Consider the following 272,349-nt stretch of genomic DNA (forward strand, 5'->3'; position numbering starts at 1 on the left):
TCACTTTCGTTGCAGTGTTGAAAATAATCCATGGGTGGGGAGAGTGCATAAGTAGAGGCAGGGAGAAAAATTGGCTTTGCAATAAACCAGAAAAGATTATTTTAAAGTTTTCTATTTTTGCTTTAAAATAATGTTTTTATTTATTTCAGAGAGAGGAAGTGAAAGATAGAAACATCAATGGGAGGGATGAACAGGTACCTCGTGCACACCCCCTAGTTGGGGGTGAAACCCACAACCCCGGGCATGTGCCCTGACTGGGAATCTAACCGGTGACCTTCTGGTGCATGGGCTGACACTCAACCACCCGAGAGCCACACTGCCAGGCAAACCAGAAAGGATTTAATGGTAACTCACATCAGGGTGGTAGTGGTGGTGGAGTAGATAATGGTTAAAATCTGGATATATTTTGAAGATATAGCTGAAAGGATTAGATTGAATGTGACATATATGTGACAAGTGGCAAGGATACCCCCTAGGACTAGGTTCTTGGACTGACCAGCTTGGAAGAATGGAACTGCTGATTACTGTAATAGCAAGAGGAATTCCTCACCCTCCTTCTGAAGTTTTCACATGCTGAGCTGCACATGCCTGTTAGCCAGCCAAGGAGAGATGCTGAAAAGGCATAATTTGCAAACAACTACTCTAAATTACTCTCAGCTCAGTCATCTTGGAGTAAAAGTAGCTATTAATAGTAAAGGAATGGGCATGGCTGCATCCCATCAGTCTTTACAACACTGAAACTTGAATTTCACCAATTTTTCATGTATCATGAATTATTATTTTGATTTTTGTTGTCTACAAAACCTAAAATATTTAATCGCTGGCTTTTAGTTAGCTGACTGCTGGTATATATGAAACAAGATGGGACATTAGTTGATAATTTTGAAAGATTGGTGATGGTATGTACATGGGGTTTCATTAGTTTACATTTGTATATGCTTGACATTTTTCATAATAAAACGTTTTAAAATTGCTAATGCCTACCAACGACGATCAATCTTAAGAATTATCCCCTGCCCCTTAAAAAAAACAAAAAAACAAAACAAAACTCTGAAAGCTGTATCTCGTAAATGGAGCCGTTTGTCTTTTCTTTTCTTGAGAGAGCAAAAACGGTTTTGAAACTTTTAGTAGTGGTAAAAGGAGATTTTTAGGACTGGACGCTCGGCGACGGGGAAAGTACGAGGCATAAAAGCACGTTTAAGGAAACGGACTTTTTGTGGCGTGTAGGGATAGTTGTCTGTTTTTTCACATTACTATAGACTACGAGGGCCAATTCCCCTTTTACAACAAGAAATCCAAACAAAACACACATCAGCTGTCACGGTATTGCCCGCTGCCCTCCGATGACTCCCGAAAATGACGCCATTAGGCAAATGCTACGTCAGCCGGACCCCAGCAGTGCCGCCGCCGACGTCAGCACGTAGGCGCCCCCCTTCAAGTCCAGGCCTGCGAGAGGACTGGCTGGAGTGGCGCCCGCCGCCGGGTTTTCAGGAGACGGCGAGATTGCGACTGCGCCGGTATTCTGGGGCGGGGCTTCACCTCACCCGCCCCTTCCCAGCATGAGTGACCAATGAACAGCGACTGCCCTGAGGCCGGGGAAATTTTCAGAGGCTGGAATGATTAGCCGAGGGGACAGCCCCGCCCCTGGCTCCTCCCAGCCCTCGCGCCCCGCCTCACGCCGTCGCCGCCCGCCTCCCTCTCCCGCCAGCCTCCCAGCTGCGGGGTGACACGGGGCTTCGGGTTGGTTAGGGGGCGAGGCAAAGTTAGACGTCGGCCTGGGGCGGCGGCGCAGTCCCCAACGTGAGCGCGGTGAGGAGGAGCGGGTCGTAGGGAAGAGGGGTCTGCGTGGCAGAAATGTGAGGGCCCGGGTGCTTTGTGGTGCGCGCTGTGGACTGAGGGGCGGCTGTGAGGGGGCGAGGTGGACCCGGGTGTGTCCCGGTGCGGTCGTCCGGGCGTGGGGAGCGGGTGGGAGACGCCGAGCTCTCCTTGCCCCGTTTCCAGAGCTTTTCTTGGCAGCTTGGCCCACCAAGTTTGCCTTTCTTACGGTTGTCTGGGATGCGAGGAGGAAATGTTAAGATCTCCGAAAACACTTGGAGGCTTTCCCGGCGTGTTTTCCTGGCCGGTCGTGCGTGCCCTTTCTTCCTGGGTGGGGAGCGGTGGAGAGGCCAGGTGGGCAGGTAGACTTTCACGCTCGGAGGATTGTTCAAACAAACAAAACAGGAATTCCTCCCTCTCCGCCCCCACGCCCTGCCCCGCAGCCCGGCGACAAACATTTCCAAGTTTAAGAAGCAGACTCGGAAATTCTGAGGGGTTCTGTATGTCAGGAGTGAGATTGCTTTTTTATTTTTTTAAATAGAAAATATGAGCGGCGACGTCGTGCCGCTGTTTCTTAGGACTGGACGCATTTTTTGTTGTGGGCACGCATCTTCCTGAGTCGGCCCGAGAGGCTTCTGACTTGATAGCCATGTGAAATACCACTAGCTGTCATGTTTCCCTGAAACACGCGTGTACGCGAAATCTAAGTGTAAAGAGCTTAGGCTGCTGTTTAAGGGAAGTGAGGTGCATCTCTCTCTCTCTCTCTCTCTCTCTCTCTCTCTCTCTCTCTCTCTCTCTCGTTCTGATAAATCTGCCGTTTTTACCAGGACCACTTTTTCTAGCAAGTATTTGCATGTTTTTCCCTTTTACAGGTTTATTAAATGACCAGCTACCACTGATGAAGATAAGTTGGAGTAACTGCTGAAACCGAGTTTTAATGACCAGAAGACAGTCCATTGATTTCACTTCTTTTTGTTTTCCCCACTGCTTTGAGCTTTACTGTAACAGCTGAAAAACTTGGAAAATAAAATGAACATGCTGTGGTCTTGAACATAATTTTTTTTTTGAGGAAAAATTAAAAGTGCCAGAGTGAAAGCCAGAATGGCGTCCAGAGAGAGGCTCTTTGAACTTTGGATGCTTTATTGTACAAAGGTAACTGCTTTCTTTGTTATTTCTTCGTTTTAAAATACTTCGTTATGAAATTTTGTGACTGGCTTTATTAGCACTTTATTTAATGGATAATAACCTATTTGTTGATTGTAATGACCCACAATTTAAAAACACGGATTTGCTGTTTACCATTTCTTCAGGTTTGAGCACATGCACAACACTGGCCTACTATTCAAAACTGTGGGGTGTGGTTTTTATTTGATATTTGTCTTCAGTGATCCCCCAATTACATAAGTAAAATGACGACCTTCAGAGATAAATAAAATATTTTCATTTTTGTTTGTGCTTTCCTCTTTCTCCCACAAGTGGGAGGAGAGAGTTTCTCGAGAAGAGCATTAGACATTTTTCTCATGGTTAGCCTTTTAAGTTGTATTGAAAAGGTGACTGGTTACATAAAACGGTTTTTGATTTGAGGTGGTTACTCTGAGCTTGCCATGATATTAGCACCTGATCGTCTCCTCTCATCCTCACAACAATGCTGTGCGATGGCTGTTGTGATTTTCCCCTTTGACTGAGAGAAACTGATGCTGGAGTTAGGGGGCCGAGTAGCAGAACCAGCAGAAACTCAGTACTGCCTGATTCAAGTCCATGGTCTTATCCATTATGACTCCTTGCTATTTTTGGTTTTGTCATTCAAAAATGATTTTCTCTCTTTGCCTTTATGTGAATTTTTTCCATGTTAGCTTTGATTTTAGGTTATTGGAGGAGAAGGGTACTACTTTAAACATCTGTTTCAAGCGAGGAGCTACAGTACCGCTTTGAAGATACTGGCAAGGATCAGAGAAACATCTTTAATCTACTTTAGTTACTTTAGGTCTCTGTGGTGAAGTTTTCAAGTCTCAGCTTCTGTTTCTGTTACCCCTTCCGGCTTCTTTTTTATACTTTCAGCTCTTTAATGAACAAGTTATTCTTTAACAAATAATCTCAGTTATCTGTAATATTAAATTTTAGAGGTTACACTGGAATTTTTTTTGACTTTCTGGCTTGGTATTTTTTTTTAAATATATTTTTGTTGATTTCAGAGAGGAAGGGAGAGGGGGAGAGAGATAGAAACATCAATGATAAGAGAGAATCATTGATCGGCTGCCTCCTACATGCCCCACAGCCTGGGGATTGAGCCCACAACCTGGGCACATGCCCTTGACCGGAATCAAACCCAGGACCCTTCAATCCACAGGCCGACACTCTATCCACTGAGCCAAACCAGATAGGACTGGTTTGGTATTTCTTACAATTATAGAAGGACATATACTTTGAAATGTTTAATATGGATTTTAAAAATAGCTTTTAGTCTTGTGTAATTTAATGCCAGAAATGTCTTAAAAATAGACCCCTCTTCCAATAAAAAAGAATCCAAATCACCAGACACTTTTGAAAATAGTCACTAACACGTTATCCAAAAATTAAAATGCATTTTAGTATGAATGCCTAGTAGTTTGAAAATGACTTTATTTAAAAATACCTCAAACTTATTAGGCTTTACTATTTTCTGGATGACAAAAGGTAAATGGGGTTATATTGTCTTATTAATTAGTTATGTTGTTTCTAGGTTGAGTTCATGTTTTATTTATGTGACACTGTGCTAATTGAAAAAATAGTATAGTGTGTTGGCATACACAGAATTTTGTTCTTAATGACGTTTAATATAAATATGAATCCTTCTATTCATTAAACTCTAAGTAAATAGTGAAGGCCTGTCACAGTCAAATTTTGAAGCTATTCTTGGACAGGAAGGTAAGTCCCATTTTTCTGTCCCATTTAAATCACTTGTGTACTTAAGATTTAAAATTCCTTTCAACTGTTTTAAAAAAATTGTTATTTAATACAATGATTTTATGTTTCACTATTCATGAGTAAGCTACTTGTAAGCTAGACAACAACATTCTTTCCCACAAACACCTTGACTTCAAAATACACGTACTTTGTATATAGCTTTCAAATATACATCATAAATTTAACACTTCTTCTTCGTAGTGAGGATAATTACCATATATCCAGTTCTCTATACTTTCTCTCTAGCTTTATTGCTCTCCCTCTAGCATATAGCCCTTCAAGCCAGCTGACTTTTTTTTCACCTATTAAGACCTTTTTAAACCTTTGATGGGTTTTCAGACTACTTCAGGACTGCTTGCATCTTCTTTTAACTGAGATCCAACTTGGAGCTATTTCTGGGCTTGCAATTATGGAGTCTAGTTTTGGTTCTGCTGGTGTTTTGTTTTGTGAACTTGAACAAGACTTACCTCTTTGGGTCTCAGTTTTCTCTTTTGTCAAGTAGTAATAGTGTGTGTACAAGGAGAATGCTTATCTAACTCGCCATTAAGATTTTAGTTCATTTGTTTTGACCTCTGAGGGACATGGAGTTCTTTTGTCTTTATTCTATGGATTATCATATAGAACTTTTTAGTTCATCTTTCATTTTTAATCTTTTATTATGGAAAATTTGAGGCAGTTACAAATAGAGAAGATACTGTAGTGAACCCTTTTATATCTGTCACCCTGCTTCAGTAATTATCAATTTACTAGAGGCCCGATACACAAAATTCGTGTAAGGGCTTCGGCCCTCGCAGCCCCAGCTGCCTCAGGCGGCCCTCGCAGCCCCAGCTTCATCCAGAAGGTCGTCCAGAATGTCGTCCAGACGGTCATTCTGCTCTTCGGTCTAATTAGCGTATTAGCTCTTTATTATATAGGATTTTCAATGATGTTTCATCTATAACCTTACACTCACTACACCTTCTCTACCCCTGAATTATTTTGAAGCAAATTCCAGATAACATACGATCTTAGCTATAAAGATTTAAAAAATATATCTGTATATATAAAAGGCCAAGTGACTGTCCGACCGTTTGACTGGCCGGTAGGTATGACACGCACTGACCACCACGGGGGCAGATGCTCAACACAGGAGTTGCCCAGCTGTGGTGACTTGGCAGTGGCAGTTCTTTGGTGACGCACCACAGAACCAGAGAGGAGGGAGTCTGATTCGGGGGTGTCACCCGAGAACTGCTCTTTCGCAATCTGGGACCCCTCGAGGGATGTCAGAGAGCCGGTTTCAGCTTGATCCCTGCAGGCCAGGCCGAGGGACCCCACCTGCCAGAGGGACCCTGCTCACTCCGCAGTCGCCCTTTGAGCCATGGTGCCACCCCAGGTGCAGCCTGCCTGGGAGGGACGTGGGGTGGGTGGAGGGGGAGGTTGACTCCAGGGTGTGTCCAGCATGTTTTGCCCAGTCCCACCTTGCTGGCCACCTCCTAATTAATTTCCTTTTAATGTGCACAAATCTGTGCACCAGGGCACTAGTTTATAAAATAAGAACTCTTAAAAACATAATCACAATATGATAATTCTTTAAATCGTTAAATATTTGGTCAGTGTTTAAACTTTCCTGGTAGTATCACAAATGTTTTTATTTTTTGCTGTTTGTTTGACTCAATATTTATACAAACTATACATGTACTTTGTTGAAAATATCTGTTCAGTTTTTAATCTATACATTGCCCCTCACCATACTTTATATTTTTATTCCTTCTATATGTTGAAGAAACCAGGTTTTAACATTAGCGCTTTTCTCAGTCTGGGTTTGCTGGCCAAATTCCCTTGATTTAAATTATTGTTCCTCTCTACTGGTGTCTGCAAACTGGAATATCTAGAGGCTTGATTGATTCACATTCTATTAGGTGGGGGGAGGCTAGAATAATTTATGACCATCTTCGTTATCAGTGGGTTTTGCCTTCATACATTAATTATTTTGTTAGGAATTTGCAAAGCTGTGACATCCAATTCTGTCATTTCTATATTTATTAGTAGCACATATATTGAGAAATGTCCCCTCATCAGTTATTTGATGACAGTTCTTTAAAGGGAAGTCAGGCAGAGTAAATGTTTGATATTTCTCTCTCTGTTTTTAGAATGACTTGATATGTTAGCATCCTTCCACGGTGACCAGTTATTTTTCTTGAGTATCAAGTTCGTCTTTAATGTTTAAAATTTAAACATCGTCTACTATTTTGCTGCTCCAGTTGGTATGCTATCTATATCAAACAATGTATACACACCTGATTAAAGAAGATGACTTTGAAGACTTTTGAAGGTCTGCTTCAGGGCATTAAGAGACATCCCTCTTGTTTGCTACAGTGCTAATCTTAACACAGGTGTTCTACTGTGTATTAGCAATAGATTGATATTAAGGTACCATCCCAGCGTTGGTATGTAATGTGATGTTTTAAAAGTTTAGTAGGTGTTTAAGTAGAACTATATTAGAAATAACTCTTGGGCAATATTGTTCAGTCAAAGGAATAGTATGAGAATATATAAAGGTCTTCTATCTATTAGTCTGGGTTCATTTGCAAGCCTAAATATTATGATTAAAGTCCTTTAAATAGAACTAAAATAAGTTACTGGTTTCGGTTTTTAGCAGTTAGGTGCTCATATATTAAACTCAATATTTGAAAAGAATTTGGGTAAAAAAACTTTGCAGTTTATTTTTTTAAACAAGCTAGCCTAAATTTTCACTTTCTCCTGCTGGAAATAAGATTTAATTGCATTGTTAGAAACATTCATTTTCTAGTAGGTTGTTAACTGCATGTAATTATCATTGCATAATACAGGCAGGATAATTTATGATCACCCAACATTCCTGCTCTCTACAGGTTATTTCAACAATGTACGAGACTATTTCAGATTGCTTCTAAATGGTCATCCACACCCAGGGTCAAGGATTCTATTAACAGTGCATTTCATATAGCTCTTATAAGTTAAACATTAATTAGAACAGGTTTAATGTTGTATATGGATTTTAGTTCAATAGTTAACTACTCCTTCTTGTCTGAACATATTTTTCTTGAGTGTAGAATGCAAATTGGTTTAGTTCTTAATATCTAAAGATTTTAGCTTATATTATCTGCATTAGGCACCTTGTTATTCCTTGTATCTTTTGACATTGCTTCATTTAATGTGCTTGTGGTAAGAGAGACAGTGCTGGCAACCATTTGGTCTCTACATTATCTGACAACTTTTTGGAATTGATGTATTGCATAGAATAAGATATATATATCATAAAGTCCTCGTTAGATAGGAATAAGGATATTTTTGTTCGACATTTAGTCTTTTGGGAGTGCTGCAGTTGGTCACCATAATATGCAGAAGAGAAACTGAGCCTTGAGAGGCTTATCAAATTCTTTGATAAGATTAAGTTATTTTTGTTCTGTCTGGTGGAAAGTATCAAATGCATTAACTCAGTAAAAAGATACAAAGTGACTCAAAAGCATGACATTTTGAAATGTGGCAATGTGGGTGAAATTTGTGGTTATTTTTGTCATTAACAGGTTTATTTAATTTTTGGTAATTCAATTTACACAGAAAAATTTTGTGAAGCTACAGAATCAGAGCCAAGATTAGTCCACATCTGCTTCTGATCTTAAGGACCTAAAAACAGGTTACCTAATTTATTTATATTTTCAGATTTCTCATCTGTCAAATGGAAAAAAATAATTATTTTGCATATTTCTCAAAGTTATTGAGAAAAAATGAGTTGATTGTATTTAAATGCAATCAAGGGGAAGAAATATAAAAATGTAATCTTTTAAAATGTAATCTTTTATTACTATTTTAAAAATACATATATGGGCATGAGAGTATATCAGTATTACTTCCATTTTGCCTTTGTATTGTATAATAGAGGGCAGTATTTTGTTGTCTTTTTATCAGTAGTGATGAAGCTGTGCTCATGAAAGTGTTAATTTTTAATTTATATTCTTGCTTTTAAGCATAATGCTTAATTATCCTAATGATTTGTGGTTTTATTTATTTTTTTAACTCTAAACCAAGTTTGTTTTGGACCTTGATGATGCTCCATTTCCTGCTGTTGCCCTTTGTCCTGCTAAATCTGGAATATGACTGAGATGGATAGTTTTGAAATGAGCTCAGAGTGAAGTTCCTTTTCAGAATAAAAGTTTTGTTTCATAAAGAAAATAGGTTATAGAGGTGTTACATTCAAATAAAAAAGCAAGCACCTCTTTATATACATATATTTGGGAAAAAATGGAATGAATGAATATTCTGAGAAAATTATAATTTATTTGTTCAATTTTGGTTATAATTCTAAGCAAAGTTTTTCACAAGATACACAGTATACATCAACCCTTATAATTTAACCTCATTTAGTAAGTTTTAGTATATGCAGAGTGTATTAATGGCTCTTAATTTTTTGTGGCTTAATCATTACTTTGTATATAAGGAAAGTAATGTTAGATCTAAGCAAAACAAAACAAAACAAAATCATTAGCAGCTCAATAGTAGTGGTTACCAATTACATCTTTATTTGAGGACATTAGATGTAAAAGCAAGAAATGAATATTTTATATCTATAGACATAGGAGTAGCTTTTAGGAATATTACCTTTGTGGTTTGAATTGAGCTTATGAACTATAAAAAGTTAAGATGCATGAAAATTTCTTGTTCTTTCCTTTTCAATATCAATTTAATATTTTCCTGGTGGAAGACAGAATTGATAGTACTTAAATGTGTAGATGTAGAACATGAGGGAGAAGAAACAATTTTTTTTTAAAAATATATTTTATTGATATTTTACAGAGAGGAAGAGAGAGGGATAGAGAGCTAGAAACATCGATGAGAGAGAAACATTGATCAGCTGCCTCCTGCACACTCCCCACTGGGGATGTGCCCGCAACCAAGGTACATGCCCTTGACCGGAATCGAACCCGGGACCCTTCAGTCCACAGGCCGACGCTCTATCCACTGAGCCAAACCGGTTTCGGCGGGAGAAGAAACAATTTAAAATAATGACTAGTACTTGGTCATCCCATTCACCAAATTAGCTAGCACAGGTTTACTACGTTTTCAGGTAAACATGTGAGTTAGCAATGGGACATCTAGGTAGGGATACATTGTAAGTCTGGAGTCAGAAGGGTAGTCTATGCTGGAAGTAAATATTTGAGTATTAATCATATTGGCAGGTTATTTTTATTTTTATTTTTTATATATATTTTATTGATTTTTTACAGAGAGGAAGGGAGAGGGATAGTCAGAAACATCGATGAGAGAGAAACATCGATCAGCTGCCTCCTGCACACCCCCTACTGGGGATGTGCCCGCAACCAAGGTACATGCCCTTGACTGGAATCGAACCCGGGACCCCTCAGTCCCCAGGCCGACTCTAGCCACTGAGCCACACAGGTTAGGGCATATTGGCAATTATTGAAGAATTATATGACAGAAGAGGTTCAAAGTCAGGGAGTCCTGGATAATGTTATAATTTAAGAAGTGGATAGAGGAGGAAGAATTTGTAAGGAGTTTGAAATGGAGGAGAATCAGGAGTGAGTGGTTGCTTCAGAAAGTATAGGGATGTTATAAAGAAGGGAGTAGTCAGTAGTGTAAAATTCAACAAAGCAGTGAAGAAAAACATTATGGAGCATGTATTGGATTTGACACTTAAGAGATTATTGCATATATGCATAACCCATGGACACAGGCAGCAGTGTGGTGAAGGCCTGGAGGGGGGGGGGTAGAAGCCAGGTGGAGGGAGTCAATGGGGGGGAAAAAGGGGGACATCTGTAATACTTTCAAACAATAAAGATAACTTTTTAAATTGATATTCAGAGAGGAAGGGAGAGGAAGAGAGAGATAGAAACATCAATGATGAGAGAGAATCATTGATCATCTGCCTCCTACACGCCCCCTACTGGGGATCGAGCCCGCAACCCCGGCATGTGCCCTTGACCGAAATTGAACCTGGGACCCTTCAGTCCGCAGGTTGACTCTCTATCCACTGAGCCAAACCGGCCAGGGCAATAAAGATAAATTTTAAAAAAGATTATTAGCAAAGTAGTTCTAGAAAGAGTGGGGGAAAAAGATGTTAAAAATACAAGTTCTCATTTTATTTTTAAATTCAAGACTTTAAATTATTTCCAAATTGCTATTAAAATATTTAAGTGTTTACTCTTCATTTTTGTGTTTTATCTGGATAAGTACCTTTATTGGTCTGTGTACCACCCTTTGCATGGTACTAGTCAACAGCATCTGAAAATTTTCAGATTGCCAAGAATCCATCTGTAATTTGAAAACGACTGCTCTACAAATTGAAATCATGATGATCACTTGGTACCAAAGCATATGTGATCACTGAAATTGAGTAATAGTATTAGTTACAAGGTAGTCAGCTGTAATATGCTTAAATTAATTTAAAATTAATATAAGTGTTAATGTAGACTTTAAAAATTCTTACATGGAATTTTTGGACTTGGGAAATGTTTCTAATTACCTCAGTGTTGTTGCACCTAATTTCAGAAACATAAGCCTCAATCAGTATCTGATATACTGCTACAACTTTGCTTTTTGTACAGCTTACTTTTTCCATTGCAAAATTACATGGCAAATTTACTACAATGGAGTGAAAAATTGGGACCAAGCATCCAGTCTACTACAGTTATATTTCTTGCTTACAATTATTCATATCCCTCCCATATGCAGTGTCTACTTCATGTCTATCTTAAGAACTCCAGAAGTCTCATCCAATCATGATATCAGTCTTAACCCCGAGATCTGGTGATATATATGATATTCAATTGTGATTTCTACTCATACTGAGACCTATGACCTTAGAAGGCACTTGATAATCTGGCCCCATATAGAGCTGAAAATGAGATAGGAATGACATAATAAACACTTCTGAAAAAGAGAAGAAAGGTGCTTAAGAGGCATTGGTCCATGGCAATTCTGAAAACGGGGCAATGTTGCCTGGTGCCCCGTACCCTCAGAGAAGGAATGTTCCATTATTTATTTGACTCTGGTTCTGTTCCTTGGGAGTAGCTGCACAGGCTGCTGTTCTCTATTGCTTTTGGATCCATACTCTTGGAGAGTCTTTTTCTAACTTTATTTTTTAATTACATCTAAAATGGGCATTGGAGACTATGTACGGTCTTGTGACTGAACAGCTCCCTCATTTGGCTTCCTGAATATAGAAAGTTCCCTGTGAAAACTCTTCTGCTAACAGCTGTTTTCTCATATCTAATTATATAGTTTAAAAACTCCCAACATGACATTCTATAGTATTTGAAATAAGAGATACTTACTCCTCACTTTAGTGGGAAAAAGACTGGAGTTTCCTATTAGGTTATCTTCAGACTTTGGGGCCCCACCCTGCATGACTGGCTTCAATGAACTTTTAAGATCCAACTCATATATAAGTTGGGAGCTGCCTAACATATGGTTGAAATACATATATATATATCTAAAAGTTTCAAGTTTTAAAACTTGAAGGAATACTGCAACCCAAATATTATTGCAAAGAGGAAGTAAGGTGTTTCCTTATTCTTACCTGTAACTTTATGGATAAGAACTAGGTGAAATTGTGTGGATTCCTTAATTTCATTACTTGCTAAAGCCTCCCTGCAGGAGAATGGATGTTATCTATATATATAAAAGCCTGTTCGACCATTTGACCAGTAGCCATGACATGCCCTGACCACCAGGGGGCAGACGCTCAACGCACAGGCATGGAAACATGGAACAGACTGATGAATCTCAGAGGGGAGGGTGGAAGGGGAGGACGGGAAGAGATTAACCAAAGATCTTACATGCATACTAGAGGCCCAGTGCATGGATTTGTGCACCGGTGGGGTCCCTCAGCCTGGCCTGCGGGGACCAGGCCGAAATCTGCAGTCCGACATCCCCCGAGGGGCCCCGGATTGCGAGAGGGCGCAGGCCAGGCCGAGGAACCCCACCAGTGCACGAATCTGAGCACCGGGCTTATAGTGAGAAGATAAAAGCCTCTTTTAATGTAATTTCAATCACATTTGGCTAGTGGCCACTGTATTGGACAGCACATCCCTAAGTGTTTAGATTTCATTTTATGGTAATAGGGAACCATTTGAGGTATTTGAACTGGAGAAAAGAGATAATTAGATTTTAATTTAACAAATTCCATTAGTAGCTGTGTATAGGTGGAAGAAATTGAAGCTACAGAGACCAGTGGGAAGCTACATAGCAATTCAAATCAAAGAGTGTATTTATCTTAAACATTGGCAGATGATTGGATGAATATTTGAGTGCAAAATCAAAATTGATTTTGTAATTATTTTGTAATTGCTTATTTTATTACATTGGATCATGACTGATGTGATAGCACAGTCAATATTCTAATAATGGTAGCCAACATGTTTTCAGCATTTGCTAAATGTCAGACCTTACATTTATTATTTAGTTCTCTCAACAGCCCTGTGAGATAGGAAATATTATCTTCAATTTACAGATGGAAAACATCAGTGTGACACAGATAGTAAATGCAAAAAAGATTTGAAAGGAAAAGAATACAAAGTAATGTGGCAAGCAGGATCATGAAATATTTAAATATGTTTATATGTAGCATGGAACATTTCTATTTTGTGGGAGCTTCCTAATTTTGGCACACAGGTTATAAAAATATTAATATTTATTAAGCATATACTATGTGTTAGGCATTGTGATGTAATAAGCCTTGTACACATATTAGGTTGCTTAATTTTCACAATAGCTCTGTAAAGAAGGGTACTATCATTATCTTCATTCTCATAGAGGAAGAAACTGATGTGCAATTATAGGATGACTTGTTAAAGAAAGTGACAGAGCAGGGATTAGGGCCCACATAATTTGGCCCCGGTGTTCCTGTAGTACTTAATACATTTGTGTGCTGTGTTAATAAATATTGTACAATGTGGGATAGATCCTGTAGTGTTTCAATATATCAAGCTCTCTTAGCCATGAAAGTGACTAAGCTTAAAATTTAATTAATGTTTTTTCTGGGTGTGTGTGGATCTTTCTTTTTATGGCCTCTGGCAGTAAAGTATAGATCAGCCTTGGGCAAACTACGGCCCGCGGGCCGGATCCGGCTGTTCTATCCAGTTCTCTTGCTCTCCCCTTCGCTCCTTTACTTTGAATTTATATTAGTTCACACAAACACTCCATCCATGCTTTTGTTCCAGCCCTCCGGTCCAGTTTAAGAACCCATTGTGGCCCTCGAGTCAAAAAGTTTGCCCACCCCTGGTATAGATCCTCAAAGGCTTTACTCAGGCTGGGTGGAATGGGGCTGATTTATGTGTTAAATTATTTAAGGCCTTGAGTTTATTGATTCTGACTAAACTCTTAACCTCATTTTGTCCACTAAACTCCATTTTATTCCTACTTATGGTTCAGAGACAGTGTAGTATAGTGGGAAGAGCACAATTGGATTCATATATCCTTGCATTTTAAACTCGGAACTATTGATTATTAGCTGTGTGTTCACAGACAAGTGACACATCCTTAGAACTTCCCTTTTCTGACCTTTAAAATGGGGTAAATGAAACCTTAGGATAGTTATAAGAAATACATTGGATGATTAAACTCTTTAATGTTTGCTATAGTACTAGGCATATGGCAGATGCTAAAAAACTAACTGCTTTACTTTTTACTAAATGAAACATTTACAGATTTAAGTATCATTTCTTATAGTTGTTCAACTTCCTAGGAGAACTCTGCTTGTGCCAAACACTTGGTTGCTCCGACTTTTAGACTTTAAACCAGATACTGTGGAGTATCTAGATAAACTATGAGGAAAAATGTATTAATTCTTTATGGCATTATGAGACTGTTTTGTTTCTAACTTACAGAGAGAATCCTCTGCTTTATTAAAAAGGAAAAATGATAAAGAAGCTCCAGTTACTTGTATTTCTGGAGCCCTGTCCTGAATTGATGAATGAATGAATGCTCGAATGAATGAATGGCATGGTAGTTGGAAATGAAAAGGCAAGTAATGAAATCCTTGAGAAAATTTCCCAAGAGATAGGTTCCCCCCCCCCCCCCGAAATATTTTCATCTTCTCAGTGATGAAGATAGTGGCAATTTATGATTTTATTTTGGAACAGTATATTAATAGAAAAACAAATACACAAAAGGTCAGCAGTCTGCATATTCTGAGAACATTCTTTTAGGAATTCTGATTTGTAGTGTAATACTTTTATTTTAGGGAAATAACTAATGATAAAGTAACAAAGACTCCTGAATATCATGTTGAAATTGATTAAAGAAATGTTAAGGATGTGAAAGAAACAAATTTGAACATCATTTAAAAAAAATATATGTTTTTATTGATTTTAGAGTAAGGGAAAGGGATAGAGAGATAGAAACTTCAATGAGAGAGAAACATCCATTGGCTGCCTCCTGCATGCCCGCCCCCCCCCCCCCCCCCTTGGGACTGAGCCCACAACCCAGGCATGTGCCCTGATTGGAAATAGAAATAGCAACCTCTTGGTTCATGAGTTGACACTCAACCACTGAGCCATAAAGGCAGGGCTGAACATCATTTTTAATGATGCAATTGTAATTTGAAAATACATTCAATCATTTTTTTTCCAAATCAGCTTTGAGGTGTAACTTACAGAGCACAAATGCACAGATTTTATAAGTCAAATCTGATGGTTTGATAAAACACACGTTAATGTAACTGCTAGCCTAATAAAAAAAATAGAAAATTTCAATCACCTAGTAAAGTTCCCTTTGTGTTCTTTTGTAGTCAGTCTTCTGAAAGACAATGATCTAATTCCTGTCAACCTGCTCTAGAATTTTGTATAAATGAAATATACAGTGTGTATGCTTTAATGCCTATCTTTTGTTGAACATGTTTTTGAAATTATTGTTTGTTGTTGTATCGTTCATTCATTATTAGGGAATAGCATTCCACTGTGTGAATATAGCACAATTTTTTATCAGTTAACCTGTTGATGGAATTTTGGTTTGTTTACAGCTTTTAGCTATTAAAAATAATTCTATGAAAATTTTTCTTATTGAATTTATTGGGGTGACATTGGTTAATAAAATTATATAGGTTTCAGGTGTGTAATTCTATAATACATCACCTGTATGTTCAATGCCCCAAGTCAGGTCTCTCTCCATCATCATGTATCCCCCCTATACCATCTTCTACCTTCCTCCAACCTTCTTTCCCTCTGGTAATCATCATACTGTTGTCTGGGAATATGAAGTTTTTTTCCCTTAATCCCTTCACCTATTTTACCGAGTCCTGCAACTCCTCTCCCCTCTGACAGCTGTCAGTCTGTTCTCTAACTATGCTTCTGTTTCTATTTTGTTAATTTTGTTTATTTGATTCCACTCATGAGTGAAATCATATGGTACTTGTCTTTCTTTGACTGGCTTATTTCACTTAGCATAATCCTCTCCTGTTGCAAAGGGTAAGGATTTCCTTTTTATGGTTGAGTAATATTCCATTGTGTAAATGTACTACAGCTTTTTTATCCACTCATTTACTGATGGACACGGGCTGCTTCCAAATCTTGGCTATTGTAAATAACACTGCAATGAACATAGATAGGGGTACATATATTCTTTCTAATCAGTGTTTTGTGTTTCTTTGGATACATTCCCAGAAGTAAAATCACTGGATCATAAGGCAGTTCTATTTTTAATTTTTTGAGATAACTCCATATTGTTTTCCATAGTGGCTACACCAATCTGCATTCCCACCAACAGTGCATGAGGGTTTTTTTTTTCACCACATCCTTTCCAACACTTGTTTGTTGATCATAGCTATTGTGACAGGCGTGAGGTGATATCTCATTGTGGTTTTAATTTGCATTTCTCTGATGATTAGTGATATTCAGCATCTTTTCATATGTCTATTGACCATCTGTATGTCCTCTTTGGAGAAGTGTGTCTATTCAGGTTCTTTGCCCATTTTTTAATTGGATTGTTGTTTTTTTTTGGTATTGAGTTATATAAGTTCTTATACATTTTGGATATTAACCCCTTATCAGATGTATCATTAATGAATATGTTTTCCCATTCAGTGGGTTGTCTTTTTTTAATCCTCACCCGAGGACATGTTCATTGATTTTAGAGGAAAGGAGATCTGAGACGCACAGACTGACAGAGACAGAAACATCGATTGGTTGCCTCTTGTATGCACCCTGACCAGGGACCAAAACCTGTGACCTAGGTACATGCCCTGAACAGGAATTAAACCTGCAACCTTTCTGTGTACGGAATGATACTCAACCAGCTGAGGCACACTGCTGGGGCGGGTTGTCTTTTCACTTTGTTGATGGTTTCCTTTGTTGTGCAAACATTTTTAGTTTGATGTAGTCCAATTTGTTTATTTTTTTTATTTTGTGTTCCTTGCCCAAGGTGATATATCAGAGAATATTGCTATGGGAAATGCCTGAGATTTTACTGCCTATGTTTTCTTCTAGGATTTTAATGCCTTTCAGTCTAACATTCTATGACCATTTTTGTATAAGGTTTTTTTGGGGATATGTTTTCACTAATCTCAGGAGAAATAGATAGACCATGTGGTAAATGTATGTTCAGAAGAAATGCCAGATTGTTTTCCAAGTGATTATATTATTTTATATTCTCACCAGAAATGTGAGTTTCGGTAGCTCTACATTTTCACTTATGTCTTTTAACCATCTGTGTGTCCCAGAAGTCACTTATACTTGGTATGATTAGTCTCTTTAATTTTAGCCATTTTAATGGGTGTGTAATGGAGTTTCATTTGATTTCAATTTGCATTTCCCTGAATAACTAATGAATTTGAGCATGTTTTCATGTGCTATTGAGCCATTTGTGTATGCCCTTTTGTAAAGTTTTTGAGTCTTTTACCCATTTTTAAATTGAGGTATAGGTTTGTATACTCTTGGTAGAAGTTCTTTGTCAAATATATGTACTGAGAATATTTTCAACTGATATATTGCCTTTTTATTTTCTTAATTATGTCTTTTGATGAGTTTTCAATTTTGATTAAAACCACTTATAATTTTTTCTTTTTTGGTTTGTGATTTTTGTGTGCTGGCTAAGAAATTTTTGTTTATCACAAGGTTGCAAAGGTATCCTATATAATAAAGAGGTAATATGCAAATTGACCATCACTCCAACACACAAGATGGCCACCCCCATGTGGACACAAGATGACTGCCACAAGATGGCCAGCAGGGGAGGGCAGTTGGGGGGGACCAGGCCTGTAGGGAAGGGCAGTTGGGGGGGACCAGGCCTGCAAGGGAGGGCAGTTGGGGTGACTAGGCCTGCAGGGGAGGGCAGTTGGGGGTGATCAGGCCTGCAGGGGAGAGCTGTTAGGGGCAACCAGGCTGGCAGCGGAGCAGTTAGGCATCAATCAGGCTGGCAGGGGAGTGGTTAGGGGGTGATCAGGCTGGCAGGCAGAAGCGGTTAGGGGCAATCAGGCAGGCAGGCAGGTGAGCTGTTGGGAGCCAGCAGTCCTGGATTGTGAGAGGGATGTTCCAGATTGGAGAGGGTACAAGCTGGGCTGAGAGATACACCCCCCCATGCATGAATTTCGTGCACTGGGCCTCTAGTACTCTTATATTTTCTTTAGGTTAATGTTTAGGTTTTTTATTTAATTTTATTTATGCATTTTATATTTCTCATTAATTCATTGAACAAATATTTATTTGAGCACCTACCTGTTCAGTGCTAGGCACTATTTTAGGCACTTGATGTCAATTAATAAACAAAAACAGTTCACTCATGGTAGCCCCTTAGATAGGCCCTGCACTTGTGAAACCTACATTTTATAGGGAATGAAAAATTAATAAATAAGTCAATTATAGAGTATTTTAGAAGGTGAGAAAGAACCATGAGGTAGGGCAACAGAATAGATAAAAGTAAAGGTGAGTAAGAAGGTTTGCAATTTTAAGAAAGGGTGATAAAATTAGGCTTCATTGAGAATATGTCATTTAAAGAGTGAATTTAAGGTGAGGGAATTAGCCATTCACCTATTTGAGGGAAGAGTGTTCTGGGTAGAGAAAACAGCTATTATTAAGGTTGGAGCATGTCTCGCATGTCCCAGTAACAGCCAGCAAGCCAGTGTAGTACGAGGTAGTAATGGATAAGGTCACAGAGATAGGGTAGGACACATTGTTTAGAATCTTATAGGCTATTATTAAGACTGTAACTCTTTGTGTGAGTGACACAAAAAGCCATTTGGGGGTTCACTATAGTTAGAACATATGTCTTCCTAAATGTCACTTAGAGATTTTATTTTATTTTTTCTTTAGATTTATCAATTTACATATGCATAAATAGGAGTAAAACCTTTTTTTTCTTTTCTGACATATACTTGATACTCTTAACGGTTTTCTTATTTCAGAAAGATCCAGATTACCTGAAGCTATGGTTGGACAATTTTGTTTCTAGCTATGAACAATTCTTAGATGTTGACTTTGAAAAGCTGCCTACCAGGTATGTAGAAACACTTAATTTCTTACCCTTGGGTGAGTTTCTTAATTTTTGCCACAAAGACTTCATTGATGACATATACAAGGAAGGCAATTATGTGACATACATGATACTCCTTCCTGTATAACCCTGCTCTCATGGCAGACATTGCTCATTGATCACAGCAGTCCTTTTTGCTGATACGAGGCTTACTTCTAGAAGGTTCTTTTCTTTGGTCAGTCCCTGGCAACTGTTTGTCTTGCAATTTGCTTCAGTTCTGAAATTACGCTGAGCGCTAGATCCCACAATTTAAGGGCAAAGTCCACCATAAGACTGCCTAAACTTCAAACAGTTTGTAAATCTTGGGAGCCATACATACTTCTTACCAACCAGCTATAAATTTGGGGATTCTCACAACTCCCTCGGGTTCAATAATTTGCTAGAATGACTCACAGAATGCACTGAAAACACGATACTTACTGATTGTGTTTTAATCATAAATGATACATGTAGGACATGGCCTGGAAGGGTCTTGGATGCAGGGCTTCCATGCTCTCTCCCTGTGGAGTCAGGGCATGTTGCCCGCCCTGAATATCAGTGTGTTCAAATAAGGAAACTCTTTGGGCTTTGGGTGTCAGAGTTTTATTGGGTCTGATACTTCATTGACCATGTGATTGAACTCAGTCACCAGCTTCTTTCCCTCCCAGAAAGTTGGGGAAAGAGAGTCTTTTAGATGTGGCCAGCCTAGCTTTTCTCAAAAACTGCTAAGGGCCTACCCTGCGTCATTTCATTTGTATAAAATTTCTTTATTACACCAGAGGTATTTGAATTGAAACTTACTTTTCTATTTCTGGCCTTAGAGTAGGGCCTTAGAAAAACATCTTGGTAGATGTGAAGTATTTATATTTTAAAAAGCTAGATTTGGCCAAAACCGGTTTGGCTCAGTGGATAGAGCGTCGGCCTGCAGACTGAAGGGTCCCGGGTTCGATTCCGGTCAAGGGCACGTACCTTGGTTGCAGGCACATCCCCAGTGGGAGGTGTGCAGGAGGCAGCTGATCGATGTTTCTCTCTCATTGATGTTTCTAGCTCTCTATCCCTCTCCCTTCCTCTCTGTAAAATATCAATAAAATATATTTTAAAAAAAAAAAGCTAGATTTGGAAATGGGCGGAAAATTCAAATCTATGGAGAAGTATAAGTGAAAGTACAAATCTACCACTTCCCAACTCTTAAAATTCCAAGCCCACTTCCCAGATAAAGTTGTATCTCAAGTCATCTTGAAGACCCTAGTATAAGTCAGGTAACAGAGGTTAGGTTGGCTGGGTTAAAAAAGCTGGAGAAATGAGGAGACACTTTTAATTACAAGAGAAACTTCATTTATAGAGATGTGTTGAGAGGGGAGGGGAAAAACAGACGGTGTTTGATGATGAGAAAGAATATCTGGAGAATTAAAAATCTTCAAGAAGGAGAGCATTTGCAGGTTGGGGGTGGAGGTAGGCAGTAAGAGGGTAGGCACAGATGAGTTGAAATGGAGAATCAAATGGGAACCAAATCATGAAGTTCCAGCATGCATTGTTAATGGACTTTGATTTTTTGTTATGGAAGATACAAATCTCTACTTAAGAATTTTCTGCATAAGAACATCATGATGAAGTGTTTTTAAAGTCACTTTGGTGGAATTTGGAGGTTGGATTGGAAAAGGGTTAAGACTGAAGGTAAGAAGCCCAGTTGAGAGGTGATTGTAATAATTCAGAGAAAAAAATCAGTAGAGCTTTGGACCAATGCATTGAACTTTTTTTTTTTTTTTTTTTTAAGGGAAAAATGGTTGTTTTGTTTTGTTTTGTTTTCAGTGCATTGAACTTAAGAGAAGATGTGGTTGTGCTTCGAAAGCAATAGTGCTGCAATATTTATAAATACAGTTTCAGAATTTTTCCTCATTAGATTATTTGTAACAGGTTTATAAAGGTTAAAAATATTCAAATTTTAACTCAAAATAAGGTTACATATTATTGATTCCTTCAAAGAGTATTCTTGTAGTTTGTGCTTAGAAGTGCTTTTAAAATAATTTATAGCTCACTTTATATCTTGAACCTAAGGATTTTATGGAGTTAAGATTTGGATCTTTGAATGCTTGGGATTTTCTAAGGGGCACTTGTTACTATCCTTACATTTTAAGTGTCTCTTTTTTGGGTACATAATTTCTAAAAACATTATGTACATTTATAGTACCACTACTACATTAAAGTAAGGGGAAGAATGCCAAGAACATTGCTTTATTTATGGTTTTGTTGGCTTAATTAAAATTGTATTTTATATCTTCAACAGAAAACTGAACGATAAATTAGATTTTACTAGTAGAAAACTTTCAATTTTTCAAGTGAATACTGTGTACAAGATGTATGAAATTAGTCAACCATAAAGAGGAAACTCACAGATAATCATTTAAAGTAAATTGATCTATAGAATTTACAAGTTAATTCATAACACAAGGCAAGGATTGCTTTTACTGGAATTTAAAGCCTTGACATTTAAGCTGGATTTCTTCCTGTGATAGAGACAGCAATTAGTAGCTCTTTACAATAAACATTCAGTAACCAAATAGAGGAATAGAACAGATTTCTGGAATAGGTTAGGGAAATTTCAGGAAAAAGGAACATAGAATTTTGGGTAGTAAAGTCCTAGAGGTGGGAAAATGCTTCTCAATTCTTAAATCCTCATCATTTTAAGAACACGGCTAAAAATTTCAACTTTGTTTATACATCATGTTCTAACCAAGCCCTAATTTTATAATGACTTAGTTAAAAAAAAAAGAGCAAACATTGATTTCTCTTTTAGAAGCTGATTCTTTTTCCTGTCTAGTAAATACAAATGTGCAAATAGATAATGGGACAACTAAGAACAAAAGGAACTACTTTAAATAACTAGGACTGAATATTAGAAAATGTGGTGTTTGCTTATGTTTTTGGAAAAGTGAGAAAGAATAGTTGAGCTTAATCTTGAAAATCAGTTATCTTTAAATGTTTATTATTTTGAAGTTATTCTTGTTTTTCTAATCACCTCTTTTTTAGCTTTTCAGTAAGAAAAAAATATATATACAAATGAGAGTTTCTCTGGTACCATCTACACTAATAAAAGAGTATGAGGCAAATTGACCATACCTTCATGACACCCACCAACCAATCAGGAGTGAGTATGCAAATTAACCCAACAAAGATGGCGGGTTAATTTGCATATGCAGGAGCCAAGCGGCTGAGGGTGGGGTGGGACGCAGGCATTCCACACCACCCTCAGCCACTCGGGGCCTGTGGGCAGCATGGGAAGATGGAAAGGCGGCTCCTGCCGGTGCGAAGGCGGTGCCGGCAGCCAGGGGAAGGAAAGCCCATTCTTGCACGAATCTTTGTGCATCGGGCCTCTAGTCTATAAATAAGAGAGAATGAAAGAATCCACAGCTACAAGTGAAGTAATACCTAGACTAAAATGAAACATGTATTTTTGTAAGATGGTTGTAGAATTTGACAGTCATGGCAATGTGACCTGTGATTTATTTTCTGTGTAATTTAATTGAAGTCAGGTGTTTATTTTATAAAACACTTTACGTTGTAGTGTGGTTCAGAAAGAGACTAATAATATTTATCATAATTTTTAATGTGACTGCTAGTAATGTGCTTTGCATTTTCTGGCCACAGTGAATGAACCTTTTTTTAACTCAGTGTAAAAATAGTAGTAATACTTCATATTAAGCATTATTAGAAGAGAGACAGTTATAAAGTACTAGAGGCCCGGTGCACAAAATTTGTGTATGGGTGTGTGTGTCCCTCAGCCCAGCCTGCACCCTCTCCAAACTGGGACCCCTCGAGGGATCGGGCCTAAACGGGCAGTCGGACATCCCTCTCACAATCCAGGACTGCTGGCTCCCAACTGCTTGCCTGCCTGCCTTCCTGATTGCCCCTAACCGCTTCTGCCTGCCAGCCTGATCACCCCCTAACCACTCCCCTGCCAGCCTGATTGATGCCTAACTGCTCCCCTGCCACCCTGTTTTCCCCTGACTGCCCTCCTCTGCAGGCCTTGTCCCCCCCAACTGCTCTCCCCTGCAGGCCTGGGTCCCCCCAAACTGCCCTCCCCTGCAGGCCTGGTCACCCCTAACTGCCCTCCCCTGCAGGCCTGGTCACACCTAACTGCCCTCCCCTGCAGGCCTGGTCCCCCCCAACTGCTCTCCCCTGTAGGCCTGGGTCCCTCCCAACTGCCTTTCCCTGAAGGCCTGGTTGCCCCCAACTTCCTTCCTCTGCTGGCTTGGTCACCCCTAACTGCCCTCCCCTGCAGGCTTGATCGACCCCAACTGCCCTCCCTTGCAGGCCTGGTCCCTCCCAACTGCCCTCCCCTGCTGGCCATCTTGTGGTGGCCATCTTGTGTCCACATGGGGGCAGGATCTTTGACCACCTGGGGCCAGCCATCTTGTGTGTTGGAGTGATGGTCAATCTGCATATTACTCTTTTATTAGATAGGGTAGAGGCCTGGTGCACAGGTGGGGGCCAGCTGGTTTGCCCTGAAGGGTGTCCCGGATTAGGGTGGGGGTTCCGTTGGGGCGTGGGGCGGCCTGGGCGAGGGGCCTGTGGTGGTTTGCAGGCCAGCCACGCCCCCTGGCGACCCAAGTGGAGGCCCTGGTATCTGGGGTTTATTTATCTTCTACAATTGAAACTTTGTAGCCTGGAGCGGAGCCAAGTTTTCTGCTTGCTCCATGGCAGCAGCCATTTCTATTGGGATTTATGTATCTTCTATAATTGAAATTTTGTAGCCTTAAGCGAGTCCTGGGCCGGCCAGGTTATGTGGAAAGCTTGGCTTCCTCCATCGCTGGGGGCAACCCTAGCCTCCTGCTCTTTCCAGCTCCGTGGCTGCTGCCATTTCTGTTTGGGTTATGTATCTTCTATCATTGCAACTTTATAGCCTTGAGTGGAGGACTAGGCCGGCAAGGGCAGGCGGAAAGCTTGGCTTCCTCCATTGCCGGGGAAACCCAAGCCTCCCTCCTGCTCTCTGTGGCTGTAGCCATCTTGGTTGGATTTATTTGCATATTCGCTTCTGATTGGCTGGTGGGCGTGGCTTGTGGGTGTAGCAGAGTGATGGCTAATTTGCATATTACTGTTTTATTAGATAGGATAGGATAATTGTTATTAGGAGTTTTTTAGGGTACTTCTTTGTGATTTGGGCATTTTTCTTAATAGAATTAGGGAAATTAGTATACAGAGGCTTACAAAAAGATTCTTAGGCTTTAGTGATAGTACTTTTAATAATCTTCTCAAGTGTCACTAATCATCTGGCGGTGCCTTTCAGGGAAGAAGGCATAGAATGTCTGGAATAAAAGAGCTTCTTTAGGATTTGAGCTGACAACGCAATTCCTCTAAAGTACAAAACTTTTTCTTCCTGTATTTAAACACTTGTCTTCTTACTTTTAAAATTCTTTATTGTTTAAAGTATTACATGAATCTCCTTTTTCCCCCCACCCTTCTTCTTTTGTTTTCCTTATATTGTAGGGTAGATGATGTGCCTCCAGGAATATCTCTGCTTCCTGACAATATTCTGCAGGTTCTGAGGATCCAGCTACTACACTGTGTTCAGAAAATGGCAGATGGATTGGAGGAACAACAGCAAGCTTTATCAATTTTGCTTGTCAAATTCTTCATTATTCTTTGCAGGTATCTAGTGCAAATAAACTATTTGTTTTAAGTAAATATTACCAAAATGGTAATGCATTTATTGATTATCAATGGTGTTTTACAAGATGGAGCATTAAAGAATGAGTGTACCTTTTGCAATAGGCTTGTGTTTTGTTATATTGGAAAGCCTTTTTAGTAACTATACCTAGTTATAGAGAAATTCAGCCAAGATAAAAAAAATTGCTTTAGAGTAAAGACAATGACAGTTTTTCCTAACCAAGAGTTTGTTGCACTGGTATTTTCTAAGTGGTCCTCACGTATAGACATATATACATTTTTAGTACTGTGAGTTATTTTTTATTTTTTTTAATCTCTATTGTTTAGATTATTACAGTTGTTCCTCTTATTTCCCCCCCTAGCTCCCCTCCATCCGGTTCCCACCCCACCCTCTGCCCTTACCTCCCCACCACTGTCCTCATCCATAGGTGTATAACTTTTTGTCCAGTCTCTTCCTGCACTCCCCAATTCCTTCCCCCCCAAGAATTGTCAGTCCACTCCCTTTCTATGCCCCTGATTCTATTATATTCACAAGTTTATTCTGTTCATCACATTTTTTATTCACTTGATTTTTATTTTTATTTTTATTTATTTATTTTAAATATATTTTATTGATATTTTACAGAGAGGAAGGGAGAGGGATAGAGAGCTAGAAACATCGATGAGAGAGAAACATCGATCAGCTGCCTCCTGCACACCACCCACTGGGGATGTGCCCGCAACCAAGGTACATGCCCTTGACCAGAATCGAACCCGGGACCCTTCAGTCCGCAGGCCGACGCTCTATCCACTGAGCCAAACCGGTTTCGGCTTGATTTTTAGATTCACTTGTTGATAGATATGTATTTGTTGTTCATAATTTTTATCTTTACCTTTTTCTTCTTCTTCCTCTTCTTAAAGAATACCTTTCAGCATTTTATGTAATCCTGGTTGTGGTAGTGATGAACTCCTTTAGCTTTCTCTTTATCTGACCTTCAATTCTGAATTATAGCTTTGCTGGGTAGAGTAATCTTGGTTGTAGGTTCTTGCTATTCATCACTTTGAATATTTCTTGCCACTCCCATCTGGCCCGCATAGTTTCTGTTGAGAAATCAGCTGACAATCATATGGGTTCTCCCTTGTAGGTAATTAACTGTTTTTCTCTTGCTGCTTTTAATAGTCTCTCTTTGTCTTTTGCTCTTGGCATTTTAATTATGCTATGTCTTGGTGTGGTCCTCTTTGGATTCCTCTTGTATGGGGTTCTGTGTGCTTCCTGGACTTGTAAGTCTATTTCTTTCCCCAGATGGGGGAAGTTTTCAGTCATTATTTCTTCAAATAGGTTTTCAGTATCTTGCTCTCTCTCTTCTGGCACCCCCATAATTCTGATGTTGGTACACTTGAGGTTGTCCCAGAGGCTCCTTGCACTATCTTCAAATTTTTGGATTCTTTTTTCTTTTTGCTTTTCCAGTTGGGTGTTTTTTGCTTCTTTGTATTTCAACTCTTTGACTTGATTCTTGAGGTCCTCTAGTCTGCTGTTAGGTCTCTGTATAATATTTTTTATTTCAGTCAGTGTATGTTTAATTTCTAGTTGGTCCTTTTTCATATCCTTGAGGGTCTCGCTAAATTTATTGGCGGTTTTTAGGAAATTCTTGAAAAACCTTATAACCGTGGTTTTGAACTCTATATCCAGTCGTTTGCTTTCCTCCATTTCTTTCATTTGTGATCTGTTTCTTTGTCTCTGCATTTTCATTGCTTCCCTGAGTTGGCAGAGTAGCTTTGTGTGGTAGGTGTCCTATAGGGCACAGTGGCTCAGCCTCCCCAGTTACTGGAGGTGGACACTCTTGGTGCACCCCTTTGTGGACTGTGTGCTCAGCCTTGTTGTAATTAAATCTTGGTTGTTGTTGGTATCACTGGGAGGACTTGACCTCCAGGCCAATTGGCTGTGAGGATCAGCTGTGTCTACGCTGGGAGAACTTCTGTGCTGGAGACACCCTCATGGGAGAAGACTTGCAAAATTGCAAAAGACTCTGTGCTCAGCTTGGATGGGGCAGAGTTTCAGGGCAGAGCAGACAGCCTTGGTTTCTTGTCAGCCCTGCCCTATGAGGCCCCTTGGTCTCAGTGTCCCTCAGTAATCACTTCAAGCACCTCTGAGAGAAAGCCACCCTCAAGTTTCACGCGCTACCAGACAGTCCAGTTTCTCCCTGAATGAGTCTGGGTTCCCAGAGTCTCGCCCAGAACTGGAGTTCAGCGCATTCGGGAGCTTCCGTCTCCCTCCTGCTTGAGAAAGCCAGCCGCGCACTCAGCAGTCAGTCCTCTCTGCGCACGCACGCCTCTGGACCGCTGCCTTCCACATCTCCCCTGAGTCTCAGTGTGCTTTTCTCTTTTCCTGACAGTCCAGATTCCCCCCGAATGAGTCTGGGTTCCCAGAGTCTCGCCCAAACCTGGAGTTCAGCGCAGTTGGGAGCTTCCGTCTCCCTCCCGCATGAGAAAGCCAGCCACGCACTCAACCGCCAGTCCTCTCCACACGCGTGTGTCTTCATACCTCAGCCTTTTTGCAGCTCCTCTGAGTCTCAGTGTGCTTTTCTCTTTTCTTCTAGTTGTAGAATTTCCACTCAGCCAGCTTTCCTGTGGTTCTGGATGGTATCTGTTCTGTCTTTTAGTTGTAGTTTTGAAATTGTTGTGTGAGGCAGCAGTTTAGGTGTTCACCTATGCCGCCATCTTGGTTTCTCTGTGAATTATTTTTGAAATGTATTTTTCTAATGTTTCGTTTTATAAATGTACCAAGAAAGTATAGTTATTGAAGTGATCCAAGATGGCGGCATAGGTAAACACCTAAACTGCTGCCTTGCACAACAATTTCAAAACTACAACTAAAAGACAAAATGTCTATCATCCAGAACCACGGGAAAGCTGGCTGAGTGGAAGTTCTACAACTAGAAGGAAAGAGAAAAGAGTATTGAGGCATGCACAAGTGCTGAAAAGCTGAGGTATGGAGGCATGCGATCCGGGCTGGCGGCGGGCATTGCTTTTTTCAACCCGAAGGGAGACAAGCCCCCGATTACTCTGAAATCCAGTTTTTGGGGAGACGCGGGGGACCCTAACTCCTACGGGGAGAAGCTGGACTGTCTGCCATCGGGTCGGAAAGTGAGGAGGGCTTGCTTGCACAGCTGTGAGCAGGAATAATTGTTTACTGCGCTGGGGCGTGGGACACAGGGACACGGTTAGAGACGCAGAGCCGGCTAACAGGCAGCCATAGCTCTTTGCCACGCCCTAGCCTAGTGACGCCCTGAGACCCCGCCCCACACAACCTACAAACACACCCAAGCTCCAAGCAGCGGCTTTAGCATATGAATGGCCTGCCCTATCGCAGCTTAACCTAGCAAACTTGCAGCCCGGGTCAGACAGCTCCAAAACCTCCAAACCCCAAGCAAAGAGGAGAAAACTGTAGTTCTTGCTGTAGCTCCTGCTGGGTGGCCTCAGACAGTAGCTGACCTGCACCCCATTGGAGATCCAGAAGCCAGTGTACCTAGTGGTCAGTGTGAGACACCAGATTTCAACTCCTCACATCCATAAGTGACACATTTAAGAGGCAGACTCAGTGATCACCAAAGCCCCACTGAAATAAGTCCTGCACCATAAGCGTGTCTCCAGCGCAGCAGTTCTTCCATTATAGACACAGCGGGTCCTCACAGCCAATTGGCCTGGAGGTCAATCCCTCCCAGTGTACCAACAGCAATCAAGGCTTAACTACACCAAGACTTTGCACTCATCCCACAAAGGGGTGTACCAAGAGCGTCCACCTCAGGTGATTGAGGAGGCTGAGCTACTGGCCCCTATAGGTCACCTACCACACAAAGCCACTCCATCAACACAGGGAATCAGCAAAAATGCGGAGACAAAGAAACATGTCATGAATGAAAGAAATGGAGGAAAGCAAACTACTGGACGACATGGAGTTCAGAACCACATTTATAAGGTTACTCAAGAATCTTCTAAAAACCTCTGAGGAGCTTAGTGAGACCTTTAAGGATCTTAATGAGAATGCCAAAAAAATGGATAAGGACCAGTCAGAAATTAAGCATACACTGTCTAAAATAAAGAATATACAGAAACTCAACTGTAGATCAACGTACCCCAAGAATCAAACCAAAGATCTGAAATATGAGGAAACAAAAAACACCCAACCAGAAAAACAAGAAGAAAAAAGAATCCAAAAATATGAAGATAGTGTAAGGAGCCTCTGGGACAACTTTAAGCGTACCAACATCCGAATTTTTGGGGTGCCAGAGGAACAGAGAGAAAAAAATATTGAAAACCTAATAGAAGAAATAATGACAGAAAACTTTCCCTACCTGGTGAAAGAAATAGACTTACAAGTCCAGGAAGCGCACAGAACCCCATACAAGAGGAATCCAAAGAGGACCACACCAAGACACATCATAATTAAAATGCCAAGGGCAAAAGACAAAGAGAGAATCTTGAAAGCAGCAAGAGAAAAACAGTTACCTACAAGGGTGTACCCATACAATTGTCAGCTGATTTCTCGGCAGAAACTATGCAGGCCAGAAGGGAGTGGCAAGAAATATTCAAAGTGATGAACAGCAAGAACCTACAACCAAGATTACTCTACCCAGCAAAGCTATCATTCAGAGTTGAAGGTCAAATAAAGAGCTTCACAGATAAGAAAAAGCTAAAGGAGTTCATCACCACCAAACCAGGATTACATGAAATGCTGAAGGTTATTCTTTAAGAAGAGGCAGAAGAAAAAGATAAAGATAAAAATTATGAACAACAAAATGATGTCAAATACATACCTACCAACAAGTGAATCTAAAAATCAAGTGAATAAAAAATCTGAAGAACAGAATGGACTGGTGAATATAATAGAATCAGGGACATAGAAAGGAAGTGGACTGACAATTCTCAGGGGGAAGCGGGTGTGAGGGGTGCGGGAAGAGATTGGACAAAAATCTTATACCTATGGATGAAGACAGTGGCGGGGGTAAGGGCATGGGGTGGGGTGGGGAATCAGGTGGAGGGGAACTATGGGGGGAAAAAAAGAGGAACACCTGTAATAACCAACAATAAAGATTTATTTAAAAAAAAGTATAGTTGTTCTATAGCTTATATTTTCCAGGTTTATAGATAATTCGGTCTGTGGTACTTAAATTTTGGTATGTCTAAGTATCAACTGGGAAGCTTAATAGAAATATAGAACTTGAGCCTTATTATAGAAATTCTGATACAGAAGAGCTCAGGCACCCTAGTCGGTGTGGCTCAGTGTTTGAGGGTCGACCTATGATCCAGAGGTTGCGTTTCTCTTCCTAGTTGGGAGACATTTATATCCTGCTGTGTTTCTGAATTCATTTATTAAGTTTAGTGGTTTTTTAATAGAGTCTTTAGTGTTTTATATGTACCGTATCATGTCTTCTGTGAATAATGACAATTTTACTTCCTTCTTTCCAATTTGGATGCCTTTTATTTCTTCTTCTTTGATCACTATGGCTAGCACTTCCAGTACTATGTCAAACAGGAGTGGTGAAAGTGGGCACCCCTGTCTTGTTCCTGGTCTTAAGGAAAATGATTTTAGTTTTTGCCCATTGAGTATGAGTTCCTGTAGGTTTGTCATATAAGGCTTTTATTATGTTGAGTTATGATTCCTCTATTCCCACTTTGCTGTGAGTTTCTATCAAAAAAGGGTATTGGGATTTGTCAAATGCTTTTTCTGCATCAGTTGATATGATCATGTGATTTTTGTCTTGCAATCTGTTAATGTGCTGTATCACATTTATTGATTTGTGAATATTGTACCAGCCTTACATCCCTGGAATAAATAAGCATACATTTTTCTCACTATTCATATGTAATAAATATATGTATATTTTTTTTCTCACAGAAATCTATCTAACGTAGAAGAAATTGGGACTTGTTCTTACATAAATCATGTCATCACTATGACAACACTTTATATCCAGCAAGTAGGTGTGAATTAATATGTTCCTTTTTGTGGCTTTACTGAGAGTAACTAAGTTTTACTTTTTCTGTAGTATAGTTAGAAAAGTTAAATGTTTTCAGAGGACATAATAATTGAGAAGAGAATTAAAATTACTATTGGTACAATATATTTCAGGCATCTTATACATATCATCTAAAAGTAGAGATGCAATTATTAATATATTTATTTAAATTTAAATAAGCAAATTATTTTATAACTGGCTTTTTAAAATGACACAATTTGTCATTTTATGTATTATTTATTCATCAAACATCTCTTATTGAGCACATAGGTTTTTTTGAAAAGATGTTTGGTTATTCATTGGAAACCCTTCCTAGGAAATTAATAAAGCTTGAGAGGTTATATTCAGTTCATCTGATTAATTGAGTATATATTTTAGATTCAAATGGAACTTAGACTTATTTGAATAAAAATAATTTGTTATTAAATAATGAATGAAACATAGTCCTTTAATGATATAGGTAAGGATGTTATACAGTTTAATATTTTTAACTAAATATAATTTTATGATTAACTTTATTCTCAGTTAAAAAGCAAAAAAAAAGAGAAGGAATTGGCAGATCAGACATCTATTGAAGAATTTGTAATCCATGCATTGGCATTTTGTGAAAGTTTATATGATCCATATCGGAATTGGAGACATAGAATTTCAGGGTATGTCTTATAAGTCATAATTTTCATTTGAACCTGAATGTCATAATCTGTGCAATTCTTCAAAGCAGATCTTATTCTCTATCAAAGCAATTGGTAAGATGTGTATAAGATGACTCCCATTTCTGTCTCTGAAGTAGAGAACTATATTGGAGGTAATGAATTCATGATAAATGCCACTTCCAGATAATCAGTTCACCCTGAACTTCCATTTTATGATGCAATTGAGTGCTAATAATCAGATAGGGAAATTTCAGAGCACAGTAGCGCCAAGTAGAGAGTACATATTTTTCATGGAAAGGTCTCTGTTTTTAAAGCATATTTCATAATTTGAAAATGATTTTTAACATTTTGTTGAAGGGGTGGGTGCAGGGTGGAGGGGGTCAGTGGGAAAAACAACAGAAAACAAAGGGGTCAGCTGTAATACTTTCAACAATAAAGATAAATTAAAAAACAAAAACAAAGAAATAACAAACCCCACAACATTTTATCTATTTATTTTTATTAAATAGAGCTTGTGTCAATCAGGGTCTAGTCAGGAAAACAAACCATACTAGTATTTAAAAAGAGAGAATAACCCTCGCCTATTTGGCCCAGTGGATAGAGCGTTGGCCTGCGGACTGAAGGGTCCTGGATTCGAATCTGTTCAAGGGCACATGTCTGGGTTGTGGGGCTTGATCCCCAGTAGGGGGCATGCAGGAGGCAACCAATCAGTGATTCTCTCTCATCACTGATGTTTCTATCTCTCTCTCCCTCTCCATTCCTCTCTGAAATCAATAAAAATATATTTAAGAAAAATATATGGTGGGCAAAAGTAGGTTTACAGTTGTAAGTAAGTCAGACAGTTTATTCATGTATTGCTATTAATTATATTTTCTACAGGAGAAACTGTAAATCTACTTTTGTCCCACCCTATATAATACAAGGAAATTGTTTAATAGATATTAGAAAACTCAAAAAGCATAGAGGGGCACTGATAATACAAACACAGTGACTTCAGGAAGCAACTACCTCCCTGGGGCCAAGGGAACAAAGGGAAGAGATTGGAGTTATCAGAAACTAGAGGTTTGGAGAGTTTCTGAAGTGCTGCGGCTTGGACCTCTGAGGAAAGAGCATTGCTTAGCCAGTGTGGGTACTGCTGAGCAGCCATAAAGAGGCTAGTTCTGAGATTGCCAAAAATAAGTGGAAGATAGGAACCAACTGCAAATGTTGCAATAAATCCCTTTTTTGCTCTTTAACCTTCTGGGCTCCATTTAGTACTCACTGTTGGTGAACTCAGTAGTTGGGGTTGCTTGGCAAAGTGAAATATAGTTTGCAGACTGCCTGTCCCAGAATCACAAAGCAGATTCTATATAGGATGATGGGTTTGGAATTTAGTGACAATAGCATAATTTCCAGTACAGAGCTCAAAGAGAAGAGTTGGTAAAAGTACATTCTATTTGTGTTGGCCTCACAGAAGGCTGTGGAAATATTTCAGCTATCAAAATACTAGAATTGTCATTAAAAACAAAACTGATGCCAGCCCATACTGGAGCTATATTTTTAAAATGGAAGAAGCCAGTAGTGTGGACTCTCTGTGTCCAAATAAAATTTCAAAAAGTGACATAGAGTAGCCTGATTTTTGATGAATTTCAATGGCACTGTTGTAATAAACTACTATCTTAGGTATCAAATTAGCAGTACTGCTGAACAGTTCTTTTACAGATTGGAAATTTTAAATAGCTAGTTCCTTTTTTCCATTTCTAGTTTGGAGACGTAACCTGGTAGCTATGTTTGACCATTAAGCATTTTTTAATTTTTGCTTGCTTCAAGAGAAGAAATCCTTTCATTGGTAAGCATTTAAGTTATTGGCTAGACTTCCTCTTTAAGATTATGTCATTCCTGGAGATGTATTATTCAGTACACAAATTAAAAGTAAAATATTAAATTTATTTTATAGTTATTTTTGTAATTGTGCTATCTCTACTTGTCCATGATAATAATTTGGTATTAACTTCTTTTTAATGATAGACGAATCCTTAGTACAGTGGAAAAGAGCAGACAGAAATATAAGCCAGCTTCTCTCACTGTGGAGTTCGTCCCCTTCTTTTACCGTAAGTAACTGCTCTAATTTCTCTTACTTTGACTTTGGTGTTAGTAGCCCTGTGACTTTAGGCAAGATATTAAATTCTGACTTTCCATTTGCTCATTCGTAAATGGGGGCAAAATATCATCCTCATATGGAATATTATGAGAATTAAATAAGATGGCATAAAGTATCTAAAGTACTACCTGATAGATGGTTTCTCTTTCCTGTGAGAAAACACATATCAACCTTGCCTTTTACAGACATTAGCCTTTTCACAAATAGTTCTTAATGTTTCAGTGTCAGACATTCCCAAGACATAAGAATATTATAAAAGAAAAATCTTATTTCTTTGTTTGTGTATTATATTCACAGAGTGTTTTCAAGAAAGTGAACATCTCAAGGAAAGCCTTAAGTGTTGCTTATTGCATCTCTTTGGAGCCATTATAGCTGGTGGGCAGGTGAGGAAAGTGTTGAATGTTAATATATGAAACAGTGGTTAACAGTGCAGAAAGCTTTCCATGGATTATTTAATGTATTCTTTGTCTTTTTATAATTTCATGAATTTTACAAATACTTTTCTAACTAATCTGCTTCTTTTATTTGTTAACTCCCTAGAAACCTAAATAATAATATCACTAAAATTAAATTAATGCATAACCAGATTTAACAGTTTTGGTATTATAAGTTCTTACTTGTGGTGACTTTTCAGCTGCTAGTTCTTTCTTTAGAGTATGGAGGATAGGCAGCCCTGTTAGTCCACTTGATGAAATCAAGCTCTAGCAATTTGATTTCCTAAGACATGAATTTAGTCACTCTTCTGTTGACTTATAATTAGTAAATGCATATAAACAAGGTTTAAACAAAGCCTTAAGAAAAAAAATGGTTTATTTTGTAATATTTCTTTCCTTTTTTTTAAGTTGAACATCTTCAAAGCTGTCTGGTAAACTTTTGAGTATGATTACCAGTTGAAAACAGGATTATAGGTCAGAAAGAACATTCTACATGTTTTCTTTAACCACACAGTTTAGAGGTTCCTAACACTTTTTGTATCACGTACCCCTTTGGCATTCTGGTAAAGCCCTTTATCATAATGTTTTCAAATGCCTATAATAAAATACATAAGATCACAAAGGAAACTCATTTTACTGAAATACAGTTACTAAAATGTTAATAAAACAAATTTGTAACAGTAATACATGCTTTATAACACATTAAATAAAAAGATATACCAGCAAGTCTAGTATAATTAATGTAATTTCAGAGAAGAGATGAGGATAAATGATGTTTTTAAAACACTGCAACTACTATAATATATGAAAATATGTTTGATTTCTGTTGGTGACAAAATCACAAGTATTACTAATAATATTACTTGGGTTTCCTAGTGGACTACCTTGCCTTCTCTTCACTCTAGTAGAAGAGGGGGAGTCTCTTCGTAATGGGAAGAATGGTGATCAGAATTGTGTTTTTCAATTTGTTTGCTTTATCACCTACCTTTATTAGCTGATATATTTTTTTTTGCTTTAGTATCTCTACTACTAAGAAGAATTAATAAGTATCCTATGTAATCCTATATAATAAAAGGGTAATATGCAAATTGACCGAATGGTCACTATGACGTGCACTGGCCACCAGGGGGCAGATGCTCAATGCAGGAGCTGCCCCCTGGTGGTCAGTGCACTCCCACAGGGGGAGCACCGCTCAGCCAGAAGCCGGGCTCATGGCTGGCGAGCACAGTGGCGGCGGTGGGAGCCTCTCCTGCCTCCGCAGCAGTGCTAAGGATGGCTGACTGTGAGAGGGTGCAGGCCGGGCTGAGGATCCCCCCGCCCAGTGCCCCAGTGCATGATTTTCATGCACCGGGCCCCTAGTATGTGAATAAAACTGGAAATCACATTGCTTTTCACTAATGGAAGAAGCTGGTTTGATCCATTTCCTTTTTGAACACAAGAGACTTATTGTTAGTGCCCAGGGGTAATCAAGCTCCGGAGACCTCCAGTATTAAGACTAATATGGAAATATAGTAGATAATAAAAGTCCAGTCTATTATTTTATATACCGAAAATACTCAAAATCGTTATAATTGGATTATAGCTGTAATAGCTGCTATATTGAAGCCAGAAGGTTATTTATTGACTACAGCATCAGTATAAGGGTATTTAGATGAATCGACTATCTAAAGGCATAAGAATGGCCTTTCATAAAGAACAGAAATATTGAAGTCTGATGACTCTTCTCCCTTCCCAAGCATTATGCCTTACTATTGGTATATTTGTTCTGTTCTGTGTTATGTTAAGAGCAAGGGCTTTGGAGCCAGATACTAAAATTCTAACAGCTTAACTTAGAAGTTTACTTTTTCTTTCATTAAAAAAAGAAAACAGCAGTAAGCGGTCCAGAGTTAATCTGGTGGCTTCTAGGATCTTCAGGTATTCAGGTTCCTTCTGAAAGTCAGTTTATTTTTTCTTACTATTTCTTATGCTACAAGATAGCTCTAGAAGAACTCTAGATGGAGGGGGAGATGAAGAAGTCAAATGGCATTTGCCAGCTTTTTTTTAATGCGATACTGAAAAGCTGACATGATGTTGTTTATTTTAATTTCATTTGCTAAACTCCATCAGATAACTGCAAAGAGGGCAAATACATCCAGATAAAAAAATTTGATAAAACTTGCTTCCTTAGCAGCAGGGGAGGTTAGGGAATGTAATCTTTATTCTAAGAGCAAAGGGTCCTTTCTTTTTATTTGTAAAGTGATATCCTCTTTATAGTCTACTGACATATATCATTGACCAAAACTGTGTCACGTGGCTGTTCTGAGCTACAAGGGAAGGTGGTGAGTTTTCTATGTGGGGAGAGTGCTCTCTGAGTAAGAATTCTGTTAGTGAGGAAATGAAGATGTGTAAATCACGTAGTGTCTGTCAAAGTATCTGATTAAAAATATCTGGGATTCCCTTTGTAAGAAGTGGAGGAAAATGAAAGTTGAGTGGACCATCAACAATTTCTTCTGTAGTAGTACTGGTTGTTATTGATATTATTTATTATGTTGATAATAACAAGTCCTAATAGCCTCAGTGCTGTTACTTTCAAATGATTTTGCATAACTATGTTCTTATTTATTATATATCAATTTAACGATTTAGGGCAACATACATTTTTTATTTCTAAGTTTAATTAATCACCTCAAATAGTTAACACTTACTTAGAATTTCAGAAGTATGTTTGTTGACTTAGAGCCATGCCAGTCCACTTATTCTATATAATAAAACCCTAATATGCAAATTGACTGAACGGTGGAACAACTGGCCAACCGACTGGTTGCTATGATGCGCACTGACCACCAGGGGGCAGACGCTCAATGCAGGAGCATCTGTCCCCGGAGAGGGAGGCAGCAGGCAGTGGCAGCGGGGTGATTGGGGGGTGGGGCCAGCCGGAGAGTGGGCAGCAGCGGCTGGGGGCAGGGCTGGCCAGTAGGCAGTGCCAGGCTGCCAGCCAAGGTGAGTGCCAGTGGTGGCCCCCAGTCACCCTGCCTGCCAGTTGCTCCACAGATCGGCCTTGATCACCGGCCAGGCCTAGGGACTCTACCCTATATTTTGGGAACAGTCTCTTAGATTTAAAAATTAAAACCTGGCAAGGCTACTCTAACACTGAGAAAACAGGATGATGCAGCGATGACATGTATGAACTCTTGACTTGCACGTTTTGTGGTCAGCCCTGATTCTGACACTTATAACTGTGTGACAAAGCCAATTACTTAACTTCTCTCTGCTTCAGTTTTTCCACCCATAAGATGGGGGAAATGGTACTACTGCCTCAGAAGGATCATGTTATGTACTACTTTTTATAATCAGGGCAAAAAAATGTAGCTGCTCATACAACAGCAAGATGCCTTTCACCTCTATGAAAAGTATGGTACCTGGTGCATGCAGTGTCCCGGATTGCAAGAGGAATGTCTGACTGCTGGTTGTTGGACATCCCCCAAGTGGTCCTAGATTGCGAGAGACCGCAGACCAGGCTGAGGAACCCCCTCCCACTGCACGAATTTCATGCACCAGGCCTCTAGTATATCTATATCATTTGAGATGGATTTACTATAACCAACAGAGAACCTGAGAGAGGTTTAACCAAATTGAGTTTTTCTTTTTCTTTTTTTATTGTTACATAAGAAATTGAGAATTAGGCAGTTCTGGGTTGGTACAGCAGCTCAGTGATACCACCAAGGACTATGGTTCTTTGGTGTTCCTGTTCTGCTCTCTGTAGCCTGCTTTCTTTAATTCTTGGGTTTATTTCCTTGTGATATAAAGGTGGCTCCAAACATCCTGTCTGCATTCCAGGCAGGAAACAGGTAAAAAGGCCAAAAGCAAAGGGTTCTTTCTTTTTATTTGTAAAGTGATAACATCTTTATAGTCTACTAGGATATATCCTTGACCAAAACTGTGTCACCTGGCTATTCCTAGCTGCAAGGGAAAGTGGTGAGTTTTCTATGTGGGGAGATTGCTATCTGAGTAAGAATTCTGTTAGGAAATGAAGACATGTAAATCACTGGTAGTGTCTGTCAAAGTATCTGATTAAAAATGTTTTATATTTGATATACTAAAATAAAAAGTTGTCTGAAGACCTGTTAAATTCCTTTTTTTGCAAACACAGAAATTCAGTCTTTTGGATTTCATTTTTGTTGTCTCTTATGTTTCAGAAGAATGCTTTGCAAGCAATTTCTCCAGCTACCATGGAAGTTCTTATGAGAGTTTTGGCAGATTGTGATTCCTGGGAGGACGGAAATCCTGAGGAGGTGGGTAGGAAGGTAGAACTGACTCTGAAGTGCCTTACAGAAGTGGTGCATATCCTTCTCACGAGCAGCTCTGACCAGCGTCAAGTGGAAACCAGCACTATTCTGGAGAACTATTTCAAATTGCTGAATTCAGATCATTCAGCTTTACCTAATCAAAAGAGGTCCAGAGAGTGGGAAAGCCGGTTCATAGCTCTACAGATAAAAATGTTGAGTAAGTATCACAAGGAGTTTATTATACCCATTCTTATTATTTCCTAATTAATTTACCTCTTTGTCATCTGAAAAGCCTAAATTTAAAATATGACTAGATTAAATGTTTTATGATTCCAAATTTTCTACTTCCTAAATGGATGATTTTGTTTTTATTCCCCTAGATACCATCACAGCCATGTTAGATTGCACAGATAGGCCTGTTCTGCAAGCCATTTTTCTTAACAGTAACTGCTTTGAACATCTCATACGACTGCTACAGAATTGCAAGGTATTTTTCTATTATTACTATTCTTGATTTTTAAGAAGTCATTTTATGTTTTGATTCAAATTTGCGCATATTGTTTCTATTTATTTATTGTGGTAAAATACATATAAAAATGTACTATTTTAACCATTTTTAAGTGTACAGTTCACATTATTAAGTACTTTCACATTCACATAGTTGTGCAACAATCATTACCATCCATTCCCCATGTTTCTTTTCATCTGGTAAAACTGAAAGTCGATCACTGTTAAACAACTTCACACTTTCCCTTCCACTCAGTAACCAGCACTGTACTTTCTGTCTCTGATTTTGACTGCTCTTAAGTACCTCATGTAAGGGGAATCATACAGTGGTTTGTTTGTTTGTTTGTTTGTTTTGACTTGCTTATTTCATTTAGCATAATATTCTCAAGAGTCATCCATGTTGTATCATATCTTCCTTTTTAAGGCCAAATATATTTGTGTGTGTGTGCGTGGTACTCCATATTTTGTATTTTTCATTCATTGCTTTGATTTTACCTTTTGGCTGTCGTGGATAATATTGCTATGAGTATGAGTATACAGCTATCCCTTTGAGACCATGCTTTTAATTCTTTTGGGTATGTATCCAGAAGTGGAATTTAGTCTGTCTCAATAGCACATTGTCTTTTCTGTGAGACATTCTCTGCTGACTCTTTAAGAATTTAGGGATATTAACTAATTTAATTATTGCTATTTCTTATTTTAGTAACTTTGAGTTCCAGCAGAGAGCTAAATAATAATTATAGTATGTGAACTAATGTTTGTTTTCAAAAATGAATAGTTGATTGTCATTTTAAAAGTGGTGTACTTCACAAGTGGATTCTTGGATTTATTTTCAAGATACGTGGAAATCCATTTAAGCTTCATTTCTGCTTATGGGTTAACAATCCAATGTTCTTTCTCCATTATTCTTGTCTCTGTTTTTAACAGCTGTTTTTAAATGCTAACAATAAGGTGGCAGACAAGAACGAGAAAGACCTGGCCAACAAATTACTGACAGAAATAAATGAGGACCAGGTATCTACAAAGCCTGCATCTTGTTTCAACTGAAGTCCAAAATCAATCAATGGGAGCAACTATTCCTGTACTTTTCTTTCTTTTGTCTTAAAATACACAAACATTATCTAATTCTAATCTAAATTATTTTTGAAAATTCTTCAAAGTAATTTTAATTTTTTAATCTAAAGATAAGTCTATTAATATCTTGGTAGTTAATATAAATTTTCAATGGCGTTCCACCTGTTATGTGTGTGTTCTTTTTAGTATGAGGAGATATAAAGTACAGGAATGGGATCCCACTATCAATGCTGTCCACCTGGTGGTGACTTCTTATTTTTGGGGCTTCCTTTTCTAAACATTGTGGTGTATTGGGATTTTAGGGCTTTGTTTGTGAAAATGTATGATCAGTTCTGATATATTGATTCTTTGCTTCTTGTTGACAAGTAGTGATTATAATTCAATGGACAGCCTGAATCTTGGAGGAAGGGAAGAAGATGCCAAACTCCTTGAGTCTAAATTTAGAATAAGGCTTAACTTTTTTCTTTTCTAAATATTCAACTCTGTATAAGGTAGAAATATAATAGTTATGTTGCTTTTTATAATACATTAGGTAATTTAGTTTTGTTAGACCACCTACAAAGTTGCTTTGTCAGTTTCTTTTGCCCAAAAATTTAAGTGTCATTGTCTTAATGTTCAGGTTTATAAATAGAGCTGTGATATAGAGAAGGACATAATAATCTCTCATTTTCTGTTCTGGATGTGCAATATCAATTACAGAGTATTGTTTTAGATTTATCTGAATTAGTCCCTCTTAAGGCCTTCTTATAGATTAATAAAATAGTTACAATAGTCTTCTGAGAGGTTTATGCTAGTATTTCTAATTTTAGGTACTGTGGTGCCTAGTCCTCTTAGACAGAGTCTAGGAAAGATCTTTTTTGTATGAAATTCTGTATGCAGAATGTTTAATGCATATTATGTTTGTTAAATATATAATGTTTAATAAACAAAGAACATCAAGATATCAGCTTAAATAACTTTCCTGAAAGTGTTAGAGCTTGGCTTAAAACAACAAAGATCAAATCAGTCCCCTTGTACTTAAACCTTTTTTAGGGGGAAGGAGAGAGGAATATCCTCTTTGGGGAGTGACTAGCTTCAAGTCATAGTAATATATTCCCAAAAACAAATTTTGGGGACACTTAGATTTTACAACTTTCTAGTCCTTATGCTTTTGTGGTTGATGATTAATGTTCAGGTTTTTTAAAAATATTGAGTTTATATTTGTTTTTGGTGTTGTTCGGTTTTTTTTACTATAAATCCACTGATCTGAAATTTAACAAATCTCTTTTTTATGATGAAGTTTAAACCGAAATAGGCAAAACAACTTTTGCATTAAAGGTTACCTTCTCAAAAACATGATGATGCTTACAGATATATACTTCATTTTCTGTTGTGCTTCAAATTCTGTATTTTATGTAAAAATAGATACACTTTATTGTTTGCACGTGTGATTGATTGGTGCATGCACATATCATTTCAGGATCTGGAAACTAAGTAGACAAGACTATTTTAGACATCTCATTATACAAGCTAATAAAATTTAAATGTAGGAAGTTAATGTGTATTTTTAAGGAAGATTAATACATAATAGAATTTCCAATGATAGACCTCCCTCCCTTCCTCTTGAGATTGTCCATTTTAAAATAACAAGCATGTATTAAGCTTGGTATTTTGTGTTGTTGATCCCCTCCCCCCCAAAAAAACACATTTTAATGTAATGAGTGAATGTAACCCTATCCTTCTTGACATATGGCTTATTTTCTCTCAAGTTGGTAACTTTTCTTGCAGGTTCTATATTGTTTCAGAAATCAATTTTATTGAAAGAGGAATGTATTGCATGTTAAGTAATTATTTTTTCAGGTTTTCAGAACAAAGGTTTCCTAACTGAATATAAATCTTGACTACATTTATTAATTTCTTGCTTTTCCCCCCTCTGGTAGGCATTTCAGGGACAGTTGGATTGTTTGGCTGTATCAACCATTCAGGCTTTGACAGCAGTAATGAACAAATCTCCAGCTGCTAAGGTAAAACATATTCCTAAGTTCTAAAAATGTTATCTTAGATTTATGAGTTTTCAATATATAATCCCCAAAGTCATGTAGGAAAGTGTAATGCATAGTTTCATGCCTGAAATGAAATAGTTCACAAAATATCTCATCTTAGTGTAGGTGTTATTTTTTCTGATAATTTTAAAGACAGAGTGTCAGTCAATGCATGGGAAGAGCACTGGTTTTGAAATGGTGAAATGATTTTTTTTCTTTTCATTTTGTGACAGGGACTGTTTTTATTTATTTATTTATTATTATTATTTTTTTAAATTTAATAAATCTTTGTTGTTCAGATTATTACAATTGTTTCTCCTTTTCCCCCCCATAGCTCCCCTCCACCCGGTTCCCACCTCACCCTTTGCCCTTACCTCCCCCCACACGGTCCTCATCCATAGGTGTACGATTTTTGTCCAGTCTCTTCCTGCACCCCCCACACCCCTTTCCCCCTGAGAATTATCAGTCCACTCCCTTTCTATGCCCCTGATTCTATTATATTCACCAGTTTATTCTGTTTTTCTTAAAGAATACCTTTCAGCATTTCATATAATACTGGTTTGGTGGTGATGAACTCCTTTAGCTTTTCCTTATCTGTGAAGCTCTTTATCTGACCTTCCATTCTGAATAATAGCTTTGCTGGGTAGAGTGGTCTTGGTTGTAGGTTCTTGCTATTCATCTCTTTGAATATTTCTTGCCACTCCCGTCTGGCCTGCATAGTTTCTGTTGAGAAATCAGCTGACAGTCGTATGGGTGCTCCCTTGTAGGTAATTAACTGTTTTTCTCTTGCTGCTTTTAATATTCTCTCTTTGTCTTTTGCTCTTGGCATTTTAATTATGATGTGTCTTGGTGTGGTCCTCTTTGGATTCCTTTTGTTTGGGGTTCTGTGTGCTTCCTGGACTTGTAAATCTATTTCTTTCACCAGGTGGAGGAAGTTTTCTGTCATTATTTCTTCCAATAGGTTTTCAGTATCTTGCTCTCTCTCTTCTTCTGGCACCCCCATAATTCTGATGTTGGTACGCTTGAAGTTGTCCCAGAGGCTTCTTACACTATCTTCAACTTTTTGGATTCTTTTTTCTTTTTTTTGCTTTTCCGGTTGAGTGTTTTTTGCTTCTTTGTATTTCAACTCTTTGACTTGATTCTTGCATTCCTCTAGTCTGCTGTTGGGTCTCTGTATAATATTTTTTATTTCAGTCAGTGTATGTTTAATTTCTAGTTGGTCCTTTTTCATATCTTCGAGGGTCTCATTATATTTATCGGCCTTTTCTAGGATATTCTTGAAAAGCCTTATAACCATGGTTTTGAATTCTATATCCAGTCGTTTGTTTTCCTCCATTTCTTTCGTTTGTCATCTGTTTCTTCGTCTCCCCATTTTTCACTGCTTCCATGAGTTGGTAGGGTGGCTTTGTGTGCTAGGTTTCCTATATGGCCCAGTGGGTCGGCCTCCCAGTTAACCTGAGGTGGACACTTTTGGTGCACCCCTTTGTGGACTATGTGTACAGCCTTGTTGTACTTAAGTCTTGATTGTTGTTGGTATCACTGGGAGGAATTGACCTGCAGGCCCGTTGGCTGTGAGGATCAGCAGTGTCTACACTGGGAGAAGTTCGGTGCTGGAGACAGCCTTATAGGATTAGCCTTGCCAGATTGCAAAAGCCTCTGTGCTCAGCTTGGAAGGGGTGGAGTCTCAGGGCGGAGCAGACAGTCTTGGCTTCCCGTCAGCCCTGCTCTTGCGTGCGCGCCTCCAGACCTCTGCCTTCCGCGACTCCCCTGAGTTTCCGCCTGACAGTCCAGATTCCCCCTGTAAGAGCGTGGGTCCCCAAGGGCTTGCCCGGAACTGGGGTTCAGTGCAATCGGAACTAGGGTTCAGTGCATTCAGGAGCTTCCAACTCCCTTCCTCTAGGGAATGCCTGTGGCAACCTCCGCATTCAGCTTTCTCTGCGAGCACTTGCATGCGCTCGCACCTCCAGACCTCTGCCGCCGCGGCTCCCTGAGTGTCCGAGTCTCCCTGTGCCTTTCTCTCTACCTGACAGTCCAAACTCCCCCTGTATGAGCCTGGGTCCACAGGGTTTCACCCGGAACTGAGGTTCAGTGCAGTCGGAACTGGGGTTCAGTGCAGTCGGGGGCTTCCTTCCCCCTTCCGCCAGAGAAAGCCAGCCAGGCACTCCGCCGCCCTTCCTCTCTGCGTGCGCGCGTGTCTCTGTACCTCAGCTCTTTGCTGCTCCTTCTCCATGAGCTTTCCTCTTTCCTTCTAGTTGTAGAATTTCCACTCAGCCAGCTTTCCTGTGGTTCTGGATGGTGTCCGTTCTGTCTTTTAGTTGTAGTTTTGAAATTGTTGTGCGGGGCAGCAGTTTAGGTGCTTACCTATGCCGCCATCTTGGTTTCTCCTGAAATGATTTTTTTAAGTGATTTTATGTAGTGCATTTAAAGAATTAAATCCCATATTATAGTTTTTTTAATTAATAAAATAATCACACTTTCACTATTTGGTCATTTCTGACTGATGAGAACATGGACATTTTTCACATGTCAATGGCCCTATCAATTCTGGTCTTGTTTTTCCATATGGCCATGGAAACTTTGCTTCTTTGGTTGTAGTCACTTAGCATTTTCTTTTTCTTCTCATTTGTTTTACTCCCACCGACTCTCTCCTGCTGTCCGTTTATGCTAATTTTGTGCTAGTAGTTTCCTCATTGAGTAGTTTTAAAGATAGTAAGATCATCTATATAAAGTGGTCAGCATAGTGCCAGGCACATGGTGTTTAAAATGTTATTGTCTATTGTTATTACCACTAGAGTCCCGGTGCATGAAAATTTGTGCACTTGGGGTGGGGTGGGGGGTCCCTCAGCTTGGCCTGCGCCCTCGCGTAGTCTGGGACCCCTTTGGGGATGTCTGACTGATGGCTTAGGCCCGCTCCCCAGGGGATTGGGCCTAAGCTGGCAGTCAGATATCCCTCTGGCAGCCCAGGAGCCCTTGGTGGATGTCCACCTGTGGGGAGTGGGTCTAAGCCATTAGTTGGATATCCTTTGTGCTGCTGCAGAGGTGGGAGAGGGTCCCGCCACCGCTGCTGCCCTGGCCAGCCATGAGCTGGCTTCTGGCTGAGCGGCGCTCCCCCTGTGGAAGCGCACTGAGCACCAGGGTCAGCTCCTGCATTGAGCATCTGCCCCCTGGTGGTCAGTGCGCGTCATAGTGATTGGTCGTTACTGGTCATTCCGCCGGTAGGGTCAATTTGCATATTACCCTTTTATTATATAGGAAGGATTTACTTTTTTATCCATCACCTCTAATATGCTTTATGCCTCAGTTACCTTTCTAGTACCAGAAAGGAATGAATTACTTCTTGTTCCCTGAGCCATGCCTTCAGTTGTATTCCACTTTTAGTTGTTTTTTGTTAGGGGACTAACTTTTGCCTTATATTCTTGCTACATATGAATCTTGGTTAGATTCCTGCTGAATAGGCTTTTACAACTGTTAGCTGGCTTGGAAATCTAATCTTCATTTACAACAGTTTCTGTAAGGAAAAAGATCATTTCAAGTTCTAAGTATTTTGGCGTATGAGTATAATGGATTGCTTGTATTGTATTTAAAAAATGCCTTTTGAAAAGATTTTCTACCCTTGATTCTCCTCCCCAGTCTTACTCATTTTGTTTAAATCTTTTGATATTATAATGAGTATATACACTGAATGGCCAGATTATTATGATCTCTGAACACATAATAATCTGGCCACTCAGTGCATATCCTATATAATAAAAGGCTAATATGTAAATTGTCCCCTCGACCAGGAGTTTGACCAGCAGGCAGGCGGGCCAACTGCCCATGTCCCTTCCCCCTGGCCAGGCTGGCCGGACCCCACCCATGCACCAATTCATGCACTGGGCCTCTAATATGCACGTGCACGCGCACACACCCACCCACCCACACACACACACTGAGTGGCCAGATTATTATGCGTTCAGAGATCATAATAATCTGGCCACTCAGTGTATATTTCTGCCTACTTTAATGGACCAGTTTAGTGTTGCTAGTTTTTTTGTGTCTCACTAGTTCATACATGTGTTTAGACCTTACTAGAATGAACTCAGTGTTCCAGTTAATTCAGAACCTTTAGATCAGGGGTGGGGAACCTTTTTTCTGCCAAGGGCTATTTGGATATTTAAAACATCATTCCAGGACCTTACAAAAGTATCAACTTAAAAATTAGCCTACTATATTTGGTCAGACATTTAATTAACTTATCCCTAATGCCTTAGCAGGGCCAGACCAAATGATCCCATGGACCTTATATGGCCCACAGGCCAGACGTTCTCCACCCATGCTTTATTTTTATTTATTTATTTATTTATTTTTTTAAATATATTTTATTGATATTTTTACAGAGAGGAAGGGAGAGGGATAGAGAGCTAGAAACATCGATGAGAGAGAAACATCGATCAGCTGCCTCCTGCACACCTCCCACTGGGGATGTGCCTGCAACCAAGGTACATGCCCTTGACCAGAATCGAACCCGGGACCCTTCAGTCCGCAGGCCGACGCTCTATCCACTGAGCCAAACCGGTTTCGGCTCCACCCATGCTTTAGATACAAAGAGTCAAAAGAAAACTACCCAGGTTTTTTTTTTTTTTTTTTTTTTTGGCCACTACTCAAAATTGCCAGGACTCTTTCGTCCTTTGAGGCTGCTATCTGACTCCTGTTATTCCCAAATTCTCCTTATTTTTTCTCCATTTTTGTTTTGACTTAATATAATACTGCCATAATTATAAATCAAGTGAAGGAAGTAAAGTGTCATGTAACCTAACCTGTAAAATACAATAATTTTATGATACACAACTATTTGCTAATTTTTTTTATTTTACATTTTGGTAGATTATTGTAACATTGTATTCCAGAAGGTATATGGAGTTTATTTTAAGATAAAGACATGTGATTTGAGAAAACAAATGTTAAACTCATGATTTTTTAAATATTAAGTTTATTAGCTTAAATGGGTATTATTCAACATTTTAAAAAATATTCCAGCAAATTTGGTCTTTGAAAATATGCTTTGATGTATTTATTTTCCTTCCCCTAGGAAGTATTTAAAGAAAGAATTGGTTATGCACATATGTTTGAAGTATTAAAGTCCCTGGGTCAGCCATCACTGGAACTACTTAAAGAACTTATGAATATGGTGAGTTTTTAGCTCTGTTAAAAATGGTTCTGTTATCTCCATATCAAAGACGGTAATTAACCTTTTATCTCTTCTGTTGCTTTACAGGCTGTAGAGGGTGACCACACTTCAGTTGGGATTTTGGGCATTAGTAATGTCCAGCCTCTCTTGCTTCTTATCCAATGGCTTCCTGAGCTAGAATCCCAAGACTTGCAGATCTTCATCTCTGATTGGCTGAAAAGAATTTGTTGTATTAATAGGCAGAGTCGAACTACGTGTGTCAATTCAAACATGGGAATTAGAATCATTGAAACCCTTGATTCCCATTCTTCCCTTCATCGAACTTGTGCTGAGAACCTGATTGCTCTCCATGGTTCCTTGGGGAGTCAGTCAGTGAGCTCAGAAGAAATCCGTCGACTACTAAGATTGCTGAGAGTGGATGAATCTGAGTATATACACCCTTACACTACTCCTGTGACTCGAGCAATCCTGACAATGGCCCGGAAACAAAGTCTGGAGAGTGCACTGCAGTATTTCAATTTGTCACACAGTATGGCAGGAATTTCTGTGCCTTCCATACAGAAATGGCCAGGGTCTGCCTTTTCCTTCAATGCTTGGTTTTGCTTAGATCAGGATCAGTTGACTCTTTGCAATGCTAACAAAGGAGGAAAAAGAAAACAGTTGTACAGGTACTGGTACAAATTATGGAATATAACTGAATACTGTCATGGGATACATGCTGTGATTCTTAAAAAGCTTTTTCAAGCACCAATTTTTTATATATTTTTAATTTTTCAAAAATTTTCTCAGGTTACTTGAATGAAAATGTCAGCAGTTCTTTCCCCCACAGCAGGGTGTATGTGTGTGTGTGTGTGTGTGTAGTGGAGTTCAAAAGCAGAAATGCAGCTCAAGCATCTAGTTGTAAATGTACAAGTTACCTGAAGCTTCTTCATCCTTAGGGTGTATACTGTTTAATTATAGGTGCTTTGTTGCTTTCATAATATTAATGGTATATCTTAAATATTTTTCTAGTTAAGTTATGGAGGTTTGAAAACAAGTTCCATCTTAAAAATATTGTAAAAAAGGAGTAATAAATTTGAAATTGAATGGTAATCTCTCTGTCCCATTGAAGGTGCTATGTAATTATATGAAGGACCACAAAACCTTTATGTACTAGTATGTACATCCAAAATTAGTTACTTCAGTAATCATTTTTATATGCCTTTGATTTTTTAAGACCTTTATTTATGCTTTCTGAATCTTATTTGGGCAAATTTTTAAGACTTGAAAGCTTATAGCTTTACTATTGTTTACTAACGGGATTCCACCTATAAGACTACCTTTTATCATTTACTCAACTCTGATGTCCCCCCAAAAGACTTAAAAAACATTGTTGAAGCAAGGTTGAACTGACATGTGATAATAGAATATAAACCACAACTTGTTTGATAAAGGTATTGATGATGATGTTGTGGTTTTTTGTGCCTCAGTGATGATAAAACTGAAAACTGATTTTAAAAGTTCTGATAATATATATTTTTGTTAGCTTTTTTACAGGAAGTGGCATGGGCTTTGAAGCCTTTATTACCCATTCAGGTATGTTGGTTGTGGCCGTGTGCACGAAAAGAGAATATGCGACCGTTATGCTTCCTGATCACAGTTTCTGTGATTCTCTCTGGGTAAGGCTTTAGGGCATCACATTTAACCTTTTTTTTAATCTTTATTGTTGAAAGTATTACATATGTTCCCCTTTTCCCCCACTGACCCCTTCATTTAACTTCTTGATTTTTTTTCCCTTTAAAAAGCACACATTTGGTGCATGTACATCAGGTGTTGTCATCTACTTTTTTTGTTAATCCTCTCCCAAGGACATTTTTTCCATTGATTTTTTGAAGGGAGGGTGGGAGGAGGAGAGAGAAACATTGATGTGAGAGAGAAACATTGATCATTTGCCTCCTGCATGTGTCCCAACCGGGGCCAGGGATTGAACCTGCAACCCAGGTACATGCCCTTGACCAGACGAGGGCCGTTGCTCTAACCACTAAGCAACATCAACTAAGGTGTCATTTCCTTTTTGAGAATCTATTAATTTTCACTTTCTATTCATGTTGAAGTTCATCTATAGGGAGGTTAATACTATTTATCATTATCATTGTAAATTTAGCAGTAATCATTTTTCTGCTAAAAAAATAAAGTGAAATGTTATTTTTTTGACGTGTTCTAGACCTAAATTTGATTTTTGAATTCTAATTTAAAATGACAACATAAATTGTTAAAAATTACATTTCTGTTGCTGCTCTTAAAATATGAAATGCTTCTCAATAGAAAAAATGATTCTAAAGAATCCTCTTAGACTTGGAAAATTCAGAAAAGATACTATGTAACAGTTGTGTATAGATTTTTTAGAATATATATAAGTGCTTTTATAGTACTTCAGGAAAGTTATTAAGTTCATTTTTTAAAAAACATTTTTATTGATTTCAGAGAGGAAGGGAGAGGTAGACAGAGAGAGAAACATCAATGATGAGAGAGAATCATTGATCAGCTGCCTCTTGCACACCCCCTACTGGAGATCAAACCCACAACCTGGGCATGTGCCCTGACAGGGAATCAAACTGTGACCTCCTGGTTCATAGGTCGACACTCAACCACTGAGCCACACCAGCCAGGCAAGGTCATCATTTTAATCAGCATTTAGTCATGCTTAAACTTAATGTTCTGCTGTTCACACAAACTAGTTAGAGAATACTAAATACTCATAAAACATTGTCATTCGAAAAACTTAATGTGATTTTTCACCTTTTAAATATATGTTTTACTTTACCAGCACAACATAACCATTGTTCACATGCCTGGAAAAAGGCCCTTTGGTCAGAGCCTTGTCTATATCTACGATAATGGACAGCAGAAGGTCTCTGCCCCTCTCAGATTTCCTGCTATGAATGAAGTAAGCACATCTAACCTATTCTTTATAGGACCAATTGATTGAGAATTCTTGAAAATTTTCAGTTTAATGTAGAAGGTTCTCTTTATTCTAAATATGTGCCCATAAATTTTAATGTTTCCTGTATACCAAGATATAGTAGGTTAATATTTAATTCAGTTAGCCCAGGGGTGGGCAAACTTTTTGACTCGAGGGCCACAATGGGTTCTTAAACTGGACCGGAGGGCCGGAACAAGGAAATGAAGAAAGCAGAGCAAAGGATCCTTTAATAAAGCTCTCCAACTATATGAAATACAAACTGTTATGATAAACTTGTTTCATTTTCCAGTGAATTTGAAAAAATAATGAAGAAACTTTACATCTTCACATTATAGTTGGAATTTATTTTCTAGGGTGACTCTTAAAGAACATTAGTGCAAAATTTCTTTGAAAGTATTTGGATAATTTTGAAAGGGCCTTTTTTGAAGGTAATGGAATGGATTAGATTGCTTCCCGAGTCCTAGTATTCTAGTAATTTCTTGTTGCTGTTTATCTCAATGACGATTTCAGGGTAACCTATAATTGGCATTATTTTACTGATGTATAATTCTCTGTTTATAAATTTGAAGGGGGAAAAGGAGTTTTCTCTATTTCATAATTTAGTAAAGTTAAAAATTTTGTTCATATGCCCTCATTAAAAATTAAAAATTTGCAAAAGTATATAAAGTGAGATTATAAAAGTAACGCATCCAAATCAAGTAGGTCTAAGGTAACATCTGTAATGTTCTCTTATGTGTATACATGCGTACACACTCATGATCCAGCAGATGTATTTATTTGCTTAATTTTATGTACTGTTTCATTTTAAATATGAGGATAGAAATTTAATTAAAAGAGTGTAATTTGTTTTGTTTCTTAATTTTTAGCCTTTTATTTCTTGCTGCATTGGTTCAGCTGGGCAAAGAACCACCACTCCTCCACCATCCCAAATCCCAGATCCACCTTTTTCTTCTCCCATTACCCCTCATCGGACATCATTTGGTGGAATTCTGTCATCAGCCTCCTGGGGAGGAACAATTGAAAAATCAAAATTGATGACCAAATTGATATCTGCGGGAACCCAGGACAGTGAATGGGGATGCCCCACATCTCTGGAGGGTCAGCTAGGGTCTGTTATCATCTTCTATGAAGCAATACAGCCTCCTCAGGTGAAGGCATTATATTTAGCAGGTGCGTATATTAACATTCATACTGTTAATTAAACTTAGTTTTTTCTGTTGCCTAAGTCTGAAAGGTATATTTGTTTTAATTGAAGCTTAAAGGGAAGGAAAAAACAAAACCTCCCACACACCATACTTCCCCCGCTTGGCATTATTGAGATGTTATTGACATATAACATATGTACATTTAAGGTATACTATGTGATGAGTTAATACACGTATATATTGCACAATGATTGCTGTGGTAGTTAACACCTCCATTCACTCACAGAATTACAGTTTTTCATATGTGTTAATAATATTTAAGATCTTTCTTAACTTTCAAGTATATTACATAGCATTCTTATTTTAATAATTGCATTATAGTTATTTTCAAAATTATAACTGTATTTTAGTAGATTGTTCAGGAGTTAAACCTTAAGTAGCCATGTATATTAACTCTGTAGAATACCTTATTATTTATCAAAATTTCTTTTTTAGATTACATGGGAGATTTGAGATGAATGAAAATGTCCAAACTCTCAAAGTTTAGAACCTTTTCATTACTTTAAAACTCACCAAAGTATTTGAAGTTGAGCATTATAATCCAAATAAACTTCAAATTAATAATAAGTCATTTAGTGCAATTATCACAGCTCTATAGTTTTGATTTTGTTCTTATAATTTTTCCTACTTATAATTCTGCTCTTGTAAATAATAATTATTGTAATACAGTGTTCGTAATGATTGTTCTTAATTGCTGCATATTATATTGGATTCATAATGCATGATTTACTTAGGCTGTTTATAATTTTGAATATTGATATAAACATAAATATTCAATACTAGAGGTCCAGTGCACAAAATTCGTGCACAGGGGAGGGTTCCCTCAGCCCAGCCTACACCTTCTCCAATCGGGGACCCCTTGGGGGATGTCTGACTGCTGGTTTAGGCCCGATCCCTGTGGGATCGGGCCTAAACCGGCAGTCGGACATCCTTCTCGCAAACCACTGGCTCCTCACCGCTCACCTTCCTGCCTGCCTGATCGCCCCTAACCCCTCTGCCTGCCTGCCTGATCGCCCCTAACTGCCTCTGCCTGCCTGCCTGATTGCCCCTAACCACCTCTGCTGTCTGCCTGATCACCCCTAACTGCTCTCCTGCCAGCCTGATTGCCCCCAACTATTCTCCCCTGCCAGCCTGATCGCCCCTAACTGCCCTCCCCTGCTGGCCTGATCGCCCCCAACTGCTCTCCCCTGCCTGCCTGATCACCCCCAACTGCCCTCCCCTGCCAGCCTGATCGCCCCAACTGCTCTTCCCTGACGGCCTGGTCGCCCCCAACTGCCCTCCCCTGCCGGCCTGATTGCCCCTATCCCCCTGCCAGCCTGATCTCGACCCCAACTGCCCTCCTCTGCTGGCCTGATCGCCCCTAACTGCCTCTGCCTCAGTCCCCACCACCATGGCTTTGTCCGGAAGGAAGTTGGACATCTGGAAGATGGCCGGTCGACCCAGTCTAATTAGCATAGTACCCTTTTATTAATATAGATAGATTATATAGTATAAGATTGCTTAAATGGTGGGGGGTAGTCTTTTTCAGCAGGAGGAGATGCTCTTTGCAGACAAAAATACATAATCCCTATATCTGGACTGATAGTCAGCCATATGCACTGTACTGCCAAACCGGTTATTAAAAAATTGAACCGCTTTCTTACACCTTACACCAAACAACTATTGCCCTTAAAACCCCTCCTCAGCACCCACCTTAGGTTCTGCCTTTGCAGTTCACCCAGATTAGGTTCTGATTGGTTGGTTCTATGCCAGTCAGCGTCAAAAGCTCCACCTCCTAGGCAGCCATTGGCTCCTCGCACTTCACCTAGATTTGGTTCTGATTGGTCAGTTTCTATGCCAGTCAGCGTCAAAAGCTCTGCCTCCTAGGCAGCCATTGGCTCCTTGTAGTTCACCCAGATTTGGTTCTGATTGGTCGTTTTCTATGCCAGTCAGCGTCAAAAGTTCCGCCTCCTAGGCAGCCATTGGCTCTTCTGGGAAATCCAGAACGGCCCCGCTGACAGCTGTCTCTCTCTCTGGGCCTATCTCTGGGCCTGATCTGCAGCCTCCGCAGCAGCTGCTGATCAGGACCTGCCTCTCTCTCTGGGCCTGTTCTACAGTTGCCGCAGCAGCGGCGAGGTCATTAGGTCTCCAGCCTGGCCCCAGCCGGAGGCTAACAACCTCGCCATGCCCACCTTGCCCCGCCATCCCACCCCCTCCTGCCGCCAGCCTTTTGGGCCGTGGTGGAGGGACTGAGAATGCACTTCCTGGTCACCGGTCGTCCATCTGATCATTTAGGTCATGACGGCCCTAGGCTATTATTAGTATAGATGAACTGTTGTACTTACTGTTTTTTTCTTATTTTGACGGATTTACTTATGATAAAATTCCAGGATAAATATTCAAAGTGTGTATTTTATGGCTTTCAATACATATTACCCAATCAGCTTCCAAAAGATATATACAGTCCTTACCAGTAATGCATGAGTATACCAGATTCATCACAGCCTCATTAAAGTGGAATGGTCAATACTGTTTCCTCCATTTTTTAATGTAAAATGGAACCAATTTTAATTGTATTTGTTTGATTTGATTTGGTTTTTTTATTAGTAAAGAGTTTTGTCCTGCTCATTTGTTAATCCATTTCTATGATTTGATCTTTTTATTAGTAAAGAGTTTTGTCCTGCTCTTTTGTTAATCCATTTCTATGATATCTATTCAGATATATTATAAGTGATATTTAAAAAAAGTACATTTTGGCTAGCGTGTTTTAACTGTGTTATATGAGTAGCTTGAAACAGCTCAATTTAAAATTTTGTTCTGATTACACAGAACCGAAGAGGCCAGATCTATTCAATGATATGTGTGTGTGTGTGTATGTGTGTGTATAAATAATTTTTAGGTCCAAACTGTTTAAGCCCTTGGAAGTTTCAAGAGTCTGACATGGTGGACCTGCCTGGTAATGTCCTCCTTCACTACACTGCAAAGGTCAGAGTAAATTCATGGATTGTTTATCTAGTTGTAACTAACTATGCTATCTATGAACTAGAATTCCTTTTTAAATTTCTTTTGTCATTTCAGTGGGTAACTGAGAAGGGGCTTGAATTGCCATTAAAAATTATTAATTTTCAAAGGAAGATGAGAAGCATTAAAAATAAAGGTGCACCTGCACCTCTCATCTACAGTTTAAAGTGATCATTAGTCATCCCAATAGTATGAATAGGAATAGCTGTAATGGGAATTTGTACAAATGAATCAACTTCAGTAAATGAAACTGTTTAAATGTTTTTTTTTCCTACTTTTTTGGAAGGAGCGAGAAAACAGAATTGCTCAGCATTTGCTTTGTTAATTTTTAAAATATGATGTTAGAAAACGAAAACAAAAAAGGAAATGTTTACTTAGGATGGAGAAAAAAGCAACCACCTGTAAGCATACCATGCTTAGTCATTTTTTCCTTGGACAAAAAGTCAGCAAGGACCAAGTGAAAGAGATCAAAGGTAGAGCTGGGAGAAAGAAAAGGGAGAAGTTGCATAAACAAACTTATCAGTTGCCCTCATTATATTCAATGTTACATTGACCAAGAAAATGCTTTTTCTGTGTTAGATTATACATTATAGAACTTTTTCCTAGTTTAGTCTTCTAGTTTAGTCTTCTGGCCATAATTTATTACTTTGAATACTCATTTGTTATATCTGGCCTAATAAAATTTACTTACCAGTTGGAATTTCCCCTAACTTTTTATTTTGATTAATTTCAAACCTAGAGAGAATTTGAAAGAATTTGAGAGAATTTGTAAGGTGAAATCCTGTATACTCTTCACCTAAATTTGCCAATTATCAATGTTTTTAAAAAGGCAAAAAAGTCTTCTTGCATATATGGTTTAAAAGAGAAAAAAAAAAGTGAAACTATGTGGTTGGTGAGTGGTAAGTTCTAGCTATAGCTCATCTGTCAGATGACAAGCTGCAGTGACCTGCATTTGATGAGTACTTTAGAATCTAGTCCCTGATTCTTAGAAGAAACAATCAGAGACTAATAATACTAAACTTAATATTGTAGGCATCTTATAATTGACTATGCTATATACCTTTTAAAGTTATGATGAAATGTTCCATCTATAGTTAAAGTTATGTTTTGTCTTCATTGTGCTTAGCTGTTTGCCATGTTTTTTATTTATTTATTCTTAGGCCTGCAAAAATTCAATCTGTCTTGATTTATCTACTAATTGTTTGCATGGAAGGTTAACAGGAAACAAAGTAGTAAACTGGGACATTAAGGTAAGTTAATGATAAGTGGTAGGCAACATATTTTGTAAGTTTACTGATTCTGTAGAAGGGTTTATGATTTAAGCACCACCAGATTTATTTGAATAATAAGTCACCGTTAAAATGTTTGCAGGATGAACAAATAAGTAGTTGAATGACTGATTTGCTTGAAATTCAGGTTTTAAACTATGCCGTTAGCTTAACAATTTTCATGATAAAAATATACTATCTTATTAATTAATTGCTCCACTTGTTAAGGTATTTAATCCCTAAAACTATGTGGCAGATTTCAACCCCTTCTGGTCAATTTAACACCAATTGAATATGCTTATTTTTTCAGTGGAACAAATCATTAGGATAATTCTTCCTGTGTAAAAATAAATCCATCGGTTAGTATTAATCCTCATGTTATTTCTGTGGTATAAATATTTATTTATTTACTTGTTTATTTATTATTTCAGAGAGAAAGGGAGAAGGAGAGAGAGAGAGAAACAAAGTGATGAGAGAGTACCAATTATCGGCTGCCTCCTGCACGCCCCCTACTGGGGATCAAGCCCACAACCTGGGCATGTGCCCTGACCGGGAATCGAACCGTGACCTGATTCATAGGTCGATGCTCAACCACTGAGCCATGCCAAAGGGGCTATAAATCTTCTTTTCTCTTTGACTTTTAAGAACAGATATCAGCATAGTAAGATTTATGATATGCTTACCAATTTATAAGTTAACTTTGGCTGTCACTTGTAAGATTGGTTTTACAAGGCTTGTAAATGTGAAGAGGTTGTATACAAACTGTAGTTGGGTCTACATGGCAGTTTAGAACATTTTAGCAATTCTTAATAGCTAAGGTTATATAGACTCACTATCTGTCAGGCACCGAGCTTACTTAATCCCTGTAACAACTTTACAAAGTGGGAATTAATATCATCCTAATTTTAGAGATGATGAAACTGAGGCAGAGAAATTAGTAACGTGTCAGAGGATTTTGAATTAATTTTGTTAAGCTATTTAAAATAGTCACTTTGAACTTTGGTTGAAGCCACCTACTCCACCTATTTTGTTAAGTAAAAGTAGAGGAGTCAGTCATATTTCTCCTGTCAAATATATTCTCTCTCTCTTTTTTTATTATTTATTCCCTTGTTCATTATGCCTAATTGCCTTGTGACAGTTTCCTCTTACATCCTTAGTGTTACATTATAAAGTCAACTCATGTGGTCATGTTTAGATTGCCTGTTTGGAATTCCTGAACTTTGGAAAACGAAGGTGCAGTAAAAAGGACCTGGCTTAGTCTCTGTTGAGTATTGATGATGGTGACTTCTAAGGCTGCTCTTTAAAGCATATGCCGATACAAGGGTTCCTGTAGCTTCGATTGTCCCATACATTGCCTAAAGATTTAGTAAATTATAACCTCATACATACTGTGTAGTTATCAAATGACAAAATTGTCCTTGTTTTAAAGATTAAAATATAATTTTCTTTGTCAGGACATCATAAACTGCATAGGTGGATTAAATGTACTCTTTCCTCTGTTGGAACAAATTAGCCACTTCAGTGAAGGACAGATTCCGGAAGGAATAAATGAAATAACAGTTTCTGAATTGATAACACCTGTAGAAGGAGATTGGGTGATACCGACCTCCACAAAGACATCAGGTATTAAGATGAAATTAATACAAAATAGTCATTGAAAAATTGGAGAATTAATTGAAAATAGATTAAGATATCTATTAGGAAGAAACTTAACCATTTGTAGCTGAGGCAACCCATCCCTAATTTTACTAATGTTCAGAAAGTTCATAATACTTTAGTCAGAAGACTTAAGATGTTGGTTTTACTCTTATCCCAAGTTTGTACTTTTAGTGGAAATATGACAACAGTGTTAAATTTATGGTAGAGAAAATATTTACATGTCCATATAAGTATACAATATGCATTTGCTTCTTTCTCTGATATTTGAGTTCTGTAAGTGACCTTAGGAGGCAAATTTCTTAACCGGATTCTTTGTATGTTACAGTAGTCATTATGATAGAGAAAATATGATATAAAGTGATTAGAATAATTATGATAATTAATGGCATGTTCACAATTCCAGAGTCAAGACTAGAGAGAAGTTTAGTTGCAACATTTATCTTGATTGTGAAACACTTGATTCAAAGACATCCTATTAACCAGGACAATCTTATTCACTCCCATGGAGTTGCTACTCTTGGTGCCTTACTTCAGAAGGTGAGCTAGTCTAACATTATGTAGATGTGGCTGGTGATTGTAAAGAGCAGTTAGTCTTCCCAATAAGTAAATATATTTTAAATTACACTGTTACAGCTTGTTATATTAGTGCATATAATTTATTTCACAAGTAGATTTTAATAATCATTAAATTACCTTATACAAGAATTACTTATCTTACATAATAGGACCTTGTTTGTTACCTTTGTTATTTGGGATATGTGATTAATTCATAACAGTAGGAAAATATGTTCTAGCATTACTTCAGAAAAATTGTCTTAAGTTGTTCACGTTTTTCTAATCAACATTTTTATATTTAGTAGATGTTCTGAATAAATTACTTGAAATTATAGCTTAATTAATTATTTAAACTGAGCTTTACAGAAACCTTTTCTGTTTGGATTTCAGGTGCCAAGCACTTTGATGGATGTTAATGTATTGATGGCAATTCAATTACTAATTGAACAAGTATCATTAGAGAAAAATATGCAGCTCCTGCAACAAATGTATCAGTATTTACTTTTTGACTTTCATATTTGGAACCGTGGAGATTTTCCCTTTAGAATCGGTGAGAGCAGGCTGCTAGATATAATTTTATAGTTGTTTTAGAAATTTATAACTACATATATGACTTTATGATAGGTATATCATTTAAGAGTGAACTTTCTGTTTTAGGTCATATACAGTATCTTTCAACCATCATCAAAGACAGCAGGAGAGTTTTCAGAAAGAAGTATGGTGTGCAGTTTCTCCTAGATACCCTTAGGATTTATTATGGGTATGATGTCCTTATGCCTTCTCAGTTTGATATTTTCTTCCTGCTACTTGATTGGAATATCTAGGTTGTTTATTTTCCAGCAATTCTAATATCCTTCAACTTCAGAGAAGCAGGATAGTGTGGAGGTCAAAATGAAAAACAATCATATACTTTGGGTTTGAATCTTCTGTTTCATTAATTGACTAACCGTAGGCAAATTACTCAACTTTTTTGTGTTTAAGTTTTCTGTTCTGTGACAAGGATATAATAAAACTGAGATATCCTATGGTTGTTTTGAGGATTAAATTAAATGAATTAATAATGTATAAAGCACTTAGTATTGTGTCTTCTACATAGTGAGTGTTGCATAATATATACATTAATATCTTTGTCATTGAAACTCCTAACTTCAAAAGGTTTCCTATTTAGAAAAAGAAGCCAAAGATACCATAGATTTTATTTTTTTAAATTAAATTTATTGGGGTAACATTGGTTACTAACATTATGTTAATGAGTATTAATAACATGGAAACATCTTTTATAAATTAATTTTTTATGTAAAAACTAGAGGCCCAGTGCATGAAATTCGTGCACTCAAGGGGGTCCTTCAGCCCGGCCCGTGCCCTCACGCAGTCCGGGAGCCCTCGGGGGGTGTCCGACTGCCATGGAGGTGGGAGAGGCTCCCGACACCGCTGCTGTGCTCGCCAGCTGTGAGCCCAGCTTCTGGCTGAGTGGTGCTCCCCCTGTGGGAGTGCACTGACCACTAGGGGGCAGCTCCTGTGTTGAGCGTCTGCCCCCTGATGGTCAGTGCACATCATAGCGACCAGTCATTCCGCCATTTGGTCAATTTGCATATTAGCCTTTTATTATATAGGATATACAAATATAAGAATTTTAAATTTCAATTTTTGCACTTTTACTTTTTCTTTCAGAAGTGATTGTAAATATAGTGAGCTGTCTCTAGATGATATTCGGACAATAAGGACTTCTTTGTATGGACTAATTAAATATTTTCTGTGCAAAGGTGGAACTCATGAAGAGATACAAAGTATTATGGGTTACATAGCTGCTATTAATGAAGAAGAACAGGTATTATGCCCAAGATGATCTGATTTTTCCTTTTAACATTTAAGTTTCTGTATCATCATCTTTTAAACGTATATATGTATAATAAACATTTTAACAGTAAAATGTTTATAGTGTCACGTATAATATTGTGCTGTTAAATAAGTAAAATTTATCTCCTAACTGAAAGTTTAATAAACTAGATGTCAGTATAATAAAGTATTTTAATAAACTAGAAAGTAGGCTGTGAAAATAGTTGCTTTGTCTGGCAATTCTGAACCTATTTTCAAAGGTCACATAATGTATATTTACCTATCATCAGAGTTACTGGGCAGATTTCTAACATGACTTTAACATAGATTCATAAAAATTTTGCACAAAGTAAATTGTAAATGTATTTCTATTTTTAAATAATTTTATATACATTATTTATTTATAGCTCAGAACTACTTTTTAATACAGTGGTTCTCAATGTTTAGTTAGCTTTACCTGGGAACTTTTTATAAATTAAAAGATACTACTGAATCAAGCTCTCCAGGTGATTGTGGTACATGGTAGAATTTGAGAACCACTTGTATAAAATATACAGATCAGGAATTACTCTTCCCACTTGTACATTTGAAAATATATGTTCAGAAAGATTAGGAGACTTAAAAATTTGTCACACAGCTAATAAACCTGGGACTAGAAGAACCAAATGTCTTTACTGCTGTTTCTGTGCTCTTTTTTATCCCACGCTCAGCATCAAATTTGAGGCGCTTTAATTTATGTTGACTTAAATATTTTTCCCTGTATCATGAAATACTCATTGTGTACTCAATTGTTACATGCCTTTATAATTGGTATTATATAGATAAGTGAACTTTGGCAGTTTCCCTATAAGGTTGGACTACTTGAAAAGCTTCTCATCATTTAGAATAATGAGTAGCCATCTTATTAAATGTTAGTTCTAGTGTCACCTGCTATGATTCATTGCTAATAAAAATTTCTTGGCCAATTCAAAGAATTACTTTTTGAAAACTTAACTCTGTATAGAACAATACCAGCCATTGTAGGTTTATATTGATGAACCAATTATCATTTTTACTTTTAGCCTAATGGAGGCAGGGGTGAGTAAGAAAAGCTTATAAATAATTATGAAACAAACAAACCAAAAAAGAGCATGATAACATCTATAAGAGAGAAACAAAGTCCTATGAGGTTTTCATACAAGAGTATTACATGGTGAGAGACCAGGAAAGGCTTTATGGAAGGGATTGCTTTCATATGGATAAAGCGGAATAGGTATGGTTCAGCAGGTAAATGTGGCTGTGAGAAGATATACAAAAGGAAGTGGAATAAACCAAAAGGCATAATGGAGTGAAAGGCAGGTTCAGAAGACATCAGACAGTTCAGTTAAGCTAGAATATTAGGGTATGTTGGATTTAGTGAAATAACTGTTTGTGGTTTATGATTTTATTTGGCTTCCATATCTGAGTGTGATCATTTGATTTGTGTTGTTTGATTTTAAAAGCTCTTTGGAATTTTGGATATACTCTTTAGTCTCCTGCGTACCAGCCCAACTAGAGGTCAGCTTTTTTTACTGCTGTTTGAACCAGGAAATGCTGACATACTTTATGCCTTGCTTTTAAATCAGAAGTACTCTGACAGACTAAGAGAAATCATTTTTAAGGTACATTTTTCAGATGTCTTTATATTTTGGGACAGTTATGGTATATGAATTTACTTGGAATATATGCATTTTATGAATGTAAATCTTTTTTATATCTACTTCTAATTATAAATTGTCACATTTGTTTTGATATATATTCTCCATGTTTTTATTGTTTGCATATTAAAAAGCTAGTTACATTGTAATCTTATCAATCATTTCAGTGGAAAATGTACTTTGTTATACCATCCTCAATATAAAATTTCTCATGTCCATTTTCACTTGTGTTGGGTCTATATGGCAGATCATAATTAACCTTATATAGCACTCACTATTTGTCAGGCACTTGCAACAACTTCATGAAGTGTATATTATTTTCATCCCCACATTTCAGATGAAGAAACTCAGGCAGAAAAATTGTAATTTGTCTTGTCAAAGAAATAGAACCTGTTTTATTAAACACTCTAGAATATTCCAAAATCTGAACTTTGACTGAAGCCACCCACTACACCTTTTTTTCTTAACTAAAAGCAGAGTCAGTCATATTTCTGTTGCTGAATACATTATTTTTTTTTTACATGATTTATTCTCCTGTTCGTTATGCTTAATTGCCTTACAACAGTTGTTTCCTTTTATAGCATTAGTGTTACATTATAAAGTCTACTTATGGGGTCATACTTGGATTGCCTGTTTGAAATCCCTAAACTTTAGAAAACAAAGGTACACTAAAAAGTGGTCTGATATAGTCTCTTGCGTATTGGTTGTGGTGACCCATGAAGCCACTCTTTAAAGCAGGGGTCCTCAAACTTTTTAAACGGGGCCAGTTCACTGTCCCTCAGACCGTTGGAGGGTCGGACTATAGTTAAAAAAAAAAACTATGAACAAATTCCTATGCGCACTGCGGGCCCGGGACAAGTTGGCTGCTAAGCAGGACAGGCAGTGGCACCCGGCGGGCCGGATAAATGTCCTTGGCGGGCCGCATGTGGCCTGCGGGCCGTAGTTTGAGGACCCCTGCAAAGCATCTGCCCATACAAGTGTTCCTTTGTGGAGATGAGATTAAATGTTATTTCTTTAAAAAATGGCCTTGGAAGGATTCTTCATATTATTTTCAAGACTAGAGGCTTGGTGCATGAAATTTGTGCACTCAGGGGGGGTCCCTTAGCCTGGCCTGTGCCCTCTTGCAGTCTGAGAGCCCTTGGGGGATGTCTGACTGACGGCTTAGGCCCGTTGGACATCCTGAGCACTGCCGCGGAGGCAGGAGAGGCTGCTGTGGAGGTGGAAGATGCTCCCGCCACCGCTGCTGCGCTCGCCAGCCATGAGCCTGGCTTCTGGTGAGTGGCGCTCCTCCTGCATTGAGCGTCTGCTCCCTGGTGGTCAGTGCACAACATAGCAACCAGTCATTCTGCCGTCAGGCTGAAACCAGCTCTCCTGACATCCCTTGAGGGGTCCCAGATTGTGAGAGGATGCAGGCCAGGCCGAGGGACTCCACCGGTGCAAGATCAGGGCCTGGGAGGTTGGCCAGCCAGGGAGGGACTGCAGGAGGGCTCCAGGGCATGTCCGGCCTGTCTTAGTACCAATTGGCTGGACCCCAGCAGCAAGCTAACCTACCAGTCGGAGCGTCTGCCCCCTGGTGGTCAGTGCATGTCATAGCGAGCTGTTGAGTGGCCTTAGCATATCATTAGTATACTAGAGACCCGGTGCACGAAATTCGTGCACAGGGGTGTGTGTCCCTCAGCCCAGCCTGCACCCTATCCAATCTGGGACCCCTCGTGGGATGTCCGGTGGGATCGGGCCTAAACAGGCAGTCGGACATCCCTCTCACAATCCAGGACTGCTGGCTCCCAACTGCTTGCCTGCCTGCCTTCCTGATTGCCTCTAACCGCTGCCCTGCCAGCCTGATTGATACCTAACTACTCCCCTGCCAGCCTGTTTTCCCCGAACCGCCCTCCCCTGCAGGCCTGGTCACCCCCAACTGCCCTCCCCTGCAGGCCTGGTCCCCCCCCCCAAACTGCTCTCCCCTTCAGGCCTGGGTCCCTCCCAACTGCCTTTCCCTGCAGGCGTGGTTGCCCCCAACTTCCCTCCTCTGCTGGCTTGGTCACCCCTAACTGCCCTCCCCTGCAGGCTTGATCGCCCCCAACTGCCCTCCCTTGCAGGCCTGGTCCCTCCCAACTACCCTCCCCTGCTGACCTGATCGCCCACAACTGCCCTCCCTTGCAGGCCTGGTCCCTCCCAACTGCCCTCTCCTGCAGGCCATCTTGTGGTGGCCATCTTGTGTCCACATGGGGATAGGATCTTTGACAACATGAGGGCAGCCATCTTGTGTGTTGGAGTGATGGTCAATCTGCATATTACTCTTTTATTAGATAGGATAGAGGCCTGGTGCATGGGTGGGGGCCAGCTGGTTTGCCCTGAAGGGTGTCCCGGATTAGGGTGGGGGTTCCGTTGGGGCGTGGGGCGGCCTGGGCGAGGGGCCTGTGGTGGTTTGCAGGCCGGCCACGTCCCCTGGTGACCCAAGTGGAGGCCCTGGTATCTGGGATTTATTTATCTTCTACAATTGAAACTTTGTAGCCTGGAACGGAGCCAAGCCTTCTGCTTGCTCCATGGCGGCAGCCATTTCTGTTGGGATTTATGTATCTTCTATAATTGAAACTTTGTAGCCTTAAGCAAGGCCTGGGCCGGCCAGGGTGTGCGGAAAGCTTGGCTTCCTCCATCACGGGGCAACCCTAGCCTGCTCTTTCCAGCTCCGTGGCTGCCGCCATTTCTGTTTGGGTTTATGTATCTTCTATCATTGAAACTTTGTAGCCTTGAGTGGAGGCCTAGGCCAGCAAGGGCAGGCGGAAAGCTTGGCTTCCTCCATTGCTGGGGAAACCCAATCCTCCCTCCTGCTCTCTGTGGCTGTAGCTATCTTGGTTGGGTTTATTTGCATATCCGCTCCTGATTGGCTGGTGGGCGTGGCTTGTGGGTGTATCGGAGTGATGGTTAATTTGCATATTACTCTTTTATTAGATAGGATTATGCTTTGATTGGTTGAATAGCCAACTGGATGACTGGACACTTAGCATATTAGGCTTTTATTATATAGGATTACCCTTTCCATATATGGTTTCAGTTTCTCTTTTTGAAAAATGTTGATCTCCAAGAAGTATGGGGTTGCTGATTTACTACCTATTTTAGCATATAGATAGGTTGTTTTGCAAACTGTTTCTTTGTTAATACAAATTATTTTGATAACTGCTACATAAACGGATTACTAGATTAATCTAGACGATCTTTGTTCTCTTTGAGAACACATTTTTATTCCTCTTACAAGTTACAAGGTTTGTTTCCTTATATACCTTAGCCATTAAAAGAAAATTTAAATTAATCCTTTCATCTGCTAAGAAATACATGTAAACTAGAATTTTAAACATATTAATTATTCTAACACAGATTTGTTTTAGTCCAATTTATTTTTCAATTGTTTTTGGATGATGGTGAGATATGGAGCACTCCTCCCTATTAGTGCTGAGGTTTTTTTTGGGAGGGGACAGTTTTATACTTAGGAATATAATTATGTTTCAAAAAACATATCACACCAATATTTTATTCAATATTAACCTGTGGCACACTGTTCTCAGTTCTCTATATTAAGGAGACTCTATTACTCTTGTGACCAGGTTATGGAACAAATGTTGAAATGTACAAATGTTTATGAACGAAGTAAACAACGTATTCGACTCAGAGAAGTTGGCTATTCAGGATTGGGACTCCTTCTAAATGAAACACCTGTTAATACTTCTCTCATTAAAAACCTCATCAATCAAATCATAAATACAGGTATGACTAAGGGTAATGGTACTGATGATATTTTTAAAATATATTTTTTTTAATCCTCATCAGGGGATATTTTTTCATTGATTTTTTTAGAGAGAGAGGAAGGGGTTGGTTGCCTTCTGTACGTGCCCTGACCAAGATCAAACCCGAAACCTTTTGGTGTACAAGACAATGCTCCAAACAACTGATCCACCCAGCCAGGGCAATCCTGATTATTTTTAAGAGATGTTCTTCATAGTAGTATAAATGTATTTGATGGTTGTCATCCCGCCCCCCCCCCCCCCGCTTGAGGTTTTTCTCCCTCCTTCCTCAGCTTGCTTTTTAAATTACCTGTTGTTGTTTTTTAATGTTTTTATTGATTTCGGGTGCGGGTGGGTGGCGGGGAGAGAGATAGAAGCATCAATGAGAGATAAAGATTGGCTGCTTCCTGCACACCCCTTACTGGGGGGTATCGAGCCCGCAACCTGGGCATGTGCCCTGACCAGGAATTAATCCACAACCTTCCAGTTCATAGGTCAATGCTCAACCACTGAGCCATACTGGCTGGGCTTAAATGACCTGTTATTTAATTCAGCAAGGTTTTCCTTGGGTACTGTTTCTTATGTGCCTTTTTTCTTTTTCTTTTTTTTTTATATATATATATTTTATTGATATTTTACAGAGAGGAAGGGAGAGGGATAGAGAGCTAGAAACATCGATGAGAGAGAAACATCGATCAGCTGCCTCCTGCACACCTCCCACTGGGGATGTGCCCGCAACCAAGGTACATGCCCTTGACCGGAATCGAACCCGGGACCCTTCAGTCCGCAGGCCGACGCTCTATCCACTGAGCCAAACCGGTTTCGGCTGTGCCTTTTTTCTTATTTTCTTCCTAGGTCTAACACAGTGCCTTACTTGGTAGGCCTTTAGTTAATGTTGACTGACTGATTAGTAAATAATTGAGTCTCTATAACAAGAAATGAACACTAGAGAAAATATGTACAAAATACTTTATCTTTTTTCTTTTTGGAGCTTAAATTGTTAAAGGCAAAATTAAAACGTTAGATTTTTCTTTTTTTATAAACCTTTTTTTTAGTACATACTAAAAACTAAAATTATCAGATACAGGGGGTTCAAAAGGTAAGATAAGGTCTTTGTCTTGAGTGGTTTACCATCTTGCTGATAAGACAAAACATGTACTTAAAAATATAAGTAATAGTATAAGACCTAAGTAGTATGGACAGTATGTTCAGGCAATCAAAAGAAACAAATTATTATTTACAGTTTACTCAGGAAGCTGTCAAACATTCTAAACCTATTGTCTTTGTAAAATTTAAACATATCTATAATAATCAAAACAATATGCTACAAGTATAAAAACAGACACATAGACCAAGGAACAGAATCAACCCAGAAATAAACGTATGCATATATAATCAACTAATATTGGACAAGGTGTCTAATAATACTCAGTGGGAAAAAGTAGTTTCATCAATAAACGGTGTCAGCAAAACTGAATATCCACATGCAAAAGAATGAAAATGGACCCCCATCTTATATCGTTCACAAAATTTAGCCCAAGTGGATTAAATATTTAAATGTAAGACCTGAGCCATAAAACTGCTAAAAGAAAACATATGGAAAAGCTCCTTATCATAGGTCTTGACAGTGGTATTTTGAGTATGATACCAAAAGCTCCAGCAAAAAAATGTCAAAATAAGTGGGACTACAACACACAGAAGCTTCTGCACAGCAAAAGAAACCATCAAAATTAAAAGGTAACCCACAGAGGAGGAGAAAATATTTGCAAGTAAAAATCAGATGAAGGGTCAATATTCAAAATATATAAGGAAATTGTACAAGTCAACAGCAAAAAATCCAATTAAAAAATCAAGGACCTGAATAGCTATTTTTCCAAAGAAGATGTACAAATGACCAACAGGAACATGTAAAGGTGCTCAACATCCTTAATTATCAGGGAAATGCAAATCAGGCCACAGATATCACTTCACACTTGTTAAGATAGCAATTATCAAAAAGACGAGAGGAGTGCTGGTGAAGATGTGAAGAGAACCCTTGTGCTCTATTGGTGCAAATGTAAATTGGTACAGCCACTGTAGTAAATGGTATGGAGGTTCTTCAGAAAATTAAAAATAGAACTACTCCATGACCTAGCAATCCCACTTCTGGGTATATATCCGAAAGACATGAAATTACTATCTCTAAGAAATCTTTACCCCCATGTTCATTGCATCATTATTCATAATAGCCAAGACATGGAAACATCTTAAGTGTCCATTGACAGATGAATTGGTAGAGAAGACAAGTTATATATAAATATACACAATAAATATTAGTCATAAAAAGGAAGGAAGACTCTGGAGAGTATTCTGCTAAATAAAATAAATCAGGGGACAAATACTGTCTGATCTCGTGTGAAATCCAAAAAAATCAGCACATAGAAGCAGAGTAGATGGCGGTTATCAGGGCTGAGGGAGGGGCAGGGGGGTGATATGCGTGAAAGTGGTCAAAGTGTATAAACTTTTAGTTATGAGTAAGTCCTGGGCATCTAATGTACAGCATGGTAACTATAGTTAACAATATTGTGTACTTGAAATTTACTAAGAGAGCAGATCTTAAATGTTTTCACCAAACACACAAAAAAAGGTAACTGAGTTTATGAATGTGTTAACCTTATTGTGGTAATCATTTCACAATATATACACACATCATCAAATCATTACATTATATACCTTAAATTTATACAGTGTTTTATGTCAATGATATCTTAATAAAGTTGGAAAAAATAAAAGGGCATTTGTTGTTGACAGCAAAAGATAAAATGAAAATGAAGCAGTTATTTCAACATTTATATAACTATTACCTACAATTCTTTGGTTATCTCTGGAATTTAATTTGAACTTTTCTTTTTTCCCACCACAGATCCTGCTATTAATTTCAAAGATCTGTTATCTGTGGTACATATATCTCACAGAACATACATAAACGTCAGGGTGGTCATTTGCAGAAAGGTTAGTAAACTTTAAGATAGACTTTAAAAATAGCAATGTCATTTGAATAACTTTTAGATTGAGTGTTTTGCACCAGATGTAAGTTTTAATATCTGTTATTTTATAAATGACATTTTATGTTTTCCTTTTTTGATGTGAATTAACTTTATGTACAAGCATTCAGCATATGAATTTGTTCTTTTGAGCTCATTACATGGGCTCCTGGAAATACGCCCTTTCAGAGTCAAAAGTTTACAGCCATAGAGTAGTTTCTTTATTAAGGACTTTCAATGATTATGACCATTTCTAATACGTTTACTATATTTTCGAGTTTCTGAAACTTAGAACTTTGTGGAAAGAATTTTCTATAATCTGTTCATGACTATTCCAACAATGATTTGCCTTCAGTGCACTCATTTAACCTTTAACTAATTTAATAATTAGTTATCCCCTGAGATTTCTTTCCAGTTATAACCTCCTCTCTATTCCACTGGGAACCACTGACCTGTCTAGCATTTAATTTGCTTCCTTGCTTTTCTTTTCCTGATTAGGTCACAGTAAATCAGTAAATGTGGATATATATCTTTCTCTTGAATGGCTACTTAGTTTTTCAGTTTGGGTTATTAAGTATTATCTGGTTTTTTGTTGATGGTCATTTAGGTTGATTCCTCTTTTTTTCATGTTAATAAACTTTTAGAAAGAACATTTTTTTTGCATATATCTTTATCTATTTGTGGTGATACATCTGCAGTACATAATCCATGAAATGGAATTGCTGTGTCATAGGGTATTTACAGTTTACATTTTGATGGATTTTGCCATATTGTTCTTGAAACAGGTCATGAAAATGGATCCTATCCTTTTAGTGAGCAATTAGAAACAGCTGTCCATGCAATCTAGTTTTTGTGTGTGTGATTTTTTTAGTAGTTTAAAAAAATTTTTTTCTTTATTGATTAAGGTATTACATATATGTCCTTATCCCCCCATTGTCCCCCTACCTCCCCCCTCACTCATGCCCTCGTTAGGCTTATATGCATGCATACAAGTCCTTTGGTTGATCTCACCCCTTTACCCCCACCCACCCCTACCTTTCCTCTGAAGTTTGACAGTCTGATCGATGCTTCTCTGTCTCTGGATCTGTTTTTGTTCATCAGTTTATGCTGTTCATTATATTCCATAAATGAGTGATCTAGTTTTTATCCAAGGAAAGCTTAATCTGGAAGAAAAAAGAGTTGGTATACTGCACCTTTAGAATAATGGTAGCTCACTGATTGATAGCATTAGTGAAGAAACTCCACCTTTCATTGTGCCTTATTACTTTCTATATCAGCATCAGTGTATATTAGAACTATTACTATTGAAATTCCTATCAACATTATTCATCTCCTGCTGTGAAACCTGTCAGAGTTAGAAATTCTGATAAAAGAGATACTCTAAACACTAGGAGCCAAATTTCCTTTTATCTACATAGAAGTTTATTGGCTTTGTGTTAAAAATGTCTTAAGGATCTTACCTAAGTTTGACAGTGTTTGAGAACTTTTTATTTTCCCAAACAGTGAAATCAGTTAGAGAGTGGAGATCATACACATTGCCACATCTCTTTAATTTCAATTTCTCATTCTAGTTAAACAGCAGCTTCCATTTTATTAAAATTAGTTTTTCTGGAATTAAAGTTTAGTTTTATTTCCACAATATAGAGTGAATGAAAAAAATGTTTTTGTCAAAACAACCATCAACTTTGCCTGGAAAAAAAGAAGAGATGGGAAAACATTATTCTTGAGGCCCTTCGGTTCTATCAAAGTGTCTTGTTTGTCCTATTTACTCCCCTAACCTGAGTACCAGGACTGTGCCTGCCACATAATAGATGTTCAATATTTGCTAAACAAATATAATAGGCTCATGGTAAATAGTTAGGAGGATATAACTTACTAAATTTTAAATATACCTTTATTTATATTTTCTCTGAGACCAAGTTAAATGAATAACGAGTGTGTTGACATGTGGAGGATTATTTATCTTTCTTTATCTTTCAATAAATATTTGAGTACATCTTGACTCTGTAATGAAATAATGTGGATTAGTTTCAAACGTAATATCTGCCTTCCAAATAGTTTCTAATCCAGTTACAAACATAATCTTTTGAGAATTTCTCATTAAGTTACTTTGTCATTAAAATAACTGAAAAGAAATTGTTTTTGATGTAAAGGATTGTGTACTTTTTGACAAATTTTGTTAATCTCTTTGCAGATTTTACAGATTTTACAGTCCCAGCCAGATGCAGCACATCAAATTTCTCAACAAGTGGGTTGGCAAGACACTTTAGTTAGGCTTTTTGTTAAAGCAAATTTTGAAAGTGGAAATACTTTTCATAAGCACAATAGGGCTGTTTTAATGAAAGACAATGATAAAAATATATCAGCTGAAGATATCAAGAGGAACTTTGATGAAAAGACAGACGATGAAAAAATCAACTCTTTTGCCTCAGCTAATGTGTCTTCTGATCAATGGAGTTTGGAGGATGGACATTCTCTAGATTCAAACACACCATTATTTCAAGAAGATAGCTCTGTGGGAGAATTGTCTTTCAAATCAGAGAATCAGGAAGAATTCTGGCACAGTAACCCTTCACATTTGAGTTTAGATCTTAGTGGAATTGACTCATGTGAACTGAGTGATAGTGGCAGTCAAATGCCAGATAGCTTGCCTAGCACGCCATCCCCAATAGAGTCTACTAAATCATTTTCTGTGCAATCTGACAAAGAAAGCAGCATCACAAATGATACGGGCTTTAGTGATGACTTCTCTTTACTTGAAAGCCAAGAGGTAAAATATCTTATTTGTCCAAATGCTGTTTTTAATTTTATATGTCTACTAAATGATATACGTCGAGTCCGACATAACCTGAGGAGTGCCTGTATACTTCTAATCCTTAGAAATGTGTAATTACTAACAGTTCCATTTTTGTATTCAGGTTCTAAGTTTCATGATCTCAGATATTAGAAACCTGTAAGTCACTAAATTGTCTTGAGAACAAAGCCAGTGTCTTACTTATCCTTGTATCTTTCTAGGACATACTAATAAAGTTCCAGGTTCATCCAGGCACTTAAATAATATGTTAAAGGATTACAGTCAGTATATGTGATGGTTCTTCTGTACTTTTAACACCCACTCTTTCAATAATCTAATATTACTTTATATTTTTTATAGAGATGTGAGGAGGAGCTTCTTCAATTACTGACAAATATTTTGATCTATGTAATGTGTAAAGGACTAGAAAAGTCTGATGATGATACTTGGATTGAACGGGGACAAGTGTTTTCAGCACTAACTAAATCAGTAATATCCAGTGAGCTACTTCGACCATCAGATGAAATAAAACTAATGTAAGCATTTTGTTGCTGACTTCCCCTCTCGTCTTGGAGTCAACCAGAGTCTAAAATATTTTATTGAACATTTATCCAGTATTCAGTGGATGTAGAAAAAAGGAGAAACTTTGTTTTTAGCCCCTTTTTTGGCTATTGCCCTTCTATTGGGATCTAGAGAGAAATCAAAACTAGTTCCAGTGTGAAGAGATTTACATCTTAAATTAATTTTTTAAGTAATTATATATTTCCTGTTGTTTAAATTGTTTTCTGCAGTATCAAAGCGCTTGGTGTTTGTGTTCTATGGTCTTGTCCATGTTTGAGGGTTTCCATGCTAAGGGAAGACAATAGTGTTTTTTTTTTTCGTGTTTTTTTTTTAATTTAATAAATCTTTATTGTTCAGATCATTACAATTGTTCCTCTTTTTGTCCCCCATAGCTCCCCTCCACCTGTTTCCCACCCCACCCTCTTCCCTTACCCCTCCCCCCACTGTGCTCATCCATAGGTGTACGATTTTTCTCCAGTCTCTTCCCACACCCCCCACGCCCCTTTCCCCCGAGAATTGTCAGTCCACTCCCTTTCTATGCCCCTGATTCGATTATATTCACCAGTTTATTCTGTTCATCAGATTTTTTTATTGACTTGATTTTTAGATTCACTTGTTGATAGATATGTATTTGTTGTTCATAATTTTTATCTTTACCTTTTTCTTCTTCCTCTTCTTACAGACTACCTTTCAGCATTTCATATAATACTGGTTTGGCGGTGATGAACTTCTTTAGCTTTTTCTTATCTGTGAAGCTCTTTATCTGCCCTTCAATTCTGAATGATAGCTTTGCTGGGTAGAGTAATCTTGGTTGTAGGTTCTTGCTGTTCATCACTTTGAATATTTCTTGCCACTCCCTTCTGGCCTGTTGAGAAATCAGTTGACAGTCATATGGGTGCTCCCTTGTAGGTAACTAACTGTTTTTCTCTTGCTGCTTTTAGAATTCTCTCTTTGTCTTTTGCTCTTGGCATTTTAATTATGCTATGTCTTGGTGTGGTCCTCTTTGGATTCCTTTTGTTTGGGGTTCTGTGCGCTTCCTGGACTTGTAAGTCTATTTCTTTCACCAGGTGGGGGAAGTTTTCAGTCATTATTTCTTCAAATAGGTTTTCAATATCTTGCTCTCTCTCTTCTTCTGGCACCCCCATAATTTGGATGTTGGTACACTTGAAGTTGTTCCAGAGGCTCCTTACACTATCTTCATATTTTTGGATTCTTTTTTCTTTTTGCTTTTCTAGTTGGGTGTTTTTTGCTTCTTTGTATTTCAAATCTTTGACTTGATTCTTGCGATTCTCTAGTCTGCTGTTGGGTCTCTGTATATTCTTCTTTATTTCAGTCAGTGTATGTTTAGTTGGTCCTTTTTCATATCCTCGAGGGTCTCACTAAATTTATTGGTGGTTTCGCCCTAACCGGTTTGGCTCAGTGGATAGAGCATCGGCCTGCGGACTGAAGGGTCCCAGGTTCGATTCCAGTCAAGGGTATGTACCTTGGTTGTGGGCACATCCCCAGTAGGGGGTGTGCAAGAGGCAGCTGAATCAATGTTTCTCTCTCATCGATGTTTCTAACTCTCTATCCCTGTCCTTTCCTCTCTGTAAAAAATCAATAAAATATATTAAAAAAAATTTATCAGATTCTTGAAAAACCTATAACCATGGTTTTGAACTCTATATCCAGTAGTTTGCTTTCCTCCATTTCTGTCATTTGTGACCTGTTTCTTTGTCTCCGCGTTTTGGCTGCTTCCCTGAGTTAATAGAGTGGCTTTGTGTGCTAGGTGTCCTCTAGGGCACAGTGTCTCAGCCTCCCCAGTTACCTGAGGTGGACACTCTTGGTGCACCCCTTTGTGGGCTGTGTGCACAGTCTTGTTGTAGTTAAGCCTTGATTGTTGCTGGTGTCACTGGGAGGACTTGACCTCCAGGCCAATTGGCTGTGAGGATCAGCTGTGTCTATGATGGGAGAACTTCTGTGCTGGAGACACACTTTTAAGACAAGACTTGCTTCAGTGGGGCCTTAGTGCTCACTGAGTCTGCCCCCTGAGTGTTCCCCTTATGGATCTGAGGAGTTATAATCTGGATGGTCCTACTCTGACCCCTGGGTACACTGGCTCTTGGATCTCCAAGGAGGTGCTAATTTAGCCTCTGCCTGAGGCCACCCAGCAGGAGCTACGGAGAGATCTGCAGATTCCTCTTCTTTGTTTGGGTTTTGGAGGTGCCCAGATGAGGCCCAGCTGTGAAGCAATGCAAGCTGCTGCATGGCCTTGGGCCTTCTTTTGGGTGTTCTGGGTCTCTCTGACTCAGCTGCAGTTTGTTAGGTAAGTTTAGAATTCAGAGGACCAGGCCATTCATATGCAAAAGCCTCTGTGCTCAGCTTGGATGGGGCAGAGTCTCAGGGCAGAGCAAGCAGCAATGGCTTCATGGGGCGGGATCTTAGGGCGGAGCAAACACCAATGGCTTCCCGTCAGCCCTGCCCTAAGAGGCCCCTGGGTCTCAGTGTCCCTCGGTAATCGCTGGGAGCACCTCTGAGAGAAAGCCGCTCTTGAGTTTCACCCGCTGCCAGACAGTCCAGTTTCTCCCTGTATGAGTCTGGGTCCCCAGAGTCTCGCCCGGAATTGGAGTTCAGAGCAGTCGGGAGCTTTTGTCTCCCTCCCAATTGAGAAAGCCAGCCGTGTACTCAGTTGCCAGCCTTCGTGCCTCTGCCTTTACTTCCGCACCTCCTCTGAGTCTCAGTATGCTTTTCTCTTTCCTTCTAGTTGTAGAATTTCCACTCAGCCAGCCTTCCTGTGGTTCTGGATGATGTCCGTTTTGACTTTTAGTTGTAGTTTTGAAATTGTTGTGCAAGGCAGTAGTTCAGCTGTTTACTTATGCCGCCATCTTGGTTTCTCTCAAATTCTTTTTTTTCCACAGAGCTTGACCCACTATAAGGAATAATAAGGCTTTCTTTTCTAACCTAACAATTTCAGCTTTGGATAAAGTTTTAAATATTTCATGGAGACTTGAATGTGAATTATTTTCATAGCTTTTTAATAGTCAACAGGTAACTTTTACTTTGCCATTTAGTATTAGGTATATTAAAAATAGATTCTCCAGCCCTGGCTGGTGTGGCTTAGTTGGTTGGAGTGTCGACCTGTGTACCAAAGGGTTGTGTTTTTGATTCCTGGTCAGGGCACGTGCCCAAGTTGTGGGTTTGATCCCCAGTTGGGATGCGTGCAGGAGGCTTCCGATCAATGTTTTTCTCCTTCTCCCTCCCTCCCTCTCTTTTCCTCTTGCTCTAAAGTTAATTTTTAAAAAAAAATACTCCAGAGATTAAAAAGTTGCTTCATTATTATTAAACCAGAGGCCCGATGCATGAAGATCCATGCAAGAATGGCCCTTCCTTCCCCTGGCTGCTGGCACCGCCTTCATTCCGGCCGGAGCTGCCTTTTTGCTCTGGCCCAAAGCCGCCTTTCAGCCTTCCCACTCTGCCCAGAGGCTCGGAGTGTCTGGGGCAGTGTGGAACGCCTGCATCGTCACCATGGCGATGATGCAAACATCCTGCCCCCAGCCCCTCGGCTCCTGCATATGCAAATTAACCCCGCCATCTTTGTTGGGTTAATTTGCATCCTCGCTCCTGATTGGCTGGTGGATGTCACGAAGCTACGGTCAATTTGCATCTTATTCTTTTATTAGTGTAGATTCTATCCAAGTGTTCTGTGATACCTGCCAGTGGTAGTGTATCTTTGGAGGTACAGTCTTAGTAAATAATAACTTTTTTAAAAATATGCTACTATTTTTCTAAGTTTAAAATGGTTTTAAGAGGACTGTTTTACACTTAGTTTGCTGCAGAAAATGTTAGAATGGGCAGTCACAGAAAACAGAGAAGCAAAAACTAATGCAGTTACTGCTGAAAATGCCTTCCGACTCATGCTGATCGTACAGGACTTTCTGCAGTCAGAGGGACTAGTTAATTCAAACACATGGACTGAGAAGGTATTGTAATATTTCTTTTGAAATTATTTCTTTGGTACTGAAAGACTCTTTTTTAAGAACTTCAAACAAATTTTGTATCCCCTCTTTTCAGAGTATTAATATTTAATCAGATGCAATAAACATGAATAAGATATGATAGTCACAGATTTTGTTAGCTTGTTACTAGGATATGTCTTTTGGCTTTTACTAATTGTACATTGAACTAGTTTTGAGATATTTATAATTTGTGTTAGTGTTGGGGAAAACTCATCATCAGATTAAAGAACTGAATGTTTTTCTTTTTCAATTCTTCCTTTGCATTAGCTTTTAGAGGATATGATGCTGCTCTTCGACTGTCTGTCAGTGTGGTATTCTGAAAGTCCATTATGGGTAAAACTCTCTCAAATTCAAATCCAGTTGCTTCTAGGATTTATTGGAAGGGGTAATTTGCAGGTTTGTCAATTCTTTTACACATTTTCTATATTTGCAAGCAATTTAGGAACTATTTGTGTGATAACTAGATGATAATATATTTTCAGTATTTTAATTTTTTAAATTAGTTCCAAAATATTTGTGATTTAATTCTTGTTTCAGTTTTGAGAGTCAGCTAATTATTTTTTCCTGATTTTTATGACTCGGTATATTTTTAAGGTTTCCCTTTAAAGTATTTATATGTAGCTTATATTAGAAGGCATTGCTCATATCTATATTTAATGAAGCTAGAAGCTATACTGCTTGCATAGACTATTTATATATGTTCAGTTTAGGCAAATTTACTTTTAAAATATATTTTTTATTGATTTCAGAGAGGAAGGGAGAGGGAGAGAGAGTTAGAAACAGACTGAACCCACAACCTTGACATGTTCCCTGACCAGGAATCAAACCGTGACTTTTGGTTCATACGTCGATGCTCGACCATGAGCCACACCGGATGGGCTAGGCAAATTATTTTTTTAAGTTGTTCATTTCAAAATCATATTCTGTTACTCTACTAATCCACTAATCCAGTTTATATTCTATTTAATATTTTTTCATTCATCACACACCTACTGAATATCTACCAAGTATTAGCATTTTTGAGAGAGAGACAGAGAACATAAATTTATTGTTTCACTTATTCATTAATTCTTGTATGTGCCCTGACCAGGGATTGTACCAGCAACCTTGGTGTATCAGGATAATGCTCTAACCAACTGAGCTCTACCTGACCAGGGCAGGGTGATTAGATTCTGATCAAGGACTTGGTCTCCTGTGTACCTGTCCTTTATGTATCAGAATGCTTTTGATTGCAAATAGCAGAAACATCAAGTCCAACTGACTTCTTAAGATTAATTGGCTCATGTAATTGAAAATTCCATAGTTCAAATGAGTTCAAGGCATGATTCAGTCAAGGCTCCAGTTCCATTTATTTGCTGTTCTTGCAGCACTGCTCTCCATCACATGCCCTTTGGTCCTAAGCTTGGCTGCTCTTATTGTCACAGAATGGTTGCCAACAGCTCCTGGGGCTCCGTGCTTCCTTATTCATACTCAGAGTAAGAGAGTGCTTCTTCCTACCGTCACTGTTGGTAGACAGTTCTTCATGGGTCTCTTGTGTTTCTGCATATCTTATAACTAGAGACCCTGGATGCTTTTGTTATGAATGGTCTTTCTGAGGATGCATGTATAGTGAACAGCTTTGGAAAGCAGAGATCATGTCTTTCCTCCAGAGCAAAAGGCAGGTTTGCTTACTGTCCAGCATAATAAAGATAATGTCTCCCTGCCAGGCAAAGTTTAGGCACACTTACTACCACATGTAAAAGATTTGGGTTCTCTGTGCTCGGGGTTCCTCTCTTATAATGCAACAATGGTGTGTGCCGGCATCATCTAGTCCTATTCATCCCTCACCGTGGGAACTGCAGTTGGGGGAACCAAGGTAAATACTGATATTCTGGCTTTTGCTAATGCTGCAGATCTTTGTTTCTGACCCAGGAGTCTAATGTCTTCTGCCAGTATCTATGAAACTATGGTAGATTAACTTATTAGCTTAAAGGTGAAATCAATTCTGAGACCCTTCACATTTCTTAACAGTTATGTAAAAAAAGTTCTGAACTTGCACTGATAAGGCTATTCCTGAATGAATCCCTGTGACAAAGATAATGACATGAGTTGATTGAACTAGTCACTGTGGCAAGGGGTTGGAAGTTTGGCTTTTAACCTTTAGGACCTATTATTGGAACTAGAGGTGGAATCATTCCCCTGTCCTTGCAGACTACAAGAGGAGTGGAATGGATGTTGGATTAATTAGCCACCACAACTTTACTGCATATTCCAAATTAAACATGTGGTAGATACATTTATAATTTCTTTTTTAAAAAACAACAACTTCAGGAATGAAAGAACTTTTGCTATCACTAAATGTTGGCTTTATTCTGCTCTGTCTTACCTATTTTCCTTTAGGTTTGTGCAATGGCATCAGCTAAGCTAAACACCCTGCTGCAGACCAAAGTGATTGAAAGTCAGGATGAAGCATGCTATATTTTAGGGAAGCTAGAACATGTTCTAAGCCAATCAATCAAGGAACAAACAGAAATCTACTCATTTCTGATTCCCCTCATCCGTACTCTGGTTTCCAAAATTTATGAGCTTCTCTTCATGAACTTGCACCTGCCTACCTTACCTTTCACCAATGGTAGTTCCTCATTTTTTGAAGATTTTCAAGAATATTGCAGTTCAAGTGAATGGCAAGTTTACATTGAAAAATATGTAAGTTTTACCTTTTTTGAGTGAGATTTTTCTGCTAAATTATTATTTTTATGAAAGTGTATATTAAATTTTGTATATATTTTTGTAAGATTATACCTTACATGAAGCAGTATGAAACCCATACATTTTATGATGGTCATGAGAACATGGCACTTTATTGGAAGGATTGTTATGAAGCCTTAATGGTGAATATGCATAAAAGAGACCGGGAAGGAGGAGAAAGCAAGCTCAAGTTTCAGGTAAAAATTGTTAAGTGTTTTAGTATCTAGTTTTTTTTATGTTGATTTCAAGTAATAACAAGCTTGAACTTTGAAAATAAATAGTATGTCTAATTTAAGTTTTCACCTTAAACTAGAAAAAGAAAAATAATCTAATTAAATTAGTTTCTAAGTCAATGAAATTGGAAGTAGAAAAACAATAGAGAAAATCAATGAAACCAAAATTTAGTTATTCAAAATATCAGTAAAATTGATAAATTTCTAGCCAGATTTACAAAGCAAAAAAAGAAAACTAAAAAATAGCCAATACCCGAATAAAAGGGGAGGTATTATCACTGACTTCACAGACATCAACATGATAATAAAAGATTACTACAAACCAGTCTATGAACATAAATGACATGACAAATGAAGTGAATCAATTTCTTGATAAATACAAATTTCCAAAACTAACACAGTAATAAGTAGATAACCTGAATAGTCTTCTGCATGTTAAAGATAATTGAATTTATTGGTAAAAACAAGTAAACAACTTCCAAAAGGGCAAATTTCAGAAGCAGGTTGTTTCACTGGCAAATTTTACCAAACATAATGGAGAAATTATACCAATTTCTCACAATCTCTTCAGAAATAGAAAAGTGGGATCAATTCCCAACTCATTATATGAGGGCAATATTACCCTCCTGTTCAAATCATACAAAACAGTACAAGAAAACTACAGACCATTGTCCCTCAGGAACATTGGTGCAAACCAAATAAAGCAATGTATGGAAAAATAATATATCACAACCAGGTAGTTTATCTTGGGAATGCAAGGCTGGTTCAACATTTGATAATCAATCAATATAATGGACCACATTAGTATACTTATCAAGAAAAAAAAATACATGATCAGATAACAGATGCGGAAAAGTATTTGACAAAATTTAACATCCATTTGTGATCAAAGCTCTTAGCAAGCTGGAAACAGAAGGGAAGTACCTAAATTTCTACAAAAATCCTATAGTTAATTTTGGGTGAATAAGTAACAGTGCTTTCCTATAGGATAAAGAAGATAGAGAACTAGGCAGGAATGTCTCCTCTCACTATTCCTAATCACTATTGCTTCATAAGTCCTAGCAAATGCAGTAAGAACAGAAAAAGAAATAAAAGACATTTACTTTGGGAAAGAAGAAATACAACTATTTGCAGATAACATGATTTTCTATGTAGAAAATTCTAAGAAATCTACTGAAAATTTCTTACAATTAATGACTTTAGCAAGATTGCAGAACACAAGATCAATACTCAAAATTCAATCATATTTCTGTATGTTAAGCAATAAACAACTGAAAACTGAAATTTTAAAAAATACTTGTAGCCCTGGCCAACGTTGCTCAGTGGTTAGAATGTTGGCCCGCGTACCGAAGGGTTGGGGTTTGATATCCTGGTCAAGGGTACATACCTGGGTTGCAGGTTCTATCCCATCCCCAGTCAGGGCACATGTGGGAGGCAAACAAATGATGTGTCTCTTTCACAGCAATGCTTCTCTCTCTTCCTCTCTTTCTCTCCTCTACCTTCCACTCTCTCTAAAAATCAATGGGAAAAAATGTCCTCACTCCTTGGGTGAGGATAAAAAAAAAATACTATTTAGAGTATCTCTAAAAAAAATGAAATACTTAGGTATCAGTTTAACAAAATATTCATAATGGATATGCTAAAAACTACAAAATGTTGATGAAACAAATTAAAGAAGACCAAATAAAAATGCATGTTTATTTCATAACGTAGGCTCCTTGTTGGTTATTTTCTCAAGTTTAAAAAAAACCACAATGGATATGGCTAGAATCATATCATGCTTCATTAAGGAAAATTATTCCAAAAGAATAAGAAAATTCTGTTGATTACCAGCTTCTTTCTTGTGCTATGTGATTTTATTGGGTCAAATTTTTAAAGTTATGGCATTAAAATTTCAAATATACCTGTAAATATATGATTCAGTGGTATTATTTATTGCTGTTTCTTTCAGGAATTTTTTGTGGAGCCATTTAATCGAAAAGCACGCCAAGAGAACTTGAGGTATAATAATATGCTTAAACAACTTAACACTCAACAGTTAGCCACTCTGAGACGCTGGAAGGCAATACAGATCTATCTTACATGTGAAAGGGGACCTTGGGCTGAAAGGTATGAATGTATACCATCTATTAAGTAACCTTTTTCTTTAGAACTCTGGTATAGAACTTTTTAAGCCAACGACCTCTCCAATACAATTTAAAAAACGTTCAATTTATAAAAGAACATGAGAGATGGGAGAATAGGGTATGCATTTATTTTTTTTAATTAATTGTGAAGTTATCATACGTCCTTTCTTTGGAATATGATGAATGATTGGAATTAGGCTTATAATGTTTAAAGACCTGTAAAATGTTAATACAATGATATTAAATGGGAAAAAAGAAGATTCAAAATATATGGGATAACATCAAGATATGTAAAATGCAGTTTAAGACCAGAAAGAAACACACTCAACTGTTACCAGTGATGACCTTTGGAAAACAAACAGTGGAGGAAAAAAATTGCTGCCAGAGGTTGCAGTCACAAGTCAGAGCTGCGCAAGTGTATGCATTTTAAAATCCAAGTTAAAAAAGCATCTGAGTTCCTTATATATTTTGGATATTAACCACTTACCGGATATATCATTTGCAACTTTCTTCTGCCATTCATTAGGTGGTCTTTCTGTTTTGTTGATGGTTTCTTAAGCTGTGCAAAAACTTCAGTTTGATACAGTCCCATTTGTTTATTTTTGCTTTGTTTCCCTTGCCGAAGAGACATATCCAAAAAGATAGTGCTAAGAGCATTGGTCAAAGAGTTTAGTGCCTATGTTTTTTCTAGGAGTTTTATGGTTTCAGGTCTTATATTTAAGCCTTTAATCCACTTTTAATTTATGTTTATATATGGTGTAAGAAAGTGGTTCAATTTCATTTTTTTGTATGTATCTGCCCAGTTTTCCCAACACTATTTATTGAAAAGACTGCCCCATTGTATGTCCTTGCCATCTTTGTTGTAGATTAACTGATCATATAAGCATGTATTTACTTCTGGCTGTCTATTCTATTCCATTGATCTAAATATCTCTTTTTACACCAGTACCAAATAGTTTTGCTTATTGTAGCTTTATAGTTTGATATCAGGAAGAGTAATATCTTCCACTTCGTTCTTTCTAAAAATTTCTTTGGCCATTTGGGGTTTTGTCGTCCCATGTAAATTTTAGGGTTAGTTCTAATTCTGAGAAGACTGCCATTGGTATTTTAATAGGGATTGCTTTGAATCTGTATATTGCTTGAAATATGTAATATTTAAGATATATAAGCAGCTCATACAACTTAACACCCAAAAAAAGCCCCCAAACGATCCAATTAAAAAAATGGGCAGAGGACCTGAAATAAACATTTCCTCCAAAGAAGATATACAGATGGCTAACAGACATAGGAAAAGATGCTCAATATCACAATCATCTGGAAAATGCAAATTAAAATCACAATGAGATAATCATCTCACACTTATTAGAATGGCTATCATCAATAAATCAACAAATAACAAGTGCTGGTGAAGATGTGGAGAAAAGGGAGGATTTTATTTGCATTATATCCTGGGGTATTTTCAGGGACCCCAGGCTATTACTGGGTCTAGTTTGCATATGTGTCCCTGCATCTATTTATTGGAGAAGGGACAGTGAGGAAGTAAGTGAATTATAATCTGGAGCTTTTGCTGAATCTTCTGGAAAGCTGAGTTCAGGCACTACCAAAGGGAATGATGGTTCTATCCCGCAACAGGCTTCAGATTATTTGTGGGTTGTGAGAGTTACCTTGAGGATGCCAGCTACAGGGAACCCTGTTATTTTTGTCTCTCTATCACCACTTCCTCCTCCTGTTACTAAAGCCCCTCCTTTTTGTGAGGAACCCACTCTGATATGGCCCCTCCCAACTCACCTCATCACAAAGGTGCCACAGACTCAAGTTGGAAGATTACTCTTCCCTGAGACTTTGCTGCTGGTGCCATCAGGGAGGACTGTGTCTTTTGGGATCACTAAGCTAACAGAATGTCACCCACCATATGGAGAAGCCAGTCTGCGAGTTGGGAGAATGATTCCTGGTGACATTATTTAAACCTAGACTTCAAGTTATGAGAGCTAATATATGTCTTAGATGCTTATAAGCATTTGATTTTTGTTTCATTTACTTACAACCAAAGATATAAAATTGACCATTATATTGCAGTACCTGAAAGAGCTATTCTATATAATAAAAGCGTAATATGCACATTGACTAAATGGTGGAATGACCAGTTGGCGGGGGGCAGGGCTGGCAAGAAGGTGGCACCAGGCCAGCCAAGGCATGTACCAATGGGCAGAGGGAGGGGATGGCGATGGGATGGGGGGAGACAGCAGCGACCAGCAGTGGCGTGATAGAGGGTGGGCAGGGCTGCGTCAGCCAGCACCATCCCCTGATCAGTCACCCATCTCCTTCTGCAGAGGGAGGCCGATAGTGGCGGCAGCAGCAGGGTGATGGGGGTGGCACCTTCCCCTGATCGGCCCAGTTGCCTCCTGCAGAGGGAGGCCAGCGGCAGTGGCAGTGGCATGGTGATGGGGGCAGTGCCGTCCCCTGATCGGCCCACCCAGTCACCTCCCGCAGAGGGAGGCCACCAGCAGTGGCAGCAACAGCGGGGTGATGGGGGCAATGCTATCCCCTGATCAGCCCACCTGGTCGCCTCCCGCAGGGGGAAGCCCTCAGTAGGACATTCCCTAAGGGCTCCCGGACTGTGAGAGGTAATGGCCGGGCTGAGGGACCCCCCTGAGTGCACGGATTTTTGTGCACCAGGCTTCTAGTATGTGTGTGTGTGTGTGTATATATATATATATATATATATATATATATATATATATATATATATATATATATATATATAATATCCTATCTAATAAAGAGGGAATATGCTAATTAACCATCACTCCGTCACAAAGATGGCTGCACCCACAGCTGAGGCCAAGTTCCCATAAGGAGCCTTAACAAGCAATCAGCAGGGACCTGAGGCTACTCCCTCCCCCGCCCCGTGGGGCTTGACGGGATCTCAGGCCGGCAGAGCTTGAAAGGGGATCTCAGGCCATGCCCCCCACCTGGCAGGGCTTGACGGGGGACCTCAAGGTGTGCTTCCCGTCCTAGTGCTGGGCTAGGATACCTCAGGCTGCTCCTCTGGCCCCAGTGCCAGGCCGGGGGACCTCAGGCCATGCCCCCTACCAGGTGGGGCTTGACAGGGGACCTCAAGGTGCACCCCCAGTTCTGGGTCAGGGGAACTCAGGCCATGCCCCTCGCCCAGGGGGGACCTGAGGCTGCACCCCCCTCCCGCTGCCGGGCCGGGGGACCTGAGTCTGCGTCCCCCCGCCTGGCAGGGCTTGACGGGGGACTTCAGGCCATGCCCCCCCCCCACCCAGCAAGGCTTGACAGGGGATCTCAGGCCATGTCCCACACCTGGCGGGGCTTGACGGGGGACCTCAAGGCACGCCCCCAACCCCGGTCTGGGCTGGGGGACCTCAGGCCATGCCCCCCATCCTGGCACCGGGCCAGGGGACCTGAGGCTACGTTCCCTGCCCAGTGGGGCTTGACAAAGGTGGGACTAGCCATGGTCTGGATCTATCCCAATGATGGGGGCGGGGCGGCCAGGTCTGGGTCTCACACGATTTTGAGGAGCATGTGGGTGGGCGGGGACTTGACTCTGGGTCCCATGGTGTGCCCCAGACTCTGACAGGAGGAAGGTTTTCATATACATTTTACTAATTTTCTTTCATCTCTGACACTTCTATTATAGAGAAAGGGCAAAAAGCAATATTAAATTATTTCCTCTAATTAATCCCCTTTTAATGTGCACAAATTTCGTGCACCGGGCCACTAGTATATATATAAAAGGCTAATATGCAAAGTGTCCCCTCAGTAGTTTGACCAAGAGACCGGGAGTTTAATTGCTTGCTATGACATGCGCTGACCACCAGGGGACGGCGCGGAACGAAGGAAGGTCCTGGCTGGCAGCTGGGGAGGGGAGGCCCTGGCCGGCAGCCAGCAGCTGGGGAAGGGAGGCCCTGGTTGGCAGCTAGAAGGCCTTGATCGGCCCTGATTGCCAGCCAGACCTAGGGACTCTACCCATACACGAATTTTGTGCACCGGGCCTCTAGTTTCAGATAAAACACTTGAGTGGTATTTCCCAGTGCAGACTTTAATAGAGCTGTCCTCTGTGCATGGTGCTGAAGAAGAAACGATTATGTAGCCTGCATCTGAGCTCTAGCATAAGAAAGAAGGTCCCAGTGGCTATTGCTGCCATGGGAAATCTACCAACTGACAGTGTTGTTTCAGGAGAATAAAGAACCATGCCAATTCATTGACAGATGCCAGCAACATTTAGTAAGTCTTGCTGGTAAGGTGGAGCCCAATAGCAAAAGACTTTGACAGTAAACAAGAAGTCCACAGTGAGTATCAATTTGAAGCAGAAATCAAGGCATACCCAGGATGAGAGTTTTTGTCCCTGAGAAAGAAAATAGAGAAAAATAGGATCCCAATGTTAGAGGCCGTGGGTGCAAGTTCCAACTCTGGCATTTATAAGCTACATGACCTCAGGAAAGTAGCCATTTTCAGCCTCAGTTCTCTCACGTACAAATATTGATAAAAATAATTATAATTAAGGCACACACCTGAATTGGTTTTTGTCACTACCATTAAAGTTCTTTACTTTCTGAATTGTGGTATAATTTATATGTCTATCTTCCAAACTTTGCTCCTGAAGAGCAAAGACTGTTGTACTTATCTCTTTATCCCACCTCAAAACATAGAAAACTTTTTATAAAAGATTGCTTTTCATTAATTTGATTGTCTTTTGTGAATTATAGGTCTGATATTTTTTGAGCTTTATGTGCATATGCTTTTCACCATGGATTTATTTCCTTTTACCCTGTCATAGAGAGTTGGTTTTGAGTCTGTTTACTTCTGTCTTCCAGACACTACCTCTTTGAGCTAGGGAGGGTTAGTGATGCTTTGTGCTTGAATATTTTACTTTTTTTTTCTTTGATCCTAAGCAATATAACATAAAATTATGGAACATATGTATATATTTTTACAGTCCTTTTTATTTGGTAAAATACATGTAATATGAAATTTTAACGATTAAAAATTCAGTTTAGTGGCATTAAGTTACATGTTGTGTAACCATCACCATTGTCCAGCTTCAGAATATTTTCATCACATCAAAAAGAAACACTGGGCCCATTAAGCAGTCACTGTCTATTATCCCTTCCCCCAGCCATCAATCTGCTTTCTGACTCTATGGATTTGCTTATTCTGAATATTTCATATACACGGAATCATATAATATGTGTCCTTTTGTGTCTGGCTTCTTTCACTTAGCATAATGTTTTCATTATATTGTGCATGTATCAGTACTTCTTTCCTTTTTATGGCTAAAAATATTTCATTGTATGGTATACCACATATTGTCTTTTGATTCATCAGGTAATGGACATTTGGGTTGCTTTCCTTGTGGCTATCCTATCTAATAAAAGAGTAATATGCAGATTGACCATCACTCCAACACACAAGATGGCTGTCCCCATGTGGTCAAAGATCCTGCCCCAATGTGGACACAAGATGGCCACCACAAGATGGCCAGCAAAGGAGGGCAGTTGGGAGGGACCAGGCCTGCAAGGGAGGGCAGTTGTGGGCGATCAGGCCAGCAGGGGAGGGCAGTTAGGGGTGACCAAGCCAGCAGAGGAGGGAAGTTGGGGGTGATCAGGCCTGCAGGGAAAGGCAGTTGGGAGGGACCCAGGCCTGCAGGGGAGAGCAGTTGGGGGGGACCAGGCCTGCAGGGGAGGGCAGTTGGGGGGACCCAGGACTGCAGGGGAGGGCAGTTAGGGGTGACCAGGCCTGCAGGGGAGGGCAGTTAGGGGAAAATAGGCTGGCAGGGGAGCAGTTAGGCATCAATCAGGCTGGCAGGGGAGTGGTTAGGGGGTGATCAGGCTGGCAGGCAGAAGTGGTTAGGGGCAATCAGGAAGGCAGGCAGGCGAGCAGTTGGGAGCTAGCAGTTCTGGATTGTGAGACGGATGTTCAACTGCCCGTTTAGGCCCACCGGGATCGGGCCTAAATGGGCAGTTGGACATCCCTCGAGGGGTCCCAGATTGGAGAAGGTGCAGGCTGGGCTGAGGGACACCTCCCTCCCCTGTGCACGAATTTCATGCACCGGGCCTCTAGTTATGAATAAAATTGCTATGAACATTTGTGCACAAGCATTTGTTTTAATTCTCTTTGGTATATACCCATGAGTAGATATACTGGGTCATATGATAATTCTATGATTAACTAACTGAGAAATTGCCAGATTGTTTTTTACAGCAGCTGCACCATTTTGCATTTCTGTTAGCAATACTTGAGTATTCCAGTTCTCCACAACCTTACCAGTGCTTGCAGTTTTTCGATTTTTTAATTACAATTATCCAATTAGGTGTGGAGTGTGATGCCTTATGATGTGACATTTACCTAATGACTAATGACAATTGAGCATCTTTTCATGTACTTGTTGGCCAGTTGTATATATCTTCTTTGAAGAAATCTCTATTCAAGTCCTTAGCCTATTTTTTTATTCTATTGCTTGACTTTTTGTGCTTGAGTTGTAAGAGTTTTCTTTATAGTCTCAATAATAGACCCTTATTAGATGTACTCGAGGCCCAGTGCACAGATTTGTGCAACAGTGGGGTCCCTCGGCCTGGCCTGCACCCTCTCGCAATCCAGGACCCCTCGAGGGATGTTGGACTGCTGGTTTTGACCTAGTCCCCACAGGCCAGGCTGAGGGACCCCACTGGTGCACGAATCTGTGCACTGGGCCTCTAGTATGCATATAAGATCTTTGGTTAATCTCTTCCTGCCCTCCCCCCTACCCCCTTCCCTCTGAAATTCATCAGTCTGTTCCATGTTTCCCTGCCTGTGCATTGAGCATCTGCCCCCTGGTGGTCAGTGTGTGGCATAGCTACTGGTTGAATGATCGCTTAGGCATATATATATATATATATATATATATATATATATATATATATATTGTAAATATGTAGGCTGTCTTCACTTTCTTGAGAGTGGCCTCTTGATAGTGCACAATGTTATGAAATTTGAAGTCCAATTTGTCTGTTTTTTTTGTTACTTGTGTTTTTGATGTCATAGCTAAGAAATCATTTCCAACTCTAAGGTCATGAAGATTTACCCCATATTTTTTTCTAAGAGTTTTAACTCATATTTAGATCTTTGATCCATTTGCAATTATATTACTTTATTTTTAATAAAATTATTTTATTTTGAAAACTTTATTTGGAATAAATTTGTATAGCTAGTTAAAAACTTCCATATAACCATGAAAGAATTAAAACATATCAAGTTATACATATGAAGGTTTATGTTCAGACACTATTTCTTTTTTTTTTTTTTTAATATATTTTATTGATTTTTCACAGAGAGGAAGGGAGAGGGACAGAGAGCCAGAAACATCGATGAGAGAGAGACATCAATCAGCTGCCTCCTGCACACCCCCCACCGGGGATGTGCCCGCAACCAAGGTACATGCCCTTGACTGGAATCGAACCCAGGACCCCTCAGTCCTCAGGCCGACGCTCTAGCCACTGAGCCAAACCGGTTAGGGCCAGACACTATTTCTGCTACCTATAAACCACTTGGCATTTTAGGCACACACACACAAAAAAGTTAGCTTGCCTTAGATACCACATATATAAACTGTAGTTACACATGCATTGATTTTCTCTCAGGGTTGTTTTTGGATCAAATAAGTTAATGAATGTGAATGTTTTTATAAAATGGTGTTAAGCACATGTAAAGTACCTGATACTTTCTTATTCTATTTTAGTCTTTGTAACATTAAACTAAATAGTTTTATGTGTTTATTTTGAATATTGTTAGGAAACAAAATCCAATTCACTGGAAGCTAGCTAATGTAGAAAATTATTCCCGTATGAGACTTAAGTTGGTGCCGAATTATAATTTCAAAACCCACGATGAAGCTAGTGCTTTGAGAGATAATCTAGGTGAGTTCCAGTGGCTATTTGTTTGTTGAAGATAGTATGGGTGTTGATGGGGTTCGTTATTGATTTTATTGTTTACTCATGAAAGAAGGATGATATTTTAGAATTGATATTTAAGTGGTTATATGTATTAAATTCTGTTACTGTTGGCCTAAATGTAACATGCCTTCCTATTTAAATTGATTGTAATTTTTCAAACAAAAAAATAATTTAAAATCATAAAATTATACTGTCATTCATGTGAAATGTGTTATCTCTAATATCCATTGTGGTAAAGTGAAACAGTGGTCCTTTCTCCTTACTTTTGATTACCAAGACTGAGGCCAATGTTAAATATATCTAGAATTCTTGGCAATGCTAGGCCTTTCTTTTATAATGTGTTCTTACAGAATTCTAGATACTTAGAGTCTTAGATGGGCCAATGTCTTTTTCTTAAAAATGCATAGCCTTGCAGTAATTTGAAGCAGACTTTAAAGCAAGCATGTCAAACTCATGGCTCGTGGGCTGCAAGTTTGACATGCTTGCTTTAAAGATTCTATAATTCTTTAGGAAACCATTCTTTTCTAACCTTCTGACTTGGCATTTCTCCCTTTTGAAGAGAGGTCTGTGAAATACTCCAAAATACAGATTAAGAGTCATTGGCCAGTTGTGTGTATTCATAGCTACCTGTGTTCCATTGTGTCTGTTGTGTTCTTTTGTGTCCAGTGACTAAGTTAAAGATGAAATTAGTACCAGTTTTTAATTTTTTTAAAAGTTGCCTTATTATATTGGTCAGTAGAGTTGATGCCATAAAATTAATCAAGAGAGCTAAGTACCTTCTTTACTTGTAATGCACATTATCATATAATTAATAGAAGTTACAAAAGAACTACAATATGATTTTTTTTAACTTTGTGGTTAATAGATATTTCGTTTTTAAACAGGTGTCCAACCCTCACAGCCTTCCAGTGATTCATTGCTTTTGGAAGTAGTGAAACAAGTAAAAGTTAGTGATATGGAGGAAGATAAGTTAGATCTTTCTGAAGAGGAAATAACAGCCCGAGTAAATATGTATGTATATGTATTTGAAATAATTTAAAATTATTTTGTTCTGAGAAATGGGATTATAAAATTGTGGAAGATAACTTGCTTGAAATTTCAATACTATACATTTCCAGGGTCCAACAGTTAACGTTATATCAGCTGTTAGGAGTATATGTATCAGTGTTAACTGAGATTATTGAGGAAGGCTTCTTAGAACTGAGTTAACTTGAAGCTGGACCTTGAAATTAGAAACTATTTGATTTGAATGATAATGAAAATATAACATCCATTTTATGGTATATAGCTAAAGCTGTGCTTAGATGGAAGGTACAGCATGAAATATAACTCTTAAGCAAAAGGAAGAAATTATAAAGATTAAAGCAGATGCCAGCCGGCGTGGCTCAGTGATTGAGCATTGACCTATGAACAAGGAGATCATAGTTCGATTCCCGGTCAGGGCATATGCCCAGGTTGTGGGTTTGATCCCCAGTGTGGGCTGTGCAGAAGGCAGGCGATCAATGATTCTCTCTTATCATTGATGTTTCTTTCTCCCTCTCCCTCTCCCTTCCTCTCGGACATCAATAAAAAAAATCTTTACAAAGATAAAAGCAGAAATTCATGGAAAAGAAAAAACAAAAAATATAAAAGAAAACTAAAGTTGGTTATTTTTGTTGTTGTCGTCATTTGTTGTTAATCCTCACCTGAGCATATTTTTCCATTGATTTTTAGAGCTAGTGAAAGGGAGTGAGGGAAATATATAGAGAGAAACATCAATGTGAGAGACACATTATTGATTGGTTGCCACCTGCACGCAACCCAACCTGGGACAGGGATTGCATCCCAGCCCAGGGCGGGCATCAAGCCTGCAACCAAGGTTATATGCCCTTGACCTGAATCCAACCCGAGACCCTTCATTCCACGGGCCAATGCTCTATCCACTGAGTCAAATCAGTTAGGGCTAAAGCTTTTTATTAGAACACAGATAACAAAGTAATAAACCTCTAGCCAGACTGGTTAGGAAAGAAAGAAAAACAACATAAATTACCAGTATCAGCAATGAAAGAGGAGATAATACTACAAATATTAAAATTATTAAAAAGAAATGTTAATGACCACTTTATACCAACAAATTTGCAAACTTATATGAAATACATAAATTCTTAACAATGTATTTGGTGTAAATAAAAAAATACCATATTCAAATATAAATCTCATGTCTTATAAAATTAATATCCAATAGAGTTTTTGCATTATCTACAAAAAATATTCTACTTCATATTTAAATAATTTAAATATTGTCCAATATTCTCATTACTAGTTTCAAAAAAGTATGTTTTACATTTTAATTTTATATGACCTATTAAAATTCAGTGAATCTTTAATACTGGCAGAGGTACTGGTCATGTCATTTTAGTTATATTTGGGAGACATGAATTGGTCCACGGAATATATTGTGAATAAAGGATTACAACATTAGTGGTTTCATAAATTATTACTATAAGTGCTAATTATGATGGATTTTTAAACTGTGAAATGAGACTTTCCAAGAGCAAATCAAACTAGAGCATCATCATCATTATAGTATCCCCTGACAAGAAACAAGATAATGCTATGTACTGCTAATCTCCATACCTTACTTAGAGTGAAGTCAGTTTTGATTGGTTTTTGTTTTTACAGTGATGAGAATAAAGAACAGGATCAAAAAGAAAAGTTGGTGTTCTCAGTAGACTGTGAACTCATTACAATAATTGACATAATTCCTGGCAGATTAGAAATCACTACTCAACACATTTACTTCTATGATGGCAGCATTGAAAAAGAAGATGGTGAGGAGTTCTGGGGGAATGATTTCTGTTGTTCAATATTAAGTATCCAGTTTATCAATCATTAATGTGAAAAGAAAAATCAAACGGGACTGTGGAATTACAATCTATCATGAAAAGGAGAAATGGAGAGTCATATGGGATTAAATTTACATTCAACAATGTATTTTAAGGGAATGCTTTTGTTTTATCAATGTTCTCAAAATGTTTGGTTCAGGGGATTGCTATAAACTTAAGTTATAAAATACAATATTAATTTTACTTGTATGTCCACTCATTCCTGTAGGCTTCTTACCTAATCCTTTATCTGAAAATAAAAGGATATTTAAATATAAAATGTCAACATAAAGAGAGAAAAATGTTTCTAAGATATAATATTCAGAATTATTTTGTATTCTAATAGGAAGGAAGTACAATAGCTATAGCATTTTAAAATAGTTTTAAGAGAAACAATTTAAATGTCCAATAAATTTAACAAATAGTGTTTTGATATAGAAATTGAATTCCTTTTCCCTAAGTGCTACTTTTGTTGGACTTATTTTCTGCATAGCATGAGTAACTTTTTATGGTACTTAGTCACAAGATACCTTCTGTTTTAAGGGGTAGGCTTTGATTTCAAGTGGCCTCATACTCAAGTTCGAGAGATTCACCTGCGGCGTTACAACTTAAGGAGGTCAGCCATTGAGATTTTTCATGTTGACCAATCCAACTACTTTCTCAACTTCAAAAAAGAGGTATGTAAGATGCTACCTTTTTGGAAGCCCCAAAGTATTAGCTTGAAATAATTTTCCAGTTAGTGATCTATAATGAAACTTTGGAATTCTTTCATCAAGTCAAAATGTTAGATGAAAAAGTATGTACAGGGTTGGGCAAAAGTAAGTTTACAGTTGTTCATATGGAAAATAAATAATAATACAAGAATAAACACTATGTTTTGCATATTCACAAACGTAAACCTACTTTTGCTCCACCCTGTACTTTGGAGGCTAGGCAGTATATGAATTTTTGTTGGGATTTATGTTTGAGTGTATAGGGAGTGCTTGTTTTCAGTTCTTATATATGAGTAGGAGAATATTGAGTGTTAGCCAATACGTAACTCATGGTATCCAATTGTGAAATAATTTGGAATATATATAATATGATTGGATTTATGCAGTTAGGTTGGGTTCAACTAAACAATAATGGGGCATGTATTTAGTCTGGAGTAAATTCTTAAGCAGTGTAAATAATTAAAAGATTATCAGCCACTGAAGCCAGGTTCCCTGGGTCCAAGTATCTGCTCCACCATTAGCTGTGTAAAGTTTACACAGCTAATGGTGGAGCAGATACTTGCCACATCCTTTCTTCCCTGTACCATTTTCTTGGAATCAGACTTGCATCACATTCTGACATCTGTCCCCACCTTGCTAAGCTCTCTCTCCACTCTCTCTCACAGACATCCCTCCTAATAAAATTGTTTCATGTTCAAGTCTGTCTTGGGGAGCGATAGATAGTATAGTTTCTTTTGGAGATGATGAAAATGTTTCAAAGATAGATACTGCTGATGGATGCACAACTCAATGTACAAATAAGACCACTGAATTGTATACTTAAATGGTGAATTTTATGGTACAGGAATTATCTCAATAAAGCTGTTACAAAAGCTTTAATCCTGGTTTGTCTTGATCAATTTTTAAGCTATAAAATGCTGTTTTTTAAATAGGTCAGAAACAAAGTATATAGCAGACTATTGTCATTTCATTCTCCAAATAGTTATGGAACTAGATCACCACAGGAGTTATTCAAAGCATCAGGATTGACACAGGTAGGAAATGGTGTTCATTTTATATCTCAGAGTTTTGCATAACAGTAAAACTTTCTTCTTATTGTTTTATTCTGATTATTATAACTGCTGTTCTTCCATTCAGATTGATCTTTTGAATTATCTTTGAATCTTTGTTTCCCTCATGCATACAGTGCCCTGTCCTCCAGCTCTCATACTACTCAGTTTATAAGCATATCTTATGAATTCTTTTTTTTACTAATTTTCTCTTTTTAAAAAATAATATGGTTTTTTCCTTAATAATAAAAGTAATCCATGCATGAGGTAGAAAATGGGGAAATATAAAAGGCATCATGGAAAAAAGGTTTAAAAAGCGTCATTCTTTCTGAAAGCCAAAGCTAATGCTTTTGTATATTTTACCCTCACCTATTTCCTAACATCTCTTCATTTTCTGTACTGCCAAAATCCCAGGAAAGGCCATTGTTTTTTGCAGTCCAGAACTGTTAGTAGTTTCCTAATTAGGGTCTCTGACCCTGGTTCTCTCCTTCATCCACATGTGCATTAATAGTTTATTTTAGTTTTCAATTACAGTTGGTATTTAGTATTATTTTATATTGGGTTCAGGTGTACAGCATAGTGGCTAAACAATTATATAATTTAGGAAGTGATCCCCCTACTAATTCTAGTTCTCACCTGACACCATATATGATTTTTACAATATTATTGACTATATTTTCTGTACTGTACTTTAATCATAATCTTAAGTGTTGTTCAAAAAGCCATCAGCCACATCTTTTCTGTTGCTTATGGAATAAGCTTTACGTAATAAAATACAGTCTCTGTTTTCTGTGGAATAAACTTTACTAATTAAATTACTAATTTCTCAAATTGGCACCTAAATACAATTATAGTTGGGCTTTTAATAAAATCTGTATACATAGATTAATTTCTCACCATTTCCCATAAGTTACATACCTTGAATGTTAGTCTGTCAGCAAAATTCTCTAGCATACCCACACTGTGTAGAGTAATATTAGTAGGCACGGTACAATAAGGTGGTAAAAAAAAAAAAATATATGATTGTCTTTCTTCAGAAAATTTTGTATCCAATGTGTAGCAAAATCCTTCCACCATTGCTCTATAAAGACAGTTTTCTGAGGTTAATGTAATGCTCATATAAAATTTGTAGATCATTCTAGTATACTAAGGTAATTTTTAAAAATATGTGTATATATGAAAATTTTGTTCATAACAAACTTAAAATTTAAAAAATTTTAAGATAACCAATAAAATATTTAATTGAAATAAAGAATTTGTATGAAGACCTTTTAGATTGCAGTATAAAATTTATGTGAAAATTTCTGTTCCTTTTCTAGAGGCCAATTTTAAAAAGGAAGTGAATTTAGAAAAAAAATAATTGATTTTATGTATCTATTAAGCCTTTTTTGAAGCCCCATTCCTTTTATCAGAAAGATGATAGAGATGAGAAAAAAAGATTGTTAGTAATTGGTAATAGATACTGATTTCTAAGACACATAGATTAATTTTGGTTTTCTTTTTTGTGCTGTCTAGAAATGGGTGAATAGAGAAATATCAAATTTTGACTACCTTATTCAAATAAATACAATGGCAGGGCGAACCTATAATGACCTTGCACAGTATCCTGTGGTAAGTTTTATATAAATATGGAATTGCCTTTCAGTTTTATAGTATACAAAATACATGCATATGACAGTTATTTGTTATTTTTAAAAAGATACAAAATGTTTTTTGCCTTTCTGTAAATTTTCTAACCTGCTATTTTCAAGAATTACATAACCATAACAAATAATTGAAAAATAAAGGCCTTTTTTTCTTTTGCTTCATTGAAAATGTCCCAGTGGAATTATAGGAAATGATACTTCTGGTTATTGAAATAAAGATGAACTTTTGCAATAGGTAAAGAATTTTTAAAGACTGGTCTTTTTTGCTTTTAGGTAAGCATTTGATGTTAGATATGGAGATAGTAGCTTCTCTAGGAAGGGATGTCTAAATTGTAAATTGTGTTTCTTAGTTCCCCTGGATTTTACAAGATTATACTTCAGAAGAGTTGGACTTTAATAACCCATCTGTATTTCGAGATCTTTCCAAACCAATTGGGGTAGTTAATGATAAAAATGCCAAAGTCATGCGAGAAAAGTAAGTGCCTTTTATCATTTTGAAAGATACCCATTGGTTGTTTGAATTTGTGTTTATTTCTATGGCCAACCAAGTGTTACTCTATTTAAATGCACAACTACTTTTGCTAATCAGTCTGATAATTCCTTCAATAAGTTTTCTTGAAAATGTATCAGTTGTCCTTTAGGTATCTTAACTATAGGCTATTTCCCTTTGCCAGATTTAAATTAATATTACTTACAATTTCCTTTCACTTTGTAATAAGTATGTACAAAAGGGTAATAAGTTCTTGAAATTTTTCGTCCCAGGTATTGTAGACTTAACTTGCTAATCTAACATGCAAAAATATCCATCTAAGGTAATATTTTAGTAGGTAGAAAATTAATAATGCTAACCTGCTATTCACAGATATTGTGAGTGAAGAACAGTGAAATGTGTAGACATTTTAAAAGTACCATTTTAGTTAGAAAATATTTTATAATTTTATATATTTACTAGAGGCCTGGTGCATGAAATTCATGCACTGGGGGTGGGTCCCCTCAGCCTGGCCTACGCTCTCTCGCAGTCAGGGACCTCTCAGGGGATGTCTGACTGCCGGCTTAGGCCTGACCCGGGGCTAAGCTGGCAGTCAGGCATCCCTCTTGCAATCCGGGATCCCTTGCTCCTTACTGCTCAGCTCGCTGCTCCTCAGCGCTGCAGTGGAGGTGGGTGAGGCTCCCACCACTGCCACTGCACTCACCAGCCGTGAGCCTGGCTTCTGGCTAAGTGACTGCTCCCCCTGTGGGAGTGTACTGACCACCGGGGGGCAGCTCCTGTGTTGAGCATCTGCCCCTGGTGGTCAGTGCACATCATAGTGACCAGTCATTCTGATCGTTCTGCCATAACGGTCGCTTAGGCTTTTATTATATAGATTATGTAGATGATCTACCCTATAAATGTCTCAGGTATTTTTTCAAAGCCACCAGCAGACAAGTAAAAGTAATTTTCATTCCCTTTTTCTCCATGTGAACTTGTGGATGACTTGTCAATTATGACTTCTAATAATAAGGACAGAACTGTTTTGCCAACAAACTAAGGTGGATTTATTTGGGAATAGATGGTTCATTATTTCTTTCTTTATTCTTTTATTTGCAAATCTTCCTCAGTTCTTTTTGTAGTGTTTAATATTTGATTTGATTTACTAGTGGAATTTGGCAGTGTATGTATTACCTTACTGCTATTAGTCAAACATTTTTTTTCTGACAATAATAAAATAAAAGGTTTATTTTTAACACTATGCCACAGGAAATACTTATCATATAAAAAACTTATTGATAATCAAAGGTACAAGTTATTTTAAATTTCAATAGTATATTTTTTGCATAGTTACAAATGATTTTGACCTGAAAACTTATTTTTTATTCACCTGAATATTAATGATTTCAATATAAAAGAAATTGGTTTCAGCTTGAGGAACTTATTAGTATTTTGGTTGAAAAATTTGTGTCTGTTGCTTCAAATAAACTGTTCACTCATATTTAAATTTTATACCCACTAATTCAGATATCACCATTCAAACCATTCAAAACAATTACACCTATTGTACTGCTCTTATATACTATTGGTGGGAAAAAGTATCAGTGATAGTGCTTGCAGAATTGTGGGAACCCCTTTCACGTCCCGCGTGGTTCAGGTTTCCAGCTCAGAGTTCGGGTTCTGGAGAAGGCCGCACACAAATGAAAAGAGACTAGAAAAGCATTAATTTGGGAAATGGGGGCCAGGCAGTAGTCCAACTCTAGTGGGAGGACCACTCCTCGCTCTGGCTTTACCATCCCTTTTATTAAGATTAAAATTATAGGATACACCCATATCCCCTAGGCAGGAAACTCCAATAAAAGCCAATCAGTGAATTTAGGACTAACAGGTGGGGGCTGCTTCAGCTATCAATATCTAGTAATTAACTCTGACCCTTTAGAGCAATTAAGGTTGATCAGACCTCCGGATTCCTTGTCCACAGCTCTCTATTATTAAAACAACTAGAGGCCCGGTGCATGAAATTCGTGCACGGGGGGCTGGGGGTGTCCCTCAGCCCAGCCTGCACCCTCTCCAATCTGGGACCCCTCGAGGGTATGTCCGACTGCCCGTTTAGGCCCGAACCCAGTGAGATCGGGCCTAAACGGGCAGTCGGACATCGGTCTCACAATCCAGGACTGCTGGCTCCCAACTGCTCGCCTGCTTGCCTTCCTGATTGCCCCTAACCACTTCTGCCTGCCAGCCTGATGACCCCCTAACCACTCCCCTGCCAGCCAGATCGACGCCTAACTGTTCCCCTGCCTGCCCGATTGCCACTAACTGCCCTCCCCTGCCAGCCTGGTCGCCCCTAACTGCCCTCCCCTGCAGGCCTGGTCACCCCTAACTGCCCTCCCTGCAGGCCTGGTAACCCTAACTGCTCTCCCCTGCAGGCCTGGGTCCCCCCCAACTGCCCTTCCCTACAGACCCAGTCACCCCTAACTTCCCTCCTCTGCCGGCTTGGTCACCCACAACTCCCCAAAGTATTACTGAACATATTACTTATATCTAAGTCCCCACCCTATCTGCCCTCCCTTGCAGGCCTGGTCCCTCCCAACTACCCTCCCCTGCTGGCCTGATCGCCCACAACTGCCCTCCCTTGCAGGCGTGGTTCCTCCCAACTGCCCTCCCCTGCTGGCCATCTTGTGGTGGCCATCTTGTGTCCACATGGGGGCAGGATCTTTGACCACATGGGGGCAGCCATCTTGTGTGTTGGAGTGATGGTCAATCTGCATATTACTCTTTTATTAGATAGGATAGAGTCCTGGTGCATGGGTGGGGGCCAGCTGGTTTGCCCTGAAGGGTGTCCCGGATCAGGGTGGGGGTTCCCTTGGGGTGTGGGGCGGCCTGGGCGAGGGGCCTGTGGTGGTTTGCAGGCCGGCCACACCCCCCAGCGACCCAAGCAGAGGCCCTGGTATCTGGGATTTATTTATCTTTTACAGTTGAAACTTTGTAGCCTAGAGTGGAGCCAAGCCTTCTGCTTGCTCCGTGGTGGCAGCCATTTCTGTTGGGATTTATGTATCTTCTATAATTGAAACTTTGTAGCCTTAAACAGAGGCCAAAGCAGGCCAGGGCTGCAGAAGCTTGGCTTCTTCCATCACCGCAGGCAACCCTAGCCTCCTGCTCTTTCCAGCTCCGTGGTTGCCACCATTTCTGTTGGGATTTATTTATCTTCTATAATTGAAACTTTGTAGCATTGAGTGGAGGCCTGGGCTGGCAAGGGCAGGCGGAAAGCTTGGCTTCCTCCATTGCCAGGGAAACCCAAGCCTCCCTACTGCTCTCTATGGCTGCAGCCATCTTGGTTGGGTTTATTTGCATATTCCCTCCTGATTGGCTGGTGGGCATGGTTTGTGGGTGTATCGGAGGTATGGTCATTTTGCATATTACTCTTTTATTAGATAGGATGATCGGCTTCTGGTACAGAATCACTATATGTCCTTCTATAATGATCTGGTTGAGGCCTTCCTCCTGTCCACTATTTCCTTCATCTTTTTCTTTTAGATTTTTAGATTTCCATAATTCTTTTTCTTCTTCTTTTTTTAATATATTTCATTGATTTTTTTTTACAGAGAGGAAGGGTGGGGGGTAGAGAGTTAGAAACATTGATGAGAGAGAAACATCCATCAGCTGCCTCCTGCACACCTCCTACTGGGGATGTGCCCACAACCAAGGTACATGCCCTTGACCAGAATTGAACCTGGGACCTTTGAGGCCGCAGGCCGACGCTCTATCCACTGAGCCGAACTGGTTAGGGCCATTTCCATAATTCTTGACTGATTCTCCATGTTTCTTCTATTACCTTGGCCCCAATAAAATGTCTAATTATCACATTGCTTACAATAGCAAAAAAAACCAAACAACCTAAATATCTAAAAGTAAGAAATAGTTATAAATTGTCATATATCCGTACGTGTACCTGTTATAAATACCACATACCTATTAAAAATAGACTACTTAGCCATTTGGAAAGATGCTAATAGAAAACTGTTAAATGATGATAAGTTATAAACAATATTTTATATATAGGACTTTTATGTTAAAATATAGTTGTGTATTGATTTATACATGAAGGATGACATATTCACAAAAATGTTCATATAATAGCTGATTTTTAAGCTTGTTTTTTTTTTTAATCTCTGTGTTTTCTCATTTATCTACAGTGAACATGTATTATTGCATAATACAGAACTGTTCCAGAATCCAGTATAAGTGATATTAACTTGTTCAGAAAAATGTATTACTGAATAATTTTTTTGTCTATTTATTAATTGGTGTCTTGATATGAATACATACATCATGAAACATTAGTAAGAACTTCTTAAAAACTGTTTTCAACAATGCAATACAACCTTATCTCCTAATTTAATTTTATTATTGTGGCTACAAAACTTTAGTTTCTTTCTTTTTTTTTTTTTTTAGATATGAAAATTTTGAGGATCCTATGGGAACTATTGATAAATTTCATTATGGTACTCACTATTCAAATTCTGCTGGGGTTATGCACTATCTTATTCGTACAGAACCATTCACTACTCTCCATATTCAGCTTCAAAGTGGAAGGTATGTTTTGGGTAAATACACTATTTCCTTAAGACTACACGTTATTGTTAAAAACTCTTTGCCTTCATGTCATATACTGTATAATAGGGCCATATCTTTTTTATTCTCCTCTATTCAGTTTTGATTCATGTAGCTTCTAGATAAATAGCCAAACTAGTTTGAGAATGGGTCACTCCAGTCAACTTACAAAAAAGACTTTTAAGGAGAATTTATTTTTTTTTTACTATTACCTAGTGCACCTTTGTGATTCTTACTATAGATTTACCATAGATTTAGAGTTAGAACTGATTTAGAGCTAGATCCAAATCATCTACCAGAGATTAAAACCTAACCAATGCCTACATAGTCCTCCTAAAAATATTAATTAATCAAGAGAAATAAAAAGAAGGAGGACTAAAGGGCTCTTACATTATTAGTAGCAGCTCAAACAGGTCTGTATGCTATTGTCTCATATTACCTGTTAGTTTCAAAATGTATCTATGTTACACATTTTCCTAATGATCCTGAAGAAACAAACTTCTTTATGAGTCCTCAGTTCCTCAGTGTATCCCCCAGGTAGTTCTCTCCTGATTCACATTTTGTCTTCCATGTTGCCGTATTCTTTAACATTACCATTTGCCTTTCCTACCCAATTAAGAGCTATGTAACCATTGCCTATTCTACTGTCTTTACATGTAGCTTTTATTTCTCAAAATTAACGCTGGTCCCTTATTTTCGATTTTAGTACATTAAGCCTTGGCTTTTTTTTTTAATATTCTTTTTTTTTATTTTTTTATTTATTTTATTTTTTTTTATTAAGGTATTATATGTGTACATATCTTACCATTGCCCCCCAAGCCTTGGCTTTTAAGAAGAGAACTCTGTTCTCAAGATCACTGCAAATCTCTAAATGTTACTTTTATAATGATAAGCAAGTAATTTCCACTCCAGTAAAGTATACTGTGTTTTTTTTCAGCTTTTAATTTTATGAATAAATGATTTTTTACAAAGCTTTGAAAATAGATTCTGTTTGTGCATCAAAGGACACCATTAAGAAAGTGAAAAGATAGCCCATTTAGTGGGAGAAAATATTTGTAAATTGTATATCTAATAAGGGACTTGTAATTGAATATACTAGTATAGAGAATCCATACAACACAATAATAAAAAGACAACCCAATTAACTATTGGACACAAAGGATCTGAATAGACATTTTTCCAAGGAAGATATGCAAATGAACTATAAACGTGAAAAGATGCACAACATCATTAGTCATCAGGGAAATTTAAATCAAAACCAAATTGAGATATCACAAGGATGGCTATAATCAAGACAGATAATACCTAGTGTCAATTAGCATACTGAGAAATTGGAACTCTTATATACTACTGGTGGGAATGTAAAATGATGCGGTCCCTGTGGAAAACAGTCTTCAAAGGGTTAAACATAGAATTGCTATATGACCTAGCAATTCTAATTATCTCAAGACTAGAGGCCCAGTGCACGAAATTCATGCATGGAGTTGGGGGGTCCCCTCAGCCCAGCCTGCACCCTGTCCAATCTGGGACCCCTCGGGGGATGTCCGACTGCCAGTTTAAGCCTGATCCCAGGGATTGGGCCTAAACCTGCAGTTGGACATCCATCTCACAATCCTGAACCATTGGCTTCTAATTGCTCATCTGCCTGCCTGCCTGGTTGCCCCTAACTGCCCCCCGCCCCCGCCTGCCTGATTGTCCCTCACTGCCTCTGTGTGCCGGCCTGATTGCCCCTAACTCCCCCCCCACCAGCCTAGTTGCCCCTAACTGCCCCCCACTGCCAGCCAGGTTGCCCCCACTGCCCCCTCCCTGTTGGCCTGGTTGCTCCTAACTGCCCACCCCCCCCCCCCACCAGCCTGGTCACCACTTATCGCGCCCCCCCCCCCCCCCCCCCCGCCGGCCTGGTCATCCCCCAACTGCCCCCCTTGGCTGGCTTGGTCGCCCCTAACTGCCCCCCCTGCTGGCCTGGTCGCCCCCAACTGACCCCTGCCGGCCTGGTCACCCCACGCAGCCTGCTGTTCAGTCGTTTGATCTTCCCTCACTAAACCCCCTGCCGGCCTGGTCGCCCCACGCAGCCTGCTTGTTCAGTTGTTTGGTCGTCCCTCATTAAACCCCCTGCTGGCCTGGTCGCCCCATGCAGCCTGCTTGTTCAGTTGTTTGGTCGTCCCTCATTAAACCCCCTGCCAGCCTGGTCATCCCACGCAGCCTGCTGTTCGGTCATTTGGTTGTCCCTCACTACCCCTGCCGGCCTGGTCGTAGGCAGCCATCTTGTGAGGGTGTGAGGGTCAATTTGCATATTATCTCTTTACTATATAGAATAATTGAAAACATATGTCTATGTAAAAACTTATACACAAATGTACATAGCAACATCCTATATCACAAAGAGGTAATATGCAAATTGACCATCACTCCAACACTCAAGATGGACACCCCCATGTGGTCAAAGAAGGCCGCCCCCATGTGGACACAAGATGGCCGCCACAAGATGGCCAGCAGGGGAGGGCAGTTGGGGGCGATTAGGCCTGCAGGGGAGGGCAGTTAGGGGTGACCAGGCTGGCAGAGGAGGGCAGTTGGGGGCAACCAGGCCTGCAGGGAAGGACAGTTAGGGGCGACCAGGCCGGCAGGGGAGGGCAGTTAGGGGCAATCGGGCAGGCAGGGGAGCAGTTAGGCGTCAGTCTGGCTGGCAGGGGAGTGGTTAGGGGGTGATCAGGCTGGCAGGCAGAAGCGGTTAGGGGCAATCAGGCAGGCAGGCAGGCAGGCAAGCGGTTGGGAGCCAGCAGTCCTGGATTGTGAGAGGGATGTCCAACTGCCCGTTTAGGCCCGATCCCAGTGGAGTCTGACATCCCTCAAGAGGTCCCAGATTGGAGATGGTGCAGGCTGGGTTGAGGGATATCCCCTCCCCCTGTGCATGAATTTCGTGCACCGGGTCTCTAGTTACTTATAATAGCCCAAAATGGAAACATTCAAATGTCTATCAACTGGTAAAGGAATATATAAAATGTGGTATATCCATAAATGGAATATTACTTGTCCATGAGTGAATAAAAGGATTGAAAGCTTGACGCATGCTATGACATGGAAGAACCATGAAAACAGTATGCTAAATGAAATAAGCCAGGCACAAAGGCACATCTGGTATGGTTTATATGAGATGTCTAAAATAGGCAAACTCATAGTGACAGAAAGTAGATTAGGGATAGATGTAGGGTGATTGAAGAGTGACTGCTAGTAGATATAGGTTTCTTTTTGGAGTGATGAAAATGTCTAAACTTGATTGTGATGGTGGACGTACAACTCTGTGAATATACTAAAAACCATAAACCATTGAATTTTCTACATAAGAGTGCATTATATGTTAATTACATCTCAATAAAGCTGTTCTGTCCCACACAAACAAAAAAATTCTACCATTAAAGCTGTACCTCTCCTTGAGTTTGGATACACCAGTGGTCGGCAAACTGCGGTTCGCGAACCACATGCGGTTCTTTGGCCCCTTGAATGTGGCTCTTCCACAAAATACCACGTGCGGGCGCGCACGTACAGTGCGATTGAAACTTCGTGGCCCATGCGCAGAAGTCGGTTTTCGGCTCTCAAAAGAAATTTCAATCATTGTACTGTTGATATTTGGCTCTCTTGACTAATGAGTTTGCTGACCACTGGGATACACCATCATTAGACTTTATTAATGACCCAGTCATTGACAATAATTAAATTCAGAGTTCTGCTAAGTTTAGCTTAGCTTCAATCCAAGATTGTTAGGCACAAAAAGAGTCAAATTAGTCATCAGTGTCACTTATTAAGTCATTTAATAAATCCAGGAAGCCCTAGCCGGTTTGGCTCAGTGGATAGAGTGTCGGCCTGCGAACTGAAGGGTCCCAGGTATGATTCCGGTCAAGGGCATGTACCTTGGTTGTGGGCACATCCCCAGTGGGGGGTGTGCAGGAGGCAGCTGATCAATGTTTCTCTCTCATCGATGTTTCTAACTCTCTATTCCTCTCTGTAAAAAATCAAAATATATTAAAACAATAAAATAAATAAATCCAGGAAAACAATGTTAAAGTTGATGAAACAGAAGGAGGTTACACTTTTTGTGATTAGAGAAAGCATAATAAAATTATAGTATGGCCACTTGGGCTTCTTTCAACTACCATAGAGCCATGATGGAACTTAAAAATAATGTTAAGATAATAGTATATATAAGAGCTGTTTTCCTAAATCACCCTCTGGTTTTTAGTAGAAGAGCTTGTAAAGCTATTTATGTATTAAGGGTTAAGTCAGCAGCATTCTGATAGATGTATTAACCACTTATATTAATACTATAATACTTTGATATTTAAACTGTAATTTAAAAATATCCAAATAACATTTATTCACTTTCTGTAATCAGTTTTACTCAGCAAAAATTATGCCTTTTTCAAAGGGATTAAGAAGTACAAATGGGTAGTTATATAATAGACATGGGGACATAAAGTACAGCAAATATAGTCATTGATGCTGTGGTGACTATGGATGGTGCCAGCCAGGTGCTGGGATAACGGGGGAGCACTTTCAATATATGGTTGTCTGACCACTAAGCTGTACACATGAAACTGGTACAAAGTTGTATTGAATGTAAACTGTAATTGGAAAAAAAAAGTGCCATTTTTAAGGTGTCTTAGGTTTATATTTAATCTAATTTTTAAAAATTTCCATTGTGATTGGGTTTTCATCTATTTTAACTAAGATGATACTAGTGATTACTATGGTAGTATTTAGTTCCTGACAACAGAGTATGACAGATAGTCATAAGAAGGAGAGCAAATTGTGTTTTTAGACTTAAAGGATAAATGTTAAGAAAAGAGAAACTAATCATTAGGAAACTTTCAAAGGGAGTTTAAAGGTTTGTTTCCTGCCTGTTCTCATTCAGCATTCACCTTTCTCTTTCAATCTCCGCTTGCAGGTTTGATTGTGCAGATCGACAATTCCATTCCATCCCTGCTACCTGGCAGGCTCTCATGGACAATCCAAATGATGTGAAGGAACTTATTCCTGAATTCTTCTATTTCCCAGAGTTCTTGGAAAATCAAAATCGTAAGAAATAGGAGATTAAAAATTTGAATATAATATTTTAGGTCCCAATGGAGGATCCTGAAAAATATCTTTCAGAACATTTTTGTGATGTTCTGTTGATTAGTTAAGATTCATTCTGCCTGTGTATTATTCAGTCACAGGGCTTACTGATGCCAGGGTACTCGTCTTACCTTCCTGGGAAGTGCTACAGTAAAGTAAGATAAATGGGTAAAATTTGAATTGATAAGAGAATTTGTCAGAGTACAGTGTTTATTAGAGAAGCAAAAATGACCATATGCTATTTCAGCCATGTAGCAATTTGGTTAAAAATGTTTGAGTTAAATAAAATGAGGATTTAGGCCCGGGATCAGCAAACTACAACACATAGGCCAAATCCATGGGCAAATGTGTTTATAAATAAAATTTTGTTGTAACACAGCCAGCCAATTCATTTATACATACAGACTGTGGCTGCTTTCACAGTAAAAGAGCAGATTTGAGTAATTGCAACAGAGGCCATAGGGATCACAAAGCCAAAAATATTTATTATTTGACCCTTTATTTAAAAGGTTTGCTGATTCCTGGTTTAGAGCAGAAGACAGGAGGCAAACTGAAAAGAATGACGGCATTAGTTGTCACAATATTTGAAAAATCAGTATGTTTTTGAAGGAGAGAATCACGGAGCTAAATACAGTCTTTTAAAATATCCAAATACTTTTTCTATGAGGTAGTTTTAGACTTAGTTTAAGCACAAATAAGGAAATGAGCAAGATTGTTACTACTTAGTTGTTTTTTCAGGAAATTTCACAGTGTCAAAGAACCATCACCAACTTCTTTTTCCTAGCATATAATGTTAATGTTTGACCCTTTGTTTGCACAGTAGGATTATTTGTCAGGCCAGGGAGATCATATTCAGGGCCTCATCTCCTTTGGTCATGCACACTACGACAGTTTGGAGGCAGGGCATCGGATTCTCAGTAAGGCAGTTGGAATTGGTCACTTTAAGAAAATCAAGTGAATCTATTGATTGAGTCTGATCCTATACATTCTTAGTCAGTCATAGGACTGGAGTCTCTTAAAGCAGGGTATCTGGGATAGGTGGGATGAGCAGATTAAATTTGAATGCAGAATTTAAAGTTCTCTTAGTTTGACAATTTCTAACATTCACCAGAGCCATTTCTAACTATACATTGCCTCTTTGTTTGAAATGAGCTAGTTGGGAGAAAGCAAAGTATATTAGTTAAAATGCCAACAACTATTAGTTAATATTAGCATTACATTAGTAAAACAAATATTGGTAAAAAAAAAAAAAACCCTCATAATTGTGTGATTCAGAAAATTTTAGAATTTTCCCTCATAAAAACCCTGAGGTATGGTAGTTTCAGGTGGCTTAACAATATCATCCAAGCAAAGTTCTTTCTGTATTTCACTCTGCTATCCTAAGTGTTTTGGCTTTGTCCTTGGCTAGTTCCTCTCATGGTTACAAATGACTAAAGCAGTTATAGGTATCATAGGCAGACATAATGGTGTCTTAGAAGAAGTGAGACTGTTAATTGTGTCATTTCTTAAGAGCGAGAAACGTTCTTATAACTTCCCCTCATTCTCCAGAGCTGGGTCATATACCAACCTCTATACCAGTCACCTGCAACAGGCATGAATTATAGGGCAGGGATGGACAACTTGAATATAATCCAGGTTCTGCTACAAAATGAGGAATGGCTATCAGGTGGCCGACACTATCTGCTATACAGTGGTTGGGTTGACAAAGCTGTAGACCCTGTGTGTCCTGTCATTCTATGACATTAAACTCTTATACTTTGAGACACACTGATATTTTAAGGCAGCTTCTTTTATGAAGGTCTTTTGTGTTAACACTGTTCCCTTCCCATACTTTATAAATGAGAAAATTTCATTTCTGGGTTCTATATGAGCAAATCTTTATGATGTCATTATCTAATTAGAATATTGATATATAAATATTTTTCTTTCATAAGGCAAGTATAAATCTTAAAGTGAGTTTAATGTATGAGTTAAAAAAGCTCTAAGGTTATATTTTGTACATTAACCATTAGAGTGACTATATTAATTATTTTTAAATTTAAGAACACTTAAATTTTAAAAAAAGAACACTTAATCTTGCATTTTTGTTCAGGTTAAGTTTTTGTTCATAGCTATAAGTTTTCTTCAATAAAAAATTGCCTTAACCGGTTTGGCTCAGTGGATAGAGCGTTGGCCTGCGTACTGAAGGGTCCCAGGTTCGATTCTGGTCAAAAACATGTACCTTGATGTACCTTGTTTGCGGGCACATCCCCAGTAGTAGGTGTGCAGGAGGTAGCTGATGGATGTTTCTCTCCCATTGATGTTTCTAACTCTCTATCCCTCTCCCTTCCTCTCTGTAAAAAATCAATAAAATATATTACTTTTAAAAAAAACCACAACAATTATTAATCTGATTTACCTTTAAGAAGGGAACTTGATTCTCACTTTTCACTCTTAATGAAAGAAGAAAAATCTTCAGTTTTGCTAAGGAATGTTCCTTCATATTTGTTCTACTTGATTTACTTAAATCTAAAATGACTTGATACATTTTTATTTTATATGTCTTAGAATTTAACCTGGGTCGTCTACAAGTTTCCAAAGAACTAGTAAATGATGTCATTCTCCCCAAATGGGCTAAGTCAGCTGAAGATTTCATCTATAAACACAGGAAAGCTCTGGTAAGATTTTTGTGTTTAGTTATTAGAGAGATTAGTAAGATAAAGATGTATTTTCCAGAGGATGGAATTAAGTGTATCTGACTATTAATCATTTTTCTACATTAATTTTTAATCTATTATATATGATGTTTGCATAATATAATAATTCTGAGGGTGATGAATGTTCGGATTTAGTGAAAGTATAGTCAAGTCCCATGGGTCTATGGCAAAAAAATGTCATTTCTGTAAGGTACCTGCCTGTTGTATGTGAAACTATTTCAGTCACCAGGTTTAGTGTAGTTTGATTTATTGTAGTTCCCACATTTGTTTCAAATCTAATATAAGGATTAGTACTGAAGGATTTTAGCAAGTTTTTAGGATAGCTAAATCCTAAATGCCAGTTTAAAAAAATGTTACTCATTTTTAGCTAAATTTTCACTTCGGATTTTTAGCTAAATTTTCACTTTGGAATCGAAGTACTAGTGAGAGGCTAATGTTGATATTGTATTTTATCTTGCAGGAGATGTGCCCTCCCTCCTCTCCCCACAATAGCCCACCTAGTTCTCTATTTAAACTGAAATGTTGCATATTCTAAAACTAATTAGGCCAATACATAGAAACATTGCTTGTCATTAGTATATAGTTTGTCAGATTTACAGTATTCAGGATTAGATTATAATAATTGTAAGCAATAACCTTATGCATGAATAAGGCAACTCTGAAAAAGAATCTGTTTCTTATAGCTAACCAGGAACTTCTCAGATGCTTTCCTCTATATTATCGATGACATACAATAGGGGTCCAGGATTTCAGGGAAGCATGCTCCTTACTAATAAGATGTTAGAAGTTTGTGTTTCAGTTATGTATTTCTGCCTAATAAACTATTCCAAAATATAGTGACTTTAAACTGTAGCCATTTTATTATCTCTCACATTTCTGTGAGTTGATTGGTCTCAATTAGATAATTCTTCTGGTCCTGTTTGAGGTTCTCATGCCCTTGGAGTCATATGATAGCTAAGGCTAGAGTCAAGTAGGCTTCATTGAGACATTGGCATGCTAGACTTTTCTCCTTCTCCATGTGGTTTCAGGATATCGGCTTTCCATGTGGTCTCTCTACCTGGGTAGCTAGACTTCTTACATGGCAGCACATGGCTCCCCTGAGTGCAAAAGTGGAAGCTTCCACATTTTCTCATGACTTGAGGTTGTGAACTGTCACAGCATCACTTCTGCCACCTTATAATCGTTAAACAGGATCAGTGCAGATTCAAAAAGAGGGAAAATAAATTCCCCCTCTCAATGGTGCAAGTGAGAAAGAATTTGCAACCATCCTTAATCTACTATACAAGTCTGCCCTCAGGTCACAAATTATTCACTTTCCTCCAACATACAAATTACACATATTTCTTCTCTAGAGCCCCCAGAGTCTCATCTCTTTGAGACATGGATCTTTAAACTTTTTTCAGAAATGACAGTATAATAAACTAGAGGCCCAGTGCACAAAATTTATGCATGGGTAGGGTCCCTAGTGGCTGCCAGCTGCGCGCCGGGGGTCTCTCCTCCCCGGCTGCCAGCTGCCAGCTGGGGGCCTGCCTTCCTTCCGCACCACCACCTGGTAGTCAGCACACATCATAGCAAGTGATCAAACTCCTGGTCAGTCAAATTCCCGAGGGGACACTTTGCATATTAGGCTTTTATATACATAGATATTTTCATTGGCTGTAAGGTCTGTGTCAAAATTCTGCCATTGAAGTGCAAAATAAATGGGTGTGGCTGTGTTGGACCCATCTACCCATCTGGCAACTAGTAAGATTTGGCACACAAGGAGTGGTTTGCTGATCCTTGCATTAAGGCATGAGGTCTAAAATCCAGTAACTTATTATTCATCTAAATGCAGGGATGAAACTATTCAGCTGTGTCTCTTGGATCAGAAGACTGAAGTAAAGAAACAAGTTATCTGCCCTCATATAACAGCAGTGATGTGACAAGGTCAAAATTTGATAGGCTTTCTCATTCAAAAGGAAGAGAAAACAAGAGGCACCTAGCAGTAACTAGTTTGTAACTATTAAGAATTCTAGCAGGAACATTATCTCAGTTCCTTTATTAGGATCCAGTGCTGTTCCCTGAGTGGTTCTTTATGGTTCCTTTGTTCTACCCTTGGGCTCTTGAAACCACCCCCACACAGTCATTCTTTGTTTTCCATCAAAAAAATGAAATTGTTTACATGAGTATTTTTGTCAGCCTTTCTTAACCATAGTAACTTGAAAGTCACAGGTCTTTCTTCTTTTTTGAACAGTTTCTATCTTTTTCAGACTGAATTAATAAATTTTCTTTTAAAATATTTCGGGTTTCATAGGCATCAATTCTATTGGACAAAAACCTTCCATATTACTTTGGGCTGAATGAGAGGCTTCTATGTGAAAATGCCCTTAAGATTCTTGTTAAAAAACAAAATACAGCCCAGTAAATTTGAAGACTTAATGGGCTTTATTCAATGATTCATGATTTGGGCAGCATCCTATCTACCCTAGAAAGGAGTTCCCAGATGCTGTGCAAAATGGAAGGCTTCTGTAGGCAGAAGGGGACAGGAAAAGGAAGTCTAACATAGAATGGGTTGTTTCTGGCAGCTCACCTTTCCTTTGGGGGAAAGGCAAGGGTCTGTCATGAAAATTACCTCACTAGTGCTGATCAGGTAATTCCAGATTGACTGGTTAAAGCTCATATTCCTGGAATAGGCTGAAATTGCAGTGAGTTTAGGTATTAAGTCTTGGTTTGCACAAGTGACTCCATTTTTGGATTATTGTGTCTCTTTCTCTATTCCCCTCTCTCTCTCTTTAACAGTCATAAGATACTCTATATTTTCTTGAGTGTGCCTATGAGGGGGAAAGACCTCAACAGATGGTTTGATAGCCACACTCCTGAACTAAACTTTTGCCTGAGGCCATATTTTACTGGTGACATTGATTTAGGCCATTTTTTAACTTTGGGAATATTTACTCTCTAGTGACACTGGAAATGAGAAATAATTTTATTTTGAACCCAGCAAGACCTGGCTTTATATTTTTTTTAAGTTATGCTAAAACCTGAACAGTTTTCCCTCCGACCAAGTCATCTTATTCCTCCCATACTTTATCACAGGCAGCTAAAAGAAACCAATCATCACTTTAAAATATTCTGCCTAGAAATCTTCATCCCCAGATCCAGGAGTTCATTATTTACCCTTTATGTTTTTCATGTAACTAAAACATTGAGTCCTTTTTTTCCTATCTCCAACAACAATTTCCTTACTGTCTTTTAAGCCATCTTAGAGGCTCCAGGAGATCCTTCAAGCCTCTGCCTGCCACCCAGTCCACCCACCTCTTACTGGAATGGGATGGAGGGAGTGATTTGCAGGATCTCTCATCTTCCCCACCATAGTTTTATTATTTTCTTGAATTGAATTTTAGACAACTATTTCAATGGAAATTTTACAACAAAGATGCATTCCAGAGCCATCATTAATTTTTTGTCATTAATATTTAGGCTGTTAGATGTATTTTTTTTCACCATTAGTTAGGAGATGCATATGTAGTAAATAGTAATAAATACATTGTCTACATTGAACAAGATAGAGTATAGTCAATATATATAGTAGATGATTAATAATTATTAATACAGTGGTAAGATTTTGTATGGAAATGCTTAATTTACTCTTGCTTTTTTAAAGGACCCATCTTTATATTGTACTTGGAAGGTATTTTATATTAATTACTTATTTGTTCTTTTTCTAGGAGTCTGAATATGTTTCTGTTCATCTTCATGAATGGATAGATCTAATTTTTGGCTATAAACAGAGGGGGCCAGCTGCAGTGGAGGCACTCAATGTTTTCTATTACTGTAGTTATGAAGGTAAAACCTATGTACTTTTTCTCTTGTAGTATATTGCTAGAATGTATAATATGTGCTTATAACATGATATTTTGGACATAACCATTTAACATGATAAAACTACATTTAAAAAAATCTTTATTTGAAAGATAAATATCCTTTTGTAAAAAAAATAGTAATTAAGGGTATATATGCAAATCTAAATATATGTGTCAGTTATTGGTGGCATAAAAGTTTATCTCTGGCAGATATTTCCTATTCAGTCAGGTCTTACATTAAATATTTAGTATTAAGTTTTTAGCAGACTTTGAAAAAAGACCTTTAGAATTACAAATAATAATTCTTTAAATGATAATGATGACATTCTAATGTTTATTAGCTCAGGATCAAGAACATTTTTTGAGGGCTTTGAAAGTCATACTAAGCAGTCCTTTTCTAATCCTTCAGTAGAACTGATAGTTCTAAAGATTGTGAATAGTATGAAGTTATATGAATTATAGCAGAGCTCACATGACTTTCTGTAACTAGACAAGCATGTTTTCCTTCTATAAAAATTTGTAGGGAGGTAGTATAGCATGATAGTTAGGAGCGTAGAAATCAGACCCACCTAGTTTGGCCAATTACAAGCCATTAACAATTCATATTAGGTATGGCTGGGAATAATCAGTTAACCATAATGTCACCTTCCCCAACATTTATTAGATAAGCAGTAATTTATAGCAGCATTTTCATTAATCTTCCTCAAGGCTATTTTTCCCCCCATTTTTTTTTAGAGAGTAGAAGGGAGGGAGAGAGAGAAACATTGGTGCGAGCAACACATTGGTTGTTTGCCTCCCACCCGCACTCCAGCTGAGGCCATGGATCAAGCTTGTAACCCAACATGCCCTTGACCAGGAATCGAACCCAAGACCCTTCAGTGCACAGGCAGATGCTCTAACCACTGAGCAGTGCTAGCCATGTAGGGTTATACCAGTATTTTTGTGTGGTTATTGCATTTGTTTCATCTTGACTATGATGAGGAAAACAATTCGGTATACTATGAATATAGTTTGCATTTTTCTTAGAGAAACTTTTATGGACTATCTTAAATTTGTTTAAAATATTTTAGTTCTAAATAGTGGATAAAATGTATTCTTTTACATATTTAATTTTGGTATTTTATTGTTTTTTAAACATTATCCTTAAAATGTTTTATAAATTAAAGAACGGAATAATATTTTGATGAAAATATGCTAATCAGTCTCTGATATATTACTCAGTTGTGTGGCTTACCGATTTATTTTCACTCTGTAGTGAGTTGACTACTTCTCCTGGTTTTAGGAGCTGTGGATTTAGATGCCTTAACAGATGAGAAGGAAAGAAAAGCCTTAGAAGGGATGATTAATAATTTCGGGCAAACACCTTGTCAACTGTTAAAGGTAAGCCATAAAAGTTATTGATTATATAAAAAGTCTAGAAATTAATTGCTAAGGAGTATTACTACCAGTATTTTCAAGGATTTTAATGATTTAAAACACTATATCAAAATTATTTAGAATTTGAGAAAAATATATTGTCCCTTAATAAAAAATAGATTTAAATGTTTGTTTCTGTTTTGAAATAACAAAATATTGCAGTCAATCCACATATACAGTCAGTTACTAAATCTCCAGGAGGCTTATATTTATTCAGAAAGCCAATCACCTTATTTTGTTATTTCTGAGAAAGAAAATGATAAGGTTGAAGGCTCCCTGTTAGATGAGATACTACTCCCTCCTTTTATTTTATTTTATTTTATTTTATTTTATTTTATTTTATTTATTTATTTATTTTTAAATATATTTTAGCCCTGATCGGTTTGGCTCAGTGGATAAGAGCGTCAGCCTGTGGACTGAAAGGTCCCAGGTTCGATTCCGATCAAGGGCAGGTACCTTGGTCGCGGCACATCCCCAGTAGCGGGTGTGCAGGAGGCGGCAGCTGATCAATGTTTCTCTCTCATCGATGTTTCTATCTCTCTATCCCTCTCCCTTCCTCTCTCTGTAAAAAAATCAATAAAATATATTTTAAAAAAATACATTTGTATTGATTTCAGAGAGGAAGGGAGAGGGAGGGAGAAATAGAAACATCAATGATGAGAGAGAATCATTGATCAGCTGTCTCCTACACGACTCCTACTGGGGATCGAGCCCGCAACCCAGGCATATGCCCTTGACCGGAATCGAACCCGCGACCCTTCAGTCTGCAGGCCAATGCTCTATCCACTGAGCCAAACCAGCTAGGGCCCTCCTTCATTTTAATTGAATACCAGTTAGGTTATGTCATTAAAACAGTTATTATATTGGGACTCATTCTATGTATAAGACTTTTTAGTAGCTGACATTTGCCCAAAAAGGGCACTTACCAGCCTGAGCCCAAACCCAGTCCTAAAACTCAAATTATCCTATCTAATAAAAGAGTAATATGCAAATTGACCATACCTCTGCTACACCCACAGCCACGCCCACCAGCCAATCAGGAGCGAGTATGCAAATTAGCCCAACCAAGATGGCTGCGGCCACCGAGCGAGCAGGAGGCTTGGGTTTCCCTGGCAGTGGAGGAAGCCAAGCTTCCCACACACCCTGGCCAGCCCAGACCTCGACTCAAGGCTACGAAGTTTCAATTATAGAAAATAAATAAATCCCAACAAAAATGGCTGCAGCCACAGAGCAAATAGGAGGCTTGGGTTTCCCCGGCAATGGAGGAAGCCAAGCTTCCTGCACACCCTGGCCAGCCCAGGCCTCTGCTCAGGGCTACAAAGTTTCAATTATAGAAGATAAATAAATCCCAACAAAAATGGCAGCAGCCACAGAGCTGGAGAGAGCAGGAGGCTTGGGTTGCCCCCAGCGATGGAGGAAGCCAAGCTTCCGCAGCCCTGGCCTGCCTTGGCCTCCACTCAAGGCTATGAAGTTTCAATTATAGAAGATAAATAAATCCCAACAAAAATGGCTGGGGCCATGGAGCGAGCAGGAGGCTTGGCTCTGCTCAAGGCTACAAAGTTTCAATTATAGAAGATAAATAAATCTCAGATACCAGTGCCTCCACTTCAGTCGCCAGGGGGTGTGGCCGGCCTGCAAACCACCACAGGCCCCTCGCCCAGGCCACCCCACACCCCAAGGGAACCCCCTCCCTGATCTGAGGACACCCTTCAGGGCAAACCAGCTGGCCCCCACCTGTGCACCAGGCCTCTATCCTATCTAATAAAAGAGTAATATGCAAATAGATCATCACTCCAACACACAAGATGGCTGCCCCCATGTGGTCAAAGATCCTGCCCCCATGTGGACACAAGATGTCCACCACAAGATGGCCAGCAGGGGACGGCATTTTGTAGGGACCAGGCCTGCAAGGGAGGGCAGTTGTGGGCTACCAGGCCAGCAGGGGAGGATAGTTGGGAGAGACCAGGCCTGCAAGGGAGGGCTGTTGGGGGCGATCGAGCCTGCAGGGGAGGGCAGTTAGGGGTGACCAGGCCGGCAGAGGAGGGAAGTTGGGGTTGACCGGGCCTGCAGGGAAGGGCAGATGGGGGGACCCAGGCATGCAGGGGAGAGCAATTGGGGGGGACCAGGCCTGCAGGGGAGGGCAGTTGGGGGTGACCAGGCCTGTAGGGAAGGGTAGTTAGGGGCAAACAGGCTGGCAGGGGAGCAGTTAGGCATCAGTCAGGCTGGCAGGGGAGTGGTTTGGGGGTGATCAGGCTGTCAGGCAGAAGCGGTTAGGGTTAATCAGGAAGGCAGGCAGGCAAGCAGTTTGGAGCCAGCAGTCCTGGATTGTGAGAGGTATGGCCCAGATTGGAGAGAGTGCAGGGCGGGCTGAGGGACAAACCCACCCTCCCCGTGCACGAATTTCGTGCACCGGGCCTCTAGTAGAATATAAAACATATAGAATTAAATTATGAATATTACTATATATCTTTTCCCATACTAGTATCTGAAATTAAATTGTCTTTCTGATTGCGTACAGCTTTGGATTCATAGAAGTTAATCCAGTGTTAGGTTTCAAAGATGTCTTGTTCTTTGTTAATATATGAATTTAGAAATGAGGAATATATAATAATATACTTAATTTTTAAATTTGATTTTAGAGGAAGAGGAAGAGAGAGAAACATTGATGTGAGAGAGAAACATTGATACATTGCCTCCCATATGCACCCTGACCAGGGATTGAATCCTGGGTATGTGTCCTGACCTGGAATCAAACCGACCACCTTTTGGTGTACAGGACGATGCTCCAACCAACTGAGCCACACTAGTCAGGGTACAATAATATACTATTTATTATGTCTTTTTATTTTATTTTTTAATGCAAGCACAGTGCTACATGATTTACCCAACTCTCACAATAAATATCTAGTTATCCTCATTTTTCAGATGGTGAAGCCAGGTCTCAGATAAAATAATACCTAGCTTACAGCACCTTAGAGAAATCAGATACTAGTTTTTCCAAATTTACACAACTAGAATGTGACTCTACCATTCCATATTTCTTCTGAATTTATAGCTGGAAGCTCCCTTGTTGAACAAAATCTCTTTTTTATGTTCTTTGGGCTGTTATTTATATCCTAATTTTGATACTTTCTGCCTTAGTTGTATATAATTTTTTTGCCTCACTATATTATCTACACTGATAAAAGAAAAAGATGCAAATTGACTGTACCTTCGCAATGCCCACCAGCCAATCAGGAGTAAGTATGCAAATTAACCCAACAAAGATGGCAGGTTAATTTGCATATGCAGGTGCTGAGCAGCTGGGGCAGGATGCTTGCCTCGTCACCATGGCGAAGATGGGCGAAGACGCAGGCATTCCTCACCACCCCAGCATCTCCGGGCCTCTGGGCAGTGTGGGAAGGTGGAAAGGCGGCTCCAGGCCAGAGCCCAGTCGGAAAGGCACCTCTGGCCTGAGCAAAGGGGGTGCCGGCATCCAAGGGAAGGAAGGCCCATTCTTGCATGAATCTTTGTGCATCGGGCCTCTAGTAAACATATAAAAGCAGCAACCTTCTTTTCATTATTTTGTATCTTTCTGATATATGTTATGTGTGTAGTAAATTGCATTGAATTGAAATCTCCAGTTATTACAACAATAGTGGTCTAAACTCTGACTGATAGATGTACTTTTGTTTTTCAATTATCAGACTAAATTTTATAATGGCTATTATTCCTCAGCAACAGTTTATTTAAAGCCTCCAACATTGATTTTTACATAATAGTCATATTTAAAGTCAGTGCTTTATTCTTTACCTGCTGATTGAAATAGAAGGCAAAAGTAACAATAAAACAGAACACTTCATTGGGCTTTGAAATAGATTCTTTAATGTTTTTGCACCATTAATTTTTTTTTAAATAAGAGTAGTGCTAATTTGTTTTTATTATTTTACAAAAATGACACAAATCAACCTTTTTTTAAAAAAATAAAGTGAATAATTGAGAGTTAAGTATTGAAGTACCTATAGCTGTCACATCTATTACCTATGACCTAATATTTTGTGATGGAGATAGAAGAATCCCTGTTAGATAAAATTTTATTCTGCATTTTAACTGTGCCTTTGGAATGTTAACTTGATTTGTCATTTTCTTTTTATTTATGAAGATAATACTGTTCCATGTCTCTTACATTAACCTTAAAAAAGAATATTTTATTTGAAAAGAAATGCAGTAATATCTAAAAATTGATTCTGATAGTATTGACATTTTTACCTTATTTCATGAATTAAAGATTCACCCATATTATAATTTTTGTTTTTGAATAATGCACTTACTTTTACCAAAATTTAGGAAGACAGAGATAAAAAAACAAGTATATGTAATCCAACATAGAAATAAGTGCTAAATAAAATATCAAATAAAGTGCTCAGGAAAGTAATATGAGAATAATTAATTCTGACTTAGATATCTAGGGAGATACCTGTAAGAAAAACTTTAGAGTAGAAGCAGAGTTTTCTAGAAATGAAGATGGTAGGAACTCTACTGGGGGAGCAGTCTGAGCAATGACCTGGAACTGGCAATAGTGCATGGTATGTAATCTATTATAGCTAGAGCCCAGTATGTCTGGAGGAATACAGTGAGAGATGTTTTAATATAATTATGAAATTATTTTTCCTTAAAATTATTTTAAAGGAACCACACCCTCCTAGATTATCAGCAGAGGAAGCAATGCAGAAGCAGACCAAAACCGAGACTTCAACCCTAAACCTATTTCAACATCTCTCTGAACTGAAGTCATTTTTTATAGAGGTAATATCCAACTTGGTAATGTCAAAGAGTTTTCTCTGTGAATTGCATACACCTCATTTTACTCTACAATGTAAATCCAAAAGTAGTAAATAATTCTGAATTATCTGGTCTTGGATTTTTAAAACAATCTTATTGAAAGCTTTTGTTTGCTACTGAATGGTAGTCTGAACTGTTCCTCTTGGCTTGTTTCTTTTACATTTTCCTGGCAAGAAAGAATAAGTACTTTTATTTAAATTGCTCTTTATGTCAAATGAGATGATGATAGAGGGAGTGTAAAATAACTCTTAATTATAATGTATAAAATATGGACTAATAAGTCAGATTTTTAATTGCTAATATCAGGAGTAGTAGGGTAAAACAAGATAATGATGTAATTGAAAGATTTCCTTCTTAAAGGGCCGCATAATAGACTCTGGCTATGTTCCTTGAAATTTACATCTAAAGGAACAGCAGAGTAGTGGAATACAAGAAGGTGATGGGTGTCAGAAGTTACAAGTATGCCATTCAAGCATGGTATATAATATCTTTCCTACATTTTAAATTAAATATGTTTTAATAGAGTAAAATACTGTATCACAGGGTTCATTCTTATTTACAGAAACAGTTTTCAATCGTTTGTGCCTAATAAAGATAAATAGAATCAGCCACTAAACCTCTCTCCTGTATTTTTTAGGGAATTAGTGATGGTATTCCTCTAATAAAGGCCATTGTCCCCAAAAATCAGTCTCGTTCTTTTATGTCTCAAGGCAGTCCTGAGTTATTGGTAAGTTGATTTATACCTTTTGCACATTGCCATATATATATATATATATATCTATTAAAACTTACAAAAAAAATGAGAAAGTGAAAAAATTTTAAAGACTTTAAAAAAAAATAGAGAAAATTTTTATAGAATTTGACCAAGTATGGAAATGAATTTTTCATTTTTTATATAGCTTTTATTTTAAGTCGTTTCTATAATTTTAAAGTTTATCTGGAATAATAAATATGTGAAAATATGAGAAAATTTTGTATAAGAAAAATAGGGTGTAACATCTTAGGTATTAAAATTTATCATTCAGCAGTAATAATTATGAAAATGAGAAGTAATACAGAATTGATTATGGTTTACTTGCAGCACATGCTAGTGAGTGCTTTAAATGAATTTTGTCAATTAGTCCACCTAAATATCCTATAGGATGAGCAGTATTATTATTTTTCTTCTACAGATGAGAAATTAAAACTCAGAAGTAACTTGCTCAAAGTCACAGAGCTAGCAAGTAAGGGATCTGGGACCCTGGCATGTGTACCAAACCTAGGTCTGGCTTATTCCAGTTTTGTCACTTAGAAATTATAAAAATGGAGTACAGCAGAGTGAACAGTAGAGATTCCAGAATTAGACCTGTTTTTCTAATTATGCATATTATATGTTTACCCAGAAAAAACAAGTTTGTGAAAGATACAAAATAATAATAGTATTTTTTGAGTGGTAGAATTCTTATGATTTTTCAGATTTAATACCTGTGTTTTTTTTAAGTTATCTGATTTTCCTCTTTGGTAATCTCCTACTTTTATAATCATAGGGGGAAAAAAGCTTTTCATTTAAAAAAAAATATATATATATATATATTGTTATTTATTTCAGAGAGAGATAGAAACATCAATGATGAGAGAGAATCATTGATTGGCTGCCTCCTGCACGCCCCCAACTGGGGACTGAGCCTGCAACCCGGGCATGTGCCCTTGACCAGAATCGAACCTGGGACCCTTCAGTCCACAGACCAACGCTCTATCCACTGAGCCAAACCAGCTAGGGCAAAAATATTTTCATTTTTAAAAGAAAATATTCACTTTGTGAGATCTTAACAATTCATTGTAAGTTCTATTTCTAATTATATCATGTGAGTGTTTGGTTATTCTCTGTTGCTTTCTTTCATCTTCCATTTAATTTTCCTCTTCATATGTTCTTTTTCTAGATAACAGTGAGCATGAATTATGTTATTGGAACCCATGGATGGCTGCCTTATGACAGAAACATTTCTAATTACTTTACATTTTTCAAGGATCAAACTGTGACAAATCCAAAGTAAGTAAATGAACATTTAAATAAATCAGGTATAATACTTATTGCCTAGAAAAACAACTAGCTTGATTGATTGGTTTTATTTTTAAAGTAATATTGTATACATCCAGATTTTCTTTCCTCTCTCCTTTTCTCCTCTATCGTTTATTTCTTCCTCTCTTCCTTTCCTCCTGTCTTTCCTTCTTCCCTTCCCCTGACTTGACACCAGCTTAAAGACAAAATAATTTCTATCATACCATTATGGAAGCACAAATTATTGGGAATAGTTTTTAGGCTTAATTGTAATTATTTTTATTGTTCAATTTTACCTCAATATGTTTTGTGTAATAAGACTTCATTATTTTACTTGGTTATCTTTTAAAATATTCAAAGGTTACATTCTAAGTTCAGTTGAATTCTCCCTTACTCTTGAGTTGTTTTAGCTATATGTTTATTAGGGTCAATGTCTTCTCCTTCTTATCCCACATAGGACTTAGTACTGTTTTGCTTTGCCCAAAGTATAACGTCAGTAAATTAATACTGAATAATAAAGGTTTAGAGCTGAATGAAGGGTCAGAATTGGCCCTCATTATCCATAACACACACTGAAGTATAATCACTTCTTTGTGTCTTTCTGCAGAATTTAGATTGGCTAAGGGCACAGGTATTTCAGTGGGAAACAGATAAAACCCATATGCTTTCTTTGGTTGGAATGGAAAATGATCTTCATGGGTATTTATTGTTGGATACATATTTATCTCTTTGTGTTAATAGATCCCAGTTTCAGTTTATTTCTGACTTTCCTGATCTTATCTTTATACAGGGGTTGACAAAAGTATGTTTACTGTTGTGAGTACATGAAACACAGGCAGAGTTTATTCTTGTATTATTATTTTTAATTATATTATGTATTATAACTGTAAACCTACTTTTATCAAACCTGTACTCTGAGGGTACTATTTACAAAATTGACAATCTTCCTAATTGGCTTTGAAAAGCAAGATTTAAATCTTTTTGACACCTTTACCAATCTCAATTTCTTTATGCTTAACCCTTGAGACTTTGTTATATAAAATTTTATTTAATGAAAAGTATAAATAAAGTAAGATTAATGTATTTTCTGAAAGTCTTAATCATTTATTAATAGACATTTCAAATTGAATATTGAACAGACATTTTTTATTTATTTTTTAGAGCTGTTAAAAAAATAGTTAAGTCTAAGTGATCTTTAAAGGAAAAGTCTAATATTTAATTGTGTTTACAGAACTCAGCGTAGTATGAATGGTCCTTTTGCTCCAGGGCTGGAGATCACTTCTAAGCTATTTATAGTGTCACATGATGCGAAGTTGCTTTTCAGTGCTGGACACTGGGATAATAGCATTCAAGTGATGTCACTTACAAAAGGCAAAATTATTTCACACAATATCAGACATATGGGTAAGCATTAACATTTTTCTCCCCCAAACACAAAAATGTCTCTATTTTTTTCTAACTCTAAAAGGAGGGAAAAAAAAAAAGTAGTATATACCTATTAGAAAAAAACATTACATTTTACCTTTGAAGCTGAGTGTACTTTTTGATAGAGCAGTGTTATGTATATTGTATGCTTTCTTTAAGAGTGTCTAATATATTCTGGGTATATTAACCACCGTATAAATTAAATACAGCTTTATAGTATCTTAAAGATGTTAGGCTAAAGTCTTTTCTTTAAAATTTGATAGAAATAAGAATTTTAAGACAAAATGGTAAGAAAAAAATCTGTCATAGTTGAATAGTACATCAACTGTCCTATTACTTAGTTAATAGTAAAACATGAAAGAGGTAAAATTGTTGAATGTTCTTTAACCTGGTACTTATTAGTGTCTTAGTGTTCAATATAAGTATAAAATGAGTAGATTTTCCCCTAATAAACCCAATAGGAAAGGGAATAGAATCTGCTAATAATTCTGTACCAATGACTTCTAAGATATCACTGAGCTCAGATTTTTACAATTTAGGAAAGAATGTATTTTATATTGAGAATCTATGGTATAATATGTACTATGTTGGTTAAGGTCACATATTGTATAGGATTACAGTTCCAAATGAGAATAGAAGGTGAGTGGGGATGAGAGAGCAGAGAAACATATCAAAATTTACTGGGGCTTCATTTCAAGCTACCAGACCTGCTGCCATGATTCTGACAGGCATTTCCCTGCCCTATGTCTACCCTCAAAGAAGAGTAGGCCCCAAAGAAATCTCTCGTATGTGATTTTAATACTGCTGCCTTTCTGTGTCACTCTTCCTGATGCTTTTCCAAAGCCAGTTCTATATTTCTCCATTAGAACAACTGATTTAGTAATAGTTTGAGCATAAACTAAAATTGCCTGTTCCGTTCCAGCAAAACCAAGCAATTTAATTTAACTTTTTTATTTTTACTTTTTCTTGCAGATATTGTGACTTGTTTAGCTACAGATTACTGTGGAATACATTTGATTTCTGGTTCCAGAGATACTACATGTATGATATGGCAAATAACACAACAGGTAGTTACACATTTAAATACTCTGTTTAGGTCAGAGATTCACCCTGGGAATGCTGTTGAAATGTTCTAATAGAATAGTGAATTGTTCTCTGGCATTGAAGGATTATTTGAGCTCCTTTGTATTCTTTTGCCCTCATTCTGTCCTGTCCTAAATCACTACATTTTCTCCTAGGTTTATTGTCTGATTCTTTACCTTTTATCCCCTATTATTTTCCAAATACTCCCAAAGAGGACATACAGATGGCCAATAGACATATGAAAAAAATGCTCAGAGTCACTAATCATAAGAGAGATGCAAACTAAAACCACAATGAGACATAACCTCAACACCTGCAAAAATGGCTACCTACCATTAAATCAACAAACAAGTGCTGGTGAGGATATGGAGAAAAGGGAACCCTAGTGCACTGTTGGGGGAAAACAGTATGAATTTCCTTTAAAAATTAAAAATTGAACTGCCTTTTGACCCAGTGATCCCACTTTTTGGAATATATCCTAAGAATTCCAAAATACCAATCAGAAAGAATATATGCACCCCTATGTGCATAGCAGCATTATTCACAATAGCCAAGATCTGGAAACAGCTTAAGTGTCCATTAATAGATGAGTGGATAAAAAAGCTGTGGTGCATTTATACAATGGAATACTACATGGCTGTCAAAAGGAAGGAACTCTTAACCTTCTGCAACAGCATGGATTGGCCTGGAGATTATTAAGCAAAATAAGTCACTCAGAGAGAGACAAATAACCATATGATATCACTTACATGTGGATTCTAATGAACAAAATAAACTGATGAACAAAACAGAGCCTGAGACATGGATACATGGTACAGACTGACAGATGTCAGAAGGGAGTGGGTGGGATGGACTGGATGAAAGAACGTGAAGAGAATAGCCAAAGAACATATATGGATAGCCCATGGACACACACAACAGTGTGGTGAGGACCAGAGGGAGGGGAGGGCGAGGTCTGGGCAGAGGTGTACAAAGGGGGGTAAAGTGGGGGACATCTGTAATAGTGTCAACAATAAAAAAAAAGAATATTGATTCAATAAAATAAAACCTCAAATTAAATTATAAAATAGCATTTCAAGATAAAAAGGGAAATTGCGAAAGAATCAAACTGAGATCCAAACCAATGCCATTACAAATATACTAAATCCAAAGCAGAAATAGTAAGGATCAGATTTGATGTGACTAAAAATAATATTAGCATGGAAGATAGAATTAATGTAAGAAGCAAAATAATTAAAGCTATTAGATAAAGAGTGATTACTATTTAAATCAGCGAAGTCAACATAAAGATAATTGATGTTCCTAAATAGGTACTCAAATTAATGAAAAAGAGGGTGTTGAGAAATATAATAGAAAACATTTCTTTGAAGTGAAGGGAGAATAAACTTGTAGAAAAGGGCAAACAATATACCTGTTAAAATTAATCCAAAATAATCAACTTTGAAATTATTCAGATTTCAATTTTTGAGCTACTAAATATTGAGAGTAATTTTAGAACCCAAGGAGAAACAAGAATGAGTAATGTGAACACAATCAGTGGTTAGAACTAGTTGCAATGTTAGTTTGTAATTAGACAGTTTAAATACAACATAAAACCTTTTAATAAGAAGTAGTCTACAAGGCAATTACCTTTGCTTTCTGTTTTAATATTAGGGAGGTGTTCCTGTGGGTTTAGCATCTAAACCCTTTCAGATTCTTTATGGACACACTGATGAGGTATTGAGTGTCGGCATCAGCACTGAGCTTGACATGGCAGTGTCAGGATCAAGGGTAAGATTTTACCTTTAAGAAATGCTAATTTTTCTATATATGATATTTGTTTAATCCTTATCCATGGATATGTTTTTTAATTGATTTTAGAGAGAGAGAGGAAGGGGAAGAGAGAGAGAGAAATCGAGAGAGAGAGAGAGAGAGAGAGAGAGAGAGAGAGAGAGAGAGAGAGAGAGAGAGGAGAGAGACACGTCAATTTGAGAGAGAAACATTGATCTGTTACCTCCCATATACACCCCACAGGAGACTGAACTTATTATCTGGGTATGTGCCCTGACCAGGAATTGAACCTTACCCTTTTGGTATACAGAATGATGTTCCAAACAACTGAGCAACCTGGCCAGGGGTAGAGCAATATTTATATTTAAAGTTTTTGTAGGGGATTTGATAAAAGTATAGAACTTTTTTATTATGTGTAGGACTTTGCAAAACTGGAAAACTGCAGAAAGAACAAACTTAGACTATTTTGGGAATTTACTGGTCTTATTATTTAAGAATAATAGGGCATTTTATGAAATAAAATACTATTTGAAATTTCAAGATTGGAATTTTTCCTCAAGTACTTGGTGGAATAATCACTTTCTTAGTTCCTTTCCCATATTTATCAAGTCCACTTTCTTTTTTCTTTTCTTTTTTCTATTTTCGTGTCTTTTTTCTTTTTCATTTTCTAATATTTTCTGTGTGTAGGATGGCACTGTGCTTATACATACTATTCAGAAAGGTCAGTACCTGAGGACTTTACGACCACCTTGTGAGAGTTCTCTGCTCCTGACTATTCCCAATTTGGCCATATCTTGGGAAGGACATATTGTCATCTACTCCAGCACTGAAGAAAAGACCACCCTCAAGGTATCTACCAGTTTCGTGCAATAGGGCTTGACTATAAGCTTGTTTTTTTCCTTCCCACATTATATATAGGAAACATTTTGAGGGAAGAAAGAAAACCATATTTTAAAAAGAATATGTTTTCCTTTCATCATTCAATTTGTTCATTCCCTCTAATTACTTTACCCTATCACAATCTTGGCCTCATGTTTGTATTTTGTTTTAGGAATTTCTATTGGCCTACATAATACATTATTTCAAAAATAATTTCTGGTTATGTAATAATTTCTTTTTGCCAAGGCAGGGTATAAATATATAAACCATGAATTTTATACATTTACTTGCAGTGATAAAGCTTTTTAAAAAATTAAGAGAATCTATTTGTTTTGTTTTAAGAATGTAGAGGGGTTTGTTTTTGGGTTTTTTTTTTTTTTTTTTTGGTTTTTACTGGATGAGGTTTTAATTCTTTTGAAGGAGTAAGAGTTCTTATTTAGTATTTATTTACTTGGCAGTCTGATTTGAAATCACTTGAGTAATATTGTCTACACACTTTCTCTTAAAATATAACCATGTGTTTATTCCAATATTTTAAACCTAATAATCATTCTGTTATATAGTTTTAATTAACAGTATTAAAACTCAGTTTTAATTGAGATAATTAAATTTTCTTCATCTAATTTTTGCAGGATAAGAATGCATTGCATCTGTTTTCTGTAAATGGAAAGTGTCTAGGGTCTCAAGTCCTGAAGGAACAAGTATCAGATATATGCATAATTGGAGAACACATTGTCATGGGTAGTTTACAAGGGTTTCTGTCAATAAGAGATCTCCACAGGTAAATAATAAGAATTATTGAAGTGAAAATCATTACTCTAAGGTTTCTAATATTTTGGTTTATAGTTTATTATGAACATGTCTTTTTTTTAGTAACTATGAAAAAATGAAGCTAATTTATTCCTGGATTAGTAAATTATAGATGTGCATTTTTTTAAATGTAAAAATTTAATGCTATGTATATTTTACCACAATTAAAAAAAATTTTTTAATAGCCCGGAAGTGCCAACCCTGGATTATAGATTTGGAAATTTGTCCAATTACAGTTTGAATTTTCACAAACTAACGTTAGGGTTTTTAAAAATATTTTTTAAATTGTGGTAAAACTAAAGTATTTTAAAGGCTAATGTGTCTGTTTATGATTAAGTGTGTATGTGGATAAAATTGGTGGAGAATCTTATTATTTAATGCAATGAAGGAGAAGGAAGTTTGAATAGTGGATATATTTTATGTTTCCTATATGCTCACATATTCTTTTTTCTCTTTATAAAGAAACTTACTGTGGCTTATTTATATTCCTCAAACTGTTTTTGCCTTTCCAAACACCGTTTTTTCTAAATTATTTCTGATCCAAGATGTTCTATCTTATTGCATTCAATCAGAATTACTTCTATAACCAACATCTCTTTTCTGTTTTTGTTTTTCCCTTCTCATTTTTTTAATAAATCTTTATTGTTCAGATTATTACAGGTGTTCCTCTTTTTTTCCCCCCCATAACTCCCCTCCACCAGATTCCCACCCCATCCCATGCCCTTACCCCCCGCCACTGTCTTCATCCATAGGTGTAAAATTTTTGTCCAATCTCTTCCCACACCCCTCACACCCCCTTCCCCCTGAGAACTGTCAGTCCGCTCCCTTTCTATGTCCCTGATTCTATTATATTCACCAGTCCATTCTGTTCTTCAGATTTTTTATTCACTTGATTTTTAGATTCACTTGTTGGTAGGTATGTATTTGATGTCATTTTGTTGTTCATAATTTTTATCTTTACCTTTTTCTTCTTCTTCCTCTTCTTAAAGAATACCCTTCAGCATTTCATGTAATCCTGGTTTGGTGATGATGAACTCCTTTAGCTTTTTCTTGTCTGTGAAGCTCTTTATCTGACCTTCAACTCTGAATGATAGCTTTGCTGGGTAGAGTAATCGTGGTTGTAGGTTCTTGGTGTTCATCACTTTGAATATTTCTTGCCACTCCCTTCTGGCCTGCATAGTTTCTGCCGAGAAATCAGCTGACAGTCGTATGGGTACTCCCTTGTAGGTAATTAACCGTTTTTCTCTTGCTGCTTTCAAGATTCTCTCTTTGTCTTTTGCCCTTGACATTTTAATTATGATGTGTCTTGGTGTGGTCCTCTTTGTTTGGGGTTCTGTGCGCTTCCTGAACTTGTAAGTCTATTTCTTTCACCAGGTAGGGAAAGTTTTCTGTCATTATTTCTTCTATTAGGTTTCCAATATTTTGCTCTCTCTCTTCTTCTGGCACCCCAAAAATTTGGGTGTTGGTACGCTTAAAGTTGTCCCAGAGGCTCCTTACACTATCTTCATATTTTTGGATTCTTTTTTCTTTTTGTTTTTCTGGTTGGGTGTTTTTTGTTTCCTCATATTTCAGATCTTTGGTTTGATTTTTGGGGTACGTTGATCTATAGTTGAGTTTCTGTATACTCTTTATTTTAGACAGTGTATGCTTAATTTCTGACTGGTCCTTTTCCATTTTTTTTTTTTTTTTTGGCATTCTCATTAAGATCCTTAAAGGTCTCACTAAGTTCCTCAGCGGTTTTTAGAAGATTCTTGAGTAACCTTATAAATGTGGTTCTGAACTCCCATGTCGTCCAGTAGTTTGCTTTCCTCCATTTCTTTCATTCGTGACATGTTTCTTTGTCTCCGCACTTTGGTTGATTCCCTGTGTTGATGGAGTGGCTTTGTGTGGTAGGTGACCTATAGGGGCCAGTAGCTCAGCCTCCTCAATCACCTGAGGTGGACGCCTTTGGTACACCCCTTTGTGGGCTGAGTGCAAAGTCTTGGCGTAGTTAAGCCTTGATTGCTGTTGGTACACTGGGAGGAATTGGCCTCCAGGCCAATTGGCTGTGAGGACCCGCTGTGTCTATAATGGAAGAACTGCTGCGCTGGAGACACGTTTATGGTGCAGGACTTGTTTCAGTGGGGCTTTGGTGCTCACTGAGTCTGCCTCTTGAATGTGTCACTTATGGATGTGAGGAGCTGAAATCTGGTGTCTTACACTGACCACTAGGTACACTGGCTTCTGGATCTCCAGTGGGGTGTGGGTCAGCTACTGTCTGAGGCCACCCAGCAGGAGCTACAGCAAGAACTACAGTTTTCTCCTCTTTGCTTGGGGTTTGGAGGTTTTGGAGCTGTCTGACCCGGGCTGCAAGTTTGTTAGGTTAAGCTGCAATAGGGCAGGCCATTCATATGCTAAAGCCGCTGCTTGGAGCTTGGGTGGGTTTGTAGGTTGTGCGGGGCGGGGTCTCAGAGCGTCACTAGGCTAGGGTGTGGCAAACAGTGATGGTTGCCAGTTAGCCAGCTCTGTGTCTCCGACCGCGCCCCGCGCCCCAGCGCAGTAAACAATTATTCCTGAGCGCAGCTCTGCAAGCAAGCCCCCCTCACTTTCCGACCCGATGGCAGACAGTCCAGCTTCTCCCCGTAGGTGTTTGGGTCCCCTGTGTCTCCCCAGAAACTGGATTTCAGAGTAATCGGGGGCTTGTCTCCCTTCGGGTTGAAAAAAGCAACACCTGCCACCAGCCCTGATCACACGCCTCCATACCTCAGCTTTTCAGCACTTTTGTACGTCTCAATGCTCTTTTCTCTTTCCTTCTAGTTGTAGAACTTCCACTCAGCCAGCTTTCCCGTGGTTCTGGGTGATAGACGTTTTGTCTTTTAGTTGTAGTTTTGAAATTGTTGTGCGAGGCAGCAGTTTAGGTGTTTACCTATGCTGCCATCTTGTATCCTCCCTCTCTCCCTTCTCATTTTTATCTTTCTTCTGTGGTAGAGCACTCCAATAATATTGTTCCAGCATTTTGTTTTACAACGTTACTTTCAAGGCATTGTTAAGAAAATTCCAAATTAGAAAAATCAATGGGCTATTTTAGCAGGTTAGTGTAGAACATATTCATTACATCATAAGGTTCTTTATTCTCTAATTATAAAAGTTGTGGGTATTTTTCCTAATGGTGTATTATATTTCATATGAAATTTTAAATATGTATTATTTTATCATACTATATTTATATGTTTTACATGTTGTATCTTTTAAGGTAAATAGACCAATTTTATTGACCTTATCCCCCCCACATATATTTTTTGAGCTTTTACCAACTTGTTAATCAGCAAGATAAACGTCATTTAATAAGAGCTCATATATATGGTTAGAAGAAAAACAGATGTTGAAAATAAAGAAAAGGTCTCTTTAGTATTTTAAGTAATGCTATAAATGTGGACCCTTGTGTGAGGCACTCAGACTTTCTGAACCTAAATCCCACATCTCTAAATTTAAATATACAACTAGATTATCATTAAGTTAACTTCCAGGTATAAAATTCTAAGGATCTAGTATATATCTATGTATTTATGTGTGTGTTTTTTATTTCTTTTTTAGTTTGAATCCCAGCGTCACTCCATTATCCATGAGAATGCCTATCCATTGTGTTTCTGTAACCAAAGAATATAGCCATATTCTGGTAGGATTAGAAGATGGCAAATTGATTATAGTGGGTGTTGGCAAGCCAGCTGAGGTAAAACCTAGTCAAGAATTTCATTTGCCATAATTTGGGGGATTTCTTTGGTTCTTGTTCATTCCAACTGAATCAAAAATATCTGTTATAGTCCTAGCTGGTTTCGCTCAGTGGATAGAGCATCGGCCTGCAGACTGAAGTGTCCCAGGTTCGATTCTGGTCTAGGACACGTGCCCGGTTGTGGGCTCGATTCTTAGTTGGGGGTGTGCAGGAGGCAGCTGATCAGTGATTCTCTGTCATCATTGATGTTTCTATCTCTCTCTCCCTCTCCTTTCTTCTCTGAAATCAATTTATATATACTAGGATATATATATGGATAAGCAAATTTTAAAAATGTGATTTTTCAAAGGGCAATAAAAAAAGGGTTAAAATTAGTAGTATTCACGAGTGTTGCTTATATTACATGGTTGAAAGCACACATTTGGCAATTTGCATCTGTCACTCTATATGAATAAGAAATTTATTCTCTATCTTTCCTTCCTTAATAATAGTTATTCTTCATTTCTCTGGATTATTTTAAACAGATGCGTTCAGGTCAGCTTTCTCGAAAATTGTGGGGATCTAGCAAGCGACTCAGCCAGATTTCATCTGGAGAAACTGAATATAATACTCAAGATTCCAACTGATTGTTATTTCCATCATCTCTCATGGGTAACTGAAACTCAGTTTACTGCTTTGTCACTTTAACCACATCTACCAACTATCGGAAATGTTTCAGGGTTTTATCCCTGAAAATTACTTAGGGATTACCAAAATTTGGTATATGTGTATAAAGATGTCTGTTGTATTATTATTCACGTTAAAAATTTCTGGTTAACATTATTCTTTTTAACTAATTCTTGGCCCGCACTATGATAGATTTTAGAAAATTCACTTTATTATATTTAGTGCTCTATTCTAATGATCATTAGTCCATTTTGAAAAACAAACTTCTAAAAAATTAAGAAGTTATATTTAATGTGCTTATTATTCTAAACAGCAATATTTAAGGTATATCTAATAAAAGTACAAATAAGACAGTTGAAAGACATGGCTTTTAATATATTCTTTAATCATTTTTCTATTTACTGACCACCATATTTTTTAAAAAGTCTATTTACTTGGATCTCCTGATTGGAAGTAATATTTTAAAGGTATTTGTTGCATACTTGTATTTTCATAACTCGGTATAAATTCCAGATTTTTCTGATAAGTTGAAAATAAGTCTATTGAAACTGGTACATTGGTTCATTCCACTACTACTAAGCACATAACTAGTAAGATCTTATTGAAATGTATTATTATTGTTAAATAATAAAGGTTGAGTAGGAATAAGAGAAACTAGAGATACAAAATGCTGATTATGATTTTGACAGTTGGGTCCTTACTGTAGAAACATTTGCAGCACAATTTATATCTTCAAAGTTCAAAATTTCTTGACTTTTTCTTTACTAAGTGAATACTCCGTTTTCCCCTAATAATTAGAAGAGTTAGCAATAATACCCAAATATATTACATTTCTCAGTAGGTCTTCCACATGATAGATGAATGAATGGAAAAGACATGTATAACTTAAACTAGTCATTTAGATATAGTAATTTTTAAAGATACACATTTCTATTTTATGTTATGTGTAATTTTTTGAATTACAGTTATTTTTATTATGCATAGCTAAATGTTACATTATGCTTTATTTAAGATTTTATAGTAAAAGGTTGATAGATTTATTTTGGAATTCAAAAAGAACGTTAAACCTAGTGCTTTTATAAGGACATCTCTTTTGTTAGATCAGAGAGCTTTTACAACTCTGAGTGTCCTTAATTTGAGACTCTATGGGTTTGGGGCATTATGAAACCTGAAATTGTGCGAAAATTTTTTGTGTTAATTGTATTTTTTTCAGGAATGAATGGTTGCATCGCTTTCTTAAAGGGGTCTGTGGTCAGGAGAAAAAAAAGAATATTTTTTACACTAATAGCTTCTTAAAATAAGAATATTCTTTTTCATTCCACAAATCATAGATTTCCTTATATCCAATTGTCATCTCAATTGAATCTTTAAAAAGTTTTCCCTTAGCAATTCTTCTCTCCTGGTGCCCACAGTATCTACTACCCTTTTCTTTATAACTCTGTGAGTGCGTAAAAATTTATAAGAAGTAAAGAATTCTGTGTAGGGAAGCTTTTTTGAGTAGATTTTATCTGAGTCTCAACTAATAAAAGGTTGTGTACTCGAATAATTTCTTCCTAATTATTTTAACTCCTGTTTTATTCAGTAAAAAACAGTACTGTTTGAGGTAAATAATACTGAAATAAATTGGTGCAGCAACTGTAAAATAGAACATATGTAAATGTAAAGGTTTCCTTTTTGAGGAATTTTGGTGAAAATGTCTCAAAATAAGTCAATAGAGATAATTATGATATTTTTTAATATTTATTACTTCTATTAGTTTATTTCATTCTATTTTAATTTTTATCTTACATATTTTATGCGGTTTCAAGTTAGCAGAACTAACATGATTGCCTTTTGGTATTTTAAATGTTGATCTGTAAAAAAAACTTTCTAAATTAACACTTAAAATTGTTCTTGTACTTATTTATCCAAATATTTTGGTATAAGGATGTCTTCTTTACTTTTAAGGTCACTTAATACTGGTTTTGAAAATTATTTTAGATGCTTATAAGTTACAAAAAGTTTAATTTAGATTTCCAAGGGAAATTTCCTAAATTTATGGTTTTTTACTTTGCTGCTTTTTAGATGGAGGAACTGAATAAGCAGTACTCATTTTATAGCACAAGTAGACAGCTTTGTTCACAGTAAAATAGATATCCTACCTACACTGACAAATGTGCAGAGCAGTGGAATTATACTTTATATTACTCTGTCCAAAAAGTAAAAACCCAAAATGTAGAATTTTGAAGTAAATCTTTGAGAATACTAGCAACAGTCTGGAGGAACAGAACTTAAAGTGTATCTATTAAAATAAGCAAATATAATAGAACCATTGGTTGAATAATATATTTCTCCTTTAAACAGTTTAGTCCAGTGAATTAAAAATCACTAGATAACCCTAGCTGGTTTGGCTCAGTGGATAGAGCGTCGGCCTGTGGACAGAAGGGTCCCAGGTTCGATTCTGGTCAAGGGCACATGCCCAGGTTGCGGGCTCGATCCCCATTAGGGGGTGTGCAGGAGGTAGCCGATGAATGATTCTCTCCCATCATTGATGTTTATCTCTCCCTCTCCCTTCCTCTCTGAAATCAATAAAAATATATTTTAAAAAATAAAAATTAAAATCACTAGATAATCACTGGAAAGACGTACTTTGGGAGATTCTGGTGTATTTAGATGCTATCCATATAAATTATTTCTGTATTGACTAGTGGGAGATATTAACAATATCATTAGAATGGACTAACAGGTGGACATTTCAGTTAGTGAATGTATCTCAACTTGGCTGTTATAAAGTCTACAGAACTTTTCATTTGCTTTTGTTTCTTGATACTTGACAGTGGTAATGATGGAAATATTAATGAGAGATTTATAGTAAGATGATGATTTTACTTTTAGAAAGTGAGGTTAGGTATGAAAACATATAACTGTGCTCACTTAGAGAATAAAAAAGCTTTATAAGCCCTTTTCCAATTCTCCTCAGTTAGTATTTTCATTTTCTTAAAATTGTAGGAGAGAAGATAAAATAATACGCCCCTTTTCAACTATCCCCAGTTAGTATTTTGTCATTTGCTTAGTTAAAATTAGAGGAGAGAAGATAAAATAGACCGTTACATGAAATTTAGGAAAGTTTATGAAAATGAAGCTTGACCAGTTGGTTTAAAATATTTTAAGTGTGGACCATGGCTGATTGTTCAGTTCGTTAGAGTGTTGTCCTGATATGCCAAGGTTGTACGTTTGATGCCTGATCAGGGCACATACAAGAATCAACCAATGAATGCATAAATAAATGGAACAACAAATCTCTCTCATCTCTCTCTAATAATTAAAAATATTGTAAGCATGTGAAGCTCACGTTAGCTATGAATAAGTTTCTATGTATTAATTTTCTTGAGGTCACAGTGCTTTTTTTGTAGGATACATGCTTTTGTAGGAGATAAAATGCCAATTATTGTGCTCGCTTCGGCAGCACATATACTAAAATTGGAACGATACAGAGAAGATTAGCATGGCCCCTTCGCAAGGATGACACGCAAATTCGTGAAGCGTTCCATATTTAAAAAAAAAAAAAATGCCAATTATTCACTTGTCATTAGCAAGGAACATTAGTAAAGCTTTTTTTTTCCTATGTAAAGCATATAAATATTCAGTTTTATGCTTCTGCAGGAATAAGTGTGTCCTCATACTTAATTAGAATTTAGAATTGAAAGTTGAATCTTAAACTAAGATTTTTTTTTAGATACTGCTTGAGTAAGATAGGCAAAGAAAATTTTAACTTGAATACCAGAATTATATTTATTTGCCCTTAAGTATATTTTATATTGTTACTACTGAAGAAATCACTAATGGAAGTCTTTTAATTGAATTTAAAGAGGAAACTCCTTTTAGATATTTATATTTAAAAATGAGTAGCATTGTTTATATCACCTTTCCAAGGGAAGATGCAAGTTTATGGCATATATTAGAGGCCCGTTGCACGAAGAATTCGTGCAAGAATAGGCCTTCCTTCCCCTGGCTTTGCTCCCGGCCTTCCGAGAGCCTGCAGGTCCTTGCTCCCAGCTGTCCTGGAGCCTGCAGGTCCTCGCTGCCAACTGCCCGAGAGCCTGCAGGTTCTCGCTTCCGGCGGAGCACCACTTCTGTAGCTCCCTCTGCCCCCCGTCCTCCCCCTCATAGCAGGTGTCCCACCCCACCTGGCCGCTTTGCACCTGTGTATGCAAATTAACCCACTGTCTTTGTTGGGTTAATTTGCATACTCACTCCTGATTGGCTTATGGTCATCACGGCGGTATGGTCAATTTGCATATTTCTCTTTTATTAGTGTAAATTATATAAAAATTAAATACTATCTTATAATATGTAATAGTATGGGTTGGGTGAAGTTTGGTCTTTTCAAATACATCATTAAACTTGTCTTCCATAAATAAGTTTTTAAACCAGTCTTTAGGTTAGAATTTTTGAATGACATAAGAAATGAAATACATTCTTTTTCTTTTCTAAATCTAATCTGTTTTCCTTTATCAGCCAGATACATAGCTTGTCCTAATTTCTGTTTTTCTCATCAACTGAAACTGTTCATTCCAAGTAAATGACCAGTCTTAAGCATTTTTATCACTCTCTCAACAAATATCGATTCTCATTATTCTTTTTGCCTAATTCATTTATCATATATACTCAACATTTGATTTGTTTAGTCTTGACCACATGTATAACATTGTTTTGGAGAGTTTTCCTTCATCAGCGTCCTGGTAATACTTTTTCTGATGACATTAGGCAATTTATTGTTATCAGTCATCATTTCAGTATGATTAAAATGTTGGCCACAACCTTACTTCTTTAATTTGAATCTAGCATTTTCTAGGCCAGTGTTTGTTTTCTTTTCTTTCCTTTTTTTTTTGTTTTGTTTTTTTTTGTTAATCCTCACTAAAGATATTTTCCCATTGATTTTCAGAGAGAATGGAAGGGAGTGGGAAGAGAGAGAGAGGGTGGTGAGAAAGGCACATCATTTGGTTGCCTCCTGCAAGGGTATCGAACCTGCAACCCAGGGAATCATACCCGGGAACCGAACCTGGGACCCTCCAGTGCACAGGCCAATGCTCTAACCATGGAGAAACACCGGTTAGGGCTTTTTCTTTAGTTCTCACCCAAGGATATACTTTCATTGATTTTTAGAGAGAAAAACATCGATCCGTTGCCTCCTGTGCGTGCCTTAGCTGGGGATCAAACTCACAACCCAGATATGTGCCCTGACTGGAAATAGAACCTGCAACCTTTTCGTTTATGGGATGACACTCCAATCAACTGAGCTTTTTTTTTTTTTAAATATGTTTGTGTTAATTTTTAGAGAGGGAGTGAGAGGGATAGAGTGAAAAACATTGATTGGCTGTCTTCTGCACACCCCCTACTAGGGATTCAGCCACAACCTGGCCATGTGCCCTGACCCGGAATCCAGCCTGTGACCTCTTGGTTCATGGGTCGACGCTCAACCACTTAGCCACACTGGCCTGATTAGGCCACTGTTTCTTAATTGAGATTGCAAATCAGACTTATTGAGGTTTTATAAATGTACAGAAATCCTGGCACTACTCTGGACTTTCTGAATGACTTTACTTGATCTTGATATAAAATAATGTCCCAGGATTATATTAAATCTTAAAATACTTTATTCTATAGAAATTCATTCATTTTTATAAATTAGATACAATATTCACAGGCTTATTTGAGAATAGTTTAGTCATTATCCTTAAATGAGACATTTTATCTAGAATTTGCTTGGAATGGGTTTTTTGTATTGCATGCTATAGAAACAACTAAATTTCCTTTTAAGTTACATTATTATTATAAGCCCTCTTCAGACCTTTCATATTTGAAACTTGTAACTAATAGTTGCCCTCAAAAGTATACTTGCTTTTTATTCCTAGTGGCTGTCAGTGAATATTTGCATATTTGAATTACGTAACATTTAAAAGTTTTAATAAAAAGCGTGAGTGACAAAATAAAATTAGATCTCTGTAACCTTGAAGCTCTAGTAATCAATAGAATTTTCCTAATTAAAAAGCATTGATAAAGTCCTTCCACATCTGATGACTTTGGCAGGTATAGCTTCAATATGGAAATAATTTTTAATTTTTCATATGTAAAGTCCTAGTATTACAGAAAATAAAGCATTAACATTTAAGATATTTTGACCTGTAGTGGAAATGATTCTATTTTCTACATTAATAATATAAGGCCATCCTTGATTATGGGATTTAAGTTACTTTCTTCAATATAAGAAACCTGTGTAATAGTGGCTAGGTTATCAAATATTTTTCTGGTACGTTATAGTAATTCTTCAAGACACACCTTGGATTATTTCACATTTGTCATATGTGGGTGATTTCTAAATACATGGCAGGATTTTGATCTATGAAACTAATGTTTTATTGAAAAAAGACAGATATAACTGTATTTACTTTTGTCTTAATGTCTATAATCTATGTTTCCTTGAAAACTTATTTTGCAAATATTATCATAATGATAATAACCAAAATTTTGTCACTGAAAGAAAGAATTACCCATTCATTTTTCACAGTTGACTGTTAGTGAAATTTTGTGTGTGTGTGTTTTCACTTAAAATATACCTGTCTCATTATTTTAATTTATAGCTATTTTTGAGTATAGGAAGTGATTAACTATTTGTAATATTTTTCAATGTCATGTTGTAATTTGAGAATAGAAGAGGTTAGGATTTAGCTGAAATTGGAAAATAAAATTATATTTTGATTAAAATCTAACTTTTAAAAAAATCTTAATCAAATTGGACCTTTTAAATTTTTATTTTGGTAATAACATATTTCAATTTAATTTGTATTAAAATTAGAGGTTCTCTGGTAGCCAGTGTACTAATTATTGTTAAAATGTTATTTTTGATGTTCTTTCTCTTGGAAATATTTTGCAATATTCTATTAGCAATGTGTTTGAAGATTTAGTGGGCTCACCTACAAATTCAACAGATACTTTTGCATTTTGAAGGGAAAAATTTATCTGTGATAGACATTATTTTGCTCTTCAGAATGTTAAAATTAAATTATTTTAATCAACACTTTAGAAACTGGTTCTGGTAAGGAAATACCAGTTGTCAGACTTAACTGAAAAGAATTTCAGCCTCTTAGTTTCTTATTTAGGGATTACAGAGAATATTTCTTCCTTTGGGATTTTGATTGCTTTTCTTAGATAACTTTTAAATTATTTAATTATAATAGTTTCTATACTTTTCCTAAAATTATGGCATATTATAGTAGATCTTACTGTTTAAAATCTTTTCTATTTTAGACTTTTTTTCTTATTCTGTTCTATTATTACTTTCTGTTATTCATAAATACCATAACCAAAATTTTTTTGTGGCCTACTGTTTGTTTTATAGTTAGCTTTACATAAGAAAAATTGTTAGTAAATTATAGGGTTGGTCTGTTCTCTTCAGAAACTCCTAACAGGTATGGCTTTTCTTCCCCCAACTGTTTGCTTTTAAAGACTTGGAGGAAAATTTTTGCAAAAAGTAATCAGGGAGCTAGCCAGTCATTTTCTGCCAGATGCATTGTTGTATAAGTGCATCCATTAAGACAGAAAATTATCAAACAAATGATTTGTCTTTTATGTCAGTTTTTTGGGACCCATATTAAATGGAAGCATTTCAGTGTTATCACACAGACGGTGACAATGACTTGAATATGTGTGTGTATATACATCATGCACACAGTCATTTCATAGGAGGATAACTGAAAATCTGAAATTACATTTTAAAAAACTTGCAATTTGTGCTGCTACTTAAATATTTAATTAATAAAGTTATATAGTTAGCATAAAAGTTCCTTCTCATTTTTTCTACTGGAATGGACCATGGAAAAAAATATTAAGCCTTATTTATATCTAATTATTGACTGTGCAAACTGTGACTCAATGAGTATTTGTATGCCAAAAAGGTTTTAAAGTTGAGAAAGTTTTAAACATAATAAAGATGTGTAAATAATTTTGATTAATAGTCTCATTATAATGAGGTTACTGTTAATTTGGTGCAATACATTCTTCCCTTCCTCATCCTTTTAAATTTAAATATATAAGATGTATGTTCTGTTTTGTTACGTCAAGTGCTGTTTTAAAATTTTTCAGTGTGTATATGAGCTAATGTTTTATTTGTTTCTGTATAGTATGATTGAAGATAATAATTGAAAATTTTGCACTTTTTTTAGTTCTTTGGAAATTTGTATTCTAAAAGTTTTTAAGAATGTACATTTGTTTTGTATATAGTTAGCTTTGTACATGAAAATGGATTTGAATCAAATTAAAAAATGATGTTACTTTCTTTGATTGATTTGTAATTCTCAATTCATAAAGTCTGATCTTAACCTTGTTTAAGTTATTTGAGTAGACAAGGAAGTGAATACAATATTTGTTAAGCAGCAAATTGATCGCTGCTTCTTTCTCTTGTGAGCAGAATTTCTTCTGTAGTCCTGTGTGCATTAGATAAATGTTACGTTAAATGACAAGTTTTTGTCATATGTAACAACAGATATAAAGCCTTTTTTTAAAATAAAAATGTTTTTATTGATTTTTTTAGAGAGAGAGAAAGGGATAGAAACATCAAGGAGAAACATCAAACAGCTGCCTCCTGCATGCCCCCTGCTAAGGATTGAGCCAGCAACCCTGGCTTGGGCCCTGACCAGGAGTCAACTGATGACCTCTTAGTGCATGGGTCTACGATCAACCACTGAACACACCAGCTGGGCGGTATAAAGCTTTTAAAGCCACCTTTTGTTTTAAAGCCACCTCAGAAACATGGTTACATTTTCCCCCCGGAAAATGTTCATAAGCCAGAAAATCTCCACTCGCAGTTAAACAACACTACATTAGGTTGGTATTTTATTTTACTTTTATTTCTTTCATAATTAAAATGTTTTATTCATCAACTTTTGGTAGTCTAAGTGTTGACCTAATCTTTCTGTTTTTGATAAGGTTACTAGAACCTAATCCATAGTAAGACAGAACCCAAGCTCTGTTTCAGGTTCTTGCTAGTACTTTTGTCTCTAGAGCCAGAGTAACAGGACAATAGAAATGAACATTAACCTTTTTCTAGCCTAGCACCATGTATGCACTGTTCTATACTTTAATTGAAGACACTTTGCTAGAATTGGAAACTTCCTGCATTAATTCATCTGGTAAAATTGCTCAGTCACTGGACAATCCAAGCCAGGTCAGTTAAAGGCTTAATTATGGCCACCTTGCTTTTGTAATGTGAAATACATCCATAACACCATCCCAAGCATCAAATAAATGTGTTTGTTTTACACAGTAATACTAGAGCAATTTTGCAGAGATTGGAAGAGTTAAGGGAAGGGTACAGAAAAATTACGAATTTTCATTATTCATGCTCTAGTGATACAAAATTCTTTTTTTTTAAATTTCTTTATTAAGGTATTATATATGTATCCTATTCCCCTATTACCCCCCACCTTCTATTCATGCCCCCACCCCCCTGTTGTCTTTGTCCATTGATTAGGCTAATATGCATGCATATAAGTCCTTTGGTTGATCTCTCCCCCTTACCCCCACCCTCCCCTACCTTCCCTGAGGTTTGACGTTCTGATTGATGTTTCTCTGTGTCTGGATCTAGTTTTGTTCATCAGTTTATGTTGTTCATTATATTCCACAAATGAATGAGATCATGTGATATTTATCTTTCTCTGCCTGGCTTATTTCACTTAGCATAATGCTCTCCATCTCCATCCATGTTGTTGCAAATGGTAAGAACTTCTTTTTTACTGCAGCATAGTATTCCATTGTGTAGATGTACCACAGTTTTTTAATCCACTCATCTGCTGATGGGCACTTAGGCTGTTTCCAAATCTTAGCTATGGTGAATTGTGCTGCAATGAACATAGGGGTGCATATATCCTTTCTGATTCGTGTTTCTAGTTTCTTGGGGTATATTCCTAGAAGTGGGATTACTGGGTCAAATGGGAGTTCCATTTTTAGTTTTTTGAGGAAACTCCATACTGTTCTCCACAGTGGCTGTACCAGTCTGCATTCCCACCAGCAGTGCACGAGGGTTCCTTTTTCTCCGCATCTTCGCCAGTACTTGTCATTTGTTGATTTGTTGATAATAGCCATTCTGACAGGTGTTAGATGGTACCGCATTGTTGTTTTGATTTGCATCTCTCTGATGATTAGTGACTTTGAGCATGTTTTCATATGTCTCTTGGCCTGCCTTCTGTCTTCTTTCGAAAAGTGTCTATTTAGATCAGTTGCCCATTTTTTTATTGGGTTGTGTATCTTCTTTTTGTTAAGCTGCATGAGTTCCCTGTAAATGTTGGAGATTAAACCCTTATTGTTGATATCATTGGCAAATATGTTCTCCCATGCAGTGGGCTTTCTTGTTGTTTTATTGATGGTCTCCTTTGCTGTGCAAAAGCTTTTTATTTTGATGTAGTCCCATTCGTTTATTTTCTCTTTAGTTTCCATTACCCTAGGAGCAGTATCAGTGAAGAAATTGCTTCGGCATATGTCGGAGATTTTTCTGGCTGTGGATTCCTCTAGTATTTTTATGGTTTCTCGTTGTATGTTTAAGTCCTTGATCCATTTTGAGTTTATTTTTGTGTATGGTGTAAGTTGGTGGTCTAGTTTCATTTTTTTGCATGTATCTGTCCAATTTTCCCAACACCATTTATTGAAGAGACTGTCTTGACTCCATTGTATGTTCATGCCTCCTTTGTCAAATATTAATTGAGCATAGTGATTTGGGTCAATTTCTGGGTTCTCCATTGATCTATATGTTCTTACAAAATTCTTTAAAAAAAAAATCTTTATTGTTGAAAGTATTACAGATGCCCTCTGTTCCCCCCTCCCGTTGACCCCCGCCACCCCTACGCCCGCCCCCTCCTTATGCCTTCCCAGCACTTTCGTTTGTCCATGGACTATGCATATAAATGGTTGGGTTAGTCTCTTCCCACCCTCCCCTCCTTCCCTCTGCAATACATCAGTCTGTTGCATGTTTCAATGTTTCTGGATCTGTTTTGTTCATCAGTTTATTTTCTAATAAAATTCTTTTTGAAATGGGTGCCTTCTTATATTATTCAACTTTAATTTATAGCCCAAATCTTTTTTTTAATATATTTTTTAATTGATTTCAGAGAGGAAGGGAGAGGAAGAGAGAGATAGAAACATCAACCATGAGAGAGAATCATTGACTGGCTGTCTGCCTTCCGGCACACCCCACACTGGGATTGAACCTGCAATCTGGGCATGTGCCCCGACCAGGATTTGAACCGTGACCTCCTGGTTCACAGGTCGACACTCAACCACTGAGCCATGCCAGCTGGGCTGTTGGGCTATAGCCCAAATCTTTTAACATACCGTGAGTTTCAGAAGAAAAATAGTGTGCCAAATCACTCACATGAATATATGATTAGAAAAGGTGAAGATGGATTTAATTCAACCTAGAACAATACTTGCAGAATTTTATTTAAGTTTTTTTTTTTGGTCAGAATACTTTCAGGAAACATCACAGAGGCATCTTACAGATGGGAAAACACTTGAGAACTTGCTTATGTGAACACAGTGTCAAAGAGGTTGAAAAAAAAACAGCACATACTAAAACAATGTGCAGTAAATTTTACATCTGAAAGGGAATATGCAGATCATCTAGAACTTTTATTTGGGGTATAATAGTTTGAGGAATAGTATTGGACAAGATTTTGAGAAATTGTCATATATCTCTAATAGAATATGATAGAGTGGAAAGGGCATGCACCTGGAACAAAAGCTCTGGCTTCACGTTACCTTTCTGCTATCTTTTTAAAATATATTTTTATTGCTTTTTTACAGAGAAGAAGGGAGAGGGATAGAGAGTTAGAAACATCGATGAGAGAGAAACATCGATCAGCTGCCTCCTGCACACCTCCTACCAGGGATGTGCCCGCAACCAAGGTACATGCCCTCGACTGGAATCGAACCCGGGGCCTTTCAGTCTGCCGGCCGACGCGCTATCCACTGAGCCAAACCGGTCAGGGTCCTTTCTGCTATCAACTAGCTCAATGACTTTGAATAAGACACTTAAACTATCTGGTTCCAGTTACTTCATCTATAAAATAGCAATGTTTATGATGGCTTAGGGATCAATTGAAATAATGTTAAAGGATCAGAGGTGAGAAATATAGCATTGTAATAAATTTTATTTTCACTTTAATGAAAGGACTATTAGCATATTGTTAGTTTGCTATGTATGTTTAAACAGGTACGGAGTTCCATCATAAAAGTGCACTGAAAGATTAATAGTAAATTATAAATTATTAAACAAGGGACTATAGATTACATATTATGTTAAGCAACACAGATTTTAAATAAAGGGACAAATCTTAAGGAACTCAGTGCTTAGATCAGGGGTGGGCAAACTTTTTGACTCGAGGGCCACAATGGGTTCTTAAACTGGACCGGAGGGCCGGAACAAAAGCATGGATGGAGTGTTTGTGTGAACTAATATAAATTCAAAGTAAAGGAGCGGAGGGGAGAGCAAGAGAACCGGATAGAACAGCCGGATCCGGCCCGCGGGCCGTAGTTTGCCCACGGCTGGCTTAGATCATCTCTTACAAAAGTGAAACCTATACTTCCCTTGCAATGTGGTAATCTTTGAATAAAAGAGGCACTTGAAGTGAATAGCTTATACCCTACATCTAATTACCTCTGTTATAAAGTATTTAGTTGGTAGGTGGTATTGATTATAACATTAGATACCTTGCCTTGTCTCCCTTTAAGGTACATCATTGCATTTAAATGTGACCATGTTGGCCCTGGCTGGTTTGGTTCAGTGGCTAGAGCATCGGCTTGCAGATTGAAGGGTCCCAGGTTCAATTCCTGGCAAGGGCACCTCAGTTGCAGGCTCCTCTCGGGCCCGGGCCCTGGTCAGGACTCATGCAGGAGGCAACCAATGGATGTGTTTCTCTCACAATCGATATTCCTCTCTGTCTTCCCCTCTCTCTTCTATTCTATCTAAAAAGCAATGAAAAAATATCCTCAAGTGAGGATTAAAAAACAACAACAAAGTGACCAAGTTGTTCCTGTTGCTGGTGTACATTACCACAGATTTAGCGGCTAAAAAACCCATAAATTTCCTCTTACAATTCTGGGGCGGGGGGTCAGAAATTTGAAATCAGTTTCACTGGGCTAATGTCAAATGTTAGCAGAGATGATTTCTTCTGGATGCTCAGTAAGGAAAATCCATTTCCTTACCTTTTCAGCTTCTAGTGGTGTTCCTTGGCTTATGGCCATCCTCAGAGCATAGCACTTTAATCTTTGCTTAAACCTACAAGGACAAAAAAAACCCACAAAAACAACCCTACAAGGATAAAGGAAATACAAATACAAATAAGATAAACAATACAAATTTGGAAGGTGGAAAATTAATGGATGAATGGTAAAGCAAATCCAAAATGGATGAATCTGGATTTATAGGGTGCCGAAGGTAATGACAGTTCACTATATTTGAATTTATCTTCATGTCCTCCAAAAAACCTCCATACATACATATAAACAAGAATAAGTACAACCTCACAGCAATCCCATGCCTTTAAGATATCTACAAGACAGATAACACTACAAATTTCAAATTACTGAGAAAAATAAAAAACAAATTCCAGCAGAGCTATCTCTTAAGTTTTTTTGTTTTGTTTTTATATATTTTATTGATTTTTTATAGAGAGGAAGGGAGAAGGATAGAGAGCTAGAAACATTGATGGGAGAGAAACATCGATCAGCTGCCTCCTGCACACCTCCCACTGGGGATGTGCCCGCAACCGGAATCGAACCCGGGACCCTTCAGTCCGCAGGCCGACGCTCTATCCACTGAGCCAAACCGGTTTCGGCTCTCTTAAGTTTTTATAGTAAGCCTTTCCAGGAGCAAGGAGAGTCCAGGAACATTGAGAAAGAGTAGGTGAATAGCAAACCTAAGATTGAACTAATAATAGTAAAAAGACTCCCAGAAAGAAAAAGCCCATCCTACATGCAAAAATATTGAAAAAGTTTGGGTGGATCAGAGTATTGTATACAGAAAAATGGACTTGGTGTGTGGCATTTGATGTGGCAATCTCAGCAGGCATTGCTGCTAGAGAAGAGTATAAAAATGCAGTCACTTTGGAGATGATGGTGAAGGAGGAAAAAAGAGGGGGGGAAATCTAGAATTTAAGATCCTACAGCCAATAGAGAGAAATGTTGAAAGGCATATAATCCTACCCTCACCCTCACCTCCGCAAAACAAAATACAAAAAAACTACAGTCCATTATCTATCATGAGCAAAGACAAAAATACTTAAGAGAATATCAGATCAGTTCTTGCAATATATAGAAAAGATAATGCATGATGACCAAGTGTAGTTCATATGTTAAGATTTTAATAATTTAAGATGGGGTTAACACTTAAAAATCAATGCATGGCCTGGCCAGCATGGCTCAGCATTTGAACATTTACCCAGGAACCAAGAGGTCACCGGTTCGATTTCCGGTCAGGGCACATGCCCAGGTAGTGGGCTCGGATCTCCAGTGTGGTGTGTGCAGGAGGCAGTCAATCAATGATTCTCTCTCATTATTGATGTTTCTACCTGGTATCTCTCTATTCCTCTCCCTTCCGTATTAAAAAATCAATGCATATAATTCATATTAACAGAAAGAAAACCCATATAGTCATCTTAATATATGCAGGCAAATCAATTGACAGAAAGTTATGTGTTCAAGATAAAAAAATTCTTGCTTTAGTCGGTTTAACTCGGTGCAAAGTGTCGGCCTGTGGACCAAAGAGTCTTGGATTCGATTCCTGTTAAGGGCTTGTGCAGGGGGCAACCAATGGGTGTGTTTCTCTCACATCGGTGTTTCTCTCTCTCTCTCTCTTCTACTCTCCCTAAAAATCAATGGAAAATATCTTCAGGTGAGGATTAACAACAACAAAAAGATAAATTCATAGCAAACTAAAAATAGAAGGAAGCTTCCTTAATGTAATACAGGGTATTTATGAAAAACTTATAGTTAACAATATTTAATGGTGCCAGAACAATTTCTTCCTAAGATCAGGAACATGGCAAGAATACCTATTCTCACTATTAAAATTATACTGTAAGTCCTAACTAGTGCAATAAGGCAAAATATAAAAATATACATATTGGAAAAGAAATAAAACTCTCCTTTTTGGCAGTTAACATGATGCAGATGGAGAAAAGCCTAAGATACACACACACAGTCACACACTGTTGGAACTAATATATGAGCCTAGCATAATCATAGGATTCATGGTCAGTTTACAAAAACAGGATAGAGTTCTACATATTAGTAATGAAAACCTGAGATTCAAAATAATACAATTTAATTGAAAAGTATGAAATACTTAGGAGTAAATGTAATAAAACATTTGCAGGACTACAAAATACTGTTGAGAAATTTTGAAGAAAAACTAAATGACATTTGAAGAAGTTGAAAAGCTGATTCTAAATTATATATGGAAATACAAAGAATCCAGATTAGCCAAAACAATTTGAAAAAGAAAAACAGAATTGGAAGGCTTACATTCGTTGATTTCAAGACCTACTATAGAGCTATAGTAATGCAGACATAAGGAGAGACTTCTAATTTGGTGGAAAAAAAATAGAAGCCCTCTAGATATATCTATACATACATAATGAACTGTCTACAAATGTACCAAAATAATTAAATGGGGCAAGAACAGTGTTTTCAACAAATGGTGCTAGAATTTGTTATCCATACGGAAAAAATTATCTCACCTTTACCTAACAAATTTGAAGTGAATTATAGACTATAACTATAAACTTCTAAAAGAAATTGTAAGACTGTATTTCACAATCCTATGTCACAGCCAAAGAATCTGAGTCTAGGAAAGTTGAATCTTTTATAATGGGATGCAACCAAACCTGCTTGACCTTTGCCCTGGAGGATGCTGTTATACTGATAAGTAAACTTGCCTTCTATTCCAGAGTGAGACTGTCTCTACCTTCCAAGGTTTGCTATACAAAATCCTTGAAAAGGTATGTCCAGAACTCAGTTTCCCCAATACTGCCTATTATCAACAAGGTCTTGTTACACCACCAAGTCTTAAGGATTACAGGGCAGAGGCAAGCATGAGGAAGTAGCCCAGATCCCCATAGCATCAACTGGTGCTTTTTCCTCAGCGAACAAATTGGCTTTTGTGGGTGATCCTATGTGAGCAGATGGAGGAGAAGAAAAAAACCCAAGCTTGATCTACAAATGGGATGGCTCAGTATGTGGGTAAAGCTAAATTTGGGTAGCAGCTGAATTGAAGCCTTATTTATGGGCAGTCTTGAAACATGGTGGCAAGGGAAAACCATTTCAGTGGCCAGATCTTCAGTGGTGCAACATGTCATTCACCTAGGATGAAAAGAGAGGAGGAAATAATATATATGGAATTATGGGCAATGATGAAAGTTCTGGCCAACTGGTCAGAGGCATGAACTGAAAAAATATTTTAAGATTAGGGACAAAAAGGTCTGGGACTGAAGTATATAGATGAACATATGGGAGTGGGAAAGAAGTATGAACATCTTTTAGTTATAAATTAACAGCCAACAGATGTTTCTTTCACATTGATATTTCTCTCTGTCTTTCCCTCTCTCTTCCACTCTAAAAATCAATGGTTAAAAACATCCTCAGGTGAAGATTAAAAAAAAAGAAAAAAAGAATATGGTGCTACCCTTAAGGATTTACTATTCTCATTAAATCAAAGCCTTTTACATGGCCCTATGACTTCAATTAGAATAATGCATAGGTCTGGGAGTGGACACAAGAACAGTACCTCTGACTTTCACTCCTAATGATCCACCAGGAGACTCTGTGCTTCCCATTCCCATAAACTCTGGCTCTTCGTGACTACAGGTCCTAATCCCCAAAGGGGCACAGAAGACAGAGCAAGAATTCCAGCTCTGCACGAGGAGTTTATGTATTTAAAAATGCTTGATGACATTCATCACATCACTATGGTACTTAAACTCCTTTTTCCAATTTAATAGAGATAATTTCAAAATGTGAATATAAAAATTTTGTTTTTAAAAATTGATTTCAGAGAGGAAGGGAGAGGGAGAGAGAGATAGAAACAGCAATGATGAGGGAGAGAGAGAATTCATTGATCGGCTGCCTCCTTCACACCCCACACTGGGGATCGAGCCCACAATCCAGGCATGTGCTCTGAGCGGGAATCGAACTGTGACCTGGTTCATAGGTCGACACAAAACTACTGAGCCACGCCAGCCAAGAAATTTAATCCTTTAAAGATAAAAATTTTAGATGTCAATACAAAAATGTGTGAAAGTATATACATATCTATGGTTTTTTAAAAATGCTTTTAGGAAGCATTTAGGCAAAAATTTTAAGAACAGAAAAAGATGCCGGATAGTTTTAGAGATTCAGTTTCTAAAATACTGTGCCTTGCTCAACCTCTGTAATTTCTATCCCTTTTTCACCAACCCTCAAAGTTCAGAGAGTTTCAGGCTAATTTAGGACTAAAAGGGTCAGTTTAGGACTAACGGGGGAGTGAGTCCAGATATCTGGAAGGATTGGTGCCCAAGACTAGAATTACTGTTATGTAGCAATGTTGTGCATTTAAAAACCTGATATTTACTGTTTTGAAAACCTATTTGGAACATGTTTTAGATGGGAAATGTCTTCAAAATCCAAAGAAGAGATTGAGTCCTGGTCAGTGTGGCTCAGTTTGTTGGAGTGTCATCTTGTACACCAAAAGGTGGCGAGTTCAATCCTGGTCAGGGCATTGAACCAGGTTGCTGGTTCATTCCTTGCTTGGGGCATGTGCAGGAGGCAACCATCAATGTTTCTCTCTCTCTCTCCCTTCCTATAAAATAATGTACCACCCATTCATGATTTTTTTAAAAAAGTTTAAAAAATTCCAAAGAATAGATTGAAAAATAAACTTTTGGGCAGAGAACTAGAGTTAAAAATAGAATTTCTGCCTAATTAAATCTCAAATAGCAGCATTTTACCTTTGCTATAGATGCCAAAAGATTTGCCATTTTCAATGCTATGTTTCATGCATAGTCATAAAATTAGTTTATCATAGAAGCTCTAAAATGCCATTTGGAATGATTTCTCTTGCTGAATTGCTGCCCCTTCCCTTTGGTCACTTTATATTATTAAAGCTATAAAATTTATAAATGCTCGTAGGATGCGTACACTAAATGGAGTACCAGTAAATATCGGGCTTTGCCTTACATTATCCATGTCAAAACTCATGTGAAAGAGGAGCAATGCCAAATAGAATACTGGTTATTTGTGCTAAATAGAATATCTGATTTAACCATATAGACAATTCTGCGTGGTATTATTTCCACTGTTTTACACAGAGATGGAAGTGTAGGGATTTCATTACATTTTACCGAAAGTCTAGCGGAGCCAGGAAATCTTGTTCACCATGAGTGTCACGGATTCACATCTACCACTTCAAACATCAATTCTTTTCGAAACAAGGAACATCTAAAGGTGCTTGACTCTGACACCTCCTTGTTCACGTTACGCTAGATCAGTGGCTCTCACTGCGTTTAACAGTTTTATTAAAACACGGATTGCTGTGCGCCCCCGACCCGCACCCCCAGGCCCTCTCTCTCCCCCTTACCCTCATGTCTCATTCTGTAATCTTGAGTGGGATGGAGAATCAGCATTTCTAGCAAGTTCCCCGGCAATGCTGCTGCTGCTAGTCCGGGAACCACACTGTGAAAATCATTCGTTGTTGTCTAGAGGCTTTAATCTTAAATCCACTGGGAAAAGTGTTGGTCAGGGCAGAACGATGATGACTGCTAATGGTTTTCAGAAGCCTGGGCTCTGCTTTCCACAGGAACTCCGTCCCCACGTCGTGGGCGTGTCCTGAAGTTCTGGCCGTACCCCGCCTAGGGTCGCGCTCCCGCTCCGCCGTCACCCCTCTACAATCCACCGCTCTTTCCGCCAGCCCAGGCCTGGCCTTGACCACGCCCCCAGCCCTGGCCCTGCCCCGCCCCCGCCAGGGCTTAACCACGCCCCCGCCAGCCCCTGGCCACGCCCTCGCTACCCATTTGCTTCTTCCTCAGGTCCGCCCTGGCCGAGGCGCGGCTGCGGGAGCTGGGGCCCCGAGACGTGGCTCCGGGCGGAAGACCATGTTGGACTTCGCGATCTTCGCCGTTACCTTCTTGCTGGCGCTGGTGGCAGCGGTGCTCTACCTCTACCCGGTAACCGCTTCTCGGCCCTCAGGGCTCCGGCCGCCGCCCCCGGCGCAGTGTGCCCCGCGTCCACATTATTCTGCCCGCGGTGGGCCTCAGGGGGCGGGCACGGCGCGCGCAGCCGGACTGGGGAGTGCAGCGCGGGCCCGGCGAGTTCTCAGGCCCCGGGAAGAGCTGGCCCGGGCGCCGGGGAGCCGAGGGAAAGCCGCGTGGCCACCGGCAGCGGGGGTGTTGCGGGCCGGTCCTCGGGGCGGGCCTCCCCGCGCCTTGTTACCGGGCGGGTCTCAAGTACTTTGGGTGGCTCCTCGGCAGGGTCTCAGTCAACCCCAAATTTCATTTTCTAGTTGTGTCTGGGAGGAAACTCCGGGTGCGCCACTCCCTCCTTTCCCGAGGATTCTTCCAGCGTGTGTGTGTTCGTGTTCGTGTGTTCTCCGCCTTTCCATGTCTTTTGATGTGTTTGAGCTGGACTCGGGCACTGTCCTCTACCTCGGGATCTCCTGCCGTCTTATTTCTCCGCTTGCCTCTGCCAACCGCGGAGGGTGGTTCTCAAAGCCAAGGAGGAATCATTGAAACGTGCTCTGCAGACAGAGAAAGTTGTGAAGTAGCTGCACAGCACCAAATACATCACAGAGTGAGGGGCACCTCAGACACGTTCACATGGGCAAAGAGGCTGGAATATTGCAACTGCACAATCTGGAACTTGCGGTATATCTTTTTTAAAATACATTTTTAAAATTGATTTCAGAGAGGAAGGGAGGGGGGAGAGAGAAACAGCTGTGAAGAGAGAATCATTGATGGGCTGGCTGCTCCGGCCCGCCCCCTCCTGGGGATCCAGCAGAAACCCGGGCGTGTGCCCTGACCGGGAATGGAACGTGACCTCCTGGTTCAGAGGGGCACTGAGCCACGCTGCCCGGCTGCTCTTTATCCTGGTTTTCTCCTCTTTTTATTTCTTCACTTTCATTTTAATGAGATTTCAGGAGCAACAAATAGTAGATGAGTGCTATCAACCCGTAATGTTTAAAGAGAAATCAGGAAACTTGCTTAAGTCATTAATTTTAGCCTCGCCGGCCTAGCCGGTTTGGCTCAGTGGATAGAGCATTGGACTGCGGACTGAAGGGTCCCAGGTCCCATTCTGGTCAAGGTCACATGCCGGGTTCCCGGCTCGATCCCCAGTAGGGGGCATGAAGGAGGCAGCCAATCCATGATTCTCTCTCATCATTGATGTTTCTATCTTCCTCTTCCTCTCCCTTCCTCTCTGAAATCAATAAAAACATATTTAAAAAGTAATAATTTCAGCCTAGAAAGTAAAAGTAGGGTTTTAAAAATATTCTCACCAGAGGATATGTTTTTTTAATGTATATTTTTTATTGATTTTTTACAGAGAGGGAGAGGGATAGAGAGTTAGAAACATCCATCAGCTGCTTCCTGTACACTCCCTCCTGGGTATGTGCCCGCAACCAAGGTACATGCCCTTGACCAGAATCCAACCTGGGACCCTTGAGTCCGCAGGCCGATGCTCTATCCACTGAGCCAAACCGGTTAGGGCAAGGATATGTTTTTTTATTGATGCTAGAGAGAAGGGAAGGATGAGGGGGAGAGAGAGAGAGAGTTGGAAGAAACATTTATCGTTACCTCCTGTAAACTCCTGGACCGGGGATCGGATCCACAACTTGGGTATGTGACCTGATTAGGAATCAAGCCTGTGACCCTTCCCGGCACAAGACCCATGACACTCTAGCCATCTGTACCACACCGGCCAGGGCAATAATAAGATTTTTTTTATATCACTGACTATCTTTTTCAAGTTACAGGGTTTCTTCCATCCTTTTTCCCACCATTTATAATAACCTTGAAAAATATTCATTATTGATGAGACTATTACAAAATTATACATTGTAGGTTTCATTGTTATCAGTTAAATGTAAGGAACAGACACTATTGTCTACATAGCATTCTTGTAGTAATTAGTAGAAACTATAAAACTCTTTAGTTAGTACCCTTCTACCTAGTATTTCTCTTTTGGCATACATACCCCAAAGGAGGAAAAAATAAAGTTGTACAAAGATTTTCATAGCACTATTTGTAATAATGAGAAAACAAAAGAAAGAAAAGAGCCCAGATTTTTTATAACAGTAAAGTAGGAAAATGATTAAGCAATTCTGGCTCCATGATGGAATATAGTTTGCCTTTAAATGTTCAAATAAATAAATAAGATTCTTTTATTTACATAATATTAAGTAGAATATGCCAAATAAACTCTGATCAGTATTAGTAAAAATCATTGGCAACATTCAGAATTGATTCTGGAATTGAATATTTTAGGTTATTTTTTCTATAAATATTTAGTTTATTTAAAAATTATATTATAAAAGTCTTATTATAAAAGTGATATGCTTGTTGTAAAATCAGAAAAAACACTGACCCCAAGCACAGCGACCATAAACCTGGTTCAAAATTAAAGAAAATTAAAATTCCCCAAACTTCTCCCCAGTTCATTTCTTAAAGTTAGTCCTTTCACCAATTTGCTATGAATTATTTTGTTATTTATTTCTATACCAGACACCTCCTTGACTGTATGACCCTGATAATAATAACTATTAAAGCAAAAGATGAATATCATATTGTATTTTAGTAAATTCCTTGACTATTTTAGGAATCAACATTTTTTGTTTGTTTGTTTGTTAATCCTCACCCAAGGATATTTTTCCATTAATTTTTTTGGAGAGTGTGGAAGGGACAGGGAGAGAAACATCAATGTGAGAGAGACACACGGATTGGTTGCCTATGCACGTGCTCCCCAGCCGGGGCCAGGATATTGAGCCTGCCATTGAGGTATGTGCCACGCTCTATCCACTGAGCCAAACCAGTTACAAGCATGACATTGATTTATTTTTTAAGCCAAGCCAGTTGGGACCACATATAAAAACTGAACAAAGAAAAATGTGCTTGTTTATGTATTAATTTATGTAGAATGGATGTTAAATTCTTCAAACCCCTTAGATTAATTGGCACAGAGGATGAATATTAAGATACTCCTTTTAAATTACAAAGAACCCAGTTTTGTATTTAACATAGGAATAATTCCTGAGATTCAACCAAATTGGAAAGCCATTATTTAAGGTCCTGCATATGTCTTAGCAAAACACATCTGACTTATGGGATGTATGAAAATTCATTATACTAAATAAACTATTTCAAAATTTTTCTTTAAGGCTTCCAGACAAGCTGCAGGAATTCCAGGGATTACTCCAACTAATGAAAAGTGAGTAATTATTTTTTTGGAATCAAGTAGAGTCAATTCTTAATTTTTGGTATGGAAACTAAGTCAAATTTTTAGATTACTTAGCTCATTTAATTCCTTTATTTACTCTTTTTTTTTTTTTTTTAAATCCTCACCTGAGGATTTTTTTGGCATTGATTTTTTTAGAGTGGGAGGGAGAAGGGGGAGAGAGAGAGAGGAATATCGATGTGTGTCATTGGCTGCATGTCGATTGGTTACCTCATGCACAAACCCTGACAGGCTGGGGATCGAACCTGCAAAGGTAATTGCCCTTGACTGGAATCGAGCCTGAGACTCTTTGGTCCGCAGGCTGATGCTCTAACCACTGGGAAAACCGCAGGGCTCCTTTATTTACCTTTAACTTGCCTCTTAGCATACAACCTAAATTTCATTAAGAACAGAAAGGAGGGCTGTATAAATAAAAACCTTCCATTTTTTTCATTTCCCCTAGCCAGAGTAAGTTGACAATAGAAAGAAAGGATTAAGATAGAAGGAATGATGAAAAATTGCCATAGCTAATCTGATGTTTTTCATCAGCCTCTGATGATGTTCATTGCTGTCTCAGAATGAGGTGCTGCAAAAATTATGTTTTTTTTTTTCCAATTTCTAAATCAGATGTTTCTTGTATACCCTTCTTATTTGGTTTGAAGTATTATGAACTCTAAAAATATCAGACAAATCTATGTCTAAATATATCTTTAGAAAGCAAGAAGTGAAATATAATTGAGTTTAGGGTTTTACAGTATTTGAATTTCTTATACCTTTGGTGTCATCTCTTGACAGTTATTTTTTTGATTCTTACAAGTTAATTTGATTATTTTGTCCAATGTTGCTCTTTTCTCAGAGATGGTAATCTTCCAGATATTGTGAACAGTGGAAGTTTGCATGAGTTCCTGGTAAATTTGCATGAGAGATACGGGCCTGTGGTCTCCTTCTGGTTTGGCAGGCGCCCTGTGGTTAGTCTGGGCACTGTCGATGTGCTGAAGCAGCATATCAACCCCAATAAGACATGTAAGTTTAATTTTCTTTCTAATTAGCTGATCCTTATCTTTTAAGAATAATTGTCTGTAAATAAAGAGCTATATATTGTTTTTGAATAGGAATAGCTAACTTTTGTTGAATTCTTTATACTATGGGCCAAGCATTGTGCTGAAATTTTTATATTTATTATCTGATTTAAGACACGATATTATAAAGTGATTATTTTTTCACATATATTATTATATATTAATTATATGTCTCTCTATATAAATCCTATATAATGAAAGCCTAATATGCTAAGTGTCCGGTTGTCCATTCAACCAATCAAAGCGTAATATGCTAATGATATGTTAAGGCCACTCAACTGCTCGCTATGATGTGCACTGACCACCAGGGGGTAGACACTCCGACTGGTAGGTTAGCTTGCTGCTGGGGTCCGGCCGATCGGGACTGAGGGAGATGGGCTGGACATGCCCTGGAGCCCTCCTGCGGTCCCTCCCTGGCTGGCCAACCTCCTGCATCCCTCACCGGCCCTGATCATGCACCAGTGAGGTTCCTCGGACTGGCCTGCACCCTCTCGCAATCTGGGACTCCTCAGGGGATGTTGGAGAGCCAGTTTCGGCCCAGTCCCGCTCAACGCAGGAGCTGCCCCCTGGTGGTCAGTGCACTCCCACAAGGGGGAGCACCGCTTAGCCAGAAGCCAGGCTCATGGCTGGTGAGTGCAGCAGTGGTGGCGGGAGCCTCTCCTGCCTCCGCAGCAGCGCTAAGGATGTCTGACTGCTGGCTTAGGCCTGCTCGGGGAGCGGGCCTAAGCCGTCAGTTGGACATCCCCCGAGGGCTCCCGGACTGTGAGAGGGAGCAGGCCGGGCTGAGGACCCCCCTCCCGAGTGCACGAATTTCACGCACCAGGCCTCTGGTACATATATAATTAAATCCCAATGTAAATTTTTGAGGGAACCTGAAAAAAATAGTTCCAGGGTACATCTGGAAGAATGGATGTATATGAGCAGCCAAGAAACATCTAGAAAAGAACATTAATGAGGGGAATACCTCTCCCATCAGACAGAACAGTGTATTATATAGCTAGATTAATTTAAAGAATCTTGTACTGTGATAGGACTAGACAGACTAATGTAATAAATAGTCCAGTAGACAAACCAACTATATATGATAAAAATAGCATTTTATGATAAAGGGGAAAGCTAATAAATGATATTGGGAAAACTGGCTAGCTATTTGGGGGGGAAATCTGCATTATTCTGTATATCAAAGAAAATTTCAAATGATTAAAATGTGGAGTCATGAAAGAAATAGAAAAAATAGTTAAATATTAAATTTTGCAAGTGGTATTGATAAACATCCTTTTCTCACCATGACATGAGATGTAGGACCCATCAAACACAAATTGGATAAATCTGTCTACAAAAAAAGGAAAAATTTTATTATAATAGAAACCTTGAAAAAGGATGAAAAAGAAATGGGAAAATGCTGGCCACTTATTACTATACATAGTGTGTATTAATTGATGACTATCCTATATAATAAAAGGGTAATATGCAAATTGTCCCCTCGACCAGAGTTTGAACAGGGGCGGGGCTGGCCTGCCAACTGCCTGGGCCCCTCACCCTGGCCAGCCTGCCCGATCGGCCCCCATCAGGGCGGGCCTGCCAGACCCCACCCATGAACAAATTTGTGCACCAGGCCTCTAGTATTTTTATAAAATTAAAAGTTATGAAAAAGTTTAAAAGAAATGGGAAAACTGTTTCCCACCCATATATTTATAAAGTAAATAAAAATGAAGAAGAAAGCCTGAGTTGGTGGTTCAGTTGGTTGGAGCATCGACCTGTACTCTAAAATGGTTGTGGGTTCAGTTCTGGTCAGGGCACATACCGAGGTTGTAGGGGCACATACTGGAGGCGACTGATTGATGCTTCTCTGTCAAACATCAATGTTTCTCTCCATTTCTCTCTCAAATCAATAAACATATCCTCGGGCGAGGATTAAAAAATAAATTATTAAAGTAAATAAAAAATTTAAAAAAAAACCTAATAAAAAATAAAATGCAATTGTAGAAAAATGGGTAAAAACAAGGTAATTAAGAAAGAAGATATATAAATGGCCAGTAAGCAAATTTCAACCTCACTGATAATCAGTATTATGCAAATAAAAATCAGATTTTTCCCTCTCTGACTAAAGAGATGAAAAATATTGACAAACTCATTATTGATGAATGGAGAAACATGGAGTATAAATGATTTACAAACCCTCTGGAGAGAAGGTTGGCAGTAACATTTGACTTAGCAATTATAATCTTTAAGAATTTATCACGAATTGATAATCACATAAATGAGAAAAGACATTAGCATTATTTATAATGAAAATTTGAAGCAAACATATACTTACCAATGGCTGCATAAAAGAATACTTTTAATTTTACTTTCAGGCCTTAATATGATGATACAGATGTATTTTATTTTGTTTACCAAATATTTGTATAGCAATTTCTATATGCTAGCAATATTATTCTAAACCTTTTATAAATGTTAAGTCATTTAATTCTCAGAACAACCTTATGAAATAGGTATTGTGGTTATTTCCATTTAACAGAAGACAAAATTGACGTTAAGAGAAGTTAAATTATTTGCCCAAGGTCACACCACTAATTAGTGATGGAGCTGGGACTTGAAGCAAGACTGTCTGGCCTGAGTTCATGCCCTTAATCACTGAGCTTTCCACATCATAGAAAGATGGCTCTGCCAGGAAATACAGTGCTGAGTAAACCAGATGTGGTCTCTGTCCTGTGGAGATTATAGTTTAGTGTTGGGGACGCGGGGAGGGGGAGCATGTAAACTGCGTGGAAATGATCACACTAATGAACTGAGACGTGTGCTCTGAAAGAAGGGACTGTAGTTCTTTGTGAAGTCTGACAGAATGTTCTCTCTCTTAAGAAATGGTAACAGTTCTACAAAAGATCTCTAAAACGTTTAACTGGTATCTCTGTGGTGAGATTTAGATGTATTTTACTTTCTTTTTTTTTTTTTTAAATATATTTTATTGATTTTTTACAGAGAGGAAAGGAGAGGGATAGAGAGTTAGAAACATCGATGAGAGAGAAACATCAATCAGCTGCCTCCTGCACACCTCCTACTGGGGATGTGCCCACAACCAAGGTACATGCCCTTGACCGGAATCGAACCCGGGACCCTTCAGTCCGCAGGCCGACGCTCTATCCACTGAGCCAAACCGGTCAGGGCTTTACTTTCTTTTTTAATTGTTTACCATGACAGTGTATTTTTGTATGTGTGTGAAAACAAAGTTGTTAAAGAAACCCTTCAAATAATGAATAAAGGAGAAAAGAAAAAAATTTTTTTAACTCAGCTAAATAATTTTAACTCAAACACTCGATGATTACACAGAATCATCAATTTTGCTTTAAAATCAGTGGACTGAGCTTTGTTGTTGTTGTTAATCCTCACCCAAGGATATTTTTCCCATTGATTTTTAAAGAGAGAGTGGAAGGGAGAGAGGGAGGCGGGGGAAAGAGAGAGAGAGAGGGAGAGAGAGAGAGAGAGAGACAGACATTGATTGGTTGCCTCCCGCACACACCCGACTTGGGCGGGGGAAAGAACCTGCAACCCAGGTACGTGCCCTTGACTGGGAATTGAACCCGAGACCCTTTGGTCCACAGGTCCACACTAACCACTAACCCCTGAGAACACCAGCCAGGGCATAAGGCTTTTTTTTTTTTTTTTTTTTTTTTTTTTATGTCAAAGATATTGTTGTCATGAAGGTAGAAAGTGTATGCACGTATTAATGGTTTATGGTGGGATTCCCAGTCAGGATATTGTTTTCTTGACAATTTTCATTGCCTCTTTAACTTTTCCTATTTAGGAAAGACTTAAGGGAGTTGTGGGGGAAAAAAAATGCCATGCTTTCAGTTACAATCCCATAATTTCCTGTTCTCTATGTCCTTTTGCTGGAGGGTTTTTTGTTTTTTTGTTTTGGGGTGTGTGTGTGTGTGTGTGTGTGTGTGTGTGTGTGTGTGTGTGTGTGTGTGTTTGAGTGATTACTTTGACTTAGAAATGTTTAATTTGTCTGTTTCAGTGGACCCTTTTGAAACCATGCTAAAGTCATTGTTAAGGTATCAGTCTAGTGGTGGGAATGTGAGTGAAAACTACACAAGAAAAAAATTGTATGAAAATGGTGTGACTGATTCTCTGCAGAGTAATTTTGCTCTCCTGCTAAAGGTAAGGTGATAAGTAGTTTGGCCTGGAGTTCTGCAATTCAAATAATATATTTTTTAACTGTTGTGTGTCTTGTGCTTGCTACTTTTTTCTTACCTGTCTTTCTAAGCTGATCTTTATTGTCCTGAAATTCTAAAACAAAACAAACAGAAAGAAAACAAAAAAACTTAACACCTAGACTCCCTGTATAAATGGGAGTGGAGAGAACCTGAAATTTTTTTCTATATCAATTGATTTGTCCTTTGTTTTCAGGCCAGACTTTAAACCACTGTTTCCTAAAACATGGTCTGAATTTACCTGAAACACGCTCTCTTGTTAAATATGTAGATTACTTGGAATCTACTTGGATGAATTGAATCATTGGGAAGGGATCTGACATTTGTTTTTTGCGGGGGAGGTGGATCTGACATTTTTAAGAAGCTCCACAAATGATTTACAGAGTGTGAAAATAATACTTATTAATACCATTTCCTTTTTGTCTATAAAGAACCTTAGTTGAAACCTGTTGCTTTCTGTTCTCTATGTCCTCATATTATTGTTCCAAACCTTCACCCTTAAAAGTGGTATTGCTAGTCCTATCCACCCTTTTTGTTTGCTAAGGATGTCCTTGCCTCCTGCTTTGCTGAGACAATAGAGTCCCTTCCATGTGATTGAAGAGTCTCTATACCAATGGTTTTCTTTAAGAGAATAGCTGCTTACCTAGAGTTATCATCCCGAATTAAGTTGTGTATTTCATATTGACATACTAAACCTTTTGCCTTTTTTTTTTTTGAGGGTGGGGGTCCAGATCTGAGTTCTGTTCTGACTCTTCTCTAATTTTCACACACCTCATCCTGTGTATTCTGACTCCTTCCTGCCCTGACTGTCTCTGCTCCAAGGCTGAGTGTAAACTCCACTTTAATTCTGTGAGTGTAACTTCTCTCTTCTGTGTGCTTTAATCTAATATTATGCTGTGACTTTGAGTCTAAATTCTGACTTAACAAGTACTTCTGGATTTTAGAATTTATGACTGTCCTTCTAATTGACAGCTTAGCAATAATATTAATAGCCAAAATTATTGAGTTCATTGGTTCAATAGCTTCATGAGCTCATTTAATACTCATAAGAACTTCATAGGTATGTATTGTTATTTCCCTCTTTTTAGATGAAGAAACTGAAGCACAGAGTGGTTAAGTTACTTGCCCAAGGACATATAGCTAGTAAGTAGTAGGACTAGGATTTGATCCCAGTCTGGCACATTGCTGCTCTATAGCTTGGTTCTGCTACCCTGGAATGTAGTTTTGCTTGGCTAGCGATTTTTTTTTTCTTTTTAAAAACCTTTTTGAGTATTGCAGTCACAGCAATATCTTAATGCAAGGTGTAATTAAAAAGAATTTGCATTCTCTGAAATTCTAATATTTTTACAATTATTACTGATTAATTACCTAAAAACTTTTTTCCAAAAAAGCTTGTATTCTTTCAGAAAACTGATATATATTCTAAAATCTTACCTTTTGAATTGTAAGTCAGCTTCTAGGTAGACTGACTTGTTTTTTTCTAATATAACTTTATGTTACTTTAAATTAATATGGTATTTTAACGTGAACATTCTGAAGAAGTAAGTTATTGTGTATCATGTGTCCTTATTCAGGATAAATGATAAAATCAATAGCATACTTTTTTTGGTCTTTACAGTTTATGTATCATATATATGTCATGTATTTATCATATAAATATAGCTGGTAAAAGGATATTCCAGCATAGACACATTCTTGTGATTCAACCACAGGGTAGTACTGTTTTTCATGTAAATATACATATATCACACCTGGCAAAATTAGAAAGGATATTTTATTTTATTCTTTTTTTTTGGGGGGGAAGATGAACCCTTTTTTAAAAAAATATATTTTATTGACTTTCTCACAGAGAGGAAGGGAGAGGGATAGAGAGTTAGAAATATCGATGAGAGAGAAACATCCATCAGCTGCCTCCTGCACACCCTCTACTGGGGATGTGCCCGCAACCAAGGTACATGCCCTTGACTGGAATCAAACCTGGGACCCTTCAGTCCACAGGCCGATGCTCTATCTACTGAGCCAAACTGGCCAGGGCATAGAAAGGATATTTTAAAAAGAAGTCTATTATGAATGAAAGCATTTATCATAGATTTGGACATTCATTTCTACCAATAATAAGTCAATATGTAACACTGATCTATCAAATGAAGCTCATCAACAGATTGTTAGAATTCCCAGCTAATATAAATTAGTCAAGTTTCACATAATCCTCTAACAGAAGTACTAGATGTGTTTGCCTAGAGAAAAATCCTATATGAGTCATTTATAGTATTTGCATTGATTTAGAGAATATAGTGCAAAACAAGTGGATTAAGCCATGAGCAAATAAAAATTCAGTTATGTGATATAAGTGACAGTATTGGTAACAAGATTTTTATGGTCATAGCTATTTTTAATTAGATACTAAGATTTTAGTCTCTTAATTTCCATTAGCCTTAAGATTTTACCAGCCTTTCAACTTTTAAAATATATATTTTGTTGTGGTGGTGGTGGTCCTGGTTCTGTTTTGATTTGCAAACCAACCCTCTGACAGAATATGAATCTGAACTACTGAGGATGTAATTTTAGGTGGAGCCAGTGTTAGCCCGACAGATTAACCAATCACCTGAATGCTCATTACAGAATTGAGCTCCGTATTCTGTGAAATGAAATCTACTTGCTGAATTTTTCTAAGATTTAGCAGGAGGGAACAATAAATCATGTGGGCTTCTGTTCTCTTTCAGCTTTCAGAAGAATTATTAAATAAATGGCTCTCCTACCCAGAATCCCAGCACATACCCCTTTGCCAGCATATGCTTGGTTTTGCTATGAAGTCTGTTACACAGATGGTAATGGGTAGTACATTTGAAGATGACCAGGAAGTCATTCGCTTCCAGAAGAATCATGGCACAGTAAGTCCAGGACCAAATTTAAAATTATTCTCTCATCAAATTAGATAGTTAAATAATGTAGATTTTTGCCTCTCAAGAATAAGGTTTAGTCCTAGCCAGTTTGGCTCAGTGGATAGAGCGTCAGTCTGTGAACTGAAAGGTCCCAGGTTCGATGCCGGTCAAGGGCACATGCCCGGGTTATAGGCTCCATCCCTAGTGGGGGGCTTGCAGGAGGCAGCTGATCAATGATTCTCTCTCATCATTGATGTTTCTATCTCTCTCTCCCTCTTCCTTCCTCTCTGAAATCAATAAAAATATATTTAAAAAAAAAGAATAAGGTTTAAGGTTCTATAGTATAGAATTTCACTGTTCGGGGTTAAAAACAACAATGTAAGCAAAGATGATTGTTGTCTCTTTTAAAAATTTAAGAATTACTTTTGAAATTTAAAAATTAACTAAAGAAATTTTCTTTTAATACTTACCAAGTATATTATGAAATAATACTGAATTCTAGAATAAAGAAAAAAACTATATTTAATAGAACTAGCCTATGTCATGTGTAGAAAGGAGTTAAAGCTTATGAGCAATAAAATGCTAATGAGATGAATATGATCTAAAGAAAGGCTAATTCAGTTTAAAACTGATTTACTAGTGCCCTTTCTAGATTCACATATGGTATTGATTTTTCTCTATTTAAAAGAAATACATATTTTTATTGATTTCAGAGAGGAAGGGAGAGGGAGAGAGAGAGATAGGAACATCAATGATGAGAGAGAATCATTGATTGGCTGCCTCCTGCATGCCCTCCCCTGGGCATGTGCCCTGATCAGGAATCAAATCATGACTGTCTGGTTCATGAGTGTACACTCAACCACTGAGCCACATTGAGTGGGCAGAAATGTATATTTCTTTTTCTTTTTTTTTTTTTTAAAGAATTGCCTTAGCCAAGGCTCTTTTGTTTTTGTTTTTTAATATATTTTATTGATTTCTTACGGAGAGGAAAGGGAGAGGATAGATAGTTAGAAACATCGATGAGAGAGAAACATTGATCAGCTGCCTCCTGCACACCTCCCACTGGGGATGTGCCTGCAACCCAGGTACATGCCCTTAACCGGAATCAAACCCGGGACCCTTCAGTCCGCAGGCCGACGCTCTGTCCACTAAGCCAAACTGGTCAGGGCGAAATGTATATTTCTTAACATTAGTAGAAGTTGTCAAAGAAAAGTTTTCAGACTATAAATGTTGGAGGCAGTAGGAAGGCACCAGGTGTGTTAGACCAGTGGTGTCAGACCAGACCTGAGTTTTGCAATTTCAGTACTTGAGTGTAGCTAGGGAAGAATTCAGAGCCAAGACTCAAACTGTAAGAGAACATTTATTTGGAAAATCACAGAGGTAGAAGTAATTCATGGAAGAAATTGGCTTAGGAAACAAGAATAGAAGTAAAGGAGGGGCCCTTAGAGCTTAGAAGTGAGGAAGGTCAAGGTGATGCACCTGTGGGGTGGAGGAGCGGAGATGAGAGAGGGGGAGGTCCAAGTGAGGGGGTTCTCTGGGAGGAGAGTGCACCGGATCCTCTATCTTAAGGGTTTTAAGGGTAGAGATTTCAGGGGAGATCCCAGGGGAAGATCTCAATAGAATATTCGGCAGCTTTCCAGGTGTGTCCTTTCAGGGTCCAGGTCTCTACTGATTGATTGGTCAGTGCCAGGGCAGGGAGTCATTATCCAATGCAGCTTGTCCTGAGGTTAGCCTTGGTGTCACTTGCCTGGTTTTGCTGCTTTTCTGGGCCTGGAGCTGAAATACAGCTGAGGCCTAGATGTTATCTCTAGGGAGGAAAGGTCAGGGTATCCAGACCCCATGTATGACCAGGGATAAGCTAGTGGAGGAAAGGTCCCATCCTACATTTGTCCTTTGCTAGGCATCCGGGGCTTTTCACCCTGATGACCTTTTGTACCTAGCCCATCCTCCCTACTCTGGTCATGTCTGTCTAACTGCCTACCACATAAACATGACTTGAAATCCTACCTCAAATGATCTTTTAATGTTTGAAACACCAAGGGATGCATGTCACCGAGAATAATAACTGCGTTGTGAATGCAGAGGTAATAACTTCATCATGACTGCTTCGTGGCTGACAGCAGTTGGGAGCCGTCCTCAGTTGTAAGATGCATACCGATTGCACAGACATTAAGCTGTGAAAAATGTACACCTCACATTCAGTTGGTGACTGTGTTTCTCCAAAAATGTTGTCCCAATTATTTTCTCACCAACATTAGTGTGCTCTTTCCTTGTGCTTTTGACATTTAGAATTATTGGTTCTTTAAATATTTTGCCTACTTAATTGTTCAAAAATGATATTTCATGATAAAAATATATCATTATTCTATTGTTTGTGAGGTTACACATTGTTTAATATTTTTGTTGAATACTTGTGTTTTTTTCTTTTGTGGGATGCTTTCTCATGTCCTTTGCCCATATTTCTTTCTTTCTTTTTTGTTATTAATCCTTACTGAAGGATATTTTTCCCATTGATTTTTAGAGAGAGTGGATGGGTGGGAGAGACGGAGAGAGGGAGGGAGGAAAGAAGCACAAGAGAAAGAGTGAGAGAGAAGGAGAGAGAGGAAGATAGAAACATCGATTCTATCGATGGTTGCATCCCACACACACCCCGACCGGCATTGAACCCAAAACCTGGGTATGTGCCCTGACCCGGAATAGAACCAAACTGGCAAGCTTTGGGTGCACGGCACAGTGCTCAGCCAACTGAGCCACAGCGGCGAGGGCAGAAAAGAACTTTTGACTTTTCAATTATAATTAATTTGAAAGTCTCTTGATGGAAATTATTAAAATACTAGAGGCCTGATGCACAAAATTTGTGCAAGGGGCTCGGCCCTCACAGCTGCGGCCCTTGCAGCCCGGGCTTCGTCCGGAAGGTCATCCGGAAGGTCTGGAAGGTCGTTCGGCTGTCTGGTCTAATTAGCATATTACGTTTTCATTATTATAGATATTTCCTCTGTTCTCACAGACTATGGAGTAAATGATTATGTAGCTTATTTAAAAGTGAGAGCTTAATTGTAAGTTCTGTTCGTGAGGTAGGAGTTTTTCAATTATTAGCATAGATTGTTTTATTATTTAGAAAATGTACATATTAGATAGTAGGCATGTTTTCCTATTTTTAGGTTTGGTCTGAGATCGGAAAAGGCTTTCTAGATGGATCACTTGATAAAAGTACAACTCGGAAAAAACAATATGAAGATGGTAAGTTTTGCCACTCTTAATTTTTAGTGAGGACAAAAAGATATGTGCTTTATTTTAATAGAGCTATTTTGGAACAACAAAAGTATAAATCATGTTTTTTTTTTCTCTGTGTTTTTTCCCCTACATTTCCCATAATAGAAGTTCTTAAACAAAAGAGAGGAAAACGCAGTGAATTTGTAAATGAAATTCTAGCATTCACTGCAGAATGAGAATGCTGTGGAGTTGGTATAGCCTACAGGATTAATGGAGAATGTAAGGGTACAACCCTAGGAAAGCATTTTGATGACATATGTTAAGATTAATAAAGGATGGATTAAATTATCTAGGAGAAAAATATTTCTTGAATATTTCTGTCCCTGCTATTTCTGCAAGTAGAAAACCAGAAACAATCTAAATGCCCAACAACATAGGAACTGTTAAGGAAATCATCTCAACAAAATTAAATATTTTGTAATATTTGTAAAAAATGTAGCAACATAAAAATTATTGCCATTATAACATGAGTAAAAATATTTTCAAGCCCTAGCTGGTTTGGCTCAGTATATAGAGCGTTGGCCTGTGGACTCAAGGGTCCTGATTTCGATTCCCATCAGGGGCACATGCCCGGGTTGTGGGCTCTGTCCCCAGTGGGGGGCGTGCAGGAGGCAGCCGATCGATGATTCCTTCTCATCATTGATGTTTCTGTCTCTCTCTTCCTCTCCCTTCCTCTCTGAAATAAATAAAAATACATTTTAAAAATATTTTCAAAATTGTTTGGCATTGGTTACAACTTTGTAAACTCAGAAAAATAGCAGTTTTAGTTTAAGATGGCTCCCCCAAGTTATTCTCCCCCTTTTTATTTTATTTTATATATTCTGTCAATAATTTAATGATTGTAATGCTTTAATATCTTTATTCCGAGCTGCTTCAATTCCTTTTTTGGAGGTAGGCTGGGGTAAATTAAAATACATAAACTGCATTGGAATAATGGATTGTTTTCTATATGTAACAGTATTGCTCCTCAGGATTCTCTTCCTTTATTCTTTCAACAAACGTTTATTGAGGCCCATGTGTGCTGGGCCCTCTTCTTTGTATAGAAGACAACAATCCCTGTCCTCATGGGGCTGACCATTTCAGTGATTCCCTGATGTCCAGCCTAAGTCCAGAAAAGCCAATTTAATTGATACGTTTTCTGCTATCTGGTTTTTGTAACCATTCTGATTATCTTGATGGGTGCATTTAGAGTACTTCCCCTTAATAAAAAATGTATTTCACAAACATTGGTTCAATTAAATACATGAAAATGAATAATTTATAATTTTTTAGATTCTAAATAAAGTAGATTGTATAATAAAGCAAACAAAAATTCCTGTCTTTGTGGCAGCACATCCTAGTAGAAAGAGGCAGACAATAATCTAAATAAATAAACGCAATAGTGTGTTAAAAAATGCAAGTGCTACAGAGAAAATTAAATCAGGAAGGGAGATAGGGAGTGCTAGAGGGGAGGAGGTTACAATTTTAAATAAGGCTATTAGGAAAGGCCTCACCAAGTTAGGTGACCTTTGAGCAAACAGTTGTAAGAGGTAAGGTAACTGTCATGTGGACATCCTATGTCCAAGGGAAGAATATTCCATGTAGAGGAAAAGTAATCGCAAAGTCCTTGCGGTGGGATTCTCTATGGTGTATTTGAGGTATAACGGGGTATGGCTGGGGTGAAGTGAGTCAGAGAGGAATAGAAGGAGATGAGGCTAGAATGATTCGGGAGAGGGGCAGGTTTTGTCTGGTTTGTAGATCATTGTGTGAATAGGTTCTTACTATGAGATAGGAAGCCACTGGAAGGTTTTGAGCAGAGTTATGATCTGAATTATGTTTTTAAAGGATCACTCTGGTTGCTATGATAGGTTGGAGGTACCCAGAGCAGAAGAGGGAAGACTGCTTAGGGAACTATTGCAATGAACCAGGCAAGAGAAATAATGTGGTGTGGACTCAGTGGCAGGCAACAGAAAATAAAATAAGGGAGAATAATTCTGTCTTTGGAAAATAGAGCCACCAACATGGGCTGACAGATTAGATGTGGGGTATAAGAGAGAAGGAGGATACCCAGGTTCTAGGCCTAAGTAATTGGAAATTAGAGCTATTGGAAAATAAGATGGACAGACTAGGAAGATCAGCTTTGAGGGGAAAGATCAAGGTTCAGTTTTGGATATGGTATGTTTAATATGTTTCAGACAGCCAAGAGGAGATGCTGAGATGGTTATAAGATATATGAGTCTGGAGTTCAGGGGAAAGAGGTCCTGACTAGAAATATAAATCTGGGAGTGTTAAGTACATAGATTGTATTTAAAGCCTTGGGGCTGGTGATCACCAATCTAATTGGATGTAAATAGCAAAAGAGAAGAGTTCCAAAAACTGATATGTGATCTTGGACATTCTACCATGAAAAAATTCTAGAGATGAGAAGGACTCAACAAAGGAGACTGAGAATAGGCAGGTGGGAGAGTGGAGGAAAGCTTGGAGTCTGGGAGAGTCTGAATCCTGGAAGCCAAATGACAAAGTGTTTCCTGCAAGTAAGTGGTCAACATCATCAAATCCTGTGATAAGTCAAGTAAGATGGGAACTGAGAAATGATCTTTGGATAATTCTTTTGATTGTTGGATATCAGTTCTTCTATATCTTTTAGGTTTTAGGAGCTTGCTTTTTTAATATATAGATTTTTATTGATTTCAGAGAGGAAGGGAGAGGAACAGAAAAATAGAAACATCAATGATAAGAGAGAATCATTGATAGGCTGCCTCCTGCACACCCCTCACTGGAGATTGAGCCTGCATCCTGGGCCTGTGCCCCGACTGGGAATCCAACCATGACCTCCTGGTTCATAGGTCAACATTCAGCCATTGAGCCATGCTGGCTTGGGCTTTTTCTTGTTATTTCACATCTGTTTCTGTCCCTAAACTGGGTGATGCCTGATTTGAGAGAAGAATAAAGTTAAGAGGACAGAAATTAGAAGGGAGGTGGATAATATCAGGGGAGAGGTATCTGTGTGTGGAGGCCTCTAAGGTGCTGGCATTATCCTACTACTTGACCTGGGTGGCGATATTATGGGTGTTTGCTTTATAATTATTCCTTAGATGGTGCATATATATCTTATGCACTTTTTTTATACATGTATAAAATTTAGTAAAGAGAAAGAAAAGAAAGTAGATGAATTTAAACATAAATTAGCTTTTTAAAAATTGTTGGTTACTACTTTACCTTTGAAAATTTTATTCTGTAGTAATAGCATTGTACAGAAATATTTTAAAGTTTAATCTTTACAAGTGCATTTATTCTAATTTTTTTTTCTTCACTAAGCCCTTATGCAACTGGAATCTATTTTGAAGAAAATCATAAAAGAACGGAAAGGAAAGAACGTTAGTCGATGTATTTTCATTGACTCCTTAGTACAGGGAAACCTTAATGACCAACAGGTAATGTAATTGTTAAACATTTTTCAAATAAAAGACAATCACACATGTATAGAGTGTGGTTTTTATTCATTTAATCCAGATGGCCTCCAAAATCCAATGGCTTTCTTTTCTTTACTGTACATCATCCATAAACAGTATTAATATTTAGTCTCCTGTTATTTAGCTCTTTGAAGCAGCTGTTTATTATTTAATAACTAGAGGCCCGGTGCATGAAATTCGTAAACTCAGGGGGGTCCCTCAGCCTGGCCTGCACTCTCCCACGGGGAGCAGGCCTAAGCTGTTAGTCGGACATCTCCCAAGGGGTCCTTAGCGCTGCCGCGGAGGTGGGAGAGGATCCTTCCACCATCGCTGCGCTCGCCAGCCATGAGCCTAGCTTCTGGCTGAGCAGCACTCCCCCTGTGGGAGCACACTGACCGCCAGGAGGCAGCTCCTGCATAGGGCGTCTGCTCCCTGGTGGTCAGTGCACGTCATAGTGACCGGTTGTTGCGCCGTTCAGTCAATTTGCATATTAGCCTTTTATTATATAGGATTGGGAAACAAATATTGAGCCAAAAATCTCTGATCATAAAATAGGAGGGCCCGTATAAGCCTTTATCGACTAAGCTGCTCTGCCTGCATGACCAGATGTGCAGCTTGGCTTGTTCCAGTGTGTGTCTATTACCCCCAGCACACCTGTGGTGCTGCCAGGCAAAGGATAGGTGTGAAGCCATTTTGCCACACCCTTTTATTGTAGGAATCCTCAGCCCCATTCTGCACATGCAAGTCTTCATAGACAGAAGTGGCTTTTTGGTGTGTGCGTGAGTGCAGGAATTGAATCAGGCACCAAGGATAGTGAGTGGCAGGCTTTCCACGGTTCCTGAGGCTTCATTGCTGCACCAGGCCAAGCCAGAAAGAGAGGACTTAGCCAGTTTATTTGCAAAAATTATCATGAGACAGTAATATAGATAAATGTTTACTGCATGGAAAAAGGCAATACGATATTTATTTATTTATTTTTTAAAATATATTTTATTGATATTTCACAGAGAGGAAGGGAGAGGGATAGAGAGCTAGAAACATCGATGAGAGAGAAACATCGATCAGCTGCCTCCTGCACACCTCCCACTGAGGATGTGCCCGCAACCAAGATACATGCCCTTGACCGGAATCGAACCCGGGACCTTTCAGTCCGCAGGCCAATGCTCTATCCACTGAGCCAAACTGGTTTCGGCAAGGCAATATGATATTTAGATTGGTTCTTATATAGATTTTTTAAGTGAAACATAAAGAAATATAGACTTTTCCCCTTATCTTGACCCCAATTCTGTGCTCTAGGTTATTTTAGTAGGGCCTGATACAGGCCACCTTGCATTTCATACTTTTTAAACTTGATTTTGTTTTCTAGATCCTAGAAGACAGTATGATATTTTCTCTGGCAAGTTGCATAATAACTGCAAAATGTAAGTATTCCTTGATTCCTTCTTGAGATAGAGTATAAAATATACACGGGTAAAGCTATTCTAAAATAAAGGAAACACTCTTTATAATTTTCCTCCCTCTTCTTTTTTATTCTTGTTTGCAAGGCTTGATTCACACAGTACCTTTTTAAAAACCCCAGGTGTTCTACGCCACCTTTGAATATTGCCATAAAATTTTTGTCACAGTTTATGGATTGTGAATTCTAGTTAGTGCTTTTAAAATGAACTGCTATTGACACCTTTCCAACCGAGCAGTCAGCTTTTCAGTTTCCTGCTGAGGCATTTCACTTTGACCCTGTTCGGTCTGCTGTTATTAAGGTCTACCAGCAGAAGAGATGGGCCACAGGAATCATGATTCAGAAGCACTCTTTTGTCAGATTGAAGGTGCTTTTTCTTTCAAAATCTAAAATGTGTGTGATATGTTTCTAAGTTTCCTTACTGAACTTTAGTTTAGCAGAGTACCATTCATTCATACAGTATTTATAAAAGTTTGTGTATATATATAAAATATACTAACATAAAATGTTAAAGGAAGTATTAAAATATTAGTTTAAAATCCAAAAAATTCATGTTCACTTGAAGGATTCATTTACAACTCTTTCTGTTGAAAGAACTTTTCTTAAAAACAAAGACTATAAATACAAACTCCCCATCAGTTTTTCTTGCTGTAAAATTTTCAACATTAAGAGATGTCCAGATATTATAAATTAAATTGAATTAAGGTAAGCTTATATAAATATGATGTATTGAACCTTCTTTTTTGAAATCCTCACCTGAGGATATATTTTTATCGATTTTTCATTTTTGGAGAGAGAGAGACAGACCGACAGAGACAGACATCATTTGCCTCCTGTGTGAGCCCCAACTGGGGATCCTGAAACCTAGGTATGTGCCCTGACCGGGAATTGAACCCAAAACCTTTTGGTGTAGGCGACGATGCTCCAACTGAGCCACCCAGCCAGGGCTGTATTGGATCTTTTTTTAAAACGCTTAACTTGTTTTAAAATTTTATTGCATTAAAATATATTTTTGCTAAAGTCCTTAAAATAAATCTGAATCAATTGTCCTCTGGATATCACAAAAAGTGATCACTTCCAAGCTTGAGTTAATATTTTAATCTGATTTGCTGTTTTTAGGGGAAATTTTCAGAGGATTATTTATTTGCATTGGGCTGGTTGTTTTTAAGTCACTTCTGAAGTTTTTGAGAGGCAAGATAGGCAGGAAACCATCAAGTTCCTCCTCTGCTGCTTACTTAGCCTTGAACCAAGGTACTTACCTATGTATTTTCTCCTTTTCTAAAACAAGGAGTTAGCTGTAGACGACCTCCAACTATCTTCCAAGGATAAAATTGTGTCTTGGTTCAGTAGTATAATTAAAGAATCTTCAGTGACTTAAAATCACACTTTTAAGCTATCCCTAGTCATACTTTATTTTTAGTAGAGCTCTGCAAAAGAACCAATGTTTGAAATTTTTAAGCTTGTACAGTTATGTTAATTTTAAATGACCATTTAGTCAAGCTGGGTGTACGTGTGCCTACTATATTCAAATTTTTGTGCTAAATCTTTCAGTATTATATTTTACTATGCAATTTTGTAAAATTGCATACATATACATATTGTACACTATCTGCACTAGTTTTCATGTCACTTGTCTTTTTTTCCATCTTAAAATCATTTTTATTTTTCAATTATAGTTGACATACATTATTATGTTAGTTTCAGGTGCACCCCCAAGTGATTAGACATTATATAAGTTACTAATTTTAGTTTAGCAGAGTACCATTCATTCATACAGTATTTGCTAAATCTTGCACCCATCTGATATCATACATAGTTATTAGAATATTATTGACTGTATTCCCTATGCTGTGCTTTACATCCCCATGACTATTCTGTAACAACCAATTTGTTCTTGTTAATTTCTTCACCTTTTTCACCATACCCTCAACCCCCTCCCATCTGGCAACTGTCAAAATGTTCTCTGTATCTGTGAGTCTGTTTTTGTTCTGCTTGTTCATTTATTTTGTGAAACAGAAATTCTGCAGTTCACTCAAAAGCCATAATAAGGAAGCATATGTAGGAAAAAGTTAAGGACAGGCAGTTACTCACCATGTGCCTTTTTTGAACTCTAGATGTGAGTAATTATCAAAATAATTGAGGACCAGATAGCTATTGATTTTATTAGTAACATTTAGTACAGAAAGTGAATTATGTCTTTTCTAGGCATGGGAATGGATTAGATAATATGTGAGTTAAAATTTAAATTTGAGACAAATTTATAGCAGCCCTTACTAGCTCAGGAAAGAAATATTAAGTAGAGGTACAAATTAGTAAATGTATTTTAAAAAGTACTTGACATAGAAAAAATAGAGCTGAGTCAAACATAATCTAGGGAAAGAAGTACTATATAATGTGGATGGTTTAATTCTTTGAATTGTTGTAATCCCAGTGGATTACTAAAGGAAATCTAACTACTTTATTTTCTCTGTTTTATGTTCATCATGTAATTTTCTTACCTTTTCATTTCCACAGTGAATATAATCCATAAGCCATTTTAACCAAAGTAAGCCATAAGCTAGTGATTTTCCAATTTTGGTATTCATGAAAATAATTGTGGTATTTGTTAGAAGTGCAGATTCTTCGATTCTACCCTAAACCTACTAAATCAGAATCTGTGGATGTGAGGGGATTTTTGAGAACCACTGTCCTAAGCAATAATAACCAGTCCCAGTTCTTAAGCCAGTGTATCTACTATTACAAGTGAAAATTTAGAATATTGATTTGTAGGTAAAGCTCCTGCTACTTTGATTTGTATCAGTCATCTCATTAAGGCTCCTGAGTGAACTGATAAATCAGTGTTTTATTTTACAAGGTTGAGTGAACCAGACAATCTATCAAAGGTATCAGCATTTAACATTCCAGATGTGAAGTTTATTTATTATCATTACTATTTTACCTCCGGTGACATTGACAACAGTGTGGTGATTGCAGCGGGTGGGGATGGAGGTGGAAGAGGGCATAGAGGGGATAAATGGTGATTCAAAAAATAAAATAGTTTAAGAAATGTTTTTAATTGTTTGCCAGTTTAAGAAAGAAATCTTCCAGATTGCCTTATTTCTTTTGGGGAGTAATATATAAATATTTATGTTTTATTCAGTGAAGTACAGATCCTGTGAACAGTCTTGTTTTACTTTTTTGTTTTTGGTAGCATTGATTTATCTTCTGTATTAGGAAAAGAAAAAAAAAAAAAAGGAAAATCCAAAAAAAAAATAAAAGTTTTTTTTCTTATACTGCACCCAAACTATGAGGTATCTATTTTCATTGTTATTAATGTAAATCTTCACTTAGTGTGCACCTGGGCAATCTGTTTTTTAACCACCTCTGAAGAAGTGCAGAAAAAACTATATGAAGAGATAGACCAAGTTTTGGGGAAGGGTCCTATTACTCCAGAGAAAATTGAGCAGCTCAGGTAAGAACACAATGAAAGAAAGAGGAGATCATTAAAAGGTAAATGTGAGCAGTTTGACTATCTCATTTAAAGCTAATGGCTAATATCTTGGAAAGCTATATATCTTTATAGGACTTAAAATATTTACATAAGATTTTAATAAATTAATTTACTTTTCCCTAACCGGTTTGGCTCAGTGGATAGAGCGTCGGCCTGCGGACTAAAGGGTCCCAGGTTCGATTCTGGTCAAGGGCATGTCCCTTGGTTGAGTGCATATCCCCAGTAGGGGGTGTGCAGGAGGCAGCTGATTGATGTTTCTCTCTCATCGACGTTTCTAACTCTCCATCCCTCTCCCTTCTCTGTAAAAAATCAATAAAATATTTTTTTAAAAAATTAATTTACTTTATAAAACCATACGGTAGTTCTGGGAAAGCTTTACATTAGCCTGATTAAAATAGTATCAGTGATGTCAATCAAGTAAGTGGAACATTCAGACCTTGGTGGTGGGAATGGAAAATGGAACAGTCCTGTAGGAAAAGTGTGGCAGGATCTTAGAAAGTTAAACATATGCTCACCATTTGACCCAGCAGTTCTTTTCCCAGGCTTTCACCAAGAGAAATAAAAATAAATGGCCACACAAACTTGTTTGCAAATGTTCACAGCAATATTATTTATAATAGCAAAAAACTGGAAGCTGTCCAAATGTTCGTGAACTGGTGAATAAACAAATTGTATTATATTTGTACTAAGGAATATTACCAAGTAATAAAGAGTAACACAGTAATTTAAAAGGAAGTCTAAATTTTTCACTGGTCAAACATCTAATTATTAAAGCAGGGAAATTGATTGTTGGAACACTTTAACCACTGTCTTAGGAGTGATGGGAGGGGCAGATAAAATATAAAATATAAAGGGTTACTTTTTCATGTTAATGTTGGACAATTGGAGAAGCGGATTTCATCAGCTCAAGAACAACCTTACAGATACTATATTGGAAGTGTCTACCTGGAATAAACGTTTGTCCTGGGGATACGGCATTGAAGTTAAACCTCCCACTTATCACTAATGGGACGTCTTAGGCATTGAGGTGGCCACACTGTCCTGGCCTCTGTACAGATGATTCTCACCCTCTGCACACATCACTGAACTGCATTTCTTCAGGGGTTTTATTACTTTGAAGAAAAACTTTATTTCTACCACATAATTTGACACTAAAAATTATTTAAAGGAATTTAACAAAACCAAAGCCACTATGAAAAACCAGTGTGTTGTGGTATGTATCATTTTTATGTTTGGGACCGGTTTTATTATTTTTGGAACTATTACAAGACTTCTGTAAAACATGTTGAGTGTTAAGAGGAAACAGACTCTTGGCAAATATGGAAAAGAAGTTACAGAGAAGGTCTCTGCTAGAGCCTCCAGAAACACCAGGGAGGCACAGAAGCTTGTCCTCCCCCTCCTCTAACTCCGAAAACAGGAGGAGCTGCCCAGAAGAAAAATAGGACAGTTACCCTGTTGTCTTTATTGTTATATTTATAGGAAAAATACCAGGAAATTATACTTCTTAGTTAAATCTATTTATAATGTAGTAGAATTCAACATAGAATTAATTTTCTTAAGACAAATCTGATGTAAGGAAAGTGATATTTTAAAATAAAAAGTAACTCAATATCAATACACATATAATGGAAATCTCATTATGCTAAGTGAAAGAAGTCAAGCACAAAGATTGGCTACAGTATGATTTCACTTAGGTGAAATTATAGAAAAGGCAAAGCTAGTGTGATAGAAAGCAGATCAGTGCGTGTCTGGGGCAGGAATGTGGATGGGATGAGCTATGAAGGGGCGGAAGTAAAGGTTTTAGGGTGAGGGAAGTGTTCTTGTTCTGTGTTTTGCTTATAGTTTTGGCTACACAATTGTGTAAACTCATCAAATTATACAACTAAAATAAATGAAAAGTATCTTAGATTCCTCATATAAGTGAAATCAGAAACTAATAACATATATCAATTGTAATTGAAAAATAAAAATTATGTTAAAAAAGATGAATTTTTTACATGTAAGTAATAATTTAAAAGATTTTTTAAAATAGTGGCTGTGACTGCTTAGAAATGGATTGGAAGTGTGAGTCTGGGTAACAGAAGCCCTGTCTCGGAGCATCTTTCAACTCTAGAAACGAAGATAGGGAGACTGCCATTGGAAAAAACTCGAAGCCATAGATTTCTCAGGGAGGCTTCTGTTACAGAGTCTTCAAAATGGTGGAAGTTTTATCTATTACATTGAATATATCTATCTTTAACTTTAAGAGTAATACATGCTTGTCTTCTGAAGTTTTTATAATACTGAAGTGTATGAAGTAGGAGGTGTAGAAGGTACGTTCTTTATAAATGTACCGTTAGGGATAAAAATTGTTAACCATTTTATTATTTTTTTCAGATTTTTCTCTGCACATATACATATTAAAACAAAAAATTTAAAAACATTAAAAAATACATAACATATAACTCTTCTGTAAATTCCATTTTTTCTCTAAATATTTTGTGGACAGTATTCTTAATTATAGTAACTCCCAGCACAACCAATCAGTGATCAAGTTTTATTGATTCTGCTTTCCAAACAACTTTAGTTGGAAGTTTAATGTTAGTTCTTGTCTGGTACATTTCGACAGTCTTAGATCTTGCTCCCCTCCAATTCATTCTTCAAATTACTGGAGCCTGTGACTGTAATCACCTCAGGTGCTTTAAAAATACAGATAACCTGGGAACAATCCCAAGACAACAATCTGTCATTGGTGGTTTTTAAAAGCTTCTCAGATTATTGTAATGTGTAGCCAAAGTTGAGAGTCACTGAGCTAGTGATCTTTATATATATGGGGAGTCACATCTGATTAGATGACTCCCCACTTTAAAATCCTTCTGTGACTTCTGGCTGCTGTTAAGATAAAATTTAAACTCATGAGGCATTTCATGAGCTTATGAGGCATTTCAATAGCTTAGCTTTGCATTCCTCTTCTACCTTATCTCTTATTACTTGTGCCTCTTCATACTCTTGGATTCAACTGTACTGAAATTCTTTTGTTTCTTCAAAGATACAGCACTCTTCCATAGCTTCTGGGTTTTGCGACTGTTTCTTTGTCTAGATTCTTTCTTTCTCTCTCCTCTAGCTACCTCCTGTTTTTTCCTGGAGGTCTCAGCCCGAGCGCTTCCTTTTCTGCATAGTCCTCCCTCCAGTAGGCGCTCCTGCCGTGTTCCCTAATCCCCTGAATATTCTTCATCATAACAGTTACCGTGCTCTTGAGATTGTTCATCCTTGATGTCCCTACTTTTCTCCCTTCCCCTGTTAACTAGACTTTGAGTTCCTTTGGCAGTATCCACTGCTTTAGCTCAGTATCTAATACAGAGCTTCTACTGTAGTATGTACCCAATAAATATTTGTTCAAAGAGGAAAGGAAGGATGTTTCCTCTTTTGTTGTTTTTAAATATTATAAACAAAATTAGCATCCCTATGCTTACATCTTTGCTAATATTTCTAATTGTTTCTATTAATAAATAATGAAATTCGTATTTAAGGATATATGCAATAGTATAGTGCCTCATTAAAATATTTTTTAATCTGTAAAATTAAAATAATATGGGATCCTTGAGGTTCTTACAAGGATTAAAAGAGATACTGCCTAGCCCTTGCCGGTTTGCCTCAGTGGATAGAGTGTTAGCCCACGGACTGAAGGGTCCGGGGTTCGATTCCAGTCAAGGCCATGTACCTGGGTTTCAGGTTTCCCGGCCTTGGTCAGGGTGCATGCAGGAAGCAACCAATCTGTGTGTCTCTCTCACATTGATGTTTCTCTCTGTCTCTACCTCTCCCTTCCACTCTAAAAATCAATGGAAAAATATCCTTGGGTGAGGATTAATAACCACAAAAAAGAGATACTGCATAGAAACTATTTAACAGAACTGGTTCGTGTCAAGATTTCAATACATTTTCTTCTCATTGTGATGCATACTTAACATTCTTATACTGTATGTTGCCAAATTATCCTTCAGAAAGGTTATACCAATTTATATTTTCACCAATTGACTATAAATGTCTTTCCCCCATTTTTATTAGTATTGCCTATTGTTATTCTTTTTCATCTTGGCATATCTGCCAAGTAAAAAAAAGTGCTGTGATTGGCTATCTTTCCATTGTTGATGAGATTATCATTTCACGCCATTTATATTTATTTTAATTGATTTTCTGTATTCTGTGTCCACATATCTATTGGGGTGTTTGATTATTTTAATTATGAATTTTTAAAAAGCTTTGATACATTAAAGATATATTTACTGTCAATATTTTTCTAGTTGTCTTTTTAAATTTTTTTCTAGTTGTGTTTTAATTTTATGTATGATGATTGTAAACATATAAAAAATTCCATAATCAGATTATTTGTATTTTTTGTTATGGTTTCTGTCATTGTGTCAATATTTATATAATTTTTTATTAGCAGTCTTTTATTAAAATTTTTATTAAATTCTTTATTAAAATATAGGATTTTTCTACTCAAAAATTATAAAAATACTCTTTTGAATTTTCTTTGGTACTTTTAAAGATGTTATTATTTGTTTAAATCTTTACCCACCTGGACTTTATATATTTACTAGAGGCCCAGTGCACAAAATTCATGCACAGGTAGGTTCCCTAGTCCTGGCTGGCCATCAGGGCTGATCAGGGCCTTCCGGCTGCTGGCCGGGGCCTCCCTTCATTCCACGCCACCCCCTGGTGGTCAGCTCATGTCATAGTGAGCAATAGAACTCCCAGTCACCCGGTTGAACTCCCGAGAAGACACTTTGCATATTAGCTTTTTAGATATATGTAGATACTAGAGGCCGAATTTCGTGCACTGCGGGGAGAGTTCCCCTCGGCCCAGCCTGTGCCCTCTCGCAGTCCAGGACCCCTTGGGGGATGTCTGCCTAAGCCAGCAGTCAGACATCCCTCTCAGCCCAGGGCTCTTGCAGTCCGGGACCCCTCGCTCCTTACTGCCCGCCTGCAGCAGAAGCAGGAGAGGCTCCCGCTACTGCTGCTATGCTTGCCAGCCGTGAGGCCGGCTTCTGGCTGAGTGGTGCTCCCCTTGTGGGAGCACACTGACCACCAGGGGACAGCTTCTGCATTGAGTGTCTGCCCACTGGTGGTCAGTGTGCATCATAGCGACCGGTCATTCTGCTGGTCATTCCACCATTTGGTCCATTTGCATATTAGGGTTTTATTATATAGGATAAGATATCTTCAAGCAACTAAGAATTATCATGTGACTATTTCAAATTAGGAAAGTTATGAAAGTTGTTGAATGACATTTTGAAACATTTCTACATTTCAAACTGCCTCTCTCATAGTAAAGATCTTAAAAAAAATTTTTTTTAAACAGATATTGTCGACAAGTGCTTTGTGAGACTGTTCGGACTGCCAAACTGACCCCAGTTTCTGCCCGGCTTCAAGATATTGAAGGAAAGATCGACAAATTCATTATTCCTAGAGAGGTAGGAAACATTTAGTATACTTAACTCATTCAGTTATTCTTTTCAACTCTTTTAGTGTGTATTTTTAAATTTTATTGTTTAAAGTGTCCAATAAATGCTACCTATTATTAAATCAAAGACACAGTCATTTAAAAGGACAAAATAATATATGCCTATTCTAAAGTTCAAACTATACTGGTATAAAAGAAAAGCTCTCTTCCCCAGGTGTACTATTGTTAATAGTTTATTGTGTATTTTTTTCTTTATTTTATTTTTTTCCATCGCCATTTCCCCCCCATGCCCTCCTCTACTTCCACCCACCACCACCCCCCGCAGTCACCATACTACTGTTCATGTCCATGAGTTCTTTCTCTTTAGTGTATATTTTTTATAGAACTTTTTCTGTGTGTATATTATTCTATGTATGTATATACACATACATATGTGTATATATTTTAAAAACTGAATTTATATGTGAAAGGTTACTCTGTATATATTCTTTAATTTTCTTTTATTGAGTGTATCATGACTACTAGTACAACTGGCACTTGATACAGATCCAACTCATTATTATTATTTTTAAAATATATTTTTATTGATTTTAGAGAGGAAGGGAGAGGGAGAGAGAGATAGAAATATCAATGATGAGAGAGAATCATTGATTGGCTGCCTCCTGTACGCTCCAACTGGGGATCAAGCCTGCAACCCGGGCATGTACCCTTGACCGGAATCAAACCCGGGGTCCTTCAGTCTGCAGGCCAACACTCTATCCACACTGGCTAGGGCCAACTCATTTTTAATGGATGCATAGTATTCCATGTACTATGATTTATTTAAGCAGTCCTCATAGATGGAAATTAGATCTATTTTTTTATTATTACAAATTATATACTAGGACAGGTATTGGATAGAGCTGTAGAAATGGAGTTTTTTGGGTCAAAGTGCATATGTATGTTGAATTTAAATTGTTATTTAAAAGGCAATTTATATTGTTAGCAATAATGTATGAAAAAGCTTTTTGTCTCCAAATCCTCACCACCTATGGATTTATAAATTATATATATTTTGTGAATTTTATATGAAAAACTGTCTCATGCTTTTAATTTGCTTTTCCCTAATCACTGGAGAGATTGAGCAGCTTTTCATGTATAAACAGTTTGTATTTCTTCTCTTGTGAATTATCTGCTTATAACTCACTGTTCTTTCTAGTGAGCTCATGTGTCTTTTTGTATATTATACATGCTGTCGGGTATATAGCAAGTATTTTTTCTTTCTATTTGATATGGTATGGGATGATTTTTGTTTTGAGAGGATGCAATTTTTAAAATTTTTATGTAGTTAAATCTGTTATTATTTTATGGCTTTTGTGACAGGCTTAGGAATGCCTTCCTCACTGTAAGATTACCAAAATCCTGGCCTCTCTCTTCTTCTGGTGTTTTATTTTTTATTTCGTATTCATTATCTACATTAAAAGAGCATGTAGGATGAGCTGGCTTTCTGGGTGTCGCTTTGTCTTTGTTAGGCCTGGGCTAACCAGAAGAAATTTTGTTTTTGTTTGCAGACCCTTGTTCTTTATGCCCTTGGTGTGGTACTTCAAGATCCCAGTACGTGGCCATCACCATACAAGTATGAAATATCGGTCACTGTCATTGTGATTATTGATTTCTATGTGTTTTCATGTGTTGCATTACTTTTCTAATTTTTAAGGAGAAAATTTAGTATGTGACAATGATACATTTATATCTTCCCTTTATATTGTCTGCTCACTCACTACTTTTTCTTTCATGAATCTGCTGTCTGCTACTCTTTGTCTCTCCTGTTACCATTTCTATCCTAAGATATGTTTAAGGACCTGATCTCCACAACTATCTTTTAATTTCAGTCAAATTTTGGAATTCTTTTTTTGGTTAAGTGGTCTCAATTATTAAGTGCTTTAGTCAAATTCAGAAAATAGGTTTTGTGTGTATAAGTGTTGTATGTGAGAATGGTGAGGGAGGGAAAAGCTGAAGAACAGAGCTGCTTTTGTTTGCCTCTTAAATAGGCATCTAATAAAATCCTAAGGAAATGGATTAGGATTTACTGTCCCAGAGAAGGTTATATATAGAGTTGATTGAGAGTAAAACAGCTGTGTGAAAATCAGGGGCAGGGTTGGGGCATGGTTGAAGTACTAGGAAACCTTCTTTTGGAGGATAAGGATGGGACATATTAAGTGTTTCTATCATTTTGGCTTTTAATATTATAAGATACTAGTGGCCCGGTGCACAAAATTTGTGCACATTAAAAGGGATTAATTAGAGGAAATAATTTAATATTGCTATTTGCCCTTTCTCTATAATATAAGTGTCAGAGATGAAAGAAAATTAGTAAAATGTATATGAAAACCTTCCTCCTGTCAGAGTCTGGGGCGCACCATGGGACCCAGAGTCAAGTCCCCACCCACCCACATGCGCCTCAAAATCGTGTGAGACCCAGACCCAGCCGCTCCCCTCCCCCCATTGGGCTAGATCCAGACCTGGTCAGTCCCATCCTTGTCAAGCCCCACCAGGCAGGGGATGTAGCCTCAGGTCCCTTGGCCCGGCTCCAGGACGGGGGGCGTGGCCTGAGGTCTCCCAGCCCAGACCAGGGCGGGGGGCCTGCCTTGAGGTCCCGCGTCAAGCCCTGCCAGGTGGGGGACACGGCCTGAGATCCCCTGTCAAGCCCTGCTGGGTGGGGGGCATTGCCTGAGGTCCCCCATCAAGGCATGCCAGGCTGGGGGGGCATAGCCTCAGGTCCCTCGTCAAGTCCCACTGAGCGGGGGGTGCGGCCTGAGTTCCCCCGACCCAGCACTGAGGGTGCACCTTGAGGTCCCCTGTCAAGCCCCGCCAGGCAGGGGGGTGCAGCCTCAGGTCCCCTGGCCCAGTGCTGGGGCAGGGGGTGTGGCCTAAGGTTCCCCAGCCTGTACCGGGCAGGGGGTGAGGCCTGAGGTCCCTATCAAGCCCTACCGGGTGGGGGGCATGGCCTGAGGTCCCCCAGCCTGGTGCGGGGGCGGGTGGCGCTGCCTGAGCCCCTGTCAAGCCCCACTTGTGCGGGGGGTATGGTCTGAGGTCCCCCAGCCTGGTGCCGGGGTGAGGGGCATGGCCTGAAGTCTCCTGTCAAGCCCCACCTGGTGGGGGTGTGGCCTGAGGTCCCATGGCCTGGCACTGGGGTGGGGGGAGCAGCCTGAGGTCCCCTAGCCCAGCACCAGGACGGGAAGTGCACCTTGAGGTCCCCCGTCAAGCCCCGCAGGGTGGGGGGGTGCGGCCTGGGGTCCCCTGTCAAGCCCTGCCAGGTGGGGGACATGGCCTGAGGTCCCCTGTCAAGCCCCACGGGGGTAGGGGAGGGCGTAGCCTTAGGTCCCTGCTGATTGCTTGTTAAGGCTCCTTATGGGAACTTGGCCTCAGCTGTGGGTGCAACCATCTTTGTGACAGAGTGATGGTCAATTAGCATATTCCCTCTTTATTAGATAGGATTAAAGGAAATTTATTAATAAATGAAATAGCAATCCTTCAAAATATGCTGTAAGTAAAAATTAAGTAAATTTTTATATTCCAAGTGGCTTTTATAGGAAAAGTAAAGATATGCATTGGTAGATCAGAAAACCTAGGTTGCAAATTGAAAAACAGAGAAAGGAATATATGCTAAAATGTGGAAATCATTTTTAGGATTCAAATGTAATCAAATTTAGGAAATGTTAGTAATGCTGTTGTATGCTAAGGAAAAGCTTTCTGAAGTTTGACACCTCCTTACCCATCCCTTTTGGAAAATCTGGATTCATTCTTTTTAAATATATATATATTTTTGTTGATTTCAGAGGGGAAGGGAGAGGGAGAGAGAGATAGAAACATCAATGATGAGAGAGAATCATTGATCGGTTGCCTCCTGCACTCCCCCAATTGGGGAGCTAGCCCAAGGCCCGGGCAGATGCCCTGACCAGGAGTTGAACATTGATCTCCTGATTTATAGGTCAACGCTCAACCACTGAGCCATGCCGGCTGGGCCATTTGTGGATATTTAGCCAATCATGCACCCCAGGAATAAATTCCACTTGATCATGGTGTGTGATCTTTTTAATGAATTGCTCAATTCGGTTTGCTAATACTTTGTTGAGGATTTTAGCATCTATGTTCATTAGAGATACTGGTCTATAATTTTCTTTCTTTGTAGTGTCTTTATCTGTTTTTGGAATTAGGATAATGCTGGCCTCATAAAATGAGCGTGGGAGTCTTCCCTCCTCTTGAATTTTTTGGATAGCTGTTAGTTTTTTAAATGTTTATGGACCATAAAATTCACCCGAGAAGCCATTTGGTCCAGGACTATTTTGTTGGGAGTTTTTAGGTTACTACTTCTATTTCTCTTGTTGTAATTGATCTGTTCAGGTTTTGTTTCTTCTTGATTCAGTCTTGAAATATTGTATGTTTCTAGAAATTTATTTTTTTCAGATTGCCCAATATGTTGGCATATAATTGTTCATAATACTGTTTTATAATCCTTTGTATTTTTGTGGTGTCAGTTGTTACTTCTCTCCTTCATTCCTAATTTTATTTACTAGGGTCCTCTCTCTTTTTCCTTTTTGAGTCTGGTTAAGTGTTTATCAATTTTGCTGATCTTTTCAAAGAAACATTTGTTTTTAAGACAAAATTTTATGATCCATAATGGGTGATTTATTTGTTTTGTTTTAATATATCCATTTTCCCTGCAAGTTTTTACAGAGTGAAATTGTGTACAATAAAAAACCTTAGCCTTCTTATTTTCTTCAGTTATTAGTAAGTCTGGGTGTAACATAATTAATAATATGTTTTTAAGTCTGATGTGTCCAATTTTAAGCAATAAATTTAATTGAAAAGGCAATGTAGAATACCTTACATATTGATCAGATGGTCTCATGTAACAGATATGTTGAACACACTTAAATGTAAATATTTACTATGTGATTTTGTTTGATTTATCTTTATATATCATATAATGATGTAAACTTGTGTCAAAATCTTATTCATTATTGGTTCCAGAGAAATGTATTTTGCATCTATTATTTTAGTAGGAATGGGGAATCTTTTTTCTGCCAAGGGCCATTGGATATTTATAACATCATTCACAGCCATACAAAATGATCAACTTAAAAATTAGCCTGCTATTTTTGGTCAAACATTTAATTAACTCACCTCTAATGTTTTGGCAGGGCCAGACCAAATGATTTCCCAGGTTTTATACAGCTACAGGCCAGATGTTCTCTACTCCTGGCATAGAATCCTATCTAATAAAGAGGGAATATGCTAATTGACCATCACTCTGTCACAAAGATGGCTACACCCACAGCTGAGGCCAAGTTTTCATAAGGAGCCTTAAAGAGCAATCAGCAGGGATCTGAGGCTATGCCCTCCCCCGCCCCCGTGGGGCTTGACAGGGGACCTGAGGCTGCACACCCCTGCCTGGCGGGGCTTGACGGGGGACCTCAGGCCATGCCCCTGACTCAGCGGGGCTTGACAGGGGATCTCAGGCCATGTTCCACACCTGGCAGGGTTTGACGGGGGACCTCAAGGCATTCCCCCCACCCTGGTCTGGGCTGGGGGACCTCAGGCCATGCCCCCCCGTCCTGGCGCTGGGCCAGGGGACCTGAGGCTATGTCCCCTGCCTGGCGGGGTTTGACAAGGATGGGAATGGCTGGGTCTGGATCTATCCCAATGAGGGGGTGGGTGGCCAGGTCTGGATCTCATGCAATTTTGAGGCGAATGTGGGTGGGCGGGGACTTGACCCTGGGTCCCGTGGTGCGCCCCAGACTCTGAGAGGAGGAAGGTTTTCATATACATTTTACTAACTTTCTTTCATCTCTGACACTTCTATTATAGAAAACTAATGGCCCGGTGCACGAAATTCATGCACATTAAAAGGGGATTAATTAGAGGAAATAATTTAATATTGCTATTTGCCCTTTCTCTATAATAGAAGTGTCAGAGATGAAAGAAAATTAGTAAAATGTATATGAAAACCTTCCTCCTGTCAGAGTCTGGGGTGCACCATGGGACCCAGGGTCAAGTCCCCGCCCACCCACATGTGCCTCAAAATCATGGGAGACCCAGACCTGGCCGCCCCCGCCCCCATTGGGCTAGCCCAGGGGTGGGCAAACTTTTTGACTCGAGGGCCACAATGGGTTCTTAAACTGGACCGGAGGGCCGGAACAAAAGCATGGATGGAGTGTTTGTGTGAACTAATATAAATTCAAAGTAAAGGAGCGGAGGGGAGAGCAAGAGAACCGGATAGAACAGCCGGATCCGGCCCGCGGGCCGTAGTTTGCCCAAGGCTGGGCTAGACCCAGACCCGGCCAGTCCCACCCTTGTCAAGCCCCACTGGGCAGGGGATGTAGCCTCAGGTCCCTTGGCCTGGCGCCAGGATTGGGAGCATGGCCTGAGGTCCCCCAGCCCAGACCAGGGCAGGGGGCATGCCTTGAATTTCCCTGTCAAGCCCTGCCAGGTGGGGGACATGGCCTGAAATCCCCTGTCACTGGGTGAGGGGCATGGCCTGAGGTACCCTGTCAAGCCCCGCCAGGCGGGGAGGCACAGCCTCTGGTCCCATGGCCCGGCACTGGGAGAGGGGCACAGCCTCAGGTTACCCATCAAGCCCCACCAGCAGGGGGGTACAGCCTCAGGTCCCCCGTCAAGCCCCGCTGGGCAGGGGGCATGGCCTGAGTTCCCCCAACCCAGCACTGGGGGTACACCTTGAGGTCCCCTGTCAAGCCCCGCCAGGCAGGGGGGCGCAGCCTCAGGTCCCCTGGCCCTGTGCTGGGGAAGTGCTGGGGCGGGGGGTGCAGCCTGAGGTCCCCCGGCCTCATGCCAGGGTGGGGGCACGGCCTGAAGTCCCCTGTCAAGCCCCGCCAGGCAGGGGGCGAGGCCTGAGGTCCCCTGGCCTGTGGCCAGGGCAGGGGGCGAGGCCTGAGGTCCCAAGGCTGCCGAGTGGGGGGTGCGGCCTGAGGTCCCCCAGCCTGGTGCTAGGGTGGGGGCGTAGCCTGAAGTCCCCTGTCAAGCCCCACCTGGTGGGGGGTGTGGCCTGAGGTCCCACGGCCTGGCACTGGGGCGGGGGGAGCAGCCTGAGGTCCCCTAGCCCAGCACCAGGACAGGAAGTGCACCTTGAGGTCCCCTGTCAAGCCCCATCGGGTGTGGGACGGGGCCTGAGGTCCCCTGTCAAGCCCCACGGGGGCGGGGGAGGGCATAGCCTCAGGTCACTTCTGATTGCTCATTAAGGCTCCTTATGGGAACTTGGCCTCAGCTGTGGGTGCAGCCATCTTTGTGATGGAGTGATGGTCAATTAGCATATTCCCTCTTTATTAGATAGGATGGGCAAATAGCAATATTAAATTATTTCCTCTAATTAATCCCCTTTTAATGTGCATGAATTTTGTGCACTGGGCCACTAGTAATAAAATAAGCAGAAAGAGACAAAAGATATATGTTGAATAATTTGGGAACATAATAATAGGTGAATTTAAATAATGTGATAGCAGTTTTTATTTTTAGTAGTTTTTAAAACATTATTATATCTGTGTTCTTACAGTGTAAATATGTAAAAGGCCAATGGCGTTCTATTGTGATTAGCTGCCCAAACTTCTTCTTTTTTTTTAAATTAAATATACTGGGATGACTTTTTAAAAATTAAATACCAATCTTCTTTTTAGGTTTGATCCAGACCGGTTTAATGATGAATCAGTAATGAAAACTTTCTCCTTGCTTGGATTCTCAGGCACACAGGAATGCCCAGAGTTAAGGTGAGATGATCCAGTGAAAGGAAAGGTGTCAGATATAATTAAGGTGTAATTGTTAATAGTAACCAGTCAACTTTCTTCCTGACTAGGTTTGCTTATATGGTGACCACAGTACTTCTGAGTGTGTTGGTGAGGAGACTGCACCTGCTGCCTGTGGAGGGTCAAGTTATTGAAACTAAGTGTGAACTGGTAACATCCTCCAAGGAGGAAGCTTGGATCACTGTCTCAAAGAGATAGTAAAAACCTTTACATTACACGTTGGTGAAGAAAATGCCCATTTAGAACATTTATATGGAATTCTTTTACAAACCAAATAACATTGTGGAAAATAATACAGTTTTTTTTTAATGCATTTTGAAGTTTCCCTTCTAAGTGACAAACTAAAATTGAGACTTGTTTGTCTTTCTGTTTTGCTGGAATTCTTTTTTAAAAAATATACTTTTATTTATTTTAAAGGGGAAAGGAGTGGGAGAGAGAGAGAGAGTAACATCAATGATGAGAGAGAATCATTGATTGGCTGCTGCCTGCACGATCGGGGGTCGAGCTGGCAACCTGGGTATGTGCCCTCACTGGGAATTGAACTGTGACCTTCTGGTTCATAGGTCGACGCTCAATCACTGAGGCACCATGGCTGGGCTGGAATTCTTATTAGCACTAAATTACTCTATTAATTCTCAATTGTGGAAAAAACAGAATTTCTAAATTTATTTACTATGTCATATATTTAATATAATGAATTTATTATTAAGAAATGAGTGAGCACTAACCAAAAACCAAACCAAATTAAGAAGAAAACAAAGATGGGTGAAAATAATTGCAAAATATATGACAGAAAGGGATAATAACCATATTACTTATAAAGAGCTCATACAGATTGGTAAGAAAACATACAATAGATAAATGGATAAAAAAACATGAATAGCAGCTTTTATAGGAAAAATAGCTAATAACTTTTGGAAAAATGGTCAATCTCACTAAGCAAAGAAATAGTGGAGCTTTTTCAAAAACATTTTAAGTATCTTTTAACATTAACACTTTAGTACTGGTAAGTTTTATATTTAATACTTTTTATTGATAGCATTGTATTTAATCCATTTTTTTTTAATATTTTTTATTGATTTTTTACAGAGAGGAAGGGAGAGGGACAGAGAGTTAGAAACATCGATGGGAGAGAAACATCGATCAGCTGCCTTCTGCACACCCCCTACTGGGGATGTGCCTGCAACCAAGGTACATGCCCTTGACCGGAATCGAACCTGGGACCCTTCAGTCCACAGGCCGATGCTCTATCCCCTGAGCCAAACCAGTCAGGGCGTATTTAATCCATTTTTTTTGTTTATGCTGTTCATAAAGACTTTTTAAAAACGCATTTTCCTTCAGTCAACTGAAGGAAATGTGCCAAGTACAGATAGCGAGAAAGGAAGAAAAATGAAAAATGTTGCAGGTGAGCTTATTTTTGACACTTCTGAATTTCATTTGTAAATTTAGTTTCAAGAATGTACCCTAGTTATTATTATTTTATGCTGTGGTTATTGTTAAATAGCTAACATTTTACACCTATTTATGAGTGATTAACGTAGAATTTAATTAGATGCAGGCTTTATTTCTGACAAAACATTTAACTTCTAGACTAATTTAAAGTTTAAAACTTTAAGTCAAATTTTAAAACTTTAAGTATTCATAGCTCCTAGCATCATGTTTATAAAAAAATAAATTGTTAAATTTATTCCCACCCCACCTATCATTTTCTATGATTTTGTGTAGGTAGCACATCTTCCTTTGTTGTCCAAGTACCTTAATTGGTTTGGAAACTGGCAGTAAAAGGTAAGAGTGGGCAATTGATATGTAAACCAAGTGTCAGTAAAATTAGATAAGATAAATGTAAATTTTTTTAATCTTCACTCGATATTTTTCCATTGATTTTTAGAGACTGTGGTAGAGAGGGAGGAAAGACAGACAGAAATAACACATTTATTGGTTTCCTCCTGCACTTGTCCTTGACCAGAATCAAACCCGGGACCCTTGGGTCCGCCTACAGGCCAACATATCTACTGAGCCAAATCGATTAGGGCGATAAGTGGAAATTGAAAGTAAGTGAGACCCGATCAGCAATGATTAAGGCAAAAACAGAGCAGCTGAACTAGAGTCAGGGCGTTGGCATATATCCAATAAATGAGGACCTATAATTACTAATAATGATTGAAATCAAGGAAAATAGAGGCTAGAAGAATCAGCTAAATAAGTACGTTATTCATAGTTACATGACTAACTTAAAACATTAAAAAAATCATCTTCAAGAGGATTAAGAAAATAAAAATAATGTTAATCATGTATAAAATAAGTGGTCCACTAGCTGTTGTTCTTATTTTGCCCTTTATCAAATGACTGAAATTTTAGTAGCCACAGTGTCACTGGTGGCTCATAGCATAACTCTAGCAGGCCTCTTACTTAAGTTTTGTAGCTTTTTGTTTTTTTAAAACTATTTGTTCACTGATCGTGATCTGCATTCTTTATTTTTTTTTGCATTCTTTTTGATAGTTCAGAGTGTATTGTTCAAAACATTAGCACAACACATTTCTATGGAATGAAAGAGCTCTTCCACACTTTGTGCTCATAGCATTCAATATAGCATTAGTTCTGTGCATGTGTTTGGGAAAAACGAAAAACTCACATGGTGTTTATTTGGACCACAAGTGTGCAGTTTCTTTTCTTTCTTTCTTCTTTTTTTTAAATAAATAGATTCTATTTTATTTATAGACCCAATGTCAAAATTTATTTTTCTTTATCTTAAAAAAGTTTATATTTTAAAAACAAAATGTTCTGTTTTTTAAAAAATATGTTTTTATTGATTTTAGAGAGAAATGGAGAAGGAGAAAGAGAGAGAGAAGAACATCAATTCTAGAGAAACCTCAGTCGGCTGCCTCCTTCATGCCCCTCCCTGGGAATCGAGCCTAAAACCTGGGCATGTGCCCTGACCAAGAATTGAAACAGTGACCTCTGGGGTGGGGGGGAGGGGTGTTAAGAGATCAACCAAAGAACTTGTATGCATGCATATAAGCATAACCCATGGACACAGACAGTAGGGGGTTGAGGGCATGTGCTGGGGGGTGGGGAGAGGTCAATGGGAGAAAAAGGAGACATATGTAATACTTTAAACAATGAAGAATTTAAATTAAAAAATAAAGAAAAGAAAAAGGCAAATCACACATAACAGAAAAAAAAAGAAACGGTGACCTCTTGGTGCATGGGACCACGCTTAACCAACTGAGCCACACTGGCCTGGCAGAATGTTCTGTTTTTTTATTATGAAAACTAGAGGCCCGGTGCATGAAATTCGTGCATAGGTAGGGTCCCTAGGCCTGGCTGGCGATCAGGGCCAATCTATGGGGTGACCGGCAGGGCGATTGGGGGGCCCCCACTGGCACCTGCCTTAGCTGGCCTGGCACCGCCCACTCACTGGCCCCACTGCTGCTGCTGGTTGCCTCCCTCTGTGGGGTGACCAGCGGGGCGTTCTGGGGGCCCCCGCTGGCTGGCCTGGGGCCTGCGGGCTGGAGGTAGCTCCTGCATTGAGCACCTGCCCCCTGGTGGTCAGTGCGTGTCATAGCAACCAGTCGTTCTGCTGGTCAGTTAATTTGCATATTAGGCTTTTATTATATAGGACTAGAGGCCCAGTGCACAAAATTTGTGCCAGAGTAGGCCTTCCTTCCCCTGGCTGCTGGCATTGGCTTCCCTCTGGCACCCGGGACCCAGGTTTTGCTCTGGCCGCCGGCAGGCACCTGGGACCTGGACTTCCCTCACAGCCCCAGCTTCATCCGGAAGGACGTCCGATCTACTAGTAATTAGCATATTACCCTTTTATTATTATAGATTATTTCTGTTTGTTGTAGAAAAATCTAGGAACTACAGAAACACAGAAATAGCAAACTCAGTCAGTGATAGTCCTACTACTTGAAGTTAGCCAGTGTTAAGTTTATGAGATAGATCCTTCTACTCTTTTTTGTATCCACATATTTCTACAGACATATCTACTGTTCTCTTCATTTAGTATATTGTGAACAATAGAATTTCCAACAATTGGAATATTAGTATTCTTTTCACACAGAATGTAAGCACAGATTTTTGGCACGCTTACTTTCCTCTCTTTACCTTCTCAGATATTCTTTTTTTTCCTTTTCAATTTTAAAAATATTCTTACTTCTCCATCCATTCTAACAAAACAGTTATATATTTGTACATCTAAGTTGCTAAAGTCATAGAACAATATAAAATGAACAGTTGTTGGCCCTAGCCGGTTTTGCTCAGTGGTTAGATTGTCGGCCCACAGACCAAAGGGTCACAGATTCCATTCCTGATCAAGGGCATGTACCTCGGTCGCAGGATCCTCATCCTGGTAGGGGTGCAGGTGGGGGGCAACCAATCGATGTGTCTCTCTTGCAACGATGTTTCTCACTCTCTCACTCTCCCTCCCTTCCACTCTCTATAAATAAATGGGAAAAATATTCTCAGGTGAGGATTAAAAAAAAAATGAATAGTTCAAAAAAATGAAATTACTCTGTTGTCCTAAGGAAAAACTTTTAAGAGGAAATCTTAAGCATCTTTGTTATTGTTTTTGGACTGGGGCAAACAGATTAAGATTCTTCTCCGAAGACCTCTTTATTTTTTCCCCCCAGATCTATAAAAAGCACTGTTAACCTATAACATTTTTTAACATGAGATTATGTTGACAGATTGAACACTGCTTAAAAACACAATTCTATCATGTGCAAAACTGAGGACATGACCAGTAGCAGCATCGAGGAGTAGTTGAGTAGCTGTGAGAAGATCGCTGTGAGAAATGGATGTTATTTTCAAGGGCAGGTTTTTATAATGTCAACAAATGGATACCAGTGGCCTCCTTTTTCTTTCTTCTTAGCTAGCCCTCTGCCTGCTTCCTAAGTTACTAATCAGTGAATGATTAAGGTAGAAGGGGAGGAGTTGGGAGGGAGGATATGACAACAAAGCAGGTACTGTTACTACAGAAGTGAGAGGAAATCAACACAGCCAAAAGCCTTCATACAATGTTGCTTTGAAAGGTTGGGAGCGACCTGCAGTGATAAAAAGGAGTGAGACTGAAACTTGGAGTAATAGTTAAGCTGAAAGTAGAACAGGGGACTGGAAGGCATTTGTTACAATCCAAATACGTTATATACCTATCTCATTTAGTCCTTAGGGCAAAACAGTCGGTTCAGTGACAAACTAAAATAGTTTTTCATTCCTGCTAGAAGAAATACTATAAAGGAAGATGGGAAAACTAGCTAAAAAATGAAGTAAGAGATCTAAACTTCACCTTATCTTAACATCTTCAGTGGGGTTTATTGGTGTATTTGTTATTATTTAAAAGGGGATCAAGGAGTAGTTTTAAATACTGTACTATTCAGAATAACTAAGGAAAATGATTAAGCCCTGGCAGGGTGGCTTGGTTGGTTAGAGCATTGTCCCAACGCCAGTATTGTGGGTTGAACACCAGTCAGGGCACATACAAGAAGCAACCAATGACTGCATAAATAAGTGGAACAAATCTCTCTCTCCTTCCCTCCCTCCCTCCCTCCCTCCCTCCCTCCCTCCCTCCCTCCCTTTCTCTCCCCCCTTCTTTTGCTCTAGAATCAATAAATTAATTTTAAAAAATTTTAGAAGAAAATGATTAAAAGAGTACTGTAACAGCAGTATTGAAATAAATCTTTTTTAAAAAGCTAATGCTGCTCTAGCTGGTTTGGCTTGGTGGATAGAGCATCGGCATGTGGACTGAAGGGTCCCCGGTTCAGTTCCAGTCAAGGGCATATGCCTGGGTTGTGGGCTTAATCCCCAGTAGGGGGCATGCAGGAGGCAGCTGATCAATGATTCTCTCTCATTGATGTTTCTATCTCTCTCTCCCTCTCCATTCCTCTCTGAAATCAATAAAAAAATATTTTTTAAAAAAACTAATGCTGCAAACTCAACAAACCATACAACTGTTTAAATTTTTTCCTGTTTACACATACATATTTTTACCTATTGCAATAACAATATGGTTTACTTTTCAATTAATGAATTTTAAACATTTTCCTTTGTTACTTTTTTGCAAGGGCTTCAGGGAATAGATAGATTTTTTTCGGGGTGGGGGCGGTGAATAGACTTTTAAAATAGAAATCAAGTTAGTGTTTGATTTATAGAATTTTATGACTGATTGAATGGATAATTGTAAAATTTGAGTTGGGAACCATTTTGTGAAACATTCAGGCAATAAACAAAAGGCAGGAAATTACATTCCTTCTTCCAGTAGCATTCCCTAATTAATTGGTTTACAGTTTTGTGGCCATTTTTCTAGAGATTGGGAATGGATCTTGTTAGAACCTGTGATAAAATGCCATGAGCAAATAAATCATAAACATATCCTGTTGAGTAATTTTAAAAGACACACATTTATTTACATCTAAAATACTTGCAAATTCTTGTTTTAATTTTTGATAAATGATAGTAGTGAGTGAAACTGTGCTACCTCACCACTGTAACTACTTCATAGATAAAACTGTAAAGTGCCTGTCTACAAAAAGACAATAAATATTTTTGAATAAATGAATGAAATATTCACTGAGGTTTTCTGTTCATGTAGAATAAAGTAAATTTAAAAAATAATTATTGACTTGACAGAGAAACATTAATTTCTTGTTCCACTTATTTACCAGGTGTACCGGTTAATAATATGAATTTTGTAATCAAAGAAAACACGATAATTTTAAGAGAAACATCAAAAGTGCTTTATTCAAAGTACCAGTATGTATTCTTTGGTTGATTTGTGTATGTGCCCTGACCAGGGATTGAACCCACAACATTGGCATATCGGGACAACACTCTAACCAATTGAGCTACCTGGCCAGGGGAAATTATTGAAGTTACTAAATAGTTGAAAGTTTTCCAGATAGCCAAACTATCTCTACTGCTAATAATACTTTGTAATATGCTAAGTATCTTATTACTGGATGCATTTAAGATGTTGTGTGGACACCATTCAGTGATGCCTGTATTAGGTATGAATATCTATATATAAAAGGCTAATAAGCTAAGTGTCTGACTGTCCGACCAGTCGCTATGATGCACATTGACCATCAGGGGCAGACGCTCAACGCGGGAGCTGCCGTGATGCACACTGGCCATTTACAGAGAAACGGCAGCGCGGACAAAGCAACACTCGGCTTCCCCCAAGTGGGACACAGGCCCCACCACCCCGGAGCGACACCCCACCAAATTGCAGCCAACGCTGCCAAGACCCCATGGCGCAAAGTGTGGCCCACAGCCCAGCCCAGCCTGGAAACAGTGGCTGTGGGCGCTGGGTAATGAGGGTAATGACGTCATGTAGCAACACCCGGCTTTCTCTCCCTAGCGACTAGCCCAGGAACACGAGTTGCTTTATAGCCAGGTGCAAACATTTACAGTTTAACCAAATGTCTGTGAAGCATTTTCCTGTGCCTCATCTCATTTGATCCTCACAGAAGTCCTGGAGTAGGTAGATAGGAGACTTGGTGGAATCCTATCTTCTTTTCATTAGCCGGAAAACGGAGATTTAGAAAGTTTAGAAACTTGACCCGATTGAAAAGAAGTAAGAAATGGTGGACCTTGAAAATGACTTCAGGTTTTTCTCACTGCGCAGAATATAGCCAAACACTGTTACAGTTAAATATTTCACCCTTTGTTCTCCCTGTGTGATCTACAATAATAATCTGCTTCGTGTTGATATTTACTGCTGTGTTGCTGACAATTACCTGAAAGAGAAGTTGGGGTGCTTCACTGGGCTGGAAAATTTTAGCTAAATCAGAAAGCAGGTCTAATTAAGCAAGTTTATCTATATGTATAAAGCTCTTGCTGGCACCAGTCGCACACGTGTGTTTCTATCTGTCATTGTCGATTGTGAATTTGGTTGACACTTCTGTTATAGAGAAAGGGTGAATAGCGATATTAAAATATTTCTTCTAATTAATTTTCTTTCAATGTGCATGAATTAGTGCACTGGTCCTCTAGTAGGTTTATAATGGGTGGTAGTTATTAAAAATATCAACCAAAACAGTAAGTAAATACTTCTTTGTTCCTTCTATATCATTAGATAATCATTAAACCAGGAAATGTTTAAGATCAGAGGTGTTTTTTTTTGTATGTTTGTTTGTTTTTTAGTTTATCTCTGTTGTTGAGAGTATTACAGATGTCCCCATTTGTCCCCCGTTACCTGCCTTCCCCTGGCTCCGAGAGAGCATTATTTCCCAAAGTGTGTCTCATGGAACACTATCCTGTGAGACACTCTGAGAAAAAGATTCCTGGATCATATTCATTCATACTCAGATTCTCCATACTAAGTTCTTTCTCAGATGTGTGTGTGTGTGTGTGTGTGTGTGTGTGTGTGTGTGTATGACATATTAATATATTGGTAGTACTAAGAAGTTCCAGTGTAAAGAAACCTATTTTGGTGCTTGGTTTAACACTTAATGTTCCAAGTGTATTTGATGAAGATACCCCCTTTTTCAGGCATACCTATTACTCTATAAAACCAATGTTTCATAGAAGTAGTATTTTATAGCAGCGATTTTCAACCAGTGTGCTGCACGAATTTTTAAAATGTTCAATACCTGACTATTTATTTAGGGGCACTGACCTTGTTTCCCTTAGATTGTCAACAACAATAAAATGACAACAGCCAACACAACAATAGCCATCCAGTGTGAATGAATCAAAATTACACCTTTTTTGTCAGATTGGTAAAAGTATAATTTTTGGTGTGATGTAGAATTTTCGTAATTCATGTGTGCCATGAGAGGAAAAAGGTTGAAAAATCACTGTTCTAGGGAACAGAACTCATTTTATCAGTGATCTAGAGACAAATAAGAATCTCAAGGAGCATCTGTCCTAGGTAGTTCCTCCAACTATACATGGTCCAGAGATTCTCTGGACTAGGGAGTGACCATAGTCTTCGAGCCAACCACCTGAATTCCGTGTTCTCTCCCTCCCTCCCCTCCACCTGTTTTCTCTGCCAGAGCACAGCATCCTAGCTCGACTGACTCTCTCCTCTACCCCTGTCCTGACTTCCAAAGCAATGGGACCTATGTAGTCCGGCAGCAGGGTTTTTTGTTTTTGTTTTCTTATTGAGCACTTAATGCGAGTCAGCTCTTAGGCTAGGCACTGGGGATATAGCAGTGAACCAAACAGACATGATATTATTATGGGGTTCTCTCTCCTCTGTGCTTCACCAGGAGGGACAACCCAAAATTCTTATGTCCCAAAGCTTAATAGCACTCAGAGCTCTCTAGGTCCAGGGTTTGGGGTTTGGAAGCACCTCAGGACCCTTTAGGTTAGTGCTCAAAAAGGAAGTCTGACAGAGAACACAAAGACTTCTGTTATGGGCTGTAGAGGGGGAAGAAGCAGAAGTAACGGGAATCAAACCATTATTTTCAGTGTATGAGCAAGATAATTAAACTAGGTATCTTAGCAAGGAAAACGTAACATTGATGCTAAATAGGAATATTGGAGAACTTTTAGACAGAGAACAAATAGAGCCAAGAATTGGTTTGACTAGGTTAAAGAGCAATATTTATTACAATCATTTGCATGAGTTGTTTTTATTAATCCTCTCCTGAGGATATTTTTCCATTGATTTTTTAGAGAGAGTGAAAGACAGAGAGAAATATTGATGTGAGAGAAACTCGTTGATTGGTTGCCTCCTGCACGCCCCTGACTAGGGCCCTGGCCCGGGAGGATCCTACAACCCAGGCATGTGCCCTTGACCAGAATTGAACCCAGGACCCTTTGGTCCACAGGCTGACACTCTATCCACTGAGCCAAACTGGCTAGGACCGAATTGTTTAAGTATATAGTGGCACTTGGTGTGTTCAACACTCACGATTTGTTGCTTGCATTGGCAAGGTCATCAGTTAATTGATAACTAATTTTTTGAGCTTGAAAGAACCTTGTAAAGATTATATTGCCAAAACCGGTTTGGCTCAGTGGATAGAGCGTCAGCCTGCAGACTGAAGGGTCCCAGGTTCGATTCCAGTCAAGGGCATGTACCTTGGTTGTGGGCACATCCCCAGTGGGGGGTGTGCAGGAGGCAGCTGATCGATGTTTCTCTCTCATTGATGTTTCTAACTCTCTATTCCTCTCCCTTCCTCTCTGTAAAAAATCAATAAAATATATTAAAAAAAAAAAGATTATATGGCATAGCCTGCTCACAATCTAAAAATTTAGAGGGAGAAGCTTAGGACTTCTGGAAGTAGTAACATTATTAGGCTTTCGCTTTGGATTTTTCTCATATCCTTTTGAAAATATGTGCTTCAGTCTATGCTGCTATTATATTTATAGAATTTTGTTAAGTGTTCAAGAAGGTGTCGATTCAGAAGGAATTGAGGAATTTAAAAAATATATGTTCTTGATACAGAACCTTTGAGGAAGATGCAAATGTGTTTTGAATGTTTAATTTACTTAGATTTAAAAATACATATCTTCAAGCAAAGTTGCCATGACAACCTTTCTTAATGTGTGTATACATTTTATGTCTGTCTCAGGTTTTCATCTTTCCCAATACATGGTTTAATCACAAGAATTGGGCACTGTGGCATATTTCTGTCTGCATGGTGCCCTGTTGGAATTATATAATTTTGGAAAATGCAAATCAAGCAATAGGGCAATTCTATAGCACAGTGATTCCAACAAGATAAATGTCAACTTGTCTCTCCATGATCAGAGACTGATCTGGTTTCAAATCCAAGATGAAATTTTAGATAGAAGTAGAACCATGAGTTTGTTCTGAGTTTGTTTTTTTCTTATTCAGAGGACTTATAGGAGGGTCCTAGGAAATTTGGGAAATTCTGGATTAAATCTCTTAGCCCCAAAACTGATCCAGCCTCCCTGGGATCATCTAATACACTAAAAATCTCATCGTAGACCCCTTTTCACTGAGGGAACTCTTACTTTCCTGTATTTTAATCTTAATTGCTGAAGATTTTTCTGCTGGAAGGTAAAATGGTATTTTCCCCTGACATACCATCATAAAATCCTATGAAATATTTCAGTGATATGAGTCATTCACTTATTCATCTGGGTAGACATTTAGATAATAGAAGTAGCTAACAGAAGTCTGTGAGAAATATATTGTTAATTCCTGTGGAGGAGGAAGGAAGAAATCCTACTGATGTATTTTTAAGTGTAGTTAAATTCAGCGTTCCCTGCCATTTTAAAATATCAAAATTATTCTGTTTTGCTCCTTTCTTTCCAAGAGGCTACATAAAATTCCTTTGACAAAGAGAATAATCTTTTTTTTTCTGTTAACTTCTTTTACATTTCGTTTTATGAACACAGCAAAGAATAGCCTTATTCTTATCAACCTTGTACTTACTACACAAGTAAAACTTATTACCATGCACTATGGTGTTTAGTTAGCAATCTTGTCCAAGTGTAACCTTTTTGCAGTATTACTGAAACTGACAAGAAACAGATGGTTATAAAAAAGGTGGCAGCTGTGGAAATTATACATGCTGTAGGTAAGTTAGTGTTCAGCATTCAAGTTCTAATGGTATTTATGTACAATCAGAAAAACTGGTACGTTCCAAACTCTTTGCAATTCATAATAAGTAAAAGAAAAGTTTGCTTGCTCTAATATGTTTTATTTGCTTGATTATTCTTAAGTGTCTTATTCCCTGAAGCAAGTTTATGTGCTATTTAAGTCACTACTACCCCATTCCATCACTGCTGCTCTCTAATGAATCTCTGGAGAGTGACCCTACAGCTTTCATTTTTAAACAAAACCAGATAAGCAACAACAAGCCAAGGCTGACCTCGGGAGGGACCAGCTGCACTGACTAATGACCCAGCCCTGGTGCCTACCAAGCCGTGGGTGGAAACCCAGACCCTGGGAGGACACCGGGAAAGCTGCTGCATATTCTGCTGAGATCTTCCCCTGGGTCCCCCCTAAAACCTTCTCCCTCAAAACCCTCCCGAAGGGTTTGCACGCTCTCTCTCCTGGGAGCAGTCCTGCCTTTCCCTTCCCCCTCCCTCTCCCCAGACATGGGGCCTTGACCTTGGTCACGTATAAGCTCTAAGGGCCCTTCCTTTGCCTCTATAATTTATCTCCTAAGCCCGTTTCTTCTATGAATTTCTTCCTCTACGACTCTGTGACTTTATAAATGTTCTTTTATGGCTCTAAAATGTTCCCTATTTAGATTCAAATACTGAGGCTGCTGACCCCAGGCCTGGTCTGACCCCACTAGACTAACACCTGGTGCCCTTCTCAAGGCCCCCCAACAAATCAAGGAAGGAACGTGGAGAGAACCGGAGAAATGACAGGAGAAGCTGTCAGAGAGGAAGCCAGTGAGAGAGGGCAAGCACAGAAGGCTGAGGTCAGGGGACGGGCAAACAGCTTCAGCGACAGAGCGCGAAAAACGCTGGAGTGCAGGACATTTGGGATCAGGAAACTGGGATGTGGTGATGCATCCCGAAGAGGACAGATGAGGTCAAAGATGAAGAGAAAAATGTAGTCAGGCGGCGCTTAAAGCTGCATGCAGTTTTGTGGGCTCACATCCCGCAGGCCAATGACCGCGGCTGTCGGCGCCCGGCTGAGGGTCAGCGCAGCGTCGCGGAGGCCGCGGCGGGAAGGCTGCGGGCCCGGGTCAGCGTTCACGCCGGACCAACAAAGGCCGCCGGGGCATCTCCGAGCCACGCAACCTGCGGGGGCCCAAGGGTTAACCGCGCTCGACTCCCGCCAGCATCCCGGCCCCCACTCGGTCGTCGCTAGGAGACGCCGGAAGTGGGGGAGGGGCGAGGTGGGAAATCCTTGCCCGGCGGAGGGAGGAGCGCGCGTGCGCGCGCCCGGCCGGCAGTCGCCCGGGTGACCGTCCTCGGAGTCCGTGGGCTCGCGGCTCGCGCCCCGCCCCCGTCCCTGCTGCCCCCTCCCCTGTCGCTCCCGCCGGGTGTCCTCGCTCCTCCCCAGCTGCCGCCCCGGCCGCCGCTCCTTCCCTCCCAGGCTTGGGCTTCCCGGGCGCTGCGGCCGCCGCTGCCTCCGCGGTCTGCACGAGGAGGAGGAGGATGTGAAGATGGCGGAGCTGCAGATGCTGCTGGAAGAAGAAATCCCGGGGGGCCGCCGGGCCCTCTTCGACAGTTACACGAACCTGGAGCGGGTGGCCGACTACTGCGAGAACAACTACATCCAGGTGAGAGGCGCTCCGGCCCGGGCACGCGGGCCTCGCGGGGGTGGGCGGCGCGGGGGCCCAGGCTGGGGGCCCCGGGACTGGGGGCGCAGGGCGCTCGGGGCCGAGGCCGGGCGGGGACGCGGCCCAGCTGAGCCCGCGATGGGGTGGGGGAGGGTGGCAGCTGGGGCTGGGGGACGGGTGAGAATCCTCCGGTTGGAGGAAAGTGTCGCTTTAAAACACGTTTAAAAGCCACGAATTAGGGGTGTGTGGTGTCCCCGCCTCTTCGCTTCTCTGCCCTCGGTCGCCCCCGCACTCGGTGCCAGTCAGTGTTCTGGGTGGCGGAGGAAGGAGGCGGACTGTGGCCTTTTCTGTTTGACAGAATCATGCTCCCCTATGTGGCAGGGGTGTCGGGGGATTGATGGGTCACCCCCAAGTTCTGGAGGATTTTTTAAAAGGAGCTATGCTGTTGCCAAGTGAAGTGCCTCCGTTTCCTATTGATGTGAATGCCTCAAGAGACTGTCTCTGTGTGTGTGTGTGTGTGTGTGTGTGTGTGTGTGTGTGTGTGTGTGTGTGTGTTTGGGGGGTGCTTGTGTTTTAGCTTCTCGTCGCGCATGCAGAGAAGAGCAGTTGTCTCTTGTTGGAAGTTCCTGCGGCTTTCCTCCCCGCGGAGAACGCCCAGCTGCAGCATAATCTCCCCCTGCCCCCACCCCGTTAGAATAGGTAATTGATGTTCCTGTGGGAAAGGAATTGTGACTATTTCTCGGAGCGCATTAGGAAATGATCTTCATGGTTTAATTTCCCCCGTGATGGTTGCTTTGGCATAGGGACCCACAGCGGTAGCGCTGTGTATACGGGCATGGAGGCCAGGGCTATGGGGTGAGATGAGATTCAGCTGCGTCTGGGTGAAGGAAAAGATTCTGTGGATTAAAAAAAAAATCCTTTCAAAATTATTTGAAAGAATAGGTTAAAAGGCACAGTTTGAAAATTCAGCATCTTTTGTTTTCTTGATGGCTGCTTCTGAATCACAGGTTCTACCTCCATTTTCCCCCCTTCCCACTTAAATTCACGTGGGATAAAGGTGGAAATGGAAGAAGTGTGTTAAATTGTTCCTACACTAGGGTCTTTTCTTCCCTGCCCACATCTCCATTTCTCCAAGCGTCCTTTTTAACATCAGATATTGGGAAGCATTCTCAAGTCTTAGTTTGAATTTTTAAAAAGGTGTTAAAATGTATAGGTTCATAAATTTTGTAAGGACCACGTGGTTAACCAAGGACGGTATTGTGAGATTTTACCTGCTATGCACTGAACTCTGTTATCTTGTAGGGAATATTTTTTATTGCAGAATGAACCAGGCACAATCCAAGCTCTTTTCTCCAAAGAGGCAGCTGAAAGTATGGCTAGTGCTCTGACCCAAGAACCTTTCTTGGGTTAGAGATTCATACAAAAAATACAGCTGTCCCTGTCTGTAGGGTGCTTTTCTGATACTGAGTGGGGTAGGAGAGATTCAAAGTTCAGTTGCTCAATTTTCCACTAAATGTAGTCAAAAGTGTTCTATGGCCTGGCCCTGTCTCAAGGGTTGATATGCATCTGGTGTCTGCAGAATTTCATAGTGCAGTTAGTAGGAGAAGCTGCTCTGTGAGCTAATGAATACTGTATGCGGCGTCAGCTTATACTCTCCCTTGGACTTCAGGTGGGAAGGATTGGAAGAAGCTGTGCTATCTCCGGGGCTTCACATTCCCCAGGAGAGGCTACTGGAAAGAGTTAAAAGTCAGAGAGAAATTGAGGGTGGGCAACTGTGTGTGCTGCGCTAAATTATCAGTGAGTGAAGAGAAGAAACAGATTGTCTCTCTTTGGAAGATAATTTTTATTGTGATTTCAAGGTATAGTTCCTCTTAGGTTACAGTTGTTACATAAAGGTGAAAGTACCTGGATTAATAAAGCTGAGAGGTTAAAGAGATCAGTGACGGTTGTCTTTTTATACCTACACACTCTGTCTCAGCATTGGGACTCAAAATTTAGTGGTGGCATTTTGAAATTCAAAGTATAAATATTGATTAATAGGAGTGGATTTGGATTTTAAAATATTCAATTTAGCATCTAAAAAAGATTTTACATTTTTACCTTAGATTATCCTCTGTTGTAGGGTCCAGTGGGTATATTATTGGTGTTCTTTCCAGATGACAGCTCTTACGTGAACTGTTTGTAGTAAAGTTGATAAACAGGACATGATGATAGTGATTTGTGCTGACCTAGCTGCACAGTTGGCCGGCTCTCCTTGCAATCCAAAGAATTGACCAGCAGGGGTTTTGATGCTGCCTCTGACCCTGCAATAGATGGAAGTTAATTGGTAGGATCAGTGACCCAAGTGGTTAATTTAGCCTTATTATAGCATCATGCCCTAACCACCAGTTTAAGTTAAGTAACCCGACACTGATTTTATTTTGTGGAAATGTAATTTTTGCTTGTAAAGCAGAAAAAGGACAGATCTGTTGATCATATGTAACAAAAGGTAAGGTTTTTTTGCTCAGTGTTCTTAACACATTGCGGGCGGATCACGAGCATTCTCGTGTTTTCATATTACACAGTGTTTTACATAAATGTTAAAGGCACACCTTAAAATTAAATACCCATTGCATTTTAAAGTTATTTATTACATGTTCTTACAAGCTAATATCTTTTTAAAGTATGATACTTTGTAAAACGTTTTTTGTACTTGTTCAGTAGAAACTTACCTGGCCACTGGGTAAAGCTAGCAATAAAACTCCTGGTGCACAATGTGTGAAGTAGCTGGTTTTATGCAAAGGGGTATCCAAACTTTAAGAAAAATAAGAATGTTCTAAATGTGCATTATATTGTGTGAAATTGACAAAGGAGGGAAATGATTGTGCAGTCTTTCTGAAAACCATTGTACTCTTTAAATTGTTTCTGTGTTATAAAAATATCCTTCAGATATATTATCAGCATTAGAAGTGAACAGATATTGTCTGTATGAACACACAACATCGACAGGTAAAGCAGAGCAGGATTGTAAGTAGTAGTTGTCCATGTTACTAATGCGGTTAACAGAAACTTAAAAATCATCTGTAGTAAAATTTTAGATTTTTGTTTTATTCAATCTCTAGAAAAATTTTTTCTAAAATGTGATGTTAGAAAGTTATGACTACAGTTTGCTGATATTTACCCGATTATAAAAAAGAACTTAGTAATCGTTAAAGATTTTTTTTTGAGATACATGTAAGACCAATGTTTCTTTTCTTCATTTATTAATGTAAACATCTATGCCTAATCTAGGAAGTGTCCAGAAATTTAAAAAACCACACATTTTTGATTAACTTGGAATCTACAGCTTTACAAATAGAAGAATTTTGTTTTTTAATTTATTTATTGTTTCTTAGGGAGAGAGAGAAACATCGATTCAAACATCCATTCGTTGTTCCACTTACTTATGCATTCCTTGGCTGATTCTTATGCCCTGTCTGGGGATCCAATCTACAACCTTGCAAATCTGGATGACACTGACCAACTGAGCTACCCACTAGCAGTGGTCGGCAAACTCATTAGTCAACAGAGCCAATATCAACAGTACAACGACTGAAATTTCTTTTGAGAGCCAAATTTTTTAAACTTAAACTTCTTCTAACGCCACTTCTTCAAAATAGACTCGCCCAGGCCGTGGTATTTTGTGGAAGAGCCACACTCAAGGGGCCAAAGAGCCGCATGTGGCTCGCGAGCTGCCAGTTTGCCAACCACAGCACTAGGGTGAAGAATTTTTTATTTGCTTTAATGTTTTGGTAGACGAAATAAATGTATAGTTGTTACTTTCCTTAATTAAGTCTGAAAAATCATCTTGTTTGTATTTACATTTTTTCCTATTTTTAGATAAAAGAAAGTTACTGATTTTTGTGAGTGATAATTCACATATATAGTAAAATTCCATTGCTCGTTATTTGGATATGGAGCAAAATTATCCAATAACATGGATTTGTTCAGAACAGAAATTACCTTAATATTTTATCTGAATTATTTCTCTTGAATACCAGGAGAACTATCATTAATGGCTTTCTTTTTTTTTCTTTTTATCAACAAAGATAGTCCAGAATTCATTAAAAATTGCATTGAAAGGTTTATAAGGACATAATAGAGTCATGGCTTATTCCCAGCTAGTTTCATAAAAATGTAATCACTGAAATTAAGATTTAAAATTCTTATTTAATAGCCATAGAATACATGCGCATTGCTGAAAGATTATTAGAAAATACAAAGAAACTTAAAGTTGTTTAATAATTTTGATTATATATCTGGTATTTATACTTTCAAACCTTTTTGATATATACAACATACAGTACATCCCTTTTTTATTAACTTTTTTGAGAGAGAGAGAGAGAGAGAGAGAGAGAGAGAGAGGAGATCCAGACATTGATTTGTTGTTCCACTTATTTATGCTTTCATTGGTTGATTTTTGTATGTGCCCTGCCTGGGAATTGAACCCTCAACCTTGGTGCATCAGGATGATGCTCTAACCAACTGAGCTACTGGCCAGGGCTAAAAATCTAAACCAGATCATGTCTTCTGTTCGAAACACTCAAAGACTTCATATTGCCTACAGGCTGCAAGTGATCTAGATTCTCCTTCTTTCCTCTCCCATACTCACTCTACTGCAGCCACTTTAACCTTTTTTTCTTGAACATACCAGGCATACTTCTGCCTCAGGACCTTGTTACTTGGCATTGACTATGCCTTCTGCCAGAAGTGCTCATTCCCAGACAGTAGTTGTATGACGGGATCTTTCACCCCCTTCAGGCTTTTTCTCAAATGTCACCGTCTCGATGACCCCTTTTTGATCTGTGTAAAATAACAACATACTCCTGCCCTTGGTTCACTCTCTTCTTTGCTTGTGCTTTTATTTAACATGACATTTATTTCTGTGCCTATCTCCTTCCCCTGGTATATGAGCTCCACGAGGGCAGGGAGTTTTTGTCTCTTCATTGCTAGTACCTGGAACAGTGCCTGGGACAAAACAGGCATTCAGTAAATATTTGTTAAATGAATAAATTAGGTACATTTTAGTAAACAGTAGAAAATATCTATTTGAAAACCATGAGGTAGTTTTCCAAACTTGAGGAGTTTGTAGATTTATGTACAGGTAAATGAAGTAGTTCAGTGCTTTTCATTTGTTCAGTATATTTAATGTAGATGCTACTGACAATTGACAGTACTGTTTCACACATGGCAGATCCGTTACTTTCACTTAGGGCAGCATGCTCATCGATGGCCTGAGCTGATCTACAGCTTCTTAGGAAGTGAGCAAGGGAGATTTCCTTTTTACAAAATCCGGTGAGAGCTCTTCCGGGGATGGTGTCTTCAGGCATTCACAGTGGTCCAGCATTTGACATATCGTCCAAGGCTGTCCTACAGTACAACCTCTAACAAAAACTAGGCTGTCCTGAAACCCTGGTTAATAGAATTGTTTACCTTTATACCGGGAAGGTTGGGAGAGCACCAAAATCTGCATGGGGCCTGTGCCCAGGCTGAATTCAAGGACTTCCTGCTGTGAGACCTGAAGTTCTAAAGCAGTTGTCTAAAATGAAAAAAAAACAAAACAAACCATGTCAGCAGGCCTATGGTGGATCCACTGTGCTAAATGTGTCTGTGACAGGATCAGGCATGCTTTCCGCATTGAGGGGCAGAAAATTGTTGAAAGTATGGAAGGCACAAGCACAGAGTCAGAAAGCTAAATTTATAAAAAATGAGGCTCTTTTGAGGAAAAAACAAAACAAAACCCAGTATACTCAAGCCTACCTTTGACTCTGCTAAACTAAAATTCTGTTCAAATGGGAATAGTGTTCTTTTTTTTCCTGTGTCCCCTGTGTTTCGTTGAGTAAAACGATTGAATTTATGACACAGCATTTAAAAGTTTTTATTATATATATTTTGCTTGCTCAAATATTTTTTGAATGAGTATTTGTCTCTGCTAGGAAATAAGTGATAAGTAATTAACTCATGGGTTTGACAGTCTAGTTGTGTTACCATTTGATTGCTATGAAGAGCATCTTTTGTAAATTCTGAATTAGTGGAGTTTGAACTAAATGTAACATGGGACTATTTTTTCTTTTGTCATTTTTGCTGACCATTATTTGGCTTTGTCTATTTACTCACTGACAGCTTTGAATAGAAGTAAGTAGATGCATTGTTAGGAACTTCCAGAATCTACAAAACAAGATTAAATAGGAGAAGCCAACAAGGATGCCAGCCTTTTGCAATATTTAGTACCACAAGACTTTAGTAGAAGATAGATCTTGAATAATAATTCTTTCTCTTCTCCCTTAAAAGATTTTATTCTAAATACTAGTGACCTGGTGCACGGATTCGTGCACATTGAAAGGAAATTATTTAGAAGGTGGCTGGCGGGGCGAGACTGGGTGAGATGGCTGGACACACCCGGAGCCAACCTCCCACCGGCCGCACCTGGGGTGGCGCCGTGGCTTGCAGGGCGTCCACGGCATGAGCGGGGTCCCTCGGCCTGGCCTGCGGGGATTGGGCCGAAAAAGGCTCTCCATCATCCCCCGAGGGGTCCCGGAGTACGAGAGGGCACTCTGCAAAGTTGCTGTGGTACGGGGTGTGGAACACAAACGCAAGTGTGCAGTAAACCAGATTCGGGGCCGACAGTGCCCCAGCAACAACATAACCCACGGTCAAAGGTGGAATCTCGAGGCCCTGTGTGGAATCGGGCTCCCTCCTATCTGGTTTCGGGGTGCATCACCCAAGAACTGCTGCTGCCAAGTCAATTGAATTGCTTTCTGTCTCTGTAGATTTGCCTATTCTGGACAGTTCATACAAATGGAAGCATAACATGTGACCTTTTGTGTCTGGCTTATTTCACCTAGCATAATAATGTTTTCACTGATTGTCCATGTTGTGATGTGGTTCAGTACTTCCTTCTACTTGGTGGCTGAGTAATATTGAATAATATTCCATTATGTGGATATTTTGTTTATCCACACGTTTGGGTTGTTTACATCTCTTGGTTAATATGAATTATGCTGCTTATGAATATTTGTGTGCAAGCTTTTGTGTAAACACACTTTTCTAATTCTCCTGGGTATATAACCAGGAGTAGAATTTCTGGGTCATGTGGTAACTTAATTTTTAACTTTTTGAGGGACTTCCAAACATTTTCCCACCGTGGTTGTACCATGTACATTCCTACCAGTGGTGTATGAGCGTTCCAGTTTCTCTACATCTTTGACAATATGTGTTATTTTCTGATAAAAAAAGTTACAGCATTGTAGTGGATGTGAAGTAGTATGTCATTGTGGTTTTGACATGTATTTCCCTAATAACTAATAATGTTAGCATCTTTTCCTGTGTTTATTGACCAATGGTGTATCTTCAGAGAAATGTCTGTTCAAGTTCTTTTTTTTCCTCCTTTGTTCACTTTTTAATTGTGTTGTTGACCTTTTTGTTGTTGAGTTGTGAGAGTTCTTTATTTTGGATAGCAGACCCTTACTAGAAAAATTATTTACAAATACTTTATCCTATTCTGTGGGCTGTCGTTTCACTTTCTTGATAGTGTCCTTTGGTACACAGAGTTTTTAGTTTTGATGAAGTTCAAATTACGAATTTTTTTCTTTTGTTGATTGTGCTTTTGGTGTCATGTTTAAGAAACATGGCAATCTTTTGGTGTACAGGACCATACTGCAGCCCACTGAGCCATCTGGCCAGGGCCCATTTTTAATTTTTTGAGGTAACTCCATATTATTTTCCATAGCACTGCACCAATCTGTATTCCCACCAACAGTGCAGGAGCGTTTTCTTTCTCCACATTCTCACCAATACTTGTTGTTTGTTGATTTATTGATGGTAGCCATTCTGACTGGTGTGAGGTGACAGCTCATTGTTTTTTTAATTTGCATTTCTCTGATAACTAGTGACTGTTGAACATCTTTTTATATGTCCACTAGAGGCTCGGTGCACGAAATTCATGCATGGGTAGGGTCCCTAGGCCTGGCTGGCGATCAGGGCCAATCTGTAGGGCGACCGGCAGGGCGATTGGGGCCCCCACCTGCACCCGCCTTGGTTGGCCTGGCGCTGCCCGCTCACTGGCCCCCGCCCCCTTGCCCCCTGCCACATCGGGGCCTGTGGGCTGGGGGAAGCTCCTGCATTGAGCTTCTGCCCCCTGGTGGTCAGTGCACGTCATAGCAACCAGTCATTCTGCTGGTTCCGCCGTTCGATCAATTTGAATATTAGGGTTTTATTAAATAGGATTGGCTGTCCGTACGTCCTCTTTGGAGAAGTATGTATTCAGATCCTTTGCCCATTTTAAAAATAGTTTTTTTCTTTTTAAAATTTTTTTATTGACTGTATTATAGATGAACCCCATTCCCCTCCTCCTTTGTTCCCCTCCACCCAGATCTCACCTCACCCCAGGCCTTCACCACATTATGGTCTGTGTCCACGGGGTATTCAAATATGCATATATGTTCTTTATTTGATCTCTTCCTATCTCCCCCACCCTCTCCCCTCTGAGATCTATCAGTCTGTTCCATGTATCCAAGCCTCTGGACCTGTCATTTTATTTTATTCATTAGATTCCAAATATAAGTGAGGTCATGTGATATTTATGTTTCTCTGATTGGCTTATTTCACTTAGCATAAAACTCTCCAGGCCCCTTCATGCTGTTACAAAGGGTAAGAGATCCTTCCTATTTACAGCTTCATAGTATCCCATTGTGTAAATGTACCACAGCTTTTTTATCAGCTCATCTACTGATGGGCTCTTGGGCTACTTCCAGATCCTAGCTATTGCAAATAGTGCTGCTGTGGATATAGGGGTGCATTTATTCTTCCTGATCGGTGTTTTGGGATTCTTAGGATATATTCCCAGAGGTGGGATCACAGTTTTGTTTTTAATTTTTTGAGGAAACTCCATGCTGTTTTCCATAGTGGCTGCACCAGTCTGCATTCCCACTTGCAGTGTATTAGTGTTTCCTTTTTTCCAAATCTTCACCAGTGATTTTTTTGGTTAACACAACTCTGGGCTTTAATCCAGGTTAAAAAAAAAAGAAGAAGAAAGGAAAAAGAAAAATGGAAGCATGAGAGCGACCAAGCCGCCGGGTTCCGCTTGCCCTGGTGCTCAGTGGAGATGCAGGCTTCCCAGCCTCTCCCAGACCGTAACCAGGTGCTTGAGGGGGAAGCCCAGGAGTAGGCTTTCTGACAGGTTCCCTTAAGTCTCACAAATGCTCGGGAGAGAAAGAGAGGATGCCGTGAAAGCCTAGAGATCCCCCAGGGGCTGGGGGTGCAAGAGCTGCTCTGAGCTTTGGAGGGGAGCCCCTGGCCCAATCTCTCAATGTCCTTGGGATTCTGGAAGGCTCTGTGGGCCCCACATTTGGGGAGATTCACGGAAAAGTGGACACCCTCTGGTTTGAGAGAAAAACTGCATTGGGAACAGCTTGATCAGCTCCCCGGTGTGAGCCAGCAGATCCACCGGCACTCCCATGTAAGCTCTTCCGTCCTCTTGGGAAGATGATGTTCACCAACAGTGACTGAGGGCTGAGTACACATTTCCAAAGACAGATGAGAATTCAAACCGTAAGGAGTTCTGAGTGGAGGCCACACCATGAGGCTGCTCTGCGGTCAGGGTCTGACTCAGGTGGGGATGGACAGCTTGGTGGGGGTAGGAGCAGGGAGCAGGAGGGGCCTCCGCCCTTCCATCCTATGCTCATCCTTAGGACAGAGCTCTCTGTCCCTCTTCTAAGTGGGAGGGGGGCTGCAGACAGACAGAGAGCACACGCCCGCCCAACAGTCAGCGCTGTAACAGCAGCAATCTCAGCCTCCCGCAATCACACGCTAAGTGCCAGGCCCTGTGTAAGAGCCTTAATTCCGTGAGCCACGTTCTTCCCCGAGAGGCAGGTGTTACATTAACTCCCCCATTTTGCAGTTGAGGAAACTGAGGCTTTGAGAAGTGGAAACTCAGGACCCTGATAATAATGGATGAAGCCAAAATCAAACTAAGCCTGTGGGACTCCAAACCAAATCTCTCCGACCCTGCATTTTCCTGTCTCCCCGGAGGTGTTCTGGGGTGCGAGCCAGAGGCCCTTTCCCCTGGGGTGCATGTCTCCACCACCTGGGTCTCTCAGCTCGGTTTTCTTCAGACACACTTTCAGATGGTCTTTAGGGATGCGGAGAAGCAGGCGATGGCTCGTGGCCGGGGGAAACATCTTTATTCCTATTGTGCATTTGCACAGGAGCAGAGGAAGAAATCTACAAAATGCTCGGGTTTGTCAGAGACCTAGTTGCCATTTTGGCTTCTGAGCAGAAGCTCTCCTATGGCGCCAGCCAGGCGTGAGGGTGTGGTCTCTGGTCACCATCTGTAACGTACACGGATGAGACATGCCCCTTGGTGGGCAGAATAGTGGTCCCCAAAGATGTCCACATCCTCATCCCCAGAACCTGGGACTATGTTACCTTACACGTCAAGAGATGTTGCTGGTGTGGTTAAACACAGGATCTGAGATGGGGAGAAGATGAGATGGCCTGGAACATCTGTGGGCCCTGGCAATCACGGGGGTCTTTATAAGAGGGAGGGAGGAGGGTCCAAGTCAGAATGTGACGATGGAAGCAGCGGTTGGAGTGATGAGGGCCAGGGGCCAAGGATGCAGGCAGCTTCTAGAAGGTCAAGCTGCCATCGCGGCGTCCCCGCCTTGGAGTTGGCTGGCCTGCGGCTTCGTCCCCTGGGCTGCCTGTGGGTCCCAGGTGAGAACCCAGGTGGCACGGGGCTGGTGGCCCTCCGGGACTCCCCTGCCGTCACCTGGAGCTGCAGGCAAGCTCGGGCTCCCGGGCCCGGCTCAGCTCCCGCACTCGGACCCAGGGCCGCCCGCTCTGCCCCGCTGGGCTCTGTGTACTCCGGAAGCACTGCCTCACCAGTGATTTATTGATGGGAGGCGATACCTCATTATAGTTTTAATTTGCATCTTTCTGACGATGAGTGAAGTTGAGCATTTTTTCATATGTCTATTAGACAAATGTTTATTCAGGTCCTTTGCGCATTAAATTTAAAAAAAATTGATTTCAGCCGAAACCGGTTTGGCTCAGTGGATAGAGCGTCAGCCTGCGGACTGAAAGGTCCCAGGTTCGATTCCGGTCAAGGGCATGTACCTTGGTTGCAGGCACATCCCCAGTAGGAGGTGTGCAGGAGGCAGCTGATCGATGTTTCTCTCTCATCGATGTTTCTAACTCTCTATCCCTCTCCCTTCCTCTCTGTAAAAAAATCAATAAAATATATTGAAAAAAAATTATTATAAAAAAATTGATTTCAGAGAGAAGGGAAGGGAGATGGAGAGAGAGAAACATCAATTGGTTGCCTTCTGTATGAACAATGGCTGGGAATTGACCCTGCAACCTAGGTATGTGCCTTCACAGGGAATTGAACTTGCAACCTTTTGATGTATGGATGGCACTCCAAGCAAGTGAGCCACCTGGCCATGGCTGTGGCACTGTTTTTTTATAACTGAATTTTGTCTGTTATACACTCCTGGTGTATATTTAGTGTAATATGTACCATTTAACTGAATTTCCATTGTGCTTTTTCCTTGCTCTGCACATGTTGTAATACTTGTGTTACTATTAAGACATTTGGGTATATAGAGAAACTCTGATGTATTGATGTACTACTGCTTATTGCTTTACTAGAGGCCCGGTGCACGAAAATTCGTGCACTCGGGGGGTTGGAGGTCCCTCAGCCCAGCCTGCACCCACTCACAATCCAGGACCCCTTGGGTAGGGTCCCCAGGCCTGGCCTGAGATCAGGGCCTATCGGGGCTTTCCTTCCCCCAGCTGCAGGCAGCTTGCCCCACCCCGCTGCTGCCACTGCTTGCCATCTGTGCAGCGCTGCCCCCCACTCCCCTGCCACCGGTGGCCTCCCTCTGTAGGCGACAGACGTGGGGTGCGACGGCTTGGCTGGCCTGGGCCTCCCTCTGCTGGGCCATCGCTGGCCAGCTGCACACCTGCCACAGAGTCGCTGCAGCCAGTGGCCTGGGCCTCCCCCTTTCTTTGTTGGGGGGCGAGCCAGCCCTGCGAGGGGCCGTCTGCTTACCTGATCGTCCCTAACTGCTGGCCTGCCTACCTGATCACCCCTAACCACTGGTCTGCCTACCTGATCACCCCTAATCACTTGCTTGGGGGCGGGGCCAGCCCGGTGAGGGGCTGTGGTGGTCTGGTCATTACACTCATGGTGGCTGGCCTTTTATTATATAGGACTAGAGGCCTGGTGCACGAAATTCGTGCCAGGTGGGGGGGGGGTTGTCCCTCAGCCTGACCTGCACCCTCTACAATCCGGGAGCCTTTGTGGGATGTCCAACTGGCATCCCGCAATTTGGGACCTCTGGCTCCTAACCGCTCACCTGCCTGCCTGCCCTAACCACTCTGCCTGCCTGCCTGGTCCGCCTAACTGCCCTCTCCTGCTGGCCCGATCCCCCTAACTGCCCTCCCCTGATGGCCTGGTCGCCCCTATTAACTTCTTTTTTTAACCTTATCCCCTTCGCACACAATTGCATTTGACTTCCTTATTGGCTTCTCGCTCTCACAATTTTTCTCTCTCCTTTATGTAACACTTTTTCCTACTGATTCATCATTTATAAACTTTTCTTTCCTCCTTATTTCCTACTTCTGTTCCATCATCCTTCTTCCCATCTTTCTCCTACCCTCCCTCCCTCCCCACATTCCTTCTTTCCTTTATCTTTACCCCTGCCCTCCCTCCCCTTTTTCTTCCTTCCCACCTTAATTTTTTTCTTCACTTCCTCCCTCGGACCTGCTTTGCTCCCTCCCCCATTTCTTCCTTCTTCCCATTCTCCTTTTAAGCTCTACTGGCTCCCCTTTAAAACTTTTCTTCCCTCCTTTCTCTCTCATCCTACCTTTCCCATACATTCTTCTCTGCTTACTTCCACTGTTTTAATAATCTATCTATCTACCTGCCTAATTATTCACCATCATTTATCTTTTTTTCTTTTCTGACTCCTTTTAAAATCTGTCTCCAGTACACAACTATACTTGATTTTCATTAAAGCTCCTACAGTTCACTCATACATCCTCTTTCCTTCTTTAACTCTGTCTACTGACTTGTTTATAAAGTTCTTCCCTCCATCCTCCCTTCTTCCCCATTCTCCCCCCCTCCTTCCTCACTCTTTTACTCTTTTTACCGGCTCATTTAAAATCTGTGCTTTCCGTCCTGTCTTAGTACTGACTGCTTTCCTCTCTGGGACTTGTAGCCACCTCTGTTTGGGCACTCAGGCCCCCTCGCACCGGCTTTGAGGGGCCGAGCGACGACACAGCTGTGCCTTGCCTACCGTGGCCCGTGCCTCCCCCCTCCGAATTGGGGGAGGGTCCCGCCGGGCTGGGGCTGCGTCCATCGTGGGGACCGCTGCGTTATGTGCGTGTGCATTTGTGCGCACGCGAGGCTTTTCTCCCGTTGCGTGCCTAAGTGGGGGGACGTGGAGGCCTTTCCTGTCCCCCGGAGTGCCCACTCCCATGCCTCAAGCGGCTCTCCGTCTGTTCCCATCCCGAATTCGCAGGCACGGTTGGGGCCTGGCTTGTCCTCGGGCGTTCCGGCCAGGGTGCGAGTCCCCGTCCGGGTCAGGCTGGGCAGATGAATGGAGGACGGCTGGAGAAAGCTGCAACGGCTTCCCTGTGGTGTGAGGGCCGCCTGTGGTCTCCACGGTGGTGGGGCTGGGTCCGCACGGCGGGAGGAGGCTTCGAGGCTGTGCGCTGGGGAGGATGGACTGCCTTCCCGGGCGTCCGGGCCGCCCTGTGTGTCTGTGGTGGTGGGATCCCCCATTGTTTACTCGGTGGCCCGTCCAGGTCCGGTGCCTGACCTTGATGTCCACTCTCTGTCGTTGCGCCCAGGCCCTGCCTTCATGTTGGGTCCACACCCTCTGTTTGTGTGTGTGACCCCTCCTCGGGGTCACCGCCGATGCTCGCACCCCCCAGTTGGTGTCTGCCGACCGCGCCCTGAGAACTGGCTTTCTGCCGTGTGGTTGTTTTCTCCTTAGCCCCCCGACCTCAGCGGGGCGGGGGGTGGGGGGTTGGTGGCATCCCCGAGCAGAGTGTTCTTGGATGGGGCGCGGTGTCGCGGGGGTGTTTGTTGGGCGTGTGCACCCGGGAGAAAAAGAGGAGTCCGGGCGCCAGGCAGGGGACGCAGCCTCACTTCCCCGGCCTGGCGCCAGGGGTAGGGAAGTGAGCCTCACGCATGCAGCCTGTTGAATGGTCATGACGTTACAATGTCCCGGACAAATTTGCGTATTACATATCTACACTAATAAAAGAGAAACATGCAAATTAACCATCACTCTGCTACGCCCACCAGCCAATCAGAGCGAGTATGCAAATTAACCCAACAAAGATGGAAGTTAATTTTCATACGCAGACGGGGAGTGAAGACTAAAGACAGCATAGAAGGAAGAGGGAGGGAAAGCGCGGTGGGGGGGGCGGTGGCGGCGGGAGGGAAAGCGCGGGGTGGGGGTCAGCGGCTGCGGGAGGGAAGGGAAAGCATGGGGCAGCAGCGGGAAGGAAAGTGCAGGGGGCAGGAGGGGTGGCGGTGGCAGGAGGGAAGCCCGCCTGAAGCCCTGTTCTTGCAGGATTCTTCCTGCAACGGGCCTCTAGTGTATATATGTGTATGTGTATGTGTATATGTATATGTATATGTGTGTATATGTATATATAGATTATTGAGATATAATTGTATATGTATATGTATATGTGTGTATATGTATATGTATATGTGTGTATATGTATATATAGATTATTGAGATATAATTATATATGTATATGTATATGTGTGTATATGTATATGTGTGTATATGTATATATAGATTATTGAGATATAATTGACATACAAATTATGTTATTTTTAGGTACAACATAATGATGGGATATTTGTATATACTGCAAAATTATCACCACAATAAGTCGAGTTAATGTGGCCCTAGCTGGTTTGGCTCAGTAGTTAGAGCGTCAGCCCACGGACTAAAGGGTCGCAGGTTCAATTGTGGTCAAGGGTATGTATTGCGGTTTCTGGTTAGATCCCCAGCCAGGGCTTGTGTGGGAGGCAACCAATTGATGTGTCTCTCACATTGATGTTTCTCTCTCTCTCTCCCTCTCTCCCTGCCTCCCTCCCTCCTCCCTTCCTCTCCTTTACACTCTCTAAAAATCAATGGAAAAAATAACCTCCAGTGAAGTTTAACAAAAAAAAAAAAATCAAGTTAATGTGTGTCACCACATATAGTTACAGAATTTTCTTTCTTGTGATAAGAACTTTTTAAGATCTCTCTTAGCAACTTTTGTATATGTAATACAGTATTATTAACTACTAGAGGCCTGGTGCATGAAATTCGTGCATGGAGGGGTGTCCTTCAGCCCAGCCTGCACCCTCTCCAATCTGGGACCTCTCGGGGATTGTCCGACTGCCAGTTTAGGCCCGATCCCACAGTCGGACATCCCTCTCACAATCCAGGACTGCTGGCTCCTTAACTACTCACCTGCCTGATTGCCCCTAACCACTCCCCTTCCGGCCTGATTGATGCCTAACTGCCCCCCTGCCGGCATGATCATCCCAACTGCCCTCCCCTGCTGGCCCGATTGCCCCCAACTGCCCTCCCCTGCCGGCCCGATTGCCGCAAACTGCCTTCCCCTGCGGGGCTGAGGAGACTGGGGGACTCCGGCTGGATGAGGCATGGCTGAGGGGATTGGAGGACTCCGGCTGCATGAGGCGTGCAGTGCCTGCCGCCCCCTGGTGGGGCTGAGGGGACTGGGGGACTAAGGCTGGATGAGGTGGGGCTGAGGGGACTGGGTGCTGCCATCTTGTGAGGGTATGGCAGTCAATTAGCATATTCTCTCTTTATTGGCTGTGGTCACCCCCATCTTGTGAGGCGTGGTGGTCAATTAGCATATTCCCTCTTTATTAGATAGGATGTGCTACTGCTTATTGAACGCTAATATCTCTTGCCTTTGAATTAGAATATAGTGTCACTGGGTTTCTTTCATCTGTAAGGCAGAGGTGCAGGAGCACAGTTGAAAGGCCTCTGATGTCTTACCTAGGCTGTGGGGATTTCTTTCTTTTTTCTTTTTTTTTAAATATATTTTATTGATTTTTTTTTTTTACAGAGAGGAAGGGAGAGGGATAGAGAGCCAGAAACATCGATGAGAGAGAAACATCGATCAGCTGCCTCCTGCACACCTCCCACTGGAGATGTGCCCGCAACCAAGGTACATGCCCTTGACCGGAATCGAACCCGGGACCCTTCAGTCCGCAGGCTGACGCTCTATCCACTGAGCCAAACCGGTTTCGGCGGCTGTGGGGATTTCTAACCTAAATTTTTATTTCCATGTATGATCATCTGTGCTTTAACATTTTTCCTCATTATGGAAAGGGAAGTCAGTCAATAAATGCTCCAGTGTTTGTAATTATAATTAAAAGTACTTCAGCATTGTGGAGAAAATACATAGATTCTCAAATGGCCTTATTTTGTTAGATTTCTGAGTTTAATATTTTCAGATTTTTTTTCCCTTTCTTTTACTAACATCAGTTGGATGCTGAATTTTCTTCCAGGCCATAGGTTTTGTTTGTTCAGTTCCTCTGGGATATCCTTTTCTTCCTGTGCAGCCTCCTATTCTGATTTAGGAAGAATCTGCTCCTTTTCAGTCAAGTATCACATCAGTGTGGCAGGGAGAGCTCATGTATGTTTTAACCTGCCCATGGCTCTGTGAGTTCTGAGCCACATCTTGGGAACTTTGTTCATCTGAATGTGTTCAGTGACCAGAGAATCTGCCTATAAACCCTAAGGTCAACATTATTCTCTGCATTTTTAAGAACGTGCAGCAAAAATTCAGCTCTTTAAAAAAAAACTTCATTGTTGAAAGTATTACATATGTCCCCTTTTTTCTCCCACTGACCCCTTATGGTCCCCCCTCCCCCACCCCCAGGACTCCACCACCTTACAGTCTGTGTCCATGGGTTAGGCATATATGCATATAAGTTCTTTGGCTGATCTCTTCCCACCCACCCATCCACCCACCCACCTACCCCCACCTTCCCTCTGAGATTGCACTGTCTGTTTCAGCACTCGTTTTGACCCACCCACCCTCTGCCCAGCCCCACTGTGTAGGCCTGGGCACACCAACCGATTAACTATTGTAACAGCGAATGGCACAGATTGCTTCTGTAAAATGGCATCCTCAGATACCTGGTGCTTTTTGGATATGCATTCCTTTGATGGTCTGGGCAGTTTCACGAATGTTCTTAAAGTGAACACAAGGATTTGAACCTCTTGATTTGCATGATTTTGTGAGGTTTTCTGCGTCAAGTGAATAGCACGAACCATTTTCAGAGGTCACCTCATTCTGCTTATGGGAAGAGCAGATTTTTGTTAACCTATAAATGAAGTCAAGAATTTAGAGGTATTTCTAATTTCCTGTGTCTTGAAATGCCAAATGTTATTGTTGATTTATACTTTTCCAGATGTGCTTAAGCTTTGTTTAGAAAGAATTTTACCTGGGAGCATAAAATTACCATCTTGTATTTATAAGTAAAGACTGTAGTGAATATTATTCATAGAAAGGGAACTTAATCTTCAATGATAATTTAAAAGAACCCAAACTGTGCCAGTCATTGCTTTTAAGTGGTAAAAGTATATTCCAATGAAAACTAAAGAACAATACAATTTCTTATAATTTAATAAGAAGGGGTTGCTTGTAATGAAAGTTTGCTCGTAATGTAACTGAATGGACTTTCAAATAAGATTTCAGAATATTGAGCTCCTTCCCAACTACTTAAATCTGAGAAATTTAGTGTTTCTGACATGAACAAACCAGAGGAGTCTGCCAAATGCTATTTTTGTGTTTGGCATCTTTTTCAGGTTTGTGCTAATAAAAAAGAATACTTGTATCTTTGAGGAAAATATTTCAGTTTGGGGAAATAAGCCACTTAGTAAGCTTGACCAGTGTGTATAATATCATGTTGCTGGCTAGATGAACACATCAACTGAAGGAAAGTGAGGAATTGAGAAATAGTTATCTGCTATATTTCAGGTTTATCCATTATTGGAGCTGTTATAAATACAGCATATTTGTTATTTTTTAATTCCTGAAGTCTTTGACTCTTCTGTCTCTTTTTTATTTTCTTAGGTTGAGTTAAATTCTTTTGTAAACTTGTGCTCTTTTTATTCTCATCCCATATCTTTTTTATTTGTTTTATTTTTATTTTTTAAAATATTTTTTATTGATTTCATAGAGGAAGGGAGAAGAAGGGAAGGATAGAAACATCATTGACGAGAGAGAATCATTGATCGGCTGCCCCACCCCGGGTGTTTGAGCTCACAAGCTGGGTATGTGCCCTGACCTGGAGTCGAACCCTGACTTCCTGGTTCAAGGGGTCGATGCTCAACCACTGAGCCACACCTGTGGGGCCTGTTACCTTTTTTAGTTAACATCTTTAGTATCACTTTGAGGGAAGTGATACTGACCTGTAAAGTAGGAAAAGATGAGCTAGTTTACTCCCTGAGGGACAGCAGGTTGTATAATAGTAACCCTCTGGCAGGAAGGAGGGCATGTAGCATGAAGTGTCATTCCTTCATATTTTTATCTCCTCTTGCAGTATTAGATTATGACATTGACCGACCCTATACGTAGTGCCTTGGTTTTGCTACCCCACTTCGTATGGTACATGGAAGGAAAAATTTTTCAGTCATTTTATTATTTACTGAGCCTGAATTTGCGTTAATTTTGTGTAGTTTTTCTTTACTTAGGTAATATTTTATTTCTCTTGTATCAAATGGAGTTTTGTTCTTTAAATCCAAGGTATACATCATGTACTTTTGTTGTTCATTTGCTTGGAGGCATTGCATGTCTCAGAGAGTAATGAGTCATCCCATAGAATGCAAAAAAGTGATGTGATGGGTTGATTCATGGCCAAACCATAGAAGTGAGTTGAGTGGAAAGCTTTTTTTTGGTATAAATATCATGAAATCTGAACTTGAGTTCTGCAGTTTTGCATCTAGTAATTCATTTGTTATTTTTTGCTCTTTTCATCTGAAAATGGGATGGATGATATGCTGACTCTGATTTTATTCCAGTTTTGTTCATAGATCAAAGTTGCACTGGTTTCAACTAATACTTATTCTTTTGTGTGAGATTTGGTGGCTTGGGGAATTAAAAAGAAGTCAGTAAAATCTGACTCCTGTTCTCAAGATGCATCTAGGTCTATGGAAAGAGGGTCAGTGTACAGATAACCGTAACTTCTCCTAAGTGGCATAATGAGATTATTTTCCAAGGAAAAAGTGCAGTGGGAAGTGGGAGGCCAACTCAGCAGACATTTGTTGACCTCCACCATATGCTAGCTTTCTGGTCAGTTGAGAGAACATAAAAACAGTAGTTCCTATTTTGGAGAGCTGGGAATAGAAATTATATATGGATTGTGGTGATACTTCAAAAGTACTGTAGGTCTGTTCTTAAACTTTGTCTAAAGCCAGACAGTTGTGTCAGAGCATTCACATATAGGAGTTTTTTTTTTTTTTTCCAATGTTTTTCAGAATGTGCAACTTGGATGCTTTCTAGATATTTAAAATTTGGTAATTAACCATGTGATCATATATAAGATGAAGAGAAATGATTTGAAAGAGAAAAGGTTTAGCATTTGCATCTTTTTAAAAAATATATATTTTATTGATTTCAGAGAGGAAGAGAGAGGGAGAGATAGAAACATCAATGATGAGAGAGAGAATCATTGATTGGCTGCCTCCTGCACGCCCCCTACTGGGGATTGAGCCCGCAACCCGGGCATGTGCCCTTGACCGGAATCAAACCTGGGACCCTTCAGACAGGCCGATGCTCACAGAGCCACACCAGCCAGGGCAGCATTTGCATCTTAAGTAAAAATAAATGTAATTAAGGTTCAGTACTTTCTAGTTCATTCCTGGTAACAGTCTCCACATTAAACATGAAAAGTTCTTCAAAACTCAATCATTATTTTAATTGGTATGAAGCATTCAGGAGGTAATTAGCTTAAGACGAATGGTTAAAAATGCATAATTTATATTCAAACCTTTTATATGAAGAAGTGAAATATATTTTTTACATGCTTAATTATGTGTTGACAGGATAATTAAAAGTTGGGTGTTAATAAATTCATGAGCAAAATTTAATTATGATGAAATCTTAAGTTACTGGAGACTTTTTCTTTAAAAAGATAAAAACAGGTACCACAGTTGATCCCGGGCCCAGGGGCCCGTGTGGAGGCGACCAATCAATGTGTCTCTCTCACATCAGTTTCTCTCTCTCTCTCTCTCCCTGCTCCTTTCTCTCTCCCTCCCTCTCCCCCTCCCCCTCTTCCCCTCCTACCTCTCCCTTCCACTCTCTAAAAATCAGTGGAAAAGACATCCTTGGGTGAGGAGTTAAAAAAGGCACATGAGTAAAGGTGAGCTTGTCTGCCTTTAAAAAGCAAGTTTCTTGTCAGATTTACCAAATATACTCATTTTTTCCTATACTTTAAAACTCACAGCAATTTAATACGCCCATCTAGATGAAGTAAGGGATTTCTTTTAGTTTTAATTAAAATTAAAATTAAAGTACTTGTTTTCTGAACCATTTGGAAATAAGTTGCTGATGTCCCATCACTGCTAAACACTTTGTGTTTTTCCTAGAAATAAGGATATTTTCCTAGTTAATCACAAAATAGCCAACAAACATAGGAAGTACTACTGATATATTTTTTACTATTAAATCCTCATATCCCCGTTCAAGTTTTACTAACTTTCCTAATAATGTACTTTATTAAAAAAGAATCCAGTTCAGAAATACGTTGTATTTAGTTGTTATGACTCTTGGTCTCCTCCATTCTGGAATAGTTCCTTATTTCCTCATTTTTCTTTGGTTTTCATGATCGTAACACTTTGAAGGATTACAGACAGTATTTTTTTTAATAGTATCCTTAAATGTTTGATGTTTCTGCATGACTAGATTCGAGTTAATGTATTTTTGGTAGGAATATCAGAAATGATGCTGTGTTATTTTCCTCCTTCCTATCGAGTTCTGATTTCAATTTGTCCCATTACTGATGAGTCAGTTTGTTCCGTTACTGATGATACTCATTTCGATCACTTGATTACAATGGTGTCTGATAAGTTTTTCCACTGGTGAAGTTATTCTTGAAATATCTCTTGTTGTAATTAATGAGTACCTGTTGGGAAGGAACTGATACTATGCATATATCCTATTCCTTATTAAAATTGTAGCCCATTTTATTCATTGGGTTATAAGCCATTTTTTGAGTGTGATATGAAGAGTGCAGATGATAGCTGCACATGCATTGGCTTGTATTATTGAGCGGCAGCCTGAATTTAGGGAACCTGAATCTTTTGTTTTGATAAGCATGCCTGCCCTTTGTTCCAGAGGGAGATGCTCTTTCCGTCTCCTAAGACTATTTTCTGTACAGACATCTCTGACAGTCTGGAAAAAGCAACACAATGTCAAGAAATGCAACACACCATGGAGAATGGTCTCTCAGTATCAGTTGCATTTCTTCCTACAGGAGACGTGTATCTTACATGTTGCCATCTTCTCCAATCTGGATTGTCTACATTATTGACATTTTAGTCTACAGCACAGCTGTCATCTCAGAAATTTCCTTTGTAGTCAGTCTTGGACTTCCCTTTGATGGGCCTGCCTCTTTAATGTAGATCCTGTTTTCTGTTTCCCATGCTTCCTTCTTCCTTAGCTTTTTGTTTTGATGATGCACATCCTCTAGTGCTTCCTGAAGAAAAATAGCTTGGAAAGTTTTAAAAAATTGACATTTTATGTGCTGAAAATCTTATTCAGCTTTCACCGGATAAATAGTTTGACTAGATATAGAATTATAGGTTGGAAATAATCTTCTTTCATATTGTGAAAGTATTCTTCAAATTTCTTCATTTTCTACTAGCCTTTGGTATTGCTTTTGAGAGGTCAAGTGCCATTTCGCTTCCTGATTCTTTGTATAGGATCGCCCCCTCCCCCTTCCTGTCTGGAAGCTTGTGGAAGCTTTTATTCCTCGTGATGTTCTTTGCTTTGGGTCTTCTTTCGGTAACTGTACTGATCATTTGATGAGCACACTTAGTGGACATTTATATTCTTTAGCTCTGCAAAATTAACTGGTTTCTGCTGTTTTCTCTTTCTTGTATTTTGATTAGTCAGATTTGGACCTTTTGGATTGCTCCTCTATTTGTGTGGTTTTGTTTCCATTAAAATGTCTCTTTATTGTTATTTTAATGGGGCGTGTGTGTGTGTGTGTGTGTGTGTGTGTGTGTGTGTGTGTTGGGGGGGGGCGGGCATTAACCTAAGCATAAATGTGATTAATCTGCCATGTTTTATAACATATTTTAAAATGCAGTTATTTTAAAAAAATTAATCTTATTTGTCAGGTAGTAGGATAGCACTAGAAAGATTGCAAGAGTTTTTAAAAATACATATATATCTATGTATTTTAAAAATACATTTTTATTGATTTCAGAGAGGAATTTAGAGGGAGAGAGACATCAGTGATGACAGAGAGTCATTGATCAGTCCTGCACGCCCCACACTGGGGATGGAAGCCGCAACCCTGGCTCCCGGTTCATAGGTCAGTGCTCAACCACTGAGCCACGCCGGCCAGGCAGACTGCAAGAGTTTTTATGCTTACATTCTGCCGGGGTTTTTTTTCAGGGAGGGGGAGGCATCTGGAATACTTTCTTTAATTCTCACCCAAGGGTATGTTTTTATTGATGAGAGAGAGAGAGAGAGAGAGAGAGAGAGAGAGAGAGAGAGAGAGAGAGAGAGAGAGAGAGAGAGAGGAGAAACATCAACGTGAGAGAGAAATATCAATGCACCTGACCAGGGAATGAACCTGTAACCTTTGGTATATAGGACCACGCTCCACCCAGTTGAACTACCTGGCAGGGCCATCTGGAACGTTGCTAAGAGGTAAACGAGGCCCTAGCCAGTTTTGGTCAGTGGTTAGAGCAGCAGCTGGCCTCGCAGGTACCACAGTTGATCCCGGGCCCAGGGGCCCGTGTGGGAGGCAACCAATCAATGTGTCTCTCTCACATCAATGTCTCTCCCTCTCCCTCCCCCCTCTCCCCCTCCCTCTTCCCCTCCCCCTTTCTCCCCCCCTCTCCCTCCCCCTCCCCCTTCCCCTCCCCCCCCTCTCCCCCTCCCCCCTCTCTCCCTCCTACCTCTCCCTTCCACTCTCTAAAAATCAGTGGAAAAGACATCCTCGGGTGAGGAGTTAAAAAAAGGCACATGAGTAAAGGTGAGCTTGTCTGCCTTTAAAAGCAAGTTTCTTATCAGATTTACCAAATATACTCATTTTTTCCTAATCTAAAGCCGGTACTATTATAAAACTTGTGATTTGTCACAGTTCAGTCTAAAATGACCTACTTTCAGGTGATCCTATAGAATAAAGAGCTAATATGCTAATTAGACTGAAGAGCCAAACGACCTTTTGGACATCCTTCCAGGCAACCTTCCGGATGAAGCCGGGGCTGCGAGGGGCTGAGAGGGCCGGGCGGGGCTGAGAGGGGCTGAGAGGGGCTCTGAGGGCCGGACGGGGCTGAGAGGGGCTGCGAGGGGCTGAGAGGGCCGGACGGGGCTGAGAGGGGCTGCGAGGGCGGGACAGGGCTGCGAGGGGCTGCGAGGGGCTGAGAGGGCCGGACGGGGCTGAGAGGGGCTGCGAGGGCGGGACAGGGCTGCGAGGGGCTGCGAGGGGCTGCGAGGGGCTGCGAGGGGCTGAGAAGGGCTCTGAGGGCCGGACGGGGCTGCAAGGGGCTGAGAGGGGCTGCGAGGGGCTGAGAGGGCCGGACGGGGCTGCAAGGGGCTGAGAGGGGCTGCAAGGGGCTGAGAGGGGCTGCAAGGGGCTGAGAGGGGCTGCGAGGGGCTGAGAGGGGCTGCCAGGGGCTGAGAGGGGCTCTGAGGGCCGGACGGGGCTGAGAGGGGCTGAGAGGGCGGGACGGGGCTGAGAGGGGCTGAGAGGGGCTGAGAGGGGCTGAGAGGGGCTGAGAGGGGCTCTGAGGGCCGGACGGGGCTGAGAGGGGCTGAGAGGGCGGTACAGGGCTGCGAGGGGCTGAGAGGGCCGGACGGGGCTGTGAGGGGCTGAGAGGGGCTGAGAGGGGCTCTGAGGGCCGGACGGGGCTGAGAGGGGCTGAGAGGGGCTCTGAGGGCCGGACGGGGCTGTGAGGGGCTGAGAGGGGCTGAGAGGGCCGGACGGGGCTGCGCGCATCGGGCCTCTAGTGTCCCAGTAAGAATCCTGGTATTTGATAGCCGGCACCTCTAATCTGGTATTTTCATTGTAATGTGTAGTAACTGAGTCCTTGGGATTATAAGTGACTATTGACAGCCAGACACGATAGCAGAGTTAGAGTAAGAACCCAGATGCTCTCTCTTTTCTAGTCTCATTATTTTCTAGAAACTCCACTTTGGCTTTAGCGATAGGTTTTCCCAAAATAGTCAGCACAGTCTCAGCAAATAACTATTTTCTGGATCTCAAACAGATTAGGCTGTGATCACTTGTCTTATTTCTGAGGTAATCTCTTCCCCTCTGGCTTTCCTGACACTTCAGGTGTGGAGGTGGACATCACGTTTGTTGCCTCACTTGTTGCCGGGAGCCCGCACTCGGCTTGTCTAGGCAGCTGACGTAGCAGCTGACTGTTTAAAGGTGCCACGCTACCGGGAACTGGAGCCAGGGTACAGTAAACTACTAAGAGGGTTTGCATCCTATGGTAACTAGTTTTCAGAACATTATTAGCTAACATGTGTAGGTTCAGCAACAGAATTGTTTTGATGAGTGTCATTGTGGATTAGATTGATAGACTAGGTTATCTTTGATTAATGATTGCTTTTCTCTCCTAGTCGGCAGATAAGCAGCGAGCCCTAGAAGAAACCAAAGCCTACACCACCCAGTCCTTAGCAAGTGTCGCCTATCTGATCAATACCTTGGCCAACAATGTCCTGCAGATGCTGGATATCCAGGCATCCCAGCTGCGGAGGATGGAGTCGTCAATCAATCATATTTCCCAAGTGAGACCATGCTATTTTTCTATGTTGTTATGAGGAACACTTAATAAACACAGGCAATCTGTGATGTTGGCAATCTTTATTATGTGAGTTAACTCACATGTATGATTTGGAAAATACAAACTCAGTATTCAAAATCAGTATTTTTTTATTCTATTTTTAAAAAAAATTTCACCTGAGGACATGCTTTTATTGATTTTAGAGAGAGAGGGAGAGGGAGAGAGAAATAGAAACATCGATGTGAGAGTGAAACATTGATCGGTTGCCTCCCACACGAGGTTCCCCTACTGTGGATTGAACCTGCAGTTTGGGTGTGTACCCCGAACCCACAACCTTTCAGTGTAAGGGACAACTTTCCAACCAGCTGAGCCACACTATCTTTTTGTGGAGTGATTCTACTCTGTGATTTCGTTAGGGAAGTAAATTTTAATGGTCCATTAAAACTCAGTTGTCATGTAAAATTATCAGCCTTCAAGTGAAAATTTGTCTATTTCTTCTATCTTTTACCAAATCACACATTTTATCTTTGAAAAATATAAATGTGATAGCTGCTTGTAGGATTTTTGTTTACCAGGATGGTACCATACCTTAACAGAAAGAGTAAGTGACCTTATAAAATTACCTTTATATAGAACTTTAAAAAAATTAGAGGGATATCTTATTTAATATTATTTAAACTTAAATCTGAATTTTCCACTATACGTGTTTTCTTTACATCCTATATAAACTTCTGTAGACTTTAAATAATTTATTGTGTGTTGTATTTCTGTGTCTCTTAAACTAAAATCAAACAAAAAAAAATCCAGCAACAACAATAATTTTGGTGGCTTTTAATGAATGAGAGATAACATTTATTCTGAAAAGACCTAGTGGAAATAGTCAATGGCATTTAAAAGAAATGTTTTTATTGATTTTAGAGAGAGAGGAAGGGTGAAGGATGAAGAGATAGAAACATCAATGAGAGAGAAACGTCGATTGGTTGCCTCTAGCACACACCCACTGGGGATCGAGCCTGCAATCCGGGCATGTGCCCTGACTGGGAATCAAACTGGTGACCTCTTGGTTCATGGGTCAATGCTCAACCAGAGCCACACTGGCTGGGCAGTCAGTGGCATTTTAAATTATCTTACCTAATAATAGACAAACATGTAAATTGACCGTACCTCCGCTCTGCCCACAGCCAATTAGAGTGAGTATGCAAATTAGAAGGCCAAAGATGGCGGCCGCCCAGCTGCTCCAGGCGCGGAATGGCCAGGTGGGCCAGGATGCCTGCTATGAGAGGGAGGGCGGGGGGGTGAAGGGATCTACAGGACCAGAGTGCCGCAGCGAAGACTAAGGTGGCAGACTGGCCAGAGCGAAGGCCTGGGTCCCGGGTGCCGGAGGAAAACGGGTGCTGGAAGCCAAGGGAAGGAAGGCCTATTGCACGAATCTCTTCATGCAGCGGGCCTCTAGTTAAGTATATGATTAAGTGATTTTCTATAGAAGAAGGGATGTTGATTAATAATCTGATATAGAATTTCTAAGTTATACTTGAGAGACTTAAAGTTTCGGCATGTTTGCAGTCTTAACAAAGGACCCAAAAAAGAAAGTAAGAAGAAAGTGCAAATGCAGAAGATAGATTAATATATTAGAGTTTCTAAAAAAGAGGGACAACTTTTTATAGTTTGTAGGAGTAGGAGAGATTGTGTAGGTAGATGGTGACATTAAGCAAATGAGGGTGAAGTATAATAATCTATTTTCTGATTAGAATTCTATAGTTCTTTGGTAGAGAAGAGGAGCAGCCTTAAAGAGGAAGGTGAATAAGTCTACTCTAGGTTTTAATTATGTATATGAAGTCATTCAATGAGAACATTTTCTTTTTTGAGAATCACATAAATTTATATTTAATTTATGTGGTCTAATTAATACTATCTTTTAAAGTTATTCTAATGGAATAAGTAAAACATAGGTGAGATGAATGGATAGAGATGAGAGGGTCACAAGTAACAGGGGCCTCAGTCAGAGCTGTCAAGCATATGTTGAACTGTCCTCATTTGGACTTGAGTGTGTGGAGGGCAATACCTAATACCTGCAGGAGTGTGGGATCTGCAGTTGTATAGCAGCTGTTAAATTTATACAAAATATGTTGGATGAAGGTTTGAGTAGGAAAAGTGGTCAGATGGAGGCTATATCTGTGAAATAAGAGTAAATTTTTAAAAAATTATATATTTTTAAGCATTTTTCTTAAGGATTAAAATTTTTTTTCAATTATGTTTAATGTACAGGTAGAGTTCTTTGGTTTATCATTGATTGATTGATTGACTGATTTTAGAGAGAGAAGAAGGAAGGGAGGGGGAGAGAGACAGACAGACTTATCAATTTGTTGTTCAGCTGTTCCACTTATTTAGGCATTCATTGGTTGATTTCTTGTATGTGCCCTAATGGGGAATCGAACCCACAACCTTGGTGTATGGGGTCAATGCTCTAACCAACTGAACTACCTGGCCAGGGCTAGAGTTCTTTCTTTTAAAAGTTAATTGAACATCAAAACTATTTGATGCTCTTTAGACTAAAAGATTATTCTGTAGTTTAAGAGAAAATGTTTTCTGTTTACAAAGCAAATTCTCAGTAAATATTCAAGGATTGGTAAACTTTCTATAAAGAGCCAGATATTTTAGGCTTTTTGGGCCACATATGGTCTCAGTCTCATATTGTTCTTTGTATATGTATGTTTTTAAACAACTATTTAAAATGTAAAAGCCATTCTTAGCTTGTGGGCCATATAAAAGCAGGCTCGGGCCAGATTTGGCATGCAGGCTGTAGTTTGCAAGCCCTTACTCTAAAGTACTATCCCCCCCCCCCCCCCGCAAATGTTTGGTATTTAAAATTTATTATTATTATGCTTTATTAAAAATATTATGTTTTTAGAGGGAACCAGATGTTCTTAAGATATCTTGAGACCAGATTTTTTTTTTTTGCAATTTGGGCAAAAATACTAGATTTGGAGAATTTGGAAAGCAGATTGAAGAGGCAAGGAAGTGGAGCTGCAGTCAGGTCAGAGAGAAAGATCACACGATGTTTGGAATGGTAGTAGGTGTCAAGAGTTATATAAGGGTTGTCTGGTAGATTGGTTCAGGACCAGCCGATATCATATATCTGAGCTATTTGATTTCTTTCCTCATCAATATCTTTTTTCTGTCTCCTGGGTAAGAACCTTATCATTTTTCAGTCTCCTAGTGCTCTAGCTCTTTTCTCCATTTTAGTGGAAATGAACACTGAGTAGGATTGGGAGGGGGAAGGTAGGGGATCTAGGTTTCACCTTGGTTCTTTGGCTGACTTGTGTGACATTTGGTTTCTTTGAACTTTACTTTTCTTACATGTAAAATGATAGGACTGATTAGATTATTCCTGAGCCATCTTCCATCTTGAATTCTTTATTCTTCTGAGATTCCCCAAAATGATACTGATTTGTAGTTGCTTTTTTCTCTTTTTATTTTGTTGGTTCTGCTATTTGTCTCAGTCTGTGCCCCAAGTCACTCTGAATTTGAACCTAAGGATTAGAATTCCATTGACTCTATTAACTATGTATCAGGAAGAAATACTTTAAAAACAACAACAAAGTAATAACCCATTCTCTAAATGTCAAACATTTTAAAATGCAAGACAGAATTATGAATATTTAGTATTATACACCTTATTTTTTACTAAGTGGACAATATAGTATTAAATAGTGTACTAATGCATACCACACTCTCTATATCCATAAGGAAGTACAGGCATACCTTGTTTTATTGCACTTTATTGCTTTTTTTTTTTATTAAATCCCGCATCAAGGAAGTCTATGTGTGCCATTTTCCCAACAGGCTTAGGTGGTGATTAGTATTTTTTTCAACAATAAAGTATTTTTTAACTAAGATATATAATTGTTTGTAGACATGATGCTGTGCACATGTAGCAGACTGCAGTATAGTGTAAACATAACTTTCATATGCACTGGGAAACCAAAACATTCATGTGACTCATTTTATTGCGATACTCGCTTTCTGTGGTGGTCTGGAACTGGACCTGTAATATTTCTGAGGTGTGTTTGTATTAGGATAGGTTCTTGATGCGGTTTACCTTAGGTATTTTAAGGATGATAAATTTTTAAGAAATTCCATCTCGTTCTTGCTGTTATCTCAGATCTTTAGAAGCATATTTTTAAAAAGCTAACTAAAATTTTAATCTTCAAACTGAGATTAGGATTTAAATTAACATTAAATATTTTCACGAAAATATAGTTATCAGAACAAACATGTAATTTTATTGAATACTTGTACAAGTACATATAGCTGCTTTTAAGTCAGTGTAGCATTATGTATAAGAATGAATGCTGTTTACCGTGTACATTTCTGGTAAGTTTATAAGAAAGGTTTATAGAACATTATTCAAACTAAAATTCTTATAAACTAAAATTCTTTTAAGCCATTCCCATCTCTTCTCTCAACTACTAAAAACAGCTGGTACTGTCTGCTTTAGTTCCTTGTGACTTAAAAAATCACGAGAGATCAAAAGGCAATGTAAATGAAAAGGTAGTGTTTCTCCAATCCAAGAGCTAAAAATTATTGGGCCCGGTGTTCAAGTAGTTAGCAGAAAGCAAGTAAAGGAGATAGAAAATAATGGTATAAAATAATAGAAGAATGGAGGTAACCTGAAGAGTTAGCTACTAACAGAGAGTGGAAAATCTAAACCCTAAGAAACTCACCATGTAAGATAATATTTTCTTTAAAAAATTCTCTCTCGTTTAAAAATTCCCAAATTAAGGAAATCCCACTAAAGTAGGAAAGTAGGACTTATACAGTTCCTAATTAATATCATATGTGTAGTTTACATCATTTTATAAAAAATGAATAACTGAAATTACCCAGTTCAGTTTGTTGGTAACCAATTTGTTTTAGGAAAGGTGAATAATTTAAACCATGTTTGTAATTTGAATAATTAAAGGCTTAGTTGAAATGTTAACTTGCTAATGAAGAAACAGACATTTAAAATATTTTTATTTTATTTATTAATATTTTATTTATTTATTTATTTTGAGAGAGAGAGAGAGAGAGAGAGTGAGAGGGAGGGAAAGGGGTTGGCAAACTTTTTCTGTAAAGGCCCAGCTAACATTTTACACACTTTGCAAGCCATAAGGTCTCTGTTAGAAATGGTCACCTATGCCATTGTAGTGTGAAAGTACTTAAGCAAGTAGAATGGCTGGATTCCAATAAAATTTTATTTATGGAAACTGAAATTTGAATTTCACATAATTTTCATACGTCACAACATTATTTTTTCAACCATTAAAAATGTAAACACCATTCTTAGCTTTTGGATTGTAGAAAGCAGATGGTGGGTGGTATTTGGTCTGTTAATCATGGTCTGTCAAACCTTGCTTTAGCCTAAAACTGGAGAAAGTCAGTATTGGTGCAAAGAGGAGCAAATTTAACAGTTGTGATTAAAAATATGAATAACGATGTTAAATTTCTAAACATTTATATTTGATTTCTCTGGATATTAGAGCTATACATTTTTTTTTGGTTGTACTTAATATTTTGCAGACTGTTGATATTCATAAAGAAAAAGTTGCAAGAAGAGAAATTGGTATTTTGACTACCAATAAAAACACTTCAAGGACACACAAGATTATCGCTCCAGCCAATCTTGAAAGACCAGTTCGTTATATTAGAAAACCTATTGATTATACAATTCTAGATGATATTGGACATGGAGTAAAGGTAAGTATAATTTTTGTCAAGCTTTTTAAAACAATAGCCCATGATGGAACTAACTCCAGAAAATTAAGGTTTTATCTTTCCTTTTCTAGGGAACCAAGTCTTAGCCCAGTTGTGTTTCTGAAGAGTCCTTACTGCTATAAACTCTTTTAACTTCCTTGCTTCTTTTTAGTGCTGTGTTCGCAAGTTTTAAATAATTATCTTTGAATGAATTGCATTTGCTTAATGAGTTAATGATAATACCGAATGTATATGATAAATAAATGTGGTGTAATCTTTCTAACCTTTTAATGATTTAATATGACTGATTAAAATCATTCATTATGTTATTAAGTATCTTAAAATTTTTCCCTTAAAAATTTATCAGCAAACTTTGGGCATTCGTTTTCAGAAAGAACATAAGTCAACAAAAATGCACTTTGATTTTTCTACAATAATTTTATCTTAACATTCTGGGTGAGAATAATTTAGATAAAAGTAATATGTGAATTAATATTTCCACTGCTTTTGCATATATGGTCTTTGTATTTTTTTGGCTATCTTCTAAAATTCATTTGAGTGTCTGCTATGTATATAAAGTACCATGATCAAAACTTGAGAGGTATATAATTTTTATTTAAATTGGTATTTGTACTTAAAGTATTCAGAGTTTTAACTAAGCATTAAGTTATTTAAAGTTTGCATCTCATCAATGATTTTAAAGACAGTAACTTATGAAATGTGACTCGAATAAATACATATACTTATGTGAAACTGTATAGTTTATGCTGTTGATTTATGACTATAAGCAAATTTAAATTAAAAAATACTCTATGCTAGTATGGCTAATATGTGCATGAAAATGTACAATGTAAATTTAAAAAAATATTTTTCTTCCTCAGAATTTTGATAATCACTATTTGATATTTAATTTTATAATTAACAGCTACATATATTTGGATTACTATATTAATTAGAACATGTTAATATAGGATGTGTAATTGGATAATTAATAACTGAAATTTATTTCAGCCTGGGAAAACCTTTTGAGATTTATTCAAGACTAGCAACTGCTAATAGAAAATTTTAGGGTACTGCCAGAATCTAATGACAAAAAGGCACTTGGAATATAAAATGATTTGTGCTTGCTCACTTATATAATAAAACGGTGATTCTCCACTTCAGTGCTCATTTAATTCTCAAGTAAAATGTTACTGTTTTAGGACTGTGCAGTCCCTTTCAATTGTTTGGACTTTTAGTTTTTAGGGTCACTAATTTGAAGAAATTTTTAATGAAGTTAAGGTTTTGAATAAAACAGTGTCATATAATTTCATCAAAAAACTCTTGTTCATGACACATTCTGCTTTAACCACTCTTTCTATGATCTACTGAAACATTATTTTTTAATGCTGAATGCTTAACTTGTTTTTTCTTTGTTTTCCCCTTTCTCTTTACATCCTGAAGTTCCAACTAACCTTTCAATGCTTTTTTTCCTTACCTCTTTTATTTGCTCCATTTATGCATTAAGTGGTTGCTTAGATTTAAGGTAAGAGATTCCAGGGCTGGATTTCCATTCTTTGTTCTTATGTAGAACATTACATATGGGGAGTGAAGAGATATTTGGCAGTTGGCCTTTTAAAACCAAATAATTCCTGTTTTATTTTTTATTTTTGTCATGCAACTTTGTGGTGTCTTCATGTTCCATGAGGGCAGTTATTTTTGTATGTTCATTGCCCTATCTTGTGTGCCTAGACTAGTGCCTGACTCTTCATTAGGTGCTTAGTAAATATTAATTCAATAAATGGTTAATACATTCTGTGAAACTGAAATGTAAGTTATCCTATCATAAAATGTTACTATGGAATAAAAGTAGCTGGATTATGTAAATGTAGAAATTTTGATAAGAGTTGGAGAGCCAACTAATGTGCTTTGTTTAACCCTCCCCCTGTGTAATAGCCTTTTTATTCTATAAATGGTGTGCTGTATTATATACCTTGTGGCCGTTATATCATTATCTCTTGACTCTTAATGTAAAGAAATTGAAAAGTAGAAAATATTCAGTGTTACAGGGTGTTTTTTTTTTAAGTTGCAGTATCGTGTATTTTGCAAAAAACAAAATTAGTCTTTTTCTTCAAATTGCTATGTAAAAGATATGCTTCATATAAAATCACTTTGAGTTTTCAAGCTGAGGATTAATTATATGCAAAACATCAAAAGTGCATGACACTGTTTAACAAAATACAAGTTAAGAATTAGAGAAATATTTTCTTTGGTTATTTGTTTTAGTAATATTTTAATATTTTGGAGGCTTAATGGTAAAAGACACTCTAGTTTATTCAAGAACCCTATCAAATAGTATGTTACTAAAATTATTTCACCAAATTGAGCTTGCATTTTTTTCCTTAGGTGAATTTTATAATTTCTTTTCAAATACATATTCTTTCTAATACCTAGTTGTTTGCCATGTCTGTATGTAGAAAGTGATAGCAAGAAGACAAGATCACTGAGATCTGAATTATTAACTAGCTACTAACCATGTGGCCAAGAAATTTCAATGGACTGTGGTGGGGAGATGTGACTAGAGGAGCCGAGGCAAATGCACTTCTTGTGCTGTTGATGGGCTCTGGCTCCATGCTCAGTCTTGGTGAATGAGGCTTGTGGGATTGTGAGCAGATTTCCTTCGCATGAAACAGGTAGAACCAGACCCAAAATAGTGTGTGGCTACCTTGGCTCTTTCTCTCTAAAGTCTGTGTTCAAATTTTGGCTATTGATATGTTAATCTCCAAAATAAATGAAATACAGAGATCAACTGAAGGAAAAACACAGAAATGGACAATATGGAGCAATTCTTTTCCTTTAAAGTTTAGACCAGCTTGCCTAAGCTACTATCCCATGCTCATCTCCTCCAAACCTACTATGATTTCTTCTTTACCTTTCCGGATTCAGGATCTTCATGTGGAAGATAGGGCAAAATGAGTGGGAAATGAGAGACTCCTTGAAAGAAAGATCTAATATGGAAACATCACAGTTGGATAAGATTCCTTAACATTTTGCACCAGATAGCTCCTCTCTCCAGGACAGTGTAGGTGTTTCTCCTATACCTGAGTGGAGTTGACAGGGTGAGAAGAGTCCCCTGAGTTTACTCTAGGAGCTAGAGTGCACCAATGCTGTCTTTTCTTTCTTCCTATTCCTCTTTGAATATGTCTGTCTTCTGTATAAACTTATGGCACATTAACAATTACCAAAACAAAGTAGAGTGAAAAATAAATTCAGCATATAGCAAATCATTTCTCTTTTTATGGAGGAAAAAAAGATTAGTGGTTTTGGAAGGGTGATTAATGAAATAATAGAACATATTAAGGTAGAAAATAGAATTAAAGGAAAAAAGGTTAAAGTTATAAGGGACTACAAATAACTAACTAGTCCCATAGTTTTCTAACTGAGCTTCTTGGTGACCTGTGGATTTTATCAGGTGCCAGGGAAGTCTCCTGATGTTTGGAGGGTTGTCTACTGTTTTGATTTCTCCTCAGCTCTTCATCTGTTTTGCTCTCATTGCTGTCAGATTTGATGCCTTTGGGACAGACTCTAAACAAAGTTTGTACTTTGGGATCAGACATGGGAATTGACTCAAAAGAGACTTCCATGCTTAAAATTTGAATTTTTAACTTTTTATGCCTCATATTCTGGTGGGTTTTTTTAAATTTATTTTTATTGTTGAGGTTATTACAGATATCCAACATTTTTCCCACCTACATCCAGCTCCTGCCCTACCTCAGGCCTTCACCACAGTATGGTCTATATCCATGGCTATATGGAGGTATATATATAAATATAAATATAAATATAAATATAAATATAAATATAAATATAAATATAAATATATATATATTTTAATCTCTCCCTGCCTCAACCCTGAGATCTGTTGGTCTGTTCTATGCTTCCATGTCTCTGGACCTATTTGTTGGTTTATTTTGTTTATTAGATTCCATGTATAAATGAGATCATGTGAAACTTGTCTTTCTCTGACTGCCTTGTTTCACTTAGTATAAAAATCTCCAGGTCCATCCATGATGACTCAAAGGGTAAGAGATCCTTTTTTATAGCTGCATAGTATTTCATTGTGTAAATGTACCACAGCTGTTTTATCCACTCAGCTGTTGATGGGTACGTGGGTTGTTTCCAGATCTTAATTATCGTAAATAACACTGCTGTGAACAGGGAGGTGCATATATTCTTTCTGATTGGTGTTTCTGGATTCTTTGGGTAGATTCCTAGAAGTGGGATTGCTGGGTCAAAGGGGAGTTCCATATTTAATTTTTTAAGGAAACGCCATACTGTTTTCTGTAATGGCTACACCAGTCTGCATTTCCACCAGCAGTGCACTAGGGTTCCCTTTCACCGTATCCTTGCCAGCACTTGTTTGTTGATATATTGATGGTAGCCATTCTGGCAGGTGTGAGGTGTTATCTCCTTGTCATTTTAGTTTGTGTGATTAGTAATGTTGAGCATTTTTTCATGTCTCTTGGCCATCTGTATGTCCTCTTTGGAGAAGTGTCTATTCAAGTTGTTTGCCCATTTTGGATTGTTTCTTTCTTTTGTTGAGTTGTATGTGTTCTTTACATATTTTGGAAATGAAACCCTTATTGGATTATCATTGGCAAATGTTTTCCTATACAGTGGATTTCTTTTTCATTTTGTGGATGGTTTCTTTCGCTATGGAGAAACTTTATTTTGATATAATCCCATTTGCTTATTTTTTCCTTTGTTTCTTTTGCCCTAGGTCTAGGACATGTATCAGCGAAAATTCTGCTACATGAAATGTCTGAGGTTTTACTGCCTATGTTTTCTTCTAGGATTTGTATAGTTTTGTGACTTACATTTAAGTAATCCATTTTGAGTTTAAGTTGGTGGTTTAGTTTCATTATTTTGCATGTACCTGTCCAATTTTCCCAAAATCATTTGTTGAGAGACTGTTTTTATTACATTGTATGCTCTTGTCTCCTTTATCAAATTCTGGGATCTCTCTTCTGTTTCATTGTTCTATATGCCTGTTCTTGTGCCAGTACCAGGCTGTTTTGATTACAGTGGCTTTGTAATATAGTGGATAGCTGGTATTGTGATCCCTCCAACTGTGGTGTTCTTCCTCAAGATTACTGCGGCTATCAGGGTCTTCTGATAGTGTTTAAAGGTTCTTTTCATCTGTAATTTGGGTTAATTGTTTTTTCTTCAGTTGACTGAGGAACACAAGTTGTAGAGTTTAATTTATAAACCTTTGGAACACAAAATAGTGAAAAACTCTTTTTGTTTAATGTAAGGGTAGTACAGGATCAGTGAAGTATAAATTATAGATTTTTTTCAACATTCCATAGGGACTCTGATTTCTTAGTGATTTAAGTTACTCATCCAAACCTCATAATCCAAACAAATACAACAAACATGATGATTCTACGGATCATAAAATGTACCAAGTTTTATTCATAGAAATTTCCACCAGATTTTAATTTATATATTGTTTATTTTATATTTTGGGGGGTGGAGTAAAAGACCTAAAGAAGATACTGCAATTTAAATGAAAACACCTTACATACCAAAACCTTAAATCAGTGCTGGAAAGCTGATTTCATGTATTTTAACTCTTCCATGTATAGAATAAAATTTTCTTTTACTCTTTTTCTATCCCTGCTCCTTTTCCTTCCTTATAGCAAATTGCTGTAGTTTAGTATTTGGTTCACCTACTTCTCCTTCATCACTTAAAGTAACTTTGGGGTCTGTGTTGTTTAAGGTTGAGCTTAAAGGACTTTGGTTACTACTTTAAAAAAATCTTGTCATAAATTAAAATTTATAGTTTTAAAAGCTATTAGTTATTTGTCATGTTACTTCTAAAATTTTCCCCAAATGTGGATTGATTTAAAAAACAAACAAACTTCTGGCATTTTCATTTTAAGATATGATTAGTATACCCTCTGCTTATTGATGATGGGGAGAACAAGGATAAGTTAATCTTTATTTTATTCCTACTTGGTAACCAGTTTGTCTTGTGTTTATGGTATAAAAGCAACAACAAAAGAATTACTGATAAATGCTTCACTTCAAAAATGCTGACATTTCAAAGGTATCATTTGTCATTAAAGATTGTTTTATCATCACACACAACTTGTTCACTGGGCTATTCATTTGAAGAGTTTGCTTCTTATATTATTTCTTGCCTATTTACATGACAAGTAGTATTTTAGGATTTAAAAAAATTCCATTTAGTTTTGATAGCCTCAGTACTCTGTATACAATTATGATTTATTTTCTTAAAATTTATTTTTGAAATTACATACTTAAATGTAGTATTCTGATTCCAGTGGTGTAATGTCTTGAAGTTTCATTTTACACATATAATTTGAATACTATAGACATTATTATGAGAAAAGTTAAGATCCTTTTTTGAAGTGTGTAGCAATCCAAAATGTCAGGGGCTTGAGGTAGGGTCAGGCATGAGCCTATATGGTGAACATTACACTATTAAAAATCTCAAACAATTTGAGATTGCATTTGAGTTACATTTGAGAGTGACTTTTCTTAGCTCCTTAAAACATCCAGATTTCTAGGGCTGCCTGTGTAGGTGCTGACATACTCTTTTTGTGTTATCTATTGTTCCCATCTTACCCAACTTTTCTACACTTGCATTTTCAGTTGGGGATAGGATAGCGAGGAGTCAGGCCCCAGCTCTGATTCAGGACTATGTTGCTCACATCTTTGCCGTGACTGAATTAATCTTCATTTTGGGCCTGAGTGGGTCCTCATTCCCACTGGAACGAGGACATTGCCTGTGGTCCCTGTACTGCTCACAGTTGAAGGGGATAGCTCAGCCCTAACTTTCTACTTCAGATGTTTAGAAACATGCCTTAACTCTGGCAGTGTGTAGGTAGGTGATTCCTTCATAAGAGAATTGAAAGAAATCCGAATTGTAAGGCTGATCCACTATTAAAAAAACTAAAATTTATTTGTATATCATGCAATTGAACTTTATTTTGCATTCTCTAGTTACTGGATCAAAACTATAGTTGTATATTTTATTTGAGAAGTGTATTTTGTTTTGTATGATATACTTACTATCTAAAAAACAAGGAATTGTTTAAGGTTGTCATTGTTTCTGATTGAATTTATTCTTTATTAAAACTGAAGTTTTTATAGTTATCCTATTTAATTTCAATTGAGTGTAGTATCAAATGGTCCAACCAGTGATCTGTTGGTGTGATGGCCTAATGGCAAATAAAGTCTTTGCATACAAGTTTGCAATCATTTGAAAATTTCACACTAGGAAGAGTCCTTTGAGTACAACTGTAGAATAATAGTGGAGTAGAAATTGCAATTGAAATGCATGGCCTCTAATTTTTTTCCCTGTTTAAACCTTCCCCTTCTTTGTTAAATAGCATAGCATTATTTCCAAAAATGCTACTTTGTTTCACTGCATACACATTGAATTTTTCTCAAAACTTTTTAGGTGAGTACCCAGAATATGAAGATGGGTGGGCTGCCACGTACAACACCTCCAACACAGAAACCTCCCAGCCCCCCTATGTCAGGGAAAGGGACACTTGGGTGAGTATGTAACTAAGTAATAACAAAACTACTTCATGTAGTGTTGTGGAAAACTAAACACTACATATGTTTAATTTTTAATATTTGAAAAGAGAACATTTTCCTTCCTAGCACTATCTTTTTGTGAATAATTTTCCCTTTTTTGGGGAAACATTTTAATACTTTAAAAAGATTTTCGTTAGAATTTTATTTTTCTAATGAATTTTACATTTAAGATTAAATCCTAACTAAAGTTGCTGGCTTATTATAAATTGCACTCTAATTCTTATTTTCATAAAAGCTTTAGTCTTGTATTATAGTTGGCTATCCTTATTTAGACTACTCCGCTGAAGAGCACTATGTAGATTATAAAATTCTGTATTCTCAATTTATGAGAATATTGAGCTTTAATTTGGTCCCACAGAAGTGGGCTCTGGATTTGACTTTTGGCAGAAATGGTCAATTAATAGAAAAGCTTGACTCTTTTCTTCTGTAGCATCATAGTATAAAAACTTGGTTTATCGTGGAGATTTGTGATCAGGTAGGCATAATACACCTCAGAAGTCAGATGACCAAAATTGTGATCCAGCCTTGCTGCTGCTCTGTGGTCTTATATCGTCAGCCTCTTAGTAAATTCAGTTTTTTCATCTGTAAAAGGGGGTAATATTTGTCATCTATCAATTTTTCAGAGTCACTACCATGAATTGGATTTATAAAAAAATGTATAAAACAAAAACAAATTGCTTTGACAATCATTGTCTTTATGATATATGCTTAAACATTTTTAATTGACAATCTTGTTTTGGGCCCCCTCACCAAAAAAAAAAAAAAAAAATTAAAATAAAATGAAAACCAAAAACACACAGAAAATCATAATCAAGCAATGTGGATCAGAAGACAAAGATGAATTGGGATATAAAGAAGTATAATGTTGGAAATTATAGTTAGTACAGTGGGAAACAAAAGAATAAAAATGAATTTTAGCCAGGAATAGGATTTAGGTAGACAAAAAAAAAAATAAAAAAATAAAAAAATAAAAAAAATTCTGATGAATTCCAGCCAGGAATAGGATTTTATTTAGGTAAACAAAAAAAATTCTGCTTAGATTAGAGAGGAACAAATCTAGTAGATCAAATAAGATTTACACTTCAGGCTAGAATGTAGAGGACATGGTAGAGTGTAATTTTGCAGAGGTAAGAGTAGAGAGTCAAATCAAGAGGAAGTACTTGCTTTATTTTCCTGTGGAACATCTACAGTTCTATCATGTATAATACCTAATGGATTTTGTTAGGTTTTAAATCAAGATTATTAGCAACGTAACCCACTGTAGTCACTAGTGAAAGAAAATTTTCTGTTGCTCTCAAATTTTGACGATTTACGCATATGCCAATACTTGTTTTGCTTGTGTGTTAGCAAGGGTTCTGCAGGACCCTCAGTCTCCGGGCACCATAAGCTGGTTGCTGGCCACAGCCTGGCCGTTTTGCAGTCTGCCTAGCCACCACATTTTGTCCTCTGTCCCTTGTTTTTGACCTTGTTTTTGTCATTGCCTTCACTGTGTACTTCTCAATCAGCAAAGTTTTTTTTTTTTTCTTGCTTGAGACGACATTTTGGTCGTCTGGGAAAAATTGTCTGGAAATCAGATGTTTGGAAATTAATCACTTTTCTATTACAGTTTTTTATATTTATGCACAGTTTCAGAGATGCCTAAACTTTTTAGTATTTTCAGTGCAAAATCCTGACATTCCTTCCCCTCCTCTTTAACCCAATATCTCATCTAGTGCCCCTTATTTGTTTTCAGTTATAAATGTACATATGTATTTATGCAAAGAGATTTTGAGGGTAGTGGAGTGGCTGGGGTCTTGCAAAGTGATTTCATCCACAATCGGTGAACCATGATGTGAGTGACCCAGGAGAGCAGAACTTAAAGGAAACTTGGGAGCTTTGGGAGGCAAGAATTGAGAAATTCAGAAGTTAAGCGAGCAACATCATTTCAGGAAAAGAAAGTTTTTAATTTTCACATCTTGAGATCCCACTCTTTATTCTTTTAAAAAATATATATTTTTTATTGATTTCAGAGAGGAAGGGGGAGGGAGAGAGTTCGATCAATGATGAGAGAGAATCATTGATCAGCTGCCTCCTGCATGCCTCACTGGGGATTGAGCCCACAACCCGGGCATATGCCCTGACTGGGAATTGAACCGTGATCTCCTGGTTCATAGGTCGACGCTCAACCACTGAGCCACGCCGGCCAGGTCCAGTTTTTTTCTTTTAAAGACCAGAATCTCATCTACAAAATGTTAGTTGAGAATTTATCATTGCCTTAAAAAATTTGGAAACCATACTCTGTATGCATGAAACTAATATAAAATGATATTGAATGTAAACTGTGATTGAAAAATAAAATATATCTAAATGTTAACACACACACCAAAAAATAATTTGGAAACCGTATTTCCTTTCTTACTCTTTTCATTCTCTTCCTCTAAAAGGAAATTAAGGACACATATGTAATACCTTAATAAAGGAAAAAAAAGGGTAATATGTTAATAAAATCCAGTTTGTTTTGTACTTTATAGTGCAGAGTAAATAAGATAGAAAGATTTAGGCCTTTTTCTGCCTTCCCCCTTCCTTTTAAATGTTAAACTCTGAGGAAGGGTCAGAGGTAGAGAGATCAAGGTGAAAGTTAGAGGAGGAAGTGAGGTGAGAATGGAAGGAGATGAAATTAAATTGTTTATTTTAGTGTATGGATATAGTGTAATTTCTATGTAGTCACTGTGTAGAAAAGGAAATAGAGGGTTATAGTTGCTACTGATCTTCAGTGTGGGGTTTGGAGCCTGTCTCTGAGTATCTTTGGTTAGGGAGAGAGGGGTGAGGAAGATAATTGGTGCATTCATGCAGTGCAGTTGGGAGACTTGGACATGGTACTAAAATCCAAGAAGAGTCTGAAACATTGGCTTATCCGGTGGGAGAATCTTTGTGCTCACTGAGGATGAATGAACAAAATTGCATTAGCACAGGGAAATGAGGTTGGAGACTAAAAAATAACAATACCCATCACAACCCTAATGGTGGAGAAATTATACTTAAGGAAAGACTGAAATTGGTACCTGGGTTATGTAAAAAACACATTTTTCTACCTCTCAGTACAAATTGTATTTCACTACTGGCAACTCTTGGAATTGATTGTGCCGGAACTTGCTGATCACACAATACATCCGCTCTTCTTTTCGTAGGCGGCACTCCCCCTATCGCACACTGGAGCCCGTGCGTCCCCCAGTGGTACCCAATGATTACGTACCTAGCCCAACCCGTAACATGGCTCCCTCGCAGCAGAGCCCTGTGAGGACAGCTTCTGTGAATCAGAGAAATCGAACGTACAGGTATTTTCTCTCCCTCAGTGCAAATGTGGCGGTCACAGCACCATTATTTGTGCAGACAACTTCAGTTAAATCTCTCTCATTTTCCAAGCACTACGTTCTTTTCCTCACGCTGCTCTCCCAAACCTCATCTAATTCCACCTCTCTCTCCTCATGTTCTGATGCAACTTTGAGCAGTCAGGAAATTGGGGAGGGGGGAGAGGGGAGACATGTTAAAGTACAAACTTCTCTGCAAAATTAATAGTTATAATTGACCTTAAAAAAATGATGGACCAGATACGGGAATTTTCAAGTTGTTTTTTGGTGGAACTTTACAGATGAAAAACTACATGCAGTAAAACATTAATATGGGATAGTATATCAAGATACTTTACAAATAAAATTAATCAAATAGTCTGTTCAGAAGTTTCTTCAGACAGGCAGTAAACTGTAGTAAAAGAAAGTCTTTTTTTATGTTTTGAGCCCCCTCATTTATCATTTATGTTTATAAAAATTTTTTTCTTTAATATATGCTTACTAAAAGGTGGTCAAAACAAGTTTCTTGAACTCTGCTTTTTCCTCTACTAATTAAGAAATTCATATTTGAGGTAGAAGGCTTGGATTATTTTTATTGTTACTATATTCATCAGAAAATGCTGGGGATGCTAGAGACCCCTCACTGCATATGAACACTCATGCCTCGGTGGCTCCTGTTTCTCTAGCAGCAGTGGGAGCAGTGGAGGAAGCCACCCCAGTAGCCGGAGCAGCAGCCGGGAGAACAGTGGAAGTGGGAGTGTGGGCGTTCCCATTGCTGTTCCTACTCCCTCTCCTCCCAGTGTCTTTCCAGGTAAAACACGAATGGTGCCTCATCTTCACTTGTCCCTCCTGAATTTGAATTCAATTTCTGATTTAATTACAGTGGGCTTTCTCATAATCAGGATTTATATTTCCTTTAGGACTCCATAAATGTTGGGAAATCCTTATTATGCATTTGTTATTTTTAACCAAGTAATTTGCCAGTTTATGCTCACACACTTCTCTGTACTTCGGTTTTACGTCGTTGGTGCTGTAAGCTCCGTGGGTGCTTTGAGGTTTCAGGTTCCATTCAGTTCCAGCTGTGTGATGGCAATGCATACCTTGGGACACAGGGGACTCAGTGTGAAAAATCATATTTATAACCAAGGGTTGGACAAATATCAGAGTAATTTTGACAGTTAAATTTAGTGGAGTGTTGGAACTTAACAGTCTCTGAAATGCTACACTCTTTTCTCTGAAACAGAAAAATGTGCTTATTTAATCTGAGGACACCAAAGTTAAAATTTAGTTTTAAAAGCATGACACAAAAGACTTAGGGGTAGAATATCACATAATTTAATTTACTAATTTAACTTATTAATAACCAATAGATACTACCTTTTAAAAAGTCATGGAAAGAGAGATTTGTGTTTTTCTGAATGGTTTTTTTACCTGATAAGATATTTATGTCTGGAACATATGTTTGTTTTCTGATTTGGGTAATTCAGACTGGAATGCTGTTGTTTCTTAGTATTTAGTGTTGTATATCACATATAGAATATTATGCTAAAGATTACAATAGGAAGGGAACAGTTTTCTTGCAGAATAGTGGCTTTCAGGTAAAAAGGAATGCTTGTTTCTTAATGAATTAAAAAAAACTGTGCATTACCCTGGCGTCTTGAATTATTTGCTGCACACCTGATAATCCTTTAACATAAGCTTTATTCTTTTTGCTTTTTAACACCCTCTTCTCTTTGATTAGTGTTGAGCACTGAATGTCTAACATTAAGTTCTCTTATGCCTTTACTCATCCTGCCTAATGGGATTGCCTCATTAATGCTGCCTCTTACTCCTCTTTCCCCTCAGCCCCTGCTGGCTCTGCTGGTACTCCTCCCCTTCCTGCTACTTCCGCATCTGCCCCTGCCCCTAGTGTTCCTGCTACTGTCCCTTCCTCCACTGCCCCAGACGCAGCTTCTGGGGGTGCACAGGCCCTTGCTGATGGCTTCGCTTCTCCAACTCCCCCTGTTGTTTCTTCTACTCCCCCTACAGGTGAGTATTGGCTTATTCCTTGGCAGGCAAAATCCAGTCGTCATCTGGCTCTCTTATTACCTGGAACTCTGGCTTTGTGATTTTTGTTTGTTTGTGCTTTGTATATTTAAGAATAATTTACTAACTAGAAAATGGCACATGACCAAAATAAAATATTCTAAGGAAATTAGGGTAAAGAGTCTCATACATTTTTTCCAGTAGAGCAGCACAAATATAATTTTTTTATTGCTTGAATTTCATTTACTAGAGGTTTATGAATTTATTATGGAGATGTCTTTTATAAACAGTTTTGGAAAGTTGTCATTTAGAAATACTGTGTTACAGGTTAGGTTATTAAAAAGAAAAATCTATGGCTAATTCTAAGGTATATTTTATAGGAGATATTTGATATAGCTGTAAGTCTCATAAGTCTTTTATAACAGAATCTGTTGCTTATTATAGCAGCATTGGAAACATAGAAGATGCACTTTTAAAGAATTTCAGGTTTACTTATTTAAGATTGACTGGTGTTTTGGTGTTTTAAAATTATAACTTAAAATCTGTTTTCTGATGGGGAAGGAGAAAAGGGCTCAATTGCTACAAAATATATTTGCAAAGATAATAGTGATGCTGGTTAGTAAATAAGTTCTTATCTATGATAAAAATGTATGTGTTTGGCTACATATCACCTTAGTTTGCCAAGAACTTCATATAATATATATTTGGCTCTGCTGCTATGAGCAGATGTTTCAATGTGTTAAAAGACACTTCCGTTAAGATGGATTTTGGAAGGTGTTCTGTGAGATAGCTTCGGTAATAGCACTTCTTAAGAAAAGCTTCCTACAGTACGCAGATGTAAACATGGGCTGATCTCTCAGCTGCAGACAGCTCCGTTTGGCCGGACTGGCGAGTTCACGGTGGGAATTTTGTTGTGCCCCTGCATCAGTAAGGGTAAATAATACATCCTCAAGTCATTGCAGGCCCAGAAAGGACAAATTACCCCACCTGGGAGTCAACATTTTTATAATGTAATAACAGGTGCTGGTTCATAGTTTGCGCTGAATAAACATGTTGTATGAGTGCATAATTACAGGTTTTTTAAAACAAAAAGCAAAATAGTAAATGCCTCAATAACAATTTATATAGATTAAATCTTTTTTTATACTGTGTCTTCAAATCCCAAGTACTTTTTTTTCTTTTTATTAAGGTATAGTTTATGTACAGTAAAATTTATCCTTTTTAATGTGTCTTTCTGCGAGTTTTGAATTGTATGCATTGATGTAACCACAACTGCCGTCAGGACGTAGAAACAGTTAACACCTCTGGTTTCCTCCGTGCCTTGGTAGTCAGTCCTCCCTTTCACTCCAAGCCCCCAACAGCCAGGTGACCTGTTTTTTTTGTTTTGTTTTGTTTTGTTTTGTCTCTAAGTGTTGCTTTTGTAAGAAGATCATGTAAAATTCAGGGGTCCTCAAACTACGGCCCGCGGGCCACATGCGGCCCGCCGAGGACATTGATCCGGCCCGCCGGGTGCCGCTGCCTGTCCTGCTTAGCAGCCGACTCGTCCCGGGCCCGCAGTGCGCATAGGAATTTGTTCATAGTTTTTTTTTTAAACTATAGTTCGGCCCCACAACGGTCTGAGGGACAGCGAACTGGCCCCCCGTTTAAAAAGTTTGAGGACCCCTGGACTGTAAATGGAAGCATATGGTCTATAGCCTTTTGGGGTCTGGCTTTTTGGCACATTGCATTTGATACTTATCCCTGTTGTTGGATGTTTCATTACCTTGTTCCTTTTTATTACTGAGTAGTGTTCTGTATGGATGCACACAATTTGTCTGTCCCTTTCCCATCTGAGGGACAGTTGGATTACTTTCTGTTTGGGGTGATGATGACTAAAACTGCCATAAACATTTACACACAGACTTGTGTGAGCTTAGGTTTTCACTTCATTTCACTTCTTTTGTGGATTGTGCTTTTGGTGTCATATTTACAAACTCTTTACCTTGCATATGGGATAAAGATTTTGTCCTGTTTTCTTCTAGATCAGCCATGGGCAAACTACGGCCCGCGGGCCGGATCCGGCTGTTCTATCCGGTTCTCTTGCTCTCCCCTCCGCTCCTTTACTTTGAATTTATATTAGTTCACACAAACACTCCATCCATGCTTTTGTTCCGGCCCTCCGGTCCAGTTTAAGCACCCATTGTGGCCCTCGAGTCAAAAAGTTTGCCCACCCCTGGTCTAGATCGAGGTCATTTAGGTTTTACAGTTAGGATTATGGTAACTAACCCAAAGCAAAGTAAATGCCTTATTAATGGTATGCATGGTCTCTTTCATCTGGTGTCTCTGAGTCACAGAGGACTTACCACATGTGAGATTTTAGACTGGATCTAACTATATAAAATTTATAATGGTGTTAATTATCTATGTGTTTAACTTGATCCTAGGCTTGTTTTAGTTTGTTACATATTAACTACTAAAATGCCAATAATGTATTTATATCTGGTGATTCCAATGACAGATGTACCTTTTAAATAATAGTTTTTATTTTTTGTTTTTTATCATGATTACAGTGAGTTGACAGTGGATTATGTTTAAGCTTTCATACTCAAGATTTTTATACAATAGAATTGATTTTTAGGTTTCAGTACTGTCATATGTAAAAAGATTAAGTGGCTTAGCAAATCTTTTTTTAAATTATTATTAATACGGTATTTATTTGTGTTCCCTCTGTCAAACCCTGAGCCAACCACTTTTCCCCAGACTGCGAGGGAGGTCTAGAAAAAGGAACACACAGGGCAGACCAGACATGGGAGAAGAACTATGGGAGGTGCGGACAGCTCCTTCCCATGGCGAAGAGGATGAGAAAGGCCCATCAGGCAAAGAGCGCTGTGGCCTCTGAGAGGGCACAGCCCAGAGGCGCAGGAAAAGAGCTGTTGGTTCCTGGCAGAACCAAAGATGAGGCTCCCTAACCCAGCCCAGCTCCAGCCCCACAGCCTGCCGCCCTCCTGTGGCAGCCCCGGCCCCAGTGAACCTCGGCCCCAATGAGCCTCGCTGCTCTGCCAGTGTCTCTTGAAATGGTGCTGGTTTAGAGCTGCGGCTAGAAATAAGTGAGGTCCGGGGGCGCGGGGCTGCCAGGCTGCTGAGGCTCTCGCCTGTCAGTGTCTCCAGTTCGGCACCACTGCACACCGTGACCAGCTCAGCAGCTGAGAGGCCCGCCTGACGAAGGTGTACATTTTCAGGGGATGAGAGGTATGGCAGGAGAGCTGCTCCCAGTGCAGAGGACGGAAGTTAGAGCAGATCTTGAGTGCACTCGTGATAGTCTCCATATGAGTCCGCGAGTCCAGGTTTGATAAATTAATTCATGGAGTTCCTCAAGACCGATTTTTGTCCTGTAAAACCATTTTACAGTCACGGATAACATCAAAAAATGTGTTTTTTCTTTCTTTTCTCCTTTCACTTTCCCTTCTTTCCTCTCTTGCCCTTTTCATTTCCTTTCCCCTCCTTCTTTCTCTTCCCCTTATCCTCTCTCCTTCCCTCCTCTTTTCTTCCCCTATACTTCACTCCTCTCCCTTTTCTCCCTCCCCTTCCCTTCTCTCTCTTCTTTTTTCCCCTAATTTTATTTTTAGAGAGAGTGAGGGGGGAGAGTGAGAGAAACGTCGATTTGCTATTCCACTTACTTATGCATTCCTTGGTTGCTTCTTGTTTGTGCCCTGACTGGAGATGAACCTGCACCTGGGGTGTTGGAATGACACTGGAACCAACAGCTATCTGGCAGGGCCCTCATGCCGCTTGCCTGCCGGAGTGGCCTCTCCGGGTGCTCGAGTGCTTTGTCTGTCTGTCTGGACCAGGAGGCCCCCAGCCGAATGGTTTTGAGTGGGAGTGAAGACAAAATTTAGGAACTGGTTTGCATGAGAAAATTGGATGGTTAGGAAAGACTGTCTTCAGTTGGCATTAGTTATTGAAGTGCTCTCAGAGATCAAAATATAATAAAATTGCTAAAAAATATGTACAGGTTCAGGGATGTTACTAAAAATAAGATATTTTGATTCGCTTTTAGTTTTTTCTCATAACTGTAAATTTCTTAAACTGTAATGTTAAAACAGAATAATCTAGTTTTAGAGATTGAATAAAGATGTTTGATTTAATTATGTCAATTGACATTTTGCTAGAAATATTTTGTTTCCCTTTAATTGCTTTGCTACTTTACAGTTATTATTATTATTATTATTATTTTGGAATAAGTCTGTGTGTCAAACATTTTTTTTTGTTTTCCAAATGACATTATTATTTTATTGAGTTTTAATTTTCAGTATTTTAGTGGATTTGGGCGGGGGGTGGGCCGAGGAAGTGAGCCATAAATTGTAGTTAATTATGATGATTTTGAAACCCTCTACAATTACTAATTTATTACAATTAAAATATTAATAAATAATCTATTTACATGTAGCTTTTCCAAGCCTAATCATGAATCTACTCTCCTGTCTTTTCACTTTGGTATGTCAGCTGAGCACTGACTGTTACCTTGCATTGTTTGTCAGATAACTAATTAGCTTAACTCTTATTTTCCATAATATTATTAAGATTCAAGCATACCTGAAGTATTTCATTGCCTGAGATAATTTTCTTTTAATGGCATATTTACGTTCCTCCCTTTTCCAGGTCATCCTGTTCAGTTCTACAGCATGAACAGACCTGTCTCTCGCCATGCTCCCCCAACAGTAGGGGGCTCGTTGCCCTATCGACGCCCTCCTTCCATCACCTCACAAACAAGCCTTCAGACTCAGATGAATGGAGGACCTTTCTATAGCCAGAATCCAGGTTAGATTTTCTTTTGCAAATTATAGAACATACCTGGTTAAAAATCTTCAGTCACAGAGAGAAAAAACCTTTAGTTACAAATGATTAGCATATGCTAGGTGGTTAGTACTAGTTTTTTGAATAAATGGAGGATTGAATACAAAGTTACTAATACTGTATTTTCCATTTCTTTTTTTTTTTAACTCAATACATGGTTTCCATATAAAGTTGTAGAACTTAATTTTTTTGAACAGAATCATTTTGAATGTGCTAGTGATTAATTTACTTTTAAAAATAATAGTGTGGTAAACAACATTTTCTTCCTACTTAATCAGATATCCTTGCTCTATGAATAGCAAATAATGAAAATTGAGTGTACATGGACAGAGTTTATAAGTGGCAAAGTAAAAGGGACATTTTTGAAGCTGCTTTGTGCGAGGGAGTTGTACTGTCTTATTCAATTCTCCTACCAAACCTATGGGAAAACCGACTTGGACAGATTGACTCAGATACAACAATCACCTTTCAGTTGCATGCATGCAGAAAACTTAATCTCACATGTATTTAATAGTATATATATAATAATTTTTGCTTCTTCTACAGAGAGGGTAAGAGCACATCTTAGACTTTATGACTGTTGTGGACATGGTATGTCAGCTTACTATGTTTTTCTGGATTTTTGTCAAGAAGCTAGCCAGGTTCTAGCTGGTTTGGCTCAGTGGATAGAGTGTCGGCCTGCGGAGTGAAGGGTCTCGGGTTCGATTCTGGTCAAGGGCACATGCCCGGGTTGCGGGCTCGATCCCCCAAGTAGGGGGTGTGCAGGAGGCAGCCGATCAATGATTCTCTCTCATCATTGATGTTTCTATCTCTCTCTCCCTTCCTCTATGAAATCAATAAAAATATATTTTTTAAAAAAGAGGCCAGTCAGTTCATTCCATGTTTGATAAACCCTGAATTTAAAATTATAGCCTAAATTTTATGGAGTGGAAATCTGTCTCCTGTGGCTACTACCTTTTGGTGAAACCTTGTTGCATTTGGAGTCATGTAGAAGATATATGCTCCCCCTTCATAAATGCAGTTTAAGTAATACTTTATACTTATCATTTGATTCTTATAATTATGTGATCATTTTCATCTGTATTTTTACAGGTGAGAAAACTAAGACTGAGGTGATGGTCAGGTTAGGATTTGAACTTAGGTTGTCTGATTCCGTGTCCTTTCTGTTTTAACTGTGCTACCTACCTTTAGATTAAGAAACACTCCTTCGCCTGGCCGGTGTTGCTCAGTGGTTGAGTGTCGACCTATGAACCGGGAGGTCATGGTTCGATTCCCGATCAAGCCAGATTGCCTGGGTTTTGGGTTCGATCCTCAGGGTGGGCATGCAGGAGGCAGCCAATCAATGATACTCTCTCATCATTAATGTTTCTATCTCTCCCTCTCTCTTCCTCTCTGACATCAAAATAAAAACAACAAAACAAAAAATCCTTCTCTTACCCTCTCATTGTGTTCTCTTTTGTTGGGAGGAAGATGTCCACCGTGTAATGTAAAGTGCATCAGAGCCTGAGACCTTGCCATTCTTTTATACAGTTACTAGAGGCCTGATGCACGAAATTCGTGCAAGCGTAGGCCTTCCTTCCCCCGGCTGCCAGCACCGGCTTCCCTCTGGCACCCAGGACCCGAGCTTCCCTCGCAGACTTGGCTTCGTCCGGAAGGTTGTCTGGAAGGACGTCAGGTCTAATTAGCATATTACGCTTTTATTATTATAGACTAGAGGCCTGATCCATGAAATTTGTGCAAGGGGCTCAGCCCTCGCAGCTGCAGCAGCTTGCCTTGGCTGTTGCAGCTCCAGCTTCATCTGGAAGGTGGTCTGGAAGGTCATCCGGAAGGACGTTAGGCTGTCCAGTCTAATTAGCATATTAAGCTTTTATTATTATAGATGTCCTGGGATAGTGCTCAGTAACTGCTTGTTAAATGTAGAATGGGGTCCTTGTTCCTTTATTTGAATCCCTTTACTGGTTTGGGTCTCTCTTGTAGATTCAATGCCAAAGTTATTGTCTAATTATAGTGTGCCCTGTAGTGTGATTACCAGCTGCCTTACTTGAAATATATTTGTCTTACTGCTAGCTTTGATCACACTGAGTGATTTTGGCTGCACCATTCTTTTTAACTCATTTTGAGCTTAATTTTGACAAATCTGTCTTTTCATCCATTCTTTTAAGTCATAGTGTCCCAAACCCATATTTGAATAGGAGCTATTTTGTATCTAAATGCATTTTTACTTTTAACTTGTAGTTTGTTAGATATGGGTTATTTCATAGTTCTGAAGGTAAGCTGTCTCCCTGGTCCTCTTAGAAGTCTAGACAACAATTGCTTAGGGCCCTTATTCCCTTCCTTATCTTTGGAAACAGTTTGAAAGAGTGTCAGTCCAAAATGGGCTGGTTCTGTACTGGAGCCAAGATGCTTCCTCTTACAGCTTGGGACCAACTGTGCATAATGCACAGAACGTATACTATACGCAAGGGTATTTCATGCTGTGCACATGGTAGGGGAAGTTATATGAAGGCTGTTTAAGCACAAATTTATACATGTTTTAAATACTTATTTTAATACTTTTTTCTTTATAAGTCTGATTTTAACATACTTGAAAGTATACGTTGAAGCAGAAGAATACCTCACTCGATGGAATGATGTTAGTGAAAGTATTTTTTATGCTTACGAAAATACAGCGAATTGAGATTGTGAGCCTTCAGCATAATGTGTGAGAAATTTAGTTACTTGGCTGGTTATTTTCCTGTCCTCCTCTGTGTTAATTTCTGCCTTTCTACTCCATGGTGTGGTAACTATTTACAGAGAGTAGCTAGAGCTTTGCTAACTGACTAATCAGTGCTTTTTCTAAATGGAAAAAAAAATTATTTATTTTTTTACTAAAACTTCATTGAAAAGCATTTTTTTGCAAGACTTAATATCTTGCAAACCAGTGTTTAAGGCTATTAGATGCTCCTTTATTTTATTTGCTTCAGCTTATTTAAGTGTCACGTATTACTCCACTGGTCTTACAGTGGTCCTTGTTTTTTCATACTTAAAATGAGAAAATTTGTTGTGCTTTTTCAAGTAGCTAATAACCTGATTTAACAAAATGATCCCAGATATGTGTCATATGAGCTTTTTTGTGTGCAGTTGGAGGCTTGTCATGAATGCATGCTTCTGAGGAAGTGAGCTGACAGGCTGGGCTTCATGTGAATATTCACTGGGGTTTTCTATGAGATGTAACTCTAGCATCACTGTTACTACGTTTGGTTTGCGTTTGAAAGGGCATTATAACATAGGAATTAAAATCCAGAACACCCAGTGTCTGGAGTCTAGGTGTAGGAGCACAATAATTACTTCCTAATGAGATTATTTTAGAAACAAGTTGATGAAAGTAACTTTCAGGGCATAACTGAAACCCTTTGGTTCTCACTGTTTCTTAATCTAATCCAGCCAAAGAAATAGCAGCACCAATTTATCACTCATCTTGTCAGCATTAAGTAGGGTCATTGAAACAGATAGGACTAATCACAAGTTAACAGTTTTTACTTCACTTTAAATATAAATATGAAGCACCATGGTGTTAAAAAGAATAAATATGTATACTTATTTGTACACACATATTTATATAGATAAGCCTAGTTTGCTAAGTGTCTCAGGCAGCTGTAACAGAGTCCAGAGACTAGGTAGCTTATAAACAACAGAGACTGCTCTGGAAGCTGGGAGTCGGAGGTCAGGGCGCTAACGTGGTGGAGTTCTGTGAGAACCCCTCCGGGCTGCAGACTTCTGTCTTCATGCTGTGTCCTCACATGTGGGAGCAGAGAGAACTCTGCAGCCTTTCTTTTATATGGGTCCTAATTCCGTTCGTGAGGGCTCCACCCATGACTTAATCATCTCCCAAAGGCCCCATCTCCAAATACCATCACATTAGGAATTAGGATTTCAATGTATGAATTTTGGGGGAACATAAACATTCAGTCCACGATCTCTGAAAATCAATGGAAAAAAAATCCTAAAAAAAAAAGTACTAAACAGCCTACTTACAAAAAGACTTGTAAGTTAAGCACCTAATCATTGGTTTTTTGGAGTACCAAAAGGTCTTGTTTTGTTTGTTTCTAATTTGGAGGAGAGACAGTGACTGAAGTGGGAAATGTCCTGCTTTCCTGTACAGGGAGGTTGGAACGGGTGCTGACAGAAGAGGAACTTCTCACCTTATTTGATATGAACATTCATGTAATTGCACTTTTCCAGTGCCAGTTGCTGTTGGCTGCTGTTTCTCATTTTTGTTTGCTTTGTCTCTGCTGTCTTGTCTGTTCATTGACTCTTCTCCCCCCGTTTGGGAAGCAGGGCAATGTGAACATATCCACAATTGTTTCAAGCTTCAGAGGGTAGGAGACAGGCATACAACTTAAGGATTTATTACCAAGAAATAGGACTTTAGGGAAAAACCTAACCAAAAGGTATCTTTTGAAGAAAGGTATGGATTTCTAAGGTTATACTAGTCTGCCCCTTAAATCTAGATACGCTTCATGATTACCTGCCTAACTCTTGTTGCATGGTACATATGTTCTCCCTGCACTGACCCACAGCATATCGTCTCTCTCCTGATCTCTCCTAGATCTTTACCGCTCAGTTTTTCTCACATGCTTAACCCACACGTTCCAGTTGCCTCCTAGATCTATGCCCATGTCACTTTCATGCCTCCTAGTTATCACATCATCAGCTCTCTCCGAGCTGCCTCCTCACCTGCCTCTTTCCCTGTACTGCCTACCAAGGTTAATGTGGTTAAATGGCACCTGCACCTTCATAGTTATGAGAACTAAAAATCTAAGAACCATCTTTAGCTGTTGATCTCCTTCATGTACTAGCCAAGTCCTTGTACGTATTCTTCCTCCACACTGTGTTACGAAGCTCTCTCCTTCCTATTTCTGCTGCCCCCCCCCCCTTTTTTTGTTGGTGCCAGGCTAACCAAAACATTTTTTGTTTTGGAAATTTTATTTGCATCCACTCTGTAAAGTAGGTTGCATTATCTATTTTTTAAAATATCACATTTATGGAATAGGCACAAAGAAGTTAACTTGCTGTTCCAACATCAAGGAAATGGTGAATCAGGTTATTTGATGTTGGGTGACATTAAAGTCCAATCTCTTTCCATTAAGAAGTCTTTCACCTAACATATAAGGTGTCTCACTTTTCCATCCACCTGCTCTCTCTCTGTGCTGTGTACTTTCTCTCTGGGTATCTTCTGCTAGCCGTGTGGTCACCTCTAAGCCTCTGTCCTCACTTGGTTCTCAGCTTGTCTTTCTCAGCTCTTCTCTGCTTGTCAATCCAGCTTTGTTTCCTCAAGTCACATCTAGTCTTCCTCCCTATCACCACTCCACTAACACTACCACTTCTCACCAACCATCGCCACTCCACTAACACTACCACTTCTCACCAACCATCGCCACTCCACTAACACTACCACTTCTCACCAACCATCGCCACCTCCAGGAAGTCGCTACAAATAATTGTTGGGTTAACATTACTATTTTGTTTATGTGCCCAGTTAGAATGTGATCTCTTTGAGGGTGCTGACTCATTCATTTTTTAAGTTTTATTAGTCTTAACTGTAGTTTGGCGTTATTAAAGGTATTCTCTCTTTATAAGAAGACTAGAGGCCCGGTGCATGAAAATTCATGCACTGGAGAGGGGGGTCCCTCAGCCCTGCCTGCCCCCTCTCACAGTCCGGGAGCCCTCAGGGGTGGGAGGTGACCCGGCGATCAGGGGAAGGCGATGCCCCCATCACATCTCTGCCGCTGCCACTGCCGACAGCGTAAGCCTCGGCCGGCCCTGGTTACCTGAGGCTCTGCTGGCCCTGGGCGGCTGGGCAACCGCCATCTGAGGCTTGCCTGTGCCTCGGGCCCGCCCTGGGCGGCTGGGCAGCCAATATCCGAGGCTTGCCTGCTCCTCGGGCCGGCCCTGGGCGGCTGGGGGGCTGAGGGGACTGGGGGACTCGGGAGGCAGGCGCGCGGAGTGGCTGGACCCGCCTGGGGGCGGGCCTGGCCGTGCCGCACGCCTGCCGCCCCGGCGGGGCTAAGGGGACTGGGCGCTGCCATCTTGTGGCTGTGGGCACCGCCATCTTTGAGGATGTGGCAGTCAATTAGCATATTCCCTCCTTATTGGCTGTGGGCGCTGCCATCTTTGTGAGGGTGTGATGGTCAATTAGCATGTTCCCTCTTATTAGATAGGATGCTTGCCATACTTTATATCCATTCTGAAGGAAACTATAGCTGTAGAGTAAATCCTGGGAAATTGTTTAGCACATTCCTGGCTTATCTGTGTGTTTACATACATCAGACATGTGTTGCAGGCTTACTAGTGCTAGACCAGGTGTTTGAGATAGAGGAAAAGGCACCGGGAGGAGAGGAGAGGAGAATGCCTGGAATGAGGCTAACATTTTCTGTAGGGCCAGGGAGGAAATGTACCTGCTTGAGCAGGTGGTATGAATTGGGACTATGAAAAATTTTAATGACAGAGACCTGACTCTCAGAGAATGGTTTGATATTGGTCTCTTAGTAGAGTGCTTGCCACTTAGGAAGTCAGTAAATATTTATTTAATTAATGAATAAAAAACTAATTTATTTGCCTGTTCATGTAATGAAATATAAATTCAGAATGTTGGGATATAATGGTTTTTTTTCCTTTTTATTGACAAATATTTAAATTTGTAACCACCAAGGTAATTTTCTGAAACCCAAATTATTTATTGTGGTCTGAGAAATTCTGTCTTTGAGAAGGCCTGTTATTGACATGAAAAGCTCAGTTTGCCGTTATACATTAGAGTAGGTCTGTATGGATGAATGAATGCTTCCTGTTGTAACTTTTAAGAACTTTCTTAAAACTCTCCTAATACTTGTTTTGTGTGTTGATGAATTATCCCTCAAAAGAGGATCCTTAATATATCCTATAACATGTTGGTGCAAAGTGGTTTCCCTCCTTATATGTTCGTTTTATTGTATTATCCTTTTCTTTTAATGTAACTTGCCCTTACCCCTTATCCTCCGCACCTTTTTTGTTTTTACAGTATCTCTTGCTCCTCCTCCTCCCACCATCCTACAGGTAACTCCTCAGTTACCTTTAATGGGATTTGTGGCCAGAGTCCAAGAAAATAGTAAGTTTATGTCTTCCTTTATGCTGTAGATCAGATTGCAGGCATAAATGTCATTTATATGTGATTGGCTAAATATCCATTTGCTGATACTTCAAGTATTTGAATATTATGAATAAGTCACTATGTGAGCAGCTAGTAGGGATGATAAAATAATTAAGATGAAATTCTCTACTTTCAAATAACTTAAAATCTGGTAGTGAAAAAAAATTTAAATAAGGCACATGTAAGAAAAGAAAGATCACACCTGAGATGTTCTTTAATCACTAGCTATCCCATTTTTTTTCCTCTGGGATGCTGAAACAAGTAGCCTAGTTTTTTATCACTGGAATTTAGGGTTTTGTGGCTGGCCTGAGAATTTTCCTTTGGTCCTGTGATTCCAGGTAGGTCCCAGGGGACCAAATTGCCTCCCTATTTCCTAAGAGGCCTCATAGATTGGCAATGAATTACCATTGGCTTGTGGTCTGGTGTTGAGTTATGCAGGATCACATAACTGATTTTATTGACAAATTGAGTCTTCTCCTCGGGAAGTATTAAGGAATCTCAGGAGACTGAAGTCTGCAAAGCAGGAGGCCTGTATCAACATTCAGTGCTGAGTTGTACAGAGACCAGTAAACATAGTCTGAGTGGGAGGTGGCTTCTCTGTGAGCAGTCTTCCTGAGGAACTGTATTGTAATCAGAAGGTTGCTTGATGGGCCTGGAATTTGAACAAGGGAGATTGCGTTAAAGAAAGACTTAATGTTGTCAGGCTGAAATAGCCCATTAGCATCTAGTAACAGGATGGCCTCACCAATGGGATAGAAGATGTGCACGCTGTTGCTTAGGACCCTTGCTCCTTCGGATGTGGGCATTGCCATTACTAGAATGTACGCTCTGTGAGAGCAGGGACTTTTGCCTGTTTTGTTCCTGGGCTGTTTCCCCAGCACTTAAGAAAGCATCTGACACATAGCAAACACTTTTAGTCCCTCCTTTTTTGTGCTCCCCTCGGTAACTAAACGCCCCGTTTATGTTGACACATTTCTTCTTGTATTTTAACTGATGATAATCCAGTTTCACTGGAGGGAGGGCTCACTCTGTCTTCCAGGTGCCTTTGCATCTCTCCTTGCTAATTTCTGAAAGTAGCTTATATCACTTCAGTGTAGTGGAGGGTATTCCATAAGCACCTCCCGTGTTTACCACAATGTGATTGCCTTTTGGGTTATCTTTTCTCATTTCTTTCCTTAGTCATATACATTTCTCACCTACAGAATGTATAAAAATAAGAGACTTGGTGTATGAGGTGTGCTGTGGTTGATTTAAAGACATAGTAGGACTTGTACATTCAAATGAATGTTGTCCTCTTCAAAACAGTCACCTTGGAAAGATGCATACCTATCTTTTGGGATTATCATAGCTTTCAGATACATTATTTTGAAACCACTCTGTATTAAGATTGAGGTTTGAAAGAAGTCTGGAATTATTTGGAACCAGTTATACGGTGCTAAGTAGTGTAGCAATGATCCCGTTGTTCTTCTTAAAATCCTTCTGTGGCTCCCCCTTGCTCTTTGGATAAAGTTCAAACTGTTGCAAGGCCCTTCCTGCTTAGTGTTCTTCAGCTTCCTCAAGCCTCTTTCTGCTGAACTTTGGTCAGTTCTTTGCTTTCTTCCCTTTGCATTTGTTTTTCCACCCCCACTCCATCCCACCCCCTAGACATTAACTCTTACTCATCTTTCAGGTTTCAGAAACCCATGTAAGCGGGTGGGTCTACTGCTCTATTTTCCATAATGACTTAAAGCACTTACTGCACTGAATTATAAACAGAAGTTTGGCTGTCCATGTCTCCCAGACTTTTGCTCACTGCTCTATTCCCAGTGCTGAGTAGTAAGTACCTAACCGTAGTAGGCTTTCAGTTGATGTTTGTTGAGGGAATAATAATGAAACTTTACCTTAAAGTTAGTGTGTTTATCTTACCCCATAGTATTGTAAGCTTTTAAGATAATAAACATTGGCGTTCCAATTTCTGCTCTTCCCCTTACTTCTGTAGGCACGAAAGCCAGTTTTCACATTCATAAATTGGCCCTCAGGCAGTTATTAGAAAAGGTAAAAATGAGCATGGCAACATCTTTGAGTAATTTGGTAATTTCTCAAGGTGATTGTTTTGAAAGACAGAGTTCATTTGGATGTATATTTTTGTGGAATTGTTTAAATGCAAATAGGAAATATTGTTGATTCTTATCCCAACTACATATAATTTGTCATAAACTTTGTTAAAATCACATACTTATATGTTTTGTTTGTTAAAAAAACACATTAGAACTAAAAGCAATACTTGTAATGGGTAAAGTTTTAAAGTTCATAAAGTAGATACGTTAATAAGTACAGAGTGGCCCAGCAGATGGAAGAATACTGGGATAGGGCAGAGTATGAAGTTGATAATCCTCACCAGGCCAGCAATCTTCTAAAATTCATTTGATTCAATCAGTAGGTTTAGAGAAAAAAATAGAAACTAAACAGATTGCTCAGAGAATTTCACAGAAACAGTACTGGCACTTCATAAATAAGAATTTGTGCTGTTCATTAAAATGGGACAACTGATCAATGCAACTTTATTTGGTTTATTTTGTTGAGCTGTGCTCATGTATATCAAGCATTTTAAAAGCTTTTGAGTTCCTGAGTTTGGAGATGATATTTAGACATTGCTATTTGTTGACACCTGAGCTGTGGAAGCAGATCTCAATAAAGAGATATTTAAAATATTTTAAATCACTCATATATTTACCTTGGAGAAATTCTGAAATAACCAAACTAAACACAAACATCTTCATAGATGAAGTTACCTAAAATTGTTTGTGATTTCTGCCCTGCTGATTTGGTAAGATGCTATATTTAAGAAATTCACTGAGAGAAAGTAGCAGATTATTAAAATTTGACTTTTCATTGGAGTCATTCTAATTTTTATAACCTAAATACGGTTATAAGTATCCAAATTATTAATATTTCTGATAATCACTTCTTGGATAGCATATAAAGCCAAAGTATATTGTATTAGCATAAACAGGTTCCAAGGCTCTGTTATTATTTCGGCTAAACTTTATTCAGCATCCATACACGCTAACCCATGGGGAGGAGAAAGCCATGATTGGAGATTGGAAACTTTATAGCTGGTGGAGGGATTCTCTTGCCCACTCAAGTTTTTAAAGGTTATTTTCAAGTGTAGGTTTATAGTTCATGAACATAGAAGCTTAGCTCAGGTAAGAAATAAGAATTGTGCATTAGGTGTAGTTTGTTATCAGCTTGATGCCTTCTCAGTTTCAGACACACCACCCCCACCACCGCCTGCGGAAGAGCCAGTCTTTGATGAATCCCCCCCTCCACCCCCTCCCCCAGAAGATTACGAAGAGGAGGAGGCCGCCGTGGTTGAGTACAGTGATCCTTATGCTGAGGAGGACCCGCCCTGGGCTCCGAGGTCTTATTTGGAAAAGGGTAAGTTCAGAGGGCTGTGTGGAGGGATGGGAAGAAATCTGCACATAGGAATGACATTTACTGGTACTGAAGAGAATTTTTTGTTTTACTGATAAGAAAAATTTTGCTTATATTACATGTATATTTTTATTTAGTTGATAGGTTTTATGGTTTTGAAAGCATGCTAGTAAAATTCTGTGACTGTTTGATTTTTTATTGAAATGATAGTTAACGTATTTTTCCTGTTGAGCATGCTCTTTATGAATGGTTTCAGTAAGACAAAAGTAAAAAAAAAAAAAAAAAAAAAAAAAAAGAGGCTTTTTCTGGAATGCCTCAGGAAGAGGATGATTTTTTTTTCAAATTATTAGTTATTTCTGCCCCCACGGTTTATAAAGCTTTCTTTTGTGGCACCTTTTATCAGATATTTCAGTTTAAGTATCTCCATATGAAATTCCTTCCAAAGAAGAATGGTTTCTTCATTTCTTTACAAAGTAGTATTGGGCATTTCTTTTATTGAAAGTTTCTCTAAATATACCAGCTAACCATGCCATGGTGCTTTTGGGACACAAACTTCTAAATCTTATCAGTACTAATCAGCTCAGAAAAAGGGTGCTGTCTTGCAGGAAGTTTTAAGGAAATTAAAGCTACTCACTGATCTCAAAACTGACCCCACATTTAGAATCACCTGGGGAACTTACATTAAGAAATGGTAAACTTCCACTTTTGGTCAAAATAGAGCAATAGTAATTAGATTTACCCTCTCTCCTAAAACAGGAACCCAGAAAAAGTTGAGGCAATGGTTTTGAATCAGTAGACAATAGGCAGTGGTGGACTCTGCCCCGAGAGAAGGAACTCAGGGCGAGCCTGTGATGCCCTGGCTTGCTACCTAGAGGCAGTTTCCAGGCCACAGTGCAAGGAGGATGTAGCCCAGACAGAGCGTGGGCACTGACTTGTGGAGAGAAGGTAGAGATGAGAATTTTTGGAGGCCACAGAGAGGACAGAGCTCGGGAGATATCCGGAAGGTCCCGTTGAGTCTTGAACTGAGCACTGATTTGTACATGTGTGTGAAGAAATGACCTGATCCTGAAAGAACAAAACCAGAAAGGACTAGGCAGAAAAATGACTGACATGACACAGGCCTGGAAATAGTTCACGCTCCCAAACCCGTCAGAATAGAAAGACGTGTAATACACAAGGCACAGAGCAGAGGCCTCAAAGTGTGTCCTCTTAGTAATGGGGCACATCAGCCCGGATGAAAGCTGCTGGGGACTGCCCTGACAGAGCTCACCTGCAGGCCTTTGGAAGCATCCACCTGGTTTCTGGTAACTTAACTGAGCTCCGGACAAAGTGCAACACTGTTCACCAAGAGCCAGCGCATTGAAAAGTCAGGGTCACAGGGTCCGACCGCCGTTAATCGCAAGCCGTGTGAAAAAGCAGGAAAATAGTCCTTTGGTAACTCACAGCTAAAGGAAAAGCCAGCTAATGGAAATAGACCAGAAATGACCAAGATAATGGAATTGCCTGATCAGGGTGTAACAGAGCTATTATAAATGCCACGTATGTTCAAGAAGGTAAAGGAAAACATGAACCTTAGGAAACGAATACATTTTTAAAAAAAGAGAAAAACTCACTTTTTTGAAGATAAAAAATATGGTATCTGAAGTGACATTCAGAAGAAAAGATCAGCAACCTTGATGGTATGACAATACAAACTATTCAAAATGAGGCGTGGGAAAAGACACTAAACACAGCCCCAGATATGTGAGGTGATACCAAAGAGTCTTTTTTTGCAGAGATAAGATCTCATGGAGGAAATCCTAAGCAATCTACAGAAATCTGGTAGAACTAAAGAGTATAGGTTACAGGTCAATGTATAAAATTAATTGCATTTTTTTATGTCAGCAACAAACAATTGGAGGTTGAAATTTATAAAACAACTTTTGTAATAAGATATGAAATACTTAGGGATAAATTGAAATATATGAAAGACTTGCATGATGAAAACTAAAACATTAAGAGAAATTAATAAAAGCCTTAAAAAATTTGAGAACTGTATGATGCTCTTTGATCATTATTGTTGAGACTGGTTTTCCCCAAAATGGTATATATATGGAATGCAATACCTATAAAAATCCAGAAGTCAGTCTTACAGAAATTGACAAGACGATTCTAAAAGTTATATGGAAATGCAAACAATCTAGTATAGTCAAAACAATCTGAAAAGAAGTCTAATGTTGGAGGAATTACACTACCTGACTTCAGAGTTCTAGTGGAAAGCTTCAGTGTTCAAGACTGGTGCTGGTGTAAGTATAGGAATATAAATCAGTGGACCAGAATGCATAGAACCCAAATAATCCGGCGAGGAAAGGATAGTGTTTTCAGCAAATAGTTTTGAACAATTGGATATCCATATGCAAAACATGAACTTCCACCCTTACCTCACAATTCACATAAATTAATTTGAAATGTATTTTGGATCTGAATGTAAAACCTAAACTATAAAAATTCTGGGGGGAAATGTAGGAGAAAAAACTATGTTCTGGGGTCAGGAAAAAAATCTTGTGGAGACCACATAAAAATACATGAAACTTAAAAAGAAAAAAATTGATAAATTGAATTTCATTAATTAAACTTTTCTTCAGACACTGAAGAAATGACAAGACATATTAGCCTGGGAAAAATATTTGCAAAATAATTCACTAAGATGACAACTTGTAGGGAAAAAAATTTGAACACATTTACCAAATAGATACATGAATTGCAAATAAGCACATGAAAAGGAGCTCAGTATTAAAATACGTTTTTTTTATTGATTTCAGAGAGCAAGGGAGAGGGAGAGAGAGAAACATCACTGATGAGAAACATTGATCGGCTGCCTCCTGCACGCCCCCTGCTGGGGATTGAGCCTGAAACCTGGGCATCTGCCCTGGCCTGGAATTGAACCATGACCTCATGGTTCATAGGTTGACTCTCAACCATTGAGCCACAGTGGCCAGCAAGATGCTCAGGGTTAGTTATGAGGGACATGCAGGTTAAAGCCACTGTGAACCAAACTCGGTACCACTGTACACCCTCTAGAATGGCTACAATTAAAACACTGATAACACCAAGTGGGAGAGAAAGGGTGCAGCTGGAGCCCTTACATCGTTGGTAAGAATGCAGCATCTCAGTCCCTTGGGAAAACAGTTGGCAGTTTCTTATGGAGCCAGACATCCACCTACCAGATGATCCGGCCTTCCTTCCTGTGGTGGTTACTTACAGGAGTGACAATTGTGTTCACACAAAGACTTGAATGTTCATAATCGCCAAAACCTGGAAACAACCCAAATGTTTTTAAAATGGTGAATAAATTAATTGTGGGACATATCCATCTATTCAATGAAATACTGTTCAGTGAAAAGGAACAAACTCCTCTTATAAGCAACAATACGGAGGGATTTCAAGTGTTACCCTAATGAAAAAGACCAAAAAAGATTCTTACTTTATGACTCCATCTACATGAAATCTAGATCAGTGGTTTTCAGGGACTGGTACTGGTGGGTGAAGGAATTTACACAGGGGCATAAGGAAATTTGGGGGTGATGGGCATGTTGTATCTGATCATTGTGGTGGTCGTTATACATTTATATATACAGGTGCATACATTTGTGAAAACTCATTGAATTCTGCAATTAAATGCTTGTGTTTTGTATCTAAACTAATACCTCATTAAAGCTGTTTTGTAAGGGGGGAGAAGAGCCCAAGGTACTACACTAGGACGCGGCCTTAGGCATTGACGCGTTTTACAAACGCCTTAGCTGATTTTACCCTGTCCTAGACAAAGTGATACGATTTCAGCTGTGGAAAACTCCCTCGGTTATTCCTTAAGAGAATAGCACGATGAAATTTTGCTTTCTAAAAATTGACTCTTTAGTGAACATATAAAAATCTGGAGAGATTTGTGAGAGGAAAGTAAGTTTGTTTTGAGTCCAAGTAACTCTTTAAAGTTTTAAAGAATATGCCTGCATTGTCCCCTAAGCTGTTTTTAACGGTTTGGCTTATTTCTGTTAAGTTCAGATCTTTCAAAACATGAAAACCAAATCAGCTCTTCCTTACTCCTTCTGGCATAACAGAACATAGCCAGCTGTGTTAGGCTTACGATGGCTCTTCTGCGTGCGCGTGTGTGTGTGTGTGTGTATGTGTATGTTCAGCTGTGCCTACTGACTCGTTTTGCTATCCTAGACCTTAGGACCTGGTCTTAACCCTGCCTGCACATTTGAGTCACTGAGGGAGTGTTTAATACATCTGTCCCTGCAGGCCTATTAAATCAGAATCTGTGGGACTGCGTCAAAATTTTTAGAAGTTCCTCAGGTAATTCCAGGGTTGAGAACCACAGCCATAGGGGAAGGTTTGTTGTAACCTTTGATTACTGCCCATCATGTGCCTGGCATAATGTAAGACTTACTACATATGTAAGATAGTTTCCCCAGCTTGCAGACTAGAAAATGATGTTAAAGATAATTTGTTAGAGAAGATAACAGAAAATGTTAGTGTTAGAGAAAAGACAGTGTATCTTAATAGTTGTTAATGATAATAAAAGAAGCTAACATTTATATGGATGCTCACCATATACAGGGCTCCGGGCTGGGTGTTGTATGTGCATTGCCTCCTTTAACAGAACAGAGCTTTGTGGTGTTAGCACTATTTTAGTTTCCATTGTACAGTTGAGTAAAAAGAAGTTTAGGGACTTTAAATGTGTTCTGTGAACTAATAACTGCAGAGCTGGCATTTGCACTCAGTGTATAACTCCAGAGCGCACATTCTTAGCCATTCCTAAGCTGGGGCTTCGGCAGACCTGGGATTGATTGAGTCTTGGCTATACAGTTTACTAGCATTAAATTCTTCGATCCCATCCCTTCCAAGCTGTCTCTTCTTGTATTCTTCCAGCTCAATGATATAACTTCTTGGTAGAAGTATCAACAATGTGTGGTAATTTATCAGATAACATTTCTGTCCTTATAAGACTATGACCATTTGTCTTGTTCATCTTCCTATCTCTAAAAATCAGCATGGATGCTCCATTAATGATTGTCAAAAAAATGAATAGTTCCATTAATTCTATCTGGGGATTCCAGGAAGCTTGTCAGAGGACATTTGTGAAGTGCCCTGAGCAGTGAAGAATTTCTCAGGCAGAGAGGGGAGCTAGCAAGGGCCTCTAGGCAGAGGGGTGCTCTGAGTGAAGGCACGGTGGTTTGGCACGGTGAGCAGGGCCATGTGCACGAGGACGTGGGTGGGTGTGGGGAGAGAGGGCCTGGGGTGTGTGTGCAGGAAGTTGTAACTGGTGATGGAAGGCCTTGAGTACCATGCTGAGATGTCTGGATCTTTTTCCTTTTTAAAAAATCTGATGGTAGAAAATTGTGGAAGATTTTTAAGCAGGTTAATGGTAAGTTCCCATGTACTTATATCTTTAGTTAAAAAAATTACCTGATAACAGTGCAGAGCACATCAGAAAGGAAAGCAGGGCCCTGGCAGTGTGACTCGGTTGGCGCGTCGTCCTGTGCACCGGAAGTTGCGGGTTTGATGCCCAGTTGGGACATGTGCGAGAGGCAACTGATCAATGTTTCTCACTCACATCGATGTTTCTTTCTCTCTTACTCCCTTCCTCTCTCTAAAATCAATTAAAATTTTTTAAATAAATGAAGAAAGGAGGAGTTGGAAGACCAAGTTGGATACCTTTCTAAGGAAGAGCTGAGGGCCTTAGCTACAGCAGAGGTGCTGAAACCTTGTTCCCATAAATCAGTTGATACAAATGGAAGTATTTTCTCACGTGGCACTGTCACTCGATTCTTTTAACTCCTTCAGAGTTACTTGCCGAAAGTCAAATAATGTTCCATCTTTAACAATGTTTGATACGTTGGCTGATAACTCCATTGGTCTTAATGTTTGTTTAAAGGAATGGAGCCACCTAACTTTAACTTGCAAAAGGTTGGGTTACTCAGTGGAGTAATTCTCTTTTTTAGTATCACACGAATATTTTGAACTGTTTCTTTGGCACCCAGCAGAGTTTTGTACTTTAAGACAGTGCACTGCAGTAACACGTAGGAGAATGATAGACAGGAAATGAGAACTTCTGTGACTGATGCCTGGCTATCATCTCAGGGCAGTTTTGGAAGCAATATTTATAAAAGTTGAGACTCTAGAAGGAGTTTCCCCTAATCATCTGACACGCATACTGCATGGACAGTCTTCAGCCCCCCGGGTTAGGTATATTCCACATGAAGACCGCTGCTGACGGGCAGTGAGCGTGACACTGGAGATGATGGAGGTGTTGGTTTTGAGCTGTAGGAGGTGGAATTAACGGGATTTAGGGATAGTCTCGTTTGAATTATTTTTTCATTGGGTTTGCATTTTGGTAAGCATCGAGTGTTAACTAAGAGAGAGAAAAAATATTAGGTTGACTATAGAAATAGTAAAGACTTTACATACCTTGTTTTACTTTTATAGTTAAACTTTTTTGTCATTTAATATACACTGAGTGGCCAGATTATTATGATCTCTGAACACATAATAATCTGGCCACTCAGTGTGTATGTGTGTGTGTTTGTGTGTATTAGAGGCCCGGTGCATGAATTTGTGCATGGGTGGGGTCCGGCCAGCCTGGCCAGGGGGAGGGGACATGGGCGGTTGGCCGGCCTGTCTGCGGGTCAAACTCCTGGTCGAGGGGACAATTTGCATATTAGCCTTTTATTATATAGGATATACACTGAGTTGCCAGATTATTACGTGTTCAGAGATCATAATAATCTGGCCACTCAGTGTATATTGGTGTTTAGGGGTTTGGTTATGTTTTGAGAAATACTAACTTCCTCCTAGGCCTCTCTGAAGTATTTTCTGATATAAAAACTCAGAGTTTAACAAAGCCATTTAATTCTACTAAAGTAGGCCAGACACACAAATGAACTGGGGCAAGTTACATTTTATCATAAACTCCTATTGTAGTTTGTTTCTTATTTATGTGAGGTTTAAAGTTACATGAGAAACGAACAAAGTCAGTACAATTTATGCTTCTCAGAAGGACGGGTAGATGGAGAGTGTTGTTGAGTGAAATGCTGAGTGATGTAAAAAGGTACAGAGGATCTCTTTACAAAAAAGAGAAATCTACCAGCCCGGCATAGCTCAGTGGTTGAGCGTCAGCCTGTGAACCAGGAGGTCATGGTTCGATTCCCAGGCAGGGCACAGGCCTGGATTATAGGCTCCATCCCCTGGGGGGTGTGCAGGAGGCAGCCAGTGAATGATTCACTTTCCATCATTGATGTTTCTATCTCTGTTTCTCCCTTCCTCTGTGAAATAAGAAACAATGTTTTTTTTTAAAAAGGTAAATCTTCAAGTGGATTTGAGCGATAGGCTCCCCCAGTTTAACTAAACTGTTGAGGTAGATGCAACAGGAGCCTGAGGCTGTCCCAGAGACTATCGCAAAACCCCAGTTACCAAGTTATTTAAGCAACAAAGATGTCAGGAGAGCTTACAGGTGCCTTGGCTTCCATGACACTTGTAGTGTGTTAGGGGATGTGTTAAATGGGTAGCATAATGCCCCATGTGTTTTGAAAGAGTGTATATATAATGGACTCCCAGCATTCGCACATGAAACCTGTGGGAACTCAACCACTATCCTACTCAGTGACTCCAGAAAGGCATGGGCTCCAGAAAGTGGGGAGACATCAGTCTGCTCCTATCCCTTAGTTCACCTCGTCTTCTCACTTGCCTCTCATGGGGTGTCCCACTGCACTAGACAATTCTAAGGTTGAAAGACGTGTTTTGACAGGATACAGGCTCAACTGAATAGTCATCTTTCCCGATCCTGGGATTGTGACTCTCCTCAGTGAGGTATTTCTCCATAGGCTGCTGAACGGTAACTTCACTGATTTTTTTTGCCATTTAAACTGCTTGGAACCTAACCTCCCCAGGAAGGTGAGATTCCATTACAAGGACTGGGTATTAGGAAAAGAAGGGATTTTGGTCTGTGTTTAGAAAGTTATTGTGTGAAGTGCTGTAAAAGTTGGGAAAGGATGGATATTCATTTGTTTGGTTCTATCTTTGTAGGAATATTATTTTTCACATCCTATTTTTTCCCCTCTAGTTGTGGCAATTTATGATTATACAAAAGACAAGGAAGACGAGCTGTCTTTTCAGGAAGGAGCCATTATTTATGTCATCAAGAAGAACGACGATGGCTGGTACGAGGGAGTGATGAATGGAGTGACGGGGCTCTTCCCTGGAAATTATGTCGAGTCCATCATGCATTACTCCGAGTGAAGCTCCGCCGGCTGTCTCCCTCCCCGGAATAGGCAGGGCTTCCCAGACTGTCCAGGGCCCTGGCACTCCCTCAGTGAAGTGAATGAAGGATACAAATGATAAAAACTACGTATGTGTTGGTTTTTTTTGTTTATCCCCCAGTATTAAAACAAAAAAGCAACCTAATTGTGAACAAATGGATCTTTCTGTCATCATTTGTACTATGCTGAGCTGTCTGGATTGAAATAAAGTGACCATTTCTGAATATGTCAGAGGAATAACAGCATAACTGTAAAACAAATCAGGTTCAGACTGATCAGAGCAAAATCTGGGATCTTTCTCAGGAATACTGTACACCCGTGGGCTATCTTCTCCTGCAGAACCTGTGGCACTGGCTCTTCTTCAGTGCCTGTGCCAAAGGGTTAGCCTTGTGGCCTACTGCGTACCCCACTTTCTTCCACCTGTATGAGGAGGGAACCAATATTTGAATACCATACTGAACCATTTTTCGTTGTTTCTGATGGCTCATTTCCTCGGTCACAGGTAAATTCCGCATTCTCTCAGTACTTGCGCGTACCAGTGAATGCTGAACTGACTGGCATCCCTTCATGTTCTCAATTTGTAGATGATGAGTCTCCCAGCATTCTGAGGGTGGTTGGCAGTGGCCAGTGTGACTTGAATGTGCTGTTGCTGCATGAGCCTGCGGGGCACTAAGGGCCAGTACACCAGGTGTGTAACGCACAGGGGCGGGGCCCGGCTCACATGCGGAAGCAGGTGTGCGACGCTGGCCGTGAAGGCGCTTAAGGTTCTGAAGAGGTTGGACTAGAAATGTGCCGCCCAACAGGCACCCTAAGGCTTTGCCTGAGGCGCTGGTTTGAGGAGCAGGATTTTGGAAGTTAGACCAACTGTTTACTTTCACTATTGAGAAAAACATTCTTTTTGGGGAAAATAGCAGTTATTTTCAAATTTCTTGATAGTCCCTGGGAATGGAAGGCTTGCTACTGTAATCTCGGAGTGATATTAATGGCCGGTGTTAGCTGCTGCCCGTGGTTGGCTCACTTGACTCTAGAAAAGGGAAATACCCTCTTGGTTTTGTGGTTGGCCTCGGAAGTAGCTTCCTTTGGTAAGAATTGGAACCTTGTTTCTCAGACTAAGAATAGTGGGGTAAGGCCAAATATTTATCCAATTACATAGATTAAAAACTGATAGGACTTTGCAATAAAGCACTTTTTTTATCTGCCCAGTTACAGCTACAAGTTCAGTGGCGTCGGTAAGTCAGATGGCTTGCATCATTTCTGTAACCAGTGTAAGAAGTGTTAAAACTCCAGGAGGGCTTTGCTGCTCAGCAGGTGAAACTCGGTGATGAACCAGCTCATGGTCAGGCCCACCCTGTCATGGGCTCTTCCCAGTCCCAGGGACTTGGCCAGAGAGAGCTTTGCCAGGCGACTGCCCTGTGCGGGGTTCAAAGGGGAGAGGTAATAGCTGCATATACAGTTGACCCTTGAACAACACAGATTTGTACTGTACAGGTCCACTTACATGTGGATTTTTTTCAAGAAATATACAGTCGGCCCTCCGTATCCCTGGATTTTGCATCTGCATTTTCAACCAGTTATGATTGAAAACAGTATTTTCAACCTGCAGTTGGGAACCACAGATGTGGAGAACCAGCTGTGTGCATTGTTTTATATCATTTTGTATAAGGGACTTCAGCATCCAAGGATTTTGGGGTGTGTATGTGTGTGTGTCCTGGATCCAATCCCGCACAGATAAAGAGGGCTGACTGCAGTAAAGTTGTGGGGCGTCGTTATAGGTGGATTTTCAATTGCCTGGGTCTCGGGGTCCCTAACTCCTGTGCTGTTCAAGGGTCAACTGTGTTTCACACGTAAGCCTTGAACATAAACTAGTGCAGATAGAGGACTTGATTGAAAATGGATATGGTGGTAGTGTGTGAGGGAATTCAGATGGTGCAGGGAGAATATTCCAGTTGTGAGTCTATCAGGGCACAAAACTTCACCATTTTACTGAGACCCAGATACACAGTTCCATTGTCAAGACTTTTTGTTGTAAAGTTGAAGACCGCACCCCCCCCCCCACACACACACATATTGCAAGTCAGCTATTGTGCTTTTAGCTCTCTTTAACACTTTGAATTTGGCTTTGCCTCCATGTTTTCGTGAGATCATCCCAACATCCTTTATCCTGTTTTCCTTTGAAGTAATGGCCTTGAGTGTCCTCCGAGCTGTCGGCTTCATTATGAACGCAACCTAGTCTATACTTGGACAGGTTACACTCTTCTTGGTGTTGGTGTTTAACGAGGAAAACCTTTAAAATTAGATGTTCCATTTATTTATTTAAATACCTTTTTGCTGAGAAAGCTTAGGGGTTTTAATAAGAAGGAATTTTGAAATCCAGAAAATAGTTCCATACCTCACACCGATGGCAGACAACTGTGCATCCAGAGTTGGTGGCAGCTGCTTGCCTGCTGGACTGGGCCATGCAGAAGACACTGGTGGTGATGGCCGGCAGCAGGCCCCGGGTCAGCTGACCTTTTTCTATATTATTTAGTACTAATGTGTCATTTTAAAAAATGTTTGATTTTCTGCATACTTTAAATTTTTGTAGTTTTGAATTCTATATATTGTCTGGAAGGATACTATGTAACAATGGGCCAGGCCTACAGTAATGGGAGACTTTTAATGTATGTGATATTTTATAGATTGCATGCTGTTAATAGTCTGTGAGGGTAGTATTTCTTGTTTTATCAGTTTCCCCATTTATCTTTTTATAAATGAGATGAGATAGTGGGCAGTAGGAATTCCAAATGAATGTAGAAATCTCATATGCTACATAATATTGTGGCAAAGGGGATCCAAGTCTCAATCTGCTGATAAGCAAGCAACCTTATTTTCAGGATAGAATCTAATGGGAGAGGGAATTTTTTCCTTTTTGATTTGCTGTCCATTCCTCCTTTCTTTTAAAAACAAACAAACTTTTAAGTCACTCCTTTTAACTAACTTATTTTTTGGTACAATTGTTTGAAAGGCCATGGTGGTATGAATGAAAATACTTTTGTCATTGACCTAATGGCCAAGGCAGTAAATCAGAAACAAAAAGTATCAACGTGTCAAAATCTAGACCTGAGGTTCAGCCTGCTGTGTTTGAAATAGGAATCTTTTCTTCAGTATTTTCCATCTTTTGGCTATTTGCTGTCTATCTCCCTCAAGGCCACTGTAGAGTTGGCAAGGGCCTGCTACTTTGCTGTGTATTCCTGGAGGTCACCAGGTGAGGCGTTTTATTCCTCCCCGTCCTTCCCCTTCTGCTTATCACCCAACCAGAAGGTCTTCCTCATCTTCCCAGGGATCTCTGTAATGTGGCTGTGCTCCCTGGCAGTCTTAGGTTGATTGAGGATGACTTGAGAGGCCTCAAAATGATGGTAGTTTGCTTTTACCTTTCGTGTCCGTTTTCATCCCGCAGGTTACCATTCTGCATTAAGGACTATTTTCAAATTATTTTATTTCTGTTCAGTGGAGAACAGGGCCACCTTTCCCTTTGAAAAGGATTCGATGGAGGAATTAGCAGGGAACTGCCAAACCTTTGAAAGAATGGGGACCTGAATCACTTCTGAACTACTCGGACCAGAAACTCTTGGTGATTTCCCTCACACGATTTATTTAGGATCATAGAATTTTAGAGTTAGATGAGATTTTAGTTCAACCTCATTTTACTGATGAGGTTAGATGGTTCATTTCAGGTAAGAGCTAATGAATAATGGTAAAGTTTCTGACTCTGCCACTCGTTACTATTTCTGCAGTGTCTTCAATGAATGTGCTGTATGTTTCTTCAAAAATTGAGTTCTCCTTGATGTCTTCAGATACTTGAAAAGCTATGCTTCAGTTAATACCACCACAGTATTCGTTAGACTAAACTTGTTTAAAGGAGTGTACTAACTGCAACCTTAATGACTAACTGCAGTACAAACAGCCTTTCCCGTTAGGTGTCTGCAGCGGAAGCACTGTCAGCACTGGTAGGAGCACAGCCAGCAGCCTTATGAAACAGGTTTTTGTTAGAGACATTGCGGTCATTACCTTAGGTTTGCTTCATGCTGACTTTATTCCTATTTCTTATTGAGAATCGATCACATCATTCTTTAAAGGACAAATAACCCTTGCTAAATATCTTGAGATTTTTTTTCTTTAGTAAAAAAAAAAAAAGCATCCCAAAACCAAAAAGCTTATTTTCACATCTTTTGCAACTTAGAATGCTATGAAAAAGCAGTTTTTATAATATTTTGTGTCCCTGAATCTCTCTTCTTAACTAAATGGTTTACAAAAAGAAGGTAAACATTTTAGCTCCCAGAGAGAAGGTTGGTGTTCTGGATAAAAACCACGCAGGAGAACTTGAGGGAGCAGTCGTTGCCAGTAATGTTCGTGTGTGTGCCATTAAACCACCTCCATGAGTGGGGGAGCATTCACTTCTTAATTTTGAAATTGTATTTGGAATGTTGCTGTGTACTAAGAACCTGACCTAAATAAAATTCCACAAAATATCTAAGTGTCTTGTGAATATATTTATGCAAGTAACCTCCTCTAATAAGTGTGGAGAGAATCCTTCCCCGTTGCTCCTTTTTATTACCTGTCTTAAAACTTCAAGTATTTAAAATGTTGAGCCTTAAAGAATTTTCTTCAAGACAGCTGTTTTCTATCACTATTTTTGCTGTAGGTGAACCTTAAGTTTTATGATCACTTTTCCCCTAGTTTCGGTAAATGATAGTGATTTGTAAACATATGCAGTCCAACATAATTGTGATACCAAAGCTTTGTACAAAAAGGATCCCTTCTGTACTAGTTGTACTTCTCTTTAAAAGAAAAAACATCTATTTTTAACAACCAAAGCTTCCTAGTTTGTTTACTTAAAGATGAACCAATTGAACACTTCAAATTGTATTTTATTTACTTTCACACTTAATTTGTTCTTACTGCACAACCTATTTAGGGTACCCCAGCATAAATAACAAAACCAGGTTCTTAATGGTGCCGATCCACAAACAGTCAAGTGAAGTCCCCATGTTTAAACAAAATCCATGTATTATTTTTATTAAGGGTTGGGTAAGCTGACATGGTGAAAACAAATTTACACTGACTGTATGACTACTGTCCTAAGCCATTACAATACTTCACTGGCTAGAGTGACTTGGAAAATAACTTAATCTAGCAGTAGAACAAAAACATCGTCAGTAGTACTGAATATATCTCTCTCATATATATATCTATATATATTTATCTATATATATAGGTTTGCACAATCAGGGAGCAAGGCACATAATGAAATGAGAGCGTACATTTAAACAAGAACATAATAGTAACAAAGCTGAAAGAAAAATTGTAACTTCATCTTTACCGAGCTGTGCATAATCATTTGAATAATGTCCTCTATCGGGTACTTTATAATGCAGTTCCTTTTGTCTTGTCATGCTTTAAAAAAGTACATTCCTACATTGTACCTATTTATTTATTTATAACAAAGCTTCCCACAGCCTACATGTCAATGTGAGCCTTGATTTAATTTTTTAAAGAAATGGGAAGAGAGGGAGCAATCCCAGTTAAATATTATGTGCAATTTTCCTTTAAAATAGTAAACAATGTTTTTACACCATTTAGCACAAGCTAATGATATTTTATTTTAAATGTACATTTCTATAAAAGGAGTTCACTAGTGACTGACAATAAAATTAAACAAAAATCATTTGAAACATTCCAGTTAATGCTTACCTTCTAGGAGAGATTATTTACAAGGAAAGGAAAAATATAGGAGACAGCAATCATGGGAAATGGCAGTATTTGGTATCGGGTTACCATAAACTCAGCTAACTGGGGGTAGTTCCAAAGACGCTAAGGTTTTTCCCTCTAAGTGCTGCGAGCACATGCTGCCTAAGGCGGCTTCGGCATCATGAGCTAGGTGTCAGCAGCCGTCTGTGGTCAATGCGCTCACTTCTGTCTTTGGTAGAAAGCAGCCAGTCCTCACCAGGCAGATGGAGCCATCTCTCGTGAGACAGTAACTTCTTCTATTTTTGCATAAACTAGAAATATCTTCCTTTTCACTAGCACCTC

The 272,349-nt window shown here is 39.0% G+C and overlaps 3 protein-coding genes across 41 annotated transcripts; all 3 read left to right on the forward strand.

The window, feature by feature from the left end:
* Positions 1 to 1,696: 1,696 nt before the first annotated feature.
* On the forward strand, positions 1,697 to 132,676 carry NBEAL1 (neurobeachin like 1). The gene is made up of 56 exons (XM_080671263.1): positions 1,697 to 1,809; positions 2,688 to 2,967; positions 19,130 to 19,221; positions 24,721 to 24,882; positions 30,776 to 30,857; positions 31,422 to 31,549; positions 33,557 to 33,639; positions 33,987 to 34,072; positions 38,299 to 38,605; positions 38,769 to 38,875; positions 39,823 to 39,909; positions 41,889 to 41,972; positions 47,059 to 47,157; positions 47,245 to 47,825; positions 48,683 to 48,815; positions 49,964 to 50,083; positions 50,986 to 51,289; positions 54,203 to 54,288; positions 55,485 to 55,574; positions 57,047 to 57,215; positions 57,655 to 57,788; positions 58,197 to 58,356; positions 58,464 to 58,566; positions 59,478 to 59,634; positions 61,124 to 61,282; positions 64,918 to 65,077; positions 67,997 to 68,085; positions 70,312 to 70,887; positions 71,272 to 71,447; positions 75,278 to 75,431; positions 75,735 to 75,863; positions 77,847 to 78,152; positions 78,242 to 78,391; positions 80,379 to 80,536; positions 88,345 to 88,469; positions 89,390 to 89,516; positions 91,167 to 91,315; positions 91,913 to 92,046; positions 93,015 to 93,116; positions 94,647 to 94,742; positions 95,128 to 95,252; positions 99,699 to 99,839; positions 104,797 to 104,927; positions 107,514 to 107,623; positions 111,370 to 111,487; positions 112,787 to 112,884; positions 117,589 to 117,705; positions 118,379 to 118,468; positions 119,661 to 119,770; positions 121,011 to 121,183; positions 122,177 to 122,271; positions 123,941 to 124,057; positions 124,745 to 124,906; positions 125,569 to 125,717; positions 129,320 to 129,455; positions 129,980 to 132,676. The coding sequence occupies exons 2-56, from the start codon at positions 2,917 to 2,919 to the stop codon at positions 130,079 to 130,081; spliced, it is 8,169 nt and encodes a 2,722-aa protein (XP_080527389.1). The 5' UTR covers positions 1,697 to 1,809; positions 2,688 to 2,916; the 3' UTR covers positions 130,082 to 132,676.
* Positions 130,074 to 186,527, forward strand: CYP20A1 (cytochrome P450 family 20 subfamily A member 1). Of its 3 annotated transcripts, XM_080671255.1 has the most exons (14): positions 149,216 to 149,347; positions 152,551 to 152,600; positions 153,463 to 153,629; positions 157,704 to 157,846; positions 158,722 to 158,748; positions 160,623 to 160,790; positions 163,943 to 164,021; positions 167,352 to 167,467; positions 168,852 to 168,906; positions 172,272 to 172,392; positions 177,773 to 177,884; positions 179,425 to 179,489; positions 185,545 to 185,634; positions 185,721 to 186,527. In XM_080671255.1, exons 1-14 carry the CDS (start codon positions 149,276 to 149,278, stop codon positions 185,866 to 185,868), a joined length of 1,413 nt encoding a protein of 470 aa, XP_080527381.1. In that variant the 5' UTR covers positions 149,216 to 149,275; the 3' UTR covers positions 185,869 to 186,527. The 3 variants fall into 3 exon arrangements, with proteins under 3 accessions (XP_080527383.1, XP_080527381.1, XP_080527382.1); XM_080671257.1 differs by lacking the exons at positions 149,216 to 149,347; positions 158,722 to 158,748 and adding an exon at positions 130,074 to 130,106; XM_080671256.1 differs by lacking the exon at positions 158,722 to 158,748.
* Positions 186,528 to 198,456: 11,929 nt separating this feature from the next.
* On the forward strand, positions 198,457 to 266,629 carry ABI2 (abl interactor 2). 37 transcript variants are annotated; one of them, XM_080669765.1, is made up of 13 exons: positions 198,576 to 198,830; positions 223,710 to 223,877; positions 229,436 to 229,612; positions 231,117 to 231,134; positions 237,081 to 237,178; positions 240,391 to 240,537; positions 241,236 to 241,360; positions 242,395 to 242,577; positions 247,213 to 247,371; positions 254,444 to 254,530; positions 257,816 to 257,989; positions 266,085 to 266,181; positions 266,402 to 266,629. In XM_080669765.1, exons 1-13 carry the CDS (start codon positions 198,714 to 198,716, stop codon positions 266,481 to 266,483), a joined length of 1,632 nt encoding a protein of 543 aa, XP_080525891.1. In that variant the 5' UTR covers positions 198,576 to 198,713; the 3' UTR covers positions 266,484 to 266,629. The 37 variants fall into 37 exon arrangements, with proteins under 37 accessions (XP_080525890.1, XP_080525871.1, XP_080525880.1 ...); XM_080669766.1 differs by having other exon boundaries at positions 241,239 to 241,360; XM_080669760.1 differs by having other exon boundaries at positions 198,522 to 198,830; positions 266,085 to 266,436.
* Positions 266,630 to 272,349: the final 5,720 nt, after the last annotated feature.

The sequence above is a fragment of the Plecotus auritus genome, assembly GCF_963455305.1.
Source record: "Plecotus auritus genome assembly, chromosome: 5".
NCBI lineage: Eukaryota > Metazoa > Chordata > Mammalia > Chiroptera > Vespertilionidae > Plecotus > Plecotus auritus.

Excerpts from the sequence above, each read along its gene's own strand:
- NBEAL1 (XM_080671263.1), top strand. The coding sequence starts at position 2,917 with ATGGCGTCCAGAGAGAGGCTCTTTGAACTTTGGATGCTTTATTGTACA. Across the intron at positions 31,550-33,556 it reads TGGAGACATAGAATTTCAGG|ACGAATCCTTAGTACAGTGG; the intron begins GTATGTCTTATA and ends TTTTAATGATAG. Across the intron at positions 94,743-95,127 it reads ACCTTGCACAGTATCCTGTG|TTCCCCTGGATTTTACAAGA; the intron begins GTAAGTTTTATA and ends TGTGTTTCTTAG.
- CYP20A1 (XM_080671255.1), top strand. The coding sequence starts at position 149,276 with ATGTTGGACTTCGCGATCTTCGCCGTTACCTTCTTGCTGGCGCTGGTG. Across the intron at positions 179,490-185,544 it reads ACGTGGCCATCACCATACAA|GTTTGATCCAGACCGGTTTA; the intron begins GTATGAAATATC and ends TCTTCTTTTTAG. Across the intron at positions 185,635-185,720 it reads CAGGAATGCCCAGAGTTAAG|GTTTGCTTATATGGTGACCA; the intron begins GTGAGATGATCC and ends CTTCCTGACTAG.
- ABI2 (XM_080669765.1), top strand. The coding sequence starts at position 198,714 with ATGGCGGAGCTGCAGATGCTGCTGGAAGAAGAAATCCCGGGGGGCCGC. Across the intron at positions 240,538-241,235 it reads CAGAGAAATCGAACGTACAG|CAGCAGTGGGAGCAGTGGAG; the intron begins GTATTTTCTCTC and ends CTGTTTCTCTAG. Across the intron at positions 257,990-266,084 it reads GAGGTCTTATTTGGAAAAGG|TTGTGGCAATTTATGATTAT; the intron begins GTAAGTTCAGAG and ends TTTCCCCTCTAG.